Raw genomic sequence first — 212,676 nt, 5'->3', positions numbered from 1 at the left:
AGTCACAAAAGGTGGAATATAAAAGATCCTGTTTATTGCCCTGTTTTGGGTTCTCTTGGACTCTTGAACTTGTATCAGCTGGATCTGTGGCCTTCTGAGGTGCTCCGCTAACTGATTCTTCATCCCTGTAATCCTAACTTTTAGATTGTAAGTATGAAATGTGTTCATTAGCCCTGCAGCTTGGGGTACATGGGTTGCTTATTTCAACAGGCTTGTGCTGTTTAGTAATTTTGTGTAGTACAATTATTTGGTGTCTTTGTAAGGTTATAATTGAACCTAGGCAGCTCTACTGCAGATCACATCAATCCCTGAATGAAAGAGAGGAGCTTCTGGGAGAAACTTCTGCATAGCTCATTTTGGGAAAGAACCTGTGTTAATTGTTAAAACATACGCATGATGCTCAATTAAACATTATCAATGTGAAAAAATGATACCGTGTCATCATTTATTAGGGCTACGTAGTCAGTCTATACAACTTCTCAACCACATGCTTACAAGATAGACAGAAAAAACCGGAAATATGAAAAGCTGTGTTTAGCTAGAAAGACTATCACTACATTTCTGTCTCATACGTTTTCTTCATTCTCCATAAAAATTACATCCTTGAAATAAAACAGGTTTCTATCAAACAGACCTTACCAAAATCCTAGACCTCAAACTCACTTTTCCATTTAATTACAAATAAAATATCCAAACTGCTCTTCAGAGCTACTGACCGCTAGATAGTAGGAGGCTTACACTCATGACCCATCAGATCTCAGTTGCTAGATCCCAAGACAGCCCCTAACTTGGTCACCCATCGTACCGATTCCCATCAAATCTATCTGAACACCAAGCAAAGGCAGCCGGCTTGCATGGAATGGCCAAATTCTGAGAGATGAGGCGCACCTGCAGCGCGCATTGAAATCAATGGCTGGGAGGCTGCGGTTAATAGGAGTTTGACCCTTGTAAAGTGTGAAGACTCTAATGCACCCTGGCAGTATTTGGCACACATGGCCGTATTTCCAAGGGGGCTCTGGATGCTCAGCTACACCTACGGCCCTGTGCATGACTCACCATATCAGGTGACATATCTCTGGAAAATGCATCCAGTTATTTTCACAACCTTACTGGTAATAGTAGTCCTGGGTCTGTAATGTCCCAAGTCACTACATGTAATTTAAAGGACTACAGGAGAGAAATGCCCCACCTCCTAAAATAGGTGTGCGGCAACTCTCCAAAAAGGGCCATAGTTTTGGAGTTTAATGTTCCCACCAAACACACACCCACATCATGTATCATTTGAAAGCTTATTTTATATATGTTCAGATGTAGTTCTCCTGGTCATCACAAACCAAACTATCTATATTTTTAATCACTGAAGCCCCCACTACTATTATTATCTCTTCCTAATAACATGGGCCCCCTCTCACAGACAGTATCCTCAGTGTGAGGCTACCATGTCATCACCTGGAAGGAGGGTCCAAACTATGGGATCATTTCCCTCTGCTCCAACGTGATGTTCTCCTTCCCCAAAACGTTCATCCTCCTCAACAGCACAGAGGCTGTCAGACCGGGGGTCGGACCACTGTGGTATACCCTGGAAAGTCTCCTCTATGTACAATCATTGGCGGCATGTAATGTAGGCTGGTAAACCTTGCGTGGCCGGGGGTGGGGAGGCAGCAGCAGATTTGGGGCCCCCAGAAAAAGCTCCTCCTGCCACAGCCCTGGGGGTGGAGGAGCTCTCACTCCCTGCCAAGGCTCCAGCTTGTCCGGTCTCGGGGCCGCAGCGGGGGCTGGGGGAGGTGAAGGAGCTAGCAGGGGAAGGGGTCTCGGGGGAGAAGAGGCGGAGTGGGGGCGGAATGAGGGCAGGGCCATAGGGGAAGGGGCAGAACGGGGACAGGTCCATGGGTGGAATAGGGGTGGCACTGCAGGGGAAGGGAAGGAATGGGGTGGGGCAATGGCTGGGGCCACAGGTGGAAGGGGTAGAACTGGGGAGGGGCTCCAGACTCGGAGCTCCAGCCAGGGCCAAGAGCTCTGCCGCAGTCCCGGTCGAGGCTGAGAGCCTGACTCTGGCTGGGGCCGAGCTCTCAGCCCCTCCCTCCTGCCCCCGTGGCCCCAGCCAAGCTCTCAGCCCCGACCCCCCACCCCAGCCAGGGCCATGGGAGAGAGGAGCCAAGCTCTCAGGCCTCCACTGAGAGCAGCAAGCGGAGGCATGTCCTCAGCCGGAAGGAGGCAGGGCAGGGGGCCAGGCTCCCCAAGGGGAAGCTCCACCCTCCACCCCTGCTCACTGGCTCCCTTCCCTCCTCCAGTTCAGCCCCTCTGCTCTCCAGAGCCTGTAGCTGGTTTCTGAGGGCCAGGAGTGGCTTGCACTGAACCTCACAGGGCAGGTAATCACACACGCTGGATGGGGTGCAATGAACTGGATTCCCCCCACCACACACACACCCCCCCCCCAACTTTGCTGCTGGACTTCTGCCAGAATTCGTGTTACTCTTGCTGGTGTTTTGTTTGTTTGGTCTTTGTGTGTGTGTGTGTTTTACTGGGGGGGAGCAGTTATTGGCATAAATTTAGACAATGTTTATTAGGAATAGCTGGCTCCCGCTCCCGCTTGAAATTCCCTTGCAAAACTCCCCTGGTTGCTGGCCCCCCGGTCACTTCACAAGTGGACTTTTTAACCCCCTGTTCACAATGAGTTAGCCCTGCCCCCTCATCAAGGGATCCTAACGGGATTAGCCGTCCGCCCCAGGCACCCACTGGCCCTGAGCAACTCCTGCCCTCAGGCACCTCCACCCTCCCCTTCAAAGCCCCCTGATCCCTGCAACCTCCTCTCTCTCCCCAGCCCCAAACCCCCTGCTTCCCCACCTCCTCTCTGCACCTCCCCACCCCTAAAGCCCCCTGCTCTCCCCTCCAGCTTCTTGTTCTCTATTCTCCCCAATCCCAGCCCCGCCCAGCCCCCTGCTCAGCTCCCTCTGCCTCCCTCGCTCTCCCAGCCCTGCCCCGTAACCCCAGCCGGCCCCTCTCTCCCCTCAGCCGGGCCACAAGCACCCCACCCCGGCCCCGCTGCTGGGCCGACTGTCCATCTGCCAGCTCCGGCTGCTTCCTGCGTACTCCTGCTGCCCAGCCCTGGCTGCCACCAGCCCAGCAGAAGGGAGAGCGCAGGGGGGAGCGTTTCTGGGGCACATGTGGGGCAGGAAGGGATGTGGGGGGGAGCCGGGCAGCCTGTCTTCCAACGAGGGCATCCCACGGTTCAGGCGTGAGCCTTGAGGTGTCTGAAAAGTGCCAGGCTGTGGGGGCAGCGCCGGTGGGCACGAAGGCAGCGCACGGAGCCTCCCTGGCCACCCATGGGCCTCGGGGCTGCAAGGACCTGGCAGCCGCTTACCGGGAGCTGCAGGAAGTGCCACCGGGACCCCTCACCCGCACCCCAGCCCTCTGCCCCAGCCCAGAGTCCCGTCCTGCACCCCAAACCCCACATCGCTGGCCCCACCCCAGAGCCCGCACCCCCAGCCAGAGTCCTCATCCTCCTCCCGCACCCCAACTCCTTGCCCCAGCCCTGAGCCCCCTCCTACATCCCAAACCCCTCATCCCTGGCCCCACCCCAGAGCCCGCACCCCCAGCCAGAGTCCTCATCCTCCTCCCGCACCTCAACCCTCCGCCCCAGCCCTGAGCCCCCTCCTGCACCCCAAACCCCTCATCCCTGGCCCCACCCCAGAGCCCGCACCCCCAGCCGGAGTCCTCATCCTCCTCCCGCACCCCAACTCCTTGCCCCAGCCCTGAGCCCCCTCCTGCACCCCAAACCCCTCATTGCTGGCCTCACCCCAGAGCCGGCACCCCCAGCTGGAGTCCTCATCCTCCTCCCGCACCCCAACTCCTTGCCCCAGCCCTGAGCCCCCTCCTGCACCCCAAACCCCTCATCCCTGGCCCCACCCCAGAGCCCGCACCCCCAGCCGGAGTCCTCATCCTCCTCCCGCACCCCAACTCCTTGCCCCAGCCCTGAGCCCCCTCCTGCACCCCAAACCCCTCATTGCTGGCCTTACCCCAAAGCCGGCACCCCCAGCCGGAGTCCTCATCCTCCTCCCGCACCCCAACTCCTTGCCCCAGCCCTAAGCCCCCTCCTGCACCCCAAACCCCTCATCCATGGCCCCACCCCAGAGCCCGCACCCCCAGCCGGAGTCCTCATCCGCCTCCCGCACCTCAACCCTCCGCCCCAGCCCTGAGCCCACTCGTGCACCCCAAACCCCTCATCTCTGGCCCCACCCCAGAGCCCGCACCCCCAGCGGGAGTCCTCATCCTCCTCCCGCACCTCAACCCCCTGCCCCAGCCTGGTGAAAGTGAGTGAGAGTGGGGGAGACTGGGCATCACAGAATGGGGAAGAGATGGCCAGCCCTCTGTGGAGATAGAGGTGGTTAGGGACTATTTAGAAAAGCTGGACGTGCACAAGTCCATGGGGCCGGACGAGTTGCATCCGAGAGTACTGAAGGAATTGGCGGCTGTGATTGCAGAGCCATTGGCCATTATCTTTGAAAACTCGTGGCAAACCGGGGAAGTCCCGGATGACTGGAAAAAGGCTAATGTAGTGCCAATCTTTAAAAAAGGGAAGAAGGAGGATCCTGGGAACTACAGGCCAGTCAGCCTCACCTCAGTCCCTGGAAAAATCATGGAGCAGGTCCTCAAAGAATCAATCCTGAAGCACTTGCATGAGAGGAAAGTGATCAGGAACAGCCAGCATGGATTCACCAAGGGAAGGTCATGCCTGACTAATCTAATCGCCTTTTATGATGAGATTACTGGTTCTGTGGATGAAGGGAAAGCAGTGGATGTATTGTTTCTTGACTTTAGCAAAGCTTTTGACACGGTCTCCCATAGTATTCTTGTCAGCAAGTTAAGGAAGTATGGACTGGATGAATGCACTATAAGGTGGGTAGAAAGCTGGCTAGATTGTCGGGCTCAACGGGTAGTGATCAATGGCTCCATGTCTAGTTGGCAGCCGGTATCAAGTGGAGTACCCCAAGGGTCGGTCCTGGGGCCGGTTTTATTCAATATCTTCATAAATGATCTGGAGGATGGTGTGGATTGCACTCTCAGCAAATTTGCGGATGATACTAAACTGGGAGGAGTGGTAGATACGCTGGAGGGGAGGGATAGGATACAGAAGGACCTAGACCAATTGGAAGATTGGGCCAAAAGGAATCTGATGAGGTTCAATAAGGATAAGTGCAGGGTCCTGCACTTAGGACGGAAGAACCCAATGCACAGCTACAGACTAGGGACCGAATGGCTAGGCAGCAGTTCTGCGGAAAAGGACCTAGGGGTGACAGTGGACGAGAAGCTGGATATGAGTCAGCAGTGTGCCCTTGTTGCCAAGAAGGCCAATGGCATTTTGGGATGTATAAGTAGGGGCATAGCGAGCAGATCGAGGGACATGATCGTTCCCCTCTATTCGACATTGGTGAGGCCTCATCTGGAGTACTGTGTCCAGTTTTGGGCCCCACACTTCAAGAAGGATGTGGATAAATTGGAGAGAGTCCAGCGAAGGGCAACAAAAATGATTAGGGGACTGGAACACATGAGTTATGAGGAGAGGCTGAGGGAGCTGGGATTGTTTAGCCTGCAGAAGAGAAGAATGAGGGGGGATTTGATAGCTGCTTTCAACTACCTGAAAGGGGGTTCCAAAGAGGATGGCTCTAGACTGTTCTCAATGGTAGCAGATGACAGAACGAGGAGTAATGGTCTCAAGTTGCAGTGGGGGAGGTTTAGATTGGATATTAGGAAAAACTTTTTCACTAAGAGGGTGGTGAAACACAGGAATGCGTTACCTAGGGAGGTGGTAGAATCTCCTTCCTTAGAGGTTTTTAAGGTCAGGCTTGACAAAGCCCTGGCTGGGATGATTTAACTGGGAATTGGTCCTGCTTTGAGCAGGGGGTTGGACTAGATGACCTTCTGCGGTCCCTTCCAACCCTGATATTCTATGATTCTATGATTCTATGAGAACGAGCAATGGTGGAAGGGGGCAGGGGCAGGGCCTCGGAGAAGGGACGGGACAGGGGTGTTCAGTTTTCTGCTATTAGAAAGTTGGCAACCCTAGAGCCAGGGGTGAGCTAAAGGAGGGAGCTGTGGGACTAGAGCTGGTGCCCGCCGTCCCACAAGTAACACTGCAGCCAAGTGCGGTGAGCAGCTGGGGAGACCAAGGGGGGCCCTCAGCAGAGGGCCTGGTGCAAGGAAATGTCACCAGACAAGAGAACTTGCAGGCCGGACTCGGAGGGCGGATGCTGGGGAGAAGGGTCCTGACACCTAGAGCCTGAGGGCATGTGGCCGCCAGAGCAGTGTCTGACATGCAGCGTCACCGCAGTCCAACCAGGGCCTGGAAGGGAGGCTGGGATGTGTGAGGAACAGACTGTGAACTTTCCTTATGCCCCAGTGACAGCCATTTTTGGTGCCCCCGAGCCCGCAGGGCAGGACTACTTGTTTCCTTTAACCCTCTTCCGTTTTTCCCTTATTTTTCTTATAGTTGCTGTCTAATAAATTGTATTTGGCTTGAACTTAATGTAGAGATCAGTGGGTCAAGGAAGCAGCCGGTGCAGAGAGAGTACCCTGGAGTGGGGCCGCTCTAGTCCCTGTCCTAATTGACCATGACAAGACTGTGTTAAGGAATTTTGGGCCCAGCCTTGTCAGGGTTATGAGGACTCTGCTGCATGGGAAAGCAGAAGGAGAGTCCTTGAGGTCAGGCAAGCCTGTGGGTAAAGGTAGCTGGAGCGAGGACTCAGATCCTTTCATTATCTGATTCCACCGACATACAGAAGCCAGGAAGATTCCCCATAATAGTGGGACCATTCTCCCACTTACACACGTTAAAACTACATCTTGCCTCATCTATACTAGGATTTTTTACATGAGTTGGCCTCAAGTTTTTAAAATGCATCTGTTTCCTAGTGAACACAAGCCGCAAGAGGCCTAACAGCAAATGCACTTCCAGTGCCCCAAACCACGGCCTGGTTAGCCAGCGCATCCTTAGTCAAACAGAGGCAAGATAGGAGTGGACCAAAACTAATCCCTTTGTGGGACACAGCTTCTGAGCCAGCTTATCCCCCCCGAAGCATTTCCCTTTAGGTGCAGAATGGAGTTTTCTTATGTATCCCCTCAGCCAGGTTTTGGCATCAAGAAACAGGGCCAAGGCTGGATATCATGGGGTTCCTTCTAAATAATTAACACTGGCTTGAGCCTCTACCCAGAAGCCTGGGAAAATTAAATACCCCTCTGGGCACCCTAGATAGGCAATGCTACCCCCTCTCACGCACCAAGGCCACAAAACAAAGAACGTTACTGAGAGAAAAGGGGACGCAGAATAAACTTGAGTAAGCCAGCTATAATAAATAAATAATATCTGTACATACCAATAAGTCAGATCCCCCCACGAAGTTATCTTGTCACTAGTCAAACTCAGTCCTCATCCTATCAGTGAGTGTCCAGTAAAACAATTTGTTTCTGAAATAGCCACCTCCCTCCTCTGCTGCACCCCCACTCACTGTTTATCATCCAGGGTTAGCAAAGTCTTGAGTTTGGGCAAGTCAATCTCCAGCCCCTAAGGGAAGTGCTGCCTGGGCTGGTGTGGGGAGCTCTTCCACCTGACCCAGCTGATTACAAGTTATAGTACTGGGCAGGAGACCCTCACCTAATCTGCTAGCTTCTGGGGCTTACACAAAGACATCGCTTTACAAAATCTTCAGAGAAATCAGTGGCATATAGAGCAGAACCCCTACCACCAGGGATGCACTCTCCTGAGAAAAAAACAAACACTCTTTTTCTTTCATTTGTTTTTAATTCCACACTCTGCTGCCCAACTATACCAGAGTGGGGTATGGTTAGGGTGACCCCACACCCCAGGCATATTTGGTGCAGTTCTCTTGCCCTTTTGTTACCTGACAAGGTAATGATGTTTGATCACCCCTGAACTCTAAACTTACCTGCATATTGACCAAAATGCCCCAAACTGTCAAACATCTGAAATGCAAATGAGGCCCAGCCCATTCAGTCTTTTCCTCCTGCTCAGCAGCAGATGGCAGCAAAGACCTCCATCCCTCAGGGAGCTTCTGTCAACCTGGGGTTCTGGGCTGGCACTTCTCCCTGTTCACCAACAGGTGTCCATAGTGAGCTCCCTGCTCTCTAGGGTATCTTTCCCCAGGGCTTAGACTTCAATACATTCAAGCAAAAATCTCCCACTGAGCCGGGTTTAAGCTTGTTAAATCTGCTACATAAAGGGGAAAATCCAGGCAGGTCAGGGTTTGCAGGGGGAGGGACTCATTTATACTTTCTATGGCACTCATTGCTGAAGTATCTGAGTGTGCTATATCAAAAAGATTGCACAGACGATGAGGTAGGGAAGTATTATCCCCTTTATAGTGATAGGCAAACTGAGGCACAGGAAAGCTGTGGCAGAACCAGGAACAGAACCCAGGTCTCCTGAGCCCCTACGCCAGAGCCTTCACCCCAAATCACTGTTTTTATCACCTCTGGAGACAGCTTGGATTGTGGTGCAGCTAGTTTCCTGCTTTCTCAGCTTCTGTGGGCTGTGCGGAGAGAGCTGGGATTCAGACCCTGTCCTTCAGAGCAGGTGGGCCTCACTCCCATGAGCAAGGGATGCATGGAGGAGGAGACACACATGCATGAAAGATATTAGGAGAAGCCCTCACTGGTTTCTCCACCAAGCAAAGGAGAGCTGCATTAACCCAGCTGGCAGGGGCCTGTAGCTTTAGCATGGCAGGAGCTGGCTTGTAGCCCTACAGCGTGTTACATCTGCCTGCACCACGTGGATCTGGGACACCCTCTCTGAGCCTGTAGGAACAGAGCTAAGCTGGTCTCAGTGCGTACTTTACAGCCAGGCTAAAAATGAACCAACATAGAGTGTCCAGGAGAGGGTAAGTCCTGGAGTCCTGACCACTGGCTGCAGATTCTGAAAGGAAATCGGGTCACTAAGCCAGGAGACACTCTAGGTAATGAAGGGCCTTCACCTGCAGCTGGGCTAATTATTAATTTCAACCCAGAAGAGAAAATCTAAATCATTTGTTGCTTGCTGGCCACCACATGTCACTGGCTGATCTTCATCCCCCCACCCCCTGCCACCAGCCTGGGCAGCCTTTCCCCCAACAGACCCTCTCTGGATATTTGCCTCCCCTGATCACTGAGCCCTGAGGGCCCACATGGTTTTCTTCTGTTGGAATTGGGTATCCTTTATGACGTTGCAATGAGGCAGCTCATCAGGAGCCAACTAAACTAGCTAAGAAATAAATGTGTGACTGCAGCCTGCGTCCCTCCCCTCTCAATCCCTGGCATAAATATAGAGTGTGGCCTTTGAATGGTCTCCGTTGGGCTCTGTATTACAGCAGAAGCAGGCAGAAGCTTTGGGGTACTTCAAGGGAGACTGTAACACACTCCACATAAGGGGCTTCAGGCAAGGAACTGTGTGTCCTGGGGAGAACTTGTGTCAGGCCTAATGGGCCCCCAGGGTATAAAGCTATTTATCGTATGATTCAAATAGCCCCCCATGCAATAGTCTCTGCAGTGAGAATGCAGTGAGATGCATCTGATGAAGTGAGCTGTAGCTCACGAAAGCTCATGCTCTAATAAATTGGTTAGTCTCTAAGGTGCCACAAGTACTCCTTTTCTTTTTGCGAATACAGACTAACACGGCTGTTACTCTGAAACCTGCAGTGAGAATGAATCAGAGACATTTTTTACACATTGCTGCCATCTACTGGGCATTAACAGAAGTGGCAGAGAAACAGAGTTCTGAAATCTGAGCCCATTTGACAGGAGTCCTACAGCAAACCCTAAAACCTGAGGTCTCCAGGTGGTATCCTGAGTTCGGCTGAACCCACAAAAAGGCTGCGGAATGAGACGGGCTGCTGGATACTTGACCCCGCTGCATGAAAGGCTCTGCCCTCTCCCCGGGTTACTGTGGTGAGTTTTATGTAAGTGACTGTATTTCTCCTCGTATTCTTTAACAGAAGTAACTGGAAGGTCCCTTGTGGAGGCTGCACTTTGGCTAGCGAGGCCAGAAGTAACCATACGCTGCTTTTTAACAGAGCAACGCTGTGTGCATGTTTCTCCTTTGTAAGGCTACGTAGCTGGCCTAAGAGAACATCACACCATAATGTTCAACACTTGCTTTTGGTGTTTTAACCAAGTCCCTTTCAGATCAAAGACTGGAAAGAGCCGGGACCACATTCACACCTGTGCGTTCGGATTAATCACCTGCCTGAATTCTCTCAGCGCTTGGGAGCCCCAGTCATGGGCCAGGACCCCATGGTGCCAGGAGCTGTACAAGCACAAAAGAAAGACAGCCCCTGCCCCAAAGAGCTTCCAGGCTAAGACAAGAGCATCCCGACTCCTTGGAGACTGACCTAAAGCACGATAAGTGCACTGGACATCCTAAAGCACTGGTAACTGGTGATGAATAAATGTAATGAGAAACTTTGGTGATTCCTGTTGCTCTGTGGTGTAACTGCTCGGCCTCAATCCTGTCTGTGTCAGTCGCTTACAAGACAGTCTTGTATTGAGTACCCACCTTGCGCCTCTGAATTCTGCACTTGCTCTATAATGCTGCAGATTAGAGACCTCTGTGGGCCTTTGTGAATTAATACATTTGTTGACTGGTTAAGAACTGAGTGTTTTGGAAAGTGCCGTTCAAGGTACAAGTAGACCTGGAAAGAACCCGGTATTCAGGTTAATAGCTAGTTCTCCCTGGCCTCAATATAGAGGGGTTACCCTAATTAAATTCCATTCCAATATTGGCTATACCACTGACCCCACTGGCAAAGCTAGTTTGTTAAATTTCAGCTTTAAATCTAACTGGCACATTGGCAAAGTCATAACGTTGATCCTGCCCCTGCCCTGCCATTCATTCTTATATCAAACACAAGTTATTGGGTTAATATTGTGACAGTACACCCCATATTCATTATAGGGGTATAATTATGATATGATTATGATATAATTGTAGTTAGATGAGGCCCTGAAACATAAACCCTTGTATCAGAGGCCCAGTATGAGGCCTAAGGCCTGAGCTAAAAGTAAAGTCAAGACTTTGCTAGCATAAAGCAAAGTTAAGCTGTGAGCCAGAGGCAGGCCCTGCTCACAGAAGCTGGCAAGGAAAGGGCTGATGTTGCAAAAGTACACAAACCTAAACGGTACCAGAACACTGTACATTCCACACAGATAACAAGGAACAGGTGGACCCATCCTAAAGACAGGGGCAAAAGATGGATAGAGTTGTTTTGTTCGAACCAGGAGAGAGGCGGCACCTTGTTACGTAGAGGGGTTGCCCCTCGATACGTCAGGAGTGATGTGTAACTTGTTTGTACCTGTGTATAAGAATACAGCCCTGGGGCGGTGTCTTGGTCTGGCCTAGGGGGCAGTGGAAAGTCCCACCACTGACTGAGCTGTGTCCATTGTCAGGGAGCACATAAGTACTAGCAGACCCATTGATATCTAATCCGATGAGCTAGAGACTGTGTTTCGTTGGACAATAAACGTGGCCGGGTGCCTTCGTACCTTATCAGAGTCTGTGGTCTTTGCGGGTTCTCTCGGGGTCTGCTGTGTCAGCGATCTGCACAGAGCCTGGGCAGCACACAGAGGGAGCACACACGCAGCAGACTGTTATCATCATCGAACAAGAGCAGAGCACCACACCGGTAGCATCTAATGACAATAATTATGATGCAATTTGTACAAGATGAGTCATCTAGGGTGTCATTGGAAAAGTTATGATTTGCCAAATATGATTATCCTATTTGTATGCATGTATCATTTTTGTACCTGAAGTTATGTATGTTAACTAGGTATCTGTATTTCAAATGTGCTTACTCTGGAAAACACCCACAGTGGGCACAACAATGAGGAAGCCAGACAGTGCTCATGGCTCATCAGCAAAGACAATGGGCTATGGGAGAATTTAGCCTTCCTGTAACGTTTCAGCTAGCCAGTAAGTATGAGCTGCTATGACTCAGCAAGGGCATGCGACCAGACCATGTGACACTGAAGACCATTTTGGGTACCTGTATTTTTCCACAAACTGGGCTGGGAACAGTTTTTGGAACAAGGGGTTCCTGCTACATGTTAAAGCTATACAAGGTGAAGTGTGACATCATCTAGTGGCCTCATTCCCCACACAAGGACGCTCCTGGGAACACCTGAGGAAAGAAGACTGAACTGAGGGAAGTGCTGACCCCAGGCTAAAAGGATTTCTACCCTGTGTATGGAAACCCGGTGGATTGCTTGTATCATCAGCCAGGGTGAGAAATTGCTAATTCATAGCCAATCTTTCCGATATTTTAGGATTAGTTTGCAGTTTTGTTTATTAGGTTATCTGCTTTGATCTGTTTGCTATCGCTTATAATCTCTTAAAATCTATCATTTTGTTGTTAATAAACTTGTTTTTTGCCTGATTTAAACTACAGTACCTTTGACTGAAGTGTCTGGGGAAAATCTCAGCTTGGTTAACACAGGCTTGTTGCATATCCCTCCCACATTGAGGGGAAGGCGAACGTTATTAATAAGCTTACATTGTACACATCCCTGTGCAGTGCAAGACGGTATAATTTTGGGTTTATACTCCGGGGGGAGAGGGGGAGGTGAGCCTGGGGAGCTGGGAAATTGCCTGGTGTCTGCTGTTTGCACTCAGATAGCTCAGTTTGGGGGTGTGGTACCACCTACTGTCAGGTTGGGTGATAACAGGGCCTGTGGAGGCCGGTTGTATCTCCAGCCAAGCAGTGTGAAAAAGGGCCAACCCAGCTAGGAGAATGAAGGAGCACAGCAGTCCCCATAGCTCCCAGCCTGCACCCCAGGTGTGACAACCCGTCACAAAGATATTGATTCTAAGGCCAGAAGGAACCACTGTGACCATCTAGCCTGACACACACACACCCCGCCCCGTATAGCACAGGCCAGAGAATGGCCCTGAATTAATTCCTGGTTGAACCAGAACAGATCTTTTAGAAAAACATCTAATCTTGATTTTAAAATGGTCAGAGACGGAGAATCCACCACCAGCTTGGTGTCAGGCTTCATGAGCAAAGGGTGGCCTCGATCCCTGAGACTCCCAGTGGGCTTTGGAACCCATTAATGCCAATAGGCCTGTCTGGGAGAATCGTCCCTGCTTTCAACCTGTCAAGAGGTGCTGTGTTCCTAAAGATAAAGCACCATGGACCTTCCCACCCCAGCCAACGTGTCAGTAGCCTAGCCTCTCTTTGCCAGAAGCTGGGAATGGGCGACAGGGGATGGATCACTTGATGATTCTCTGTTCTGATCATTCCCTCTGGGGCACCTGGCACTGGCCACTGTGGGAAGACAGGATACTGGGCTGGATGGACCTTTGGTCTGACCCAGTATGGCTGCTCTTATGCTCTGTTCAGTAAATCATCCCTGGTGCTCCACCAAAGCTTGCTCAACCATGGAGGAGTCCCCCTCAAAGGCAAGTAGGGAAGGAGGCAGGATCGGAATGTGCAGCCCGTCTATCACCCCCTGCCCAGCCAGCGAAGCCCAGTTCATTGACTCCATCTATTATTTCCTGCACACTGTCCGGTCACATTGCTGTGCAGCTGGACACGTTTACTGACCTTGCGCACCTGGATGACAATCACCCTCCTTGTGGCTTTTCCCAGCAGCAAACTCCTTGCCTGCCGCCCGATAGCAATGTGGGGCTGCAAGCTCCCACCTGGCTCTCAGCACCCATTTCCTCACAGTCAGGGCAGCTGCCGTCTCAGTGCCTGGGTGCTGCAGGGCCGGGGCGAGCCTGGCACATAGCTCCAGGGATGTGGCCTCCCATGTCCAAAAGTTCTGCTGGTCGGCCTAGTTCTGCATCACACCCCAATGCCACCGCTCAACGCCTGTTGGTCGGCAAATGCTTATCGCGGCTGGACAATGTCTTTTGCTGCCCACTCATCCTCGGTACCATGTCTCTGAACACGGTGGGCTTGCAAATACGAGAGAATGCCTTGTCCCGGCCTTAAAATGGACCCCAGAGCATTGCTGCTCAGTGCTGCATCCATGGTTTCAGCAGTGCAGCTGAAAACAGAGCGCATAAGAGTAGATTATGGGATGGAACCGAAGGATTTATGGGAATTCGACCCCACAGTCCCAAATTCCCTGTGAGGAGTGAGGATATCCCACAAGACACAGCCAAAATTCCCCACAAGGCGTCAGAAGGTGGCACAGGGGACACTGGGATGCCAGCCCACAGAGCCACATGTCTTTTGCAGCTACAATCTGATGCCATGTGAATGCCCTCTGCTGAAATAGCCTTGACAGTAGCCCTCTGTCGGCAGAACTGTTGCCATTTAAACTCTCTAGCATACACGAGGCCTAAATCACACAGCGCCCCTGCTGCTGAGCCATGGGGCCCTGCTCAGGGCTGGTTCCTGCAGCCCTTCACCAGGGAGCTCTGCCTAACTACGGACGGGAGGATCTGGAGCTCAACGGCACAGCTAACCTTCATCAGAACCAAGGAAACGTGCAGCTGGCCCCAAGGGCTCAGCTCCGGCCTGTGAGACTCATGTCTCTTCCCTGCGCTCGTGGAGGGGCTGGGTGGTTCTGTGACGATTGGGGCAGGGCAAGAACCAGGCTAAACTCTGACGTCACTGCTCTGGCCCGAGTCTGCCACTCCCACACAGCTTCCAGAGGTTTTCGCTGACCAGGGCAATACGGGGCTGGGGTCAAACACACCGTGGCCGTGCCCTGAACAGAAACCACAGCACAGGCCCCTTGACAAAGTCTCGGTTCAGTTTAATTCAACAAATCCTGATACAAAATGGGCATTTACAGGTGTTCCTAGGAGGGGGTTTTACATCTGAGTTGCCATAAAACGTTCTGATTTTGCTGCTGCATGAGACACATTCGAACAGAGCGTTGGGGCAGGGCGGGGAGCCCATCGCCTTTCTCAAAGCCCACCTCCAGCCAGCACCTTTGGCTGAACTGGGGCAGGGAGACAGGGCAGCCGGCACCGTGGGCAGGTGGGAATGAGGACACCTGGAGCCAGCCCCTTGCTACTTCCACCCTGACCTGCTGAGGGATCAAAAGGGAGCCGGGCCGGACAGAGCTGGTGAGAAGGGGAGGGGCAAGTGGCAAGAGGTTTTCCTCCCCCTCTCCTGCAGGCACCTGCGGCCTATTGCTCTCTGGAGGCCTCAGTTATTTCATTGTAACTAACCTGGCGTCTGGCTCCCAGGGCTCTAGCCTGTCCTGTCTGACTCTTCATCAGGTGGCTCCCGGGCGGGAGCAGGTCTCTCCCCGGCACCTGCCTCCCCGGCCCTCCGGCTCGGTCTCCTTAGTCCGTCGTCATCTCATCGCTGTGCATGCCGGAGGCGGCTGGAGCAACAAAGCTACTGACCTCTGGGGGTGACGATGAGGAGTTCACGGGCTCCTCCCTGGCTTCGGGACCGACTCGCCGGCCCATCGCTGCCAGCCAGTGACTCGCTCCCTGAACGATGCCTTTGCAGCCCACCCCCGATACAGGGATAAAGCGGCAATGGGGAGGGTTTGCACTGGCCCTTGGAGACCACGTGGGACCCCGCACACCCACCATGGACCCACACCTCTGCCTTAGTGTCCAAGTACGGCCATGGCAAGCCTGCGCTCCAGGCTCTGAGCGAATGTCTGACAGTTCCTCTCCTCTGCACCTCCCTCTGCCCCCGATGAGCTCTGCAGAGAGCCCCCAACCAGCTCTCCCTGCCCCTGATCCAGATCCCCCCACGGAGGGAGGGGCAGCTCCCTGGAGGAGGAGGAAACGAAGTTGACTCACCACGGCTGGGACGATGTGTCCCATAGAGCTCCCGGCTTCTGAGCTCCCGGCTTCTCTGCAGCTTATCAGAACCTGCTGGGGGCCTCTCACTTCTCTGCCCCCCTCCTCATGCCTGCTCCCACCCTGCCCCCTCAGCAACCTTGCCCTCCCACGCAGACCCCATTCACCCGCCCGCACGCCTGCAGCTCAGCCACCCTCGCCAGCCCTCCTCCCGTCCGTTCCAGGGGAGATTCAGACGGGGGAGCTGGCTCTGGCCTGAGCAGGGTGCTGAAGATCTGCTGGGGGCTGCCGTGGGATCCCCCACGCCCAGGGGCTGGCGGGATGTACTGGGGACACCTGTTGGAAGGGGGCAGGAGGGGAGATGTCCCCTCTGCCTAGTCCAGACACAGAACGACCTGCCGGGGCTCCGCAGTCAAGCCCTGAGCTGGTGCAGACACGGAGCGGTGTGACTCTTCTCTACCACCCCTGCGAGTGCGGGGCGGGGGATCTGCTGGGGCTGACACCCCTGAGGCTTTGCTCCCTGCCCCCTTCAGTGCGTGGCAGCCCCATGTGCCCCACTCAGATCTCTCCCTCCTCCACAGGGCAGCGCACTCGGCTCTCCCTCGGATTCCCTGGGCTCCCATGCTCGCCCGGCAGGGAGGCTCGGCCCCTGGCTGCTCTCTGGCGGGCCAGACCTGCGGGTGGGGACGTCGTTGTGTTCGACTTTGAGCCCTTGCTGGCAACCAAGGTAAAAGGCAGCTAAAGATAAAATCAGGGAGCGGCTGAGCGGGCGTCTCGGTGCGGCTCCGTCTGCACTCGCAGCTCACGGGCCCAGAGAGGAGACACGATTCTTGGCTTGGAAGCGGGATCAAACCAGAACCAATCAGCGACAGGAGCCACGGAGCGAGCAGTCACAGAACTGCCCCTGGACTCTGTGCTCTGCATCCCGAGCCTCCGGCTGTCCCCAGAGGTTTAACCCCAGAGCCAGGCCCAGCGGCCGTCTCCCCTGCTTGTGCCCCACAGCCCGGCCCTGCCCCTCAGGCCAAGCCTCCGTGGCTCCCAAGAGGGAGTCCCTTCTCCGCAGTCTTCTTTGGGGGGTCCTCACCCCCTTCTCACTCTCCGTCAGTGGCTTCGGCAGCTCTACAGCCTCTCGATGTCCCGGTACTTCTTGCGCAGGATGGAGACCTGGTCTTTGAAGAGGACGGGGTCCAGCCGCATCTGCGAATGGACGAGGGGCATGAAGCCGAACCAGCTGGCGAAGGAGTTCATACAGGCCTGGCGCTGGGCAAAGTGCTCCGGGTCGGCCCAGCGGGACGTCTTAGAGCCCTGGGGAGGGAAGGTGGGAGAGGGTCCCTGAGTGCGAGAGGCGGGAGGTCACCCACCGTGCTGGAGCTCTGGGACGTCACTCCAACGCCCAGGGCACGGCAACCTTGCAGGGATAACGGAGCCTGTTAGAGGAAGGGTGGCCCAGTGGGGGGCGCTAGACAGGGCCATAGGAGACCCAGCTTTAATTCCCTGTTCTGGTAAGTCTCTCTGCCTAAGTTTCCCCATGTGCACACAAGGGAGAACAGCACTTTCCTACCTCAGGGGGCTGTGGACAGAGATACAGCAAGGAGCTCAGAGGCTGCGGTGAAGGGGCCAGATACGAATCTTATCTAGACAGATTTCACTGCACAGCTGTGCAACGCACTGCCCACCACCCCCATCCCAGACACGGGGAACCAGGTGCAGCCAGGTGAGCTCACCCAACACACCAGCCCCCGCGCTGGGCGCAGAACCCAGGCGTCCTGACAACCAGCCCCAAACACATTCAGCACAATGCAGCCTGCCCCTGTCACCCCAGAAATCGGCCCTTCTGTTCAGCCACGGGCTGCCTGGGCGGTAGGTAATTCACCGGGTCTGAGAGCAGCACGAGTCGGGAAGGACCGGGAGCTGAGCTGGCTGAGGCTGTGGCCAGTGTTTTCAGCAGCAGGCTCCGATTTGGGGTGCCCACTGGAGGCAGCTTGGGCCTGAGCCTCAGGTTCCGGTGGGTGCTCAGCTCCACTGAGAATCAGGCCCCTGGTGCCCCCAGTTGGCACCCGGAAATCCGAGGCCGCTTTGGAAAACGTAGCGACATTTCGATGTGCCGCAAGCTCCGGCTCCGCAGCGGGCGGTGCAGGGCCGGGCCGGTGCCGCGAGGGGTCAGCGCAGGGACCCGAAAAGTAACGGCAGCAGGGGAGAGCTGGACTCTGATCCCCGCGCCAGCCCCAAGCCCCTCCCCACCCAGCGCGGGAATCGCCCTCGTCCCAGGGCGCGCCGGGGCCGGGGCCGGGGCCGGGGCCGGGGCCGGGGCAGGGCTCTCCGCTGCACCAGGGAGGTTCCGGCTGGATCCCCTGCGCCAGTCGCCGGCTCCCCAGGCTGGCACCAGCTGAGGGCCACGCCGCAGTCAGCCTACGGGGCGTGCACACCATGCACCAGTGAACCCTCTGGAGGAACAAGCAAGGCCCGAAGGCCCAGAGTCTCAGCGGTATTTGGGCAGCTGGCTCTGACAGGCACCACGGGGAGTTAGGCACCGGGATACCTTGGGGGGGCTGGGCCTGAGGGACTGCCCAGGGCACTGCATTCACGAAGGGGAGCAGGGCTGCGCTGTGCAGTGGGGAGGGCGGATGGGGATCAAAGCAGGGGGCAATGGAGCGACACCAGGGCCCCCGTGTCCTGACGGAGCTGGGGACCCGCTGGGACAAGGCAGGGGGACATAAGGAAGATGGTGGCTCCGCTCTTCACTTTCATCCCACACGCAGACGGGCGTGAACAGGGACTCCAGCTCCGAACCCCTCTGGGCACTGGGGACGTCAGGACTTCCTGGTAACTGCTGGAAATGGCCCACCTTGATTATCACTACAAAAGGTTCCCTCCCGCCCCCTGCTCTCCTGCTGGTAATAGCTCATCTTAAGCGATCACTCTTCTTACAGTGTGTACGATAACACCCATTTTTTCATATTCTCTGGGTATATAAATCTCCTCACTGTATTTTCCACTGCATGCATCCGATGAAGTGAGCTGTAGCTCACGAAAGCTCATGCTCAAATAAATTGGTTAGTCTCTAAGGTGCCACAAGTACTCCTTTTCTTTTTGCGAATACAGACTAACACGCTGCTACTCTGAAACCTGTCACAATGCAGTGTAGACGTACACTACTCAGCTCCGGGTTGCTCACTGGCCCTTCCCCGGCGGGTCTCTCACTCTTCAATGGCACGCTCACTCCAGGTCTGCTCCCCTGACTGGCCACAGGCTGCCCCCATAGCCCAGCCCAGTTCTTAGTCCTATGATGAAGAGGCCAGATACCGATTCTTAGTCCCCCGACCCTCGCAGCCATCCCCTCCATCTGGGGAGGTGGGTGAGGCCTGGCACAGGGGCAGCTGAGCCCCCGGCCCCCTGGGCTCTCTGTGCCGAAGACCTTCCCCAATTCCATGCATTCGAGGCAGTCGGAAGAGGTGGGAAGCCAACCTGCTGCATCATGGTCTCCTTGTACTGCTTCTTCTGGGTGACTTTGATGGGCGGGAGCTTGGTGACTGCGGAAACCAGGAAGTTCATCAGGATGTCCTCGCAGTTGGCCATCTGGTCCACCATGCTGTGCAGGCTGCCCGGCAGGTAGAAGGTGTACAGATAATGATAGTACCTGCCAAAGGAGAGGGCAAACAGGCAGCATTCAGCGAGTGCCGGCGGGGAGGGAGGGGGTTGTGAGACCCCAGGCCAAACTGGCCCTGGTGGAGCTCCTCCCAAGGCTACAGAGATGCGCCAGCGATGGGTCTGGCCCATCGTCTTACCAAGAGTCATTCTGCCCAGAGATGCTCCTGGAGCTGCTAGGACGAGGGTACAGCACATCAGGGAGACCTGCTCTGAGCGGGGAGAGAGGCGAGAGCCTGCAAAGCCAGTGGCCTGTCTGCACCGGGGCTCCCCGTTAGCTGGGCGGGGGTGGCAATGGAGGGACAAGGCTTGCAAAGGGCGGGAGGTTACAGAGAAGGCTCTGCTCTCCGCCAGAGGAGAGCTGAGGTTGCAGGGGTGTCCCCGGGGAGCCCCGCTAGCACCCCACTGCTTCGCGTTAGTCTCTCTGTACGTTGGCCCCGCTGTACAGCCAGCGCTCGTGGCTGGTGCCTGCAGGAGGCTGCCCGGTGCTCTGCCAGGCAGGGCGAACGTTTGTGCCTTGCCTTGCCAGCGGCACGTCGCACGCAGCCCCCAGTGCCATGGGATTTCCTGCCCGGAGCCGGGTTCCCGGCCGCGTGCACCGCCCCGGCTCACCGGTGGTAGAACGCCGCCCCCGTCAGCACCATGGAGTACTCGTTGGTCCACTTAGAGGTGTAGGCCCACCAGCCTTTGCTGCTGTCCCAGTAATGGCTCCGGGCTGGGTAACCCACGATGCGCTCCGGGAAGCTGCACCACACAGTGAAGGCAAAGTCAACCTGGAGGCCCCGATGGCAGGGGGCAGGTCGGGGGGGAGACAGGAAAGGAACAAAACCAGGATTAACAAGCCAGGCTCGGCACAGCAGCCCCAGCACTGACCCTGCCCCACCGTCCGCGGCTAACACAGCTGGGTCCGCCCGGCCCGCGGTGTCCTGGGCCGAACCTCTGGCTGGGGCTCTGCCTAGCCCTGGGGGGCAGTGGCCTGGGAGCCTCAGCCTGCAGCCCCCTCTCCCCAAGCCGCCACATGGTGCCTCCAGGAGGGCACCCAGCTCCCCTGCCCAGCTCTCGTGCTGGCTGTGACCGAGTCAGCCTGCCCCAGCTCCCCGGCTACAATAATGCGGAAGGGGAAACACTGCACCCCCTGCCCCCTATTTCAGGGACCCGGTGTCTCCCCTTCCCCTGGCACACCCAGAGCCAGATCTGCCCCTTGCCCACGACAGGGACAGTCCCCTGCCGGCCTCGGGGAGGTTTGGTGTCTGTAATTCCCCATCAGATCCGGGAGAGTGCGGAGGGGAAACCTGGCCCGTTCTCTTGTGAACCATACACCAGGCTCTATGAAGAAGGCCTGACAGCAGTGCCCAGCACACAGGGCCAGCCAGGGGGCAGCTGGGAACCGGGGCTGCATGGAAGCAGCCACGCACCCAGCACCCAGCGCCAACCTCTCCTGCCCCTGAGGGTCCAGGCTGCTTTATTCACCGAGAACACAGCCAAACGGCACCGGACCCCGACTCTTCTGCTGGGCTCTGCCGGTGCCCCTCCTCCCACCTCTCCCGCTCGACTGAAGCTGCCCCCAGCCAGCCCCTGGGGCTATCCGAGCCCTGGCCCCTGGCCCCCCAGCTATGAGATGTGCCCCCTTCCTGCAGGGAGGGACAATGGGGATTATTGGACCCCCCCCCCGTTGCCCTCACCTCATTGGTTGATAGGACAGTGTCTTCGTCCAGGCTCAGCACGGCGTCCGTCCGGATGAGGTCGTAGGGGAAGAAACGGCTGCTCATGGTCTGTGCAAAGAGAAAGCAATTGAACCCCAGCCAGCCACGCGCCCCCCACCCCAGCCACTGTGACCACGCCCCCTAATCCCAGCAAGCCACCCCCCAAAAACCAGCCACTGCGACCACACACCCCCAAACCCCGGCCACTGCGACCACGCACCCCCACCCCCAAATCCCAGCCACTGCGACCACGTCCCCTAATCCCAGCAAGCCACCCCCCAAACACCAGCCACTGCGACCACACACCCCCAAACCCCAGCCACTGCGACCACGCACCCCCACCCCCAAATCCCAGCCACTGCGACCATGCCCCCTAATCCCAGCAAGCCACCCCCCAAAAACCAGCCACTGCGACCACACACCCCCAAACCCCAGCCACTGCGACCACGCACCCCCACCCCCAAATCCCAGCCACTGCGACCACACACCCCCACCCCCAAATCCCAGCCACTGCGACCACGTCCCCTAATCCCAGCAAGCCACCCCCCAAAAACCAGCCACTGCGACCACACACCCCCAAACCCCGGCCACTGCGACCACACACCCCCACCCCCAAATCCCAGCCACTGCGACCACGTCCCCTAATCCCAGCAAGCCACCCCCCAAAAACCAGCCACTGCGACCACACACCCCCAAACCCCGGCCACTGCGACCACGCACCCCCACCCCCAAATCCCAGCCACTGCGACCACGTCCCCTAATCCCAGCAAGCCACCCCCCAAAAACCAGCCACTGCGACCACACACCCCCAAACCCCGGCCACTGCGACCACGCACCCTCACCCCCAAATCCCAGCCACTGCGACCACGTCCCCTAATCCCAGCAAGCCACCCCCCAAACACCAGCCACTGCAACCACACACCCCCAAACCCCGGCCACTGCGACCACGCACCCCCACCCCCAAATCCCAGCCACTGCGACCATGCCCCCTAATCCCAGCAAGCCACCCCCCAAAAACCAGCCACTGCGACCACACACCCCCAAACCCCAGCCACTGCGACCACGCACCCCCACCCCCAAATCCCAGCCACTGCGACCACACACCCCCACCCCCAAATCCCAGCCACTGCGACCACGTCCCCTAATCCCAGCAAGCCACCCCCCAAAAACCAGCCACTGCGACCACACACCCCCAAACCCCGGCCACTGCGACCACGCACCCCCACCCCCAAATCACAGCCACTGCGACCACGTCCCCTAATCCCAGCAAGCCACCCCCCAAAAACCAGCCACTGCGACCACACACCCCCAAACCCCGGCCACTGCGACCACGCACCCCCACCCCCAAATCCCAGCCACTGCGACCACGTCCCCTAATCCCAGCAAGCCACCCCCCAAAAACCAGCCACTGCGACCACACACCCCCAAACCCCGGCCACTGCGACCACACACCCCCATCCCCAAATCCCAGCCACTGCGACCACGTCCCCTAATCCCAGCAAGCCACCCCCCAAACACCGGCCACTGCGACCACACACCCCCAAACCCCGGCCACTGTGACCACGCACCCCCACCCCCAAATCCCAGCCACTGCGACCACACTCCCTAATCCCAGCAAGCCACCCCCCAAACACCGGCCACTGCGACCACACACCCCCAAACCCCGGCCACTGCGACCACGCACCCCCACCCCCAAATCCCAGCCACTGCGACCACGTCCCCTATTCCCAGCAAGCCACCCCCCAAACACCGGCCACTGCGACCGCACACCCCCAAACCCCGGCCACTGCGACCACGCACCCCCACCCCCAAATCCCAGCCACTGCGACCACGTCCCCTATTCCCAGCAAGCCACCCCCCAAACACCGGCCACTGCGACCGCACACCCCCGAACCCCGGCCACTGTGACCACGCACCCCCACCCCCGAATCCCAGCCACTGCGACCACGCACCCCCACCCCCAAATCCCAGCCACTGCGACCACGTCCCCTAATCCCAGCAAGCCACCCCCCAAACACCGGCCACTGCGACCGCACACCCCCAAACCCCGGCCACGCACCCCCACCCTCAAACCGCAGCCACTGCGACCATGCACCCCCACCCCCAAACCCCAGCAGTGCGACCCCCACCCCCAAACCCAGCCACTGCTCCCCTCCCTGCCCTCCCACCTCCAGCAGTGCCGCAGCCCCGGGGCCCCCCTACCTTGTGTTCCCCTTCCACGACACTGAAGGGCACAGGGACGGACGGCCACCAGCTCCTCGGGGGCGGGGGCTTCTCGCAGCTCCACAGCACCACGATCTGCAGCGGTGACAGGCGGGGCCGGGTTACGGCCCCGACCAGCCCCAGACTCAGACCTTAGCCAACCGTCAGCCACGGCCAGCCAGCACCACCAGCCTCGGCCACCCCAAGGCCAGAGCCGGGGCTACCATCACGCCGGTCAGCACGGTGCATGGCCCGAGCAGAGACGCCCACGGGGATAGCACCTCAGCCAGACCCACCCAGGGCCCTGGAGGGACGGGCCTGGACTGACCCTGCCACCCATCCCCCATCTCCGGAACGGCCTTGACCGACCCCGCCGCCCATCCCCCATCCCTGGAACGGCCTTGACCGAACCCACTGCCCAGCCCCCATCCCCGGAACGGCCTTGACCGACCCTGCCACCCAGCCTCCATCCCCGGAACGGCCTTGACCGAACCCACCGCCCAGCCCCCATCCCTGGAACGGCCTTGACCGAACCCGCCGCCCATCCCCCATCCCCAGAACGGCTGGACCCATCCTCTACCACTCAGCCTCCATCCCCGGAACGGCCTTGACCGAACCCACCACCCACCCCCCCATCCCCGGAATGGCCTTGACCGACCCCGCCGCCCATCCCCCATCCCTGGAACGGCCTTGACCGAACCCACTGCCCAGCCCCCAGCCCCGGAACGGCCTTGACCGACCCTGCCACCCAGCCTCCATCCCCGGAACGGCCTTGACCGAACCCACCGCCCAGCCCCCATCCCTGGAACGGCCTTGACCGAACCCGCCGCCCATCCCCCATCCCCAGAACGGCTGGACCCATCCCCTACCACTCAGCCTCCATCCCCGGAACGGCCTGGGCTCGCTCCCCGTGGTTTCCTCTCCCAGCCCCACCCTGGGGTGCAGAGGCACAGCTCCCACTGTGGCTGGCCAGGGGCTTGTTCAGGGATCAGACCAGAGGCCCAGCCCCAAGGGACCGGGAGGAGGAGCGTCTCCTGGCAGGTGGGCCCGTACCTGGGTACAATACTTGGACTTGGCCACCGCGAGGATGAGTCTGACGATGGGCTGGGACTGCGAGAGCAGCGGCGACGCGGCCTGGATGACGGCGGTGAACTCCTTGGCTGGGCTGCGTCCTGCAACGACACACGGCCCGGCTCGGACTGGCCCGGGCGCTCTCCGGCCAAGCTGAGGGGCAGGGGGCCCACGGCAGCCAGGAGGGGAAGGGGAACAGCCCGGGCGGGGCCAGCAGCTGGGCAGGGCTGGGGCGGAGATGATGCACAGAGGAGTTCATAGCGCTCTCGGGGCCTGGCCATGGGGGATGGGGAATAGCCAAGGGGGCCGCAGCATCGCTGGCTCTGTGCGCTCAGGAGTCAGCCCCCACAATCAGGAGATTGGCTTCAAAATCCAGAGATTTAAAACAATCCTCAGCGCTGGGCTGGGCTCTGCACCCCCTGCTCTCCCAGCCGGAGCGGTCGGGCTGTCAAGCTCTTCTTTCACCCCCCAGGGCGTCTTTACCAGAGGTCACTCTTTGCCAGAGACATCCTTTCTCCCAAGTGTTGGCTGGGCAATGGATGGGTGATAAAAACCAAGTCTGGACCAATCCGACTAAAACACCCTTCCCCTCCCAATCACTCGGCTTTCACTCTCCTGTGATGCCCGTAGAGTTCCAGCTAGACAAGACCTGGCTTTCTAGTGGAAACGAAGCAGGAAAAAAGACTTTCTGGTCTTCTTCATATGTCAGCGGAAAAAGGGAAAATTCATAAAATCTGAAAACAAAACTAACCCCCTCCCAGCAAAGGTCTAATTCTGAAAAGGGAGCATGCCAGGGACTCACTGATGTCCAACAGGAATGGCACTAGTGCCATAGATTTTATGTGGAAGGTGCCCAGATACTAGGGTGATGGGCCACACGATTAAACTGTAAGATAGACACAGCACACAAAAAAGGCAGGCCCCTATTTTTGCCTCCCTTTGATGGGCTGGTTTAGAAATAAGGACGGAAATTTTAAGCGGGATCCTGAAACAAACCAGGAGCCTCCATGCTGGGAATCGGAGAGTGACACCAGGCACTTCCTGGGTTTGAACCCAGGACCTTCCGCATCAGACCTCTGCCACTTTAGCTAAAGGAGTAACGCCATTCACGGGACCGGCAACTCGAGGGGGACGTGGCGCCACCGTACAAGTTCTAACCCCACCCCCGGGGCTGATGCAGGGTTAGGTGCAGCCGGGAGGTCAGTGTCTCTGCAAAGGGCATCAGTGAGTTGGTGGAAGGGCGGATCTCCACCAGGCGGAGACGCCAGCAAACCCTGCTCTCCAGAGATCCCTGCAGGAAACAATCCCCTCCCGTCAATCCGCAGCCTGCCACCAACTGAGCAGCCCCTGCTCCAGGCGGGGCTGGCCAGCAGCTGCAGGGTAGGAAGGGAGATAAAGGGAACAGCAAGAAAGGAATGGTAGGAAGGGGAGCAAGTCAGTATGAAGGGCACCTGGGACTGGGGTAGCAGGGGGGATTGAGGGGCATTAGCAGAGCTGGGTGTGGGGAGCCCGGGCCTGGGATAGCAGAGGTTGTGGGCCAGGATTGAAGGGCACTGGCAGAGATGGGGGGAGCCCATGGCTGGGATAACATGGGGGGCTGCGGGTCAGGAATGAGGGGGCCAGCGGAGCTGTGTATGGGGAGCCCAGGGCTGGGATGACTGGGAGGGCGGCACATTGGGACTGAGGGGGCCGGCAGAGCTGGACACTGTAAAATGGGCCAGATCCGGTGCCGTGACCGCCCCTCCCACCCGGCGCTCTAGGGTGGGGCTAACTGAGGAGTGAGTCTCCAGCCGGCTCCTCCCAAGTGTAAGCAGTGTCAGGATGAGCTCCACCCTGACATCTGGTGGTGAGGTGTGGCAAGTTGTGGAAAAGAACTTCAGGGGCCGATCTCATTTGCATAGGCACACCCACCACGCCTAGAATGAGACCATAGCTGCCCAAATGGTCACTTTGGCTGCTGTGGGATCCCCAGTGTCTCTGTTATTGGGGCAGGAAGAATAAATTGTTATTACCCTGATTATGGGAACTGTGCTTGGAACTGTACGTGGCCTTTTGTTACGATGGAGGGATTCACCATCAACTAAGTAGCACTCGCTAGGCAAGGGTCATGGGTTCCAAAACTGTCTGAATGGAGAGAGGCTGGGGACAAGTATTAATATTTGGTGGCATGGGCCCCTTGGTGAGGGCCTTACATGCTGATTGCACTTCCTTCTCTCTCCACGGTGGAATATCAGAGCTAATTTTGATTTCATTAGAAGTCTAGTTATAGGCTGCTGAGCTCACTTTGGGCTGACAGTGCACCAGCACTGGGGCTCTCCTACTATAAGCTGAATTTACCTAAGAGCTGAAATCACTGAGTGTTGTGTTAAGTAGTGGGGGAGCCTGAAGATCTATTGTGGAGCAGTTTGCGGGAGGGCTGGTGAAGCAGTTCGACATGGAGCAGTGTGTGTGGATGGCAGGAGCTGCTTGTGGGCCGTGGAGCTGAGTGAAGGAGTTCGTGGGGCGGCTGGCGGAGCGGAGTGCAGCTGAGCGAAGGAGTTCGTGGGGCGGCTGGTGGAGCGGAGTGCAGCTGAGCGAAGGAGTTTTGTGGGGCGGCTGGCGGAGCGGAGCGGAGCGCCGCTATGGAGCTATGGGGCGGTCAGCTTCAGATCACGTAAGGTGCCTCTTACCTCCATCCCATCTCCACCCAGGTTGGGAGGTAAAGCTCCGCCGATAAACTTTCGAACTCTGGGGCTGCCCTGACCAGGGACAGAGACTTTTGGGGCATTGGACTTTTGGGGTTGTGGGACTCAAGAACCAAAGGGAAAAGGGCATGCCCCAATTTGCCTGGGGTGGGGTTGTTTTTTGCTCATGGGTTGTGTTATGAATCCGGTTGGTGGTGTTTCCCCAACATAATGCCACATTGTTTCTCTCTGTTATTAAAAGACTTTTGCTACACTCAGACTATGTGCTTGCGAGAGGGGAAGTATTGCCTCTTGGAGGCGCCCAGCGGGGGTGGTATATATTTGTCCCAGGTCACTGGGTGGGGGCTCGAGCCAGTTTGCATTGTGTTATTGGAATGGAACCCCTAGATATTGAACTTGTTGCTGCCAACTCTGACGGGCAGAAGGGTTACACAAGCGATCAGCGGGAAAAGCCCGTTTGCCACAGGCTGGGCTGGAACAGCCGGGGGCGCTGCAGGTTCAGGATCCCGGAGCAGCAGCAGAGCTGTGTGCGTGACCCACTGATCTTCCCCCTCCGATGCCCCGTCCTGACCAGCAGCCCCCCTTCACCCCGCTATCGCTGTCCTGGCCGCTCCCGAGCGAACCCCACCCGCTGTAACTCACTGCACCAAAGCATGAGGGCACCACGGCCCCTCCAGGAGAAATATCCAGGAACCCTGCATATTCTGTCCAGCCCACGGGCTGTTACTCCATCGGGAGCTCCCAGCCCAGCCTGGGCGACCTGGGACTCCAGGGCCAGCTCCGACGCCTCGCCGGGCCTGAGGCCCCCCGGGGGCCCATTCCCAGAGCCTGGCCCCTCCCCATCGCTGCCACCTACCCAGGGCGCAGTAGTAGAAGGGGAAGTCGGCGAGGCTGGTGGAGAACTGGGGGAGAACGTAGAGCCCGCCCGGCTGCGCGTTCCACATCACGTGGTTCCTGCTGATGTGCGCCTGGATTCGGTCCTGGATGATCTGAAAATGACGAGGGGACCGGGGGAGCTGCGTTACTGACCCTGGGCTGGGCCCTGCGAGGCTCAGGCGTGGACGCTGCACTGCCCCGGCCTCCGGCCCTGTCCCATATACCCCGGGGCGGGAACCAGCAGGCCGGGCCATACACCACAGCAATCTCTGCTAGCGGCTGGAGGGCTGGGCTCCTGCCCCGCACTGGGTTTGTCTAGGTTAGGAGAAGAGGTGGGGTTAGCGAACACGTGTCACCTGGCCCCAGCACAGCCACGACCTTTCCCCAGTGTAGACGCAGGTTAACCCCTCTCGTCACCAGTCGGCTGGGCAAGGTTGATCCTAGAGGGGCCTAGGCTGGAGGGGAGGCCAGCTGGTGCCGGTCAGCCGCTGGACACCAAGGGACCGAGTTGGAGCAGCGAGCGTTGGGGATTCAAGGCCCTGCGGAGAGCTGGCAGCAGGCTCTGTGCTCACCATCGTGCCCCGGGGACCAGGCACACACCATGAACAACTCAACGTGCCCCATGGCCCGGGACACCTTACCCGGTGCCACGGAGGGGAGAGTGTCCAGGGCAGTGGGTGAGGCTCCCATGCCAGGGAGCAAGGCTGGGCTCTGCACTGGAGAGAGGCGTCCCCAGCACCCACCCTAACTTTGCGGGGGTTGGGGGAGCTGCTGCATTGCTCCAAGGCGTTGCCCCATAATTCAGGGCTCCCCATGCTTTCATTTCGCTCTAACGAGCCTGCAGATGAGTGGCCACCTGACTGCGCCCCCTGGTGGCTGCGCCTCAGTTTCCCTTCGTGGATCCCGATTAAACTCCCACTGGGGCGTTTCCAGTCCAACCCAACAGCCAGGCTTAGGGGCTGGTTTATCAACTCAACGCCCAAAATGAAACAAACGTCTCCTCTCCAGAGCAAACCTGCTCCGTCCGCATGTCAAAGGGGTTTGTTCAGCCTGCCTTGAGCTCCCCAAGACGGCTCCTGCACTGGGCACCTGAGACTCCTCCAGGCGGCAGCGCCCCGGGGCAGCAGATGCTGGGCTGAGCCCCCTCATTTGGCGTAACAGGCCCAGGCGTTGTTAACAAGCCCCTCGAGAGGTGGGTCCATGCGGCCGGTGTAGCTGTGCCGGGCCAGCTTCCATTAGCCAGCACGGGCAGCAGCAGCAGGGTAGACGTGGTGGCCTGGGCTAGCCGCCGAGTGCCAGCCCACCTGGGACTGATCTGTACACGTCTGTCTTAGGCACTTCCAAGGCGCCCATCACCATGGTATCTGAGCACCTCCCAGCCCCCTGTGAGGCAGGACGGCACTATGATCCCCAGTGCACGACTGGGCGAGGATCACAAGTGGAGTCTGGGGCAGAACCCAGGACGCCTGAGCCCCAGGGGCATGCCCTAACCACTGGGCCAGCCTTCCTCTCTTCCTCGGTGGGCTAAGGGACTTGCTGAGGGTCACACTGGGTGGCTGGGGAGCAGGAATCAAACCCGGGTCTCCCAGATCTCCAAACAGCTGCACAGCCACGGTCAGGCTGGCAGCGAGCGACGGTTACTGCTCACAGGGCCACGCTTGCTTGCGCCACTGGGCCCTTGTCGTCCGCCCAGTTCCGGCTGGCCCCGCTCCCTGTTGTGTCTGCATGGAGCTCTGTGGGCCTGGGCCTGCGTCTCTCCCTGAAAGGTCTGTACCGCACCCGGCACAAGGCCCCAAGCCCCCACTGAGATCTGCCGGTGCAGGGCCCCAGCCAAGCAGGAGCCGTTACACAGGGCCAAGGGCTCTGATCACATCTTGGTGCAGCCGAGACGAACTAGCCGGGACATGGCCGCATGCCAGATTTAGGAGCCCACCCTGAGGCCTGGGGTTGGGGGCCAGAGGTGGCCCTAGCCTGTGACAGGGTGTACCCATGGCAGCTACCAACCAACCAAGGTCCCCCCACCGCCCGGCCCCCTGTGCCAGTTCCTCAGCCTGTCGTGCGGATCCAGCCTGGCCTCTCCCAGCCCGGCGGTAACACCACGGCCTGGTACCCTGATCTCCCTGGGCACCACGATGCTCCAGGCCGTGAACACACCAGCTGGGTTGGCAGCTGCTGGGGACCTTTTCTGCACTGCTGAGAATCTGCAAAGTTCCTTCCTAAGGCCACTGAGCCCCCGCAGTGCAGCCTGGGCCCCCAACTGCCCGATGAATGAAGCACAGAGATAACCGGCCTGTAGCGGCCTTCACACTCCCCGAGGAGCCCTCTCCCCTCCCGCCTCAGACCAGACCGCATCCCAGCGAGCCACCGCCGGCCTCACCCGCCTCTCGCTGGGCCAGGGCGAGCTTGGGAGAGGCACAGACCAAACCAGCAACTCTTCAGAGAGTGCGGGCTGGGCCCAGGGTGCTGCCTCTCTCCTGGTTCTGCCGCTGACCCCAGGCAGCCCTGAGCAAGTCACTCCGTGCCTCGATTTCCCCACCGGCACAATGGGGATGATGAGGAGGCTTTATTCATTCACGTGTGGCAGCACTTGGGATGGGAGAGGTTAGACAAGGGCCTGGCCTCCTAATCTCCTTCCAGTGCCCTTGCTGGAGAGAACAGCTGCATTTCCGGTGCACCTCTGTGACGTTATTGACTTGAACTGGGACTGTATAGAACATTGTTGCAACCAAGGTCGTGTAGTGGGACCAAGTCTTGTATAAAGGGGGTCAAATGAGGCGTCTCAGACGAGGTTATGGTTGGCTGGTTAGGATGATGCTGTCTGTTTGCATGTGTCATTTTTGTATTTAAAGTTGTAAGTATTGGCTCTAGACTGTCTGTATTTCAAACTTGTGCTCTGCTTCCGGGGAACACCCCAGACAAGTTGGTGTCAGCTCTGCCTAGCCCATTAAGGACCATCAGCGACACAACTGACCCACTGAGAGAAGGCAGACACGCCTGGGGACTCAGCCAGGTGTGCAGGGACCTGCCTAGGGACCAAACTCTGAGGTGTTTCCAGGCCATGTGAGGGGCAGCTTGTCCTTGGGACACAGAAAGAGACGCCACATGGCAAGAGACTATAAAAAGCTACTGCAGCTCCTCCATCTGGTCTTCAATCCTGCTTCCGACCTCTGGAGGGACTTGGCTACCCTGAAGCTTTGAACCAAGGACTGAATGACCCCTCCCAGCTGGGGATGTTCTCCAGAGACTTGATCTGAACCTGCAGCTTATTCCATCCCTGCTACAGGCCTGAACCAAGCACTCTGCCATTGCTGTGTGTCAGTGATTCCATTGAACCCATTCTAGCTCTCATCTCTATCTTTTCCTTTTATGAATAAACCTTTAGATTTTAGATTCTAAAGGATTGGCAACAGCGTGATTTGTGGGTAAGATCTGATTTCTTTATTGACCTGGGTCTGGGGTTTAGTCCTTTGGGATCGAGAGAACCTTTTCTCTTTTACTGGGGTATTGGTTTTCATAACTATTCATCCCCATAACGAGTGGCTCTGGTAGTGATTCTGGGAAACTGGAGTGTCTAAGGGAATTGCTTGTGTGACTTGTGGTCAGCCAGTGGGGTGAGACCAAAGTCTGCTCTGTTGGGCTGGTTTGGTTTGCCTTGGTGTGCATAGAAACCCCAGCCTTGGGCTGTAACTGCCCTGCTTTAAGCAATTTGTCCTGAATTGGCACTCTCAGTGGGGTCCCACCAGAACCAGCCTTGTTACAACCTCCCAGCCCAGAGGATCCCAATGTGCTTTTCAGACAGCTTGCACTGCTGGGTTCAGGCCAGAAAATCCACAGCAGGGTCTGAGTCCTGGCCACCTCTGTCCTGGCTCCCCAAGGCCCTGCCCAAGCCTCCACACTCGCAGCTGTGGAGCGGTGCCCTGGGGCAGGGGCACATGGCTGCATGAACTCCCCTGTACGCAGGTGGTGCCTCCAGGGGTTTGTCGTTACTGTTACACAACCTCATCACCGAAACCTCAGCTTCAGCCGTCCCCTGGGCTTGGCTGCTCTAGAATATTTCCCCGCAGGGATCGCCTAGCCCCCCCTCCCAGACACTCAACCCATCTGACAGCCCATAGGAGCCACTTGTTCCGATGGCCAGGATGAGTCAGCAAATGAGCTCTGCACCTCCACACAGGTCACAGATCCTGACCTGGGTGGCAGCTCCCTTGACCCAGCAGCGGTGTGTCAGCATTGTCGACCCCCCTTCCCCTCTGAGAGAAAAGCTCAGAGGACATAGGGGAGATGTAGGCAGCGCCTAGGTCTCGGGCAGACCCTAAATGCCTTCCACCATGCTCCAAGGGGAAGGAGCAAGGAGCCGGGACATCCTCTCCTCCCCGCTGAGCGCCTCTTGTTCTCCCACTCCAGCCAATATCCTGCCCTCCTCCACGATCCGGTGCACCAACCAGACCCACTGTCTCCCCCACCAGCCCTTCCCCCATCCTGAGTGAGGGGACAAGGGCTGTAACCGAGGAGCCCACAAAGCCGGGAGCACTCGCCTCGAGGGTCGTCAGCACGATTTTCTCTACCGAGGAGAAATAGGTCTCCCACAGGAACTGGGTCTGCTGCCGGAGGGCCAGGACTCTGTCGTGGTCTATGGAGCGGGTTATCGACGGGATCTGGAAGAGAGCCGCGGGGGTGGGGGGGTGAGGGAAGGTCGGCTAAGATGACCCCCAGAGCCTCCCCGCAGAGCCAGGGACGGGGCCAGCTGGCCAGGGTCTCTCTTGGGTAAGTGCAGCTCTGGGGACACAGGCTGGCGTGGGGAGGGAGGGCTCAGCAGCCAATGCCCCGAGATGGCCAGGGAATCTGACCCTGGCTGGGGGAGCTGAGCCCTTGAAGATCTGGCCCACAGAGTCGACGATCACACTTTGTACCATTCACTAGGTGGCCGCCCACGACTGGTCTTATTGTGCCCATTTCACAGAGAGGAAAAGGGAGGCCCAGGGTGGGCAGGCGCTGAGCGACCTGAACCTGCCCCGTGAGTCAGTGGCGGAGATGGGAACAGGACTATCCGGAGCCGTGCCCCAGCCCTGGGTCCTGCTGCCCCAGATACATGCCCCGGCTCCGGCAGCAGACTGGGTTTGGGGTGGGACAGCCGCCCCGCCCCCTATACTGCTCTCAGACCCCCACATGGCCTGGGGACGGTGCCACATTCCCAGGAGTTTGGGCTGGAATAGTCGCAGGGGCCTGGCAGGGGCCTGAAGGGGGGGAGGAGTGTCCCCCAAGAGAGGGCCCAGCCGGCCAGTGGGGAGGGGCGCAACTTCTAAGCCAATGTAAAGGCAGCATTAATCTGGCTGGCCCAATGCAGGCAGGAGCTTGGCATGTTTCACCTGTATGCAGCTCTGCCGGTGCCCCCCAATTCCGACGCCCAGCCCCTGCTGCCCCACCCTTGGGCTCCCCTCCCCCAGCTCTGCCAGTGCCCCCCAATCCCGACCCACAGCCCCCTGCTACCCCAGCCCCAGATCTGCCGGTGCCCCCAATCCCACCTCACAGCCCCCTGCTACCCCAGCCCTGGGCCCCCCTCCCCTAGCTCTGCCGGTGACTCTGGGGCAGAGAGCTCAGAGGGCAGAGCTGGGATTGTAGGACCCTCTGTGCCTTGGTGCCAAGGAAGCTAGAAGCCAGGCCTGGCTGAGTGCCAGTCACTGAGGTGCCCCGCAGGTCCCCATGATGCTGGTCTGGGTGCAAGCCCAGCCTGGCACTGCCCTTTGGCACCAGAGGCAGGTCCCTTTCCCCCAGGGTTGGGGGGGATGCACAGCGCCCAATCCTGCCTCCTTTGCACGCTGCTTCTCGCTCCTGCTCTCCTCGGAAAGGGTGGGCCCTGAGGAGCGGCAGCTGGGGGCTGCAGTTGATGGGGGTGCTGTAGGGTTTAGGGCTCCCGCTGCAGGGAGGAAGCGGGGGGAGTCTCATTAGTGCCCCATGCAGCTCACTGTGGTTCTGGTCCCCACCTCACCCGCCCGGCCAGACCCCGGCGTCAGGCCCACGGAGCCGTGAGCAGGGGCGGCCTTCCTGCCACGTGGGTGGGGGGTGTCTCAGAGGGGCCGGGGAGTCAGGCGGCCCCCCCAGGATGTGCAGCGAGCACGTGGCCCCTACCTGGAGGAGGAGTCTCTCGTCCCCAATGATGGCAGCTTTGTTCCAGTCGATGACCTCGGAGAAGGGCAGCTCCCAGCCGTTGCTCAGCAGCACGGGGATGCAGGCGGCCTGCGAAGGGGGGACAGGGCGGGGTGAGCCAGGCAGGGGTGTGCGTCCGTCTGTCCGTCCAGCAGCGGGCGCACACAGCAGCCGGGCCAGACGGCGCCACGTTTTGCTGGACGCCACGTGGCTGGGCACCGGGGCGGGGGAGCAGCACGGGGTGTCGGGCAGAGGAGGAGGCCTGGCACGGGGCCTGGCTTACCTGGAGAGCTTCAAGGAAACGGAAGAACCCCAAGCGCCGGCCCCACGGCACCAGGCAGAAGCTGGAGTTTTGCATCAGTTCCTGGGAATCGTACCTGCGGGGCGGGGAGACAGGAGTCAGGCGCCAGCTGGAGCTGAGCCCACACGCTGGGGTTTGACGAGCTCGGCCGGTCCCAGCTGGCGTGACTCAGGCAGGGCTCCACGTCCTCATGCTGCCCCCCCAACCCAGAGCCCTCGCACGCTGCCCCTGAACCCAGAGCCCTGGTACGCTGCTCCCCGAACCCAGAGCCCTCGCACATTGTCCCTGAACCCAGAGTCCTCGCACGCTGCCCCCCCAACCCAGAGCCCTCGCACGCTGCCCCTGAACCCAGAGCCCTGGCACGCTGCTCCCCGAACCCAGAGCCCTCGCACATTGTCCCTGAACCCAGAGTCCTCGCACGCTGCCCCCCCAACCCAGAGCCCTTGCACGCTGCCCCTGAACCCAGAGCCCTCGCACGCTGCCCCCCCAACCCAGAGCCCTCGCACGCTGCCCCTGAACCCAGAGTCCTTGCACGCTGCCCCCCCAACCCAGAGCCCTGGCACGCTGCCCCCAACCCAGAGCCTTTGCACACTGTCCCTGAACCCAGAGCCCTGGCACGCTGCCCCCAACCCAGAGCCCTGGCACGCTGCCCCCCAACCCAGAGCCCTCGCACGCTGCCCCCAACCCAGAGCCCTGGCACGCTGCTCCCCGAACCCAGAGCCCTCGCACATTGTCCCTGAACCCAGAGTCCTCGCACGCTGCCCCCCCAACCCAGAGCCCTTGCACGCTGCCCCTGAACCCAGAGTCCTTGCACGCTGCCCCCCAACCCAGAGCCCTGGCACGCTGCCCCCAACCCAGAGCCTTTGCACACTGTCCCTGAACCCAGAGCCCTGGCACGCTGCCCCCAACCCAGAGCCCTGGCACGCTGCCCCCCAACCCAGAGCCCTCGCACGCTGCCCCTGAACCCAGAGCCCTCACACGCTGCCCCTGAACCCAGAGCCCTCGCACACTGTCCCTGAACCCAGAGCCCTCGCACGCTGCCCCTGAACCCAGAGCCCTCGCACGCTGCCCCCCCAACCCAGAGCCCTCGCACGCTGCCCCCTGAACCCAGAGCCCTCGCACATTGCCCCTGAACCCAGAGCCCTCGCACGCTGCCCCCTGAACCCAGAGTTCTTGCACGCTGCCACCCTGCCCTGAGCAAAACACCTGCCCCCTGGAGCCCAGCTCCTCTTACTCCCCAGCCCCACGCAGTGGAGGGGCCATGGGGCCCTGGAGACAGTCCAGGTCTGTTTCTCAACCCTGTCGGGGGAGTTCAACTTGCTTTGCTCCTTTCACCATCAACAAGCAGGGGGGCCGGGGCCCAGCCCTTTACACCTGTGACCCCACAGCCGATGGGTGGGAGAGGCCAGCCAGCCGAGTCAGGCGTTTGGGGCATGACGTCACCAACACGAGGGAAGTGGGGGCCGGAGGTTCCAGGGGACTGGGCTGCAGCTGAGCTAAAGAAGTAACTCCCATCAGCTGGCAGCAATAGTGGGCTGTTACCTCCTACTTGAGCCAGCCCCTAGGTTAGGGTACAACATGCACTGGGCAAGTGCGTTACTCTGAGACCTCATCCAAATTCCTCCCAGCAATGGCAATAACAAGCTGCTTCTCTCTTGGGCCCAGCCCGAGGGAGCGGAGGCGGGAGTCACAGAATGAAGTCCCCTGGCCTGTGTGCCATGCTGGAGGTCAGATGGTTCTCAGCCTTCCCAGACTCCTGTCCCCCTTTCAGGAGGCTGATTTGTCTTGTTTACCCCAAGTTTCACCTCACTTAAAAACAACTTGCTCACAAAATCAGACATACAAATACAAAAGTGTCCCAGCCCACTAGAGCTGACAAATTGCCGACTTCCTCATTTGTCTGTAGAACTTTTAGTTTGTCCTGACTTCCCTAGCGCTTTTTATGTAGCCTACTGTAAAGCTAGGCAAATCTCCAGGTGAGTTGATGTGCCCCTGGACGAGCTCTGTGTGTCCTAGGGGTCCACGTACCCGAGTTGAGAACAGCTGGTCTGGATGATCCTTAAACCCGTCTTGCCTCAAACTCAGTGACAGATTTGGCCTGTGTTTTACGGAGCCCCCTGCAGAGGCTTCCCAGGTCCTCTCAGCAAGTCTGCAAAGCCTTGTGTTAGCAACACACGATGCAGCCAGGGCAATTTAGATTCCCCCACCCCATTTATTGTACGCTAAAGAATATGGGCTCCCAGCACCAATGACACCCTTACTGGCTCAGCAGGGCAGTAGCCCAGGGACTAAAGCCCCTCTGTTCCCATTTGCAGAGACCTGACCCTCGTGGGCAGCCTCCGCACTCTGGACCCCCCCGTAATTCAGCCTTAAGTGGGTGTAAGCAGTGTCAGGATGAGCTCCACCCTGACATCTGGTGGTGAGGTGTGGCAAGTTGTGGAAAAGAACTTCAGGGGCAGATCTCATTTGCATAGGCACACCCACCACGCCTAGAATGAGACCATAGCTGCCCAAATGGTCACTTTGGCTGCTGTGGGATCCCCAGTGTCTCTGTTATTGGGGCAGGAAGAATAAATTGTTATTACCCTGATTATGGGAACTGTGCTTGGAACTGTATGTGGCCTTTTGTTACGATGGAGGGATTCACCATCATCTAAGTAGCACTCGCTAGGCAAGGGTCATGGGTTCCAAAACTCTGTGAATTGAGAGGGGCTGGGGACAAGTATTAATACTTGGTGGCATGGGCCCCTTGGTGAGGGCCTTACATGCTGATTGCACTTCCTTCTCTCTCCACTGTGGAATATCAGAGCTAATTTTGATTTCATTAGAAGTCTAGTTATAGGCTGCTGAGCTCACTTTGGGCTGACAGTGCCCCAGCACTGGGGCTCCCCTACTATAAGCTGAATTCACCTAAGAGCTGAAATCACTGAGTGTTGTGTTAAGTAGTGGGGGAGCCTGAAGATATATTGTGGAGCAGTTTGCGGGAGGGCTGGTGAAGCAGTTCGACGCGGAGCAGTGTGTGGATGGCAGGAGCTGCTTGTGGGCCGTGGAGCTGAGTGAAGGAGTTCGTGGGGCGGCTGGCGGAGCGGAGCGCAGCTGAACGAAGGAGTTCGTGGGGTGGCTGGTGGAGCGGAGTGCCGCTGCGCGAAGGAGTTTTGTGGGGCGGCTGGCGGAGCGGAGCAGAGCGCAGCTGAACGAAGGAGTTTTGTGGGGCGGCTGGCGGAGCGGAGCGCAGCTAAGCGAAGGAGTTCGTGGGGCGGCTGGCGGAGCGGAGCGCAGCTGAACGAAGGAGTTCGTGGGGCGGCTGGCGGAGCGGAGCAGAGCGCCGCTATGGAGCTATGGGGCGGTCAGCTTCAGATCACGTAAGGTGCCTCTTACCCCTGTCCCATTTCCACCCAGGTTGGGAGGTAAAGCTCCGCCGATAAACTTTCGAACTCTGGGGCTGCCCTGACCAGGGACAGAGACTTTTGGGGCATTGGACTTTTGGGGTTGCTGGACTCAAGAACCAAAGGGAAAAGGGCATGCCCCAATTTGCCTGGGGTGGGGTTGTTTTTGCTCATGGGTTGTGTTATGAATCCGGTTGGTGGTGTTTCCCCAACATAATGCCACATTGTTTCTCTCTGTTATTAAAAGACTTTTGCTACACTCAGACTATGTGCTTGCGAGAGGGGAAGTATTGCCTCTTGGAGGCGCCCAGCGGGGGTGGTATATATTTGTCCCAGGTCACTGGGTGGGGGCTCGAGCCGGTTTGCATTGTGTTATTGGAATGGAACCCCTAGATATTGAACCCGGCCCTTGTTGCTGCCAACTCTGACGGGCAGAAGGGTTACATTGTTGGGGGCTCGTCCGGGATCGCCTGGGTCAGTACCCCTCGCAAGCACCTGTTGAGTGATCCACTACATTGGGAAACAATTTATATTTTTTTTTGTTTGTGCTTATATTTTGAGGAAATTACTGTTTGTATAATGGCTAATATGTCAGGTTTGTTGGGCCCTGGCTCAGCAGCTTCTAGCTCGGAGGCTGCAGCCTCGGCTGATGATTGGACAAAAGCTCTGGGGCAAATATTGGAAAAGGTTGTGCTGCCCCATGCTGAGTCAGACTCTTGTCGTAAGTTAAGATTATTTGCTGGGGAGGAGGAGTTTGAACCCTGGTTAGAGCATACCACTGAAATGCTGCAAGAGTGGGCCGTACCAGATGCAGAAAAGCGAAGATGCCTTATAGAGAGCCTTGGCGGCCCAGCATTAGATGTGATTCGCACCCTGAAGCTCATTGACCCTGGGGTCAGTGTGAAGGACTGCCTAGAGGCCCTTGAACACAACTTTGGGAGCGTAGAGGGCCCTGAAGACAGCTACTGTAAGTTCCTTAATTCCCGACAACAAAAGGGCGAGAAGGCTTCAGCCTACATACAGAGACTGGAGAGACTGCTTCAGAGAGCTGTCATGAGGGGAGCAGTGACTGCTGAGCATATGGATCAGACCAGACTGGCTCAAATTGTAAGAGGAACTCAGTATCAGAACCCGATTCTACTTCATCTCCGGCTAAGAGAACGACGGGAACATCCCCCAAGTTACTCCCAGCTGATAAAAGAGGTCCGAGAGGAGGAAGAAAGGCAGGCTGCCAGTGAGTTTTGGGAAGCCCAAACATCGGAGCCAGCCAGCACAACACCACTGCAAATGGCCAGTGTACTGATGGTGAGCACCAGAGAGGAACTTGCCCAACAAATGCAGGTCCTGACGGAACGGATAGCTGAGCTGCAAAGTACCGTTGACCGAGTTAAGACTTCTAGGAATAAGAAGCCTCAAACTGTGGCGATTGAGAAGCCCGCACTTAGAGCCACCATCCCCCCCAGGCGAAGGGGGAAAGGTCAATTCTTCTGCTACCGATGTGGTCAGGATGGACACAGTGCTGCCAAGTGCCGTAATGAAGAAAACCCCTCCTTAGTGTATGGAAAGCTGAGGATCAGTTGGGAGAGATCCGGTAGCTGCCAGAGGGTCTGGGGACGGGGACCCCCCAGGTCTGCAGGATTTGAAGATTCCCCCAGAAAAGACTTTCCAGCTGGGATCCCTGCAGGACTGATAGGGCCTCGAGCAGAGGTCATGGTGAGGATCGAAGGGGTGGAGTGTAAAGCAGTGCTTGACACTGGATCTCAAGTGACTATTATATTTCAGTCATTCTACCAACAGATGCTTAGGCACCTGCCTATACAGCCACTGACTGGCCTTGGCCTATGTGGCCTCAGCATGGATGAATACCCCTATCAAGGGTATGTCATAGTGCACCTGGAATTCCCAGAGGAGGTTGCTGGGGTAAGAGAAGAGGTAGACACAGCTGCCTTAATATGCCCTGACCCTAAAGGGACTTCTGATGTGTCTGTGCTGATAGGGACCAACTCCAGTCTCTTCAAGGTACTCGCGGATTACTGCAGAAGGCGGGCTGGGGACCAGTACCTGAATACCCTGATGATCCATACGCTTTGTGCTGAAGCCTATAGGAAAATTGAGAGCGCTAAAAGGGACACATCTGAGCTACCGCTTGGGGCACTGAAGTACGCGGGCACAACCCCCTTAGTAGTGCCTGCAAGGACGGAGCAAGAAGTGCTTGTCATGAGTACCTGTCTGAAAGGCAGTAAAGGGACGTTAGCAATGATAGAGCAGCCGATGGGAGGAGAGCTCCCTGAAGGAGTGCTGGTCCCCAGTGGAGTCATAACCCTACCTGCTGAAGCCCAGGAAAGGGTGACTATACTGATTGCTAATGAAACGAGTCGTGATATTTTTGTGAAGCAAGGACAAAAGATAGCAGACCTCTTTGAGCCTGAGTCGATTGTAAAACCCCAGTATGAAACTCCAGTTCCGGCAATAGACCCAGCAAAGTTTGACTTTGGAGATTCACCAGTGTCCGAGGACTGGAAAGATCGCCTGAGGAAGAAACTTTGTGAAAGATCCAAGGTGTTCTCACTGCATGAGTGGGATGTGGGATGTGCAAAAGGAGTAGAGCACAATATCAGACTACATGACTCTCGACCTTTCAGGGAGAGATCTAGGAAGATTGCTCTCTCTGAGATGGAAGATGTGCGACATCATCTTCAGGAGCTGGCTGCGAATGGCATCATTACAGAGTCCCGCAGCCCATACGCCTCACCCATTGTGGTAGTCCGCAAAAAGAATGGGAAAATCCGGATGTGTATTGACTACCGCACCCTAAACAGCCGTACGGTGGTCGACCAGTACACTATGCCTCAAGTGCAAGACGCCTTAGACTGTTTGCTGGGAAGCCAGTGGTTCTCTGTGTTGGATCTTCGAAGTGGATACTACCAGATCCCTCTGGGAGAAGAAGATAAGGAGAAGACAGCCTTCATCTGCCCATTAGGGTTTTATCAGTTCGAACGCATGCCCCAAGGGATTTCTGGAGCACCTGCCACCTTTCAACGTCTCATGGAGAAAGTTGTGGGAGACATGAATTTACTGCAAGTGTTAGTTTATTTGGATGACCTGATTGTGTTTGGAAGAACCTTAGAGGAGCATGAAGAAAGACTTCTTAAAGTGCTTGATAGGTTGGAGGATTATGGTCTGAAGCTTTCAATTGACAAATGCCAGTTCTGCAGAACCTCAGTGAAGTATGTGGGTCACATTGTGTCCCAAGAAGGTGTGAGTACTGATCCTGATAAAATAGAAGCACTCACTACATGGCCACGTCCAAGTAACTACAGAGAACTCAAGACCTTCCTTGGATTTAGTGGCTACTACCGCAGATTTGTGAAAAACTATGCTACGATTGTAAAGCCTCTGAATGATCTTACCAGGGGACATCAGTCCAGCAAGAACAAATCTAAGTCCAAGAATAAGGGGAGGTCCCCAAAGCCTCCTGTGCAGAGACACAATGGCCCCTTTGCACCATTTGGGCCACGGTGGGATGAGAGATGTGAAAGGGCTTTTCGAGAAATCATTACTTGCCTAACTCATGCTCCAGTCCTAGTTTTTGCTGACCCAAGCAAACCATTTATCCTGCATACTGATGCCAGTTTGGAGGGTCTGGGAGCAGTCCTGTACCAGGAAGTGGAAGGCAAATGTAAACCTGTAGCCTTTGCCAGCCGAGGATTGTCTGATAGTGAAACTCGCTATCCCACCCACAAGCTGGAGTTTTTGGCCTTGAAATGGGCCATCACTGAGAAATTTCGAGACTACTTGTATGGTGCTCAGTTCCAGGTGTGGACAGACAACAATCCACTGACTTATGTGTTAACAAGTGCTAAGCTGGATGCTACAGGGCAGAGATGGGTGGCCGCCTTGGCTAGCTATGAGTTCAGCATTCAGTACCGATCAGGGAGAAGCAATGTAGATGCAGATGCATTGTCCAGGCGTCCGCAGGCTCCAGAAGTTGCTGTGATACCCACAGATGGAGTGAGAGCTATTTGCAGTGTGAGTCGCCGAGAGCCAGAGGCCCGTGAAGACTTTCAGGGATGTGTTGCAGAAGCTTTGGGCCTGCCCCCTGAATGCATGCCTTCTGCTTCGGTGAACTATATTGCATTAGACCAATCTCCTTTGCCCATGCTCAATGCGGCTGACTGGCAAGAAGCCCAGTGGCAAGATATTGACATTCGTGATACACTACTTGCCAAAAGGGAGGGGCGAAGCCCAACTGCGGTTGTCCCACCTAACCCGGAGGGTAAACTACTATTGAGAGAATGGACCAAACTAAAACTGATTCAGGGAGTGCTACACCGAATGACCACTGACCCTTTACAAAAACAACGAGCACAACTAGTACTGCCAAAAAAGTACAGAGCCCTGGCCATGAGGGCCCTGCATGATGACTTTGGGCATTTAGGGATGGAGAGGACCCTGGAACTTATTCGTAGTAGGTTCTATTGGCCCCGAATGGCTGAAGATGTTCGCAGGAAATGTGAGACTTGCGCTCGATGTGTTCAAAGGAAAACTCTGCCCACGAGGGCTGCATATCTCAAGAACATCACCAGCAACAAACCTTTGGAGTTGGTATGCATTGATTTCTTGTCTGTAGAGGTAGACAAGAGGAATGTTGGAAACATTCTAGTAGTGACTGACCATTTTACACGGTATGCACAAGCATATCCCACACGTGATCAGAGGGCCACCACCGTTGCTCGAGTATTGTGGGACAAATATTTCTCAGTCTATGGATTCCCGGCTCGGATACACTCTGATCAGGGGCGGGATTTTGAGAGTCACCTTCTGAAGGAGGTGCTGAAGATAGCAGGAATTAAAAAGTCTAGGACAACGCCTTATCACCCCCAAGGTGATCCTCAGCCAGAGAGGTTCAATCGAACCCTATTAGATATGTTGGGAACTTTGCGACCAGAGCAGAAGGCAACCTGGAGCCAGCATGTCGCATTTCTGGTGCATGCCTACAATGCCACAAAGAACGATGCTACGGGAGTCACCCCATATCTCTTGATGTTTGGGCGAGAACCAAGATTACCCATAGACTTGTGCTTTGGTGTATCAGAGAATGGAGATAGCTATGAAACTCATCAGCAATATGTATCCCGACTAAGAGAAAAGCTGCGGGATGCTTATCGCTTAGCTACCGCTGCGGCTCGGAAGAACGCAGACCGCAACAAACATCGATATGATGCTAGAGTGCGTTTGCAGGAGCTCCAGCCGGGGGACAGAGTCCTGCTGCGAAATTTGGGTATTGCTGGCAAACACAAGATAGCTGACAGATGGAAGGCAATACCTTACCTGGTGATGGAAAAGCTGGGAGATCTGCCGGTCTACAAGATCAAACCTGAAGACGGTCCAGGGCAAATAAAGACGGTGCATAGAAACCTTTTGCTCCCTGTGGGGGAATTGGTAAGCACCCCTTGTGAGATGGGCCACGGCAGGGCCGCCGGGCAGAACAGAGGTGCTAGACCAAAGCCGCCATCCAACACAGACAGTGGGCCCCCTGCAGCTAACTTACCCCTATTCTGCACATCTGAGAGTGAGTCTGAGGAGGAAGACACAACCCTGGTGTATCCTGGGATGGAGACAAGATTTCAGTCTCGATCAGCTGAACCAAACGAGAGTTTTCCCTCTTCCGCCCTAAACCCAATGGCGGAACTATTTAGGCCCCTTTCTGATACCCCGGTGCTGCTGATGAGACCCCCCTGTGATGACACACACAGGTTATTGGACAATGGGGACAGACAGGTAGAGGATGTCCTGGGCACCTTGGACCCTCCAGCGTTAGAACTAGGAGTGCAGGGGCCTACGCCAGTAGCCGAGGGACCCTCCAGGGAAGCCTCTCCATCTGTCACTCAAGAGGATGTTCCCCTTACTTCGGCAACAGAGATTCTCAATAGACGAGACAGAGTGATAAGACCAGTGAAACGGTTAACTTATGATGCACCTGGGGTGACTAGTGAGGAGCCAATACATTTAGCACACAGGCTTGTGGAAGCTAAAGTGGGCTTCCTGAGGCCCTTTGGAGGAAACCAATGAGTTGGTATAAAGGGAGTGTGATTTGTCGGGACGACAAAGTCTCGGCTCGGGGGAGGATGTAAGCAGTGTCAGGATGAGCTCCACCCTGACATCTGGTGGTGAGGTGTGGCAAGTTGTGGAAAAGAACTTCAGGGGCAGATCTCATTTGCATAGGCACACCCACCACGCCTAGAATGAGACCATAGCTGCCCAAATGGTCACTTTGGCTGCTGTGGGATCCCCAGTGTCTCTGTTCTTGGGGCAGGAAGAATAAATTGTTATTACCCTGATTATGGGAACTGTGCTTGGAACTGTATGTGGCCTTTTGTTACGATGGAGGGATTCACCATCATCTAAGTAGCACTCGCTAGGCAAGGGTCATGGGTTCCAAAACTCTGTGAATTGAGAGGGGCTGGGGACAAGTATTAATACTTGGTGGCATGGGCCCCTTGGTGAGGGCCTTACATGCTGATTGCACTTCCTCCTCTCTCCACTGTGGAATATCAGAGCTAATTTTGATTTCATTAGAAGTCTAGTTATAGGCTGCTGAGCTCACTTTGGGCTGACAGTGCCCCAGCACTGGGGCTCCCCTACTATAAGCTGAATTCACCTAAGAGCTGAAATCACTGAGTGTTGTGTTAAGTAGTGGGGGAGCCTGAAGATATATTGTGGAGCAGTTTGCGGGAGGGCTGGTGAAGCAGTTCGACGCGGAGCAGTGTGTGGATGGCAGGAGCTGCTTGTGGGCCATGGAGCTGAGTGAAGGAGTTCGTGGGGCGGCTGGCGGAGCGGAGTGCCGCTGCGCGAAGGAGTTTTGTGGGGCGGCTGGCGGAGCGGAGCGCAGCTGAACGAAGGAGTTCGTGGGGCGGCTGGTGGAGCGGAGTGCCGCTGCGCGAAGGAGTTTTGTGGGGCGGCTGGCGGAGCGGAGCGCAGCTAAGCGAAGGTGTTCGTGGGGCGGCTGGCAGAGCGGAGCGCAGCTGAACGAAGGAGTTCGTGGGGCGGCTGGCGGAGCGGAGCAGAGCGCCGCTATGGAGCTATGGGGCGGTCAGCTTCAGATCACGTAAGGTGCCTCTTACCCCCGTCCCATTTCTACCCAGGTTGGGAGGTAAAGCTCCGCCGATAAACTTTCGAACTCTGGGGCTGCCCTGACCAGGGACAGAGACTTTTGGGGCATTGGACTTTTGGGGTTGCTGGACTCAAGAACCAAAGGGAAAAGGGCATGCCCCAATTTGCCTGGGGTGGGGTTGTTTTTGCTCATGGGTTGTGTTATGAATCCGGTTGGTGGTGTTTCCCCAACATAATGCCACATTGTTTCTCTCTGTTATTAAAAGACTTTTGCTACACTCAGACTATGTGCTTGCGAGAGGGGAAGTATTGCCTCTTGGAGGCGCCCAGCGGGGGTGGTATATATTTGTCCCAGGTCACTGGGTGGGGGCTCGAGCCGGTTTGCATTGTGTTATTGGAATGGAACCCCTAGATATTGAACCCGGCCCTTGTTGCTGCCAACTCTGACGGGCAGAAGGGTTACATGGGCTAGAAACATCCCTGGGAATTGGGAGCCCAACTCCACCGCTGCCCGCGGGCTGCTTTTCTCCAGGCCCACGAGAGAGGCAGCCGAGTCAGTGAGAGACGGCCCAGGCTAACTTAACAGCGACTCCCCAATCCCATCGGATAGAGGAGGGTTTCCATTGGCAGTGGGGGGATGCTCAGACAAGAGTCATCTCCCAGGCAGGGCCAGTGAGAGAGGGAGCAGGCAGGAGGGTGCAGCTTTGCTAGCCAGGCCACCAACCACCAGGTGATTGTCTCGGGGTCCTGGGACCTCCCCCTCCCGGGGTTTGACAGGGCCAGGCTCATCTAATCATGTTTCCAAGGCACTTTAGGATCTTCTGCCCCGCTCAAAACCCTCGCCCAACACTTCCGCAGTTTGGCCCACATTGGCCTCACCATGACTCTTCGACCATCCCTGTGAAGGTCATCACCGAACAGGTCACTGACTCCATTTGAGGCTAACTGATTTATTTGGGCATAAGCTTTCGTGGGTAAAAAATCCACTTCTTCAGCTGCATCTGAAGAAGTGGGTTTTTTACCCACGAAACCTTATGCCCATATAAATCTGTTAGTCTTTAAGGTGCCTCTGGACTCCGTGTTGTTTTTGTGGATACAGACTAACATGGCTACCCCCTAATACTTGACTCCATTTCGTACCATTCACACATCAGTCAGACACAAGTTACGGGGCGCAGCACGCATGTAACCGGGTTAGCACCTCTGGCCTGTGCTATCCAGGCCGTCAGACCGGAGGATCTAAGGATCCTTTCTGGCCTTTCACTCCAGGAAGGGGTAATGATGATCAAACAGGATGAGCAGCATCCGACTTGAGTCCACCAGAGCTGCATGGCTTTCCCGCAGTCCCCCGAGTCCCGGTGGTTTTGCAGGCAGGAGGCACCCGTGTAATAAATAAATGAATGTTGATGAAAATTCCCCGCGCTTCTGACAGAATTATTAAAACCAGCCTGAAGGCTGAATGGGCTGTCACTCACGGGGATGCTGCTGCTTGTCGCTGATATGTCAGCGGCCGCACCGTTACCCTTAGACATGCTCCCTCCAGCAGAGATGCTGACGTGACACTTTAATAGGCTGGCGTGGACGTGCAGCACATCTCCACGCGCTCGTTGGCATTCGCCGCGCGCCCGTGTTCTCCATCCTTCCCCGGCGAGCCAGGGTGTTTTTCTTTTCGACTAAAGGGGATTATGTAAATGGGCATGCAAAGCAGCTGGGGCTGCAGGCGCCCGGGGAGATGCCAGCACAGGGCTTAGTTGGGAAGGTCTGTGGGTCCCTGGGCTCAAGATCAGAGGAGGGGTGATGGTCCTGGCTCTAGGATCAGCTGCCTGTCAGAAATCGACTGGAGTTCCCGCCCCACATTTGGGGCCCCATCCGTAAGGACTCTCTTCCGGAGTCATCAGCAGAGATCGAACCCAAGACTGTCAGCACAGGCCCACACCTCTCACCCTGGCACCCCCCATAGGGTGGGCCTGCCCCCTTGCCACACTGTCCCCCAGGGCTGGGACCGCAACCCTCACCTTGCAGCCCCCCGTATGGGGCAGGCGCTTACCCCTCGCCCTGCCACCCCAGCCAGCATGGGCCCAGGGAACATGCCCACGACTGGTGGCTGGCCTGTGCTCTGGAAGGGAGTGCTGGCCCACCTTCTCTGCGGAGAGGAGGCTGTGTAGCCGGGATGGCCTCCACCTCAGCAGAAGGGGGATCAACCTCCCAGGGGCAGACTGGCCAGGGTAGTCAGGAGGGGGTGAAAAGAGAGAATAAATGAGCACGCAGCACAGAAACCGAGAGGGTGAGAAGAAAATCAATCAAGGAACCAAAAGGACCTGCAGCGAAGACATTTGCGGATTGCCTCCATCCCACGGTTAGGAGCCTGGGAACAGACAAGAGGACCTGGCGTTGATCACTTACGCCACTCGTTGGTATCACTGAAACCTGAATGTTGAAATCAATGGTTATGACCCACTCAGGGCAAGAGGAGAGGGGCACTGTACGTCACAAATAGCGTTCCCTGTTTCCAAGTCACTGTTAACTCAGGTCACAAGCTTCCGGGGCGGTGAACTGGGGCTCACGCCCAGATCTGGAGCGCCAGGCCTGCCTGCCGGCTCAACGGGGAACGAACTCTCGGGAGCAACAGGCAACAGGCCGTGAACATGGACAAGCAGCCGGAGACGCCGGGGCAGACGACGGGAATGGAAATCCCCAGGCCAAGCGCTGGAAGCCACAGTCTGCGTGATCCCTCTAGCCTCATAAGCACGGCCAGGGGGTTCAGACCAAAGGTCCATCTAGCCCAGTGTCCTGTCTGCCGACAGCGGCCAGTGCCGGGTGCCCCAGCAGGAATGAACAGACCAGGGAACCATGGAGTGATCCCTCCCACCGTTAGGGGGATTGATTTATTTCGCAGTCAGGAGTGACAGAAGGTGGGAGGGGCACCAGCACTCGAACCGTGGCCCTGCCCCTACCCCACCCCTTTCCCCCAAGGCCTGGCCCCCATGCCGCCCCTTCCCCTGAGGCCCCGCCCCCTTGCTCCTCCCCTTCCCTTCCCCCCTGCCGCGCGCCCTTACGGACCCCAGCTGTTCCGGAGCCCCTGGTTGCAGGAGCCCGGGGGGCTCTAGTCCGGGATCAGCAGCCTTTGGTGCTGCACAGACACATGGAATAAGAGGCAGTGTGATGCGCCACAGGTCATGCAGCGGGTCGGAAGCAGGACCCAAGCAGCCTGACCCCCCCATGCTCTAACCACTACCCACAGCTGCCCTCTGATGCAATGAGCACTAACCCGGCCATCCCAAGAGGGTCCAATGCCACCGAACTTTGAACCCGGAGTCTCTCCCCAGTGCCGTAGTGTAAATATGAACCCTGGGAAGGGGAGCGCTCTCATTCCTCCGCGGTGCGGAAAGCCTCCATCCATCCGGGCCGTGGCCCTGAGCCACCGCAGAAGAGATCGATGGCCCAAGTGCCCCCCACCCGCCCACCCCGTGGACACCAGGTGCTCGCTCTGCGTTCAGCCGAACTGCGCAGGGCTTGTGGGCAGGACCTCGGCTGTTTAAAGGGACGGAGCCCTGATGTCTAAGCTGCTCTCCCCCCTCAACAGCATAGATCCAGCCCCTCGGTGCAGGTGGAGTCTGGGGCACTGTCCAATTCGGCTGCTGGAACCCTGACTCGCCTTTCTGGGGGTGGGGAGGGAGAAAGGCCTAGTCATGGTTAAAATACAGGGAGCCAGGAGTAGAGCTCTATTCCTGGCTCTGCTACTGAGCCACATACCCGCTGTGCCTCAGTTTCCCCATCTGTAGATGAGGCTAAAGCTGACCTGCTTCCCAAGGGGCGAGGGCCTCCTTCCAGCTGCCCCCACAACCCATCATCTCCCGAGTGGGGAAAGCATTTGGAGAACCTCAGGCTGATGGGGCTAACAAAGGGCAGAGGATGGAGTTAACAAGTTCTCGGTGGGGGTTACACGTTGGAACCCCTGAGGGGTTCTGAATTCAGCGGGGGGAGGGCGTGAGCCCCGCTGCCCTGGCTAAATTCCTTCGGATCTTGCCAGTCTTTCACTCTGTCCAGGCAGCTTCAGTTGCAAACAGGATCCATCTACCCTCCCTGTCCGACTCTTTACATGGCAGCCTCTTTCACAGGCACTGCGCCCCGCTCCAGAGGCGGTTGCATGTCCGTGGCGGGCAGCCGTCTGGGCCGTCCGCAGAGCGCTTCGGGACCCCTGAGAGGAAGGCAGTCATTGACTTCCGGCTAGGGCAGAGATAGGGAGCAGCTGAAGGCCGGTCACAGGACAGAGACATAGCGGAGGGCCTCTGTGTATTTCTGGGGCCCCCATCGCTGCAGCATGTGAGCGCCCCACCAGCATGAATGAACCTGGCCTCACAGCACCCGGGCAGCAGGGAAATATTCCCCCCTTCAGCCACAGAGGGGAGTCGGGGGCCCAGAGAGACTGACCGCTGCGCCAGGGTCACACAGAGTGGGGGGCTGGGCCCTCCTGATTCCCAGCCCAGTGCCCTGCCCGCACCGATCCCCACTGCCAAGAATCCTTGGGAATGGCCTGGCCCTAAGGACACCCCCTGGGCAGCAGCTGGCCCATGAATTAAATACGACCCCCCCGCCAGGCCGATCAGCAGGTAGCCGCACGGCTCGGGGCGTGGGCAGCCTCAGGAGAGCAGGAGGGAGCGGCCCCTGCCAGGTGCTGGAGGTCGCCATGCTGGTGGCGGTGTGTTTTCCCAGGGGGGGAGGGGGGGTTGCCATTGTATTGCCTATAGGACGAGCTCTAGAACACTGTCCCCCCACCCTTAACGTTCCCAACCCCTCCCCTCGGACGGTCAGCCACATCCTGTGTCCCTTTGTCCCCAGTTCTCCTGCTGGGAGGCCGTGCTGCGGTGAACAGCTGCTGCGTTCCACCCCAGAGGTGGCCGCATCACAGGAGCGGGGTCTAGTGCTTTCTGGGCAGGTTGGGCCCCTGTGGGACAAAATGTGCCGTGGACCCCCGGGCTGGGATTTCAAAGGGCTGTCGGGGAGCCGGCTGCCTGACTCCGACTGAACAGCAGAGAGATCCAAGCCCCTGCCCCCTTTTCCCCCCCGGCTCTATGAGTAGATTAACGCCTGCCTCCTACAGGGAGACATCCCTGGCATGAGCCCCCTGGGCACCCCGCTAGGGCCAGGAGTGAACGGGGCAGCTGAGCGAGGAGCCCAGCATTTAGGGCGGATTAGTTAATTGTCGTGCTGCTTGGTGTTAATTACCCAAGGTCCAGGGCGTTTTAGGCTGTCAGAGGGATACTGGAGGGGAAAGGCTGTACAGTAGTGATGAGAGCTGGCGGAGCGCGGGACAGTGACAGATCACAGCGCTGGCTCGCCTCGCTGCCGGACCCCCACAGGCTGGAGCAGCCCGGGTCCGAAGCGAAGGTGGCTTCCAGGCTCTCCTAACGCGCTTCAATGTATTTACGTCGCCGTTTGTCTTCTTTGTGCCCATGTTACTGCATTCCAACCCCTGCCCAACCCTGTCAGAGTCCCACCCCTTCTTCCCAGAGGCAGGCACCAGCTACAATGGCTGGCAACAGCCCGAACCAAGGCTCTGGTCAACCCAGCCACGTGGTCCGGGCCCACCTTCCAACACAGGGCTCTGTCCGACCACAGTCCGCAAGCAGGGCCCGATTAACACAGGGGCTTTAGGAGCTGCAGCCTAGGGCCTCGGGCTAAGGGGGTCCCGCAAAAATAAATCCATAATTATATACGATCCAGTGGTCACCAACCCGCCGATCGCGATCGACTGGTCGACCCTGGAGCCTCTGTCAGTCGATCGCAATCTCTGGGCTGCTAAAAGCCCATCGGCGCAGCAGGGCTCAGGCAGGCTGCCTGCATGCCATGGCCCCACGCTGCTCCTGGAAGTGGCCGGCTGTGGGGATGGAGCTTGCAAGCGCAGACAGTGCACGGAGACACGCTGCCCCGCTCCCCAAAGGGCGCCAGAAAAGTGCCAGCAGCCGGCCAGTTCCAGGAGCAGCATGGGGCTATGGCAGGAAGGCAGGCAGCCTGCCTGAACTCTGCTGCGCCGGGAGCCACCTGTGGTAAGCGCCTCCCGGCCGGAGCCTGCACCTTGCTCTCAGCCAGTTAAGGGGCTCCGGGGGACATCAGCAAGGCAATAACTAGGCCTGATTAGAAGGGAAGAAGAAAAGGCCCTAGACCCACCTGCCCCAGCCCCAGTAACGGAGCCAGCATCCCCCGTGTGGCTCTAATTAGCACCTGAAATACTCTTCCGGCTTTTCAGAGCAAGCTGTGAATTAGCCGCAAGGGGCAGGCAGAGAATCTCCCCCTCCTGTTGCGGGCCGGACGTCGGCTTGACTCAGGCGGGAGCAGTGGGAGGCCAAAGCCAGCTTTCTCTGGGCAGCCCCCGACTTTCCCATCTCTCCCGGGGGGGTGGCCGCACCCCACGATTCCAAACCAGCCTAGAAGTGCCGTTGAAAGCCCCTTTCCTCTGAGCCCCAATCTCACCTCTAAGCGGATTAGCTGGCAAGCGGCTCCCGCTACCCACCTGTTTTTTGCCTGTGTAACAAGTAAACAAATTAGTTACATTTTCGACTATCTCATTAGGCCCGTTTATGCCACGAAGCATGAACAGCGCATCAATCCATTAAGTCATTAAAAGGCAACAGGCAATTTAAAAGTGTATTATCATTGTACTGGGACTACTTCTGGCAACAGCTGCCGCTGAACCAGAGACCCTATTAAGCAGGGGTGAGTGTAGGGAACATATGTGCAATGAATTATCCCGTGTAAAAGGAGCTGGACAGTGGGGAAAGGTGCAGGGTGTGTGTGTTAAACACCATGACAGTGGAGTTTGCAGCCCTCTTGGAAAGACTGGGACTGTTTGGTGTGGGGCTGAGACACGATGGAGAGCTACAAATTAATGAATGGCGTAGAGCGGGCAACTCCGGCGCTCCGGTTCAGCCTCTCATAATGAAAGAACAAGGGCATGTGCTGAGAAAGGCAGCAAAACAGGATCAACAGAAATCCACACAATGCACGCATAGCCTCTGGAACTCCCTGCCACAAGACAGGGTCACGGCCAGGAATCCAGCACAATTTGGGAAAGGACTGGACTGTGGCAAAGGAGAACATCTGGAGTTCCAGCAGAAAGGATTTAAGCAAACCAAAGCTAACTTGTTTGGAAGGGAGACACATCTTCGTGCTTCCAGACACAGGGTTTCCTTTGACTGCCGGGGCATTGCCCCTGGGGGAGGCTGACTGCAGGGTTTTCACATCTTCCCTGTAAGATGAACCCCCGAGTAGCTGCACCCCACAATCCCCCAGCAAAGAGCAGAGAAATTATCATCCCAGATCAGACCCTTGGCCCACCGACTGCAGCCTCCTGGCCAATGCGAGACTCTGCAGAGGAAGATGTGATTTGGGTCTGCGGCAGGAGCTGCGTCCACACTGCTGGAGGACAGGGCTTGGAGCGGAGTCCCAGCAGGACTCGGGCTCTGACCCGTGCCCCTAGCAGGGGCCGAGGACCCAGGCTGACCAAGTCAGACTCATTGGTGCGTGGATGGAAGGGACGCCTGGGCTCCAATGTGAGCCAGAACCCGGGCTGAGAGTGCAGTGTAGACGTATCCTTAGCGGGGCTGAGAGCTGTAGATTAGACACAGGGCATCCCTCTCTCTCCCTTTCCCTGTCTGTATCTCTCTCTCTCACCCTTCCCACCCCGTCCAAGAACCGTCGGCTCCAGGCTGTGCTCGAACAGGCTGATTGCCTAAAGCTCCCTACCCAGCCCCACAAGAAGAACAAAGGAGAGTGAGACAAGGGGCAGAGCAGCTCGCAATGATCAGAAACGCCTGCCCAGCCTCTGCCCTGAGCTCCCATGGACCTGTCTGGGGATGGTGCAGAGCCCAGCCCATGCTCCAGCTAGCATGACCCGCTGCTCGAGTGTGTGTCACTTTCCTATCCTGGGGTGTCTCCACAGAGGCCTTGTCTTCGCTTGGATTTAACACGACCAACTCATGGGAAGAAACCATCGTTTTTCTTAGTGGGGAACCTATGGCGGATACCAGCCTACTACTGCTGCCCGTGAACGGGGTTACTCCTTCAGCTGAAGTGACAGAGGTTGGCGCTGTTGTGCTCCAAGTCCTGTGTTGAAGGCCTGTTAATGGTCCATGGGAGGGATTGCTACTCCAGTATCTCTGAGCCCTGCCAAACTCTCTCCCTACTGCGTCCCCGGGTATTTATGCTGGGCACAGCACTGGGTATCTGCCCTCCTCACATGCGAGCCCTAACCCTCCAATGACTCCTCAGCACAGTAAGGGCCGTACAGGGTGACACTCCACCCCAAAAGCAGCTCTCTCAACTTCCACCACTGTTTGCAGGGGCAGCCCAGAGGCAGGGCTATGCCCCATGGACTGACTCTGGGGAGGAGACATAGTGCTAGGTGGAACAAACACCAACTGTGGTTCTGCTGGTTGTGTAACATGATAGTTAAGGGTGTCACAGCCCCCTCTCGTGGCTAGTCCACTATCGGATAATAGTCTACTACTGCTACCAGCTAAAGGAGTCACTCTTGTAGGCCTGGCGGAGGTCTGTGCCGCGGGGTTGGAGATCCTGCTGACAAACCATTGCCCCAAACGCAGAGATGCTGCTGTGTTAAGGCAGCCTTGAAAAACCCTCCCAGGTGAGAGCCTCTGTTCCGATGGGAAATTAATATCCATCTGGCTTTCCATCGCCAGCTCCGGGGAAAGGGCCGGCAAGGACACTTTGTCCTGGGCCTGGCACATTTTCACGCTAGTTTTGCAAGGCTGCTCTGTCCGGCCATGCACTGCTGCCCCCGGCTGGACAGACTCAGACCTGCTCACGTACCTGGAGGATTGGCAGGATTCAATTTCTATCGGGGAATGTCAGGACACATGGATTTCCCCCCACATCCACAAACCCACGGCAAAAGATTTCCATCAACACTCATTGAGATGTACAGAGGCAACGTAAGGAAGGGCTGCTGGAGCACTTAGGAGCGTTTGCCCTACGCACATGTACTTGGTCTGGTTTGATATGGGACGTTGGCAGTTTGCGTTTTAACTGCTAGGAAGCTTTGATTTTTGGAATCTCGACATCTACTGTCATTAAATAATAAAATCCACAGTTCTGCCAACCTGTGAAACTAAACAGCTATAGAACCAAACCGACCCGCAACACCAGCCATCAGAACTGCAACAAAATAAACGGCGAATTCTGTTCCCCCGACATCTGTGAGCTCGCCCCTCGCCCCGTGGTGGCTGGAGGCGGCTCTGAGAAAGACCTACCACCACTGACTCAGTAGCTAAAGGCAATTCTCTCCCGGTCTCTCCTGGTGAAATCCCGTGTTGCTCAGCACAGAGGAGCAAAGATTTCTTCCATCCCGCCACTCCCTAGGCATGGAGTCCAACCTGCCACGCCCTTCCCTGGCCTGCCCAGCGGCAGTTCTCCCTTCCTGGCAGCTCTGCATCCTACATGAGTCCCTCTCTGCCTCAGTTTCCCCACGGCAAACATGCACATGCCCTTCCCGCTGTGCTGGCCCATGGGGCTGCTTTCTTCTGAGTTCTGCCCCTGCACAGAGACACCAGTCTTCAGCCTGTCCGAGGGGCAGTGACAGCGGGGGTCCCTTCCAACCCTGATCTTCTAGGATTCTCTGATTGATTCTATGACCCCCTGCTCTGCTGTCCAGGGGGCTCTTTCACAGCCTGGCCCCGGGTGGGGCAGACCTCAGCTGGCGGCTTTAATGCGACAAGTCTCCTAGGTGACGGAGGCACGCTGCCTTGTCTACACTAGGTGTTAACACCTTCCTGACCACAGTCTAGACCAGGCCAAGGAAAGTGGCCTTTGGTGATGGACCAGGCGGGACAATGGCTCACCTGGGGATTCGAACTCCTGCCCCCATTTTTCACTGCTGGCCTGGGTCAGAGTGAGTCTCCCTTGAAGTCCAAGGCCACATCCATCCCCCGTGCAGCGCTGCAGGAGTTAAACCCAAGGGAGCAGAGCCCTGGGTTTTCTAGCTACCCACAAGTTGCCCGGTGATAAGGCAGCTCTGGTGCGTGGCTGCAGACCTGCCTATGCCCCTCCTTCAGCAGCTCTTCCCAGACACCTTCCCGCCCCCAGCCCGGGCTCCACAGAGCGAATTAACCGCGGGCTGGGCCGGCAGGGGCGGAGGCGGCATCAGGCGATTGATCGGGGATATTTTTGTCTCACTTGCCCATTCCTTTCCGACAAGCTGCGGCCTCTCCTGGGGGAAGATTTTGTGCTGCTCTTTTAACATTTGCTTCTGGCTTTTCCTGGAACTAGCGGCCGCGTCGGTAATGAGCCGGCAGGATGGCAGCGCGCCATTGGCATGGCAGCTCCGGGCCAGACCCGGCGGCTCAGCGCTTACTGCACTGCTGGCTGGATCGCTGAATGCAGACGCTGAGGATCTTTGCTTCTGTTGGCTCAGGACAGATTAAACAGGCTGTGTTGTCCAGTGGTCAGAGCACAGGACTGGGGCTCAGGACTCCTGGGTTCTGCTTCTGGCTCTGCAACTGATTCAGTGGCAGGACACATAGGCCAAGACGGACAAGAGTGACTCGTGATGTGGGAGGCTGAGACTTTGTGACACGTTAGAGGTCAAGTTTTCACAGGGTGGGTGCTCAGCATTCGCTGAAAATCAGGCCCCTTCCTGGTATCCCAAGCGGGGCCCCCAAGGCCACTAGTCGCTTTGGGTCTGAGAGCTGTTGAAATTGGTGGGAGCAGTGGGTGCCTAGACGTGCGCTAGAAGCCCAGATTCTGGGGCTGCCGCACGGCTGCTATCTGCCTGGCCCGGGCATCCTCTTTTGGGGTCGGACATCTGTGCAGAGACTGCTAGCCTGGGGCTCCAGCAGCTCGGCTGGAGAAACAATCCCTGCAAACTTCGGTGAAAGCTTCGGGAGAAAGGTCAAGCTGAGCTTTGCTGCATTATCACTGATCTCCCTGTTAATGAAGCCACAGGCAGGAGGCGTGAGGTGGGGAGGGGGTTTGATTGGGACTCTCCACAGTGTGGGGACCATTCCGGTGCAGGCTGGGAAAGGCCCCTGCGGACACCCACTCACCAGATCGTATTTACTGGGAATCTCTGGTTAACGGAAACCTCCGAATGAAACTGAAAGACGGGTGCACTATAAGGTGGGTAGAAAGCTGGCTAGATTGTCAGGCTCAACAGGTAGTGATCAATGGCTCCATGTCTAGTTGGCAGCCGGTATCAAGTGGAGTGCCCCAAGGGTCGGTCCTGGGGCCGGTTTTGTTCAGTATCTTCATAAATGATCTGGAGGATGGTGTGGATTGCACTCTCAGCAAATTTGCGGATGATACTAAACTGTGAGGAGTGGTAGATACGCTGGAGGGGAGGGATAGGATACAGAAGGACCTAGACAAATTGGAGGATTGGGCCAAAAGAAATCTGATGAGGTTCAATAAGGATAAGTGCAGGGTCCTGCACTTAGGACGGAAGAACCCAATGCACCGCTACAGACTAGGGACCGAATGGCTCGGCAGCAGTTCTGCGGAAAAGGACCTAGGGGTGACAGTGGACGAGAAGCTGGATATGAGTCAGCAGTGTGCCCTTGTTGCCAAGAAGGCCAATGGCATTTTGGGATGTATAAGTAGGGGCATAGCGAGCAGATCGAGGGACGTGATCGTTCCCCTCTATTTGACATTGGTGAGGCCTCATCTGGAGTACTGTGTCCAGTTTTGGGCCCCACGCTTCAAGAAGGATGTGGATAAATTGGAGAGAGTCCAGCGAAGGGCAACAAAAATGATTAGGGGACTGGAACACATGAGTTATGAGGAGAGGCTGAGGGAGCTGGGATTGTTTAGCCTGCAGAAGAGAAGAATGAGGGGGGATTTGATAGCTGCTTTCAACTACCTGAAAGGGGGTTCCAAAGAGGATGGCTCTAGACTGTTCCCAGTGGTAGCAGATGACAGAACGAGGAGTAATGGTCTCAAGTTGCAGTGGGGGAGGTTTAGGTTGGATATTAGGAAAAACTTTTTCACTAAGAGGGTGGTGAAACACAGGAATGCGTTACCTAGGGAGGTGGTAGAATCTCCTTCCTTAGAGGTATTTAAGGTCAGGCTTGACAAAGCCCTGGCTGGGATGATTTAACTGGGAATTGGTCCTGCTTCGAGCAGGGGGTTGGACTAGATGACCTTCTGGGGTCCCTTCCAACCCTGATATTCTATGATTCTATGCAGCCAGACGCCGGCTGTTGCGGGCACGTCCCCCAGCCACACATTGTGCGACGCCCCTGGGGACAGAGCGCACAGTCCCCGAGCTATGATCTGAAAACTTACCCCTACGGAGCTGCTTTGGACTGAGCAGCACCGGGCTCTTCTGAACCACCGAGATCAACCTGGGACAAAAACACCTGCCAGCGCACACTCCAGGCTTGGTCCTGTCCTGCCAAGCCAATTAACAGACGGCCCATGGCCTCTCCATTGGCCCTCTCTCTGTTCCAGGTGGAGCCCACGGCCCCTGACCAAAGCGGTCCTGTCCCTCGAACCTGCCACAGCTGAGGCGGGACCATCTCTTTCCTGTTGCTGGCAAGTGGAGCTGGCGGTGGGCGGCTGAAATGCCAAACCGCAGCTGTTGGGATTTGAAATCGTAACACTTGGCTTCTTTCTGTTCTCCCCAGCCAGTCGCCTCAGCTTCCCCAGCAGGGCGGTGACAGCCAGCGTGAGGCTGATTTTCTGACAAGTGACAGGAGGGTGGGGAAACACTGGACTGGGTTCCCTAGGGAAGGGGTGGAATCTCTTTCCTTAGAGGTTTTCAAGGTCCACCTTGACAAAGCCCTGCTGGGATGATTTTGTTGGGGTTGGTCCTCTTTTGAGCAGGGGGTTGGACTACAACCTCCTGAGGTCTCTTCCAACCCTAATCTTCTAGGATTCTACACTGAAGAGAGATGTGAAAACCAGCCAGCAGAAAGCAAGCACCACTCACGAGCACACTCGCTCAGCCAGCGTTGCTGTGGCCTGAGAACTGATGCTGCAAAGCACCCGCCACGCTCGCCGGCGCGACGGCCTGACCCCAAGAGGCTGGTGGCGAAATCCAGGGGCTTTGCAACTGACCACCGGGCAACTTCTGAGATTCGAGGAGTTCTGACGTGGACCTCAGGCACCGAGGAACAAAGCCTGCTCTCAGCCCCAGTGGTGGGAAGCCAGAGGGGGCCAGCACTGGAGTCCCTGTGGTTCCAACTAATTCCCAGGTGAATGCAGGGCACCCACTTGGATCTTCCAAAACCGTCACGACCTGGGTCCTGGCTACCTTAGAGCATGCCTCTTCTCGCACTGGTTCCATCAGCTGCGACTCTCACACTGGGAACCTGGCAGCCCTAGTGCATGTGTGGATGCCAGAGGCCTGTGTTTCCCCAAGGGATTTATACACGCAGCGGGACATTTTCAACAGTGCCGAATTCCCACTTTCAGAAGTGACCCAGGAGCCTGATTCGCATTCCTGGGGCTTAGGTCACATAAGCTCCTCTGAAGATACCACCCAGCGCCTCTCGTCCCTGCCGGGCTCTGCTGCCTGCTAGGGCTGTGCGGACAGGCGGCTCCCTGCAGGAGGTGTGTAGCTTAGCACCTGGGGCTACCCCAGCGGGATGCTGGCTCTGCTGAAGGAGTGAAACGGACAGGCCTGACTCACCTAAGCCATGCGGTCCCAGTACCCATCATCCGTAGCACTTCCAGTGCGATTCCAGCCATCCACAGCAAAGCAGAAAGGGGGGGCGCTGTCATGGCTCCCATTTTAAAAGAGGAGGAAACTGAGGCATGCAGCAGGTCAGGGGCAGAAGTGGATCCCAGGGCTCCTGGCTCCCAGGCCAGGCGCTCGCCACCAGTCCCTGACACCCGTGCAAAAAACGAGCAAATTCACCCCCCAAACAAGCCAGGTCCATCTCAAGGCAGATTAGCAGCTAGCTCCACAAACATGCTTCCTAAAGGGGAAAGCGTCTCCCAGAGGAGCTGTGTGATCTCCTGCCCGAAGGAGAGGCTATGGACGCCAGAGATGAAAGAATAATTTCAAACTCTGAAGAGACCTGGAGAGGAATGGCATGGACGGGGGCTGGCAGTGAGCGAAAGAGAGCGAGATGTTTTGCCAATACTCAGTTTGGAGGTTTATTTTCCATTCATGCCGGGACTTTCTGGCTGCATTTATCTTTCAGCTCAGACAGTGATCTGGTGACCCGGTATGATGCTGCTGACATTATCCTTTAATTAAAGCACTAAAACATGCAGGAGCTGCCGTGACAAATCACAGAGAGAGAGAGAGACTCCGGGCAGGGCGTCCGCCCGCCCACGCCAGCTGAGCGAGCCCGGAGCAGGCGGCCCGTGCGCCATAGCGTCTGTCCGAGAGCAGAGTAAACAGATGATTAAGGCTGAAGTAAAAGCTGGTGCATAAATAACCAGCTGCTCCAGGGCTGCAATAATCCAGACCTCGTGCTGCTGCTACCTGGCAGCATTCCCAAAGGGCGGCTCGCACCACCCCGAGCTCACAATGCCCTCCTGCTCTCAGGAGCTGGGCAGCCCGGAGGGTGGGAGGGGACACCCCAGGGGGGCTGTGCAGACCAGGGTGTGGGAGGAGACACCCAGGAGGGCTGGGCAGCCCAGAGGGTGGGAGGGGACACCCGTGGGGGGTGCAGCCCAGGGCGTGGGAGGAGACATCCAGGAGGGCTGGGCAGCCCAGAGGGTGGGAGGGGACACCCCAGGAGGGCTGTGCAGACCAGGGTGTGGGAGGAGACACCCAGGAGGGCTGGGCAGCCCAGAGGGTGAGAGGGGCACCCCCAGGGGGCTGTGCAAGCCCAGGGTATGGGAGGAGACACCCAGGAGGGCTGGGCAGCCCAGAGGGTGGGAGGGGACACCCCAGGGGGGCTGTGCAGACCAGGGCGTGGGAGGAAGGGAACCTGCTTTCTTGGCCAAGGACAGACGCGAGTGAAGGCTCCCATTTCCAGGCCCAGCATGGGGCTGGATCGTGCAAAGGAGGCTGTCATAAAAATAAAGGGAAGGGTAAACCCCTTTGAAATCCCTCCTGGCCAGGGGAAAGCTCCTCTCACCTGTAAAGGGTTAAGAAGCTAAAGGTAACCTCGCTGGCACCTGACCAAAATGACCAATGAGGAGACAAGATACTTTCAAAAGCTGGGAGGAGGGAGAGAAACAAAGGGTCTGTGTCTGTCTGTAGTCGTCTTGGCCGGGGACAGAACAGGAATGGAGTCTTAGAACTTTTAGTAAGTAATCTAGCTAGGTATGTGTTAGATTATGATTTCTTTAAATGGCTGAGAAAAGAATTGTGCTGAATAGAATAACTATTTCTGTCTGTGTATCTTTTTTGTAACTTAAGGTTTTGCCTAGAGGGGTTCTCTATGTTTTTGAATCTAATTACCCTGTAAGATATATACCATCCTGATTTTACAGGGGGAATTTCTTTATTTCTATTTACTTCTATTTTTTATTAAAAGTCTTCTTGTAAAACACTGAATGCTTTTTCATTGTTCTCAGATCCAAGGGTTTGGGTTTGTGGTCACCTATGCAAATTGGTGAGGCTTTTTATCCAACATTTCCCAGGAAAGGGGGGGGGTGCAAGTGTTGGGAGGATGGTTCATTGTTCTTAAGATCCAAGGGTCTGGGTCTGTAGTCACCTAGGCAAATTGGTGAGGCTTTTTACCAAACCTTGTCCAGGAAGTGGGGTGCAAGGTTTTGGGAAGTATTTTGGGGGGAAGGACGCGTCCAAACAGCTCTTCCCCAGTAACCAGTATTAGTTTGGTGGTGGTAGCGGCCATTCCAAGGATAACGGGGGTAATATTTTGTACCTTGGGGAAGTTTTGACCTAAGCTGGTAAAGATAAGCTTAGGAGGTTTTTCATGCAGGTCCCCACATCTGTACCCTAGAGTTCAGAGTGGGGGAGGAACCTTGACATGGTGGCACAGTGGTGGGATTAACCTGAAATCATTTTGAGATCCAGTTGAGATTTTTTGAACTAGAAATACAGATTTTAAAAAGGAATTTTTAGGAAGTCCAGAAGGCAGCTTTGAAACTGAAAGCAGCTTGGTTTCTCTCTGCTTTGTGGCCAAGCAGAGACAAAAGGGGATTATCTTGTGAATTGCAGGTTTTCTTTGCCTGGAGGCAGGGTACTTAACTCCTGCAGGGAAATTCACAGTCTTCCAACCCAGAGGTTTTTTTTTTTTTTCTTCCTAAAAGTAAATAGGGGGTGTGTGCTCTACCCATTTGCCTGGAGACAAAAGTGGCAGGGTTTTTTTTAGGATTTTGATTTTTTTTTTGTTTTACAAGGAGCACAGGTTTGAAAAGAAATTTTTTTTCTTCTTTGGGCTGGGTAAGCAGGTTTCCAAGTAGTTGGAGGTTTTTTGCTTTAATTTGGGCCCAGAGCAGAGACAAGGGAATTGTCTTTTTCTGTAGGCTGACAATCACTATCAGAGAATAGGTATTCTATTCCAGCACAGCAAATTTTTACAGCCAAGTTTTGTTTGTTTATTTCTAAACCTCGGGTGTAAAGTTAGTTAAAAACAGAGAGGTTAGAATGGCCAAATCCTCAGCTCGACTACAGCTGGAATTAGCCAAATTTCAGGCTGAGGAAAAACAAAGGGAACATGAAAGACAGATAGAACTCATGCGGCTGAAGGAGGAGGAGAAGGAAAAAGAGAGGAAGCATGTGGAGGAGATGGAGAGGATAAAGGCCCAGCAGAATATACCAACAAACCCTAGCAATCCTTCTCCAGGTACCACTTCCCATCCCAGAAAGTTCCCCACCTACAAGGCAGGTGATGATACTGAGGCCTTCTTAGAAAACTTCGAAAGGGCCTGCCTTGGGTACAACATCTCTACTGACCAATACATGGTAGAGCTGAGGCCGCAGCTCAGTGGACCCTTAGCTGAGGTGGCAGCTGAAATGCCTAAAGAACACATGAACAAGTATGAACTGTTTAAATCCAAGGCGAGAGTCAGAATGGGGATAACACCCGAGCAGTCTCGTCGGAGGTTCAGAGTCCTAAGGTGGAAACCAGACATGTCATTTACCCGACATGCCTACCACATTGTAAAACATTGGGATGCCTGGATATCAGGAGCAAGTGTTGAATCTCCAGTAAATTTGCCCTTCCTAATGCAAATGGAACAATTCTTAGAGGGTGTTCCTGAGGAAATAGAAAGATACATCCTAGATGGGAAACCCAAAACTGTAATTGAGGCAGGAGAGATTGGAGCCAGATGGGTGGAGGTGGCAGAGAAGAAGAAAACTGGTCGCAGTTGGAGCGGAGACCAGAAGGGACCACCCCAGACCACACCCTATTACCGGGGCCGCCCAAAGCCCCACCTACCTCCCAAAGAACCCTCCAGACCCCTTATCGTCCCACCACCCCGTTCTCCAGCAACCCTCCTCGCCCCAGTGACCCGTCAGCTGGACGATGTTTTAAGTGTAACGAGCTGGGGCATGTAAAGGCCAACTGCCCCAAGAACCCCAACAGATTACAGTTCATTGCACCGGAATCACACCAGAGGTCCACAGGCCCAGATACCTCCCAGATACCCTTGGAGCGGAGGGAAACTGTGAGTGTGGGTGGGAAGAAGGTCACCGCGTGGAGGGACACCGGAGCACAAGTGTCAGCTATCCATGCTTCCTTAGTGGACCCCAATTTAATCAACCCAGAGATCCAAGTGACGATTCAACCCTTCAAGTCCAACTCTTTCAATTTGCCTACAGCCAAGTTGCCTGTCCAGTACAAGGGCTGGTCAGGAATGTGGACTTTTGCAGTCTATGATGATTATCCCATCCCCATGCTGTTGGGGGAAGACTTGGCCAATCATGTGAAGCAGGCCAAGAGGGTGGGAATGGTCACCCGCAACCAGGCTAAACAAGCCGTGAGGCCTAGCTCTGTTCCGGAAACTTCTATCAGGACCCAGTCAGAGGTGATGGACCTGGACCCCAGGCCAATGTCTGCAACAGCAGTAGTGGATCCAGTCCCAGAGACCCAGACGGAACCAGTCCCAGAACCGGAACCAGCCAAACAACCAACACCAGACCCCGTGTCAGCACTGAATCCAGTACTTGCAACCTCAACACCAGAGGGCCCCACCGAACCTGAACTGGCAGCAGCCGATAACCCTACACAAGAGGCTCAGCCGGAGCCTGAATCCCAACATAGTGCACCAGCGGAGAGCGGTTCACAGTCAACAGAAACAGCTCCATCCCCTATATCGCTTCCAGAGGGACCAAGCCTAGGTCCACAATCCCAGGAGGAACTGATGTCTCCAGCATCAAGGGAACAGTTCCAGACCGAACAGGAAGCAGATGAAAGCCTCCAGAGAGCTTGGACGGCGGCACGGAGCAACCCACCGCCTCTCAGCTCTTCTAATCGATCCAGGTTTGTTGTAGAGAGAGGACTTTTATACAAGGAAACTCTTTCTGGGGGACACCAGGAAGACTGGCATCCTCAGAGACAGTTGGTAGTTCCAACTAAATACCGGGCCAAGCTCTTGAGCTTAGCCCATGATCACCCTAGTGGCCATGCTGGGGTGAACAGGACCAAAGACCGTTTGGGGGGGTCATTCCACTGGGAGGGAATGGGCAAGGATGGTTCTACCTATGTCCAGTCTTGTGAGGTGTGCCAAAGAGTGGGAAAACCCCAAGACCAGGTCAAAGCTCCTCTCCAGCCACTCCCCATCATTGAAGTTCCATTTCAGCGAGTAGCTGTGGATATTCTGGGTCCTTTTCCGAAAAAGACACCCAGAGGAAAGCAGTACATACTGACTTTCATGGATTTTGCCACCCGATGGCCGGAAGCAGTAGCTCTAAGCAACACCAGGGCTAAAAGTGTGTGCCAGGCACTAGCAGACATTTTTGCCAGGGTAGGTTGGCCCTCCGACATCCTCACAGATGCAGGGACTAATTTCCTGGCAGGAACTATGAAAAACCTTTGGGAAGCTCATGGGGTAAATCACTTGGTTGCCACTCCTTACCATCATCAAACAAATGGCATGGTGGAGAAGTTTAATGGAACTTTGGGGGCCATGATACGTAAATTCGTAAATGAGCACTCCAATGATTGGGACCTAGTATTGCAGCAGTTGCTCTTTGCCTACAGAGCTGTACCACATCCCAGTTTAGGGTTTTCCCCATTTGAACTTGTATATGGCCGTGAGGTTAAGGGGCCATTGCAGTTGGTGAAGCAGCAATGGGAGGGATTTACACCTTCTCCAGGAACTAACATTCTGGACTTTGTAACCAACCTACAAAACACCCTCCGAACCTCTTTAGCCCTTGCTAGAGAAAACTTACAGGATGCTCAAAAAGAGCAAAAAGCCTGGTATGATAAACATGCCAGAGAGCGTTCCTTCGAAGTAGGAGACCAGGTCATGGTCTTAAAGGCGCTCCAGGCCCATAAAATGGAAGCATCGTGGGAAGGGCCATTCGTGGTCCAGGAGCGCCTGGGAGCTGTTAATTATCTCATAGCATTCCCCACCTCCAACCGAAAGCCTAAGGTGTATCATATTAATTCTCTAAAGCCCTTTTATTCCAGAGAATTAAAGGTTTGTCAGTTTACAGCCCAGGGAGGAGACGACGCTGAGTGGCCTGAAGGTGTCTACTACGAAGGGAAATGTGCTGGTGGTGTGGAAGAGGTGAACCTCTCCATGACCCTTGGGCGTATGCAGCGACAGCAGATCCAGGAGCTGTGCACTAGCTACGCGCCAACGTTCTCAGCCACCCCAGGACTGACTGAACGGGCATACCACTCCATTGACACAGGTAATGCTCACCCAATTAGGGTCCACCCTTACCGGGTGTCTCCTCAAGCTAAATCTGCTATAGAACGGGAGATCCAGGATATGTTACAGATGGGTGTAATCCGCCCCTCTGAAAGTGCATGGGCATCTCCAGTGGTTCTAGTTCCCAAACCAGATGGGGAAATACGTTTTTGCGTGGACTACCGTAAGCTAAATGCTATAACTCGCCCAGACAACTATCCAATGCCACGCACAGATGAACTATTAGAGAAACTGGGAAGGGCCCAGTTCATCTCTACCTTGGACTTAACCAAGGGGTACTGGCAGGTACCGCTAGATGAATCTGCCAAGGAAAGGTCAGCCTTCATCACACATCTCGGGCTGTATGAATTTAATGTACTCCCTTTCGGGCTGCGAAATGCACCCGCCACTTTCCAAAGACTTGTAGATGGTCTCCTAGCGGGATTAGGAGAATATGCAGTCGCCTACCTTGACGATGTGGCCATATTTTCGGATTCCTGGGCAGACCACCTGGAACATCTACAAAAAGTCCTTGAGCGCATAAGGAAGGCAGGACTAACTGTTAAGGCTAAGAAGTGTCAAATAGGCCTAAACAGAGTGACTTACCTTGGACACCAGGTGGGTCAAGGAACTATCAGCCCCCTACAAGCCAAAGTGGATGCTATCCAAAAGTGGCCTGTCCCAAAGTCAAAGAAACAGGTTCAATCCTTCTTAGGCTTGGCCGGTTATTACAGACGATTTGTACCGCACTACAGCCAAATCGCTGCCCCACTGACAGACCTAACCAAAAAGAAACAGCCAAATGCTGTTCAGTGGACTGGAAAGTGTCAGAAGGCCTTTAACAAGCTTAAAGCGACACTCATGTCTGACCCTGTACTAAGGGCCCCAGACTTTGACAAACCGTTCCTAGTAACCACAGATGCATCCGAGCGTGGTGTGGGAGCAGTTTTAATGCAGAAAGGACCTGATCAAGAATTCCACCCTGTAGTGTTTCTCAGCAAAAAACTGTCTGAGAGGGAAAGCAACTGGTCAGTCACTGAAAAAGAATGTTATGCCATTGTCTACGCTCTGGAAAAGCTACGCCCATATGTTTGGGGACGGCGTTTCCACCTGCAAACCGACCATGCTGCACTAAAGTGGCTTCACACCGTCAAAGAAACTAACAAAAAACTTCTTCGGTGGAGTTTAGCTCTCCAAGATTTTGATTTCGACATCCAACACATCTCAGGAGCTTCTAACAAAGTGGCTGATGCACTCTCCCGTGAAAGTTTCCCAGAATCAACTGGTTAAAATCGTCCTTGAGATGTGGAAAATATTGTTAGTCTTTATGTACTTGGTAGTATATTTAGAGATGCATGTGTCTTATTAACTCTGTTTTCCTAGAGCTCCAGGAAGAAATCCCAGCCAGTGTTTCACCCTAGCTGAGATTTGGGGGGCGTGTCATAAAAATAAAGGGAAGGGTAAACCCCTTTGAAATCCCTCCTGGCCAGGGGAAAGCTCCTCTCACCTGTAAAGGGTTAAGAAGCTAAAGGTAACCTCGCTGGCACCTGACCAAAATGACCAATGAGGAGACAAGATACTTTCAAAAGCTGGGAGGAGGGAGAGAAACAAAGGGTCTGTGTCTGTCTGTAGTCGTCTTGGCCGGGGACAGAACAGGAATGGAGTCTTAGAACTTTTAGTAAGTAATCTAGCTAGGTATGTGTTAGATTATGATTTCTTTAAATGGCTGAGAAAAGAATTGTGCTGAATAGAATAACTATTTCTGTCTGTGTATCTTTTTTGTAACTTAAGGTTTTGCCTAGAGGGGTTCTCTATGTTTTTGAATCTAATTACCCTGTAAGATATATACCATCCTGATTTTACAGGGGGAATTTCTTTATTTCTATTTACTTCTATTTTTTATTAAAAGTCTTCTTGTAAAACACTGAATGCTTTTTCATTGTTCTCAGATCCAAGGGTTTGGGTTTGTGGTCACCTATGCAAATTGGTGAGGCTTTTTATCCAACATTTCCCAGGAAAGGGGGGGGGTGCAAGTGTTGGGAGGATGGTTCATTGTTCTTAAGATCCAAGGGTCTGGGTCTGTAGTCACCTAGGCAAATTGGTGAGGCTTTTTACCAAACCTTGTCCAGGAAGTGGGGTGCAAGGTTTTGGGAAGTATTTTGGGGGGAAGGACGCGTCCAAACAGCTCTTCCCCAGTAACCAGTATTAGTTTGGTGGTGGTAGCGGCCATTCCAAGGATAACGGGGGTAATATTTTGTACCTTGGGGAAGTTTTGACCTAAGCTGGTAAAGATAAGCTTAGGAGGTTTTTCATGCAGGTCCCCACATCTGTACCCTAGAGTTCAGAGTGGGGGAGGAACCTTGACAGAGGCAGAGATGAGAGGCTGAGATGAGAGGTGACCAGGAGACCGGCCCCCTGCCCAGTGGGTGCTGGGGGTATCTCAGAGGTGACACGTGCCCAGAGAGGCAGCAGACACCCCATACTCAGTGTGCTGGGTTTACACATAAGCCGTGACCATGGCTGCGTGTGGGGCCGTCCTTCGGGGTCTGGCCCAGACTCCAAGCTGCAGGGAATCTCCCTTCAGCAACCAGGGAGATGACCAGCTACTCCTGGCCTGATCCCCCACTGACCACTCGGCCTCCCCACAAACCCTAAGCCCATCCTCCCCTGGAGTGACGCCCAGGCAGGGAACTGGGCTGGGTATTCACAGTAGGCCTGGGGTGGGGGTCGGGGGGGGGCAGAGCCGTGAACTGCGGGCAGTCCAGGGACAGATCCGTGCTGGAGCAGCAGAGGGGCATGGGGGTGAGGCTGGGGAAATGGGGGACATATCGCACTCAGTTGCTTAGAGGAGCCAGAGGAAGGAGAATGATCCAGCCGCCCCTGCCCCCCCTCCCCACCAACCATCCTACCAATGCATTCTCTGAAGTTTGCAGGGATTGTTTCTCCACCTCCAGGCTGAGGCAAGGGGTTGCGGTGTGGGAGTGGGTACGGGCTCGGGGCTGGGGGGGGGGCAGGTTCTGGGGTGGGGCCAGAAATGTGGGGTTCAGGATGCAGGAGGAGGCTCCAGGCTGGGGCAGGACGTTGGGAGGGTGTGTGGGGGGGAGGGCTCCGGCTGGGGGTGCGGGCTCTGGTGTGCGGCCGGGGATGAGGGATTTGGGGTGCAGGAGGGAGCTGGGACAGGGGGTTGGGGTGAGGGAATGAGGGGCGATCAACAGGTTATCTCAAGTGCTTATATACAAATGCAAAAAGCCTTGGAAACAAGCAGGGAGAACTGGAGGTCCTGGTGATGTCAAGGAACTATGACGTGATCGGAATAACAGAGACTTGGTGGGATAACTCACATGACTGGAGTACTGTCATGGATGGTTATAAACTGTTCAGGAAGGACAGGCAGGGCAGAAAAGGTGGGGGAGTAGCACTGTATGTAAGGGAGCAGTATGACTGCTCAGAGCTCCGGTACGAAACTGCAGAAAAACCTGAGTGTCTCTGGATTAAGTTTAGAAGTGTGTGCAACAAGAGTGATGTAGTGGTGGGAGTCTGCTATAGACCACCGGACCAGGGGGATGAGGTAGATGAGGCTTTCTTCCGGCAGCTCACGGAAGCTACTAGATCGCATGCCCTGATTCTCATGGGTGACTTTAATTTTCCTGATATCTGCTGGGAGAGCAATACAGCGGCGCATAGACAATCCAGGAAGTTTTTGGAAAGCGTAGGGGACAATTTCCTGGCGCAAGTGCTAGAGGAGCCAACTAGGGGGGGCGCTTTTCTTGACCTGCTGCTCACAAACCGGGTAGAATTAGTGGGGGAAGCAAAAGTGGATGGGAATCTGGGAGGCAGTGACCATGAGTTGGTTGAGTTCAGGATCCTGGCACAGGGAAGAAAGGTAAGCAGCAGGATACGGACCCTGGACTTCAGGAAAGCAGACTTCGACTCCCTCAGGGAACGGATGGCCAGGATCCCCTGGGGGACTAACTTGAAGGGGAAAGGAGTCCAGGAGAGCTGGATGTATTTCAAGGAATCCCTGTTGAGGTTACAGGGACAAACCATCCCGATGAGTCGAAAGAATAGTAAATATGGCAGGCGACCAGCTTGGCTTAATGGTGAAATCCTAGCGGATCTTAAACATAAAAAAGAAGCTTACAAGAAGTGGAAGGTTGGACATATGACCAGGGAAGAGTAAAAAAATATTGCTCGGGCATGTAGGAATGTTATCAGGAGGGCCAAATCGCACCTGGAGCTGCAGCTAGCCAGAGATGTCAAGAGTAACAAGAAGGGTTTTTTCAGGTATGTTGGCAACAAGAAGAAAGCCAAGGAAAGTGTGGGCCCCTTACTGAATGAGGGAGGCAACCTAGTGACAGAGGATGTGGAAAAAGCTAATGTACTCAATGCTTTTTTTGCCTCTGTTTTCACTAACAAGGTCAGCTCCCAGACTGCTGCGCTGGGCATCACAAAATGCAGAAGAGATGGCCAGCCCTCTGTGGAGATAGAGGTGGTTAGGGACTATTTAGAAAAGCTGGACGTGCACAAGTCCATGGGGCCGGACGAGTTGCATCCGAGAGTGCTGAAGGAATTGGCGGCTGTGATTGCAGAGCCATTGGCCATTATCTTTGAAAACTCGTGGTGAACCGGGGAAGTCCCGGATGACTGGAAAAAGGCTAATGTAGTGCCAATCTTTAAAAAAGGGAAGAAGGAGGATCCTGGGAACTACAGGCCAGTCAGCCTCACCTCAATCCCTGGAAAAATCATGGAGCAGGTCCTCAAAGAATCAATCCTGAAGCACTTGCATGAGAGGAAAGTGATCAGGAACAGCCAGCATGGATTCACCAAGGGAAGGTCATGCCTGACTAATCTAATCGCCTTTTATGATGAGATTACTGGTTCTGTGGATGAAGGGAAAGCAGTGGATGTATTGTTTCTTGACTTTAGCAAAGCTTTTGACACGGTCTCCCACAGTATTCTTGTCAGCAAGTTAAGGAAGTATGGGCTGGATGAATGCACTATAAGGTGGGTAGAAAGCTGGCTAGATTGTCGGGCTCAACGGGTAGTGATCAATGGCTCCATATCTAGTTGGCAGCCGGTATCAAGTGGAGTACCCCAAGGGTCGGTCCTGGGGCCAGTTTTGTTCAATATCTTCATAAATGATCTGGAGGATGGTGTGGATTGCACTCTCAGCAAATTTGCGGATGATACTAAACTGGGAGGAGTGGTAGATACGCTGGAGGGGAGGGATAGGATACAGCAAGACCTAGACAAATTGGAGGATTGGGCCAAAAGAAATCTGATGAGGTTCAATAAGGATAAGTGCAGGGTCCTGCACTTAGGACGGAAGAACCCAATGCACCGCTACAGACTAGGGACCGAATGGCTAGGCAGCAGTTCTGCGGAAAAGGACCTAGGGGTGACAGTGGACGAGAAGCTGGATATGAGTCAGCAGTGTGCCCTTGTTGCCAAGAAGGCCAATGGCATTTTGGGATGTATAAGTAGGGGCATAGCCAGCAGATCGAGGGACGTGATCGTTCCCCTCTATTCGACACTGGTGAGGCCTCATCTGGAGTACTGTGTCCAGTTTTGGGCCCCACACTTCAAGAAGGATGTGGATAAATTGGAGAGAGTCCAGCGAAGGGCAACAGAAATGATTAGGGGTCTGGAACACATGAGTTATGAGGAGAGGCTGAGGGAGCTGGGATTGTTTAGCCTGCAGAAGAGAAGAATGAGGGGGGATTTGATAGCTGCTTTCAACTACCTGAAAGGGGGTTCCAAAGAGGATGGCTCTAGACTGTTCTCAATGGTAGCAGATGACAGAACAGGGAGTAATGGTCTCAAGTTGCCGTGGGGGAGGTTTAGATTGGATATTAGGAAAAACTTTTTCACTAAGAGGGTGGTGAAACACTGGAATGCGTTACCTAGGGAGGTGGTAGAATCTCCTTCCTTAGAGGTTTTTAAGGTCAGGCTTGACAAAGCCCTGGCTGGGATGATTTAACTGGGAATTGGTCCTGCTTTGAGCAGGGGGTTGGACTAGATGACCTTCTGGGGTCCCTTCCAACCCTGATATTCTATGATTCTATGAGGGGGTGAGGGCTCTAGCTGGGGGTGCGGGCTCTGGTGTGCGGCCGGGGATGAGGGATTTGGGGTGCAGGAGGGAGCTGGGACAGGGGGTTGGGGTGAGGGGGTGAGGGCTCTGGCTGGGGGTGCGGGCTCTGGTGTGCGGCCAGGGATGAGGGATTTGGGGTGCAGGAAGGAGCTGGGACAGGGGGTTGGGGTGAGGGGGTGAGGGCTCTGGCTGGGGGTGCAGGCTCTGGTGTGCGGCCAGGGATGAGGGATTTGGGGTGCAGGAAGGAGCTGGGACAGGGGGTTGGGGTGAGGGGGTGAGGGCTCTGGCTGGGGGTGCGGGCTCTGGTGTGCGGCCAGGGATGAGGGATTTGGGGTGCAGGAAGGAGCTGGGACAGGGGGTTGGGGTGAGGGGGTGAGGGCTCTGGCTGGGGGTGCAGGCTCTGGTGTGCGGCCAGGGATGAGGGATTTGGGGTGCAGGAAGGAGCTGGGACAGGGGGTTGGGGTGAGGGGGTGAGGGCTCTGGCTGGGGGTGCGGGCTCTGGTGTGCGGCCGGGGATGAGGGATTTGGGGTGCAGGAGGGAGCTGGGACGGGGTTGGGGTGAGGGCTCTGGCTGGGGGTGCCGACTCTGGGGTGGGGCCGGGGAGGAGGAGTTTTAACGTCACTGCTTGCCACGCAGCACCAACGCCAGACACGGGAGGCACCGGGCCTGCAGGGACGCGCAGGGAAAAGACCCCTACCACAGCCCCATACCACTTCCTGCGGCGCAGCCCCCCAGCCCCCAGCCCCTCCCTCAGGCATTGCCTCCGCGCTGATAGGGAACAGCCCCCCCCCCCCCCGCAGTGTGTTAGGTGATTTGGAAGCTGCTTCCCCACGGCCCCCAGAGATCGCGGGGAGCAGGGCGGACTGGCTCCTTGCTGGGCGAGGGAGCGGACTCTGAGAAAGCCGGACCTAGAGTCCTCGGAGCCGCGTTGCTCCCGGGGTATTCGAGAGAGACGTGGGGGCGGGGAGGTGACACCTCTCCCTGGACCCAGCTCTGCTGGGGAGAGAGAAAGGCTGTCGAGCGTACACAGAGCCCGTCTCTCTCGCCCCAACACAAGCTGGGGCAATAAAAGCGAATACCTCACCCGCCTTGTCTCTCTGAGAACGCAGGGCGTTTGCCAAGGGACACGGTCCAGGAGCCGCTCCGGGGGGCAGCCAGAAACCTGCCTGCAGCAGCGTCCCAAGCTGGGTTTGGCACGAGCAGGCCGCCCGGCAGGAAAGCCACCTCCGTTTCGGGCGGCGACACGGCCGCTGGAGTCCCAGACGCACAGGTAAAGGAGCCTGTGTGCAGAGGGGACGGGAGGTCGGCTCGGTTAGACGGGGCTCTGTCAGCGCCGAGGGCTGAGCACACGAGACCCAACCTTCCGGGCTGGGAATCAGAATAATCCCCGGCTTGGTTTGTCCGTTTCAGTGGGGCTCTTCAGCTTTTCTGGAGAGGCCCTGGCAGGCGGGGGGCCTCCCAGGGCAGGAGAACCCAACAGCGGAACTGACTAGGAACAGACAGCAACGCTGCTCGGGCCAGCTCCGCCGAGACGAGACGGGTGAAGGCAAGGGAGCTAGGTTCCAGGGCCAGATGCTGCTAAGCGCTCGCCGTGCCGGCACGAGCCCCAGTCCCAGAGCACGCTGCCCCGAGGAAAGATTTCCAGAGGGGCTGGGCCCGGCTTTTAATGGGAATTGTGGAGAGCTCAGTCCCGCTGGGAATCAGGCCACTTACATGCCCAAATCTGGCTTTTGGGGCCTAACTGGGAATGTTGGCGAACATCTCCAGGAGATGCTCGTCGAGACAGCGAGCCGGTGCGATCTCGACCTACCCCGCAGCTGTGCCCTAAAAGCACAGCCTAGGCCTTGCAGCCCTTCCCAGGAAGCCTCCAGGAAAGGTTCCTCATGACACTTGTAATTAGCTAGTCAGTGTCTTGTTACTAGATCTCCTGGGCCAGGAACAGCCTCCCCCAGGGACTCAGGGGAGGGCTCTGCCACTAACGTGAATGTCAATCCAGAAGGGTGCACGCTCGTGAGTCTAACTGCAGGACTGGGGCCCAAGAGGGTTTCATGCAGCTCCTCCCCTAGGGGCATCTAACCTCATAAAACGACAATGACAGATGGGGGGCTAGGAGGCGGGGAAGGGCAGCTGGGTGCAGTGCGACATGCAGGGGAGCAGAGGGGTTTGTGAGGCCACAGTCACATTCAGAGCAGCTCAATATGCTCTCGAACCACCCCACAAACGCCCCTGGCTCCCAACTCCCCAGTGCTGGGAGGGGGGCAGGATCCAAACCTGAATCCAGAGCTTCACAATTCTCCCACGACAACGGCCCCACTTGGCTCCTGCTGGTATGACGGGCTGAACCAAAACCCTGCATCCCAACTCGGCAGGGGTCAGCCCTGCTCTCCTGTGGAAGGAAAGAGGGGTCTGAGTTGGCCGATGTGAGGGGCAGGGGAGCCCTCATTAAACCTCAGGGAGAAGAGAGCTGGGCCGCGGGACCCTGGCTCCTTGTACAGACTATCCTGAGCTCTCCTCGACTTCGCTCAGGAGTGAAAGTGCCACTTGGAAAATCTGCCGTTTTCAGCCTGTCCCCAGACACCAAGAAGCCATTTCACCAGCTCCCAAAGAGCCTCTTTAAATAAACCAACGTCCCCTAAGAGGATCTTGCAACATTTTCCTTTTGCTGCCCAGAACCCAGCCTGGCTTTAATTACTCAAAGGACTGGCTTCAAATAGCCCTTCACAGCCGCCCTTCCTGGATCTGCTGAGCTGGATCAAAGCAACCGCAGGTCTGGGAGCTTCGCGCCCAGGGCGATGGGCAGGCACAGAGCACGTGCCATGCCAGCCTGAGCAGGCAGGACACGCCGTGGCCTGAAGAGCCAGGCTCGGATCCATCTGTCGACCTCCACGACGCCAGGCTCAGCCCCCTTCAGGACCTAGACCCCCACCTCCCTCACAACTCCTGGCTCCGGCCACTGGCTTGTCCCCTGACCATGACTCCAGCTCTGCCCTCTGGTTCTGCTCCGACCACTAGGCCGTGCTCCTCCAGGCCGGTGCGTGACGCCCCGGGGCCCGGGCTCGACACTGCTCAGAGGCAGCACTGCACGCCGGGACGCAGGGTCTCCGTGCATTTTGCCTGCGGTTGAGGTGCCGCCCTGGAGGCACTGGGGAGCGGGCGTCCCGTGGGGGCAGGCGCGGGTGACACTGGCAGGCCTGTGGTTCGGCCAGCTGTCAGGTCTGGGGAGCGTTTCCTTTGTCACTGAAAAGGCCCCTTTCCGCTCCTTCCAGAGATCAAAGCGCTGCTCTGAGGACTCGTCCCTCGGTGTGAAAAGCTGCCGGTCCCATTGCCAGCGGCAGGACCCGTCCACACATTCGGGCGCCTCAGATCCTGATTCCACGCTCTGAAAGTGCCACGTTCAGAGAGCGCCAGGCAGCAGCCCCCGCCTGCTTGAGCTGCCTACAGGCCACCAGTGCTCATTTCCGCCCAGCCCCTGGCGCTCAGACCCTGCTGAATTTCTGAGCCGTTCCTTTCAGAGGTGGGATTTTTCTTCAGCACTCGACAACTCACAGCTGCCCCCCGGTACCCCTCACCTGCCTTCTGGCTCCATTTGGGGTGATACCAGCCACAGGTCGGTCATGGAACCACAGCGGGCTCCGGGTGCGGGGTACAGGCAGGTGCTGGACAGGGAGACTGAGCATCCTCAACACATGACAAGGGGGATCTACGTTTTCTTCTAGGTCATCGATAAAAGTGTTAAATTGCAAAGGGCCAAGAACCGATCCCTGCGGGACCCCAGTAGAAACACCCACTCCGTGAGGATTCCCCATTTACAGTTACATTGCGAGACCTATCAGTTAGCCAGCTTTTAATCCATTTAATGTGTGCCGTGTTCATTTTACACCATCCTGGTCTTTTAATTTAAATGTCTAAATGTCGTGTGGCACCAAGTCAAATGCCTTACAGCAGTTTGCTACATCAACACTATTGCCTGGATCAATCAAACCTGTCACCCCAGCAACAAAACATCGCAAGCTAGTTTAAGAGGATCTATCTTCCAGAACCCCGCGCTGACTGACAGGAATTACATTACCCTCCTTTCATTCTTTATTAATCAAGTCCCACTTCCCTCTCGCCACTGTCCCTCAGCATTAGATCTCACCTGGGGGGTTGGCATGAGCCAGGGCCCGGGCCCCTCAGTGGTAGGACTTGTCTATGGTGTCCTGGAGGCTGGGGTCCCAGTGCTGGAGTTCCCACCCTGTCTGATCAGGAAAGAGTCGCACACCAGACTTTCTTGGCATCAGCAATCACCCTAACAAGGCTCGGTGTCTATTCACAGCCTGCTTCCAAAAGCCATCGCTTGGCACCAACATGGCATCATGCAGCCTAGCCTTAAGTAAACCCTGCCAGCAGGCCCAGGCCAGGCTCGGGAGGCCTGAGACCTGGGTAGGGGGCTCCAGAATCCCCTGCCCTCTGGTCAGAGCTGCCCCGTGCTCTGGCAGGGCCCCGTGTGAGCTGCCACCAATAGCTGATTTCTTAGCGGTGCTGACATGAATCCCTTCAGTGCTTCTCCACACCAGAGAGTCCCCAACAGGGCAGGGGGCACAAAGGGCAACCCAGAGATGGCGGAAGCCAGCCCTGAGGGCACCACGTGTGATTCCTCTGTGACTGCTCCCCGGGGAACACCCTGACTGAGCCCCCTGAGCCTGCCTGCTCCCCACTACTGGATTGCAGGGCCTGCCTGAGACACAAAGCCCATGCTGCCCTCTCTCTGCCTTCCAGCCAGGGATCGGCAAGTGCTTTACCCACCCAAGAGAGCTCAGCCCCATGACGCCATACTGCTGAGGCAAATGGACTTGCCCAAGGTCATGCAGGCACGCAGCGGCGGAGCTGGGAGCAGAACCTGGGACTCTCAGACCCTGCATTCACTCCCTGGCTCTGCCATGCAGGACCTTGCATGAGTCCTTTAGTCTTACTGTGCCTCATTCCCCTGTTCTGCCTTTCCGTCCTGCCTCTTCAAACTGCACGCTCCACAGGGCACAGACAACCTCGTCCCCCGGTTTTGTGCCTCACCTCCTGGCACAACGGGACCCTGATCTCAGCTTAGTCAGCTAGATCCCACAAGGAGGTGGTGAAGCAGAGGGCTGGTTCAGTCTCACAAAGTGAAACATTCACAAACACCTTCCTCTCCCTGCCTGGTGAGCGTGGGAGGCCATTTGGGGAGCAGGCTGCCCGGGGAGGGGAGGAAATGACCTGACCATGACGGACCCCATGGCGCCTAGACACACACCACAAGTCAGACTAGGGCAGATTTGGGACGGCAGGGCAGGGCTGTCGGAGGCTGGTACAGAGCCCTGGTTTGCGTTAGTCTGGAAGGTGTTTCTCCAGTTCGCTTTGTTTGAAATGTTCGTTCCCTCTGGACTTTGCTTCAACGGGTTGACCCGGAGAGCAGGGCCTCCTGGGGAGCTTGCTGCAGCCGTCAGGAAGACCGGCCTTGCTGCCGAGATTTACAACAGCCGTTTGGCCGGGGTGAAGGAGGCAGAGGCCCCTGACGCTGGCTCAATAAATCCGCGCCCAGCTGCTGCGTGGGGCAGGGGCTAGCTGCCGACGCCGGGAGAAGGAGACGCAAACAGCCTGGCTGCGGCAGCTCGGGGGAAGCTGGGCATGCAGACGCCTCACATTATTAATTGGGCTCAACTCCTCTGGAAGATCAAAGAACAGCAACACCCCCAGTCCCCGGGCGAGGTGAAGGGGCAGCAGGACCGACATGGCAGCTGGCAGGTACCAGCAATGGGATCGCTCCCATACTGCAGTAGGTTGGTCGCGCTGCCAGCTGCTCCCAGGAACCTGTCAAAGGAGACTGGTCAGCTTCACGTCCGGTCGCTCACGGGCGATTACACCCCAAGGCCCGGAACACGTCCCTAGAATCATAGAGTATCAGGGTTGGAAGGGACCTCAGGGGGTATCTAGTCCCACGCCCTGCTCAGAGCAGGACCAACCCCAACTAAATCATCGCAGCCAGGGCGTTTGTCAAGCTGGGCCTTAACCCATTCCAGTGCTTCACCACCCTCCTAGTGAAATAGTTTTTCCTAATATCCAACCCAAACCTTCCCCGCTGCAACTTGAGACCATTATTCCTCGTTCTGCCCTCTGCCACCTACTGAACTCTGGGACAGTTCAGACTCGGATCCCACCTTCCCAGCACCTCTCCCCCTGGACACTGGAGCTCAGATCCCCGCTCCATCTGGATGCAGCATCCCCTCACTCCCCACAACCGCTTCCCTGGAGATGGAGAGGCTCTGTAACCCCCAGGACTCAGCCCAGCGGCAGTCCAAGGGGGCTGCACGAACAGCGGAGCAGCGCTGACCAGCTCAGGACTGGCCGCGTGGCTCACCCTGAAGGAAACCAGCCATGGGGCTGGGATCCAGAAACACAATGGCTCCTCTGCTCTCTCATTGTCATTAACACAGGGTGCCTGGCACTGAGGGCCCCTGGCAAGGTCTTCCCAGGGGCTGCATGTTCGGGTCTGGCTGGATTCTGGACCAGCACCATGGCCGCAGACCGTGCCTCCCGCCAGAGAGATTCTCAGGTTCATCGACTGAAATCCCGCTGCCTGGGGCCATGGGAGGGCTGACGGCGGGAGAGGGGGCTGGGACTCACAAGAGCATTTACGCTCTGTGAGGCCGTTTGTTTGCCAGCCTCCCCAGGTGGGCCCATGAGCCAAGTGCAGGCAAAGCCAATAATGGTTTTCATCACATTCTAATACAGCTGCAGGGAGTGAATAAGAAATCTCAGTGAACGCTCTCTGTGCTTGGCGAGATGGCAGCCCAGACCTCCCAGAAGCATTTAATTAGAAGCCTCTTCAGGACAATCTGCTCACCAGGCTCCCATTGGAGGCAGGTGACGAAGGAGGAAACTTTCAGAAAACTCCCCTCCTAGCGAGAGAGAGAGAAAGTAAACGTCTCCAGAAACGACCCTCATCAATTCCTCTCTAGTAGGAGCAGAGCAGGAGAGGGCCCTGCAGCTGCCAGCGTGGCTCCTGCACAGAAATGATCAACGCCATGTGGTCCGTCTGTCTGAAGATCTCAGCTCACAATACCCCTATTCATATCCCCATTTCGCAGACAGGCAAACCGAGGCACAGAAAGGCGAGGCGGATTTTCCTGCCTCAAGCAGCGAGACCAAGGAACAGATGCCGGGAGCCTTGGTGCCTGGTCATCTGCTCTCCCCACTGCTCCCATGGATCAGAGCTCGGTATGGGGCCTGTGCCCAGCTGGCGTGCTTTCGGGGCTTTAACAGAGCGTGGTCGCTCCTTTAGTTAAACCAGCAGGATTAAATCAAGTCTGCAGTGAGCTGCCCTTTTTTTGGGATCCCGCAGGGCCAAGCCCTCCGCAAACAGGCAGAGCGGAGTGGGAAGGGTGAGGCAGAGGAGGCCGTGAGGCAGGGGTCTCAAACTCCATTTACCTCCGGGCCAGTGTCAGTCCTCAAATCCTCCCAGTGGGCCAATAATGTCACTCATGCCGCCAGAACCCGCCCCCCCAAACTCTGCCCCCCACCTGTCTAAGGCTCTGGGAGGGCGTTTGGATGGGGGAGGAGGTCTGGGGTAGGGGATTGGGGTGCAGGCTCTGGGAGGGAGTTTGGGTGCAGAAGGGGTGAGAGGTTGGGCTCTGGGAGGGAGTTTGGGTGGGGGAGGGGGTCTGGGGTGCAGGCTCTGGGCTGGGGCAGGGGGTGGGTTGTGCAGGAGGAGGAGGTGGGGGTGCAGGCTCTGGGAGGGAGTTTGGGGGCGGAAAGGGGGTGTGGGAAGGGGGTGGGGGTGAAGGGAGGGAGTTTGGGGTGGGAGGGGGGTGTGGGAAAGGGGTGGGGGTGCAGGCTCTGGGAGGGAGGTTGGGGGCAGGAGGGGGTGTGGGAAGGGGGTGGAGGTGCAGGCTCTGGGAGGGAGTTTGGGGGCAGGAGGGGGGTGTGGGAAGGGGGTGCAGGGAGGAAGTTTGGGGGCGGGAGGGGGGTGTGGGAAGGGGGTGGGGGTTGCAAGCTCTGGGAGGGAGGTTGGGGGCAGGAGGGGGGTGTGGGAAGGGGTGGAGGTGCAGGCTCTGGGAGGGAGTTTGGGGGCAGGAGGGGGGTGTGGGAAGGGGGTGCAGGGAGGGAGTTTGGGGGCGGGAGGGGGGTGTGGGAAGGGGGTGGGGGTGCAGGCTCTGGGAGGGAGTCAGGGGGTGCGGCGCTTACCTGGGGCTCCTAGGTGGGGCGTGTGGGGGGAGCCTCCACGCGCTGCTGCCCCCAGGCACTGTCCCTGCAGATTGCCATTGGCCGCAGGGGCACTCGGGGGCGGGCAGGGGGGCAGCCTGCAGGGGCACAGCCCCGCCCCGGGGCCACAGGGAGGGGCTGGCAGACCCCTGGCGTGAGCAGGCAGAGGGGGGCCCTGGGCCATTGTAAATCACCTGGGGAAGGCGTGCCGGGGGGGGGGGGGCGCCGGGGGGCGGCAGGTGGGGCAAAGGGAGAGACCCGGCCCCAAAACTGCTGGAGCCCCACGGGCCACAGTGGGGAGGTTCTCGGCCCGCGGGCCGGGGGGTTTGAGAGCCCTGGCTTCTAGCATCCGCCCCACAAGCGAGACCAGGTCTGCCCAGCCACACCGCTCGAAGCACAGGGGTTTGATCCTCTCCCCTCTGCAGAGCTGGTGTTCGCCGCCTTCCTTTCTATTGATCTCCTCGTCACCTGGGGGAGAACTCCCCGCTCTCCCCCTGGTAAGATGGAAACATCCGCCGGCCGGAAACTAATGGCCCCGTCAGCCCACCAGGGTTCATGAGCGGTTCGAGACCAGGGTGAGTCCAGGATGCTGACAGGCCAGATGGGAGAGAGGTAATAAACCTACCTCCGGGGCCTGGGATTGGGAACCAGTCGGGCAGCGCGCTTTGTAATGGGGAGATGCTGCTGCAGGACTCCCGGGGGGGAGATCGAGGTAGTGCTGTCTAGTGGTTAGAGCAGGAAAATGGCAGATTCTTGGCTCCCAACTCCTGTTCCTGGCTGTGCCACTGAGTCACTGTGTGTCTCTGGGCAAATCACTTAGACCTGCATTTTCAGGTGTCCATGATTTGTGGGTGAGCACCGCAGCTGTCATGGAAATGGGTGGGAGTTTGAGCTGAGAAAGAACTGAGTAAGGATCCCAACATTTGGCCCTTTTACATCCTGGGGTTGATTTTCTCCATCTGTGGGTGCAGTTTCAGGGACAAGGAGGAGATCCAGGGGGACAGTAAGCCCTGGGATCCTGCCCCGGCCTAGGGAGTCTGACCAGAGGCCTAGGGGGTGAAGTAGCCACGGGGAGCAGAGGAATCTCCAGTGGGGAAGCAGAGCTCGGCGAGGAGGTAGAGGGGTGCTTGGCCCGGCAGTTCTCCGTGACGGCCTCTGGACAGCGCACCCCGCGGGACGTTGTCACCCCGGAATGGGGGAAGGGACTAGGGGACTCTATAGCGACCTGGTCGGGGGGCCAAGGCGTGAAGAGGGAGCACGCTGAGTCGTGGAGAGAAAAGAGGGCACAGTCCAAGCACCGGGCAGCAGGGGGCGCCAGGTGGGGCAAGAGCTAATTCTCAGGCCCTGCACTGAGTCTCACAAGAGCTTTGGAGGGTAACAGTATCAGCCACGGCAGAGCCTCCAGCCCCTGCCAGCAGCCGACAGTCAGCCCTGGGGACTGGCAAGGCTGGCTGGGAACAGGCACCGCATGCAGGGAGCCCCTGTGCCGGGCTGCAGTCCCGCTGCACTGGGAGGAGGGCTTTGCTCGTCTCCCTTGTGTGAGACTGGCCGGTTTCAGCGGCCTGAATGAGTAGCCGGAGGTAGCACGGGCCGCACTGGCTCAAGGTCAGAGGGGCGAAGCCTGTGTCTGCACTCTGGGAAAGCTGCCATTAAAAATTAATTACAGCATAAAAATGTGTTGCTAATTAAGCCGGCACTCCCGGACAAGCCGCTTTTGTGCAGCTGCCGGAGCCTGCCGCCCACTCTCCTCCTGCCCGGAGCGTCTCGGCTCGAGCGGCCCACGTTCAGCCGTGGTCGGGTGACGATACCTTGCTCCCCAGTTATGGCTTTAACAGCAGTGCTGACGCTGTGCGACCTATTGTTAGTGATCATCCAGCCTCATGCTTCAGGGCGTCAGCTGATTGCCACAGGGGTCAGGAAGGAGTTCCTCTCCGTGTACAGCAATGCACCATGGCTGAACACAGCATGGAGAGGGGAAAGTTAGACCACCCTTTAGCTCTCTGAGCATCCCACTGACAGCAGCCAGGGACGGACACCCGGCATCCTACCCTCCCATTTGGAAGGAGCGGAGAGGATTCAAAGGGGTGATCTGGGGGACAGAAGCCCGCACAGGAGGCTGTGTTTACACACCTGGGCAAAAGGGGGGGATGCAGGGGGCTCTACCCCCTAACCTGTCCCCTGGGACACAGGAACCATGGGAAGAGAGCGCAGTGGTGCATTCCCCTTGGCTGCAGCGTGGCACCCGAACGCAGGGAAATTCCCCGAGTGATGCTATTGCAATCAGTCCATGTTACGTGCATTAAGTCGATAGCAGCCCAGCGACATTATCCGGAAGTTCTGCACACCCCAGGGCCTTTCACGTCTGTGCCTTATGTAGGAGGAAACCTACGAAGTCCCGGACTCAGGCTCTGCCTGCAGCTGGCTACAGCACGATTCCTCATAGCTGAAATGCAGGAACTGCCCTAGCATGGCAGATCACTGAGCCTCTGGGTCAGATGTCCAGCAGGGGGCAGAACCTGATGCTGCAGCGGGAAGAGGAAAACTCCCCCTAAGGCAGCTGGCTGCCACTGGATCACTACTGTCCACGGATGGGAGGAGAGACATTCCTTCCTGGCCTCGAAAACCAGGTCCGTTTGGCCATGAAGGATGGGAGCTGCTTACCCCTTAGCTGGGAGGGTTACACCCGCAGAGCTGCAGATGCCATAATCGGTCAGGAAACTACCAGGGGCCTGTTCAGTGCATGGCAGGACGACCCAGCACGACGGCCGGGCAGCCACAACTCCCTGAGTGCAATGAACCAGCTGCCAGTTTTCATGCCATTTCCAACCCCTCCAGGAGCTCACTTACAAGAACAAGGTGACCTCTGCACGGAGTCGCCTGCTCATCTCCACTGACTAGCAGAAATACGTCTTTTAATGATCGGAGCCGGAATCATTCAGCCTGAGGCCCAGATCATAGAATCATAGAATCATAGAATCATAGAATATCAGGGTTGGAAGGGACCCCAGAAGGTCATCTAGTCCAACCCCCTGCTCAAAGCAGGACCAATTCCCAGTTAAATCATCCCAGCCAGGGCTTTGTCAAGCCTGACCTTAAAAACCTCTAAGGAAGGAGATTCTACCACCTCCCTAGGTAACGCATTCCAGTGTTTCACCACCCTCTTAGTGAAAAAGTTTTTCCTAATATCCAACCTAAACCTCCCCCACTGCAACTTGAGACCATTACTCCTCGTTCTGTCATCTGCTACCATTGAGAACAGTCTAGATGGTGTCAATCAGCACCGCTGCGTGGGGGCCAACGGCGCTCCCCTGAAGCACCCCCCCCGAGGATCAGGCCCACTGGGCTCTAATTTAAATAAACATCTCACTCGGTGTTTTATTTCTGCTGAATTCCTTAGGCTCCCTTCCCTTCCTGATGCCCCGGGGGGGGACTCCAGGCCAGGCCACTTTCACCCCCTCCCAGGGAGGTCCCGCTGGCTGGCAGTTGAGCTGGTCTGACACTAACTGGCGCCCGGCGAGGCTTGGCAGAACCTACTCGCGGAAAAACAATCTGCAGGGCGGGAAGGAGCAGGCGCTGCCTGGCATTTTTGCTGTTGTGTGAGCCGATGGTCTGGAAAAGCCCGAAAGGTTTTCACCTCTCTCCAGATGCCCCAGCTCTTGTCCTTCTCAGAACAAATTATTCCCTGCTGGGAGCCTGAGGTCATCTCAGGCCACTGCTCTACAAGCCTCCTTCAGCCCAGAGCAGCCCCAGCTGGTACCGGATGGTGAAGAGTCAGGCAGGTTCTGTCTCAAGCTGCCGTCCTGGGGAGAGCAACGCCTGGCAAGGGGATGAGTCGTGGGGTACTAACAACCACCCCCCAAAGCGCTCAGCACTTCCAGGGCGACTCCGGAGCTGGCAGCTGCAAAGCTAGAGTGCCCCCTTTCTTCCGAGCGTGACGCAAACGTTCGCTAGCTCCTCCGTCCTGCGCAGATCCGCTGGAGGGCCGGAGCCACGGAGCAGAGGTAGCCAGCTGTGAGTTCACCGTGAGCTGGAACGCTCTGGGGAGCAGGGACAAGGGCCGTCGATGACATGCTGAGATGCTCGGAGGTGCCCGGGGGTCTTGGGAGCAAGCTTGAGTTCCCCACTACAGCTCACTTAGCGAGGCCCTTTGGACAACACAGAGTTGGGTCCCAGGGCTCAGGGGTACAGAGCCTTTCACCACAAGGTCCCTGGTTCAAAGCTAGCCCAGGTCAGTGGTGACCAAGGGCGGCTCCGTGGCCTGCGCAAAATGAACCAATGGGTCTCACTCTAGTTCTGCTCTGACAGATGAAGGCCTCCCTTGAGGCTTGCCCTGCCCCGGCCTGTGCTCAATCCGGTGGTGGGCATACTGGGTCCTTTACCCGTCAGCCTGGCACCTTCCACCACCCGCAAACAGAGGTGGGACGTTGTTTCAGAAACACCCAATGGCCCGAAGCTCCTGGCCCAGCCTCGGAGTCAGCAGCCAGGCCCCAGCCATGGTTTGCCATTCACTTAACAACGCTGCTCTGGAGGACTCAGGCATGGTAACTGTCCCCTGCATTTAACCAGGACTCTTTAATCGCCCGGGGCTCACTGCTCCGCTCTGGGAAGGATTTAATGCTCCTCTCGGGTGTCACTGTGTTTATTTGCTATGGCCCATTCCCAAAGACGGATGGTCCTTGCGTAAGAGCCAGGCCCTGGAGCCTGTTGCCATTTGCTTCGACCACAGCCATGCGGCCAGGGGCCGGTCACACGTAGCCCTCTCCAGCGTCCTTCCCAGCTCGGGGCGCGTTAGATTCCCTCGGTGGTTTGCGGAGATGGTTCCTGGGGCTGGAAAGGCCATAAAGGATGGAGGAGCAGCACCCCTGCCTCGTCTGCCAGCACTCGGCTGAGTCTCCTGGGTGCTGGGAAGGGTCTGGGAAGGAAGTGCCCCGTGGATGCATCAGGTAGAGCGTGCTGCCAGTCAGTACACGGGGGAAATGAGTGAGACGAGCCGGGAGGCCGGGACACAGCCGGTGGACGCTGCCCAGGGTGCTGAACCCACAGGCCTGTGTAGGGACAAGAGTGCATCCCGAATAACAGAGGGAAACCTTCACCCGGTCTGCCGGCTCCCTCCAGGCAATACAAGGCTTTAGCGCCCCAGAGTGCTCAGCTGGCTTCGGGGACCCCTTCTCAGGGATGCCGCCCCCTTTCTGTTCTGACTTTGCCCCCACGTGTCTGCCAGGCCTGAGACAACGGGGAGTTGTCAGCAGCCAGCGATCTGCTCAGAGTAAAACACCTCAGGCCCACGGGTTTGTTCAAGCTGGGAGAGGTCACAGCCTCCTCTCGCCTGAGGGAGGGCGGCTGGGAGTCCTGGAAGTCCCCAGGAGGAGAACAAAAGGAGGAGGTGAACTGCAGCGGGAGTCTGTAAAGGGACTCAGAGAGGGGCGGGATGGGGAGCCGTTCTGCACCGGGTTAAGATAAGGGAGACTCCTGTGGGGGGGTGGAGGACCCCGCTGGACGGACAGATGACCTTTGGGGTGGTGTTTTGGTAGAGGGGCGTGTTTAAAGTCCTGGGGCGGCTAAGGGGTTGTGCCCAGAGGGGTTAGGCAGCCAGCCAGTGATTCCAGCACTCGGCGGTGAGGGGCAGACGGAAGGTCCGCACTGTGAGAATGTGCCTATGGACCCGGAGATTGGCAAAGCAGCCAGACTCCATCCCTGCTCCAGGAGCCTGAAACCCCCTGGGGATCCAGAGCCCTCCCAGCAACCCTAGTGGGGGGCCAGGAAGGGGTGCTTGCTGGGACCTCTGCCAAGGGAGACCTAGCTCCTCGGCAAGTCACCAGAGCTTCCATTGGCATAGGGAGAGCCACAGCCCAAAATGGGAATCCCGGCCACACGCCCCCAGCCCTGCCCGAAGAGCAGCAGATTCAGCAACACGCCGCTAATTTCCCGAGATCCCCCTGTGATGTTACTGACATAACCTGCAACCACAGTTATAGATTTGCAGCAAATATGGTACAAAGGTTGTCGGTTAAATTGTCCATAGAAAGGTTGTGATTTGCTAATTATGATGATGCTATCTGTGTGCATGCATCATTTTTGTAGTTAAAGTTATAAATATTGGTGATGTACTTGTGTCTCAATGTGTTTTGATTCTAAGAAGCCTTAGTAAAGCATTTGGTCAGCTTCTTGAGAAAGGAATTTGCAAGTTAAGTGCCCAGTCAAGAAACACTTAACTGACAATAGACCTTGGGAGACTCCAATCCACATAAGAAGTCTTCCTGGGGACCTTCAAGATAGCATGTGAGCAATGGCTGCCGTCTGTAAAGAACTGCGTCAGGCATGGACATGTGACTTGCCCATGTGACTCCAAACTCCATTTTGCTGTAACTTTCCACAGTAAGAACAAAGAGGGGCTCTTACATCTGGAGGAGACTATAAAAGGCTGAGGTCTTATCTCCATCTGGTCTTCAGTCCTGCTTCATACCTCTGGAGGGACTTTGCTACAAACGGAAGCTCTGAACCAAGGACTGAATGACCCATCCCAGCTGGGGATGATCTCCAGAGACCTGATCTGAACCTGCTGTTTATTCCATCCCTGCTACAGGCCTGAACCAAGCACTCTGCCACTGCTGTGTGTCATTGATTCCACTGAACCAATTCTAGCTCTCATCTCTATCTTTTCCTTTTATGAATAAACCTTTAGATTTTAGATTCTAAAGGATTGGCAACAGCGTGATTTGTGGGTAAGATCTGATTTGTATATTGACCTGGGTCTGGGGCTTGGGCCTTTGGGATTGAGAGAACCTTTTCTCTTTTACTGGGGTATTGGTTTTCATACCCATTCGTCCCCATAACGAGGGGCACTGGTGGGGATACTGGGAAACCGGAGTGTCTGAGGGAATTGCTTGTGTGACTTGTGGCTAGCCAGTGGGGTGAGACCGAAGTCCTCTCTGTCTGGCTGGTTGGTTTTGCCTCGGTGGGCACGGAAACCCCAGCCTTGGGCTGTAACTGCCCTGCTGTCAGCAGTTTGTCCTGAATTGGCGCTCTCCGTGGGGTCCCGGCAGAACCCGCCTCGTTACACCCCCACGCCGAAATTACATTGTACTGACATTTCTGCCACTAGCTCCAGCAGCCCCCGTCAGCCCTGCCGTGCGGCGGCCGTCAGGAGAACACCCGGCCAGCCTGCAGACTGGAGACGGGTCGAGGCAGCAGCTGCCCTGCCTGGCGCGGCGCGGCTGATGGGGCCAACCGCGGACCCGCCTGGGACGGCCGCTGTGAAGCCAGGCTGTATTCGCTCACGCGGACCAGCGGGACGACGGTGGCAAGTCGCAGGGTCAGGTGGCTGCTGGCTCCAGGAGTCACTTGGGTGGGAGATTTCTGTGCTCGGCCCCAGGAACAGCCGGTGGAGAGACAAGAGGCGGCTGCGAATGCAGACGCCAGGCTCTGCCGGACGCAAATCGACCAGCCCTTGTGCTGGCACTGTCCCGCTCCCGGGAGTCAACGGCAAGCTCCCACTGACCTCACCAGGAGCCGGCCCAGGCCCTCACGCCCTCTGAGAAGCGGTGGACCCAGCCGGCCTGGCAAGGGAGGGCTGAGCTCCGCCTGCTCCCCGGGGGCACAGGGTTCGATGGTGAGCAGAGGGCCCTGTAGTGCGCAGAGTCCGCGTCCGATTCTGGCTCATGTCGGTTACGCCTTGCGGGAGAGCGGGCAGAGCGAGCGGGAGAGCGGGCAGACGAGCGAGCGGGAGAGCGGGCAAAGTGAGCGGGAGAGCGGGCAGAGCGAGCGGGAGAGTGGGCAGACAAGCGAGCAGTACACCGGGCAGACAAGCGAGCAGGAGAGAGGGCAGACGAGCGAGCGGGAGAGCGGGCAGACAAGCGAGCGGGAGAGCGGGCAGACGAGCGAGCGGGAGAGAGGGCAGACAAGCGAGCGGGAGAGCAGGCAGACAAGCGAGCGGGAGAGCGGGCAGACAAGCGAGCAGGAGAGAGGGCAGACAAGCGAGCAGTACAGCGGGCAGACGAGCGAGCGGGAGAGCGGGCAGACAAGCGAACAGTACACCAGGCAGACAAGCAAGCGGGAGAGCAGGCAGACAAGCGAACAGTACACCAGGCAGACAAGCGAGCAGTACAGCGGGCAGACAAGCGAGCAGTACAGCGGGCAGACGAGCGAGCGGGAGAGCGGGCAGACAAGCGAGCGGGAGAGAGGGCAGACAAGTGAACAGTACACCGGGCAGACAAGCGAGCGGGAGAGTGGGCAGACAAGCGAGCAGTACAGCGGGCAGACGAGCGAGCGGGAGAGCGGGCAGACGAGCGAGCGGGAGAGCGGGCAGACGAGCGAGCGGGAGAGCGGGCAGACAAGCGAGCAGTACAGCGGGCAGACAAGCGAGCGGGAGAGCAGGCAGACAAGCGAGCGGTACAGCGGGCAGACAAGCGAGCGGGAGAGCGGGCAGAAAAGCGAGCGGGAGAGCGGGCAGACAAGCGAGCGGTACACCGGGCAGACAAGCGAGCGGTACACCGGGCAGACAAGCGAGCAGGAGCCGGGCAGACAAGCGAGCGGGAGAGTGGGCAGACAAGTGAGCGGGAGCTACTGAGATAAAGGACTAGTGGGGAGGATTTGGCTCCTATTTAATTCCAGGAACAAGCCCCCCCCGCCCCAGCCTGTACAGCTCTCCATCATTCAGAGCGACCCTCTGTGGCGCGCCGTGCCGTTCCCAGCAGGGCAGGTGTCCCTGGAACAAACCCACCATCAGGGCTGGCTTGGGACTGGATGGGCCATGACGACTGATTTCCTCCCCCCACACCCCAGCGGAGCTCGGCCACAGCCAGGGCTCAGGCACGTTGCAAAGGGAGCCGGGGGGACGGGGATGGGGGCGGGACCTGCACGGCTGGGCTAAGTCCCTAGAGCTGTCAACCGGGCACTAACCACCTCCAAAGATCCTCCAGTGGAGTGGGAGAGAAGGGGCCACCTGGCCTGTCTCGACCCCTCCCGGGGGTAAAGGAGCAGCGGGATCGAGTTCAGAGCCTGGTCTCGGGAGTGCTGTTCCCAGGTCTCCGCCCAGCTAGGGGAAGACACTTTCTCCCCTGGTGCTGCCGTTGTCCCCCCGCCCCCACTAAAGTCCTTCTCATCAAACTCCCATCAGCCTGTCCGCCCATTGAAACCCCTTCCCCGCGCAGGGCTGCCCTGGTGCCGCCTAGAGCCAGCCGAGCACTTGGGAGCTGGGGCTGCTGGGACCATCTGGGTGCAGGCTGGCTCATCGTGCAGAAGAGTTATCTCCTGGCCTCAGCCATCGCGTGTCTTGGTAGCAAAGCCATTGACAGTGGGCAATGGGATCTGGGACTCCGGGCTTCCACCTGGGCCCCTCAGCCCAGACTCTTGCTTCAGCGGAAACCCCTGGAGGGTGATTTTCTCACAGTTTCTGGGAGCTGGGGATACCAATGCCAAGAGAACAAACCTATTGTATCTCCGACTCCTGGAGGAGAAGATAGGAAAAGCCCATGGAACCGCTCTGCCCCTCGGCATGCAGGACTGAGCACCTCACAGCATTCAGAAATCTGCCCCACAACATCCCTGGCAGCTAGGGAACGGCGATTCTCACCATTCTACTCATGGGGAAACTGAGGCACACAGTGATTTCATGACTTGAGCAAGGTCCCACCGGGAGTCTGTGTCTGAGCTGGGAATTGAGTCCCGATCTCCTGAGTCCCAGCCCGGTGCCTTTCCCATAGGCCCAGCCTTCCTTTGCTGTTCTTTGAAGAGAGTTTGGCCCAAATTCTGCAGCCAGGATCCTGGATTCCCAGGCTCTGCAGCATTGCAGCCTGGCATCTCTGCAGTGAGACTCGAGAGTTTTATTCTTGCGTGTTGTAGGAAGGTGTTGGCAGCAGGTTTCCAGTGCAGGACCATAGAAATGTCAGGCTGGCTTCAGAAGAGGAGAGAGCTGCCCGATCATAAGAACATAAGAACAGCCAGGCTGGGTCGGACCAAAGGTCCATCCAGCCCAGTGTCCTGTCTTCCCACAGTGGCCAATGCCAGGTGCCCCAGTGGGAGTGAACCTACCAGGTAATGATCAAGTGATCTCTCTCCTGCCATCCATCTCCACCCTCTGACAAACAGAGGCTAGGGACACCATTCCTTACCCATCCTGGCTAATAGCCATTAATGGACTTAACCTCCATGAATGTATCTAGTTCTCTTTTAAACCCTGTTATAGTCTTGACCTTCACAACCTCCTCAGGCAAGGAGTTCCACAGGCTGACTGTGCGCTGTGTGAAGAAGAACTTCCTCTTATTTGTTTTAAACCTGCTGCCTATCCATTTCATTTGGTGGCCCCTAGTTTCTTATATTATGGGAACAATTCCTCTGCCAATGCCCTCATTCGCACCACGGGGCTGTCTGCTCCTGCTCCAGAACAGGAAATTACAGCGCTTTGAGCGCCCTCGTCTTCTTTCCTCCAACTTTCCATCTCCCTCCCCCGGCCCTTCATTCCACCACCCCCCAGCTCGGGGAGAACTGAGAGTGAAAAGCCGCACGTTCCAAAGGCTCCGAAAGGTAAGGGACGGACCCAGACTCACGCCGAGCTGGGGCCAGAGCCCAGGAGCCCAGAATCCCAGTTCCAACCACCAGAGAATACAGTACTTATAAGCCGCTTGAAACTCCCTGAGGAAACTGGTAAGGAAAGTACCCTCGTTATCTGCACCGGGCTGGGCCCTGAGGAGCGGGCGGGGATATGGAGCACACCCCAGGCAAAGTGTTGCCTCCCTCTGGCATGGCCGATGAAGACGGTCAGAGCGGATGCTGCCGTGTTCGTCGGCCGGGGGCCTGGCAGCTCCCAGCTGCACACGCGCTATTCGAAATCCCTGCAGCGACCGGGCTCCCTTGCCTGGCTCCGTGTCCTGCGTGCGGTGGAGCAGGCGAGCCAGGAGGGAGGGCGCAGCCTGACGGCCACGTTTGCAGACGTGCCCGGGGCTGAGATGACAGCCTGTCCAAACACCTGCCAACGTGAGGCCGATGGACGCAGCTAATCCGGAGGAGCCCCGCCAGCCGCTCCCCGCCACGCCAGGGAAGCGCTCGGCTTTGCGGGAGGAGAGCTGCACTTCCCAACGCGGACGCCTGGCTCTGCGGTGTGACTTTCAGCCCCGCTGGGCTCCCAGTGAAGGTGGCAGGGGCTGTGCAGGCATAAAGCCCCCAGCGATCAGATCAATCTTATGTGGAGGCCTGAATACGGATTTCAGCACTACCTTTCAGACACGTGGGTTTGCCAACACCAGCCTCTGCTGCTGCGCCTCAGTTTCCCCATGCGTATAAGGGGGACGACCGTCTCTGCTCCTGGAGTCCCATGACCCGAGACCCTTTGGGGAGAGGTTATCCTTATCACTGCTGCTGCTGGGATGGTGGCATCCCAGGGCACACCCTGGCAAGGCTGGCAAACAAGCTGCTGCACCCTGCTGCCCCTGCTTCTGTGCTACCGTAGCAGGGCTCAAGCAGAAGGGCGACCAGGCTCAGAGCGGGACAGGAAAAGTCGAATGGGTCCCCTCTCCCTGGTGGCCACAGTTTTCTCCACCACACGGCTGCCTCCTAGCTCCCAAACTGCCTCTGAGTTCCAGGCGCTATTTGAGGGAGGCTAGCCAGCGCTGGTTAGGGTTGCCAATTTTGGTTGAACAAATTCCTGGAGGTTTCATCACCTGATCTCATCTTGCAATCCTGGAGGGTTGGCAACCCTAGTGCCTGTGGCACACACAGTCCTGGCCCAGGACCCCACTGTGTCAGGTGCTGTACAAACACAGAGCAGACAGCCCCTGCCCCAGTGACCTGCGGGCGCTGAGGAAGGCTGGGGAGTGGCGGCTTGGTGTTGTCCTAAGGAGGTGACAGTCCAGCCTCAGGGGCTATTCGGGCCAAGGGAATCTCACTCGAATCCTCACTCCCCGGGAGCCGCTTCCCCTTCCCCGCAGAAAGTTTCTGCCAACACAGGTGCCAGCTTCCCCGTGCAATCCCCATGGACCCACCCCACTGCTCTGCGAAGGGAGAGGGGATCCTTCAGCCCCCGGAGCGGGCTGCGTTGACACTTTGATTGCAATTGCTTATTCAAGCAAGTTAAAAATTAATGGCCTGTTTTACAAGACAGCGCTTCCAACCTTTTATGTGTGTCAAAGGAATAAACAGCCGAACGTGTGCAGGAAAGGTGGGGGAGCTCGGGGGCTCTGCAGCTCCTGGTGGAAGGCAGCCGGGCTCCGGGTGTGGATTTGTGCCTCAAGATGGGGTGTGGAGCAGTCTTGTGTTCAGGCATCTGGGCGGCAGCCGAGCGGCAAGTGACCCACGCCGGGGAAATCTACAGCTGTTGTGTGCAGGGGCCCCGAGACCCATGTCCCATGTCCCACGCACACGAGCAGAGATGGGAGAGAGACCCTCGGCAGGTGCTCTCGTCACATGCCCAGCCCAGCACGGAGGCAGGTCGCTGCTCAGAGTTGCAGACATCAGAGGTTTGTCTCAAAAAAGATACATATGAATTGGAAAAAATATAGAGAAGGGCAACAAAAATCATTAGGGCTATGGAATGGCTTCCATATGAGGAGAGATTAACAGGTAATGATCAAGTGATCTCTCTCCTGCCATCTATCTCCACCCTCTGACAAACAGCGCTAAGAAATGGTGTCCCTAGCCGCTGTTTGCCAGAAACTGGGAATAGCGACAGGGGATGGATCACTTGACGATTCCCTGTTCTGTTCATTCCCTCTGGGGCACCTGGCATTGGCCACTGTCGGGGGACAGGGTACTGGGCTGGATGGACCTTTGGTCTGACCCAGTGTGGCCGTTCTTATGTTCTTATGTAATAAGACTGGGACTTTTCAGCTTTGAAAAGAGACGACTAAGGGGGGATACAATGGAGGTCTATAAAATCATGTCTGGTGTGGAGAAAGTAACTAAGGAAGTGTTATTTACTCCTTCTCATAACACAAAAACCAGGGGTTAGCTGGGGAAATTAATGGGCAGCAGGTTTAAAAAGAACACCAGGAAGTATTTCTTCACCCAATGCACAGTCAACCTGTGGAACTCCTTGCCAGGGGATGTTGTGAAGGTCACAACTATAACGGGGTTCAAAAAAGAACTAGAGACGTTCCTAGAGGACAGGTCCACCAATGGCTGTTAGCAAGCTGCTCGGGGCGCAACCCCATGCTCTGGGTGTCCCTAAACCTCTGACTGCCAGAAGCTGAGACTGGATGTCAGAGGACAGATCACTCTATAAATTCTGTTCTGTCACTGCCTCTGACGCATCTGGCACTGGCCGCTGTTGGAAAACAGGATACTGGGCTAGAGGGGCCATTGGCCTGACCCAGCCTGGCCACTCTTACTTTCTAAGTTTGAATAAGAATCCCAACATGCAGGTCCCTCTGGTGTGGCCCAGCACTAACATGGCTTGGCACTGCCAGCGTGCATTCCAACAGAGGATCTCAAAGCACTGCCGAGCTGGGTAAGCAGCACCATCGCTGTTTGACAGATGGGGAAACCGAGGCACGGAGCGGGGCAGTGATTTGCCCAAGGACACAGCCCATGGCAGAACCAGGAGTAAGAACCAGTGCCCTGCGACAACCCCTCTACCCCATCCTGTGGGTGCAGGGATAGCAGGGGCAGCTCAATGGCACTGCAGACATCTGCCATCTTTGCATGACCAGAGCTAGCGAAGGGTCAAACCAGAGCATAAGCCCCGGCATTTGAGCAGTGAGCACGGGGGACTCCCACAGGCTGTCATCAGGCAGAGAGAGGCAGAGGGCTAGATCCTGGGGCCTGGCTGAAACGCCCATGGTGCCATGTCTGCGATGGTGGGGCAGAGCTCGCCTTTGCTCTCCTCTGACCTCAGGACTGCTGCGGGCAGGGCCAGTCCCCTGGCGGACACTTGAGCCACCTGAGCGCTGCTCTAATTTGTGCCCTCCGTGAAAGGGCCTAGAGCCTGACTGCTCTCTCCACACGGACAGCCGACCACTCAGGATCCTCTCAAAGGGGCTCCCACCCACGTAAGTAACGTGAGTAACCCACCCACGATCTTGCCTCTCAGGTATTTCTATGGCCCCAGCACCTCCCCGTCCTTACGGTCTTTCTCCTCACAACACCCCTGCGAGGCAGGGCAGGGCTGTCACCCCCTTGCACAGCTGGGAAACCGGCTAAGAAATGGAGGAGTAGGCACTTGGAGCCAGGCCTCCCGAGCAGTGAGGAGCTGCCAAAATCTTAACAACCGGTTCCCTATGAAAAGTTCTGGTGTAAGGGATGTGCCCCAGTATGTACTTTTTGTACCAACACGGTTACCATACGTCCCTATTTTCCCGGGAGGAAAAAATTTTTAAATTTAAAAAATTCCTCCCAGACGGCGATTTAAGAACCAAAAGGCCTGACCTGCCTGGGAAAACACGGGTGTGTGTCGACCCTGCCGAAAGTTCTGTTTTAAAAAGATGGGCCTGAGCAAGAAACGAGCTCCGGTTCCCAGGTGTGGGGCCCTGCCACGCCCTGGGGGTGTGCTAGGGGCACCAGATGTCCTGATTTTATAGGGACAGTCTCGAGTTTGGGGTCTTTTACTTAGGCTCCCATTACCCCCCACCCCCTGTCCTGATTCTTCACATTTGCTGTCTGGTCACCCTAGGGTGTGCACATGTGTGGGTCCCAGCTGCTCCCTGCCCCCCTCATTGAAGCAGGTGTGCAGGGTTACTGCCCTGGGAACTGCAGGGCACCAGTGGACGTGGGGCCAGCTGCAGACAGGGGCGTGGGGCAGGGCTAGCTGGAGGCAGGGGGTGCAGGGGCTGGTGTGGGCAGGGCAGGGTGTGCGGCAGAGGCTGGCTGTGGGGGGGGGGCAGGGGGGGCTGCAGGCAGGGGGTGTGGGGGTGGCTGGAGGCAGGGGGTGGCTGCGGGCAGGGTGGTGGGTGCTCATGGGGGGAGCAGCAGGACGCAGCCCCGGCCCAGCAGAGCAGCCGGGGACCCACCAGGCAGCAGCGGGAGCCCCGGGGCCAGGGGAGCAGCAGCAGGGCTGGTGCCCAGGGCCAGGCGGCAGCCCACGTGGCTCCCGCAGCGCCCCTGGTGGCCGAAGGAGGAATTACATCAATTCCCGGCCGGAGCCCATCCAAGCCTCAGCACCCCCTGCAGGGAAGCGGGTTAACAACCGGTTCTAAAATGGCTTCCAAATTTAACAACCGCTTCGCCCGAACCGGCTCCAGCTCACCACTGCTCCCGAGTCCCAGGCGATCAGGATTATTTATTACTTGTGTGACCACAGCTCCTAGGAGCCGTTGTCCTAGAACCAGGACCCCACCGTGCCAGGCGCTGTACAAACAGAGAGCAAAAGGCGCCTTAGCCACTGCGCCATCCTTAGACTGAGTTTCTATTCTGGCCAAGTGCTGCGAAGCTGCCTGTAATTATGGTGCCCTCCCCTCCTCCATTCCCCTCCATCAGCATTTCCGAATCACGTCTGCCGCTTTACAAATCACTGGGGATGCGTGTCTGCCGGGGCCGGCCCCTCGGCGGTGCAGATCAGCAGTGAGTGTGTGACGGTGCCTGGCCCGTGCTGGACAGCGGGTCAGCGGAGACGACCTACCGCGCTCCTGCCCTTCGACTCTCTGACCGCAGCACCCGACGCCTGGGGGGCTGTGCCGAGTTACCCCAGTGTGGCATCCGGCCCTCAACCCCACCAGCAGCAGGGCTGCACACGGGTTCTGGGGGGCCTGGGGCAAAATCTGAAACTGAGGCCCCCACCCTTCCAAGACTCTGTACTCTCCACGGGGCTGGGGGGCCAGGGAGGGGATGGGAGGTCAGACAGGGCCCAGATTTGTGGGGTCATTGCCCTCCCCATGGGGCTGGAGGGCCAGAGAGGGGAGGGGAGGTCGGACAGGGCCCAGACCTGTGGGGTCGCTGCCTTCCCCATGGGGCTGGGAGTCCAGAGAGGGGAGGAGGGTTAGAGAGGGCCCGCATGGGGGTTGGGGGGCTCTGCCTTGCATGCAGCCGGGGAGCCACTGCCGCCCCACCTCTCCCTGAGCTCCGGCTCTGCTGCCAATGGGAACGGTTCCCAATTCCCGGGTCCTGTCTCCCCCCGCCCCCCCCTGTCCTTCGCTGCTCTTCCCACCGTGCTCCTGTTCCATGCTTGACCCTGGCCTCTGCTCCAATTCCTGCCTCCAGTCCTCAGCGACCTGTCCTGGCTCCAACCCCGGCCTCTGATTTCTGAGCCTGACTCCGGCCAGAGCCTTGGCTCTGGTGTCTGGTATCTGACCTCGGCTCCGATTCCTGGTTCTGACTCTGGTGCCCACCTTCAGCTTCCTTCCGCAACCCGGACGCCTGCTCCACCCACTAGACCTGAATCATAGAATACCAGGGTGGGAAGGGACCTCAGGAGGTCATCTAGTCCAACCCGCTGCTCAGAGCAGGACCAATCCACAATTTTTGCTCTGATCCCAAATGGCCCCCTCAAGGTTTGAACTCACAACCCTGGGTTTAGCAGACCAATGCTCAAACCACTGAGCTATCCCTCCCCTCCTGCTCTGACTACTAGGCCAGACGGCCTGCGTCCCCGTCCCCGACACTCCCTCTCCTCCGCATGGGGTGGTTCGACAGCTGCTGTTAGGATTCGGCTTTGTTCTCAGGTGGTTAAAGGAGAGGTGAATAAAGCAGGCGAGAGAGGAACAAAGCCAGAGAACGTTTTTTTCCTGCCAGACCCCAGCAATCCAAGCACTGAGAAAACACAACTACAAGGAGGGGCGCAGGAGAGTGAGCAGAGCTGCCAAAGGCAGCAGAAAATGTCAGGGGAGTAAATTACAATCATGCCATTAGGTACCAGCCGATGGAAACGCGAAAATGCTCTCATGGTGCCAGCAGGAAAGGAGACAGCAGGACGCTTCCCTTTGCTGCAGGCCTGTGAGCTGGGCATGTTACATGGAGAACAGAGAGCCACCCACTGTGATCTCAAAGGGCCGCCCAAGGAAGGGGGAAGGGGCGCTTTTCCCGGGCTGGGATGAGCCCTGGAGCTCCCGCAAGGCAGTCTCAGCTGCTGATTTGCTTTTGGTAGCGCTCCCAGGCGTGAGGAACGCCCAGAGCCAGGCAAAGTACTAGCATCCCCCCGGGTGAAATTTTCATGCCCACAGCACCCTCTGAGCACGCCAATCCCGACCCGCAGCACCTCCCTGCTCCTCTAGCTCTGGGACCACCCCCGCCAGCTCTGCCAATGTGCCGAGCTGCAATATCCCCTGCTTGTCCGGCCCTGGGCTCCCCGCCTAGCTCTGCTGACGCCCCGCAATCCTGAGCTGCAGTCCTGGGCTTCTCTTAAGCACACGGCAAATCATGTAGAATCACAGTCACTTGTGCGGTGGTCTTGTGATGCCGACAAGATGGGGGGGGTGGGAGGGGGGGAACTATGCCGAGACCGCAACTCTCCTTTAAACTGACAGCCGGAGACGTGAAAGGGCAAACCCTGACATTTCCTACCTAATCAATGCTCCAGAGCAAAGAAAGCTGGACGACCATTTAGTGTCCTTCCTAAACCGCTGGGATTAGTGCAAAGTGTTCTCGGGAGCCTGAAAATCTCTTAAAACCGAAAAGAGACATCGGGAACCAGCTTCCCCTCCGGGAGGAGAAGTAATGTGTGGCTGGACCCGCAGTGCCCGAGTGGCCGCGGGAAACAAGCAACGTGCTGTCAGCATATCCCCCCACCGCCGCCATCTCAACCAAAGCGCCAAGCACTCGCCCTCCACCACAGGGCCCTGCAGGGTCGCAAAGAGCGAACGTGCTGCCCTTCCGTCTGTCCTCATCCAGGCATCATCTCCGGGCGGAGACCCAAACTGGATCTCTGCGGGGTCTGAGCTGCTTGATGTAAACCAAGATTTCCCAAGGGTCGTGGTTAGGGTGACCAGATGTCCCGATTTTATATGGACAGTCCCGATATTTGGGTTTTTTTTTCATATGAGCTCCTATTACCCCCCACCCTCTGTCCCAACTTTTCACACTTGCTATCTGGTCACCCTAGTCGTGGTGGATTTTTCATTGCTGGGGAGTTTTACATCAGGACTGGCCGTTTGTCTAAGCTCTGCTCTAGGAGTTATTGTGGGGCAATTATTAATTATTATTATTATTCTCTGGCCTGGGCTGGGTCAGGAATGGACAATGCACACAGTGTGTGACCAGCCCACGGGGGGTTGGACTGGCCCCCGCCAGATCCCCGAGGGCCCTTCGCAGCACTTGGGTAGCTGTCGTGGGGACAGCGTCACGGATTGGCATGGGCAGAGCTATGCCCAAGGCCTCTGGGGCAAGGGGGCCGGCCTTCCACTGCTTCAGCTGTGCAGGACACGAGGACCACCCGTGTTCTCTCTCTCTTCCTTTCCGTCGTTCCCCCTCCGCTTCTGGGCCGGTCTGTCCAGCTGCGCACGGACCCTTCGTGCATTTCCAGTTCCACAATGGAAAAATCTCTTTGGTAAATGGGGAAATAAAAGGAGAGACCAGAAAACGCCACAGAACACCAGCCCTTCCTCTTCCCTCATTCACATCCCTCCTCACATCTGCAGCGAAACCCACAAGCAGTGTGCTCGTCACCACGGCCTGGGGAAACTTGTCCTGAAAGACCCCTTGTGCGTTACGAACCCTCTGAGCCCCCTATGATCTGTGGTGTGTCACGCTGCCCACCATCGTGATCACTGCCCGCCAGCGGCACCATCTCATTTGTCTTCCCTGCCTCTGTCTCAAGTTTTGATTGCCAGCTCCCTGGGGAAGGGACCTTCTCTAACTATTTGCCCAGGATGGTGCCGCACTGGGAGAGCAGCTCAGCTAAATAAATACTCGTCTTCCAACAAACAGCAAAGCCAAGCCATGTGGGCTGTAAGAAATGAACTCTCAGGGGGTGGAAATGCAGAGAAAATCCATTTGAATTTTCTTTGTCAGCTACCTAGGAATCCCGGATTACCCAGCCGCAGAGATACCGGTGCGATGGAAAATACACGGAAGCCCCAGAGGCAGTCGCTTTTGGATGTCTGGGGTTGGTGGCTTATATGAGAAGAGTTGGGTACCTCAGCCCCGAGTCTAATGGACCCATGTCCCCAAGATAAGGCCACTGTCCTGAACTGTTGCTGCATTGGCAGCCCCAACAGAGGGACCAAGGACTGACTGAGCAACGAGACCGAACTCCCTTCACGCTCCTTCCGTCTGAGGTCGGGGTGAGGGCACGCTGACGCAAGCCATTTCCCATGGGGCCTCATTACACAGCAGATCGTGCTCCTCAGCAGTGAACACAAGCAAAAGCCACTGAGGCCTGGAAAAATGGCCCTGGCAGAGAGCTGTTTGTTGCTGTCTAGCCCGGAGAACTTTCTGAAAGCGAACATACATTTGTTCTGCACAAAGTGCCTGGGCTAATGGAAAAGCAAATCAGCAGCTTCCTGGATCATTTGTTCAGCCGCTTCGCTCTGACATTAGAACAAAGTGAATCTGGGATCTGGCTAAGCATACGGCAGTCACGCTCCCCTGCTGATGACAAAGAACGGGCCAAGTGCTGAGTCAGTCTCTGCTTTGCCCATAAACCACCCTAATGAACTCGGGCAAGAGAAACCCCTGCCAAACACAGTGATGCCTATGCTGCTTTGAGATCCAAGGGCTTGCAGGGCGAGAACGAGCCTGCGCTCCCATCTGGCTCTGACAACCAGTGACCCGCACCCTCCCTGGACAAGGAAAGAATCCAGGATCCTCTTTCAAATAAAGCAGGGGCAGATGTGGCAAAAGCAGCCACTCCCAGAGCTTCTCTGCCCTGACCAACTTCTGGGGGTGAGAGCGGAGCTGGGTCCACACTTGGTCTCTCGGCGATAATCAGTGCCAATTGTGACGCAGATTCCCCTCCGACAGGAACTGCCGTTTGACACCAGCCCATTTCTATAACTGGCCGAAATTCGGGAGGGGGGGGCACAAGAAATTTCAAAATTTTGCAATTTGCTAAAATTTCTCATGAACTGAAGCCCCCCGGAAATTCCATTTCGGAAACAGAAAAACTTGGCATTTGCAAAAGAAGTCTGTGAAATTCAGAGAGTAGCAGCCAGGAAACTGACGAGAATGTCAATTTCCAACCAGCTCTGCACAGGTCGCCAAAGAGAAATCGGAGGGCAAAAGGTTCTGGAAGCCACTAGCCAGCTGTACAGCACCCAGCCCCTCCACAACACTGCACGGCAACACTCAGCCCTTTACAGCTCCAAAAGTGTAAGAACCCAACCCCCCCCGACAGCGGTAATAGGAATGCTTTGGGTTGCTACCGCACAGCAGAGAGAGCTACTGGTGGATTATGAATTGATGGACCAAGGGGATTAGCGGCGGAATAGCTTCCGTTTAGCAGCTGGCTGTCTCTGCTGTAACATATTTCACCCCCTCAAGCGCTCTCATGCCCTGAAACCTGGGATTGCTATTACTGCTTCCACCGGGACAACAGACGTGGAGAGATGCCACCAGTGAATCACACTGCAACCGACTCTGAGCAGCTGTCGCTCCCTGGAACGCATGAAATGATCCCGCGCCCCGGAATGGAGAATCACCCGTTAGCTGTCACTTTGCAGTGCTGGGGGTTTCACAGTGAACCAACCATGTCCACTAGCCCCACAAAAGCCCTGGGAATGCTGCCTTGGACTGTCCCGGGGTTACTACTGCCTTGTCTATGGAGAACCCCCACTGGGCCAGATTCTGCTCACATTTACACCAGCATAACACTCGTCGTTTCAGTGCAGTTATTCCGGATTGACACTGGTGTCACTGATAGCAGGACTGGCCCCCACATCCCAAGCACAAGTGTCCAGGCCTGCGGAGAAAGGTAAGGCAAGTGCCCTTCCTCACAGTCACATCCTCAGCTGAGTAGCTGGAGGGTGGGGAATAGGCCGTCCACTGGAAGCAGCACCAGACAGACAGTGATTGGGGGTTGGGATCCGACAGCAGGAAATGGGCTGGTGCTAAGATCATGACACTTGCAAGGACTTCCCTAAGCTCCATGGGTGAATCTGACCCCAGGGCAAAGGGCCAGGCACAAGGTTTTTGCATCAGCCCTGGGCTTGAGTAGGACAGGAGAGCATAGGCCTTGCACTGGCTCTGCACAGGGTTTCAATTTCACCCTAACATACAAATGTTATATATATATATATCTCTACCAATGTGATATATGCCATCATGTGCCAGCAATGCCCCTCTGCCATATACATTGGTCAAACTGGACAGTCTCTACGTAAAAGAATAAATGGACACAAATCAGACGTCAAGAATTATAACATTATAACTTCAAAAACAGACTCCAGCGAGAGACTGCTGAATTGGAATTAATTTGCAAACTGCATACAATTAATTTAGGCTTGAATAGAGACTGGGAGTGGATGGCTCATTACACAAAGTAAAACTATTTCCCCATGTTTGTTCCCCCCTGCACCCCCCATTGTTCCTCAGAGGTTCTTGTTAACTGCTGGAAATGGCCCACCTTGATCATCACTACAAAAAGCTTTTCTTCCCCCCGCCCTCCCCCACCCCCACTCTCCTGCTGGTAATAGCTCACCTTACTTGATCACTCTCCTTACAGTGGGTATGGTAACACCCATTGTTTCATGTTCTCTGTGTATACAAATCTCCCCACTGTATCTTCCACTGAATGCATCCGATGAAGTGGGCTGTAGCTCACGAAAGCTGATGCTCAAATAAATTGGTTAGTCTCTAAGGTGCCACAAGTCCTCCTGTTCTTTATACAAAGCAGATCATCCCAGCCTCTTGGATAGTGAGCTGGTCCAGCGAGGGCCCAAACTCTCATGAGGAACATCTATTTATGGAAACCTACCGGTAGAAGATCAAGAGTTTCAAAACCTACCTTTTGGTTTCACTTTCGGATCCTCCTTGGGGAGGTTTACATTTGTGGTTCATTTACTTTAGAATTTAATTTAAAAATAGGTGCAATGTAATGAGGCTTAAAATGCCTCTTGGGTAATGCTGGCGATCAGATTATACAGTGGGATTAAAAACCCATTGCTATCTCCTTTCCCCTGATTTAAGGATGTATTTACTGTTCCTAGCAGAGATGGAATCAGATCTCTCTCTCTCTCTCTCTCTCTCTCTCTCTCATACACACACCTCTCTTAGGTGGAATTTACATTTGCGGGTGGCAGGAAGCAGGGAGGGCTCTGGGAGATGAAATCGAAACTCCTAATTAAGAGTGTTAGGATATAGATATTCAGGCCTGTCTGTAAAGGCCTAGACTCTAAGAATTTAGGTGTATTCTTATCACTTGGCTAGTTCTAGAGGTATAAAAGAGAGAATCAAAATCACTGTCTGACGGCGTAAGGGCCTTCTCTCTCTGTGAGAGTCTGAGGCCCTGTGCTTAGGCTAAGGCCTTTGGCTAAGCAGCAGAGGCAGCCATAAGCTGGGAAGCGACTGGTCACATCCTCCCATTCCAGACTAGTCACATTGAAATAAGGTGCTATTGGGCTGTTAGGATACAATCCTGTCCTGTTAGTGCCTATCACCTCCAGAGAAAGGGAAGTGCCTAGAAGATGTAAAAGGAAACTTAGTTTGATAGCATCCTGTCTGGCAAGAACTCACTTATCAATAGCTGGGATGTGAAATCCTCACTTCTGTGTTTGTTCTATCCCTGTAGTCCCCATTTCCCTATTGTTTTGTTGTATAATCTCTGTCTGGTTCTAAACTTTCGTGAGCTACAGCTCACTTCATCGGATGCATTCAGATGCTGTAGCTCATGAAAGCTCATGCTCAAATAAATTGGTTAGTCTCTAAGGTGCCACAAGTACTCCTTTTCTTTTTGCGAATACAACTAACACGGCCTCCACTCTGAAACCTGTCTGGTTCTGTGATTGTTTCTGTTTGCTGTATAATTAATTTTGCTGGGTGCAAACTAATGAAGGTGGTGGGATATAATTGGCTAAATAATCATGTTACAATATGTTAGGATTGGTTAGTTAAATTTCAGGAAAATGATTGGTTAAGGTATAGCTAAGCAGAACTCAAGTTTTACTGTATAGGCTGCCGTCAATCAGGAAGTGTGTGGGGGGGGAATGGGAACAGGGAATGGGGGTGGGGAAATTGGAATCAAGTTTTGCTAGGTGGGGGGAATGGGAACAGGGCCACAGGTAAGACTCTGTGGTGTCAGAGCTGGGAAGGGGGACACTAAGGAAGGAAACTGGAATCATGCTTGCTGGAAGTTCACCCCAATAAACATCTGTGACGAAGTGGGACTGTTCTTAATGTTTCCTCTGAATAGTGTGGGGGTGCCTCAGTTTCCCCTAGGCAGTTCTTAAGTATCTAGGGGGTGGGATAAGGGTGTATGATCGTTGCAGAGCTCTAGAGGGCAGGTATGTGCAGGGGTCTGGACACAGAGAATGGCCGACACCCTGTTTCCTGGCAACTGATGGCCTGGGCCCTTCCCCCCCTGCAAGGTGAGAGCTAAAGGGTTGGAGAACAAAGGAATCAGGTGACCTCCTGGCCCAGGAAAGGGACAAAGCCCAGAGGAGGAGGGGCTGGAGGGAGTTTCAGTTTGGGGCTGGCCGGGACATGGAGTGAAGGGCAGATGTGGTTGTCTGGTTCACTGCCCCCCAAAATGGACCCAGCTGAGGGGTCCTGTTCTCTGCACCTGCAAGCTCTGGTTTAGACCATGTTTCTGTCGTCTAATAAACCTCTGTTTTACTGGCTGGCTGAGAGTCACGTCTGACTGTGGAGTTGGGGGGCAGGACCCTCTGGCTTCCCCAGGAGCCCCGCATGAGCGGACTCGCTGTGGGAAGCACCCGGAGGGGCAGAGGAGGCTGAATGCTCCGAGGTCAGACCCAGGAAGGTGGAGCCGGGGGAGCTGTGTGTCCTGCAGACAGGCTGCTCACAGAAAGGAGACTTCCCCAGAGTCCTGACTGGCTTCATGGGGAGCAGTTCCAGAGCATCGCCTGGGGACTCCGTGACAACATCAAATTGTTTGCACCTTTGGACTTTGGGTATTGTTACTCTCTGTTCATGCGAGAAGGACCAGGGAAGTAAGCGGGTGAAGGAATAAGCCCCCTAACAAAGAAGAACAGGAGATTTTGGAGAACTTCAACCCCAAGGAGGAAATGATGGCCGTGGGGGAAGACTTATTTACTGCGCACTGATAACGGTCTCAGAGCTGCAGAGATAGGAGGAAAGCTGATCCCTGCACAGAGGCACAGTCAGACCAGCTCAGACCCAGAGTGAGAGGATGCCGCTGAATGACCCCAAAGTTCGGGGACCCCTTTGGCTAAAGGAAGGGGTGGGGAAAAGCCGAGCAGCTCATTTTGAAGGGAGAGTCGCTGATCTGACTGAGGTGAGGTCTGCAAGCCTAGCTTGAAGCCAAGCCCTGTGTGATGGTCACCTCCCCACACTAAGTCAGGCACCGAGTGGGGGCAATCCCCTCCACGGGGAGCCAGGCAGGGGGGCTGCCCCTCCCGGGAGAACCTGCCCAGCCAGCCAGTGGTGAGAGAGAACGTACACCCGGGCTCAGCCCGGGCAGCTGCTGAACCCAGAAGACGAACAGCTGGGAGGCAGGAGTGTCCTGCTCCTGCTGCCCTGCCCCCAGGGCCAGGCAGCTCCTCAAAGGGCTGTGAAACCAGGCTGGTCTCTCTCCCTTCCGGCCTTGGGCTCTATGCGAGCGCACGCAGTGCAGTGCAGGGTCTTTCCCGAGAACACAGTCCCCAGGGCTTTTTCCAGCCCCTCCCAAGCAATGAGGCCCCCACCACCACCTGTGCTAGACCCATTCCATTGACCAAGGCACTGAAGAAGGGAAGGGTGTCAAGCTGTCCTGCAGCGGCTCAGTAGCCCGAATACCAACCTCAGGGACGACTGTTAGGAACCGGGGCGCAAACCCCACATTGGCTGTGAGTTCTATACTTAGATCTCACCAACCAGTGGTCAAGTGTAAAGTCCCCAGACACTGTAACAGCCCTCACAGGGAGTCCCAGGCAGTCCCCTTGGGTACGCAGACCTGTCTCGCCACCCAGGTGAGCCTGCCTTTGTGATAGAGGGTCCCTTACGGCAAGGATCACAGCTATATTCAGGTTACTCCCAGTCCCAAAGGACCAGTCACTGACCCCAGGTTGACTGGACCTTAGATCTCACACCAAAATCTACACTTGTAGCTCATCCTATAATAAACTGTCTAAAAATGTATTATCCAGGAAACGGAGACAAGAGGGTTATTTAGAAGGTTAAAGCAGGTAAACACCGATAGACATCAATGAGCTCCAATCTTAAGTTTCAGAAAGTACTAGAAGCTTCTATACTAAGCAAGCTCGGTGTGTCCTTCAGGGCTCACCCAGGCCAAGCACTGGGAATCTTTTGTTTGTGCCTAGCAATCCTTGCCCCTCAGCATCCAAGCAGCATAAAGATGTGTTCCACAACAGCCCGTCAGGGTTAATGGGCCTTCCTTGATGGGCAGGACGTAGCATCTTCCCACCAGTTAATGGCTCTCTCCTGTCTGGTGTTCTGCACAATCACAGGGGCTCACAATACCGCCGCGCAGATATCACCTTACGCTATGGGATGCCGATGTTACGGGTGAGACGAATGCCAGCCGCCAGCCACAAGCATTCCACCAAGTCTGAACACTAAACACATCCTTATAATTCTATATCTATTTTAACGACACTAACGCATGGGGGCGAGGGTAGACTGGTCCCAGCGAGGGATCGGCAGTGTTCAGTGGCCACATGGGGATTCTGGCCTGAGCTGGCACCCGGTCTGCCAGCGTCACAAAGGGTTTATCATACCCAGCCTATATTGCTCCTTCCTTCATTTCATCCCATTTCTCCTGCGTATACCCCTGTGGATCACTCACCACAGACCTCCCCTTCTGGGGGGCTTACATCTTTCAGAGACCTAGGACAGTTCTCACACTCGTCCCTTCGTCCCCATTTTACTGGACGTGGTGGGGCTCGCCCGTGTGTGTGATAGGGTCGAACAGAAAGCCTACCGGAATGGCCTGCCTAGGCAACCTTCACTGGCCTTTCCTATTTTCAGGGTGTTGGACTTTGCAACCTTAATGGTCTTCTGATGTCGTCCTTTGGAACGGGGTGGTGATTTTGCTTTACGGTGGAGTCTGGAGGAGACCCTTGTGCTGGGCGCCGCACAGACCCACAGGCAGACACGCCGGCCCCACCCCGGAGAATAGGGGAAGGCTACAGAGCCCCTGGTTTTCCAGCCGCAGCAGAAGCAGCTGATGCTCCGAGGACCACAGAGTTGAAGCGTTTGATGAATGTTTTAAGTAACGCCCGCTCAGCTACCTGCCGGAGTTCCCGGCGCGGATGAATATGCACAGAACCTGGGTGCTGCATGTAGCGGATTTCAGCCGTCACAAAAGTTGTCACAGCCACAGCATGGCTGTGCGAGGCTGCACATCAGCTGGGGAAAAGCATCTTCGGAGCGGGGCGCCAGCTGCCCCAAGCGCTTTGGCAGGCAGCGGCGTTTTATCACGCTGAAGGAACAGCGCGAAGCGCCCTTTGTCAGGGGCTTTTAGCACCGCTAGGATCCAGGTACTGGAGAAAGCTTTATCACAGGCTGCTCCGTCAGGACAGGTTTATTCACTAGCGATGCTAACGCAGCTCCCAGAAGGTATCTCTGCTGCACCTCGGAGCCAGAGAAAAGGGGAAACAGCCCTAGCCTCAGAGCCAGCAGCTCCACCCAGCCACGCATTCAGGTTGGCTTGTTGGCGCAGCACCAAGGAAAACAGAACCATGGCACCTGCCGACTCTCCCGCCCAGTGCCTCGAGGCTAGGAGGACCCAGGGAACCTTGGGGGAGGTGAGATGGGGAGACACACACTTGCTGGGAAAGAAGAAACACACTCGTAATTTATCTTGAAATAATCAAAGCTCTTGGGAGCCGGGAGGGACAACGGCATCAAGTAGGATTTTGCCCCATTCCGTTCCCTTCCAATCATCCTGAACTACTCATCTTGCAGGGACAATCAGGGTTCACCCCTCCCCCGGGGGAGAACAAGAGGTTTAAACCCCCCAAAATGTGGTTTCAAAAGGAGGCTGGAGAGCCGTCTCTCTGGGATGGTTTAGACACAACATAGAATCATAGAATCTCAGGGTTGGAAGGGACCTCAGGAGGTCATCTAGTCCAACCCCCTGCTCAAAGCAGGACCGATCCCCAATTAAATCATCCCAGCCAGGGCTTTGTCAAATCCTGCATCTTGGCAGGGGGTCAGACTAGATGCCCCTTGCAGTCCCTTCTAGCCCTATGGTTCTATGAATGTGACCCATGGTCTATTTCTGCTTAGATGGTCTCCATGTGTCATGTGAAATCAGCCGTGCGCAGCCGGTTATATGGCTGTGGGCATCTGCAGCATGTCTGCCTCAGGCTGGGTTAGCCAGAGGAATACCTGCAGAAAGCAAGCCATTTTCCCCAGGGCTGCTCCTCTTCAAACTTCCCCCTAGCCCTGCACACTGGGCTGAACTTCCAAGCTGGCAGTGCAGCGGCCTGCAACTTTCATTATTCTCAGGTTCCTGAGACTGCAGAAGGATTCTGTTATGGATGCAATCCCGCTGAACTCCCAGAGATGATCTTCCCCAGACCTCACACAAAATCACCTTCAGAGAGTTGTACATATTCATTCGCGCGGTGCCGCTAGGCAACTAGAAGATGCAGAGATCGGCCAGCCTCAAAAACAAACCTGGCTGGAGCAAACTGACATGAAGCCTCTCTGTTGAATTTCAGGAGCTGCAAGCTGCAGGGTACAGCTCTGCCCTTCACGGCTCCTCGTTCTGGGGTTGGTGCTAAGGTCTAGCGATTTATAAATCCCCAGCTCCTGGAGTCATGTGGATACATGCATAGATCTGCTTTCATTTAAAAACAAGGACCGTTCTAGCTCTGGCGGTTGCTGAGAAAAGCTTGAAAACATGATTCCCCGCAAGGCACAAAAGTCAGAAGGTGAATTGCTTCTAAAATCACACAACTCTTTAGCTAATCTCATCATTTGGCGGGCCTGACCCATGGCATTTCAAATGTTTGGGGCCGGAAATGCACTTAAGCAATCACACCCCCTGTGAAGTGCAGTATCCACCGTGTAGATAAGCTCTCAGGAAAACTAATCAGAATTAATTTAAGAATGGCCATGTTGGATCAGACCAACAGTTCATCTAGCCCAGTATCCTGTCTTCTGACAGTGGCTAACGCCAGATGCTTCAGAGGGAATGAACAGAACAAGGCAATTGAGTGATCCCTGTCATCCACTCCCAGCTTCTGGCAGTCAGAGAATTAGGGATACCCAGAGCATGGGGTAGCATCCCTGACCATCTTGGCTAATAGCCAGTTACAGACCTATCCTCCATAAACTGACCTAGTTCTTTTTTGAATGCAGATATATTTTTGGCCTTCACAACATCCTACAGCAAGGAGTTCCACAGGTTGACTTTGTGTTATGTGAGGATGTACTTCCTTATGTTTGTTTTAAACCTGCTGCATATTAATTTCATTGGGTGACCCCTGGTTCTCGTGTTATGTGAAAGAGTAAATAACACTTCCTTATTCACTTTCTCCACACCAGTCATGATTTTATAGACCTCTCTCATATCTCCTCTTAGTTGTCTCTTTTCCAAGCTGAAAAGTCCCAGTCTTCTTAATCTCTGCTCATATGGAAACTGTTCTATTTTTGTTGCCTTTCTCTGTACCTTTTCCAACTCTAATATCTCTTTTTTTTGAGATGGGGCGACCACATCTGCACGCAGTATTCAAGATGTGAACGTACCATGGATTTATATAGAGGCAACATGATATTTTCTGTCTTATTATCTGTCCCTTTCTTAATGATTCCCAACATTCTGTTCACTTTTTTGACTGCCGCTGCACACTGAGTGGATGTTTTCAGAGAACTGTCCACAATGATGCCAAGATCTCTTTCTTGAGTGGAAACAGCTAATTTATACCCCATCATTTTGTATATATAATTGGGATTATGTTTTCCAGTGTGCATTACTTAGCATTTATCAACTTTGAATTCTTTTTTGGCCTACCTAATTATATTTTTACACTTCAGTTGCCAGAGTTTATGCTCCTTTCTATTTTCCTCAATAGGATTTAACTGCGATCTAGTAACTTCTGTGAGTTGCCGGGAGAAAGCCTCGTCCACCGCATCCCCCTGGTCCGGTGGCCTATAGCAGACTCCCACCACGACATCACCATGACTTCATCCTCTGCCCAGTCTGGGCACCCGAGCTGAAGGCCAGCTGGTGAGCCGAAAGCCTCATTTCACACAAAGGAGCATGAATCTCTGGGCTGCTTCTCAGCCCCACCAGCTTGTGCTGACGCTGCCCGCCCGCCCCCACAATGCTGCTCTCCACCAGAGAACCCAGCACGGTGCCACCGCTTGGATTTCGTTCCCGAGACGCCCTGGAGCTGGCGCAGGCCTCCCACTTCACTGCTCAGGGACGCACTATAGCAGCTCGCCCGGGTTTGCTTTATCGCCTCCGTAAACCAGGAAACCTCCCGCCTCGGTGCAGGGCACTTTATGAAGCAATAAAATCACTTTCTTCCATTTCATTCGCCAGGATTCTGAAGGGAGCCGCAATGCGGCACCTCAGACCGAACCGGGGGCTCTCGAAAACCTCCACTCCTTGGGGCGGCTCGTCTACCTGCCTGCCTTGGAGTCGCATCCCCTTGACTGGTGGATCCGCAGCAACGCCCCCCTCCCCTTTCCATCACCAAACCTCCAGGACGAGGCAGCGGCCCCAGAACAAACTGCTGAAGACACTAATCCCAGCACCACGGAGACAGATTTATTTTCAACAAGGTGGTGGGAAATTAGGGGCCAGATTCTAACCTCAGCAATGCCGGTGTGAACCCAACGGAGTCACTCCTGATTTACACTGGTGGGAGAGCAGAGCTGGGGCATGTGGATTTACAGCAGAGAAGCAGATCTCAGGCAGTCCGGGACACTAGAAATACATCCGGTCTCGTTCTGCGAGTGGCGTGCTTTGGGCTATATTGTCTGTGGATGGCCCAGCACACTGTGGGGACAACTGCTTTAGCAAGAGACAGTTCACGGAAAGAAGAAACACGGCAAGAACCCCATCTGACAGCCGCCAGGTTGGGGGACTGAACCTGCGACCTACAGAGCTAAACATGTAACCTGCTGCAGCTTGAGGTAAAGAGCCAGACTCCCTAGCTGGGCCAATGCGGCACGGGGAGAGAACTGTAACAAACAATTGTGGGTTGACTTTGGTCCATTAACTCCCAGTTCGATCTCACCCAAAAGGAAGCCCGGGTGCTTTCTGCATTATGCACAAGCCCCCCTGAGACATGGACAGTAGGATGCATTTTATACATCAAAAATAAGATTAATCTTATCACCCACCACTACAATGCAGCCCCCTCTGAGGTGAAAAGTGGCAGCTGATTCACAGTGTAAAGCAACACTTCCCAACAGCTTAGGCAGGAGAGCAAATCCTATATCCAAATGGAACCACTTGAGAGTGCAGCCCTGCCTGCAGCGTCCAGGTAAGCCGCAGCTCTGCCGAGACGATGGGATCTGTGGAAGGCAGCAGCGACAGGGAAGCAAGTGCGTGAAACAAGACTGGGTTGGAACACGGCCGAGGTAGGGTGGGAAGCTGAGGTGAGTCAGTCAATCTGTTTGCCCGTCAGCCACTCGAGTACTCCATGACTCCAACAATCACCCCCGGCCCGGGGAACACCACGGCAAGCGGCAGGCCCAGCTCACGGCCATGTGGCAGGAGACCTGTGTGTGACTCTCGCTGGCAGGGAGGGGCTCCTCTCAGTGCAGGGAGGGGGTGTGCATAGCCTGGCTCAGCCATGACCCCTGCAGGCGCCAAAGAGAGCCTCACCCAATTCACAAGGGCTACAAAGACCGAGACCATGGAACAGGGGAGGGCAGGGCAGGGAAAGCAGAGACCCTCCGGGATGCAGAGTCCGGGGGAAGGAAACGGAGGGTGGGACAGTTTGGCTACCGTGGCCCTGCCCCTTTTTCCCCCGTGCCCCTTACCGAATCTTTCTGCTCTAAAGCTCAGCTGACTCCGAGGATGCGAGTCCTGCAGGGAGGGAGAGGGACACGCCACGGGCAGCGTCCTCCAGGAGATTTGAGGCGATCTAGCGAATACGGGCAGGATATCGGCCCTGAGCCAACAGAGCGTGAATCCAACCAGTCCCCGAGCCAGCTTACCTCAACCCCACTGCTCCTCAAGCAGGTGTCCAGGCCAACACCAATCACTGTACCAGCGAGCCTGCTGGGACCATGTGGCTTCTACTCACTGCTCGCCCCTCCCTCCCTGATCTCCCTTCCCTGAGCACTAATGGGAGTAACAAGGAGTGTAAATTATAGGGGACCGGTGAGGAGAACAGGCCAGACCGAGCCAATTAGCGAGAATGGGACTTAATGGATTGATTGACCTTATCAGCCCAGCATGCGCGCTGAGAATTGGGCCCCTGGGTAATAGCCAGGTGTTTCCCGTAATGAGATGTCAGACTTGGACGATGTGCGATTGACGAGGGAGGGAGAGATACATTTCGTGTGAGAGCTGAGGCAATGGGGATGCAGGACAACTTGAAAGCGACCATCTCGGAGCTGGCAGTTTCCCCAGCTAGTTACTTTAGAGGGTCCCTATAAGCAAACCTGGGGTCTGGCTACCCTGGACGCTAAGCCTGGGCCCTGACTCCACACACACTCTGACTTGGGTCAGCTGCACTCAGGACCCAAGACCCTGCTGGGGGTGGGGTGGGGTGTCAGAGCCCACGTCCCACTGGGGATCGGGTCCAAGCTCTGTCACTTTGCAGTGTAGACGCAGGGTGAAGCCGCGGACCGGAGTCAGGTCGGCATAGTGCAGCACGGACGCATTAGCATGGCTGTGAGGCCCAGGTTTAGGATGCTGTGTGGATGCTCAGCTGTGGGCTTGGACACGCCGAGGCCATGAACCCGGCTCCCACAGACCCGGGTTCCCAGTGCAGGGCAGACACACCCACACCGACCCCCTTTTCCTGCCCAGGGCTGTGAAACCAGAGCTCCATGCCTTAGGGCAGCAGGGTCTGCTCTCAGCCCCCAAGATCTGCACTGGCCCCCGACCGACAGCTGAGCGGCCGGTCACGTCCCCCTGGGGAGCTCAGCCCCCACCCCTGGGGAGCACAGAACTGGCCAGGCCCTGAGCTTCAGGAGCACAGCCCAAGAGCGGAAATCCGGCAAGAGAGGCCTCGGGAGTCGCACGGGGATCGTCAAAGAGGGAACTTCCATGGAATCATTTTACATATTTAACGAATAGTCGCAGGTGCCTAACCGGTCCCTGGAAGAATTTCATGCAAGCTGCTGGGAAGAGAGACTGCCAGAGACATCGCCAGTATTTTCCTACATGTGGCACGAAAGCCAAGCTGTCTTGGAAGGACATTTGGAAGGAGGCTCCAGTTCCCGTCGCAGGAAGCGTCTCGCTCTGGTGCCCGCAGTGGAGAAAAGAAAGGCTTGTAAACAAGCAAGATGCATTCATCTCGCCGCCGATGGGAACCACACTGCTTTTGGTGGATGTTTGCTGTTACCCATATTAACAGCGAGGCTCTCGTTTGCACTTTCAAGCCCCAGAGTTTGTCGTCGTCGTTTTGAAAGAAAGAAACGACATAATCCAGGCTGTTCGTAAAATGTAAAAACAAGATCAACCCCACACTCTGGGTGTCCCTAAGTCTCTGACGGCCAGAGGCTGGGGCTGGACAACAGGGGGTGGATCACGCGGTAATTGCCCTGTTCTGTTCATTCCCTCTGGAGCATCTGACACCGATCACGGTTGGAAGATACTGGGCTGGACAGACCATTGGTCGGACCCAGTGTGGCCGTTCTTATCAGTCTGTTTGCTTTCCATTTTTGTTTGTTAATTAATCTACTAAAAGAGACCAAATTAAAAAAAACAAAAAAAACAAGCGAATTTGCTTAGTTTTAGGCTGAAGACCGGCTTTTAGTTTGGTCCTAACCCAGTGGTCCCCACATTTATGTTACACCCACTCCTTACTTGTAACATAATCTGTCTGCCACCACCACCCCCCCAAGCCCCCGGGAGTGGGGCCAGGAGCTGGAGGCCAAGGCCAGGGCCAGGGTGTACCTGGGGCTGGAGCCGAGAACCGGGCTGCAGTCGGGGGCCGAGGCCGGGCTGGGCCACGGTCGGGGCCAGAAGCCGAAGTTGGGGCTGGAGCCAGAGCAGAGCTGGGAGCAGAGCAGGGCTGGGTGGCGCTGCCTGCCCAGGCCTGACGCACCCCCCTCGAATGTTCCTCTGGGCCCCCCTAGGGGTGCGGGCCCCACAGTTTGGGGACCACTGGCTCATGGAGTCAGACTGGGGGCCAGCAGTTGTTAAAAAACAAACCCCTCTGATAATACTCCCCCTGGGGAGTGGGATTCCAGTGTGTGTGCACTGGGGCTGGGGGGGAGGGCAGACGCTACCTACCAGGGCTTCAATTGCGATTGCAACTGTCCAGCTGCCATCAGACCATAACCCCAGGTGGGCTCTGCTTGGTCCCAACTGAGGGGCACCTCTTCGCGCCTATCTCACCGGGGTGACTGAGGCACATGACAGGCAAAGTGGCTTTTCTAAGGTCAAGGGTTGATGGCTTCTCCCCAGACCCATGCTCTCCTCCTGTCTGGCCCTCTCTGCCCGCTCCGCAGCTTCCTTGATGCTTGTTTCCCTTCTCCCAGGTTGTCTCTTTCCAGGCTCTTCTGCCCATGTGGCCCAGCTACCTCCCTCTGGACTCCCCTACAGACGTATCTCCTGGCCGGGGCGGACAGCTCCAGCCCCTAGCGGTTCTGGCCCTGGAGAATGTCCCCATGGTGGCTTCTCTTCCTCGTTTCTTGCTACTTGGACTGGGCTTCAGGCTCTACTTCAGAGACACAGCTGGAAATGAACCAGAGCGCCAGCAAGAGGTGGCTGGGCAGCTCAGCACAGACTGCCAGCGAGTGTCCCATCGAGCAGCGGCTCTCAGCCCGTGGTCCGCGGACCCCTGGGGGTACACAGATTCGATTTAAGGGGTCTGTGAAAGTCTTGGACTGAAAACGGACTGAACAGAATTCAAATCTCTATACAGACAACAGATTTCCAAAGGGGTCTGCACCTCCATTTGAAATGTTTGAAATGTTTGAAATGTTGAAAGGTTCCAATGAGGATGGTTCTAGACTATTCTCAGTGGTAGAAGAGGACAGGACAAGGAGTAATGGTCTCAAGTTGCAGTGGGGGAGGTTTAGGTTGGATATTAGGAAAAACTTTTTCACTAGGAGGGTGGTGAAGCACTGTAATGCGTTACCTAGGGAGGTGGTAGAATCTCCTTCCTTAGAAGTTTTTAAGGTCAGGCTTGACATAGCTCTGGCTGGGATGATTTAATTGGGGATTGGTCCTGCTTTGAGCAGGGGGTTGGACTAGATGACCTCCTGAGGTCCCTTCCAACCCTGATATTCTATGATTCTATGGTTTTAGAGGGTCCATAAATGAAAAAAGGTCGAGGACCACTGCCATAGATCGCCCTTGCTCCACAGAGCAGAACTGCACTGTCCCGACTGCCCCGCCACAGAGCCGAGCGAAGTCCGGGATTCTGGTAACCGTCAGCATTCTAGCCTTGCCGGAGTGGGGACGGTCCTGTGTGCATGGGGACGGGTCCCCATCCGGGAGCAGTTGGGCTCTCACAGGCCCCTGGAGTACATGGGCAATTGCCCTGCACATCAGGCATTAAGGCAGAAATGTTACAGTACCAGGTCGCACCCCTTCCAGGTGCAACCCCTACCATGGAATTATTCTAGATTTACTGCTGGGGAAATGGGACCAGAATCTGGCCCCTTGTCTTTTTCTCTGTATCTGGGCAGTGTCCGGCACAATTTCTAGCAGTGTCACACACACTAATTATAAGCGGGTGCAAGAAGTGACACCTCTAGTTGCTGTTGCCCAACAGTTTCCATTACGAGACCCTGTTTTCCGTTGCTTATAACTCTAAAAGAATCTCAGTTTGCACATGCTCAGAAGAGACTTGTTGGGCAGCTAAAATCTCCAAAGATGCCATTTGCACTGGGCATGCTCCATTCCCTCACAGCTGCTACATGGCGACTGGACTACCCACGGCCATCCCCGTGGAGTGACTGAGCATGCTCCATCCTAGAGCTGCAGGGGCTGAGCAGGACTTTCCCTTCAATTCCTCTGCCCTTTTGCAGGAGGATGCTGTGGCGCCAGACACAGGAACGGAAAGCAAGGAGACTGTCTCCTGATCTCAAGTTGTTCCCCTGAATGAAGCAGGGGCCCATGTAAAAATTAGCAAGTGATCTTGTAATTTAAGACTTTCAGCACCAAAGCAAAGACCTCTACCAGTACAGCTTAAAGAACTAACTCCATTAGCTGGCAGCAGTAGTAGGCTGGTATGCTTTAGTGGAGACACAGCATATACTTTGCAACGTTACACTTTCACTACCTCTGCTTGAGCTGTTGCTAAACAAGATTTCTCCCTAGCTATTTATATGGCCCCATCACTGCACTGTCTCGGAAGCCTCACAAACTTGAGTGAATTTATCCTCACGGCTGCCTGGGAGGTAGGGCAGGACGGTTATCCTATCCCTTTAGTACAGATGGGAAACTGAGGAACTGAGACATTGAGTGACTTTCCCAAAATCACGTTGGAAGTGCCTGGCAGAGCTAGGAACTGAGCCCAGGTCTTCTGAGGCTCAGACTGACGCCATGTCCACCAGCCCATCTTTCCTCCCCAGGGTGGCTCCTCCTGCCCCTTTCACGAGCTTTCCAATTAAGGAATTGCCATGGTGATGTCCCAGTGACAGCGTGGAAGATCTGGCAGTCTCAGCAGCTCTCTCAATCACCCCCCCTTGCAGCTTCCTGCTGCCTTTTTATACGAGAATCCCCCGATTCCTCGTCTTCCCAGGGCTGCCTTAGGCTCTCCATCCCCCGGGAAAGCCACCTGTTCCACGAGCCAACTCACTGGCACATGGAAACAACAGTACGTTCCTTACACCAGAGACTCAGCCAGCTCCTCCTACTAGTCACCCGGGCTGTCAAATGTAGCACAATCTCCTGTACATCTTCTGCTGTGATTAACTACGATTAGAAGAAGGCTTAAGGATGCCCTGGGGTTTCCTTAATTTACTACGGTCAATAGCGAGTAGGAGAAATTCTGCTGCAACATTAAGTGACAAAGACAAAAACTTGACTAATTTCTATTGAATGAGACAGCAGGTGAAATAAACAACTAACGCGGGCCGATATGTGCGGATATCCATGAATAGGAACAAGAACAGCATGACAAAGGGAACAAGCTGGGGCACAGAGCACGAAAGGGGAGTTAATAATGGATAGAACTCTGAGACAGCTGACATGATTAATGCCTATTTTGCATCAGTCTTAACTCCAAAGGTTAATGGTGACCAGGTACTCGTCACAATAAATACTAGCAAGGGGGAAGGAACGCAAACCAAACTAGGGAAAGAACAGCTTAAAGAATATTGAGGTAAGTTAGATGTATTCAAGTTGGCACAGCCTGATGAAATTCATTCCAGGGTATTTAAGGAACCAGCTGAAGCAACCTCAGAATTGTTAGCAATTAGCTTTGAGAACTCCTGGAGGACGGGTGAGATCCCAGAGAACTGGAGAAGGGCAAACACAGGACCTGTCTTTAAAAAACAGGAACAGAGAGAACATGGAGAATTACAGACCAGGCAGTCTGACTTCAATACCTGGAAAGATACTGGAACAAATTATTAAACAATCAATTTGACTTAAATCAAGGTAATTTAAATCACCAAGCGGAAAGCCTCCATTTAAATCATGGATTTTAATCAACTTTTCCTTTTGTACTTCAGTAATTTTCTAAAGAAAGGTGCATTCTCCTTGATTGATAGAACTATTAAAACATATCGATTTACAACTAAATAAAGACTTTACACTCCATGTGGTACATCTCTTTGCTGCCTAGGAGTGTACACTATAACTATACACACTTATTAAATCAAGTAGATAGCTTTATATTTTCAGATTTGTCTTAATTGTACATTTTTAGTATGCTAGAAAATACGGAAAGATATATTGCTTCTTTACTAGATAAGTTTTTGCTCATGACACGTGTCAAGCTGCATTAGGACGGTAACTAGAATTTAAACACACAAAAACAGCAAATACAATTTATTCTATTAGACAAAATCTTAGCTGAGATACATAAACTGCTCTTATCAACATATGGTTCACATCTGCAACTAAATGATGTAGTAAACGGAGGGATTAACTGTAGTCAGTGACTTAAACTGGTTATTCCAGGTCACCCAGGGAAAATTTTCAAATGTGCCTAAGTGAACGTGACTGGAGCTTTAGTTCCTACTCACTCAATTCTCCTGAAAATGAGACATTCTGCTAAGTTACTTTTAAATAACAAATTTTAAAAATCTGATTTAAAAATCAAGAAATTATTTAAATAAAAAAGACCACCTGGTTTTGGGTGGGGGGAGAGGGGAGGGGAAAGGAAAACCTCACAACACTGATTTTTATTTACCCTGCCAAGCTCTGGTTCTTCTGAATCTACAATGGACATGAAGATGTAGATAAAATCAACAAGCTTCTGCTTCTGTCAATACCTTGTCTGTCCATCTGTTTCATCTGCTCTCTGTCAGCATTTCTAAAGCAATATTCTAAGCACAGCATATGGATTGCAGAAAACAGCGAGAACTGTCGAAAAGGACAGCTATTTCTTCATTATACTCTTAGGGTATGTTTACACTACCCGCCGGATCGGCGGGCAGCGATCGATCCAGCGGGGATCAATTCATCGCGTCTAGATCGACCGCCGAGCGCTCTCCCGTCGACTCTGGAACTCCACCAGGGCGAGAGGCGCAGGGGGAGTCGACGGGGGAGCGGCAGCAGTCGACTTACCATAGTGAAGACGCCGTGGTAAGTGGATCTAAGTACGTCGACTTCAGCTACGTTATTCACGTAGCTGAAGTTGCGTAACTTAGAACAATTCCACCCCCCAGTGTAGACCAGGCCCAAGGTTTGATCAATCCTTGTCCATAATACACCAGTTCTGGACTACATTTTCCTGTTTCTTTTCTTGCCGTCCATCCCCCCTGCTAACACTGCAATCAGCACGTTCATTTCCTTCGCTCCTTTAACTCTCCATTACGTATCATGTCACCTTACCACCTACTGCGACCACAGGGCAGATCTGTGTATCTACAACCTGCTTTCCTCTCTCTCCCCACGGCCCTGTTCACATGCGTCACCCTCCTCCACCTTCCGGCAGTGCTGCTTAACTCCTCCCCAGCGGTCTCCCCTCCCCACGTCAGATGCACTCTGCCGTCCCCTTCCATCCCTTTCTGGCATTGTTCTGGTTCCCTTGCCAATATGGAACGAGAACTCTGTGATTGTGGGTCACACTACCGCAGAGTATGTGGACGTAGCAACTCTCGTGAGCTGAGCAGGCTTGGTCAGGACCTTTGCAGACTGCCAAAGAAACTGCTAACCACCGTAAGAAACAGTGCTGTGCACAGGTAGTTGGTGAGCGTCTCTCTGAGTTGGCCAATCCATATGTGTTAGGTACAGGGCACACAGCATTCACAGTGTGTTGTGTCCGGCAGGCGAGCAGCTATGTGGGCACTTTCCCTCACTTACGTCAAGAGACACAGATCCCACAATGCTCTGCAAAGTGGAATGTAGCTTTTGGCATTCGCGAATGTAAAACCTGCCCAAGACAAGTGAGTTTCTGCCCTTGGTACAAGCTTAGGAGGTGTCTTCCCACCTATTAGTACCTGGACTGCTGTGTTCAAACCAAAAGCTCAGAGTGGTACCATCATGGTACCAGAGAAACAGGTCAAAACTGGCGGGGCTGAATCTTAGCTGAGGTACAGAGGGGTTTAGCTTCTAAACAACCCTGTTATAAACAGAGGTGATTCTGAAGGTGTAGCTTTGAAGCACACCTCCTGTGTAAGGTGAACCTGCTGCAAGATAAGAAAGCACCTGGAAGTTAAGGGTCTATCACAGGGGTGGGTGGGTGAGGTTCTGCAGCCTGCAATGTGCAGGAGGTCAGGCTAGATGATCACAATGGTCCCTCCTGGCCTTAGTCTATGACTCTATGCGCCTCCCGAAAGAAGTGGTATGTGTGTCTCCTTTTCATATTGTTCTACTTTACCTGGAATAATAAATTGGCTATGCATGGTTAGTTGGGCTCTTGCACGTTCTTAATGACAAACTGCAAGTGGAGGATGTGACGAAGTGGGACTGTTCTTAATGTTTCCTCTGAATAGTGTGGGGGTGCCTCAGTTTCCCCTAGGCAGTTCTTAAGTATCTAGGGGGTGGGGTAAGGGTGTATGATCATTGCAGAGCCCTAGAGGGCAGGTGTGTGCAGGGGTCTGGACACAGAGAATGGCTGACACCCGGTTTCCTGGCAACTGATGGCCTGGGCCCTTCCCCCCTGCAAAGTGAGAGCTAAAGGGTTGGAGAACAAAGGAATCAGGTGACCTCCTGGCCTGGGAAAGGGACAAAGCCCAGAGGAGGGGGGGCTGGAGAGAATTTCAGTTTGGGGTTGGCTGGAGACATGGAGTGAAGTACAGACGTGGTTGTCTGGCTCACTGGGCCCAAAATGGACCCAGCTGAGGGGTCCGGTTCTCTGCACCTACAAGCTCTGGTTTAGACCATGTTCCTGTCGTCTAATAAACCTTCTGTTTTACTGGCTGGCTGAGAGTCACGTCTAACTGCGAAGTTGGGGGGCAGGGCCCTCTGGCTTCCCCAGGAGCCCCGCCTGAGTGGACTCGCTGTGGGAAGCACACGGAGGGGCAGAGGATGCTGGATGCTCTGAGGTCAGACCCAGGAAGGTGGAAGCCGTGTGAGCTGTGTGTCCTGCAGACAGGCTGCTCACAGGAAGGCGACTGCCCCAGAGTCCTGACTGGCTTCATGGGGAGCAGTTCCAGAGCATCGCCCAGGGACTCTGTGACAGAATCAAATTCTGTTGGTTACACTTTTAGCAATACCCCTTCCTAACCTGTTTTAAATTTAGTTCGGTGGAGGCTTTGTGCCTGGATTTGGGCTCCCCGTGATGTTAACCAGGCTGTTGAAAGCCCTATTAATACCACCGGGACTCTCTTGTGGCACTGGCTTTGAGCTGTTACGGCAGGCATCACTAGGGGGTGCTGTTACATGCAGACTTCCAAGTTCTTTGCCAGCTTTATTTTTTTTTGTCTTGGAAGAAATGCCAGCATCGCTGTTGGGTTGATGATGCAACATTCTGCATGGAGGAAGCTGTTGCAAGCAGCTAGAGGGTTTGTTCTCTTCTAGAGACAGTTCTTGGTGCAGAGTTGCTTCCTGGGAGCCAGTCACTGGCGCGTGGGCTGAGATTTCTGGATAAGGGGATTATCTGCATGAGGTTTGTGACCACTTGTGTTCCAGGACTAGAGCATGTGTGTAAATGAAGCATGTTACACTTAGTACCCACACTCTCCATCACTGATTTCTTCTCCACTGGGAAACAGACCTGCAAGGCCTCGAACATCTGCTAGTACTCGGCAGAGGATGAACACTGGCGTCAGTAAGAAGATGCTGGTTTCAGAAGAAGATGCAACAGATTCCTTGCTCCTCTCTCAAACCACTTCCATCTCCACCATCTTTCCACTCAGGAAACATTCAGACCAAAGTGTCTTAATTTGCTGTTAACTTGAAAAAAGTCAAGGAGTCCTGCTGCCTGCACTATGCGAGATAGCAGATCATCAAGTTGGCCTCTGTCCCAGGGTGCATTTGCAGCTCTTGCTTTCTCATTTGTTTAGCACGCCATGGCGAATGCGCTGAATCGTTCACTACACAGAAGGGCTTGTTCTGCCAGCGAAGCAGCAGGGTTTGCAGCAGTTAGCTAAGCAATATTTCATGCTTTGAGAACTGCGTATGGAACACCTGATACTTTTAGGCCAAGAATAACGGGGAGAACAGAAGGCACAGCTGTGCGTACATAATCTCTTTTTTTTTAAATTTGAATACACAATAAATATCACTGGAACCGCAAGTCCGCAGAACAGGGGCCTGTTCCAAGCAAACATCTCGGAGCTCCAGCAATGCCCGTTCATCCGAAAGCTCTTTGTTACACAAGCTACCCTCCAACCCTAGCGCTTCCCTCAGGGAGGGGGCAGGCGCCCCACCTCTTCCAGGTCGAAGCCGGTGCAGCAGATACACTGATGACTGGGAAGCACTGTTCATCAAAGACAGGCTTGTGTCTTGTGTCGCCCTTGATAAGCTCTACCCGGAGCACGGTCAGTTATGTCCTTCTGCTCTGCCTTAGTACTAATTTCAGCCGTCTCCCGTTTGCCTTTCCACAGTTTTAATCAGGACGCCTGCTGCTCCCAGCCTAGTTAGGGCCACAGGTATCCCCCAGAACGCCAAAGGAACAAGTGACTGAGGGCTCGGGTGGTAAGAGGGGAAATGGAGGTCTGAGAGCTTTGTAGGCCAGCAGAGCCCCAAGCAAGACCACCGTATTTTAGAGCCCTGCGTGGGACTGGTTTTTAATCCCGCTCCCGTCCCCCCCACAATACCCACTGCCACCCGCTCCCTCCCACATCAACCATAGAGCCTGCAAATCCCACAGGAGAGACACATTCCCCTATGCTACTAAAACCAAACCACCTAAAAGTCAGTTTATATAGATATAGAAATAATATATAGAGAGAAACGGAATTCAGACAAGTTTTACCACTAAAAGAATAAGACAAACTTTGCTTAACCCATGTAAAATAATACTTGAACTCCTGTCATAATAGACATCAAATCTCTTTCTATCCCTCGCTTAAATTTAAGTATTAAAACCTTTCTTTTTTAAAAAAGAAACGTGCTTTACACTGCTGAAATTCTATTTAGGACAAACTGACAAGCCATTTAGTGTTTTCCTGAAAATTCTCACAGTTTGGTTTTCTGCCCACCCAATCCTGCCCCTAACAAAGTACATTTTATCCCGCTCCCGCTGCTAATGGCAGTGGGTCCTGCGGGACCCATGGGATCCCAGTCCCGCTGCAGAGCGCTGCAGAGTAGGTTGCAAGCCCCACCACGTTTCTAGCATGATTTTCAGCAGCAAAAAATGGCAGTGCTGGGTTTTCCCATCCAAGGAAAGGTGCCGTTAGGAGCCCTTCCTTTCCCGTCACACCCGCAGGCAACGCTAGGACTGTATGAGCACTGGGAGCCGGAGTTCAGCAGCTTGATCCTGGGGTGTTTGTGCTCTTTGACAGAAGGGAAGGTCTGCAGTGTAGACACAGCCTGAGGGTATGTCTACACTACCCGCCGGATCAGCAGGCAGCGATCAATCCAGCGGGAATCGATTTATCGCGTCTAGTCTAGACACGATAAATTAACCGCCGAGTGCTCTCCCGCCGACTCCTGTACTCCATCGCCGCGAGAGGTGCAGGAGGAGTCGACGGGGGAGCGGCAGCAGTCGACTCACCGCAGTGAAGACACCGCGGTGAGTCGATCTAAGTACGTCGACTTCAGCTATGTTATTCACGTAGCTGAAGTTGCGTAACTTAGCTCAATCGCCCCACCTAGTGTAGACCAGGGCTTAGTGGTCTGTAGTGTAGACGTAGCCCAAGTGGTCTGTAGTGTAGACAAAGGCTAAGTGGATACAACAAACAGACAGGGAGAGAACATGCGAACAGCAATCAGATATTTAGGACGAGTGGAATACGCAGCAGCCACGGCTCACCCGCTGCCGAGCTGTTGAGTGTTTTGCGGGTGGGTTATGAGGAGAGATTTAAAGGAGGGTGTTGCAGCCTTGTGGATTTTTACACTAAGTTCCTCAATGCATAAGGGGCAGAACTGGGCTTTCTGGAAGATGCTTTAGTCAAACATAAGACATTGGGCTCAATACAGGGGTAACTGGATGAAATGTTATGACCTGAGCTATACGGGAGGTCAGAGGGGACGATCTAATGGTCACATCTCGCCTTAACATCTGTGCAGCTAAGCATGGGAGAAAGCACAAAGGTGCTTGTTGGAAAAACTGACAACTGGGCTGGCATCAAGGCAAATCAGAGATGGGAATCCATGGCTTGATGGGCCATAAGCAGTGAGCAGGGCTAGGCCATGAAGGGCCTTGGAAGTGAAGACAAGTTGTTTGTGCCTGATGCAGCGAAGAAGGGGGAGGCAATGCAGGGATGCAAAGAGGGGTGCTGTGGTCAGAGCGGTAAGCCATGGCGAGGAGTTTTGCAGCAGTGCTTGGACAGGACTGTATGAATTATAATAATAATGCTAATTGATTTCCAGGGGACTCTTGCTCCACAGAGCGGGTTCGATAGCACGCCGCAAAGGCTTCCAGCCTCTCTCTTCTTCACTTGTCGCTTCCTTCCCCGTGCAGGCCGGCAGCTAGCTGGCTTCCCTCCTATGAACCGAGGAGTCTGGTTTGAGGCCACGGTACAGTCCATCTGTCCATTCGAGAGGGCATCTAGCTGATCTGTGTATGGATCCAATTCCCTGGGCATGCGGACTGAGTTTGGGTTAGGCCATGAAGAGTGGAACCCTGGTTGCTAGGTAACAGCCATTCCATTCTTGTTTGTGGCCATTGGGAAGGTCCGTATTTTTCCTCCGCGCCCGGTCTTCTGCACCCCCTCACTGGCTGTCTGGGGAAGCCCCGGAAAACTCCACTTTGAATCCTTGGCTTTCTGTGGTCATTGTTGCTGTTATTTTACAGCACCCTAACTGCGCTAGATGCATCACAGAAGATGCAGAAAATCCCCAGCCCTATGAGCCTACAGTCAAAGTTCTGGATGGGACACACCGAGGGAGAGGAAGGGGTGTGAAAGGATGAAGGACACAGCAACTCGGTCACCCAGTAACTCAGCGTAGTCAAGAGAAACCCGCTCGCGTGTGGTTAACGGGGCAGGCACCCCGGCACCTCTGGTAAGCCAGGGCGTTTGAGATATCAGCATATGAGGCGATCTGGCTGGCTCCGAGACCGAAACCCACAGCCATCGGAGGGCTGTCCTGTGGCACAGAGTATGCAAAATGAACTGGCAGTCTCAAAGCAGTTCTTAATGAGCAGGTCTACCCCAAAGCCCGCAGCCGTGTGACAGCCGAGTTGGTACCCTTAGCATCTTCTCCTAGCACCCTGGGCTCCCTTAACACTCGCTCAGTGCCCGTGGGCCAGCTCGCAGTCAAAGGGCAGTTCTCAGGCAAGGCACCTGGGCTCTCGTGAGCCTACCAACCAACCTACCTAGTTGTCCGGCTTTCCTCACAGAAAGTAGAACAGGCTCAGGAAGGAAGGAGAGAGACTGGCAGGAGCTAGAGAGTCAGAGCAGGAGAGATCTCTCATCTGGCTCCCCGCTTCTTGGCTGAGTGAGCTGAGGGTTGGCTGCTTGTGAATGCAGAACTGTACCAGTCTGTAAGGGTGGTGGGGGAACACCGTCAATACCTGCACAAGGCGTTGGACCAGGTGGTCTCCCAGAGACAAGGAGTGATGACGTCCTGTCACAAATGGCCACCGTGGGTCAGGCCGATGGCCTGTCTAGCCCAGTGTCCTGTCTTCTGACAGTGGCTGGTGCCAGGTGTTTCAGGGAGAATGAACAGAACAGGGCAGTTATCGAATGATCCATGACCGGTCATGCACCCAATGCACTGGGGGGCCAGGTCTCCAAAACAGAAGAGCACAAAAGCAAAGCAAGAGAGGGTAGGAGACACGCTGTTATTGATGGTACCCAGAATCCTGCATTCCTGCCTCTCACCACACAGCCCCCGTTCAGCATTTGAAGATCCCACGAGAGGTCACAAGTTAATAATAACAAGCCAGGCTCTCTCTGCGTTAGAAAAGTAACTTCTGTGCTGGGCCCCAAACTAGGATCTCTTCCACAGTGGTGTAAATTTCATCTGTCGTGCCAAAAGAAGCCATGGGCAAATCTCACCCGGCAAAGAACACTGGAGAGAGGCGATGGCAGAAAATTAATCACTGTCCCTTCCTATCAGCGCCATCGTGGCCAGGATGGCACCATGGCCCTCCACCTCTGTCTCACGTCGAGTGCCCCAGAGGGTCTTGTCAACACAATCTCTCACTCCAGCCTCACAGTGAGACACTGCCGACTGGCACCTTTTGCTGAAACCTAATTACACCAGAACAGTGGCACATGCTATGAGGCCCGGTGGATCTCACTTTGACCCTGTAAATTCAATCAGGAGAAGAGAGAAGAAAAAGAGAGGGAGATGTGGAAGCTAATGAGTGCCAGGGACAAGAGCTCAATACAGTGTAACAAACTAGATTCTCTGGGATCCACTTCCTGAAGCCCCGACTAAAAACAATCATTCTTTCACTATCAAAATGCAAGATGGGGACATTTCATTATAAGACAGGACCAGCTCTTCTGACAGACCCCATCACGGCCAAGTGCTGGAAGGGGAAGTACGGGACAAGGATTGGAGAAAAGAAAGGTCATGTTTATAGAAGGAAGGATACAGGAAAACACCAAGTCCAGCTCCTGCTCGGGGAGCAATTTCATTTTAATGAGGCCTCCCACCGCTATGCTGTCTGTACTGTGACCTTATCACAGCTCAGACGCTAAGCGAGTTAGGCCTGGTCAGTAATTGGAAGAACAGCCACAGCGCTGCAAGAAGCAGTGTCTCCGATTCAATAGGGGGCATTCCTCTCCCCTCTCCCCCCGGGGCTAGCCAACAATTGCGCCCACGTCTGCGATAGAAGCGCACCAGGCTGCTGGAGACATCACGTCCCAGGACACGGGAACAAGCAAGACCCTTATCACATAGGGCAATGAAAGATCCCACTTTTGGCAAGAGGAGAGGTGCAAAGCCCCTTGGAGAGAGGAGAGGAACATCAGCCACAGACGTCAGACTCGTCAATTAGAGCATTTTGGGAAGGTGCCGAAATACCACGGTGATGGGCACAGTATAGGGACCTAGACAGAACAGGAAAATAAAGAGAGAGTCCCAGCAGGGTTTGAAACACTTACCCAACTCCTCCTAGCCCTGCTGAAAATCCCAGAGACTAGCCACACACTCAAGCCACCCAGCCTGTGCTGTCTAGCACATGCTGTATTCACTGGTGACATTAACATTTTATTTCACCCTTTACATGTCATTTAAACCGCTGGCACTCGGCTAAGAGAAGAAAAGCAATTCTTAGCGCTATTATAGGACTGATTTTACAGGTGTACATTAACGGATGTTTTTGCCAAATAGTTCTGGAGCAGCTCCAGCACTGTTTCAAAGCCACTAAAAAGGATTTGGTGGAGAAAGCGTCAGATGAAGAGCGGTTATGCTTGTTGATTAACATGGCCCCAGTTCTGTAACAGGGGAAAAGGGTGAATAAGCTGACAGTGAAACAAGCTAGCTTCTCTTTACATAGCTGCTTTTATAGCGGTCACGTCTTTCTGGTTTTCCCTGGGCTTTCTTTGGTGGCTTGTAAGTTACTCGTTCTGGGGCACTCTGGAAGAGGTGCTATTCAGGTTACTCCAGTTTACGTTTTTCGAGTGTTTGTACCTGCGCCCAGAACACAGGACAGGGCCACTTCAGGAAAAATTCAAAAGAACTGGCTTGAAATATGGAAGGAATCACTCGGCTTTTATTTATTTAGTAATACATGAGAAATGTTCTGGCCACCCTGAGAACTGGTCTAGCAGCCTCGGCTGTGAAGGACCTACATTGGGCCTGGAGCCAAAAGAATCATAGAATCATAGGACTGGAAGGGACCTCAAGAGGTCATCCAGTCCAGTCCCCTGCACTCAGGGCAGGACTAAGGATTATCTAGCCCATCCCTGGCAGGTGTTTGTCTAACCTGCTCTTTAAAACCTCCAATGACAGAGATTCCACAACCTCCCTGGGCAATTTATTCCAGTGCTGAACCACCCTGACTGTTAGGAAGGGGCAGCTATGCACAAAGGCACAGATTCATCAAATCTTTACGTCCAATCCTTTTGTATGGATCTGAAACATGGACGTTGCTTAAGCCACCAGGAGGCTGGAGGCATTTCATATGCACTGCCAGCAGCAGCTACTGGCTATAAGATGGTTTGACTTTATCTGCAATAGGGATGTATCATGGAGAACTGGCCTCAAGAGGCCTGAAGTCATCATTGGCCACCACTGGCTGGCCCTTCCTGAGCATGCTGCCCGCCTCGGAGACAAAGTCCCCAAGCACCAAGTGCTGAAGATCAGGCTGAAGGTCCGGAGGGGACACTGGACTGGCGGTGGTCACGTGGGCGCCTGCGATTAACCTGGCTGCACTAGATCTGTAATAAACCTCTGTGGCTCTTTGGCTACGTCTACACTAGTCTGCAATTAAACTCCCGCGGCTGGCCCGTGCCAGTTGACTCTGGTTCATGGGGTTCAGGCTAATGGACCAAGTGCGAGCTCCGGGACCCTTTCCCCCCATGGGGTCTTGGAGTCCAGGCTCCAGCCTGAGCCCGAATGTCTACACTGCAGTTAAACAGCCCTGCAGCCCCAGGCCCACAAGCCTGAGTCCGCTGGCGCGGGCCAGCTGGGGCTGTTTAATTGCAGCTAGACACACCTGGAATAAAGCCACACAGTGTGGTCCTGGACACTCAGCGCTATGGCTCTCCGCTGTCTAGGCGTATTGTTGTTTGCTGGGGGAGGAGATAAGAAGAGTGGGCAGAGTCAATCCATCCGTCACCACACGGATGTTTAGAAAAAAAGCGCGAATGGCAAGGTTCGCAGATGCACTATCCCAACTGGATTTGCGCCCCTTGGCTTTGCTGGCTGTCGCCGGTACTTTAGCCACTCGGGGTGCGTCTACACAGCCTGGGCAGGCAGACATGCACTACCTCAGCTCCAGTTAGCGTGCTAAAAATCACAGCGTGGCTACGGCATTGCACCGGCGAGCTGCCTAGTACAAAACCACCAGATCCCTGGGCACACACATGGGCAGCTAGCCCTTGGCATCGCAGGCACGCTGCTATTTTTAGCACGCTCGCTTGGGCAGAGCTAGCCCACGTCTGTCCAGCTATGCTGAGAAGGAACCCTCTCATCTGCTGTGCAGACATGCCATGGCAGCTGGCAGCTGCAGGAGGTATTATTTTAACCACGGAGGGAGAGTTCACAGTCCCAGCCTTGACCAGAGACACACTGAAACGGATGAGAAAATGCAGCAATTCAAAATTTCAATAGAAGGGCTCTCAAGCTGCCGGGGTGAACTCAAGCATTTCGCCATTCGCACCAATGGGGCCAGGATTTCACCCCAAATGCGTCCCCTAAATCCCAGCATTGGGGGCCTCATCCAAAGCCCACTGAAGCCAACGGGATTCTTTCTGCTGATTTTGGTGGGCCTCTGGAATCAGGCAGTACATACGCTCAAATCACGACAGCGACGAGGGTCACACAAGAACCTCAGCAGGTGAGCTTGAGATGGAAAGCGTCACGGAGACCAGGCTGGAGTTCCAGGGGCCCCGCTCCCTTAGCTGGGATAAGTCAGGAGAGAGAGAGAACTTCCCAATATTTCGGCAGTACCTAGGTCCAAAGAGGGCACCTATTCAGCGGGCGGGTTTCGTGCAGGCTGTGAAATGACGAGGTCTGTGCAAGCACATTAAAGGATAAACATAAGCGCTCGGTTTCTTTGGGGCAATACCACAGATTCCTCCCGGCGTCGGTCCTGCAGGAGGGCGGCACGGAACAGCGGCAGATGGCACGTTGGCACTCAGGCGGTGTAGTTATAATTATCAGGGGAAGGGGCAAACAAATCAGTGTTTACGGACATGGGATTTACTCAGCTGCAGAGTTCTCCTTATTCCAGCCGCCAGTGCCGGGGGTCCACCCACCTGCTGTGCTATATCGGTGCCACTCACCCCTGCCATGCAAGTAATTAAACCACTTTCCTTCGGTTTCCGTGGGAGCTACATGGTCACAAGGGCAATGTGGCTGCAGCTCTCTTCCCATGTAACTGCAGAGCTCCTCCGCCTGTCTTATAACGGCACAAGGGGGCCTCTGGGCCCTACTGTGATAGACATAAGGTGTCACCACTGTTGGATGCAGAGGTTACTCTCTTTGCTGCTGCTCGCTTCCATCTCCGTGCAGCTCTACAATCCTCTCCGACCTGTTCTTCAGCAGCTCCCTGGTAACGAGCCAGCCTGAACCTCGGCAAGGCAGCACCGCGGTTGGTTAAGCTCCACGTGGCTTTAGACCCCAAGACAAAGCGGCACCTTGTACAATGCTCCCTCCTGCCTCTGGGCTTTGATGTGGCTCAGCCACGGGGCTAACAGCTCTGCCAGCCCTGCCGTAACCCGTACACAGAGAACGGACACGCCACCAAGGAAAGATGTTAACTCGCTCAGCAGGGGCCAGATCCTACGGTGAGGAAGGAGGTGTGAAATCTACACAACAGATTTCACGGGGTGGCCCCTGGCTCTGGTTTAGGGGCAGTACCTGGGCACAGCACCCAGGAAATGTAAACGAGCCCCTTGGGCTGACTGCTCCTGGGGACGGACGTGGGGAACGGGTGGGTGTGATGCTCGGAAGACTGAAGGCAACTCAGTCCCTCAAGCTCCCTTTTCCTCTTAGCTGGGTTATACTGATCCACCCTCACCCCGCCGGGGCACAGTAACCCTCCTCCTGCCCCCGCAGCTCCAATAGGGGAGAGCAGGGCCAGAACACCCTTCCCTGGGGAATAACGTCTGTCAGGAGAGGGAAGCTTGGACCTAGCTGGCTTCCACCTCTTCTCCCCAGCCCCGTTGTGGAGCAGTCCGCCAGAACAGTACAGCACTGAGTCAGCCCACACTCCTCGGCAGGCATGCTGGGAAGGCTCTGACTCCAGCCGGCACACAGGGCTGGGCAGAGTCCTGGGCAAGGGGTGCACTAGGCCGTCGGGCGAGGGCTATGCCTCTGCCCACCAAGGACCCACACCTGCCTGCCCAGCTGCTAACCCAGCCGTGCCCCCGGAGCTGCCGCAGGCTGCGTGCTGCGGGCTCCGTTCACGATCGAATTGAGCCACGTTGTATTTGGACGAACTGCTCTCGGAGCCGCTCTGCCCAGGCGAGGGGCGTTCGCCGCAGCCTTGTGCATGGGGATGTGGGGTCACAATACCGGCACTGGTCCAGATCTGGGGATAACTGGGGCAAGAGGAGGCAGAATTACAGACTCCACCCCTCGGTAAGGGGAATACTGGGCCCAGACTGTCCCACCGCATGAGGAGCCCCAGGGAAAGGCCTGCCCCAAACACGCCACGGAGCCGGTACCCCCACATCGGCTCTGGCCCTTGCTGGCCACTTAAGGTCCCTAGAACCACAGCTCCTTTGGAGTCATGACAGGAGCCCTGGACCCTCCACCTGCCCTGGGTGGGAGGCTGAGGGGCCTGAGAGAAGCCCCCAGCCCATGTCTCGGCCCCCCAGAGTGCACAACCCCGGGGCAGGTGGAGGGTCTGGGGCTCCCCATAGGGGCTTGTGGTCCTTGGGTGGCTCTTCCCATGGCCCAGCTCTGGCTTCCAGCCTGGCCGGGGGCAGGGCCTCAAGGGGATGAGGAGGAGCAGGGGGTGGGGCCTCGTGGTGAAGGGGGCTACAACCCACCTCAGCCCCCCATCGGGAAGAGGCTGGCACTGCCAGCAGGGGCTGTGCTTTGTGGTGGGGGAGCTGATTACCGTATCAGCTCCGCACCTACCCAAGGCTACCACGCCCATGTTAAAAAGTGGGGAGGCCATGGCCCTCTGGCCTCCCAGTTCCGGTACCCCTGAGTCACAATGCCAGGGATACGCCCCCCCCCACGTCCATGGCAGCCCCAGGGTGGGGTCTCCAAGGAAAAGGTAGGCCCAGGGACCCTGGCTTTGTTACCCTTTGCAAGGAACTTCCATGGGGTGGGAGGAGGAATGAGCGGCATTCCTGGAGTGCCACCCCTCCAGGACCCCTGCAGAGACCCCCAGGCCTCCCTTGGCTGGAGAAGGTGAGATCTATGCAAGGGTGTCCCTTCTATGGGTGAAGCATGAGCCAGCCCTGTGCACCTTCGTTCCATGGAGGATTAAGAAGAATTTCCTGCAAGCTGCCTGTGCCCGCGATCTCTCTCAACGCAGTGCGCGGAGGAGACAGCCCTTCAACTGGAACTGATGGGCTTTTTACGTAAAGGTAAGTTCGAGGCTGTTAACGAAGCACCATCCCTGCTCCTGCTATCGGCTACAAATTAACAGAGCATTAAACAATGCTGAATAATTAAACAATGCTGAATAAATGACCCAGCAAGGCTGCAGGCACTTTGTGGAGGCCGTTCAATTACAGGAGAATCGATGGCCGTGTCGCAGCGCGCTGACAGCCTGGTGGATTTTCAATTGCAGAGCGGAAAGATCCCAGGTCAGAACTATAGATCATTCCCCGGCGCCTGAGCCAGGAGGAGGGGCCGCCCCAGGCCTCTGGCCGCCAGCTCAAGGCACTGCTCGAAGAGCACGGCAGATTACCTGCCTTGCAGCGTACAGAAGAAACCAGCAGAGCAGCTCAAAGGCACAGCTTGGGCAGATGTGCTCCACGGCCACTGGGCCTTCAGAGAGCAACCAGGGTGGTCTAGGGCTAGACTGTCCTTTTAAAGACAGTGGGGCGCTGTTGCGGGGCATTTCAAAGCCATCCCACCCCAAAGGCAGCTCTGGAAGGGGTGATCTCCAGCCCCCGGCCCCAACTCCGTGATTTTGGGGCCGAAATATTTCCCTTCGAAGGGACGTGGTTCCATGAGAAACCCTGTCGCAACGTATTCAGCAATCCACAGTCCAGGTTTGTGGATACACTTCTAGCTGCTGTTTCTGGAGCCCAGCGCTGGGCAGGAGTTTAACCGGAAAGCTGCCAATCGGTGCCCACGTAGGGAAAACCGTGCGCGTGGTGGGGGCTTGTGTATGCCACGGTCATGAGCACGGCGGACAACAACCGTTCCGTGGCATGGCAGCTGCCAAAGTTTCCACGTTTCTTTTTGTTCTGCGATGGAAAGCAAAGGGAAGCTTAAAAACGTTTGGGTGAGAACACGTGCACGCAGGGGGGCGAGGCCTGGGTTCAAGGCCCTGGTCGGTCTGATTCAGATTGCTCCAGATCTCTTTGTCTCACACACACACACTCTTTCTCTCCTCTTCCCTGGCTCCCTCCACAAAAATTTCAGAGAGACAGCTCCATTTCAACACAACAGCATATTTCAGCAAAACTGCTTTTCTGCAAAAGCGCTCCAACCTGCTCTTGCCACAATATGTACGGCCCCTAGGAGCTCTGCGGTTCCTTTCCAGAAGGCGCTGCGGGGTGCGGGGCGTTTTGAGATAACTGATGCAGGAAGTTTTTATTTTGGGTCAGAGTCAAAGCTGCCGTGGCGTGATCACACGTGCATTTCTGCGCACTGGGCTAGAGTCGCAGCACCTGCCTGAGTTCTCAGGAGGAGGGAAAGGGGAGGCATTTCCTTGATCTTAGCACGACTGCGTGACCAGTCTCGGGTGCAAAGAACAGCAGCCCAGAAGCTGTTGTATCTCGCACCAGCTGTCAATAGTCTCCAAGGGCATGGCCATGACAGCAACCAGGAAGCAGGCAGACTGGCACGACAGCAGCTCTGAGGAAACTGAGGGTTCCTCGAGGTAGCACCGTAGCGGGGAATCCGCAAGTGGCCAGATCTGCTGGTTTTAGGGCTGCTCTGGCCACAAGAGCAGCAGAAAGCAGATGGGAAGGTCTGGAGAATCAGGGCCAACATGTTGATACCTAGCTAGTGGGCAAGGTAAGATTTCAGATTTCCTTAACAATTCGTTTCCTTGCTTACAGACGCTTGGATTTCGTAAATGAGGTGGCAAGTGTAAGGTCCCTTAGCAACCTTCACTGGTGTTGTGCATGAGAAAAGGAGGACACATGGTTATTAGACGTTCAGTACAGGGAAGGAGGCCTGGGAACTCGGCCTACATCTCCTGCACTCTAGCCTCACACAACACAGAGATGGGCAAGCTCTGGGAACTTGGACAGAGCGGCAGCCCATGGCCGCACCTCCCTTGAGATGGGCCCGCTCTGGAGTTAACAGAGGTCATGCAGTGCGTATCAAGGGGAAACCGCATGTCGAGAGGGGCTCCCGCTGAGGTATGCTAGACTGAGAATGGGACAGATGTGAGTCATGCTACAAGCCTTGTAGAGTTAGTGCCAGAAATAAGAACTAAGGCCTGGTCTTCACTACCCAGTTAGGTCGACGTAAGCTGCCTTGCGTCCACCTAGCTGTGTCTTCACTTCAATTTGGCTCCCGCCGACGCATGTGCCTCTCCACGCCCATTTAGTCACTACACCTCCCCGAGTGGCGTAGAGCCACGGTCAACGTAGTGAGGTCGACGCAGTGTCAGTGTAGACAGCTGCTTACATCAACTGTGACTGGTTTTTAGGAGCCGTCCCACAATGCCCCCACTGACAACACAATCGATACAAGCGCTCCTGGTGAGGACACGCACCATGGACGCAAGGCGCCCAGTGTGCACGCACACGTGATAGAACAACTGCGGTGACCAAAGGCTGACATAAGGTAGGTCGACACAATATTGCAGCGTAACACGGCCTTAGTCGGGTGCTCCTGGAAGGGAAGAGCAGAGCTCATTCAGTTCTGGGACACAAAATTTATCTAACAAACCAAAAAAAGTGATGGAATTTCTTTTAAAAATACTTGAATTTTGTCTTCCCCAATAAATAATTACTTCCATGGCGTTTGGGCCAAATTCGGTTCTTGATCGTGCCAGATTTGCGCTTGGGAAGGAATGAACACCAGGCCGACTGGCAGGGACTTGGGGCGGGGGGGTTCACCTTTTTGTAACACATGGGACATGGTTTGCCTGCTGGAATCATCTGGGTACGTGTCACCTACTCAATTCACGGCCACGTGGTCAATTCACGGCCACGGCAGGGGCCTCAGTCTCTGCCTGCGGCTCACACCAGTTGAGCCACCTGAGGGCTGAAACGCTTTGGCTCATCTGAAGTCACTGGGCTCAGCGGAGGGTGGAATGCGATGGCCTGTGATTGGCAGGTGGTCGGATGTGATGTTCTAATGGCCCTTCTGGCCTTAAACACTATGACACTGAGACAGATGTGAATCTGGAGTAATCCCAGTGCTGTGAGTGCAGGAGCGATGGAAGGTCCCTTAAAGGTGGGGGGGGTCACCGGAGTCCAAACCGTGGCCCCACCCCCCCATGCTGACCATTCCCCCGAGGCCCCGCCCTGGCACCACCCCTTCCCCCAAGGCCCCCTCCCACAGTACCTCTTTCCCCTCAAGACCCCGCCCCCCGCTCACTTGTCCCTGCCCCCTCTCCCCCCGTCGTCCACACTTACGGCCAGTAGAAAGGGCTGGAAGCCATGGCCCCCCGGCCCCTCCTGTTCCAGCACCCCTCTGTCAGTGCAGTTACTCTACATTTACACCAATATCTTTAAAATAATGCATTAAAAGTCTGAAAACAACTAATTTATTCGTATAGCCATTCTTAAGTAATAAGTTTAACAGAAAGGAATATGAGCTATGAAATTACCCACATGCATTCACGTTGCATGAAGTCTAGTGGAAATACTTGTGACTGAGGAACACAATACAGTTAACGGTTGTTCTAAATCGGAGTCATGCACCCCAGGACATACACCAATTCTAAACTATCTGGAATTATCAGAGCAGAGAAAATGACACATTCATTTCCAATTGCACCCATTCTAGAATTATCGTAGTGATAACGCTTGAGACCCGTCTGGAATTAAGATCCAGGCATCAGACTTGAGGTTAAAAGAATTGGGATTAGATTTCTATGAATGTTTTAAAACCATTAGTGATCTCAGTAAAACTAACTCAATACAAAGGGCTGCCAAGAAGAACAGAAATGAATGCACAGTCGGGAGCAGTTCTGCAGAGCCCCCTCTCCGGGCAGGGCGGAGATGGAGCACTGACTGAACAGGTCTTCTCTAGCTTTAACTTCCACCAAAGGGCAGGCGTTAAGGGAAACCGTTATTGCTTGAACTGTAAAATGCAAAGCCACACGGCGCTGTAGGAGAATTGCAAGAATGTTCAGAGACCTGAGAATCATTCCTGATGGGATCAGTAGAGTACTTAACGCTGACCTCACTGTAGAGCCCATAATATTCCCCATGGAATAGATTTGTACAAATAAGAACGGAGCAAAAATCAGAACCACTAAAAAGTCGTCAGAGACTAAGCTACCTGGACAGAGAGAGGTGCCTCTAGGCAAATGCCAGCTTCAGTATTTTTACCCCTCTACAACATGCGTTCTCTGCTCATGGGCCAGTCATGTAAAGATGCCAGATTTACTGCAAAAAATCTTCCAGTCACTGCAGCAAAGCCACTGCAGGGAAGAGGTCATGGTCTGTCAAGTTAACACCTGAGAGTTGCCCATTGAGATCCTCTGCTATTTTAACTCATTAGTGATTCTCTTGTCCCCGGTACAGTAGCTCTCAACTGGGGGTTTTAAAGTCACATACTCCATCAGCCCTCAGCCCAGCTGAGCGGCCCCAAAACCCAGTTTGCTGTACCAAATCCCCTGGCATGTTTATATTTATTAGGCTTTCTCCCTGGCTTCCCCTTCATGCATACACAACTTTGCTGGCTATGCATGTTTTTTTATCCCACAATGCCTTCCTCCAACTTACACCCTGCTGAATTGCATAGGAAGAGTTTTATTGGGGCACTGTGCCAAGCCAAACCCATTCAGAGTGATCAATAACTAGGGCTATAGTGTGCTGGCATAGCACTTCCCTAAAGTCAAAGTGTGAGTCATGCCCATCTACTGGATAATCCACATAGACAAGATCAGCAGCAATCCTACAGTTGAGGAAGAAGGCCATATTGGTTAAAAATAACAACCTGGTTTAGAGGGGAAGTGAAGGCAGCTACAAAAAAATAAAAAATAATATATAAACAAAGGGAAGAAAGGGGAAGTTGACAGTAATTCATATAAATCAGAAGCTAGGAATTATAGAAAATTGATAAGGGAAGTAAAGGGACACACGGCGGAATCTATAGAGGCTCAACTTAAATGTATACCCCAAATGAAAAAACATAGTAAGAGAACCAAAAAGGAGCCACCGTGGTTAAACAACAAAGTAAAAGAAGCAGTGAGAGGCAAAAGGGCATCCTTTAAAAACTGGAAGTTAAATTCTAGTGAGGAAAATAGAAAAGATCATAAACACTGGCAAATGAAGTGTAAAAATACAACTAGGAAGGCCAAAAAAGAATTTGAGGAACAGCTAACCAAAGACTCAAAAAGTAATAGCAAATTTTTTTTAAGTACATCAGAAGCAGGAAACCTGCTAAACAACCAGTGGGGCCACTGGATGATCTAGATGCTAAAGGATCACTCAAGGATGATAAGGCTATTGCGGAGAAACTAAATGAATTCTTTGCATCAGTCTTCACGGCTGAGGATGTGATGGAGATTCCCAAACCTGAGCCATTTTTTCTGGGTGACAGTCTGAGGAACTGTCCCAGATTGAGGTATCATTAGAGAAGGTTTAGAAATGAATTGATAAATTAAAAAGCAATAAGTCACCAGGACCAGATAGGATTCACCCAAGAGTTCTGAAGGAACTCAAATGTGAAATTGCAGAACTACTAACTGTAGTCTCTAACCTATCATTTAAATCAGCTTCTGTACCAGATGACTGGAGGATAGCTAATGTGACACCAATTTTTTAAAAGGGCTCCAGAGGTGATCCCAGCAATTACAGGCCTGTAACCCTGACTTTAGTACTGGGCAAACTGGTTGAAACCATAATAAAGAACAATATTGTCAGACGCATAGATGAACATAATTTGTTAAGGAAGATTCAACATGGTTTTAGTAAAGGGAAATCATGCCTCACCAATCTACTAGAATTCTTTGAGGGGGGCAACAAGCATGTGGACCCATGGGATCCAGTGGATATAGTGTACTTAGATTTTAGAAAAGCCTTTGACAAGGTCCCTCACCAAAGGCTCTTACGCAAAATAAGCTGCCATGGGATAAGAGGGAAGGTGCTCTCATGGATTGGTAACTGGTTGAAAGACAGGAAACAAAGGGTAGGTATAAATGGTCAGTTTTCAGAATGGAGAGAGGTAAATAGTGGTGTACCCCAGGAGTCTTTGTTCTGGGACCAGTCCTATTCAACATGTTCATAAATGATCTGGAAAAAGGGCTAAACAGTGAGGTGGCAAAATTTGCAGATGATACAAAATTACTAAAGATGGTTAAAACCCAGGCAGACTGCGAAGAGCTACAAAAGGACCTCCCAAAACTGGGTGACTGGGCAACAAAATGGCAGATGAAATTTAATGTTGATAAATGCAAAGGAATGCACACTGGAAAGGATAATCCAAACTATACGTATAAAATGATGGGGTCTAAATGAGCTGTTACCACTCAAGAAAGAGATCTTGGAGTCATTGTGGATAGTTCTCTGAAAATATCCTCTCAATGTGCAGCGGCAGTCAAAAAAGTGAACAGAATGCTGGGAATAATTAAGAAAAGGATAGATAATAGGACAGAAATCCATGGTACGCGTGCAGATGTGGTCGCACCATCTCAAAAAAGAGATATTGGAATTGGAAAAGGTTCAGAAAAGGGCAACAAAAATGATTAGGGGTATGGAACGGCTTCCATATGAGGAGAGATTAATAAGACTGAGACTTTTCAGCTTGGAAAAGAGAAGGCTAAGGGGAAATATGACTGAGGTTTATAAAATCATGACTGATGTAGAGAAAGTAGATAAGGAAGTGTTGTTTACTACTTCCCCTAACACAAGAACTAGGGGTCATCAAATGAAATTAATAGGCAGCAGGTTTAAAACAAATAAAAAGAAGTATTTCTTCACACAACACACAGCCAACCTGTGGAACTCCTTGCCAGAGGATGTGGTAAAGGCCAAGACAATAACAGGGTTAAAAAAAGAACTAGATAAATTCATGGAGGATAGGTCCATCAATGGCTATTAGCCAGGATGGGCAGGAATGGTGTCCCTAGCCTCTGTTTGCCAGGAGCTGGGAATGAGCGACAGGGGATCACTCAATAATTGCCCTGTTCTGTTCATTCCCTCTGGGGCACCTGGCATTGGCCACTGTTGGAAGACAGGATACTGGGCTAGATGGATCATTAGTCTGACCCAACAGGGCCATTCTTCTGTTCTTAAGTATATAAGGCACAAAAAGAATCCTAACAATGGTATCAATCCATTACTAGGTGGACATAATAGAATTATCAACAATAATGAAGAAAAGGCAGAAGTGTTCAATAGATATTTCTTTTCTGTATTTGGGGAAAAAAAACAGATGATGTATTCATACCATAGGATAACACTCTTTTTATTCCACTAGTTCTCAGGAGTATGTTCAACAGCATCTACAAAAGTTACACATTTTTAAATCAGCAGGTCCAGGTAACTTGCCCCCGAGAGTTCTAAAACAGCTAGCCGAGTGGCTCACTGGACCATGAATGTTGCTTTTTCGATAGGTCTTGGAACACTGGGGAAATTCCAGAAGACTGGAAGAAAGCTAATGTTTTGCCAACATTTAAAAAGAATAAACAGGATGACCCCAGTAATTATAGGCCTGTCAGTCAGACATCCATCCCGGGCAAGATAAAGAAGCAGCTGATACAGAATGCTATAAATAAAGAATTAAAGGAAGGTAATATAATTAATGACAATCGACATGGGGTTATGCAAAATAGATCCCATCAAATTAACTTGATAGCTTTTTTGATGAAATTACAAATTTGGGAGGTAAAGGTAATAGTGTTGATGTAATATACTTAGACTTCTGTAAGTATGATTGACTTGGTGCCACCTGACATTTTGATTAAAAACTAGAATATCGAATTAACATGGCACACATTCAATGGAATTAAAGCTGGCAAACAGGTGCAGCAAACTCACACACACACACACACACACAACAAACAAAAAAAACCCAGCAAGAGTAAAACTAAAGCAGGCAGAAGTCCAGCAGCAGAGCAGGGGCTATCCAGTTTATTGCACTAAATGCCGCATATATGATTACCTGCCTTGTGGGCAGGTAGCATATGTGTGCACTCAGTGCAAAGAACTCATGGCCCTCAAAGACTGAGCATGGGCCCTTGAGACCAGAGTGGCTGAATGGGAGGAGGTAAGAGAGACAGAGCAGTACACAGAGGAGACTTTCTGGGACATGGCAGCATGGTCCCACCCCCGGTCTGACAGCCTCTGTGCTGTTGAGGAGGATGAAAGTCTTGGGGAAGGAGAACACCAAGCTGCAGCAGAAGGAAATGATCCCATAGTTGGGACCTTCCTTCCAGGTGATGTCATAGAATCATAGAATCTCAGGGTTGGAAGGGACCTCAGGAGGTCATCTAGTCCAACCCCCTGTTCAAAGCAGGACCAATCCCCAATTTTACACCAGATCCCTAAATGGCCCCCGCAAGGATTGAACTCACAAGCCTGGGTTTAGCAGGCCAATGCTCAAACCACTGAGCTATCCCTCCCCCTCTCTCGCCCTAAGAATACCCCTCCGGGGGAAGGAACCCCTGTTATTAGGAGGAGGCAGGTAATAGGAATGGGGGATTTGATCATTAGAAATATAGATAGTTCAGTTTGTGATGACCAGGAGAACCATACCATATCATAATGCCACTATATAAAGCTACAGGACACCCACACCTTGAATACTGCAAGCAGTTCTCGTCACCCCATCTCAAAAAAAGAGATATTAGAATTGGAAAAGGTACAGAGAAGGGCAACAAAACTGACGAGGGGTATGGAACAGCTTCCATACGAGGAGAGATTGAAGAGACTGGGACTTTTTAGCTTGGAAAAGAGATGGCTAAGTGGGGATATGACAGAGGTCTATAAAATCGTGACTGGTGTGGAGAAAGTGAATAAGGAAGTGTTATTTACTCCTTCTCATAACACAAGAACTAGGGGTCACCCAATTAAATTAATAGGCAGCTGGTTTAAAACAAACAAAAGGAAGTACATCTTTACACAACGGACAGTCAACCTGTGGAACTCCTTGCCAGGGGATGTTGTGAAGGCCAAGACTATAACAGGGTTCAAAAAAGAGGCAGATAAGTTCATGGAGGCTAGGTCCACCAATGGCTATTAGCCAAAATGGGCAGGGATGCAACCCCATGCTCTGAGCGTCCCTAGCCTCTGTTTGCCAGAAGCTGGGAGTGGACGACAGGGGATGGATTGCTTGATGACTGCCTGTTGTGTTCATTCCCTCTGAAGCATCTATGGCCACTTCTGGTGTCTTCCATTCAAGAAAGACGTTGATAAATTGGAGAGGGTTCAGAGAATAGTCACGAGAATGACTAAAGGAATAAAAAACATGACTTACAGTAATAGATTTCAGAGTAGCAGCCGTGTTAGTCTGTATCCGCAAAAAGAGAAGGAGGACTTGTGGCACCTTAAAGTCTAACAAATTTATTTGAGCATAAGCTTTCGTGGGCTACAGCTCACTTCATCGTTAACCTATATTGACTCAAGGTGCTCAAAGAGATGGTTAAGGGGTGACATGATCACAATTTATAAGTACCCAGATGGGGAACAGACATTTGGTAAGGGGCTCTTCAGTCTAGCAGAAAAGGGTCTAACACAATCCAATGGCTGGACGTTGAAGCTACACAAATTCAGACTGGAAATAAGGTGTAAATTTTTAATGAGAATAATTTAATGAGAATAATTAACCATTGCATCGTGGTGGATTCTGACCACGGACATGTTTTTCAATCACGACTGGATGCTTTTCTAAAAGCTCTGCTCTAGGAATTATTTTGGGGCAGTTCTCTGGCCTGTGCTATCCAGGAGTTCAGACTAGGAGTACAGCCTTTCTGGCCTCGGACTCTATGAATCTACTGCTGCCAGCTGATGGAGCTATTCCTTTAGCCCAAGCAGCAGGAGGTCTCTGCTTTGGTGCTGAAGGTCACAGGATCAAACTCGGATGACAACTCCTGGTGCAGGTCATTACACTGAGTTACTATACAAGTAATCATGTGACACCTCCAGGATGTGCCAATCCATTTTACGATTGCTCGGCTGTGACGTATCTTATCTTGTTGCTTTATTACTCTTTGGGTACCAGCAAACTCAGCTGAGACTATTGCAACTGCTAAACCGTCAGGACAGAGACACGTCTCCGACTGCATTTTTCTTTACATCAAGCATGGCAGGTTGTTTAAATATAAAATTGCCTTGGGACCTTTAAAACCAGCAGGAAACAATGCCAGGGGCTCACTCAGTTCCATTTACAGGTTTGAAAAATTGCACTAAACAAGGATCAATGAGTGATTTACTCACTCTGAACCGATGGAAAGCAGGGAGTTTTCATGCTTGGAGATGACAAAAAAAACAGAACTAAACGAAGTGGCCAGCCAGCATATTATCAGATTTCCCACAACAATTCACCTCTGGCCTGAGAACAAGCCTGTCACACCTTAGCGCAGAGGGTAATCCTCTTGGGAAAGTTATAAACACCTGAGAACCGGGGCTTAAAGTGAAATTGCCTCCTCAGTCAGAACTCTTCACACTGTGTGCAGCCTACATGGGAAGCACCACTGCCATTCAGTGATGGATCAGAGGGCCTGGTTTTTCTAGTTACAGACTTGGAAGGAAGGCGTCATTCCCCCAAAGCACAATTTTCATTCTAGTTTACAGGTGAAAACAACCCTGCGTTTCTAAGTCGTGAAAACCACTGCTTTCCGTCGACTCTCTCCCCTGACAAAACGGTGATTTTTGCAGGTAGAGCAGAAAAATAATTCTCCGTGATCCAAGTTAAACAGCCTCCTTCAGCCTATGAGAGAGACAAGGTGGGGGAGCGAATATCTTTTATTGGACCAGCTTCTGTTGGTGAAAGAGACAAGCTTTCGAGCTCCAGAGAGATCTTCCTTGGGGCTGGGAAAGATGCTCAAAGTATCACAGCTAAATACAAGACAGAACAGATTGTTAAGCTTAAGGAGATGATAAATTGCAAGAAACCATTCCAAATTAGGTGGGCAATTAACACCCCTACAGTCCCAAGACAAAGGAGAGCTAGTGGGTTACAGATTGTTGTAAGGAGACATGAAACTGGTGTCTCTATTGAGTCCACAATTTTGGGTGTCTAGCAGAGTTTTCAGTTTAAGCTTCCAGGCTCGTCTTTTGAAGGTGTTGTGCAGGTTTCCTTCCTTCCTTCCTAAGCCATCAGCTTAAACGTGACAGGGAACTAGTGCACATTCAGAAATCACCGAGAAATACTGGAACTCTAATTGCATTCATTGGTCCCTATTGTATTCAAGTGATGCTCATGGCTCAGAATTCTGGCCCAGGCTGCCAGCTGCCACCCCGTTAATCTGAGTACAGCATGCCTTGATTGGTGTTCCCCAGGGAAGGCCTTCTGTCAGATTCTCTATCCCAGTGGGTAGCAGGTGATCCACTTTGGTCTACGACCTGCTCAGCTCTCAAGCTAAACAGGGCTGGGCCTGGTTAGTACTTGGATGAGAGACCTCCCACGAAAACTTAGGGATGCTGCATGGAGTGGTAGGTGGGACTGGTTGCTGAGGCATGACTGAAATGATCCTCCAGGTGAGTGTGGTGGGGCACCGGGCTGCTAAACGTGCTGTTTTCTATTTGATACATAAAACCTAGGTCCTGGCGACTCATGGTAATTAAACATCCCACGGCCCTTGCCACAAGGGTAGAGGTGCAAAGCCTGGCTCCAAATTGCAAACCAAATGACACTCTTCCCACCGGAGAGAGCATTCTGCACTTCTTGACCTTAGCTATTGCTGGGCATCATTAAACAGCTACTGCAGAGGGCGGCGAAATGACTCTTACAGTTACGCAGGACCCAACCGAGGCATGACCGAGTCTCTGCTGCCCATTTCCAGGGGCACAGTCACATTCCAGGCGGCCCACATGCTACCTAGGGCACCCAGGGGCTGGGGAATAGCATCATGCAGACGCTGAGTAAGGAGTCAGGAAAGAACTGCCCATGGTCCAAGTGATGCCCTCAGGGGGGACCCACAGACACGCTGCCACCCCTAAGTGTCCCCCTGGAGTGACCAGCTCCTGTTCCACTGGACACTCACAGCGATCACAGTTCCACTGCTTCCAAAGAAACATCATCCCAATCTCAGTGACACCTCAGGTCACCGCTCCGTTCCCCACACAGCACTTAGATACATTTACAGTGAAATCACAGATCGGTGTGTTTCACGAAGCACAGAGATTCTACGTGATAGCAAGCAGAAGAATGGAAAACAAATGGTTACATATAAAATCACAACACGCATTCCAGAGACTAGACTTAATTAACAAGATACTCTGGGGTCTAATAAAGTTTGCTCACCAGCACGATACAGACTGGCTCGCCATGACCCCACTTTCAGGAGACATAACACGCCGTCAGCTTGTCTAGGGGAAGCGAGGGGCATGCACATCCATGGACCTTTTATACCTCCTTCATCACTGGCATTTGGCCCAAAGACACCCCAGGGGAGATTTCCCAGAGTGCCTCAGGGACCGCTGGGAAAGGGAGGTGCCAAGCCTTCTCTCAATCAGCAGCACCAGCTGAGGGCGGGGGGGGGGAGCAGCCTTTCCAGAACGTTCTAAGAAAAGGTGACTTTGTGGCACCTTAGAGACTAACCAATTTATTTGAGCATAAGCTTTCGTGAGCTACAGCTCACTTCATCGGATGCATAAAAGTGGAAAATGCAGTGAGGATGTTTTTATACACACAGACCATGAAAAAATGGGAGTTTATCACTTCAAAAGGTTTTCTCCCCCCACGCCACTCTCCTGCTGGCAATAGCTTATCTAAAGTGACCACTCTCCTTACAATGTGTATGATAATCAAGGTGGGCCATTTCCAGCACAAATCCAGGGTTTAACAAGAACGTCTGAGGAACGGGGCGGGGGAGGAAAAAACAAGGTGAAATAGGTTATCTTGCATAATGACTTAGCCACTCCCAGTCTCTATTCAAGCCTAAGTTAATTGTTTCCAATTTGCAAATGAATTCCAATTCAGCAGTCTCTCACTGGACTCTGGATTTGAAGTTTTTTTGTTTTAAGATAGCGACCTTCATGTCTGTGATTGCGTGACCAGAGAGATTGAAGTGTTCTCCGACTGGTTTATGAATGTTATAATTCTTGACATCTGATTTGTGTCCATTTATTCTTTTACGTAGAGACTGTCCAGTTTGACCAATGTACATGGCAGAGGGGCATTGCTGGCACATGATGGCATATATCACATTGGTGGATGTGCAGGTGAACGAGCCTCTGATAGTGTGGCTGATGTTATTAGGCCCTATGATGGTGTCCCCTGAATAGATATGTGGGCACAGTTGGCAACGGGCTTTGTTGCAAGGATAGGTTCCTGGGTTAGTGGTTCTGTTGTGTGGTATGTAGTTGCTGGTGAGTATTTGCTTCAGGTTGGGGGGCTGTCTGTAGGCAAGGACTGGCCTGTCTCCCAAGATCTGTGAGAGTGATGGGTTGTCCTTCAGGATAGGTTGTAGATCCCTGATGATGCGTTGGAGAGGTTTTAGTTGGGGGCTGAAGGTGATGGCTAGTGGCGTTCTGTTATTTTCTCTGTTGGGCCTGTCCTGTAGTAGGTGACTTCTGGGGACTCTTCTGGCTCTGTCAGTCTGTTTCTTCACTTCAGCAGGTGCGTATTGTAGTTGTAAGAATGCTTGATAGAGATCTTGTAGGTGTTTGTCTCTGTCTGAGGGGTTGGAGCAAATGCGGTTGTATCGTAGAGCTTGGCTGTAGACAATGGACCGTGTGGTGTGGTCAGGGTGAAAGCTGGAGGCATGTAGGTAGGAATAGCGGTCAGTAGGTTTCCGGTATAGGGTGGTGTTTATGTGACCATTGCTTATTAGCACCGTAGTGTCCAGGAAGTGGATCTCTCGTGTGGACTGGTCCAGGCTGAGGTTGATGGTGGGATGGAAATTGTTGAAATCATGGTGGAATTCCTCAAGGGCTTCTGAGACCCATGGCAAAGTCTGAGCAAAGTGCCTGACACCAGTGGCTCTCGACCTTTCCCAACTACTGTGCCCCTTTCAGGAGGCTGATTAGTCTTACGGACCCCCACGTTTCACCTCACTTAAAAATGACTTGCTTACAAAATCCGACATAAAAACACAAAAGTGTCCCAGCCCACTGTTGGTGACTTTCCCATTTTCACCATATAATTATAAAATACATCAACTCTTGTACTTACATTTCAGGTTACAGTACCCAGAGCAGTACAATCAAGTCATTCCCTGTGTAAGCAGAGTCAGGATGAGCTCCACCCTGACATCTGGTGGCGAGGTGTGGCAAGTTGTGGAAAAGAACTTCAGGGGCCAATCTCATTTGCATAGGCACACCCACCCCGCCTAGAATGAGGCCATAGCTGCCCAAATGGTCACTTTGGCTGCTGTGGGATCCCCAGTGTCTCTGTTACTGGGGCAGGAAGAATAAATTGTTATTACCCTGATTATGTGAATCAAGGACAGTGGAACTGTACTTGGCCTTTTGTTATGATGTGGGAGGGAGACTCGCCATCAACTAAGTAGCACTCGCTAGGCAAGGGACATGGGTTCCAAAACTCAGTGAATTGAGAGAGGTTAGGGACAGGTATTAATATCTGGTGGTATGGGCCCCCAGGTGAGTGTCTTACATGCTAATTGCACTTCCTCCTCTGAGTGTTGTATTAAATAGAGGGGGAGCCTGGAGATATATTGCAGAGCAGTTTGTGGCACGGCTGGAGTGGCTCATGGGGGCGGCTGGCAGAGTGGAGCGATTTGTGGGATGGCTGGTGGAGCAGAGCCCCATGGAGAGGTGGGGCAATTGGCTTTGGACCATGTAAGGTGCCCCTTAACTCTCCACCCAGGTTGGGAGGTAAAACTCTGCAGATAAACTTTTGAACTCTGGTGCTGCACTGACCAGGGACAGAGACTTTTGGGTTGTTGGACTTCGGGTGACTTTGCGGGACTCAAGAACCAAAGGGAAAGGACATGCCCCAATTTGCTTGGGGTGTGTTTTTTGCTCATGGTTGTGTTATGAATCCTGTTGGTGGTGTTTCCCCAACATAATGCCACATGGTTTCTCTCTGTTATTAAAAGGTTTTTGCTACACTCAGACTATGTGCTTGCGAGAGGGGAAGTATTGCCTCTTGGAGGTGCCCAGCGGGGGTGGTATATATTTGTCCCAGGTCACTCGGTCGGGGCTTGAGCCAGTTTTGCATTGTGTTATTGGAATGGAACCCCTAGATCCTGAACCCGGCCCTTGTTGCTGCCAGCTCTGATGGGCAGAAGGGTTACATCTGTATGAAATGTTAGTTTGTACTGACTTCGCTAGTGCTTTTTATGTAGCCTGTTGTAAAGCTAGGCAAATCTCTAGACGAGTGGATGTATCCCTGGAAGAGCTCCGTGCACCCCCTGAGGTACGCGTACCCCTGCTTGAGAACTGCTGCTTTATAACAATGATTTGCTGCCTAAGGGACAGTGCTCTGGGGCTCTCCCCAGTCTGTCCCACTCCCATCTAAAGGCCCTGTGTTGTAGTTGGACAGTGCTCCATTCCCGGCCTATCAACTGCGCTCACAGGGAACGCCGCCAAGTGTCACAAGGGCCCAGAGCACACGGCTTTCTAAGCGCCCCTAGCTAGAGGCAATGCAAGACTGATGTCGCTGCAGCACCTTGGGACAGTATGATCGGGCTGTTCGGCCCCACTCTGACAACTAAAGCTGCATTTATGGATGGCCTTCACCAGAGCAGTTCAAAGCAGCCAGAGGGAACCAGCGAATCTGGCCACCAAGTTCTATACAGCTGCTAAGTAACAGTACCAGTCAGAGGAATACTAACCGATCTGGGGTGTTATCTGCAGGACCAGAGAGGGGGGGAGGGAGGGAGGACACCCCCACACCCCCACACACACCCCATTTTTCATTGGAAGGTTCTCACCAGCACCATAAACAAACACCAAGCTCAGGGCACCATGAGGCTGAGCAGAAGATGAACGAGCAGCCTTAACTCCAAAGCTACTATCTGGTAGAGATTTAAATTGGGCCCTTCGTAAGATTTTCCTGCCATTTCACCGCCCTGATACTTCGGTACATTTTCTCAAATGCCACCGAGCCGAAAGGCCTTTCTCCAAGCAGCGGGGTCATCCCAGGGTGCCCAAATAAGAGGCAAAGGTTTTTATTATAAAGTCTCCACAGTGGATTCTAAAACATGCAAGCGAGTAAGTTTCGAAAACAGAAATTCCCCCTTTAAAGGTTGTTTACAGCAGAGCAGATGATGGAATTACAGCCCATAAAAATAACAGATGTGACACAGACAACGAATACGGAACAACGTCATTAACCGTGTGAGGTATTTCTGCAGCCCTCAGCATGTCTTCTATTAGAAATGCCGGTAAACTGTAAATCTTGATCAAACGGGAGTGCTGACATTTCATTCTTGGTCATCCGTACGCTCATTTATCTTTTCCCTGTTTCTTACCCCTATCGCACCTGGGCAGCTAATCATTAAATGAAAATGGGTTAAAGTGCAATCCTGTTATGGGTAATGTAGAGCGGCTGTAACAGATTCACACTCCTTGCCTGCCAGTGCTGGGACTGTCAGAAAAAGGCCCGCGCAAGATGATGTTTGATTTCCTGGCCATCCCGTAACACCCTGCGTCTGGCTGCTGGTGACCTGTCTGCAACATGCCATGCTCTGACCCCGAAGGGCATGCAGTCTGCACCCGAATACAGCTAGGTCATAAGCGAGCCGAGGAAAGGAAACGTACAAATCCTCCTAAAGGGCGAGCGTGTAAAATCCAATAACTCATTAGCTCTGCGTGGCAGAGCGATTGGGTTCGGCGAGTATTATTCCTTCAAGCTGAGTTCAAAGGCAAACACTATATCGATAAATTATTAAAGATTTTCTAAAGCCAGCCTTCAGAAAATCAATTAGCAGTGAGTTACATTCTATTTCAAAGCGCCCAGGGATAGCCCCAGGCTGGGTTTAATATCCTTTCTTGCAGAACTGGTGCAGAACCAAAACTAGTCTCACAGGTTCCTTGTGCATTTTACTGCTGAATGGAAAATAAGTAAGTAAATAAATAAAAAAAAGCCCAACAAATGAAGTTCAGCTTTTTCCTGAAAGACTTGATTTGCCATTTTCGGCTGAGCAGAATGGACGTGCTTCGTGAAAATCCACGTCACCCAAAATACAACTGGAAGAGCAGGAAGGAGCTCCAGATTTATTTTCCCTGAGAAAAATACACAAAGTGACTGGGTTGGGATCCATGAAAGTATAGCTCACACATTTGTTAAATGTTTTTTCTGGCACTGCTGTTAAAGCAACAAACAGGGAACTAACGCACTCGCTTTTAATTTTAAAAAATACAGTTTGATGACCAAGTCCTTATGTGGGCACACAGAGCCAGCACAGCCCCAAGGAGTGGGCACAATTCTACACACCAACGCACATGGGGGGCACCCACTGAACATTGCAGAGCCCAGTTCCACAGATGCACAGGGCATCGCCACATCATAGACTAAGGCCAGATGGGCCCAGCGTGATCATCTAGTCTGACCTCCTGCACATTGCAGGCCACAGAACCTCACCTGCCCACTCCTGTGATAGACCCACAACCTCTGGCTGAGTCACTGATGTCCTCAAATCATGATTTAAAGACTTCAAGTTACAGAGAATCCACCATTTACTCTAGTTTAAACCTACAAGTGACCCGTGCCCCATGCTGCAGGGGAAGGCAAAAGAACCAACAACCCAGAGTCTCTACCATTAGACCCAGGGGGAAATTCCTTCTTGACCCCAAATTAGTGATCAATTAGACCCTGAGCATGTGGACAAGACCCTGGGAAAGAATTCACTGTAGCAACTCAGAGCTCGACCCATCTAGTGTCCCATCACTGAGCCGTTGGGGGCATTTGCTGCTAGGAGTCGCAGAGTGGTTACATGCCATCATAGGCAGTCCCATCGTACCATCCCCTCCATGAACTCATCAAGCTCAGTCTTGAATCCAGTTCGGTGTTTTGCCCCCCACTGCTCCCCTTGGGAGGCTGTTCGAGAACTTCACTCCTCTGGTGGTTAGCAACCTTCGCCTAATCTCAAGCCTAGACTTGTTGATGGCCAGTTTATAGCCATTTGTTCTTGTTTCCACATTGGCGCTTAGCTTAACTCCTCACCCTCCTGGGTATTTATCCCTCTGATGGATTCATAGAGAGCAGTCGTATCTCCCCTCAGCCTTCATTTGGTCAGGCTAAACAAGCCAAGCTCTTTGAGTCTCCTCTCATGAGGCAGGTTCTCCATTCCTCAGATCATCCTAGTAGCCCTTCTCTGCACCTATTCCAGTCTGAGTTCATCTTTCTTACACATGGCTAGGACCCTACCAAATTCACGTCCACTTTGGTCAATTTCATAGTCACAGGATTTTTTAAATCGTAAATTTCAATGGGGAGAATCGCAAGGCTATTGTAGGGGGGTTGCGGTATTACTACCCTTCCTTCTGTGCGGCTGCCTTCAGAGCTGGGCAGTCGGAGGGCGGCTGCTGGCCGGGCACCCACCTCTGAAGGCAGTGCCATGGCCAGCAGCAGCGCAGAAGTAAGGGTGGCAACACCAGACCATGGAATCATAGAGGATCAGGGCTGGAAGGGACCTCAGGAGGTCTCTAGTCCCACCCCCTGCTCAAAGCAGGACCAATCCCCAGCGAAATCGTGCCATGCCATGCTCACTTCTGCACTGCAGCTGGTGTCAGTCAGCGCTGCCTTCAGGGCTGGGCTCCCAGCCAGCAGCTGCTGCTCTCCAGCTGCTCGGCTCTGCCTTCAGGGCAACCCACAGGGGAAAGAGACAATCCAGGGGGAGCAAGGGAAGGGGCAGACACTAGCCAGGTTGAAGCAATACTGAACAGCAGGGGAAGGAGGAGAGGGTACAAGACCTGCTTACGCTCTGAGGGAACTGAAACAACGTGGGAGAAGAATAGCAATATGGCCTTGATTCTGCTCTCCTGACGTCAGCAGAAAACAGGAATAAGGACGCTGAAGTCACTGCAGCTGTATGGGTGGAAGTTCAGAGGCAGGCCACGACTGAGCCTGGCCCTTGCTTTTGACCCCTCTGGGCTCATGTCTTTTATCGTAGAATCATAGCAACGTAGGGCTGGAAGGGACCTGAGAAGTCATCAAGTCCAGCCTCCTGCGTTGTGGCAGGACCAGGGAAACCTAGACCCGCCCTGACAGGTGTTTGTCCAGCTGTTCTGAAAATCCTCCAGTGACGAGGATTCCACAGCCTTTTGTGGAAGCCAGTTCCAGAGCTTAACTCCCCTTGGAGTTAGAACGCTTTCCCGAATATCTAACCTGCATCTCCTTTGCCACAGGTTAAGCCCCTGACTTCTCGTCCTACTGCCAATGGACATGGAGAACAATTGATCGCTCTCGTCTTTATAGCAGCCCTTACACGTATTTGAAGGCTGTTATCCATTCCCCCCCACTCTGTTGTCTTTTCTTAGAACTAAACATGCCCTATTTATTTAACCTTTCCTCATAGATCAGGTTTTCAAAACTTGATCAGTTTTTGTTGCTTTACTCTGGACTCTCTCCAATTTGTCCACATCTTTCATAAAGTGTGGCACTTGGAACTGGACACAGTACTTCAGATGTGGCTCACCAGTGCCGAATAGAACAGGACAATTACCTTACATAGGACACTCTTGAGACACTTCCCTGATGCTGGAATATTTGCAGGTCTCCCAAGGTCAAATGCCCCTTATTTAGGGACACCTTGGAGCTTGTGATGTCTTTGGTATTAATAGGAGCTCTGTAACCCCAGGTGTTAGCTCAGTTTGCAAAATGCAACAGAAACCGGCACAGAAGAGCAAACAGCAGCATTGGCAAAGCCCAGCTGTGTATCACGGGAACTTGTTTCTGCTCTCACACACACAATATAAATCAGAAATTACTCCATGGATTTCTACAGAGGAAGCTGGATCAGCATGAAGCTCTAAGCAACCAGCTAAGAAGGGGAGGAGCTTCATATACAATAATGTTCATATGCACCATAGATGCATCTCTCATTGGCAGGTATCACAGAATGTGGCCCAGATGGAAAAGATCATCCAAATAAGACACTCACTGTAGCTCTAGGGCCTGCTTAATCCTTTTGGGCTCCTCCTCTAGGATGCTGGCGGCAGGAGACTGGTTTGCAAGTCCATGAAAGCGTTACAGATGCATCGCTCCCCTCAAGAAGCAGACAATTAGTCTGACAATGCTGCACACGACACAGGCTGCACCTCCCGCGAGAAGGCTGTAGCTCCCCAGGAATACACCACAGGAAATGAGCCATGAAATGTGATGTTCAAGTTATGTTCAAAGCCTGTGCCACATGTCCCTGATGAGACTTTCCAGTCAACGGAGCCTGCCCTCGGGGAACCCGAGTCCCATTGTTCCAGAGACAAGTCATTATTGCGCATCTCGGTCCAGGCTGAAGTGGAAGCAGGGTCTGAACAAATGCTTCCCTGACAGCTAGCTGGGAGGGGGAGAGACTTGGGTGCATTTATGTAAATACAATTTGCTCCTGCTCTGCTTATATATTCAGCAGACTCAGCAGTGCTAAAGTGATCAACTTTGGCTGGTGTTGGGTACAAATGACCTTAGTACTGAATCCAGGGGCAGTGAAATTTGGTTGCGAATGTTGTAATTATTGTAGGAATACAGGAAAGCAGGATTGTGCTTAACCTGTCCCAAATGAGGGGACCACCTTCAGCTGAAAGAACGTTGTTAAGCCAGGGGCTCGAATGTCAGAGCCCTGTGAAAGTAAGCGTGGTGGGAGCAGGTATACCAGCCAGAAGGCTGCACGTGCTCAAGGGTCCTCCCTAGACTGGTTTAACCTGTTCCTCCCCACTGTTCAACCAATCGAGCTAAACAGGCTTCATTAGGAGCCTCTTTGTTATTTTATTTGCTCCATCAGAGCTGAAACCAGTTGTGGTAGGACGGTGTTTCAGCCATGCCTGCCCAGAGCTGAAATCACCCGAGATGGGGCAGTGTCTCTGCCCAGCTGGCAAAGAGCTGAAAATCACTAAGAGACTGATGTGCAGAGGGCACAGCAGAGAGGCAGAAGGCGACTGACACTTGGCTGGTGTGGTGGAGAGGCGCAATGAGCGGCCAGCCAGGCGGCTGGTGGAGAGGCGCAATGAGAGCAGTGAGTAGGCAGCCAGCAGGGCAGCGGCGAGAGCAGTGAGCAGGTGGACAGGGGAAGCAGCGAGCAGGCAGCCGGCAGGAGTGGCCAGCAAGCAGCTGGCAGGGTGGCACTCTGCAGATGCACCCCTGAACTCTGGGTCTGCACTGACCAAGGACAGCAACTGTGAGTGGGGTGCAGAGAAGGGTCGGGCACGTGAAAGGGACTTTTGGGTTGCTGGACGTAAGAACCTGAGGGGAAAAGGACACTGCCCAGTCTACTAGGGGGTGGGTTTTTTAAGTGTGGTTTATGTTTATGAACCCTGGTTTCAGTGTGTTCTCAAATTAACGCCGAGTTACCTCCCTCCTTTAATTAAACGTTTCTTTTCAGACTCCGTGCTTGTGAGTGGGGATGTATTGCCTCGCAGAGGTGCCCAGGGGTGGTGTGTAAATTTCCCAGGCTACTGTGTGGGGGCTCGAGCTGGTTCTGTGTTGTATCAATGGAAAGGAACCCGGAGCCATTGAACCCGGCCCTGTTTGCTGCTGGCTCCAGCTGGCAGAAGGGTTCCAGAAGGAAGAGGTTGTGGAACCGTCTGGGTTATTTTCTGGGGCAGCAGCCGTTGTCTGGTAGCCTGAAGTACTCTGCAGCCAAGGAATCTGCAATACCTTCAGATCAAGATGAAGACAAGGTCCACCTGCTTGAAACTGATCACAGTACCCCTTCCCGCAACGATCAAATCAAAAACCAAAACCCCAGTGTGCTCCAGTCTGGGATTTCCTGGTCATCAGCAATAAATCATCCGTACCAATGGGCTAATAAGCACATACCCTCTGGCCTTCTGCTGCAAGGATATAAATCTTCCTTGCTATCTACAGTATCTTAGTGGCTAAGCTTAGGGTATAACTGTTATGCACAGCAATATTTCATCTGCAAACCAGAAGAGTTCAAAGGTTTTAAAAAGTCCCCCTGCAATTCCAGTCCCAGTAACTCCAAATCCAGAACCACTGTTAAAAACATCCATCTTAGAGTCTGTCTGCACTGCAGCTGGAAGGTGCGATTTCCGGGTGGAACAGATGTACCCGCACTTGCTCTGATCCAGCTAGCGTGCTAATGATAGTCGTCAGCCACAATGCCAGATCATGTAGTGAGGGTTGTAGCTGGGGCGGTTTGCCCATCTTAGTGCTCACACTGCTGCGGCTACACGTCTGGTTTTAGCCCGCTGTAGCGGGGCAGTCACCCAGCTCTGGCTCAGAAGGGGTTAAAACAGCCCTGGGAAAGGGCTGCCCCTGGGAGGGGGCTAGGCTGATTGGGGAAGCGGCCACAGCTGGGGCCACGCCCCAATCAGGCCACAGCTGGCCCTATAAAAGGGCTGTGGGCCAGGAGCTCAGGCAGACACTCTCTCTAGCTTTTGAGAGAGAAGGACTGGCTGCCTGGGAGAAAAGGGTACCTGGAGTGGAGCAGGGCTGGGGAAGGCCAGATGAGCTGGGGAGCTCCAGCCTGGAAACCCCGCCGGCTGCAGGCCTCGCTAAAGGCCAGGAAAGGTACTGGGGCTACAGAGGTGCAGCCTGGGAATAGGCAGAGGCCACTGGTCCAACCCCCTTGCCGTTGATGAGTGGTTTCCAGACTGCAGTCCACCCCCGTGAGCAGGGGCGAGATGGTGACTGGCAGTAGCCACAGAGGCAAGGTGCGGATAGAGGGTTGGGGGTTCCCCTGGGTGGGGAGACCCAGATTGTGGGTTACTGCTGGGGGCAGAACCCTGACATAGAGGGGCACTGGAGTCTGGGAGGGACACGGGGGCCAGCAGCAAGCGAGACACCGTCCTGCAGAGGGCGCCCTGGGCTGGAAGAGCTAGTTCCCAGGGTGACCAGCAGGAGGCACCGCGCCGGTGAGTCACATGCTAGTCCATTGAGAGCTAGGTGGGTGCATCGACCTGCGGTGGGAGTTACGCTTCCAGCTACAGCATAAATATACCCCGAGTCCAGTGCTTGATTCGTGCCAGGGCTGAGCCCTGGCGCCCCTGGGCCCGGCGTGTCAGTTACGAAAGTAAACCGGTTGCTCGAGCCCCAGCGCCCCCCTTTCATTCCAAGCTCAGCCCTGCCCGCGTCGCACCTAACGCGCTCTGCGATCGCTGATGGCCACGGGCCGAGAACAAGCTCTTTTGAAAACTTATCTTTCAAGTCTCCTACCACAGGTCCTGGCCCAGTTTTCTATAGTCTCCAGAGCCTCCACCGTTGCTTTCTTATCGCACCCACCACCTCCCACAACAAAGTCAAATTTTAGGAGCCACTTCTAAGCCTCAACTCAGCTGCCCCTCCCAGCGCCTTCAAAGGGCATGTCAGGAACTCACCACACCGGTGTTTTAAAACTGGGGGTGTCACAGGCTGCCTGGCTCTTTAAAGGGGGGGGTGGACCCACCCACACTTTTGTCAGATTGGCTACATTCCCCCCCTCCCCCGCTGGTCCTGATCAGCTGGGTGACTTCTTTAAAAAAGGCTGAGAACTCAGTTGGAGAGCGGGCCAACAGAGAGCAGGCAGGCAGGCCTCTGAGACAGGAGATTGGAAGGGAATTTCAGGGACGAACCCTGGCAATCAGGGCTCTGTCCCAGAGACGCTGAATGGTAACCGCGAAGGGCCTTGGAACTGAGCCCACCAGGTGGTCTGAAGAGGAGCCCAAAGGGGGAGAAAGTACTTTTGGTTTTGTTTAGACTCCTGTAACCCCAAAAGGGGACTGAACTCAGGTGACCCAGATGGAGGTCTGAGCCACAGAAAACCCTGAGGAGGAGGAAACTGAGGCAGGAGGAGGAAACTGAGGAAACCAGGAGGGGGCACTGCAGGGCAGTTGTGCCCCCGTGATGAGTGGGAAGGCTCAGTAAATCTGGAGGGGGAAAAACAACTCCTCTTTATTCATTTTCTAACCTCACCTGTGACCATTAACGACCATGCCAGGAAAGCACACTCAGAGCTCAATCTGGGAGTGTCGTCGAATGAAACACCTGGTATTCACAGTGCCGAGCCCACCGTTTCTCAAATGCAGGCACCAGGGGTTTCCATGCGGCCAGGGCAGTTTCCTGGGCAGTGGGCGGGGCGGGGAGGGGAGCATCAGCCCTTCCCCTTCCTCCCTGACGCTCCTGCAGCCTCTCTGGAGACACAGGTGAGACCCACACTGCCTGAGGTGGGGGGGGTGAGGAGGTGAGCGGCAGGCGGGGGGGGGAGCCTGGTGAGGGGAGTAAGGAGACGAGCGGTGAGGAGGCAGGCGGGCGGGGGGGTCTGGCTGCAAGCAGGGGAGTGAGGAGGTGAGCAGTGAGCCACCAGCAAGCGGGGTTCTTGCAGGGGGGTGTCTGCGGCAGGAGGGTGAGGAGGCAAGCACTGTGCGCATGGACAGCGGAGGAGGAGGCGGCTAGCCCCCGACTCCACCCATTCCACCCACACACACCCCAGCAGCCGGAGCCCCTGCCCCACCTGCGGCTGGAGCCACAAACCCCCCTCCCAGAGAAGCCACGACCACTTTTACCAAAAAAACCAAAGAATCCATAATAAAAAAGACAAGAACGTGCAAAGCACTTGATCTGTGTTTCTATTCTGTTAGATCCAGGAAAGAATAGAGAGAACTGTGCATGACTTTTATTATTGAGTCTGCAAAAAAACCCAAAACCTGACGTCAATAAATTACCATGATTTGGATGTACAGATGTGCATACTACTTTATTAACTTTAGGTAAAATAAATAACTTCAGGCTAAAAGTGTCAGTGCGGCTACCAGCAAGACTTGGTGGCCACACTCTGAGGCCATCAAAACATTTGTTGCAAGAGCCCCTGGCCAAGCACAGTGGGGCCCCATTCGTGGTTGGTCTTCAGGTACTACTGGAATAAACAGAATTAATCATAATACTTGCACGGTAGGTGTCACGGAGTCCCTGGGCTCTGGAACTGCTCCCTAGGAAGCCAGGCAGGACTCTGGGGAAGTCTCCTCTCTGAGAGCAGCCTGTCTGCAGGGCAAGAAGCTCACACGGCTTCCACCTTCCTGGGTCTGACCTCTGAGCATTCAGCATCCTCTGTCCCTCCCTGTGCTTCCCCCAGCGAGTCCGCCCATGCGGGGTCCTGGGGAAGCCAGAGGGTCCTGCCCCCCAACTCCGCAGTCAGACGTGACTCTCAGCCAGCCAGTAAAACAGATTTATTAGATGACAGGAACATGGTCTAAAACAGAGCTTGTAGGTGCAGAGAACAGGACCCCTCAGCTGGGTCCATTTTGGGGGGCAGTGAGCCAGACAACCACATCTGCACTTCACTCCAGGTCCCCAGCCAGCCCCAAACTGAAACTCTCTCCAGCCCCCCCTCCTCTGGGCTTTGTCCCTTTAACGGGCCAGGAGGTCACCTGATTCCTTTGTTCTCCAACCCTTCAGCTCTCACCTTGCAGGGGGGAAGGGCCCAGGCCATCAGTTGCCAGGAAACAGGGTGTCGGCCATTCTCTGTGTCCAGACCCCTGCACACACCTGCCCTCTAGGGCTCTGCAGTGATCATACACCCTTATCCCACCACCTTGGTACTTACGAATTGCATGGGGAAACTGAGGCCCCCCCCCAATATTCAGAGGAAACATTAAGAACAGTCCCGCTTCGTCACAGTAGGTTCCCAAATAACCCTCAGTTGACCGAGAGCTCCTTGTCTAGCAGCTCCAGCCATCTCCTTGCAATAACCAATCTAGGAAACAAAAGCTAGACACAAAATGCCAACCCCCACCCATGAAATTCCTGGTTTGGGGTTATGACAACAACTAATGAAACCAGCTCTGCCCCAAGCTCCGTCGGGATCTCCACATTAGCCTTCAAGGGCAGCCCCTGTTTCCGTTGCTAGTAGTTTACAGTTTGCTCTCCGATTCTGAGCGGATGCTTCAGCAGCAGCAAGAAGAAACACAAGAAAAAGAAAACCCTTCAAGGAAATGAAATCTCTAGTCAACTCAGACTATGAATTAAACGTGGTGCACGAAGCGGTGATAGACCCGCTTGGAGTTAATTTCAGTTCCCTGAGCGCGTTTCTGGGATTATCGGGGCTCCAGCTGGAAAAGGAAATCTTGTGCATTTGGCCCGTTGGCCTCGCGGTATCATGCAGAGAAAGTCTGGGGGTTGTCAGGGCTAAGCCATACGACCAGGCTAACTCTGGCTCCAACATTTCTGTTCAGCAAGTGTTGCTGCCGACTGCAGCTGTGTCTTCTATCCTGATGCTCCAGATTGTGGAATTTATTTTGAACCTTGATTTTTATTCCATGCCACCACTGCTGAATTTACCCCTGTCCTGCTGAGCTGAAACAGGAAGGAAAAGAGGGACTCTCTGCCTGAAACAGAGGCCACAAGTTCCCCAAGCGACGACCCAGCGACAAAAAGATAGGGTGAATCGGGCTTTATTAACCTGCACTCTGCCTGCTCCTCCAGGGCTGTAGTCAGGCATTACAGGGCCTGGGACAAAGTGCAGAAATGCCCCCAGTCCCCCAGGAGTCTGAACACGAATGAATGTGTGTTTGCTAAGTACTAAACAACTGAAATAAGGATGGCAAGAAGAGCAGGTGGCATGCCCCACAGTGTTTCTACTGAATCTTCCAGGCAGACCCCAGTTTCTTTCTCCCCTTCCGTCCCAGGAAGTCCAAAGGGTTTTCTCCTCCCCACTGAAGAGAGCTGTCAAGGGTTTCTCTTGCAGCTGAACTCAGATGATGCATCAAAGCTGCCCTCCCCCGCTAGCTATTCTGGGACCCTGGAAGTAGACTGTCTACGCGCAAGCCACGCAGTTTACCCCACAGACAGAGCTGTGCACATCAGTGCTGGTGAGCCCTGCACCATCCCAGGACCACCACCAATACCTGGAGCCAGTACTCGCTGGCCACATTTATAAGGAGACAGGAAACCCAGGAAAATGAGGACTGTATGAAGCCTGGGTACTAGGACTCTAAATCTTATATCCAGGCTTATGGAGTTTGGTGCAGATATCAACTTAGTTTAGAAAACACTGGTCCAGCGGGACTCTAGACTACAAGTGGCAACCTCTTCCTTCCAGTCCTTCTGCCATGGTCTTCTCTCTGCCGTCTTCCACAGGGCTCCCTTATGCTGGAACCGTCTCCCTGACCTACCTGGCCGTGCCTGTCCTGTAGGTCCCCACCCCCATCCCTCCACACACACACAAACACAAGGCACCTTAAGAACACACTTCTTCCAAGAGGCCACAAGCCCTACTCCTCTCTCACAGAAGCTGAAGACTTTGCAAATGACCCATTAGGAAACCAGACACGTACACACTACTCTGGAAAGGTCTGTCTGTGCAGCGGAACCCCCCTACTCCATGCCGACATGGGGGAGTCCCAGGGTGAGCTCGTGAGGCCTAAGCTGTAATGAGTGCTAGGAATGGGCCAATTTGGTGAGAACATGCTCCCGGGGGGGGACGGGGGGCACAGCCAAGGAGTGCCCGCAGCACCTGCCAAGACTCCAGGCATAGCTACTTAACCTTGCCCCTGCTCCGTACTGGCTACTCCCCCCTCCTCTTTCTGAATCCACGTGAAGGATGGCGAGAATGGTTCCGATCTAAGCACGACTTGAACCTGGGTTTCAAAAGGGAAAGATCCGAGCAGGTGGGAGAGTCACCCACATCCTTCAGCTAAGCAGATGACAGAAGAATATTTGACTCGGGATGAAGAGGAGAAATTCAAAACTTTTCTGTTTCATCAAACGAACCAGGGAAGCGTAAATCTCAGAACGTTACTCTGCACGGGCCCAAAGAGCAGACAGAAGCCTTGGAAAGCTCTCACTTCAGACCCTCTGCTAACTGCTGACTCACTGAGAATTTCCACACAAGTGGGGTGGGGGGACAGATGTGAGCCCAAAAGGCTCTGAAGAGAAATGAAGACAGAGCTCCTGGGTGCTGACCAGTACGTGGGTTCAATCACTGTAGGACTGCAGTGGGCATTGCAAAGCAAAAGATGTGACAATGACTTTCTGCTACAGGAACAGACAAGTAAGAAGCACCTCATAAATCAACAGACGCTAATAAGGAACATCTTACTTCTGCTGCTGCAATAACACTGTTAGAAGCATAAGTGTCTAACTGGACTTGTTTGTAGCAAGGACCCGGTAGTTGATCCATATAAGATCTTGTATATGCCTGATTCCTCTGGTTTCCCTTTGGGCTAGAAAGTACAGAGAATAAGCTCCCAGCCCTATTTGGGATTCTGGGAGCGGGACCACTGCTTTTCAATCTACCTAATGCTGTACTGAGAGTCACAGTGCTTCCCATTATTGGATGTCTTTTGAAATAGGATATAAGCATCCTTTTGAGTAGGAAAGACTCCAGAAAATAACCTGTCCTGATGGGCAGTGCCCGTTTGTTGTCAGCGTTCTGTTCCCATCGCTTTATGCAGGAAAGCGACCACTGAACGGAAGCAGGAAATCAGTCTCGAAAGTTCTCTCTGGGCTGATGGGAAGAATGGAAAGGAAATGGATTCTCTCTCTCACAAACACATGTCCCCCCACCTGTCCCATCTAGTGAATAGTTACTGGAATAGCTTCTGGTGCACTTGGATTTGTAAAGAAAACCATCTGGAAATATTTTCCCTGAGAAAATCTTGGCTCGGTGAAGTGTGGGTGCCGAGGCATTGCTTCCCGGCTCTCCGAGAGAACTACTCACTGAGCACCCATTTCTTTAAGAATGGCACCTAGCTGCGGCCCCAACAGCTTATGACCGTGGAAGGACAAAGCTATCCATCTCTGCTTCAATGCTAAATCCCCAGTCCAGGGTTTGAGGCACAACGTATGACTTGGTACCCCATTAACAGGGGTGCTCTGGGATAAGAAAGAACTTCGGTTGCTGTATCACTTAAGATGACAACATCTAGGGGATCGAGTTAAGAGAGATTTTAGACTTCCTTTTTTTAACCTTGGAGCGTTTAGTAACCTCCCTGAGCCGAGGTACAATCAACCAAGCTTTCCAGGTGCTGCGCCCCACCCCTGAGGGCCATCCCGAGGGACCGTCTACAGCCTTCAGGGGATCTGAGAGGCTTTGGAATCAGGGGAGCGTCAAGATTGTCTAATTTTTTCCCCTATATTTATGTGACTAGAAAGAGCTTTTGTAGTGCTCAAAAGGGAACGTCAGGGTTAGACTGACTTACCTGTGCCCTCTCCCTGTAAGAACTGAAGGTCTGCTAAGGTGCTGACTAGAGACAACTCTAGCCTCAGCAGAGCTGGGTGTGCTCGGAAAGACCAGAGCAGCAATGGGGTTTGTGCAAGCTGGCAGCCTGGGTGGGTTTGTTTTTTCTACGCTAAGTTTAATAAAACTCCAGTTTTAAAATCGTCCCTGTTCTGGTAATGTAACGTTGGCGAGCCAGGCAGGAGAGGCTGAATTGCAATGATCCAATGTCTTCAAAGGACAAACCTACCTAGAAGCTGCTGCAGACTGCTCCAGTAAAAGCTGCCAGGGAAGATTTAACTGTTTGCAAGAAGTAAGCTGCCAGGGACACACCTTAGAAAGCTTGAAGGATTACTGGAAATCAAAGAAAAGGAGGACTTGTGGCACCTTAGAGACTATCCAATTTATTTGAGCATGAGCTTTCGTGAGCATCCGGTGAAGTGAGCTGTAGCTCACGAAAGCTCATGCTCAAATAAATTGGTTAGTCTCTAAGGTGCCACAAGTCCTCCTTTTCTTTTTGCGGATACAGACTAACACGGCTGCTACTCTGAAACCTGGAAGTCAAAGATGGGCTTGATCTTAAAGCTGCCAGTGGAACTCAAATCCCTGACAAAGGGTGGATTGAAGTCCAGTTCCAATTAGACAAAGAGAGTGCCATCTGGACTGCTGCTGAGTCCACACAAATTGGAGAACTTGATCATTGACCCCAGTGGCATTGAGGTGATACTCAAACACCATGGCTGCATTCACGGGATGAGGCACCAGCACCTAACCTCATTCATCATAGAAACATGCATTTCCTCATGTTGGCATGGCAAAAGTGGAACCTCATGTGAAATTCTTCAGAACAATTCAGACAACCTGGGCATGCTTAAAGTGCAGAGAAGGGATGCAACTGTCCCCCAAGGAAAAACCACCAGTGTAATATGTTGGGCTCACGCAGGCCAGGACACAAAGTTTAACAGCAATATTTGAGCCAGATGCCACTGCTCAGTGGCCTGAAGGTTTAGATATAAAAAAGCACTTTCTCAAAATACCTAAAGGATCATCTTGCCAGAGAAACATACCTGTGAGAACATGACATCATTTTGAAAGGATGCACGGTGCGGGGAAATTTGCAGCAGATTAAATCTGAAATTCCAGTGGATACTCAGCAAATAAAATCCACACAGACGGCATCAGTGTCAAAAGAGAGAGACGGTCGCATCAAGGACTGAGGGCTGGTTTACACTGGGAACTTACATCAGCATCTCGACATCTCTCTGGTGTGTGAAAAATCCACACCCCTGAGAGACGCAGCTGTGCCGACCTGTAGACCACGCGAGGTCGACGGAAGAATTCGTCCCTCAACCTAGCTACTATCTCTCCGGGAGGTGGATTGCCTATGCTGACGGAAGAACCCCTCCCGTCGGCGTAGATAGCGTCTACACTCAAGTGCTACAGCTATGCCACGTTAGCGGTTTCAGTGTAGACATACCCTAAGTCAGGGGTAGGCAACCTGCAGCACGCGAGCTGATTTTGAGTGGCACTCACACTGCCTGGGTCCTGGCCACTGGTCCGGGGGCTCTGCATTTTACTTTGATTTTAAATGAAGCTTCTTAAACATTTTAAAAACCTTATTTACTTTACATACAACAATAGTTTAGTTTAGTTATATATTAAAGACTTATAGAAAGAGACCTTCTAACAATGTTAAAATGTATGACTGTCACGCGAACCCTTAAATTAGAGTGAACAAATGAAGACTCGGCCCAGTCTTCTGAACACTTCTGAAAGGTTGCCGACCCCTGCCCTAAGTCAACAAAGTGGAGAACGGCCTCGAAGCAGATTGAGACCTGTTTGAATCAGCAGTAAACCTGAGCCATTTATCAAAAACGCAAAGGAAAATGGCCCAGCAAATGCTGAAACAGGAGACCAAAGCTTTCTCCAGAGATGATGGAGGCTTGGGACAGATCTCTAGTCTGCAAATGCATATCAAGTTACATGATCTGCAGCCTGTGCAGAAAACTTACTTCTCAGGGACTCATCTACCATATAGAGAGAGAAAGGAAAGTCTGCAAGGTCTCCTAAACAGGGGATGGGGTCACAGAGATCCTATTCCTCACCAGTGGTATGTGTCTGGAAGAGAGATAGTAGTCTGTGCAGGCGATCAGGAATTGAATTAAAACATGATAATACTTAGTTCTGCCATGAGAGCAGGGGACTGGACTAGATGACCTCTTGAGGTCCCTTCCAGTCACATGATTCTACTATACCAAAAAGACAACCCATCCCTTGAATCCAAGATGTTCTGAATGGGTTAGGATGGGAATCTTGGTTCTCAGTCCTTCGCTGGATCTAAGACAATCACCAAGGCACTATCATGACTGAACAAAGGCGTCACCTCACAACCTTCATCTCTCTATGAGGTCTATATGAATGGGTTAGAATCCCATTCACTTCAACAAATGCACCTGCTGCCTTCCAGCAGCATACGGAAGAGCACCTTGCAGAGGTGGACAGTTCCCTACCTGGACGATGTCCTTGTGTGCAGAGGAACTTTGGAAGAACACGTGGAGAATGTAAGGAGAACATTCCAACAGTTACAGATTCTTGGAATTAATCCGAAAGCATCTAAAATGTGACCTCTTTGAGAGACAGACAGACAGACATTACTTGGGAATGAGGGAGTCTGCTGAAGGTTATGAGATGTATCCAGTGGATACTATGGCTGTTCATGCTCTTGCACAGAAACCAACCAGAGGAGAACTTTGCAAGCTGCTAGGCTTCTTCATCTACTATTGAAGGTACATTCAAGAATTTTCCCAAATCGCAAAGCCCTTGTACGACTTCATTTTGCAAGGAAACATCAAATGCACAACTCCAAAACGGGGAATACCTGGCTAGGTGGAAATACTGCTGAAAAGGATCTGAGGGTTACAGTGGATCGCACACTGAATTGGAATCATCAGTATGATGCAGCTGCAAAAAAGGCAGCATGTGATTCCTTAAAAATAAACCAAGACAGAAGCACCTCAGGTCTTCCAAGGTGCAGAAAAAGGTATCTAGGGAGTGGGAAGTGCACAAAACCTGTCCCAGAGTGGCAGCTGTACCCACACTGAAGCTCTGGAGGGAATTGCAAAACTGCTGTAAAAGAAAAAAAATAGAAACATTTGTCTAACATTTACCTTCATAATAACCATTCTGATGGGCAGCTTCAGACTGAATAGCGAAAGGGGGGAGCCAGCAGCAGAAATGAAATTTCTCTCTACAGACTGAAGGGCAGCTAGACAATCTTTCCAGCCTCAGGCGTGGAGAGGTTGCTAGGCATTGTTAATGACCTGCTCGAGGAAAACAAACAGGACTTGTTTTCCCACAGCGTGGAGATCATTATTTCTGCTGGTCTGAGCCATCTACCTTTATATTGCTCTCTGCCAGGAAGACATGACAATCTGCAGATGAACAATTCCAAGCTTAGGTAGAATTGTGAAAACTAAACCTGAGTGGTGAGTCAAAGGACCCAACGAGAGTACCCGAAACCAGGGGGATCAAGCCACGCAGTGTTTGGTTAAAACAAACGGGAACAGAGAGGAGGCGAGCTTGAAGAGAGAGGACAGCACGGAAAGCGTTAAACATACCGAACCGGGGAAGTTATTACCGAAAGAGATTCCCAGGAGGGCGTGGGAAATGCCTTGTTACCATGACCCAGAACATTCCAAAGAGAAACAGGAGCAAGCAGAAGACCAGAGGACAAATGGAGAACAGCAGGTGTGCTCTCCCAGGGAGCATTAGGACTCGGTAACTGAGAGCAGATCTAGAGCTCCTGAGGAGAACAGAGGGGTTTTTACCAGCAATTCTATAAACACTGTGCATCCACAGAGACAAAAGGGGTGATTGTGTCAGCTTCTGAAATGAGACAGAAAAATGGCAGGAGGGAGAAAAGGAAAAGGGAAGACAGCACAGGAGATACGAGGCAAGCTCCTAGGGCAATGGAATCATAGGGCAGGTGATTGGGACAAAAGGCCCACGGAGTACAGTGGCAGAAATACTGGTGAAACCGATCACAGCAGACATGAGCGGGATGCGAATACTGAGCGCAGGAATTCCACAGGCGACGTTCTTCCAAACGGGAAAGGAGCGAGGAGAGGCCTGCACTGATGTAGGGTGTCTGCAGTGGAAACTGCCTTGAGCAGAGGCCTATCTGCATGGGGTTGAGTGCTCTCAGGACCAGGGGTGGTGGAATGACCTCCAGGGAAAGGACAACCTGATCCCTAAGCAGCTCCCCATCCCCCTGAGCCTGGGCTGTGCTCCTTCCCCCCAACCTCCATCAGTCACAGGGTTCCACACTGGTGCCAGCTCCACCCAAAAGAAGAGAACGTCTGTCCCGTCACAGCCAGATGGGGGAGTTACATTTTAGGATTCAGAACTAGGGTTGCCAACTCTGACTGAAGCTATTCTGGGAGATTTTTCCCCCCCAACATGACGTAATGTCATTTTCTTGAACTATCCTATTAATCTCCTGGATTGCTTTCAGTAGCCACCGAGAGATCAATGCCGATTGTGGGACACTCCTGGCCAATCCTAGAGGGTTGGCAACGCTTTGAATCAGAACAAAGAGTCAGGAGGCCAGCGTGGAGCAGATGCTCAGCTGGCGTCAATGGGGCTGTGACAGCTGACACCAGCTGCAGACTTGCCCCTTGGGTTCCATGCCGGGATCTGACACAAAAGTCTCACGAGACCTTCAGCACAATGTGCAACGTTTAAGGGTTTTTTCAAACCAGGAAGTAGAAAGGTACCTACTTCAGGGGCAACTTATCACGTACCTAAAGCTCACTGACATCTTGATTAAAGGGCTTTATTTTTTAAATTCAGACAATTCAAGCAACCAAGAACACCCAGGCTTCTGCTAAAATGTTGAAGAAAATGTGCCATAAAATTTTTTTTTTAAATGTTACCAGTGTAGCTGTACAATAGCCATCATAGTCAACATTTTTAAACATTTTTACCGATGTCATTTGGGGAGGGGCCATTTCATCGGTCACGCAATGCAGAAATAAAGTTTGCCTTTCTTCCTAGCCATTACCTTTAAACTGTGTTATCAATTCCTGGTTGGCACAAAAACTAAATGGACGGCTAGCAAGAGCCTGCGAGAGAGGGTGGCCGCAAGAACCTGTTAACAAGCATAAAGAAATGAATACCTTGTATTGATCTCACTTAGTAGCAGACCGTGGTCTCACAATCCGCAGGGAACTTAGAGACACGGCCACCACCCCAGTCACGGACACCTGGATTGCTAGCCCACAGGGTCGTAACAAAGGGAAAAAAGGCTTAAAGGACACTGAACAGCCAAGAGGTGGGATAATTGTCATTTTCACTGCAGTAGCATCTGAAGGCCCAAGTCAGGATCCAGGCCCTGTTGTATTAGGCGCTATGCGGACACAGAGTAAGGCGGACTCTATCTAAAGAGCTTTCAGTCGAATGTAAGGTAACATACAAGTGTGAGACCAAAAGGAAGGAAGCAGGGAGGAAAGGAGGCAAAGGAGAAGACTAACAAGTTTTCATAGAGCTCAGATGCTGTGGTGATGAGTGTCATCTGAGAAGCTCTGGAGAATGGAAAAGACTAATAACGCACCCAAGGCGATAGTCCCAAATCATCTGGGGATTCATGGGACTGGCCCGGGAGCTGCAGAGCTTGCACGGGATGACAGAGAAGAGCCCCAAGCAGTAGCTTGTTTTGCTGGTGCTTATGGGGAGTGCTCCTGGGCAGCGTGTGGCTGCAATTTCAATGTACCCCTAGGCATCTCTAGGCTACCGCAGCCAAGGATAAAAGATATCGGGTGTAGTTTGGATACAGAAGGGAAAGAGAAGTTTCAATTAATGTTGTAACACAGGGTCTATGGGTCTCGGGCCTATAACACCATTAGCTTAGCCAAACAAGGCCCTAGGCCTTGATAGCAACTCACGGCAGCCTAACTGAGGAGTGACCCTATGTCACAAGATTAAGCACTTCCAGTAACAGAAGTGTTACAAGCTGATGTTTGGGAAATATATATTGCAATGCACCACTTAAAGCTGATGAGGATATTTTGGGGATTTATGCAGACGTAGGGCATCAGCAACGTGCTAATCACAGGTTGTTAGGGCGACCGAGGGCCGTAAATGTTACCGAGCAAGGGGAACGAGTGAATTCGCCTGTGAAAAAACGGGGCGCGCCAGACTGGATACACCACTCCATCCATTAGGGTATGCCACGCACAGAACTTTTCTTAACAATTACGCCAGTCTATGTTTTCTTGGCAGCTCAGGTCAGCATCTATTTCTTAATGGAGGGCAGTGACTTCTTACACTCCGAGCTAAGGGAGGCAGCTGGATTCAGCGCAGGGCTGGAAGCCAGAGACTCCTGAGGGCTGTGCTCCACCACTGACTAGCTCTGTGGCCTTGGAGAACTCACTTAGGCCTCCAGTTTTATGAGCGAGCTCTAATTAGGGGCACCCACTGGATGTGGCTAAGGCAAGATTTTCATATGGGCCGAGCACCCACAACTCTGTATGGGGACTTCCAAAGAGCTGACTCCCCCAGGGTTGTGTTAGTAGAAATCTGTACAACACTTTAGAAGAGCTAGGGCAAGCTCCGAGGGCGCAGAAGCTCTCCGCTACGGGCGGGCAGGCAGCTAGCTCCCCGGGGGAGGTGGGGAGGAAGATGTGTATTCAGCCACACGGTTTGCATTCGAAGGCTGCTACGGGGGTCTGGCACAGAGGTGCTGGAACGAGGAGGGCTGCCGCACCCCCTGCCTTGAAGTGGTTTCCATTATTTTGGGGGTTGACAGTTTGGTTCAATGGCTCTCAGCACCCCCGCTATGAAAACTGTTCCAGCACCCCTGGTATAGCAGCCTTAAAAACGGAAAGAGGCAAGTCAAAACCTTGGCAAGCCCTCTAACGTATACTCGGTTCCCCACCGGCACCCCTGCCATCTAGCGGTTTCATGTTGAACTGTGGGGGGGGGAGGGGTTGACGGCACAATCGGGGTATCTACCCTGCAGCTGGAGGTGTAATTCCCAGCCTGCCTAGACCTACACGTGCTGGCTTTGATTGAGCGAGCGCACCAGAAACAGCAGCGTCATCACCGCGGGCTCGCTGCCGGAGTACGATCCCACCCAAGATCGGCCGCCCACATCACCGTGGCTACGCTGCCATCCTTAGCGTGTCCGCTCAGCGAAAACTAGCGCGCGTACGTCTGCCCGAGCTGGAAATGCCACGTCCAGCTGCAGCACGCACACCCCCTACGGGTCTTGCTGTGCAGAGCCCCTCACGCTGCCGCTTGCTGCCTGTCAGCGGCATGCACTTTCAGTGCTAAAAATCATCATCGCTATTATTCTGAACTGTAGCCCTCCTCGATTTTCAATACTCTGTCATCCAAAGGGTGAAGCAAACCTTGGTTTGCCTGGAGTGCATGGAGCTTCTGCGCTAACAAAAGAATGTAGAGACAGAAAAACCTTACTAGGTCGTCTTTTCCACCCAGCCAAGGCAAGAATGTTCCCTGTGGTATATTTACCAGCTCTTCCTCCAAGCTAATTTAAATTAAGCACAAGCTTTCAGACAGGCGAGACAGTCTAGAGCCCTCTTCATTTAAAAGTGGAGACTGAAACATGTGGAGTTCTCTTATGAAAAATGAGATGAAGATATGAGAACATGAACCTGGAAAAACCTGTATAAAACTATGCTTTCTGAACCAGATCCTCGTGGTAAAAACAAAACCACAGCAGGCTGGGATTTGCAGAGTTTGAAAAAACACAGTACCAGCACCCTTCTATTTCTTGTAGACTCTAGGGGTATTGGATCTGGGGAGATGTAGGATCTGTACGAGCGACACAGACAGATCTGAGTCCCCATGTGAAGCTACTAACCCAATGCAAAAAAGACTTCAGAAACCTGACTTGAAAGCATGTTGCTACTTTCTCTTACAAGCCAAGTTGGTCCCAATGGGCCTGATTCACTAGTATGTTACTCCAATTTTACCCCATTCCATTGATTTCAACAGAGCTAGACCCATGTAAAATTGGAGTAATGCTCCAGTGAATTACATCCAACAATGTCTCTACAGAATGTGTGACCTGCCACAATGTAGGGTCTGAGTTACTTGTATGACCCACACTTTGAATTCAATTGTATTAAATGCAGTTTCCTTAGGAAACTAGAGAATGGAAAGGCTCAACAAAAAATAATTTGTAGCTGTTCTATGTATTTTATAAATATATGCTGTACTGGAAAACCAAGCCATTGGTATCCCAGTAATGTACGCCACACTAGGGACTCTTTGATTTGCTTCAATGCTGATTTTACCATTTATATCTTGCTCTGCATAGCTGACCCTGCTGTGTTCAATAGTCAGATGCAAAGGCAAAAACAAAAAGGTAAATTCAGGCTATAGATTACAGAAATCAATCAAAAGAATTGTGCAGAACTGCCTAATCCCAAAGTTCAGCGTTACCCCTTTTGTGCTTCATTTGAGATACCAAACTTGGTTAGGCATAAAAGCAAAGCATAAAGATTGCTTCTCTAAGAGCCTACAAGATGTGTCCTGATTCTGTTAAACGAGATCTACCTTTCCCGCCTTCAGCATGACTCACTATCTCCGTATTATTATGGGTTAATCGGACCAGTGCGCTGGAGCAGTGTAGATTGGGGAAAGGTGCATCTTTCTCGTACTGTAACGAGAGTGATCAGGTAAGGTGAGCTATTACCAGCCGGAGAGTGGGAGGGGGAACCTTGATTATCACTACGAAAGGTTCCCTCCCCTCCCACCCCCCCGCTCTCCTGATCACTCTCGTTACAGTGTGTATGGTAACACCCACTGTTTCATGTTCTCTGTGTATATAAATCTCCCCACCGTATTTTCCACGGTATGCATCCGATGAAGTGAGCTGTAGCTCACGAAAGCTCATGCTCCAATAAATTAGTTAGTCTCTAAGGTGCCACAAGTCCTCCTGTTCTTTTTGCGGATACAGACTAACACAGCTGCTACTCGGAAACATCTCTAATTCAGGAACCTCAGGAAGAGGCAGCTGAGGAAACCCCATGGGAGCTTTCATCTTCTTCCAAAGAGGAGACTACCTGAGACGAGAAGACAACCTAGTTCTTTTGTCCCCACAGGCAGAGGGCCACATGCCCTATATGGTTCTGTTGAACATCTTCTGTTTTCATTTGATGGAAGTAGGTGGTATGGAAAATCTACTTAATTTGTTGTTCCCCAGCCAGTAAGATGAATTAGCGCTTCCTCCCTGTACCATTTCAGCAAGCTATTAAGGTCAATTATTGTGACATCCCTTTACCTGACTGAGAGTGAATTAAGCTACCATTATCTGCAGCTGTTATTAAAATAAATGAACGGATACAATTTACATTTCTGCTGACAAACGCTGCCCATAAATTCAGCCTACAAAGTTCTATTTATTTACTAAAATTTAGGCTGATGAAAGACCTAAGTGAATTGCTTCACATCTAAATTACGTTATGGTTTATTTGCCTTGGATACTGGGATGTTTTAATACGCTTTTATGCTAAACAAGGCCGGTGTTTTAAACCCCAGGAAGGCAAATAGCTAGAAAACATGCAGAGTCACAGATCCATTCCCTAGGAAGCCCTGCACACTGATGTAACACTCTGGGACACACACTGAGTGGCTGCGTTTGGATTCTGAATACATTAGTCCACACACAGGAGCCAGGAATCTTAATTTCCATTAGCAATGGACGCTCCTGGTGTTACAGCAAAGTGCATATAATAAACTATAATCTCTGGAGAGCTCAGGTTTGACATTTGAAAGACAAGGTGGGTGAAAACATTTTTTATTGGACCAACTCCTGTTGGTGAGAGACACAAGCTTTTGAGCTTACACAGAGCTCTTCTTCAGGCCTGGCATTTCATTTTCATCCCACTCTGTAACTGCTGTTTTCTCCACAAAGATCTGCCGATTTAACAGCAATCAGACGGAAGGAGGAGCACAGCGTTCTTGTAAAATTACACAGAAAGCAAAAGTAATAACTAAGGTTTCAAGGGTCATGGAAGGGGCAGCGCAGCCCTGGTTACACTCTGGTGCTCCAGCTCCACGCTCTGGGTATCTGGAACAGGAGACGGGACGTTTGGAAATGGTCCTTGAGCAGCACCACAAATCCCTCAGTTCTGCTAGCAGAGCAGGTGCGGCCGGAAGGACCGATAAGATAACAGGTTTAACTTCTATTTTTAAACACTTCATATGAATAGAAAATAAGCCACATTTGAAGCCGATACTTGGGTGCTTTCGTAAACGTTACCCTGAGCCTTTATTCTTGGAAAGGATCGTTTGAGAGATAATTGCGGACCGGTGAGGTCTACTAGACGCTCAATGGGTGGGTACGGTGAAACTGCCTGAGGCCATTGTAAAGCAACCTCGCTGCTGAACGAGGACGGCTTCCTTTTGACACAACGCGGTTTGGATGTCCATCTGCCCTTTCAGAAAGTACCAGAGGAGCCACCTAGACGGATGATTGAGGAGGAAGAGAGGAAGGAAGAAGGGAGGAGCCGGCTTGCCAGTCAGAGGGTAGAGCTACACTCCCAGCTGAAGATGTGAATTCCAGCCCCAGCAGACATCCCTACAAGAGCTCTGGCTGAGCCAGCCTGCTGCAAAGAGCAATGTAGCTATGGTGGCACAGATGACAGGAGAGGCAAGCCACATGAGTACGTAGGTAGGGTCTCCGACATGTACTCAGGGCGGCTAGCCGCTCGCACCAGCATGGCTACGCTTCTATTTTTAGCAAGCAAGCAGGAATGTGTCTCCTCAAGCTGGAAATTGCATCTCCAGCTCAAAGCACAGACAAGAGAAAGTTCTCCACTTCCTTTTTCTTCTTTCCCGTGTCCATTCTTTCCCATTTCCTTTTGCCCCAGCATGGGACTGCTCTAATTGTGCCAAGAGGTTTGAATGAAAGAGGGAAACACTAATTAAATGGGGAAAGAATTTATACTTGCGGTTTTAATCTCACCTGCCCAATAAAAATACTAAAAGGTTTTAAGAGCAAGATGTGCTGAGTTTAACATACAGGAAAAGCCACAATGTAAATCCAATTTCAAACCCAGTAAAGCATGGCCGACCGGCACCATGGCGCGGCCCCAAATTCATGTTCTCCCACGAGAAGGTGAATCCTCTTTGCCAAGGAAATGTTGGGGCACAAGCCAAGGTCCCCAAGCGATAGAAGAGGCTTCCAACTAGATGGATTCTACCCAGAAAGAAAGAGAGAAAATCTGAACTCCACACTCGTAGAGACAGGGGAAGGAGAAAGCACTAATTACAGACTGCCAGGTCGGGAGGAGGATTGTAATCAGGATGTTGACGACAATCATTTTTCTATCAAATTTCTTAGATAAATATCTTTCCTCTTTCCCCTGGGTCTTTAATGTAAATGACAGAGGTCAGGAGGGATGACATTTGGGAGACAGAGAAAGGTGAGTGAAAGCGACTGCTGTGTCCATGGGGCACAGTCCCTCTCCTACGTCATCGACTGGTCTTGAAATAGGATGATTGCACCATGACAAAACAATGGCTGAGTATGGCCAGAGGTCACATTAGGCCCTGGACAATGAGCACTGCCCAACGGATTCAGGCCGTCAGGGTGAGTACTAGAACTGCTCTTAGCATGGGGACGGAGGCTCCCCTCAGTCCAGCACCGTTCTCATGCAAAGCAGTTACTCCATCCTAGAGACGTGTATGTCAAGGAACCACGCACGCAGAGGAACACGCCACCAGCTCAACTTTGAATGTTTCCCTCGTTTTATTTCTTTCACCACATTCACCTCTGCAGGCACCTGATGATGACGGGGGGAGGGATCGCTCAGTGGTTTGAGCATTGGCCTGCTAAACCCAGGATTGTGAGTTCAGTCCGTGAGGGGGCCATTTAGGGATCTGGGGCAAAAATTGGGGATTGGTCCTGCTTTGAGCAGGGGGTTGGACTAGATGACCTCCTGAGGTCCCTTCCATCAATATTCTATGCTCCCGAGGAGAGCAATGCCGCAACAGCATTTCAAGTGAAGTTCTAAGTTCTGTATTTGTCACATCACAAATGAGCTGAATTACTGCAGCTTAGCAAGAGCTCACGGAAAGCAAACCAACCCTGGTTCATCCCCTGAGCAACGGACTGACAGACCTGACCAAGAATCATAGAATCATAGAATATCAGGATTGGAAGGGACCTCAGGAGATCATCTAGTCCAACCCATGCTCAAAGCAGGACCAATTCCCAACTAAATCATCCCAGCCAGGGCTTTGTTAAGCCTGACCTTAAAAACTTCTAAGGAAGGCGATTCCACCACCTCCCTAGGTAACACATTCCAGTGCTTCACCACCCTCCGAGTGAAAAAGTTTTTCCTAATATCCAACCTAAACGTCCCCCACTGCAACTTGAGACCATTACTCCCTGTTCTGTCATCTGCTACCACTGAGAACAGTCTAGAACCATCCTCTTTGGAACCCTCTTTCAGGTAGTTGAAAGCAGCTATCAAATCCCCCCTCACTCTTCTCTTCCGCAGACTAAACAATCCCAGTTCCCTCAGCCTCTCCTCATAAGTCATGTGTTCCAGTCCCCTAATCACTTTTGTTGCCCTCCGCTGGACTCTTTCCAATTTTTCCAAATCCTTCTTGTAGTGTGGGGCCCAAAACTGGACACAGTACTCCAGATGAGGCCTCACCAGTGTCGAATAGAGGGGAACGATCATGTCCCTCGATCTGCTGGCAATGCCCCTACATATACATCCCAAAATGCCATTGGCCTTCTTGGCTACAAGGGCACACTGTTGACTCCTATCCAGCTTCTTGTCCACTGTAACCCCTAGGTCATAGAATCATAGAATATCAGGGTTGGAAGGGACCTCAGGAGGTCATCTAGTCCAATCCCCTGCTCAAAGCAGGACCAATCCCCAATTAAATCATCCCAGCCAGGGTTTTGTCAAGGTCCTTTTCTGCCGAACTGCTGCCGAGCCATTCGGTCCCTAGTCTGTAGCGGTGCATGGGATTCTTCCGTCCTAAGTGCAGGACTCTGCACTTGTCCTTGTTGAACCTCAGATTTCTTTTGGCCCAATCCTCTAATTTGTCTAGGGCCCTCTGTATCCTATCCCTAGCTGTGATGAAGTGGGACTGTTCTTAATGTTTCCTCCGAATATTGTGCGGGTGCCTCAGTTTCCCCTATGCAGTTCTTAAGTATCTAGGTGGTGGGGTAAGGGTGTATGATCATTGCAGAGCCCTAGAGGGCAGGTGTGTGCAGGGGTCTGGACACAGAGAATGGCCAACACCCTGTTTCTTGGCAACTGATAGCCTGGGCCCTCCCCCTCTCCTCGCAAGGTGAAAGCTGAAGCGTTGGAGAACAAAGGAATGAGGTGACCACCTGGCCCAGGAAAGGAACAAAGCCCAGAGGAGGAGGGGCTGGAGGGAGTGTCAGTTTGTGGCTGGCTGGGACATGGAGTGAAGGGCAGAGGTGGTTGTCTGGCTCACTGCCCCCCAAAATGGACCCAGCTGAGGAGTCCTGTTCTCTGCACCTACAAGCTCTGTGTTAGACCATGTTCCTGTCATCTAATAAACCTCTGTTTTTCTGGCTGGCTGAGAGTCACGTCTGACTGCGAAGTTGGGGTGCAGGACGCTCTGGCTTCCCCAGGACCCTGCCTGAGCGGACTCGCTGGCGGAAGCCCCCGGAGGGGCAGAGGATGCTGAATGCTCCAAGGTCAGACCCAGGGAGGTGGAAGCAGTGTGAGCTGTGTGTCCTGCAGACAGGCTGCTCACAGAAAGGCGACTGCCCCAGAGTCCTGACTGGCCTCATGGGGAGCAGTTCCAGAGCATCGCCCAGGGACTCCGTGACAACTGGTGGTAGCGGTGGGATGTTCTGCACCCCGTGGATGGCGCTTCCTGCAGGAAGTGACTGGGGAGCAGTAACACGAAGGGGGATCGCCGAGGACCAGGCCTGCTGAAGGCTCAGAGAGGAGCGGTTTCGGGGGGCGGTTAACCCCTGGGAGTGTGTGACCACCGAGAAGGACTGTGCAGTAATGGGGTCCCCCTGGGGACTGCAGTGAGCAGTCTCAGGGGAGGAGGAGCCTGCAGCTTGGCCCGGGGAGAGAGAAGGACTTTTGCAGTAACAGGGTTCCCCTGGGGATTGCAGCGAGCAGTCCAAGGGGCGGAGGAGTCTGCAGCTCGACCCTGGCAAAGAGGAGGTGACCTCGAGAAGGGCTGGCACACGAGATGTTCTCCCTGGAAACCGTGGGGAGCTGAGAGCACACGGGCCTGTGAGTCCACAACAACTTGGCAGGAGCGGAGTGATGGCCTGTCACCATCTCCTTAAGAAGGACATTGTAACCCTGTGCAAAAAGAGAGGGTTGCGCATTGGAAAGTTCACCAAAGCACAGTTAACCGTGCAGCTGGAGGAGGATGACCGCTCTAAGGAACAGATTCCTGACCCCAAATGGGGCTATAGCAGGATCTGGGAGCAGCTGGAGTGGCAGCCAGGCATCACCAAGACTCCTGTCCCTGACCAGACGAGGCTCTTCACGATCGGGTTCCCCATCGGGGGATCGGAGACGGACGGGATTGGAGCTGAGTCCGAGAGAGCAAGAGGACTGTGAGAGACAGCGAGAGCCCGAGAAAGAGCTGCAGAAGCAGCAGCAGCATGAACTGGCAGTGGGGGAGTGGAGAGGCCTAGGGGACCTCCCCGGGGTGAGTGGGGATAGATCCCGGGGGGCCAGTTCCGCAGGGAACCTCGAGATTAAATTGCTGCCCCTGGTTAAGAAGGGGGGGGATGTGGATGCCCACCTCACTGCCTTTGAGCAGGCTGGTGATTTGAACCAGGGGGACCCTGCGGAAAAGCCCCGGTGTCTAGCTCCCTTGCTGGGTCCCAAGGCCATAGACTCCGTCAGCCAGATGGTTGGGGGTGTGGACAGGCTCCCACTCCTGGTCCCATCCTATATGTCTGTGTGGAGTTTCCTGCGGCCAGGCCACTCGGACCTCCAGTGGGAGTGGAAGGTGATGGTGAATGGGGAGACATTCCTGGGGTGGCGAGATCCTGGGACAGAGAGAACGGTTGTCAGGCCCTGGGTGGTGCAGCCCCAGAGGCTGAGGGGCTGTGTGAGCTGGGTGAGGGTCCCAGGGACGAAGCCCCTCACCCTGCCTATGGCCCAGATCCCTGTGCAGACCCAGGAGGGGTGGGGCTGGCTGGTCGTTGGGGTGCCCCAGGACACCAGCTACGAGACCCTGTTGTGCGGGGACTGTGTCTCTTTGGGACAGGATCCAGGCCCTGTTCCTGTAACTGCCAAGGGTTTGAATTTGAATCCAGGGAACCAATCGGTGGAGAGGGAAATGGTCAGTGAAAATGCAGATGACCTGGCTGGCAGGGGGGAGGAGCGGCTAGGCTCAGGCTACCTGCCTGCCTGTAACCAGACCCCTGGGGCTGGGTGGGACTGAGAGATGCTCCCCGCCCCCTTGCACACCAGAGTGGGGACTCTCGCTGACTCTGATGCATTGAGGAAAGCAATGGCCTGCTCCCACTGGGACAGCAAGGGCAGTGCTGAGCTGAGACCCCAGCTGAGTGGGGGGAGACACAGGCAGGGCAGGGGATCTGTGGGGAGTGGCAAGGTGCTTGGTAAGGAAAGTTTGGATGAGCCTAGGCAGCCTTGTGATCTGATGGCTTTGTCCAGTCAGCAGGGTGGGAAGGCGAGGAGAGTGGAAGAGGAGTGTCCCTGGACCTTACCTGTTAGCTGGGTGGAGAATTGGGACAGTGAAGGAAATGTGTCTGTGTCTGTCAGGGGTATTGACTTGCCTATGGAGGGAGCTACCCTGATCTCCAAGCAGGTGTCTGTGACCAGCCCTGTGTGCTGGGACAAGGGGAATGAGATCCCAACCTGTGAGTCTGGTAAAGGAGAAAGTGTGTCTGGCTCTTCTTGGTCTGTGGAGCAGAGAGAAGGGGCCTTTCAGCCTGTGATGGCTGAGGGTCGTGCAGTTGTCCCAGAGTTTGTTCTCGATTCAGCTAAAGCCCAGGAAGGGAATGGTCCTAAGTTTGTGTCTGCTCGGGAGAATGGCCCTGTAACTAGGTCGCATCCAGTTAGGGTCTATGTAAAATCCCAGAGACCAGACAATTCTGGTGCTTGTATTTTGCCTGTTGCTAGTGTGTTGTTGGAAAGGGTGGAGCAACTCTGTCTAATCAGGGTGAGATCCTAGCCAGGGCACAAGGAGAGCATGAAGGTATGTGATTGTGTTACCTACTGAGGGTGTGAAAACCTGTAGCAAGAAGGAAAAGATTCCTGAACTTGTGTGTGGCAAAGGGAAGGAGAATGCTTCTAACCTTTTATCTAGGAAGTCTGTAAGTTTGCCTGAAAGGGGATTGTGTAGGAATCCGCCTGATGGGCCAGAGGTGATTCTGGATGTAAGGGAGACCCAGAAAAAGTCTGTTGTTGCTCAGGAAAGTGTTCCTCTAGAGCAAGCCCTAGGTAAAGAGGGTAAGAGCAGAATTTTTGGGAGGGGTGAATTGTTGCATAGAAAAGCCCTCGGGAAAGGAATCCTCATGGAGTCTTTGCAAGCAGTTTACTGCAACTGAAGGGTGTGAAAGTGATTTAATCAAGAAAGTTTCAGTTCCTAACAGCCAGAAATTTTCTGTTGTGAATGGATCCACTGACTGTCCTGTTGAAAGACCCAGTGTGGAGAGCTTTGAGAAGGTCTCAGATGAAGTGAAAGCTGTTAAGAAAGTTAAACAGTTCTATAACCAAGTGGCTGTGTTTGGCCAGCTTGCTGGGGAGAAGACCCAATCCTGGTTTGACCCCCTGGGGTTTTGGGGTGGCCAAAGGGCACGGGCCGCAGAAACCTTCCCACATGCGGCCTGCTAGTGCTATCGACCACCCCCGACCTAAGGGAGGGCGTGAAACTGGAAGGGCCTGGTGTAACTCCTACCAAGGAATGGGAGAGATGCTGGGGCATCCATGGGAACATTGGTGGCTTCAAACTTCCCCAGGTCACCGGGTAAAGTGACCCCGCTCAGTTCAATCTCGAAGGGGGGAGAGATGTGACGAAGTGGGACTGTTCTTAATGTTTCCTCCGAATAGTGTGGGGGTGCCTCAGTTTCCCCTATGCATCTAAGTATCTAAGTATCTAGGTGGTGGGGTAAGGGTGTATGATCATTGCAGAGCCCTAGAGGTCAGGTGTGTGCAGGGGTCTGGACACAGAGAATGGTCAGACCCAGGGAGGTGGAAGCAGTGTGAGCTGTGTGTCCTGCAGACAGGCTGCTCACAGGAAGGTGACTGCCCCAGAGTCCTGACTGGCTTCATGGGGAGCAGCTCCAGAGCGTCGCCCGGGGACTCCGTGACACTAGCACCTTCTGCAGTTCCTTGTTTGAAGTGACTCATTCTGCACCCACCACTCTCCTGCTGGCTTGGAGAAAGAGGAAAATTAGTAGTCAGCTCCCTGTCCCATTGAGAGATGAAGCATTGTTGACCTGCATTCCATGGCATCTGCCAGCTCTACCTCTCAGCTGCTCCACGTCCTATTCTCTGGAGCCTTAGCTCACCTTGTCAAAGAGACAAACTCCCAGCTGTAGTCTGAGTATCTCAGAGCACAAGTAGGCCCTTATTCCACAGAGACAAGCTTCGCTCTAATTGTGTGCATGGCCCCGCTGAACTCAATGGGACTACTCACACGTGGAAGCCTTTGTAGGATCAGTGCCTTCGTTAGCTAAAGTTAAAGGACCAGATCAGAGGCGACACACGGGGGGAGGAGCACGCAGGGTCATGTGCCCCCCAGATTTGCTGCTTGGCTTGGACTGAGCATGTTCAGTAACATCTGCTGAAACCACTGCCCTATCCCCCACGATCGGCAGGTCCGGGTCATCTCTGGACCAGATTCTAGCTAAAGCATTTACATAGCACCCCTCCACCTATTCTCTGGCCATCTCCAGCTTCAGTGGCATTGCTCCAGCTTTACACCAGAGTTACAGAGATCAGAATCTGGCCCAGAACACATACCTAGCAATCAAGTCTCATGGGGAAACGTGTATGATATTATATTGTCATATTTATTTAAAAGTACATGATGAGGTACTTAAAGATCATGGTAAATTCATAGATTCCAAGGCCAGAAGGGACCATTCTGATCAACCAGTCCAACCTCCTATGTAGGACGTAGAATCATACGGGGACCCAGCAACGGTTTCCGATGCAACGTTCACTTGAGCATTTTCTGAATTTTGAGCCAACTTAAAGGTTTTCCTGAGGTACCTTGGAAGCTCTGGACATGTCATCAGCACTAAGGACAGCGCATCACCCTGAGAGGCACAGAAAGCAAGGGGCTTGATTTACCCCAGGAGACGGCACATCTTTCAGGTGCCCTGGCCTCAACTTCATTCTGGGAAGCACAGCGAATTCTAGGTAGCCCAATGGAGCGGGAACTCTGGACAGCCCACCCCACAGTGACTCGACTGCTAAGGGTCTGTTGGCCACATACCAATGGCAGAAATGAATCTAGGCCAATAAGGTTAGGAGAGCTGGCATACAAGAAAGAGGTAACTTTTATCAGATGGTGTGGCTGAAAAATAAACCCAATTAGCACGGTCATAGCCCTACGAAACAGGGCTAATAGCTTCATATCCCCACAATTCCTCAAACGTGTTTTGGTGCTTTTTGAATCCATGTGAATGCTGCAACATTTCTTGGTTTGGATGCATCTTGATTCACTTTCGCTTGTGTGCCACGGAACACCCACAAGCGTTCTAAGGAATTAAGTTGAAGGGTTTGGGGTGGTTTTTTTGTTTTGTTTTTTTTACAGAACATCTGCAATTAAGTATCAAAATGCTTTCAGTTTCTTAGATCTAAAAATAAGCACTTGAACAACTTAGCCAATTATTTAATTGACAAAGGACTTCATCCGATACAGCAGGAAATTTGCTAGGAAACATGCTGCACTCATTAAAATTGTCACCATCCATAAAGCCTGAAACATGTAACGCCTTCTCCCACCTCTAACACTGAAAATAACAGCCACAAAAGACGAAGAAAGTTGTTTCTACCTTTTATCATCCCCCTGACAATTCCCCATGCCTGACAGAAGCCTGAATGGCAGCATGAAATCTCACAAATGTCAGAAACCCCCGTGAGTTCAGTTACACAACTTGTCATCAGGAAAATGCTGATTTTCCCCCCTTGGGCAGAACGGGGATAAGAGCAGGTATTTCCATACATTAGAATACACTACACTACTCTTAAAATGCTTCACTACAGCTTAATTTCTTATCTTTGGCTCCACTGCCTTCTGCAAAGGGAACCTCGTTCTCAAACTTTAAAAGCAACCAACTTTAGAATGCCACAGTTATCGTTATCGTTTTAGGCTGTTTTATAGATCAAACAACACTGTGTAAGAGACAGTGCAAAGACAGATCTTGCTTGTAACTTCAAGCAGTTTAACTAAACCCTTTAACTCCTCAATAGCTACTTGGCTTCTTTTAGAACTGAGCATAATAAAAATGCTCCATCCCATCTCCTCATTATCCGAAAACGAAGCCATTTTTATAAACCATAATTGTGCCTGTCTTGTTTTGCTTAATGAAAATTATTTTAAATATATTGAAACAGCCTTAATTACACGGTCACAAGGAAACTACAGCATACGTTAGCGAGCGGTATTGTGCACCGAAAGAGAAAAACCCTGCCAAGGGTTCATTTAAGGGTCAGATTCTCAGACGGTCTCTGTTTTTGCATCTGCATTTTGAGATGCAATGGAAGTAACTGCACATCCACGTGGCTTTACCTGCACCGGAAAATAGCGGGTGCAAAAAAGAAGGCAGGGCTAAAACTTTCCCCCTAAGACTGTCTCCCCCGCCAGCCTTTTTTCTGAAAAGCACCCCACTTCACGAATGGCAAGAGTTGAACAAGCATAGTGCAGACGGGGCCCAAGGCAGCCACGCAGTGCCATCAGCTCCTGCTCAGGGCAGCTCTGCCCAGCAATCTCCACTGACACCTCCACTGTTGCTGCCACGAGCAGCTCTCTCAGGCCAGCTTAGACAGGGTCTTGGAATTTTATGGACGTCTCAGACCCCGATCTTAGCTCCTCTCTTTCTGTAAAAACACCCATTAGTGGCAAAATTCCCTTCCCCACCACACTCTGCAGTTGCCTCTTGCTTGATTAGTTGCATCGGATTCAAATTTTGTGCTGCAGTATTTTACAATTTTTTTTGTTAACTGGTTACAATTCCCGCTGCGCACACAATGCCACTCAAATGACTCAGGGAGAGCAGGTGTGAGAAAATTCCTGCTATACGGTTTGTCACTATAAAAAAAAAAGGCATATTAGCCTAATTTAATGGGAAGGGAGGACTAGCACCTGACAGGCATCCATCCTATAGTTTGTGGGAGCCTGGGAACACATACAGACACGGGGTGGGGAAGAGAGAAATTCTAGAAAATGGTCTTACAGTCTCCAAAAACAATGAGCATCACTCTTAAAATGACACTTGTCTCCCCAGTTGCAAAAGCATTAAACCTGAACTAGCATCTGCTTAGAGGCCGGCCAGCTAGCCAAGCCCACAGGGTTTGATATTTTGTGGGGCAGGAGTGGGATCTGTGTGCTGGTGAAAGGTACCAAATTGCTTCATTTTTCTGTTGTATCAATCTACAGAGACGACGCCTAGAACTGGTGCAAGCAAGAGCAGCACAAATATCTGCTATCCTGCCCTATCACCTCTGACCCGAAGGACCACCTGGAGCCAGTCAATGAGCTCGCATTCCAGACCCAGTCAGCCCTTGGCCTCTACAATGAGTCTGCACTAGGACCATACAAATTAATAATAATGGTCACATGTGACACAGATGCCACTAGCAACTGTACTGAGAACATCGATTCTTTCTACATCCACCTCTAACTAACTGTCGGATAGTAACAATCCGCAACCAACACTGGATTAGTCCAGATTCAAACCAGTAACTTCAAACTGAAAGGCTTCACTATCGCCAATTACAGATCCTCAAAACCAGTGCTCCTCACACCTCAGTGGTTCAGGAACCAAATTAGCGATCGACATTACCAAAAGAGCCCCAGGAGTGTGAAATGTTTAGTTTATATATAGATTTAATTCTCACCACGAAATGACCAAGTATTATTATTTTATCAACTACAACTGGTTGACGACATAGAATAAGCATCCTGATTGGTTAATAATTCAATCACACCGTGTTTTAATACTTGTGCTGCAAAGAGCCGCAGGAGACACATTAAAGAGCCACTTGCGGCTCGCACGGCTCAGTCTGAGTATCACTGCTCTAAACCATTGCAGGGTGAAATTCACACCATGCAGAGGGCCAGCAAACCAATTATGCACCGCTCAATCGCACCGTAAGTCCTTTAAGGAGAATGCATGTAAGCTTTCAGTATGTGCATGTCAGCATGTGTAAGCCACCACACCATGCAGTGTGACATCAACTTCCAACAATTTCAGTCACAAAAAAATCTCCTCCTCTCTTATTACTTTGGCACCTGATCATTAGCATCTAGTGCAGTACTGTGATGGGTCTGCACGGCAGGTCAGCATAAACAGAGCCTGCCAAGTTCTCCAGTAATGCGGGACAGAGACCTTGAGACTCAATTATAATTCCATCACACGCAGAAAGTGAACACTGGGTGCAACATTTCAGTGTATCCCCTTTTAAATAGGGTTCAGAGCAGCAGCCGTGTTAGTCTGTATCCGTAAAAAGAAAAGGAGGACTTGTGGCACCTTAGAGTCTCTAAGGTGCCACAAGTACTCCTTCCCTTTTAAATATGAACACTTATGCCCAATGAAACTTTAAAACATTATTTAGCACATGCCCACACACCTTATGAAATCGTTGCTAAGCAAGGTGGTGAGCAATCAACTCCACTGATTTAGCACCTCTCAGGAGATAATCATCGCTTATAATACAATTTGCAGTAAAGATTCAAACTTAAGGGCAAGGTGGCTTGGTGGATTATTGAACCCGTCTTTCAAGTCTAACTCATACCTAATAATTTTGTAAAATGAATGTCAGGAAATGACTCCATCATGTTTTGTCTGGTCAAAAAGACAGTGCGATGTTAACATTTAAAGGTCACCTAACTCACTTAGATTTGTTATAGATCCAGTTGCCTTTTGCTGGTGTCTCAAAAGCCAGAGAATATTTGAAAGGGAGTCTGTGTTAGAGACTTTTCTGTCACTGCAGGCTGATGTCAGGCTATCAGTAGTCACTGATGTCACCCATCCTAAATAACCTCTTGCCCATCCAAATAACTCCAGGGCAGGACCAGTGCAAAATTTTTGCACCACCATTTACCACTGCCCTTTCTTAAAAACAAACGGAAAATACTGAAGTAAAGAAAAACAAAGTCAAGCACAAAGCATCGTTGGGAAGGGAAGGAGGGAAAAATAAATCAGCGTTTGCCAAGGGGAAAAGATCGAAACCAAGGAGTGCTACAAACAAGTTAAACAGAGAAGGGGGAAATGGGCTACTTACCAGCAGTAACTCTTCTTCTCCGAGAGTACGGGCTCCACAGAGCCATATTTCAGGTGTCGTGGCTGGCCATGGAATCATTTTTGAGCAAGAAGTGGCAGCTGGGGGCGGGGGGGGGGACACTCACACCTGTTCCCTGATCCTCACACTCCATAGACTGAGGGTAGAAACACCCCATTTACTCTACCAGCCTCCGAGTTCCTTTCCATCCGCAGAAACCCTGTGAGTAGCTGGCCTCCAAAGTAGAGGGGAGCAGTGAGTGCGACTCTGTGGAGACAACCGATTCAGAGAGCGAGAGCGCCTCCCGGTGAGTAACCCTGTTCCTTCCTTCCTGACAGCCTTCATCAAGCCCCAAGGTAGGACACTAGTGAACAGTGACCTCCCTGAAGAGGCGGGCTGAGGAACTCCTCTAGCTGAACGGCGAGTGAAGAACTAGCCCTCCTAGACCCAGCGTCTGGCCTTGATGCAGAGTCGAGAAGACAGTAGTTCACAAATTCCAAGTAGCAACCCTACGAGGTGCAATGTGTATACATGCCATTAAAGCCAAGTTGAGCAAACACTGAGGCAGTCAAGCACCAAGGTACAAGCTAGCTCAGACCACCAGCAGATGCACAGTTGTAGCCACTGTGATGGACCTGAGATGACTTGACCCTTAGATTTTCCTTTCAAAGGCCATAAATAGTCTGTTTAACTCTCTAAATGGTCCGGGTCCATCTAGGTAGCAGCTAACAGCTCTTAACATTCAGAATATGAAACCTCGCCTCCCCAGAACAGTTATGGGGCCTTGGGGAAAAATCACAAGCAGTGGTATACGCTGTCGGAAGTGAAAGTCTGATATACATTGGGTAAGAAATCTGGGGTGAGGCTGAAATACCTCCTAGTCTTTGTGAAATATGGTGGATTGGCCATTAGTTCCTAAAACTTGAGACCCTCCTAGCTGGCGTAATGACCATGAAGAATGAGACGTTTAGCCTAGAGATGGTTTAGAGGCCCCGATCTGTCCTGAGAGCCAAAGAGTTCCAGGATGGAAGAGGACAAGCTGAACCCATTAAGGAAAGACATGGGGGAGGGGGAACTGTTTGGTTTTGCTGTCAAGAGAGGAAGTACCTCAGCACCTTGCTGCATCAAGTCCTAAATTCCCACGGTAACTGGAGGGAAAGTGTTCTAAATTTAGAACTACTATCTGTACTAATGTAAAACTGGAAACATTCCCAGGGCCTCGTTGGCAGGTGGAGGAAGAATTCTAAACTTTCCCGTTACTAGTTCTTGGCACGGCCGAGACATCAAACAATGAATATAATCATCAGGCATTAACCTTCCCGACTGACAGAGAAATACCAGAATTTCAATCATCTTATAGGAGCCCCAGATAGCTGTGGAAGCTCAGTAAGGTTCTGCTAATGAAAAATGCTTCACATTTTCATCTGCGATAGGAAAAAATAAAATCATTTCAGAAAAACACGATTACAAGCTGTAGCTCAATTAGATCAAATTGAAATCAGGGGTTTTAACCCATGTAGCAACATTCATATGCTGTTATTTCTGCCTTTTTAAAACCAGTGTTAGCTCTATAGACAGCAGAGACTCTACAAATGCAGTCGTTACATTCATGACACTCTGTCTTGGCCATATGGAATTTTAAAACAAGCTTTCCAGCAGACTGGGAGGACAGGATACACTGCATCCCTGCTAGATCATCCATCCCAGTGACCAAAGGTTAGGGCCATCCGATGGCTGCTCGATGGCCTGCTTGAAATGAACGGATATTCTCAGTCCAGTTCTTAGCTGACAAGCAGCCACGCACTAACCTGCAGAGGCTCACGTTACATGGCAGTGCCCCTTGTCAGAAGACTCCAAAGAGGTGCCCAGAGGTGACTAGGCCTGGAAACCAAATCCCGCCTCAGCCCTCCCAGGTCAGGGCTGCCAGCTACTGAGGATGAGGCCATGTGAGGTGCAGTTTGCATTTCTGGTGTCTGTGCTGTACCTCTTCCATGAGCAGAAGGCTTCAGTCTCTTATGATTTCTCAATCCAGCACCTTTCACCACCACTAAATTCAACTGTAAAGTTGTTGGTGCATTTAAGGTTAAATAATAACAACCCTGCCTTTCCGGCTTGGCTGCACACAATTTGTCTACTGATGGAAGTAAACTAGTTTAGAAAACTATTTAGGTTAAATCAGTCCAACCCCCTCCCCCATGTGGACACACTTAAACTGATTTAAGAGCATCCACACAAAGAACTGCACCAGTTTAACTAAATCAGTTTAAAGTCACACTTTTTAATTGGGGCATCTTTGTGTTTAGACCAGGCCTTCTAACTATCTTAGGTGCTTATCTGGCCCGATCACTGTACTATCTGAGCGCTTCACAATATTTAATGAATTTATCGTCACAACACCCCTATTAGGCAGGCAGTGCTATTATCCCCATTGTACAGATGGGAAACTGAGGCACACAGCGGCCAAAGTCACAGTGTAGATAAAATGGAAATTTTCCTCCCTCCCAAAAATTGATAACCAAAAAAAAAAAAAAAAAAGACTCCCACTTTTGAGACCTTCTTATACTTTAACTTGATAATAAAAGAGCACGATTATATGGTAAATTGTTAGCTTGGAAAAAGTTCATAATAAAATGTGGATACTGATATTTTAAGCTCAGCAATAACTACGTGTATGCACTAAGGTTTTTCCTGACAGAGCTCATTCTTAACATGCAAAAAAGACCGGCATTAAAAATTGTTTACCGAGTTAACACAATTGTTTACCCAGAGTAACTGCCATTTATCAAGCCCATAAACACAGGTTAAATCTCTCATTGTGTGTTCAGCCATCCCGCTAGGAGAGCTTCAAAGGACGAAGGACTTATGCAGAATGCCACCAATTACCAAACCAGTTACCTGATGGCACGGTAGGCCTGAAGGGGAATTCCCTAAGAGACAAGTGGGGTACAAGATCTCATGCTCCATCAATGCCATGAGACAGCATGAGACACGGATACTTAAAATGGCGATAATACATAGAGGGCTTTATATTTCAAAGCACTTGTTCAAATATTCGCTAATGAACTGAGCAACGGTCACAAGAAGAATTTTTCAAAACAAAAGTATTACTCAACGGTAGTTGCCAAATGCCTTTCTAAGGAGCGATCTAGGAACATTTGCCTGTCTAACAAATACATGTAAGTGCATTTTTCTTCTTTGTGCAAGTGGGGTGAATCTAAAAAGGCAACAGGATTCAAAAGTCTGATGGATCGCAAGAAATCCAGATACCTGGGGTTGTAGAACCTCAGAGTTACGAACTCCAGAGTTACGAACTGATCGGTCAACCCCACCCCCCATTTGGAACCAGAAGCACGCAATCATGCAGCAGTAGAGAAACGCACACACACACAAGCAAATACAGTGCAGTGCTGTATTAAGTATAAACTATGAACAAAATAAAGGGAAAGTTTAAAAATAAGGATTTGACAAGGGAAGGAAACTGTCTCTGTGCTTGTTTCATTTAAATTCAGATGGTTTAAAAGCAGCATTTTTCTTCTGCACAGTAGAGTTTCAAAGTTGAATTACGTCACTGTTCAGTTGTAAACTTTTGAAAGAACAGAATTATGGACATTTCAGAGTAATGAACTGTGACAAAGTGGGACTGTTCTTAATGTTTCCTCCGAATATTGTGGAGGTGCCTCAGTTTCCCCTAGGAGTTCTTAAGTCTCTAGGGGGTGGGGTAAGGGTGTATGATCACTGCAGAGCCCTAGAGGGCAGGCGTGTGCAGGGGTCTGGACACAGAGAATGGCCGACACCCTATTTCCTGGCCATTGATGGCCTGGGCCCTTCCCCCCTGCAAGGTGAGAGCTAAAGGGTTGGAGAACAAAGGAATCAGGTGACCTCCTGGCCTGGGAAAGGACAAAGCCCAGAGGAGGGGGGGGCAGGAGAGAGTCAGTTTGGGGGCTGGCTGGAGACATGGAGTGAAGTGCAGACGTGGTTGTCTGGCTCACTGCCCCCAAAATGGACCCAGCTGAGGGATCCGGTTCTCTGCATCTACAAGCTCTGTGTTAGACCATGTTCCTGTCATCTAATAAACCTGTTTTACTGGCTGGCTGAGAGTCACGTCTGACTGCGGAGTTGGGGGGCAGGACCCTCTGGCTTCCCCAGAACCCTGCCTGAGCGGACTCGCTGTGGGAAGTGCATGGAGGGGGAGAGGATGCTGAATGCTCCAAGGTCAGACCCAGGAAGGTGGAAGCTATGTGAGCTGTGTGTCCTGCAGACAGGCTGCTCACAGAAAGGAGACTTCCCCAGAGTCCTTCCTGGCTTCATGGGGAGCAGTTCCAGAGCATCGCCCGGGGACCCCGTGACATGAACAACCTCCATTCAAGAGGTGTTCATAACGCCGAGGTTCTCCTATACATCTCTGATGGTTTTACTCATGGATCTCTTTCCTCTTCCAGGACATCTTCTCCACAAGAACAGCCTTTCTATCATTCCAGGTGTCCTACAGTAAATAAGACCTACGCTTGGAATGCAATTTTCAATCACAGAGGTAATGAAAGCCCCAGGTACAGAATTTATTGTTAAGTGCTCACCTTCAAAGGACCGTAGGTTTTTCAGCAACAGAACCAGTATTATTAGAAACAGATTGGTCTTGTTTCAATATATATTCATGTGCAAGAATGGCTCCATCTTTAACAGGGTTTAATTTTTCCATACTGTAAAATCAATTGTTGAACTCTAAAAAATACACTTACAATAAGGTTGAAGATGCACACAGTAAGAGGACATGGGTAGCATTTTTTGAATGCTTGCCTGTAGCGGGGCAGTTACCCCCCTCCTGAAAGAAAAGAAGACTAGGCTGATTGGGGAAGCAGCCACAGCTGGGGCCACGCCCCAATCAGGCCACACCTGGCCCTGTTATAAGGGCCCAGGGAGGGGCTGGGAAGAGTCTCTCTCTCTCTGGAGAGAGATGAACCTAGCTGCCTGGGAGCAAGGTACCTGAAGCGGAGCAGTGCTGGGGAAGGGCAAAGCAGAGTTGAGGAGCTCCAGCCTGGTAAACTCCCAGGCTGGAGGCCTTGGTGAAGGCCTACGAAAGGTACTGGGGCTGCCCGAGAACAGGCAAAGGCAGCAGGTCCTACCCCCCTTGCCAGTGATGAGTGGCCATTACAGACTGCAGTCTGCCCCAAGGAGAGGGGGCTAGATGATGACTGGCAGTAGCCACTGAGGCAAGGTGGGGGTTAGAGAGTTGGGGGTTCCCCTGGGATGGGAGATCTAGAGTGTGGGGTTACTGCTGGGGCAGAACCCCAAGGTAAAGGGGCACCGGGGTCCGGGAGGGACACGGGGCCTGAAGCAGGTGAGGGACCAGCCAGAAGGAGGTGCTCTGAGGCTGGAAAGAGCTAATTCCCAGACGACCAGCAGGAGGCGCCACACCGGTGAGTCTCAACTCTTCTACATTGCCCAATCTTGTTGCCTGAAAACAAGATTTTTTTTTTCCCAGTAAGTATCTGTATCGCCCCCTCCATACTTTTGTTCCATCTTCATTTCCATGTGTCTCATTTTATTGATAAGAGCAGGTAAAAAGTTAGCCACCCACATTATTTATCAAACTGGCTTTCTGAATTTATAATGGAAAATGTACTAGAGAAATGTAATATATATGTACCCAATTTTGCAATCCATTCCTGTTTAAGGCAAATAGGAAACATGTCCACAGCTTTACATATACTAAAAATCAACCTATGAACCTTTATTCTCTCCAGATGTGGGAACAACTGGCAAGTCATTTTAAACTCTTCCTAAAGCTATTATTGCCTAGAGTCGCTCTCCTTTTAAGAAGCACAAATTCAGACCGAGTCCTCAACAACGAACAATAAACACTTTTTTCCCCTTAAAAAAAATGTACAACTTCTATCCGTACCCAACTATAAAATAACTGAAAGAATAACTGTCTTTCTGATTTCCATTCAATATAAAATACCAAGTTCATATTTAAAACGATTCAGGAAAAACACTACTATTTAAAGACGCTTTTAAAAATTATTGTTGCTAAATGACACCCCCACTTGCTCCGGAGAAATGGGTCTCAAAATCATCACATACTGAAACTCAAGAAACAGTCAGACATATGTCAGTATGCTCACAATATGAATCTATGCACCCAACTTTATCCACATTACTAAATTCGAACACAAGCATCACAAACAAGCACCACTAGACAACATGCATATAGTGCATGGACAGTGTCAGCTATAGAAGGAGAAGTTACTTACTGAAGGCTTGATCCTGCAGTGAGCTCTGAATAGCCAGGTCTCACCACTTGACAGAACTCCTTGCAGGATAGGGAACTAACTGATCATCTTTGTGCGTGTTGCCCTCACAGACCCCCCCACTTTGGGAGACAAATGTCTTGCCTCAAGTCCAGGGCCATTTACCAGCAGTGACTGTTGCAGTCATGAGCTACACCTTACAGAATTTCACATGAGACTACAAAGGATCCTTTGGTAGCACAGTCAGGGACACACTTGTGACAACAAGAAAGCAAGTTGTCCTTTAGTGCGTTAGTGATGGGGTCTGCACTTCTTCCAAGCCAGCTTCTCCAAGGGACCCAAGAGATGGGGCATCAGGCTCAGAAATAGTCCAGAGCCAAAGCCAAGGACTTTGGGTCCATAAGGATGGAGAGGGACAGGGAGGCGTTGGGACTATGGGATACAAAGCCCCTATCACTATGTGAGTAAGAGACAGGACAAAGCCCCTCTGTGACACTAAATGCTGATCTGGCACCAACAGCATACTTGGCTCAGGCCTGTGGGTTTACAGAGAACTGAATGCTTCCGGGTACCAGGAGCCTTGAACCTGTTTTGAGAGGATTCCCCAGTTGGGCTCATGTGCCCTTTATCAGCTCTCTTTAGCTACAGGGTCCTGCTGGGGACACAAAGGACGTCTCAGAGGGGAACTACTCTAGATCTCATTGGCCGGCTCTATCCTCCAGTGCCTTTGCAACATAGGCAGAGCAAGGGCTAGCGACTTATCCAGTGGTGGGCTGGAGCCAGTTCGCGGGAACCGGTTGTTAAATTTAGCAGCCCTTACAACCGGCCAAAAGTGGCACCTTAGGTGCTGACTCCGTGGGTGCTCCGGGGCTCGAGCACCCAAGGGAAAAACAGAATCCGCTGTTCACGCAGGAAGCCTGGGAGGGCTGAGAAGCAGGCGGTGGCTTCCCACTCAGGCCCAGGGAGGCGGAGCAGAGGTGAGCTGGGGCAGGGGGGGGCATGAGGAGGGCCACCTGTGCTGCAGCAGGTAACCGGGGGGGGGGGGGCACAGGGGAACTGCTCCCGCTCATCTCTGCCACCCTCAGCCTGAGTGTGAAACTGCCGCCTGCTTCTCAGCCCTCCCCGGCTTCCCACGCCAACAGCTAATTCGCGGGAAGCCGGGGGGGGGCCCAGAGAAGCAGGGCGGGGTGGCGCGTTCCGGGGAGAAGGCGGAGCGGAGGTGAGCTGGGGCGGGGAGCTGCCGATGGGGGCTCTGCCTAAAGCGCCACTTTTGAGGTGATCAGTGGGGGGAGCAGCCACTCCCCCTGCTCCCCCCCAGCTATGCTACCCTGCCCCCAGGAGCCAGAGGGACCTGTCGAATGCTTCCCGGGAGCCGCCCCAGGTAAGCACCGCCAGGACTCCCCACCTCGCCCCTGGCAGGTCCCTCTGGCTCTTAGGGGCGGGGTGGGCACCCACTACGGTGGCCCACAAGACCCTCCTGCCCGGTTCTGGGGGCAGTCAGGGGACAGGGATCCGGGGGGGGGTGGCATCAAGGAACACGGGGGGGGGGGGTTGGATGGGGCAGGAGTCCCAGGGGGGCGGGCCACTACCCCCTCGTGGGGTGAGGAGGGAACTGGTTGTTCAGATTTTGGCAGCTCATCACTGGGCGTATCCCTCTCCAACCCAGCAGAGGCAGCTAGACCTCTGGCTCCTCCGCTGAGAGCGGCATTACAGGACTCCCAAAGCTCGAATCTGACTCCCAGCACTCCCCCATACCTGAGACCAGGCTCTGGCAGCCTAATAAACTGCACCAGAGAGACACCTGAAGCTACAAACCACAATTAAACAACACCAATGCTAGCAGACATGAAAAGTACCTTAAACAAAGGCTAGTGCAGGACAATCCCGAGCCAGGAGGGGTCGGGCAGTGGAAAGGAATTGATGTGTTTGGGAACCACGCACCCTTTATAGGCATGCAGAGCTCATCGCTCCACTGGTCACTGCTAGCAACCAGGTCACAGATTGCAGCCAACGGCAGAAAGCATCTGTGAGGGGAAGTTCTCAAAGAACCACATAATTAGATGACTATTTAAAAAAACCCACAAGTGCTCTCAATGTTATTTGCAAGCAACTTTTCACAAGGGCAAGAGCTCTGATCCTTTTACAGCTAACTCTGCCTTTGGCTATAGCCATAAAGCATTAGAAACAGACTGTGTAGATGCTGTGTGTAGCTGTAGACAGACCCACTACGCATATCACACTAGAAATTCCGTTTGAATATTCTTTGACCTCTAACCGTTCCCTCTCCCCACCAGTCAGCTTTCTTGATTCCTTTTAAATTTGCCAACACACAGCAGGAGTTTACCAGGGAAATTTATCACCAGAGACCACTCAATGAACTAGAAAACTCAACAGGATGGGACACTAAGCATAGAGAGTCTCCGCTTTGTAAATTAACACAAATATCAGTGTATCTGTTTAATTCAATGCAATTTCTTTTGACAGCTCTGATGTCAAGTTTAGATTCAAACTCAAATCAAAGAACTGCCTAAAGCTCCTGGGTCTCTCATACTAGCGTGTTTGGGAGAGCTTGGCTTTCCAGGTTTATCAGCGCTCCCCTTTCTTTGGGTGCATTATGTGTAACTTTGAATCTAATAGCGTCTTTCCCTCTCCCCACAACTCCGGGTTGAGCTTTAACTGAATTTGCGTCGTTGGGGCTTAGAAGCACTGGATCATCTCCGCTGACAGCCATGCAGCTGATCAGGAGAAAAATAACCCCTCCCAAAGTGCTCCTTTCACAGGTTTGTTTTCTCGGCCTGCCACGCTCCAAGCCTCCAAGAACACCACCTCGCCTGAGTTGCAAAGTGAAGTGACAGAAATGCCTCACCTGTCTGCAATGGGGGGCATTTAACAAGATGTTAAACACGATTTTCCCTTGGGGTGGACAAGTCCTGGGGTGTTACAAATAGGTTAGTGGGCAGTGGGTTGGAACAATTTTTACAGAGAGGGGCTGAGAGCCACTGAACAAACCTGTAAACCCTGGATAGGACGGCAACCACTTCAAGCCACAGGGTGCGGCAGCCACCCTGGTTCCAGCCCCCTTGCAAGCGGTGACTGTTAACCATGACTAAACTTAACCTAAGAGGGTTTTAAACACAGCTACCTCAAGCTAACCTGTGTTTAAACACCACTTGCCCCATCTACAGGAGCTGCTAAAATGGGCTTAACGTGGTGGGGGCTGGTTAAACCTGGTCTGTCAACAACCCTGCCCCGGTGGAGTCCAGGGGGAGCAAATGCCCAGCCAGGCAGAAGGGCCTGCAGGCTTCAGACCAGAAGCCGGTGAGTCTGTTTCAGCAAAAACAAGGAGGAGTCCTTGTCGCACCTTAGAGACGAACACACATTTATCTGAGCATAAGCTTTGGCGGGCTAAAACCCAGCTCTGGAGGGAATTTCAGCCCACCCAAGCTTGTGCCCAAACAAGGGTGTGAGTCTCCAAGGCGCCACAAGGGCTCCTCGTTGCTTTGGCCAGCAGGGAGCGACTCCCCGACGTGGGGAAGTGCGAAGGGGCCGGGGAGCTGGGAGAAAGCCGCCCCCCTCCCCGAAGCGCAGCGCGGGCGGCCCGGCCGGGCAGGGGGCGCTCACCGGGCGTCGTCGGCGGCGGCGGCGGGGCGGTCGCAGCGGGCGCCCGGGCCGGGCCGGCAGGCGGTGAGCAGCAGCAGGTCGCGGCCGTTGTGCAGGGCGGCGCGGGTCTGGGCGCCGAGGCCGCTCGGGGAGCGCTGGCCCTCGAAGACCAGCAGGTAGCGGCGGGGCGCGGGGAAGGGGCCGGCCCGGGCGCCGCCCCGCTGCGGGAGCCGGCGGGGGAAGAGCGGCAGCGAGACGTCGAAGCGGGGCCGGAAGCCGGGCGCCCCCGGGCCGGCCTGGGCCAGCAGCGCCTGGCCCGGCTCGAAGCCCAGCGGCCCGTCGCGGTGGAGGCTGAAGAGCAGGTGGTTGCGGCCGCCGTTCCAGTGGGGCGGGCGGGCCGGGGCGTCGGGGCTCCGCGGGCCGCGCTCCAGCGGCAGCACCAAGAGGCAGGCGCGGCCGGGCTCGGGCGTGTAGAAGCGGGAGCCCCGCAGGCTGCGCAGCACCCGGCGCTGGGGCTCCGAGAGGCGGCCCCGGGCCGGGTAGACGTAGACGCGGAAGCCGTGGCGCCGGCAGCGGCTGAAGTCGAAGCAGGTCTCCATGCGGCAGCGCCCGCCCGCCGGCCCCGCGCCGCCCCGCGCCCGCCGCCCGCCGCCCGCCTCCGCCGGCCCCGCCGCCAGGGCGCTGCCCCGGCGCGGCTCCGGCTCCGGCGGGGAGGCGGCTGCCGCCCGCCGGCGCCCCGGCCGCAGGTAGAGACCCGCCAGCAGGCAGGCGGCCAGCCCCGCCAGCAGGTACCGGCCCCTGGCCTGCATGGGGCCGCCGCCGCCGCCGCTCCCGGCCGGGCTGGCTCAGCGACGCGCCCCTGCGGGGAGCCGGGTCCCCTGCGCCGCCCGGCTCATCGCCCCGGAGCGGGGGGGGTCCCGCTGCCCCGGCTCCGCGTCCGGCCCCGCGTCCGTGCCGGAGAGGAGTGAGCCCTGCCCCCGCCTCCCGCGGGGGGTCCCGGGCGCCGGCGGCTCCTCCCTCCTGCCCGCGGCTGGATCCCGGCTGCACGGCGAGCCCACGGGAGTCGGGGCAGGGGGACCCGCCCGCCCCCTTGTCCGGGGGCCAGGCTCAGCCCGGGCACCGGGGGGTCCCCGCCCGCTGCCCGCACCGGTCTGGGGAGGAAGGGGCGTCAGTGGTCCCTCGGTCTGCCGGGGCCGGGAGCGGGATCCCAGAGCCACACAGCCTCTGGGGGTTTCTCTCCCAAGGGAGCCCTAGGCGGGCAGATCCTACCGGAGCCGCATTCACATCCCACAGCCTAGCTCGGGGGCAGGGGAGCCATCCTCCTCCCCCCACTAATCCCCCCTCTGCCCGTCTTCCTCCACTCCTCCTTCTCTGCCCGTCCTCTTTTTTTCTCCTCCCTCCCCGTCCCCCCGCTGTAAAACAAGGCTGACATTGGAGACTTTGGCTTCTAGAGGCAGCCCGGCTTCTTCCGACCATGGGGGGGGGGGGGGGGGGCTCTGTGCAGCATTGATCCTTCTATGGCCAAGAAAGGGGATGGGAAGATTAAAGGCCGCAGGGGGCAGCTATTTGTAGGGAGAAAGAGGGCTCCCCTCCTTGGATCTGTTGTGGGGTTCACAGCTCACTCCTGTCCTGTGAGGTGTGGATCAGCCCTCCTCGCCCATAAGGAGGGGAAAACGTTCTTCACAGGGAACTTACCCTGCGCAGGTGGGGCAAGTGGGTACAAGGGGGAAGGCCGTGCCCCGCACGTGCACCCCTGTCCCTCAGGAGCCGTGTGGATTAGGATGCTGTGGGCCTGGCTAGTAGTCTGCTGCCGCAGCAGGACGCTGCAGCTGGCCGGGGCATTTGTCACGCTTTTCACTAGCAGGTGTGAACAGTACAAGTGTGGGGGGTGACAGTCAGCTTGCTCTTTGCTGGCGATTTGACCCAGAGCCGAAGCGTGAGCCTCAGGCTTGCCAGCTCCTGTGGTATTTGGTGTTCTTAAAGCCCCACTTCCTGCAGGCAAATGATTTCCTTAGGATCTCAGCTTTTGTTTTTTGTTTGTTTTAAGTTTTTAGCCTTGTGTTGTTGTAGCGAAAAGCCTGAAAATGCAAACTACTCCGAGGGCGCCGAAACCAGAAGTCAAAGAAAAAGAACCCAACAGCTGTTGTTTCTGGAAAATAATATCATGACTTAGACCAGTTGTGATTTTGGGGGGCCAGATTCTTCAAGGCATCTAAAGATGGTAGGTGTTGATCTCATGCTCTGTACGCCGGTCTCATGACTCTTTGAACCCGTGGGGTTGGCAGTGCTAACGGGCTGAGTGCTCTGTAGGAGAGCTGTACCTGTCTCTCATACATCCTCTGGATCCCCAGCTAGAGGGTGCTTGCCCTCCCCCGGCTACACACGCTTCGCCAGTGGCTCTTATGACATTGCACCTGCATTTCCATTCCCTTCTGTTCAAGTTCTTGTACCATACCCACCCAGTTCCTTGGTTTCTGAGCTTCTCACCCGTGCAGCCCGCCAGCACTCCAGGAGCAAGGACACAGCTGGTCCCTTTAATTTTTTGCTTGTTTAGTCAGCTTGCTGTTTTCAAGCAGGTGGAAAGAGCCAGTCGCTCTAGCTGAGAGAATAACACTCTCTCTTCTTCAGCCCTCACAGAGGAATAATACTTATCGTCCCTTCGACGCTGAAAATATCTCAAAAATCACTCAAAGACTCTACTCTGTAAAAAGAAAGAATGCCAGCTGTCTGGTGGCCAATCACAGGGCTCCTTTCAGCTAATGACTGGCCAGCGTGTGACATCTTCCAGTCATTAAACACCAATGGAGACTCAGTGGAGTGACAATTAATTGCCTCTCGTTATTCCCAGTACTGTTACAATTGTTATGTCTGAAGTAGAATGGTTCTGTCACGTCTTTTGGACAGCTCGGCAGGAGAAGACAAACTGAGCCATGTCAGGAATTCAGGAGAGGGGACCCGTTTGAGTCTGTGGTGGTAAAAATCACACTTGGACAGACACACGTTTTCACCACAGGCAATGTGAGATGAACACAGCTTTGGAGCAGGCCGGTGCTGGAAGGGTGCAGTGCAATGCAATCGGTCCTAAACATCGCCTGGATCGCGTGCCTAGAAGTGCTGGGTTAGTCCCTTTGTTCTGAGAAGGGAAAGCGCGTCCTGCTGTTACTTCACTGCCATGGCATGAGACAAGCCTGGTGGGTTTTGGTGGGTATTAGAAAAACGAATGCTGCTTTATTTAGCTTTTGTTTTTCATCTCCACCAAAATGCTTCTGGGGGAAGAGTGTCTGTGGGTCAAAATGAGCATCCTCAAGCATAAATCCATCTCCCCTGGATCCCTCCTTAAGTCAGAGCTCCTGTTTGTCACTGGGATCCTATGCTGCCGCTGGAACTCTTCTGTCTCCCGTTTCCGTGACAGCAAGCCCACCTCTGCAATGTCACCTCTGTACACCATAGTCTTGTCTCCACCTCTCCTGTAAGGAAGTGCATTTTGAGACGTGAATGTAAGACAAGACTATGAACATGAAAATCCAGAGGCATTTAGGGGAAAAGGTGGCTTTCCAAATGGTTTTACTGTAACAATAATTGCAAAGTTTTCAGCTAAACAAAGAAAATACAGAACATTGAAGCAAGCATTCATTTAACCAATGAAGAGCCAACAGAGTAATTTAATAATGCTATGCCCTTCTCTCACTTCTCATCTAAGGATCTCAAAGGACCTTACCAACTTCCATGAAATAAACCTCCTGATGCCTATGAGATAGGTATTCCTACCCTCATTTTTACAGATGCGGTAGGTAAATTGGGGCACGGGGGTGGGGAAAGTTAACTGATTCACTGACAGTGTCTCACATAACATCTGTGGAAGTTGCAAGACTAGAATCCAGATGTCCTGCCTCAAAGTCAGCTGCCTGTAACCATGGCAAAAATTCACTACTGTGCACTGATGGCTAGGGAGACCCAGTACAAATTGCTGACCCTGCAAGTTCAAATGTGAAGTAAATTCAGGTAGCAATGAGAAGGCATGATATGTGCTCTGATCACTTAACTGGCAACCAATTTGGTATTTATTCTAATAATTCGTAGCAAATTGTCTGAAGTATATTTTGTAAAAGTAATGAACACTTTAGTGATATGAAACCTCACCTCCGCATTCTGCTATTAAGTCTTTTTCTGAGAAACAGGACTGCCTTGGGAAGGGGGATTAGTATTACCCAAGTGGCAAGGTCCTTCTACCCTTTTTTATTTGTTTCTGATTGACAGTCCCTTTTAGCAAAGGCATTTCCTTTCTCAGTGGATCCCCAAAGCAGTATTTTAGTTATTTCAGTGGCAATGCATGGCTGTACAATGTAGATGAACCTTAAAGAAGGTGCATAGTTATATATAATTTCCGTGTTGTTGTTTAGACAATCATCTCACAACTAAAACACACTGTGTAATATTTGACTAAGAACTTGAATTGCCCATGCAAATACTTGACTGTCCTACAACAACATAATAAAAATACTTTTCTCTAGCAGTTTTTCCCCCCAATAAGCTTCGAGAGGCAGGTTGTAGGAAGGCAGCTATAAAGCGAAGAGGAAACTTGAGGGCCTCCTAATAAGAAGTTTGAGTGGAATGGGAGCTAAAGGCTGGGTGGATAAACAGAGGTAAGTGGTTCCTTTTGAAGGAAAAAAGGACATTCTGAAAGTCCTTAGCAAAATCCTTTTAGCAGTTTCCTGTTCCTGATCTAGCAGACACTAACAGCTTCCGACACAGGAAGACACCCCCTCTAAGTAAGAAATAATAACAGAAGAAACCTTGGTCCAGTTTATGAACAAAGACAAAAAGGGCTACATGGGGGCAGAATGGAAACTCGTTTCCATTGCAGAAGGGCTCAGGCAATGGTGTAAATTGCTGAGAGAAATCAAGGGCGCCAGACTGGATGGAGCAGGAAGGGTTAGAAGAGAGACCAGACAGGATAGATATGAAGGGGATGGGAAAACGTGGCTTTAAGGAAGACTAGAAGATGTAGGAAAAATATGGACTTCTAGCAGAGCCATTTGACCTACAACAGGACACGGTGGAAGAGAAAAGCCCTGCGAAGATCAGCAGCCCAACCATGAGCAAGGGGCAAGCACTGATGGGGAGCCACCAGAAAAAGCACGAGAAGGTTAGTGATGCTTCGTGCCATCTGCGTATGAGGAATCTGAGCTGAGATGTCCAATATTAATTCAATAAGCCTCAAGAATCGACACAGGAAAAGTCGGGAGGTAGGTACACTTTTGTTAGGCCCATGTTATGGATGAGTAAACTCATGCACTGATCAGCAACTTTTCCAAGTCAGTGTGCTCTTGGGCAACTCATCATGGTGCTGTACCACGGGGGTTTCTCCAGTTAAAAGACAAGCCTTGCAGATAGGTTACCAAAAGGGAAATTCTGCCTGACAGCCCAACCAGCTCTGAGAATGAGAGCTGGTCCACTCCTTCGCTATGAATAATAATTGTTGTGGATTTTGGCACCTTTGGGTCAAATAATTATTTGGAAATAAAACTTCATTATTTGAGCAGCTGTGCCGAGAACAGCAGAAAGTGCACCGTGGCTACCCCTGCGGGCAGTCGTGGTGCGGAATGTGTTAAACGGGGGTAACCCGGCCCAGCAGCCTGCTGGTGTTGGCGCACTGCATCCGCTCACCACTTAATGCTTTTCTGCAGCCCTTCCTTTCCCTGGAGAGGGTTAGAGTGACGCAGCCTGATGTGAGGGCTCACACACCGCCGCACACCCCGCTCATGCAGCACCGATTAGCTTATTTGATTTTGGAACATGGCCCCATTACCATGGGGGCCCTGCTCCACTTGTGAATGTCCTCTCGTCCGTACACCTCCAGGGGTGAATATGGGGTGGAGGGGGAGCAAATATACCTAATTGTGCAATTCTGTATTATTGGGAGAGGATGCTGTTCTTGACCCAAGCCAGTTATCATTTTATGTCTTAAAATACAAGGACTGATAGCCCTTGTAATATTATTTGCTTCAATAATACCCTGTAGCAGTGAGTTCCACAAGCTAATTGTTTATGTTAACTAATATTTCTATTATCCATTTTCACTTTGTGTTTCACTGTGGAGTGCAGTACCTTCTATTCTAGGGCCCAACTGGCCTTCTGTATAACATTAATTATTTCTCTACAAACAGTTTTAATCATTTTAATGTCTCCTTGGATGTTTTTGATGTAGATCTTCATTTATCTCTTGTAAATACTGCACGTGGGTCTTGGAGGGACTCTTGTAACATTGTTTGCATGACTTGTGGTGATCTATAGATTAGAAACAAGGTTCCTTCAACAGGCATTTCATATTGTGGGGGGGGGGGGAGATTTCTTACTACTTGGGAATATAGACCGCAAGCAACAACATGAGTAGCAATAGCCACAATACATCAGGTGAGGTATTTCCAGTAGGGATAAGGAGGTTTTAGTACCGTTATACAAGGCATTGGTGAGACCTCACCTAGAATATTGTGCGCAGTTCTGGTCTCCCATGTTTAAGAAGGATGAATTCAAACTGGAACAGGTACAGAGAAGCGCTACTAGGATGATCCGAGGAATGGAAAACCTGTCTTATGAAAGGAGACTCAAGGAGCTTGGCTTGTTTAGCCTAACCAAAAGAAGGCTGAGGGGAGATATGATTGCTCCCTATAAATATATCAGAGGGATAAATACCGGAGAGGAATTATTTAAGCTCAATACCAATGTGGATACAAGAACAAATGGATATAAACTGGCCATCAGGAAGTTTAGACTTGAAATTAGACGAAGGTTTCTAATCATCAGAGGAGTGAAGTTCTGGAACTGCCTTACAAGGGAAGTAGTGGGGGCAAAATACCTATCTGACTTCAAAATTAAGCTCAGTAAGTTTATGGAGGAGATGATATGATGGGATAACGTGATTTTGGCAATTCATTGATCTTTGACTATTAGTGGTAAATAGGCCCAGTGGCCTGGGATGGGATGTTAGATGGGGTGGGATCTGAGTTACTACAGAAAATTCTTTCCTGCGTGTCTGGCTGGTGAGACTTAAACACAAAAAAGAAGCTTACAAGAAGTGGAAGGTTGGACAAATGACCAGGGAAGAGTATAAAAATACTGCTCGGGCACGCAGGAGTGAAATCAGGAAGGCCAAATCACACCTGGAGTTCCAGCTAGCAAGAGAAGTTAAGAGTAACAAGAAGGGTTTTTTCAAGTATGTTGGCAACAAGAAGAAAGTCAAGGAAAGTGTGGGCCCCTTACTGAATGAGGAAGGCAACCTAGTGACAGAGGATGTGGAAAAAGCTAATGTACTCAATGCTTTTTTTGCCTCTGTCTTCACGAACAAGGTCAGCTCCCAGACTACTGCACTGGGCAGCACAGCATGGGGAGGAGGTGACCAGCCCTCTGTGGAGAACGAAGTGGTTCGCGACTATTTAGAAAAGCTGGACGATCACATGTCCATGGAGCCGGATGCGTTGCATCTGAGAGTGCTAAAGGAGTTGGCGGATGTGATTGCAGAGCCATTGGCCATTATCTTTGAAAACTCATGGCAATCGGGGGAAGTCCCGGACGACTGGAAAAAGGCTAATGTAGTGCCCATCTTTAAAAAAGGGATGGAGGAGGATCCTGGGAACTACAGGCCAGTCAGCCTGACCTCAGTCCCTGGAAAAATCATGGAGCAGGTCCTCAAGGAATCAATTCTGAAGCACTTAGAGGAGAGGAAAGTGATCAGGAACAGTCAGCATGGATTCACCAAGGGCAAGTCATGCCTGACTAATCTAATTGCCTTCTATGACGAGATAACTGGCTCTGTAGATGAGGGGAAAGCGGTGGACGTGTTGTTTCTTGACTTTAGCAAAGCTTTTGACACGGTCTCCCACAGTATTCTTGCCAGCAAGTTAAAGAAGTATGGGCTGGATGAATGGACTATAAGGTGGATAGAAAGCTTGCTAGATTGTCGGGCTCAACGGGTAGTGATCAATGGCTCCATGTCTAGTTGGCAGCCGGTATCAAGTGGAGTGCCCCAAGGGTCGGTCCTGGGGCCGGTTTTGTTCAATATCTTCATAAATGATCTGGAAGATGGTGTGGATTGCACCCTCAGCAAGTTTGCAGACAACACTAAACTGGGAGGAGAGATAGATACGCTGGACGTAAGGCATAGGATACAGAGGGACCTAGACAAATTGGAGGATTGGGCCAAAAGAAATCTGATGAGGTTCAACAAGGACAAGTGCAGAGTCCTGCACTTAGGACGGAAGAATCCCATGCACCGCTACAGACTAAGGACCGAATGGCTCGGCAGCAGTTCGGCAGAAAAGGACCTAGGGGTTACAGTGGACGAGAAGCTGGATATGAGTCAACAATGTGCCCTTGTTGCCAAGAAGGCCAATGGCATTTTGGGATGTATATGTAGGGGCATTGCCAGCAGATCGAGGGACGTGATTGTTCCCCTCTATTCGACATTGGTGAGGCCTCATCTGGAGTACTGTGTCCAGTTTTGGGCCCCACCCTACAAGAAGGATGTGGAAAAATTGGAGAGAGTCCAGCGGAGGGCAACAAAAATGATTAGGGGACTGGAGCACATGACTTATGAGGAGAGGCTGAGGGAACTGGGATTGTTTAGTCTGCGGAAGAGAAGAATGAGGGGGGATTTGATAGCTGCTTTCAACTACCTGAAAGGTGGATCCATAGAGGATGGCTCTAGACTGTTCTCAGTGGTAGCGGATGACAGAACGAGGAGTAATGGTCTCAAGTTGCAGTGGGGGAGGTTTAGGTTGGATATTAGGAAAAACTTTTTCACTTGGAGGGTGGTGAAACACTGGAATGCGTTACCTAGGGAGGTTGTGGAATCTCCTTAAAAATATCTAAGGTCAGGCTTGACAAAGCCCTGGCTGGGATGATTTAGTTGGGCTTGGTCCTGCTTTGAGCAGGGGGTTGGACTAGATGACCTCCTGAGGTCCCTTCCAACCCTGATATTCTGTGATTCTATGACATGCTCAGGGTTTAGCTGATGGCCATATTTGGGATCGGGAAGGAATTTTCCCTCAGGGCAGATTGGCAGAGGCCCTGGGTTTTTTTTGCCTTCTTCTGCAGCGTGGGGCACGGGTCATTTGCTGGAGGATTCTCTGCATCTTGAAGTCTTTAAACCATGATTTGAGGACTTCAATAGCTCAGACACAAGTTAGGGGTTTGTTACCGGAGTTGGCGGGTGAGACTCTGTGGCCTGCGTTGTGCAGGAGGTCAGACTAGGCGATCATAATGGTCCCTTCTGACCTTAAAGTCTATGATTCTATGAATTTATCTTGAATCCTGGAAGCTCTTGGGTTAAATATTAAATTAAAAATCTAAGCAGCTTCTGTTTCTTATAACTGTAAATTGAAAATGCATACTTGGTGGTGCGAGAGCTGCTTTTATAGGTCTTGCCATCCTAAAATTTGTTTTAAATTACCCCTGCCCATTGTAAACGCTTGCCATAATTTGTCATCCTGAGCTTGTTACTGACCCCAACTAGACTGAGAGCAGAGTTTGAATCCCGGGCCCTTTGGTACTGAAAGCACAAGCCTCTGCCACTGGAGCTGAAAGTCTACGAGCCCTAATTAGCCCAGAGCAAGCTCCTTTTACAAACCACCCACCCGAGGGGGACAGAGATCCATCCTGCGCTATCAATGGGTCACATTCTCACACGAGTTTTACAGCTGGGCAATTCCACCGAATCCAGCGGAGTTGCTCTTGGTTTATACTTGCGTAGGTGTGATCAGAATCAAACCCTCTGCCATACAAATGCAATGTAGGGCAACGCGATCATTGAAATCGCTTCTCGTAGGCGCAGGCTCTGCAGAAGTCAGTTTATTGTTTTATTAGTTTGACAGATCATATCCGTGTTTATTTTTTTGCATTTTTCTATTTGTAATTGATTTAAATTTTCACAGTTGCAGGAAATGGGGGGAAAATCAGATGATAATTATTTAATGACAGCAGATGGTGAGATTCATAAAGATAAAGCTTTACAGCTGTTAAAACACACATTGACGTCTTCACATGTCAACATATACCAGGTAACTAGTCTGAAATCAAACTATTAATTTCTCAAGCAGAATTTGTCTTACTTTGCCCTGTATGAACATTTTGATAATTATTGATGGAAATATTTTGTCATCAGTTCATGTGTATCTGCTGAAATTGACATGTACTGATTAAAAACCCTAAACCCAACCCCTACCGTACCCCAACCCTTCAAAATCTAGCAATCCGTAAGTGACAGTAACTCAGCTCTAGTTAACACAGCCAGGCTGTGGGGGATGAGGGCAAATGAGTGTCCGGAATACGTTCCTTGCCTCATAGTTTGAAGCTTCAACCTGAAGGACTGAAATTTACTGGGGCTGCTTCAGTGTAAATTAGGAGTAACTTCAGCTCAGTCAGCGAAGTCCCTAGGAGTCTCACGCTGCTCTGTCCTATAGGAAATAATTGTTTGCATGTAACTGCTCATTTAATGGGGCAATCACTGGGAGCAGGATAAATACATATTCATGGAGATTGAACAGCTGCAGATCTCTAGATCACTAAATAGGCCTCCATAAGCGGTGTGTATTTAATAGGCACATGACAATTACCCCGTTAATCCCAGGCCCTGGCTTGCAGCAGCCCTCCCCTGATATCGCCCTCCACGAACTCAGCTTTCTGAAGCAGAGGAATAGCCCTTCTCAAACGCCCCCTCTCTATGACAGGGCCTCGGCTCCGTCTGGATTGGCTGTGGGACAGCAGCTCACAGACTTCTTCCGTAGCAGGTTGGAAAGCAGGACTCCGTTCCCAAAGCATGCGGCAGGAGCAAGTAGGCATGCAGATAAACACCATCATTTCCATCAGTACAAGTGAGCACAGGGGCCAGCTAGAAATCGTGGCTTGTGCCTGTGTAAAAGGGTTGGGGAAAGCACTGTGCTAATGTCAGGTGTGCCGTATCTTTCCCCTTTCCCATACCTCAGCTTACTTCTCTGCTGGGGTACAGATCACAGTCTAGTCGTGAAAAGAAAAGGAGTACTTGTGGCACCTTAGAGACTAACCAATTTATTTGAGCATGAGCTTTCGTGAGCTACAGCTCACTTCATCAGATGCATGCCGTGGAAACTGCAGCAGACTTTATATATACACAGAGAATATGAAAAAATACCTCCTCCCACCCCATTGTCCAGCTGGTAATAGCTTATCTAAAGTGATCATCAGGTGGGCCATTTCCAGCACAAATCCAGGTTTTCTCACCCTCCACCCCCCCACACAAATTCACTCTCCTGCTGGTGATAGCCCATCCAAAGTGACAACTCTTTACACAATGTGCATGATAATAAAGTTGGGCCATTTCCTGCACAAATCCAGGTTCTCTCACCCCCTCACCCCCCTCCCAAAAACCACACACACAAACTCACTCTCCTGCTGGTAATAGCTCATCCAAAGTGACCATTCTCCCTACAATGTGCATAATTAAGGTGGGCCATTTCCAGCACAATCCAGGTTTTCTCACATCCCCCCCACCCCCATACACACACAAACTCACTCTCCTGCTGGTAATAGCTCATCCAAACTGACCACTCTCCAAGTTTAAATCCAAGTTAAACCAGAACATCTGGGGGGGGGGGGTAGGAAAAAACAAGGGGAAATAGGCTACCTTGCATAATGACTTAGCCACTCCCAGTCTCTATTTAAGCCTAAATTAATAGTATCCAATTTGCAAATGAATTCCAATTCAGCAGTTTCTCGCTGGAGTCTGGATTTGAAGTTTTTTTGTTTTAAGATAGCGACCTTCATGTCTGTGATTGCGTGACCAGAGAGATTGAAGTGTTCTCCAGCTGGTTTATGAATGTTATAATTCTTGACATCTGATTTGTGTCCATTTATTCTTTTACGTAGAGACTGTCCAGTTTGACCAATGTACATGGCAGAGGGGCATTGCTGGCACATGATGGCATATATCACACTGGTAGATGCGCAGGTGAACGAGCCCCTGATAGTGTGGCTGATGTCATTAGGCCCTGTGATGGTGTCCCCTGAATAGATATGTGGGCACAATTGGCAACGGGCTTTGTTGCAAGGATAAGTTCCTGGGTTAGTGGTTCTGTTGTGGGGTATGTGGTTGTTGGTGAGTATTTGCTTCAGGTTGGTGGGCTGTCTGTAGGCAAGGACTGGCCTGTCTCCCAAGATTTGTGAGAGTGTTGGGTCATCCTTTAGGATAGGTTGTAGATCCTTAATAATGCGTTGGAGGGGTTTTAGTTGGGGGCTGAAGGTGACGGCTAGCGGCGTTCTGTTATTTTCTTTGTTCGGCCTGTCCTGTAGTAGGTAACTTCTGGGAACTCTTCTGGCTCTATCAATCTGTTTCTTCACTTCCGCAGGTGGGTACTGTAGTTGTAAGAAAGCTTGACAGAGATCTTGTAGGTGTTTGTCTCTGTCTGTGGGGTTGGAGCAAATGCGGTTGTATCGTAGAGCTTGGCTGTAGACAATGGATCGTGTGGTGTGGTCAGGGTGAAAGCTGGAGGCATGTAGGTAGGAATAGCGGTCAGTAGGTTTCCGGTATAGGGTGGTGTTTATGTGACCATTGTTTATTAGCACTGTAGTGTCCACGGCATGCATCTGATGAAGTGGTCTGTAGCTCACGAAAGCTCATGCTCAAATAAATTGGTTAGTCTCTAAGGTGCCACAAGTACTCCTTTTCTTTTTGCGAATACAGACTAACACGGCTGTTACTCTGAAACCAGTCTAGTCGTGGTAGGACTTTGAGATACAGAGAGAGAGAGTGTTAGATCTCTGCTAGGGGAGTGACACCATCTCTAAAAGAAAACGTAGACAATCTTTGTATACGAACGCCAAACAGTTGACTTAAAACCCTTGAAACAACTGTGACTCTGGTCAGTAACTATCCCTTTCAGATACCACTGACAGGGCATTGTCCCTATGTTTTAATACTTGTTACTTCTGCAAGTCAAATACAATGTGTAATTATGAGTATGTACAAACGTACCCTCCCCTAGGGCTCCTCTCTGGGAGGATTTCCCCCTCTCAGGGGAATGGCATCCAATCTCCCGGCAGGACACGTGGGGTCCTTATGTTGGGAAATAAGTGACTGTCCCCCAGTCTCTACCAAGCTCCCCTGGGGTCTCTGAAAGGACATACCACAATTTGCACAGCCTGCAGAAAGGCTAATCCCCCTTTTCTTCTCCAGTGGGCCAGGGTGGGAGGCAGCCTGTAGTCTAAATCCAACAAAACTGGCAAAGTGCCTGGCACACGGTGCTTGCAGCTGACCCCGCTGGTCCTTGCACTCATCTACCACTGATTTCAGAGTAACAGCCGTGTTAGTCTGTATTCGCAAAAAGAAAAGGAGGACTTGTGGCACCTTAGAGACTAACCAATTTATTAGAGCATAAGCTTTCGTGAGCTACAGCTCACTTCCTCAGATGCATATCGTGGAAACTGCAGCAGACTTTATATACACACAGAGAATATGAAACAATACCTCCTCCCACCCCACTGTCCTGCTGGTAATAGCTTATCTAAAGATAAGATATCTAAAGATAAAGACAGTGGGGTGGGAGTAGGTATTGTTTCATATTCTCTGTGTATATATAAAGCCTGCTGCAGTTTCCACGATATGCATCTGAGGAAGTGAGCTGTAGCTCACGAAAGCTTATGCTCTAATAAATTGGTTAGTCTCTAAGGTGCCACAAGTACTCCTTTTCTATCTACCACTGAGTCCTTCAATCGTCTGGTTCCCACTCCGCCTATTTATAAACTCCTCTCCCACCCCTTGAGTTCCCCTTGGTTCCTGTGAGCGACTGGAGGAGGCCCAGAGACCCCTGCTGGAGGCCTCAGGGTCCTGCCACACACTTCCCCGGGAACGTAGTGGAGAGGTCCTCCAAGCAGGCTAGAGTGGCTGCAGGGGAAGCAGCCAATCGGAGAGGCTGCAGGGAGCAGCCAATCAGGGCCCAGGAGGGCCCTAATAAAAGGAGCTGGAGTGCTGCAGAGGCAGCTGCGTGCTGGAGTTGGTGGTGTGCGGTGGGTGCACCACGGACAGCTCAGCGTTAGTAGGGACCGAGGAAGAGCTCCTGGCTGGCTGCTGGACCTGAACTTAGAAGAGCCCCAAGCTAGGGGTAAGGCGGCTGGGGTGGTGGAAAAGCGGCCCAGGGAACTGAAGGCAGGTTTGCTAGAGGACCCGATGGTGCACAGCTGCTATTCTTAGGGTCTCTGGGCTGGGACCCGGAGTAGTGGGTGGGCCTGGATTCCCCCTACCCCCCTTAGACCACTGGGGAAGGGTCTGCAACTGGACAGGAGTAAACCCCTACCCCCAAGGGGACTGAACTGTCAAGCGGCCCAGCTGGAGAGTTGGGGCCAGAACAGACTAAGCGGGCAAAGCCATTGCCCCAAAGAAGGAAGCCCTGGGGGGGTTAGCCCGATACCGGGGTTGGGACTGTTTAAACACCACGGACACACCTGACCAGAAGGGGGTGCTCGTGAGAGGTGGGTGCCACACCGTTACAATTCCACTCTCAGACAGCCATGCTGCCCAGGTCCTACCAGACTGCTTGCCCATAATGGAAATCACCCACATAGCTCCAAACAGATAAGTATGTCCAGAGCCTGCCATACCGAATGACTGGCCCATCCAGCCATCACTTCACCCTAGTCAAGCAAGTCTGCAGCCACAGACTCCCCCAAAACAAAAACTGTCTCCTTCCCAAGTGCCCACTGCTTCTTCCTGTATTTACACCTCTAAATGCTGCAATGCGAACACGTGGGTCATGCTTGCAAATAAACACCATCACTTTCACACATGCAACTGAAGCTAGAAACCAGGTGTTTCCTTGTTCTGGCTCGTCTACCTAAGCTCTTGTCCCCAATTGCACATGCAATGTGCCCTCTTCTGCTAAAACCTCCGGGACAAGCTTTTAACCTCACAACTGCGCGCAACTCACTGGCCTTGTGTGTGGGGGGGGCCACTGCCCTCTGCAGGATGGAATCAGAACTGTGCAGTTCAAACTGTGCAGCTCAAATCATTTGGTTATTTGCTCAAATAAATTGGTTAGTCTCTAAGGTGCCACAGGTCCTCCTTTTCTTTTTGCGAATACAGACTAACACGGCTGCTACTCTGAAACCTGTGCAGCATAAGTAAGGCTAAGACTATGTCACAAAACCTGTGACTTCCAGAGACCTGTGACTTCCAGAGACCTTCCAGATGACGTTTTCTGCTTTGGCGGTGAGGCTGGAGCTGTTAGCCGGAGGGGGCCCCCACGGCTCCGAGCCAGCCGCACCAGAGCTTCCCAGCCATCCCGGGCAGCAGGAGGCCTCTGGAGCTCAGCGCCGTGATCAGGGGCCCCATAGCCCCGGAGCTCTGAGCTGCCATGGGCACATGGAGGACCCCAGAGCTGCAGCAGCGGTAGGTACTGGACCCCCCGCCTTTGGTCACAGTTATTTTTAGTAAAAGTCAGGGACGGGTTGTCACGGGGTCCCCGGGCGATGCTCTGGAACTGCTCCCCATGAAGCCAGTCAGGACTGTGGGGAAGTCTCCTCTCTGGGAGCAGACTGTCTTCAGGACACACAGCTCACACAGCTTCCACCTTCCTGGGTCTGACCTCGGAGCATTCAGCATCCTCTGCCCCTCCGTGCGCTTCCCCCAGCGAGTCTGCTCAGGCGGGGTCCTGGGGAAGCCAGAGGGTCCTGCCCCCCAACTCCGCAGTCAGACGTGACTCTCAGCCAGCCAGTAAAACAGAAGGTTTATTAGCTTTGTTCCTTTCCCGGGCCAGGAGGTCACCTGATTCCTTTGTTCTCCAACCCTTTAGCTCTCACCTTGCAGGGGGGAAGGGCCCAGGCCATCAGTTGCCAGGAAACAGGGTGTCGGCCATTCTCTGTGTCCAGACTCCTGCACACACCTGCCCTCTAGGGCTCTGCAATGATCATACACCCTTACCCTACCCCCTAGATACTTAAGAACTGCATAGGGGAAACTGAGGCACCCCACACTATTCAGAGGAAACATTAAGAACAGTCCCACTTTGTCACATGGCTCATGGGCAACGAACAGAAATTCACAGAAGTCCATGACTTTTACTAAAAATAACTGTGACAAAATCTGCACCTTAATCATAAGCCCTCTACTAATGTAAGTGGCGGGCTTGGGCTCAGTCCATGGCCCTGGCACCTCTGCCGTGTAAGTTAGGAAAGTAAAAAAAAAAAAAATTGCTCCAGCCCCGGCACCTCTTTCGTTACACATTAAACTGCTGGGGCTGTTGGAGCCAGAGGATCCCAGTTCTAGCCCCACTGTTGCTATGAAATCCTGCAAGGCCATGGCATGGAGCAATGACAGAACCGCAGCATTCCTAGATGTCCCTGGATCTGTTACCCTCGTGTAACTGATGCCAGGTCCAAGATGCAAATGACATTGGAAACGAAACCAGGATTTCCCTCCTTAGCCCCTCAGGTCTAGTTTCTTCTGCCTTGCCCCTCTCCTGGAGTTTAAAACACAAGGTTAAGAGAGCCAGGACACCCTGGGGGTATGTCTACACTGCAAGTAAACACGTCTGGCTGACCCATGTCAGCTGACTCAGGCTCATGGGGGCTCGGGCTGCCGGGCTATAAAATTGCAGTGTAGGGGCTGGGGCTGGAGCCCAGGCTCTGGGACCCTCCCCCCGCACAGGGTCCCAGAGCTGGGGCTCCAGCCTGAGCCCAGTGACCACAGCCCCAAAGCCTGAGCCCCAGCCAGCTGCCATGCTCCAGCTGTGGGTGTTTAACTGCAGTGTAGACAGGCCCCTTTGCATTTCCAACCCCAGGTGCTGCTGTGGCTTATGGAAATGAGCCATTGCTTGGAATGTGAGGCAGCATCTAGCCACTGACCATTCGCTACCTGAGCACCAGTGGGTGCCTTGTCTGGCTAGCTGCCTCTGTGGCCCCCAGCAGCATCCTGTCTGAGCCACTCAGGAAGCATCCTCACCCGCATCTTACAACTGGGAACTGGGGTACAGAGCAATGACTGGGCAGAGGCATCCTGATTCCACTAGTGGGCAGTGGATCACACTAGCCTGCTCGTTACCATATTACTCTGCGGTCTGTATTCTGCTTGGACTGATGGACCCACCCCTGGCCCAGATCCTGCCCCATGTGCACCCTTGCCAAGCGAATGGAGTGGGGCATGTATGTGGCAGCAGATCCTGTCAAACATACAGGTCATCGAAAGCCTGGTGGTGATTGTGCACCAGTTGGGGGTGCTCATCCAGGCCTGCTCCTGCACTGGCCAGGAAAGGGGTGTCCCGAGGGAGCTAACCGGCCTCTTTGGTCTGCAAGAAGTGATCCATTCCAGGAGGAGAAGCTCCCAGGGAGCGCGTGCAGAGAGCCTGGGATGGAGCAAAATACAAGCAATCTCCCCTAGATAGTGCTGCCCAAAATCCCAGCATCCCCCTGAGCATCGAGCCAGAGGGCTGTGGTATCCGCTCTGACCTTGACCGCCCCATTGCAAGGTCCCATGTGCTACCCCCAGCTGTCCTTCCTCAAACCCCACTCCGGTTGTGGGGATCCTGTGGCATTGTCACATGGGCACAGGTGAGAACTCTGGTGTCGGGCTAAATTCCAACTCAGTTTGCCTCCAGCAGCTAACACACACACACACACACACACGCCGCTTCCAAATGGATGCGGCTTCGTCTTCAGTTTCTATCCTAAACTGTGCTGCGTTGCTGTGGGTGGTTAAACAGCTGCTGTGTTGCGCCCCAGAAGGGGCTGCATTTCACTGCTGTGAGATGGGCTGTAAAGCGCTTGGGGGCTCTGCGGTGGGAGGGAAGACACCACTCCTATAACGCTCTCCTCCCCACAGAGCATGGAGCGGCTAGCTGCACCGATAGCATTCCCCCACCGGCCCGGAGTCCGTCCGAACCTGGGGCAATGTAACGCGCTGTGTGCGTGCCCCGCTGCCAGCTACAGGACAGGATCAGAACTGCGTGTCACAGACACTATACTGCTAGCCCCCGGAGAGTCTCGTGGTGCTCGAGTGGCAGACAGGCCCCACAGAGAGGCCGTGAGGATGTGGGTCGGGGCCCAGCTGTTGCTCCAATATTCTGAACAGCCATGGTGAGAAGTGTGGGTGCATCAGGAAATACTGGTGGGTGAGGATTCGCGGGGAAGCACCCAGCCTCTGGCCATGCTACTTGAGCCTTAGGCCATGATCCCTGGACTCCAAGGCTTTCACAAGCCATGGGAAAGCTCAGTGCAAAGTGCTGGGAAAGGAGAAGAATGGGCCGCCAGGCGGTGTGGCAAGAACTGGTCGCTAGCCCCTGGGAAAGGTTAACGTGGCACTTTGATGAACGAGGCCTTGCTGAGAGTCATTATTGTTAATGAACTTTCCTGACACTTTAATACACAAAGTAATGAATGCGCCGATTAGCTGCTGAGCTCTTGATAATTCCCTGTTCTGTTCATTCCCTCTGGGGCACCTGGCACTGGCCACTGTCGGAAGACAGGATACTGGGCTAGATGGACCTTTGGTCTGACCCCGTCTGGCCGTTTTTATGAGCTCGTTGTATAGCTGGGGAGAGGCGCATGGAGGGAGACGCCTTGGCATGGGCTGGCTCCAATGGGCCCGCAGGGCTGCAGGACCTGATTCCACTGTCGGTGACACGGGGGGGCACGTTTCCAGCTGTGTAACTTGGGGCAGCATCTGGCCTCTGGCCTGTGACTTTGTTGAGTTAGCAAATACTGCAGGGGTGGCAACAGCCTCAGAGACTGTAAGGCCAGACGGGCCCAGCGTGATCATCTGGCCTGACCTCCTGCACATTTCAGGCCACAGAACCTCACCCACCCACTCCTGTAACAAACCCATCTCCGCTGAGTTCCCTCCCGGGAGGAGGTGAGAGCTGGGCCTAATCCTGGATCCCCTGGCACGAGGGATGGGCTGCTCTTTCCCCCAGGGGATTCCAGTCATGCTGGTGCCCTGATCCAGATCATAGCCCTGGCACCCCTGGGCAGTGCGTCATTTCTGCTGGGGCTTGCCAGGGTTGAGCCCTGGCACCCCTGGGCTTGACACGTCAGTTCCTGGTGTGGGCAGCAGGAGGCTCATGCTAGCCGCAGAGCACCCCTGGGGCTGCAGCCGCTTTGCCCACAAGCTCCAGCATGACCAGCTGGCCCCTGGGCAAGGCCAGCAGGACGCTGAGCCTGCCCGCTGCCCAGCGGGTGTCGCTGTAGCTGAATCAGCGCAAGCTGAGCTCCCGCGTCCTGGGCAGTGAGTCCTTCGGGGCCAGGGATACCACCCCCCGCCGTGCTTCCAGCAGCGCCAGCGCCCCCTTCCCTTCCAGCAGTGCCGTTGCCCCCCGGGAGCCCAAGAGGGGCAGAGACTCCCCAGTGCTGGCAGTGAGTGGGGAGGTGACCGTGCAGCTGGTGCACAGTGCAGGGCAGGGGCAGCTGGGCACCAGGGCAGGAGGGAAGCTCCAGGAGGTGGCCCTGGCATTGCTGGCAGGGCGCCGCTCGGGGAAGTGGAACAGGTGCATGGAGCCGTCAGAGAGGAGCACACAAGATGCACCAGGCTGCCGCAGCCCCCAGCAGCAGCCATGCTTGGTGTGCGGCGGAGGGACGCTGCCTGGTCCCCTCTCCTCCCACAGGCGACCCGCATCAGGAAGAGGTGAGAGCTGGACCCGAGGGGTAGGGTGTTCTTCCCCTGCCAGGGGATCCAGGCTGGGAGCAGAGCAATTTGGGTTCAGGTGTGGGGGCCATAGCCCCTTTGTACAGGAATGATGGGTTGGGTGGGGCAGGAAATTCACACACACATTGAGAGGGCGATGGGAATGGGGCCATAGGTGGAAAACTAGGAGCAGCCAAAGGGAGGAGAAGGTTTCAAGGTGAGCGTGGTCCATGGTGGTGAAGGCGGCTGCCGGGTCGAGGAGGACGGAGGACAGGTTCTCGGCTATAGTGAGGAAGAGGTCACCGGAGACTGGGGAGGGCGGTGTCAGTGGACTGCGGCCGTGCTGGGGGCGGGGAGGGGGGGGCGCAGGATGGGGTTGGAGGAGAGGAACTTCGGACGGTGATGGTAGACAGCGCTCGATGAGCTTCGAGCTGGAAGGGAGATGGGGCCGTTGGTGGAGAGGCCGGTGGGGTCTGGGTGGGGTGGGTATCCCTTAGACAGGAGGGAGTGGATGGGGCTCCAAGCCAGAGGAGTGAGGTTAAGGAGACGAGCAGGGGGAGGGATGAGGGAGATCAGGAGCTGGGACGGGCCTGGGGCAAGCGGAGGGGTTAGAGGCGATCAGGTGAGGCAGCTGTGCCCCTTGTGAGTAGCAGCCCAGCCTGGCCCGGCCTTCTGGGGTCACTTTCCACTTCCCAGGGCCCTGTCTGCTGGGAGAGGCAGGGCCACGGAGCAGGAGGCCACGGCGCCACCTACTGGCACACGTGGCTGTTCACAGGACCCTGGCAAGCTTCTCTTTAAATTCTTTTTATTAAAATAGCATTAACGTGGTTTGTAACGGTCCCTTAGAGGCCGGCCGTTTCCAAAGCAAACCTGGTTGTTACATGTACACGCTTGGTATTGTAGAGTCACCCAGGAGGGCTGGAGAGAGCACAGTGGTTTCATAGAATCATAGAAGATCAGGGTTGGAAAGGATCCTCAGGAGGTCATCTAGTCCAACCCCCTGCTCAAAGCAGGACCAACCCCAACGAAATCATCCCAGCCAGGGCTTTGTCAAGCCTGACCTTAAAAACTTCTAAGGAAGGAGATTCTACCACCTCCCTAGGTAACGCATTCCAGTGTTTCACCACCCTCCTAGTGAAAAAGCTTTTCCTAATATCCAACCTAAACCTCCCCCACTGCAACTTGAGACCATTACTCCTCATTCTGTCATCTGCTACCACTGAGAACAGTCTAGAGCCATCCTCTTTGGATCCACCTCTCAGGTAGTTGAAAGCAGCTATCAAATCCCCCTCATTCTTCTCTTCCGCAGACTAAACAATCCCAGCTCCCTCAGCCTTTCCTCATAAGTCATGTGTTCCAGACCCCTAATCATTTTTGTTGCCCTTCGCTGGACTCTCTCCAATTTATCCACATCCTTCTTGTAGTGTGGGGCCCAAAACTGGACACAGTACTCTAGAGAGGCCTCACCAATGTCGAATAGAGGAGAACGATCACGTCCCTCGATCTGCTCGCTATGCCCCTACTTATACATCCCAAAATGCCATTGGCCTTCTTGGCAACAAGGGCACCCTGTTGACTCATATCCAGCTTGTTATTGTAGGGTCACCCAGGAGGGCTGCAGAGCGCCCAGTGGTTTGTTATTGTAGGT

At 53.3% G+C, this 212,676-nt stretch overlaps 1 protein-coding gene across 1 annotated transcript; it reads right to left on the bottom strand.

Annotated features, from left to right (window-relative positions):
* Positions 1 to 15,896: 15,896 nt before the first annotated feature.
* On the bottom strand, positions 15,897 to 192,201 carry LOC311518333 (exostosin-1-like; the record flags this gene model as incomplete). The annotated part of the gene is made up of 11 exons (XM_084624055.1): positions 15,897 to 17,071; positions 19,232 to 19,403; positions 20,024 to 20,184; positions 21,094 to 21,183; positions 23,317 to 23,412; positions 24,370 to 24,488; positions 27,928 to 28,060; positions 32,483 to 32,602; positions 34,074 to 34,181; positions 34,375 to 34,468; positions 191,414 to 192,201. 11 exons carry the CDS (start codon positions 192,199 to 192,201, stop codon positions 16,886 to 16,888), a joined length of 2,067 nt encoding a protein of 688 aa, XP_084480181.1. The 3' UTR covers positions 15,897 to 16,885.
* Between the last annotated feature and the right edge of the window lie 20,475 nt (positions 192,202 to 212,676).

The sequence above is a fragment of the Lepidochelys olivacea genome (genome assembly GCF_965140295.1).
Source record: "Lepidochelys olivacea isolate rLepOli2 genome assembly, chromosome: 3".
NCBI classification, from domain to species: Eukaryota; Metazoa; Chordata; order Testudines; family Cheloniidae; genus Lepidochelys; species Lepidochelys olivacea.
Note: the sequence above shows the minus strand (reverse complement) of the source record. Positions and strands in the feature narration are given on the sequence as shown.